Source organism: Podarcis raffonei, chromosome 8 (genome assembly GCF_027172205.1).
Source record: "Podarcis raffonei isolate rPodRaf1 chromosome 8, rPodRaf1.pri, whole genome shotgun sequence".
Taxonomy (NCBI): domain Eukaryota; kingdom Metazoa; phylum Chordata; class Lepidosauria; order Squamata; family Lacertidae; genus Podarcis; species Podarcis raffonei.
Genome location: NC_070609.1, coordinates 25,765,065 through 26,044,887, shown reverse-complemented (window position 1 = coordinate 26,044,887; position 279,823 = coordinate 25,765,065). Strand labels below are relative to the sequence as shown.

The 279,823-nt window shown below is 44.5% G+C and overlaps 5 protein-coding genes and 1 long non-coding RNA gene across 10 annotated transcripts; 2 read left to right on the top strand and 4 right to left on the bottom strand.

Annotated features, from left to right (window-relative positions):
• The first annotated feature begins 11,900 nt into the window (after positions 1 to 11,900).
• WDTC1 (WD and tetratricopeptide repeats 1) lies at positions 11,901 to 35,863 on the top strand. Its single transcript, XM_053398657.1, has 16 exons — positions 11,901 to 12,163; positions 17,453 to 17,601; positions 18,847 to 18,930; positions 20,567 to 20,613; positions 21,736 to 21,847; positions 24,470 to 24,657; positions 25,188 to 25,370; positions 26,644 to 26,738; positions 27,072 to 27,187; positions 28,865 to 28,940; positions 30,540 to 30,636; positions 31,170 to 31,343; positions 32,080 to 32,315; positions 32,786 to 32,954; positions 33,144 to 33,336; positions 33,932 to 35,863. Exons 2-16 carry the CDS (start codon positions 17,473 to 17,475, stop codon positions 34,127 to 34,129), a joined length of 2,097 nt encoding a protein of 698 aa, XP_053254632.1. The 5' UTR covers positions 11,901 to 12,163; positions 17,453 to 17,472; the 3' UTR covers positions 34,130 to 35,863.
• A 68,927-nt stretch (positions 35,864 to 104,790) lies between these two features.
• On the bottom strand, positions 104,791 to 112,612 carry LOC128418689 (trophoblast glycoprotein-like). Of its 2 annotated transcripts, none has more exons than XM_053398658.1 (3): positions 112,424 to 112,612; positions 108,706 to 109,016; positions 104,791 to 105,831 (listed from the first exon to the last, which is right to left on the bottom strand). In XM_053398658.1, exons 2-3 carry the CDS (start codon positions 108,981 to 108,983, stop codon positions 104,994 to 104,996), a joined length of 1,116 nt encoding a protein of 371 aa, XP_053254633.1. In that variant the 5' UTR covers positions 108,984 to 109,016; positions 112,424 to 112,612; the 3' UTR covers positions 104,791 to 104,993. The 2 variants fall into 2 exon arrangements, with proteins under 2 accessions (XP_053254633.1, XP_053254634.1); XM_053398659.1 differs by lacking the exon at positions 112,424 to 112,612 and adding an exon at positions 109,212 to 109,402.
• An 18,428-nt stretch (positions 112,613 to 131,040) lies between these two features.
• Positions 131,041 to 138,261, bottom strand: TMEM222 (transmembrane protein 222). The gene is made up of 6 exons (XM_053398662.1): positions 138,067 to 138,261; positions 134,612 to 134,696; positions 133,644 to 133,675; positions 132,696 to 132,792; positions 132,180 to 132,310; positions 131,041 to 131,271 (listed from the first exon to the last, which is right to left on the bottom strand). The coding sequence occupies exons 1-6, from the start codon at positions 138,216 to 138,218 to the stop codon at positions 131,184 to 131,186; spliced, it is 585 nt and encodes a 194-aa protein (XP_053254637.1). The 5' UTR covers positions 138,219 to 138,261; the 3' UTR covers positions 131,041 to 131,183.
• A 399-nt stretch (positions 138,262 to 138,660) lies between these two features.
• On the top strand, positions 138,661 to 141,142 carry LOC128418692 (uncharacterized). The gene is made up of 3 exons (XR_008331744.1): positions 138,661 to 139,554; positions 140,744 to 140,855; positions 141,024 to 141,142. It is a non-coding gene; the product is annotated as an uncharacterized LOC128418692 (long non-coding RNA).
• Positions 141,143 to 156,386: 15,244 nt separating this feature from the next.
• PHACTR4 (phosphatase and actin regulator 4) lies at positions 156,387 to 243,441 on the bottom strand. Of its 4 annotated transcripts, none has more exons than XM_053398655.1 (14): positions 243,423 to 243,441; positions 221,770 to 221,816; positions 184,104 to 184,280; positions 183,313 to 183,393; positions 177,203 to 177,367; positions 172,213 to 172,593; positions 167,617 to 168,187; positions 165,682 to 165,899; positions 164,726 to 164,885; positions 164,072 to 164,127; positions 162,760 to 162,821; positions 161,809 to 161,946; positions 157,927 to 158,003; positions 156,387 to 157,443 (listed from the first exon to the last, which is right to left on the bottom strand). In XM_053398655.1, the coding sequence occupies exons 2-14, from the start codon at positions 221,795 to 221,797 to the stop codon at positions 157,428 to 157,430; spliced, it is 2,130 nt and encodes a 709-aa protein (XP_053254630.1). In that variant the 5' UTR covers positions 221,798 to 221,816; positions 243,423 to 243,441; the 3' UTR covers positions 156,387 to 157,427. The 4 variants fall into 4 exon arrangements, with proteins under 4 accessions (XP_053254630.1, XP_053254629.1, XP_053254628.1 ...); XM_053398654.1 differs by lacking the exon at positions 243,423 to 243,441 and adding an exon at positions 243,330 to 243,416; XM_053398653.1 differs by lacking the exons at positions 221,770 to 221,816; positions 243,423 to 243,441 and adding an exon at positions 197,762 to 198,106.
• Positions 243,442 to 259,935: 16,494 nt separating this feature from the next.
• On the bottom strand, positions 259,936 to 263,320 carry MED18 (mediator complex subunit 18). The gene is made up of 4 exons (XM_053398660.1): positions 263,211 to 263,320; positions 261,628 to 261,738; positions 261,327 to 261,412; positions 259,936 to 260,847 (listed from the first exon to the last, which is right to left on the bottom strand). Exons 3-4 carry the CDS (start codon positions 261,397 to 261,399, stop codon positions 260,294 to 260,296), a joined length of 627 nt encoding a protein of 208 aa, XP_053254635.1. The 5' UTR covers positions 261,400 to 261,412; positions 261,628 to 261,738; positions 263,211 to 263,320; the 3' UTR covers positions 259,936 to 260,293.
• Positions 263,321 to 279,823: the final 16,503 nt, after the last annotated feature.

Genomic DNA, 279,823 nt, shown 5'->3' with positions numbered 1-279,823 from the left:
GTGGCGTTACGCTCCCGGCGTCTCTTCAGGAAAAGAGAGCCGACAAAAAGTGGCTGAGGGCATTTTTCTTAAGATTTGCATCAAGAGCATAGTAAATAAAACCCGTTAGATGGCAAAAATGGCTCAGGGATAAGGATATACAGAATATCCCAAGGATACCTTGCCACGATATCGTTAAAATAGCACAGGTGCACACTGCATTTTAAAAATAGCAGCAGCAGCAGCAAACGGACATATGAAAAAACTGCAAGGCAGCCAAAATAAAACCAATCATAAAAAGCCAGATAATATAAGCTGGTTTTTCAAAGCCAGCCTAAAAATGGCAGGGGAGAGGTTTGATAGATATCTACAAGGAAAGAGTTCCACATTAGCAATGTGACACCAAGAGGGTCCTGTTCCTGGTACTCATTGGTTCTGATCTTAACTCGTGGAAAGTCGAAAGGTTTTCTGATGCTTATCTTAGGTTTGTGAGGGCATGCCTCAGATTACCTGGCTTTAGGCTATTTAGAGCTTTAAGATCCCATCTGCACTATGCTTTTAAAGCCACATACAACATTAAACAATTAACAGAGTGGTTTAGCAGCCCCATGAAGCATGACTGTTCAAAGTGGTAGGATATTGCTTTAAGTGTATAATACAATGGGACCTTAGGTTGAGCCACGAAACAAATTGGCAATCAATGAAATTGATGTAGGATTGGTTCAATATGTGCTTGACCATCTTGTTCCTCCCAGCATCTTGGCAGCTACATTTCATTTGTACAGTGGTACCTTGGTTTAAGAACATCTTAGTTTATGAACAACTTGAATTAAGAACGCTGCAAACCCAGAAGTAGGTGTTTTGGTTTGTGAACTTTGCCTTGAAATAGGAACATGTTTTGCTTCCTGTTGAGTGTATTCTATTTGTAAATTGAGTCCCCTGCTGCTATGGGAAAGCATGCCTTGGTTTAAGAACACTTTGGTTTAAGAACAGACTTCCAGAATGTATTAAGTTCGCAAACCAAGGCACCACTGTACTATTCCCAGGGCCATTGTTAGGGAATGGCCCAGGAACTCCAAGATCTGGGTCTGTTGTCCTGGGTTCCAGATCCTTACCCCATTTTTTAATATCTTAAAAAAAAAGCTTTGCTTTATTTTGTCTACATTCACAAAATCTCTATACCACCTTTCCTCCTAAATAATCTTAGGCTGATGTCATGCACAAGCCCATGCCCTGGGCTCCCACCCTGTACAAATGCATATTAATGGAAATAACGTACAAAAATGCATTGTATTAGGGGAAATGGATTTGCAACAAATTGCATATTAGATAGAACTGCTTAAACACATGTGTGTATTTGGAAAAATTCACACTAAAATGCCAATTAATTTTCATGAGGACTTTAAAAAAAAGTGGTAAAACCAATGTGGAGAACTGAATTTAAGATTGGAAAAAATTAAAACTGAGATAAACCAAAATTGACAGATTTCCCTATTCCTGTTTGAGAATTAGCTGTCCTTTAAAGCACATTCTTTCCCTCATAGAATTCTAGGTGCTGTGATTTGTTAAGGGTTTCTATGCACTGTGTTTCTGAGAGGGGTAAACTACAATGCCCAGAATTCTTTGAGGGAAAGATGTTCAACATGTGCTTTAGCAGTGTAGCATGAACACAGCCTGTAATTGTCAAAACTGTTCATGCAGTTTAACAGCTTTCTTTTAATGCTCAATCCTGGTAATGTAAGTCCCCTAGAACTTAGTTCTGCCTTCTCAGACAGCAGGGGGCAAATTGTTGTCCCCTTCCTTTCAATTAATACAATGGCAGAACCATCCTTGTGTCTTTGATTCCCCATCTAACAACCTCATAGGAATGCAGGAGGAGGAGATGTGAAATGTAAATATTTGGGAGGCAATTTGTACATTGTAAGTACATCACCAAACCTCTATGGGCGAGCACTGTTATCTGTAGCTTCAACTTACACCAGTGCAAAACAGTATATGAAACCACATTAAGTTAGTTTAGTTATGTGGATGCCAGTTTCCCTACCAGCCCACTGACTTACTAAAAAAGATTGTGTTTGTGGACTCACTTCAGCCCAAGTAGCATCTTGGATTCAAATATCCTGATTTAAGTGGACTTCGGTAGCATAACAGCTAGTTTGGTTCAAACTGAGGTCAGCAACTAGTAGCCCCGGGTCAGATTTGCCCATCTCAGATATGGAATTTGGCCCATCACTGAAGCTAGAGAGGAATGTGGATGAGCAGCATCTGCAAGCGATGAAACCTGGAAGCAGGCCATTTTGAGAGGTGGAACAAGCAGGAGGCCTTGACCCCCATTTATTTATCAATGTTCCTCCATGGCAATGCTTTGCTGCTGATCAACTAAACCAGCCTGACTGGTAGTGATGAATGCACACTTCTGTCTCTTGCTTGAAAGGACATGCAGCAAGTCATGGCACCATGGGTTTTTCCATGCAGAAGGAAGGTCCCAAGTTCAAGTCCCACTATCTCCAGTTAAATATATCTTATAACAAGTGGTGAGAAAAATCCTGGAGAGCTGCTGCCAGTCAAAGTAAACAGCACTGAGCTAGATGGACAAACAGCCTAACCAATAGGCATAAGGCGGCATTCACTCCATGTAAAGTCATCTCTGGTAAGGTCAGAAGGATGGGCATTCATCCATGCTTAGCATTCCCACTCCATACTCTGTTCCAAGGAAATTGAACAGGGCCTAAGAAGATTCTTAGCTTGCACACCCCATGTCTTCTTAGTTACGGGGCCCACTGAGGGCCTCCAAAACCCTATACCCAGCCAGGAGAGACTGGCATATCAGGGTAAATTTTGTTGTGAAGCTGGGCTCATATAGCACTGAATAATTTGTTGCTTATGCCTGCCTTTACTCTAAGCGTGTGTAGGATTACAACCACCTTGAATCATTCACCAAGCCCAACGAATTGTACAATAGCATGCAACCTTTGGAGTTTTCAACAGCTTTGTCCCTCTTTAAACGGGCATTAATAATAATAACACTTTATAGCACTGGGCAAAGTACTTTGCAATAATTCTCTGCTTCAGGCTCTCGATAAATGTGCAGTGCATTCATTTGCACACATACAGATGTATGCACACACACACATCTCAGCGTGTGGTTGGTTGCCTGCGGTCAGTCAGAACTTTCCCCAGGGTGTTAGGCTAAGTCTCTATTAAATGCTGGCATTGTCATGGAACTTACCACAAGAAATTACTGCTTTGATCCACTTTGCATGAAAAGGGAATTCTGTGTGGCATTTAGGGCATAGTATTTCCGATCTTCGAAATGAAGATCATGGCCACTGGTCCCATCACCTCCTGGCAAATAGAAGGGGAAGAAATGGAGGCAGTAAGAGATTTTACTTTCTTGGGCTCCATGATCACTGCAGATGGTGACAGCAGTCATGAAATTAAAAGACACCTGCTCCTTGGGAGAAAGGCGATGGCAAACCTAGACAACATCTTAAAAAGCAGAGACATCACCTTGCCAACAAAGGTCCGTATAGTAAAAGCTATGGTTTTCCCAGTAGTGATGTATGGAAGTGAGAGCTGGACCATAAAGAAGGCTGATCGCCGAAGAATTGATGCTTTTGAATTCTGGTGCTGGAGGAAACTCTTGAGAGTCCCATGGACTGCAAGAAGATCAAACGTATCCATTCTGAAGGAAATCAGCCCTGAGTGCTCACTGGAAGGACAGATCGTGAAGCTGAGGCTCCAATACTTTGGCCACCTCATGAGAAGAGAAGACTCCCTGGAAAAGACCCTGATGTTGGGAAAGATGGAGGGCACAAGGAGAAGGGGACGACAGAGGATGAGATGGTTGGATGGTGTTCTTGAAGCTACCAGTATGAGTTTGACCAAACTGCGGGAGGCAGTGGAGGACAGAAGTGCCTGGCGTGCTCTGGTCCATGGGGTCACGAAGAGTTGGACACGACTAAACGACTAAACAACAACAATTTCCGGGTGAACAAAGATTTTTAAACTGGGAATCCAATACAGTGGTGCTGTCAGGAGGAAGGACTTCAAGGGGGTTGGGCTGTAGCTCAGCGGCAGAGAACATGCTTTGTATGCAGAAGGTCCCAGGTTCAGTTCCTGGCATCTCCAGACAGGGCTGGGAAATGAATTCCTCTCCCAAAAACCTGGAGAGCTGCTTCCAGTTAGTGACAACAGTGCTGAGCTAGGTGGACTAAGGGTTTGACTTTCTATGCAGGCAGATTATGATGTTCCTAGGTCCAGGGCCACACTCAGCAGAATGAGCAGGAGGGGCCCCCAGCATGGCAAGGCACTTGGAAATAAGGGAAGTACTACACATTACTATCTAAAGGGGGGGTGTCATAAAACCATTAAATCCAGAATCAAAAAATCTAAGTGCACTATCCAATCTAGCTTGGTGCTTGGGGCTGATTGTGCTTATGCCTTAGAGCACTGGCATCGACCAGGTATGTAATGGACATTTCTAACCTCATGTCTAGCTTTTTATTTTATTTTTATACAAACTACTTAAATTAATATCGGATTTGTGGGGAAGGTGATGGATTTTCACTGAGAACATAGCAAATGAGGTTTTTTAACACTATTCTCCATTGCTGTAGTCCGGATAAAAATTGCAACCCCCCTAGCCAGCAGGAGCGCCCCACCCCCTGCCCCACTCCATCCTGCTGGGGCCTGTGAGATGGGGTTGTTGAGACCACAGGTGTTTGTGTGTGTGTGTGTTAAACCACCCCCGTACACTGCTAAAGCCAGTGTGGTGTAGTGGTTAAGAATGGTAGACTCGTAAACTGGTGAACCAGGTTCGCGTCTCCGCTCCTCCACATGCAGCTGCTGGGTGACCTTGGGCCAGTCACACTTCTCTGAAGTCTCTCAGCCCCACTCACCTCACAGAGTATTTGTTGTGGGGGAGGAAGGGAAAGGAGAATGTTAGCCGCTTTGAGACTCCTTCGGGTAGTGATAAAGCGGGATATCAAATCCAAACCCTTCTTCTTCTACAGTGGCTCCCCACTCCCAGAAGAGGAACTGTATCACCAAAGGAGGACACAACTTTGCATAACATCTGCATACTCTAATTTATATGGACAGGTGCAAAATTATAGATTATTTCAATAGTAATGCATCTCATCGTAATGGAGAAGACAGGTCATCTGTGTGCCTGCTGAGTTTTGTCGTCCAGGAGCTGATGATGGGCAATTCCAAGGCACTTGCTCGCCCTCCTTATCATAGAACTGTAGAGTTTGAAGAGACCACCAGGGTAATCTAGTCCAACCCCCTATAATACAGGAGTCTTTTGCCCAATGTGGGGCCCAGACCCATTGACCCTGAGATTAAGAGTCTCATGCTCTACTGAATGAGCTATCCCAGAGCCCTGCTTATGAATATATATATATATATATATATATATATATATATATATATATATATATATTTAAACCAGGCGAACTAGACAGCCCTTTGCAGAGGAGGTCTCCTGTAAAGGAGGTCACAGGGACACCCTGCACACTACAGTCCTCTCTCCTCTTACCCCTGGTTTTAATTTTTCAAAAGACACTGCAGTGGTTTGCAGTGAGGAATTTGATGTCCCATCTAGTTTAACCTGAAAACAGATCTTATTTACCGTATTTTTTGCTCTATAAGACTCACTTTTTCCCTCCTAAAAAGTAAGGGGAAATGTGTGTGCGTCTTAGGGAGCGAATGCAGGCTGCGCAGCTATCCCAGAAGCCAGAACAGCAAGAGGGATTGCTGCTTTCACTGCGCAGCAATCCCTCTTGCTGTTCTGGCTTCTGAGATTCAGAATATATTTTTTTCTTGTTTTCCTCCTCCAAAAACTAGGTGCGTCTTGTGGTCTGGTGCATCTTATAGAGCGAAAAATACGGTATTTCATTTAACAAAATTTACACACTGCTTGATTGTAAGAAAACTTCCAGGTGGGTTACAAAAATATAAAATAAAACATTAACACTATTGATTTTAAAAAAGACAAAACCAATTAAAAGCAGGCGTTTTAAAACATTCAAAAGATGAATAAAATCATAGCTAACACACACTCACACACACACACCGTTACTTCTGTATGTCTGGATAGGCTTGCCTAAACAAGTAATTCTTATGCAGGCACTGTAAATAATGTGGTGAAGGTGCCTATCTGAATGTCAATAGGCAGGGAGTTCCAAAGTCTAGCTGCTGCCACACTAAAAGATTGATTTGTTACAATTGCAAGTCAAGTATTACGGTATGTGGCATTTGTAACAGTGCCAGTTCCGCAGATTAAAACAGTTGAGGGTGCATATACGAATAGTAACACCTTGAACTTGACCCAGTAGCAATTGAGCAACGTGTGCAAATCTCTGAGCAGAGGTGTTACAGCCTTAAGGGGTCTCACTCCTGTCAGCAATCGTGCTGCAGCATTCTGCACTAACTGAGGCCTGCAAATCAAGTGCAATGGAAGGCAAACATAAAGCGCATTGTGATGTCACGGCGGCTAGCCAAGAGATGCCCATGGACTTGCAGAATGGGTTTCACAATATTGTGAAAATTTTCATTCCTGGTTTGCAAGGTAAGAACTAACAGAGCTAGGAGGGTGTGAAGGAACCATTTGCAAATGCAAATGCAAATGCTGCCACCCTCTGGAGAAAAAATAATTTCCCAACACAGAAACTGCCGTTCAATCTAGAAGTGTCACAGAAATGGATGTACAGGAAGAAAAGGGGTTTTCACCAGTAATGTTAAGATTGTAATCCTAGAAGCACTTCCATGTACATAGATGGCACTGAATCTGATTGGGCTACCTTCTGAAAAAGCATCCAGACAGTAAGGTTACAAGCCTCTTGAACCCACTTGCACAGAAGTAAAAAAAGGTAAAGGTAAAGGACCCCTGACAGTTAAGTCCAGTCGCGAACAACTGTGGGGTTGCAGTGCTCATCTCACTTTACAGGCCGAGGGAGCAGGTGTTTGTCCGCAGAGTTTTTCCGGGTCATGTGGCCAGCATGACTAAACCGCTTCTGGCAAAACCAGAGCAGCGCACGGAAACACCGTTTACCTTCCTGCTGGACAACGGGAGCTCACCCCATCGCAGAGATTCAAATCACCAACCTTCCAATCGGCAAGCCCTAGGCTCAGTGATTTAGACCACAGCGCCACCCGTGTCCCTATTTGCACAGAAGTATATCCAACTAAATCTAGTGGGGCTGGATTTTAAATAAATTCATTCAGACCCAGGCTAGAAGAGTGTTTTGTGGGAGTGGGGTATCACTCGAATATGTATGTTAATGCAGGATAAGTGGTAATAAAACACTATTATTAAACCAAACATATCCTAGTTTTATGGACTTGAGTCCACCTCATTCTAGACCTGACTAGTGTCCATCTGGTCAGACTAAGGGTAGATCCACACCATACATTTAAAGCATGTGGCTTTCCCCCCAAAGAATTCTGGGAGCTGTAATTTAAGGGTGCTGGCAACTGGAGCTCTATAAGGATGAAATTACAGTTCCCAGGCTTCTTTGTAGAAGTCACTTATTTTAAATGTTTGTTGAATGTGCTTTGAATCAGGGCTGTAGCTAGGGGGTGGTAAGGTGGGACCCCGCCAGGGGCGCAGGTGAGGGGGGCACAAAATCGGCTAATAATATGTCCATAAATAAGTCTATAAATAAAAATATTGATTATTGCCTCATAAGAAAAGGTTTTAAATAGAGAGTGAATTGAATGGGGGGGGGGTTGGTTGGAGGAGAGGCGGAAAGAAGAACTAGTTTGTCAGTGGCTAGGGGGCGCAATCTGGACAGTTCTGCCAGGGGCGCAATATCACCTAGCTACGGCTCTGCTTTGAATGTATGTTGTGGATCTGCCCTATATTTCTGACGTACAAAACATTAGAGGGGTGATTGCAATGGCCTGTTGCAGCTTAAATAGGGATTCTCGAGGAAACTTAAATGCTAACAAATACATGGCATAAGCAATCATGGACTAGAGGGTCCACTTATTTAGATGCATGTGATGCACTGGATTGCCCACATAAACTTATGCTGCAATATATTTCTTAATATTTAAGATGCTCTATTTCTGACTCATTTGGTGTGCTGCAGTCTTACACATCAATCCTATGCATGTTTACTCAGAAGTAAGCTCTATTGAAGTCAAGGGGCTTTGCTGCGAGGACAATAAGTCAAACCTTTGCTTAGTGCAAGGATGATACTTCGAAAAGCACTGGGGAGAGCCAAGTGGCTGCATACTTCTTTCTGGGAGACCATAGTTTGATAAGGTCCTGGTAAGCCATAGTTTGGTTTACCATGTCATGAGAATGAGGCCTAAATCTACAGCAGAAAGCAGTAAGGGTTCAAAGGCTAAAAATGTCTTGTGAGGCTCAAAGTAAACATCTTGAGCTCTTTTGTTTGCTTTCTTCTAGTTCTTGAGCTGGAGGGAGAGGCAAATCTTTCATCTTCTCTGCTAGATCAATTTAAAAGCCAGATACTGTCAGTGTCAACCTTGGGTATTTTCACACCTGATGTTTTTCTTCTTTTGAACTGTTTTATAACCTGCTTTTCAGCTTCAAAACAAGCTCCTCAATGCGAGAAACAAAAAAGTTAAGAACTACTTATACAAAAAGACATCATGATAGCAGCAAAATATAAAAGACAGAAACAAATTTAGAGAAGCAAATCTATACATGCACTGGTCGTTGTAAAGTACCACAAGACTGTTTAGTGTTTGCTATAAGATGCTTGCAGAGCAGTCCTATGCAAGTGCATTCAGAAGTAAATACCATCAGGTTCAATGGGCCTTACTTCAAAATTCACAGGATTACAGCTGTGCAGTCCAATTCTATGCAAAAACAACGAAGTGTCCTATTAGCACCATAAAAGTTAGTATTTGATTTATTTTTTGATACATTTCTATACCACACTTTGCGCAAAGGCCACAAGGTTTTTTTCTCTGCATGCAGCATAGCAAACAACAACATGACATATATACGGAACATTATATGCATAAAATGGAAAAGATAAAAAGAGCTGAATTAGTACAAGTACCATCAAATTGTTCATAATTGTTTTAAGTCACTGATACCATCATTGGAAAGCTGGCTGGAAGAGGCGCTTTTCCACCTGTTTCTCAGGAGGAAAGCAATGGTGTGGCTAGACACATCTCTGGGAGAGAAAGCTTTCCGCAGATGTGGAGCCACCACTGAAAAGACCCTTTCATGGTTCCCAGTGGTTTGCATCTCATCCTGCACAGTGACCACCAGTCAGGCCTCATTCACTGACCTTAAGGTACATGCAAGTTGATAGGTGTGAAAGCACGTTCTTAGATCTGGGATGGGAAACCTTTGGCCCTTCCATCATCCCTGACCATCACCCATGCCTGCTGAGGCTGATGGGAATTGTTCAGCAACATCTAGAGGTTCCCACCCCATCTTAGATATTGGGGGCCCAATAGAGTCGTGACTATGGCTTTCATGAACCATTTCATCAGTTGCATGGCAAGCTGTTATGAGGTGAGAGGCAGATATGAGAAAAAGCAAAGTAAGGGATGCTATTACAAACTCAGGCTGGAAAGCCTAGCAATGCAAGACGTAAGTGTTACTTTGCAGGGCACAACTTCAATTCAAGATCCACATTTTTATTTTTTTAAAAACTGAGTTATCTGAGTGAGCTCTGCATTCCTGCATTGCAGGGTTGGACTAGATGACCCTTGGGATACTTTTCAACTCTACAAATATATGATCAGGCAAAGTCTTCAAGGGTGCCATTGTGCCTGCAGGTGCCACACTGGTAACCCAACTCTGTTACTGTTTTCTATAGTCATCTTTTGGACTCTCTTCAGTCCAAGTCTGATGGTGTCATATGAAGCCTATTAATGAGGGTGAAAGAGGAGAGCGCAAAATATGGTCTGAAGCTCAACATAAAAAAACCGAAGATCATGGCCACTGGTCCCATCACCTCCTGGCAAACAGAAGGGGAAGAAATGGAGGCAGTGAGAGATTTTACTTTCTTGGGCTCCATGATCACTGCAGATGGTGACAGCAGCCACGAAATTAAAAGACGCCTGCTTCTTGGGAGAAGGGCAATGACAGGCCTAGACAGCATCTTGAGAAGTAGAGACGTCACCTTGCCAACAAAGGTCCGTATAGTTAAAGCCATGGTTTTCCCAGTAGTGATGTATGGAAGTGAGAGCTGGACCATAAAGAAGGCTGACTGCCAAAGAATTGATGCTTTTGAATTATGGTGCTGGAGAAGACTCTTGAGAGTCCCATGGACTGCAAGAAGATCAAACGCATCCATTCTTAAGGAAATCAGCCCTGAGTGCTCACTGGAAGGACAGATCGTGAAGCTCCAGTACTTTGGCCACCTCATGAGAAGAGAAGACTCCCTGGAGAAGACACTGATGCTGGGAAAGATGGAGGGCACAAGGAGAAGGGGGCGACAGAGGACGAGATGGTTGGATAGTGTTTTCGAGGTTACCAGCATGAGTTTGACCAAACTGCGGGAGGTAGTGGAGGACAGAGGTGCCTGGCGTGCTCTGGTCCATGGGGTCACGAAGAGTCGGACACGACTAAACGACTAAACAACAACAACATGTATACTCAGAAATAAGTTGAATATGTAGGACTTCCTCAGTTTGTTGCAAAAGGACTGCAGCTTAACAAAGAACCCCCTCCAGAAGAGCTGTAATGCGATTGCATCAGCTCTTTTAAAAATTATCCATCTTTAAAAAGACTTGGTACACATTACAATTTATGTTGGGAATGTATGTTGATGCAAGATTTTTGGGATTTAATTTTGATAGAAATGATACATATTACTGAATAAACTATTGTTTGCTGTCCAAGATTAATGTTACTGATTTTTTATGAGGCAAATGTAGATAGATATATTGTCAAAATAACTAGTTCTGGATATTATTTTGGCAGCTTGAATAGTAATTCAAGCCTCAAATGTTATATTGGATAATTAGTAACACTCATTCTACAATATAGCTACAGTGGAGAAATTTATAAATTATTTGATATTTTGACAAGGATTAGAATCTCCAGATACTTTTTTATGATTTGGCATTCCTTCATTACATATACAGAAGAAGCATCATTTTCAATACAAGCCTTGCCACAAGCCGAGCAAATCTGGAACTATACTTGGCAATCAAATAACACTAATATTCTTTCATGTGAAAACAACTTTTATTGTCACTTTTTTCTTGCATGACATGGACTTTATGTAACTGTACTTATTCTATGTGCCTATTTATCAATTTGCTTTTAATCTTTTAAATTTTCATCTCTTGCTACTATTGTTTTCTCTCTTATAAAAGTAAATTTTAAAAAATTAAAACAAAAAAAGTCAATTCCTACGACTTTTTTATTTTAAAAAAGGCATTTCCGGCGGACACCTACAGTTCTACTCTAAAGTAAACACAACAGAGTTCGACAGAACTTACATCCTAGGTAACCATGCACAGTACTACAAGCAAAAGAAAAAGAAAAAAGAGAAAAGAAAAATTAGTCGCGAAGCTCCCCCAGGCGGCTTTCATAGAGAAGGCGGGTTTCTGCCCTGAAGATTTCCTCCTCCTCCCGCTGGCCTAGGAAGGAGAGCCCATTTCCCTCTTTCGCAAACTTCAACTCCCAGCATCCCCTTCTGCCCCTGGTACGCCGGCCCCTCCCCCTCCCCTTTACGTTACTCTAAGTGCGCAGATTGGCCCGAGCCTCCAACCAGTCAGCGGCCTCCCCTTTGGCCATTCCGGCCGTCACTCCCAGCACAGCCAATTGGACGTTTAACGTCAAGGGAGGACGCACTATTCCCGAAGCGCCCTTACGCCGCTCGCGCCGCGGAGGGGCCGGCGCGGGGATAGGGGTTGGTGGCGCAGTTAGCGTCGCGCAGGCGCTCTGCGGTCCGAGTCGGAGAAAGGGGAGGGGGGCGGTGGGAGAAGGAGGTGGCGTTAGCTGGAGCCCCAGACAGCTGGAGGGGATAAACAGAGGAGGGGGCCGCGGAGGGCTCGGGTCCCAGCCAGGCCGGGGCTGCGAAGCCTGGCGACCGGCTCAGGCTGCCACCCAGCCACTCACCTCCCAGAGGGGCCCCTGCCCTGGCTCGGGCTTCGGGCCGCCCCCCTGCATGGAAGTTCAGGGGCTTCGTCCACTGGCTGCTGCGGCTGCTGAGCCTGCCCTGAGGAGGCCTGACAGGTAACTCCCGTGACCCCCCCTTCCTTCCCTCCTTCCCCGTGAGAGATATCAGCTCCCCCCTCCCCACTTCTTTTTCTCCAAAGGTAGATGCCCCCTCCAAGTGACACACGATCCGCCCCCCTGTACTTCCTTGATTCCGTAATAACCTATTGCCCCATAGTCTGTTTCAACCCCCCCCCCCACGTTTCCTCCCCACGTGAATTTACAGGGGCACAAAATGGACCGCAGCATTTTGGGTTTCGAATAAGCATGTAGCTCCTCTGGCTGCTTTTGCAACCTCCCACTGTGTTCAAGGGAAGTTGGTGCACAGCTCACTCCAGGTTTCTCCCCCCCCCCCCTTTTGAGTCTCTCTCTCTCTCTCTCTCTTCCTAGCAAATTCCAGGGTTAGTCTTTCACACAGCAACGAACTCCCTCTTCCCCTTCGTAAAGAGATGGTGTGCTTTGTGGCCCCAGCAGATTCACTGTGGGGGAAGCTTTTAAGGAAGGTAGGAAGTTGCCTTCATGCAGAGTCCATCTAGCTCAGTATTCTCTATGCTGACTGGCAGTGGCTCTCCAGGGTTTCGAATGGGTCTTTGCTGGCCCTCTGTGGAGATGCTGCATATTGTGAGCTGAGGACCTTCAAGGAACATAGGAAGCTGCATTATACCGAATCAGTCCAATGATCCATCTAGCTCAGAAGTGTCCACCCCTTATCAGCAGCAGCTCGCCAGGATTTCAGTTAGGGCTTTCTTCCTGCCCTACCTAGAGATGCTGGGGGTTCTGCAGGAAAGGATGTGCTCTGCCAGGGAGCTATCACCCAAATTTTAATAGAGTAAGGCCCACTTTGTTAGCAGAATTAAAAGCCAAGTTCATTAAAGCTTCTGCCACAATATGAGGTATCACAAGACTTTAATAGGTAATGTTGAGGCAAACATCTCAGATCAGTTAGCATAGAACGACTGTCCCTACCTTGACCATAGAATAGTTGTTTCTCTTGCTGTCCTTGGAACACATTATTTTAATACAGTGCCAGCTGTAAAAATGATAAAGGTCTGGCAATATTTGTATGTGTTCAGCATTGTGATTGTGAGCAGGAAGGAGGTTTGGAAAAAGAGCAATCTGTGTGCTCTATGTGGACACAGACACACAAACACCAGCCCTCCTCTCATTGCTAGTATTGCCTGTCTTTGTATCTTATGTTTACTGCCTTGCTACTGTTTCTTTCCTGTCTTGCCTCTTCTGTCAGAAAATTGTCCTTCCTAAATTTGATAAGTTCTTAAATTCTACAGTAGTTTTAATATTATTCATAGTTGTAACCCCAACAGTTGTGAACCCTTGGTTGTTCCCATCCCACTTTTTTATGCATGGGGAAGTGAGGTAGAAGTGAATGTTGTGCTGAGGGCCTCCTTGCATTTTCTTAGCTGTGGAGGAAATGTGTGCTAACTGCTAACTTCTGACTTCCAAATACCTTTCCTTGATGCCCATTTCCCTGCTGCCTGGCCAATGATATCTTGCACCCTGCATCCCCTTCCTAAAGCATGCTCCTTAACTACCATTTTAGTGCATAATTTTAAACTGGGTTGGTTTTTGTTGTCAATTGGTATCCAAAGTAGGTTTATTTCGCTCATGCAATTCTGGGCTTTTGAAAAGCTCTGTGCCCTGCTTTCTGCTGTGAGTGTGGGCATTTGTACAAAGCAGAGTGCAGTATTTCTTTTTATTGACATGTTTCCATGTCGACCTCATGGGGGGAATTAAACCTGTGCTTGCTTTTTATTGTAATGGCAAACATTAAAAAAATAGGTATGAAATCATGTCACATATGTGCCTCTGACAGCATCAGAAAAGAGGTAGAACAAGCTCAAACATTAACCTGTAAAGCCAATCTAGATTAAATGTTTTATGTGTTAAATGAGTGTATCTAGCAAGTGTGAGGCTTAATGGCCTACCTGTGCTAAAGGAAGTTGGGAAACATCATTTGGCTCAATACTGGCTGACAGCCTATATGGGAATGTGTTCAACTACTGGTGGATGAATCGCATGACTGAATATGAAGATGGAAAAGTGCTTATAGGCATCATCTTGTTGTGAATGCAGATCTTCAGCATGCCTGTGATAAGTTACATTAGAAGATCCATAGAGCTCACTACAGCACAAGTATAGTTGCCAATCATACTTGGCTTGGTGGTATGATTGACAGATTTATTTTACTATTTGGAGTATGTTTATTCCATCTTTTGGGGTCAAAAACTCTTCAAAGGTAGATCATGTTTAGAAGCATAACAGTGATTTAAAACAAAGGGTAGCCATCTAACATGTTACATAAAGAAAATAGTGCCAGTTAAATTGTGATTTGGCAGCCTTGTTTAGTTAAAAATAGATAGAAATTATCAAGGCCTTAAGAATAATTTAAAAACAGCCAGAGAAGGAGCCAATCATACATCCATTGGAAGGAATTCCCCAGTGACAGGGCCACTACTGAAAAGTCTCTGTATCTTGTGACAACCAACCAAATTGATGTGAAGAGTGGGCCTATAAGCAGTTATCACCACACTGCAGACAATTGAGGAGGATTAGTGACAGTATAAGTGGAGGAACAGGACTGTAGACACAGCAATTGCATTCTGTCCTACTTGCAGCCTGATTCCATACAGGCTATTCAGGCGTACCAGTAAATTCTGCTCTGTTCAGTGAGATGTGCTCTCAAGTCAGTGTGTGTAGGATTGTAGCCTTTTAAAGGAACAGGCAGCATTTTAATGTGGCAGTGTAGCAATCCTAGTCAGGCATCCAGTTTCCCATGCCACATGCTCAGTCTGTTTCAGGAAACACATCTGCATGGACTGAGAAGAAAGCCTCCAAAAGTGGGTGGGTGAGTTGACCCTTTACTTCCCCTTCTCATGTCATTGGAGCACTGTGTCTTGGCCAACTACGGTATCTTTCTTCTCCCTTTCAAAAGTGAGAGCTCCTTTGGGCTATTAGGCTTCTTTTGAGTGGTTAGCATAGTTTCTTGCTGTAGAGGCTGACAGCCAGACATAATTATATCAGTATGGGACAGAATGGCTGTCAAGTTCTGTCCCCTGTCACCAAGCCTGCCATGCGTTTCTCTGAGGCTGGACTCCATTGAGCACGGATTGCAATGCTGGCTGAATCCCATCCTGAAGAGGCATCCAAGTCTTCAACTGTTCCTCTGTGGAGAGATGGTGTCCTAGCTTCTTCATTCCTTTCTACCATTAAACAAGCCCCTTGGGGTTTCTGTGCATGATCAGTTATCTTGAGTGAGCACTGCAGCTTGTTTGTTTGCATGCATGATGCATGGCACAGCCAAAGATCAAGTGCACTTTTACAAAAATGAGGAAAAGCCTATCTTGATATAGGCTGTTTTTCCTTGCTTCAGTGGTTGGTTGCATTGCTCGCATTCCTTCCTACAGTTTTGCCTCACGCTAACAGATTATAGGTAGTGGAATTGAGAGAGGATCACAATTCACAGCAAGTATGTAGCTAGCAGGTCAAGATAAGTGATGACTAATACGCAGGGATATATATAAAGCTAGTGGGGTGGGGGAACAAAATTTATTGAATTAGAAATTTTATCTTTATTAAATTTATATCTGGTTCTTCCCAAAGGAACCCAGCGCAGCAAACACACCAGTGAAAAAGCAATATGATTAAAAATGAACATTTAAGCATGTAAAAAGATCTAAAATCAATCAAACATTTATAAACAATTGCAGTGGTACCTCGGGTTACAGACACTTCAGGTTATAGATGTTTCAGGTTACAGACTCCGCTAACCCAGAAATAGTACCTCTGGTTAAGAACTTTGCTTCAGGATGAGAACAGAAATCGCGGTGGCGGCAGCAGCAGCAGGAAGCCCCATTAGCTAAAGTGGTGCTTCAGGTTAAGAACAGACCTCCAGAATGAATTAAGTTCTTAATCCGAGGTACCACTGTAAACATCTAGAAACAGTTTAAAACAATCCTTATCCTCTTGGCTAATAATTTCAAGGTTGCCAGGAACGGTTTCTTTGAGCTATCAAATGCCTGGGTAAACAGGAATGCTTTTAAATTTCCTCCTTAAACTAAGCAGTGAGGGATGCAGACCTCACCAGACCTCCCATAAATGGGTTTATGCCACGCAGGTAGCAACAGGGCCCCCCCTGCCAGTCATAGGGCCTGAGATGGTTAATCCAAAAATCTCCCAGCCTTCCACACAAAATACTAAAGTAATTATCAGTAATATACAGATAAAACCAGCAGGATTTAAAAACCATTTTACGCACCTGACTTATGTCCAGATAGGTTTTCTGTACTAAAAAAAAAAAAAAAATTGGTCGGTATCTAGAACAGCATGATTAAGGTGCCTGTCTATTATTAATAGTCGGGGTGTTCCAAAGCGTAGGTGCTGTCATGCTGAAAGATCGACTCATGGATGTGGAGCAAATGTTATATAGCGCTTGTTAAATTTACACAGATAGAAGTGACACATATGGGGCAAGGCACATATGGGGCAATCCCTCAAGTCAACTGGCCTCAAGCTGTTATGGGCATTATATACTAATAGTAAAACCTTGAACTGGGTGCAGTAGCAAATTGGTAGCCAGTGCAGATCTTTGAGCAGAGGTGTAAAATGCTAACAGGATCCCACTTGGTGGACCAACCACAAGGGAAGCCTCACATAGAGTTCATTGCAGTAATCCAGTCTTGAAGTTTCAATTGCCTGGACTACCTCAGCTGTCGCAACTATCGTAAACCTCGAGGTTCATAGGTGGCATGCCAGTGGATGCAGGTTGCTGGGGAGCAAGAGCAGAAAGGGGATGTTGCCTTCCTGCCCTGCTTCACGAGCTTCCTGAGGCACCTGGTTGGTCACTGTGGGAGAGTGAGGTTGCTTGAACTAGATGGCCTTTGTTTGGATCCAGCAGGGCTCTTATCTCCCAATGTGAGTGATGGATTCAGGCGGCTGATGGGGGAGAGGGGAGATCATAGTGGTAGGGCTAAGGGGAGAGGTGGTGGGAACTAATGACCTTGCTTGAATGGGAGAAGGTGGTGTAGGACCTGAGCCACAAGGTGTTGTGATAGCTGTGTGTTTAGATGGCTTTAAAATGTGGTTAGGAAAGACAGCAATATGGAGGTGATGTTATCAATGACTACAAGCCCTAATAGCTAAATGGAATTTTCAGGTTCAGGGTCGTCTTCCAAATGCCATTTGCTGAGGGCGGTGAGTCAAAGCAGGAGAGGACCGTAGCCATCATATCATGATTTTCTGTATAAATAATAAAAAAATCTTCTCTTCCCCACCCCCCTTATTTGACCACAGGTAATTTCAATGCCTTCTGTATGGACACGAACTCTACTGGAATGCTCGGATGCACAGCAACACCTCCACTAGCTTGCTTTCGTCAGCCCTATTGTGAGAAGATGGCAAAAGCAAACATTACTAGAGACCTCATCCACAGGCAGCTCAAGGTACCTCTTGTGCTAAAGGGAGGGAGGAAGATAATGAACTTGAAAGGCAGTTGGAGTAGTTTGGTTGGTCTCAGAAAACATACTTTTAATGTTTTAAGCTCAGATCAGATGTCATGGCCAAACCATGGTTTGGCTGTCAGTAGTACTGGCTCTAGGTTCTTTTGAGAGGGGTAGAAGATGGGCAAAATTCCCTCTGAAGGCTTTCCTTGCTGAATGACTGTAGCACCTCTGCCCTGCCACTGCCCAGTCACTTGCCCTCACCCTCTGGACACAGTTGGCACAACTGCCCAGAGAGAGCGTGTGTTTGTGCTCTGTCTTATCACTCTCATTGCTGCTAGCCCACTTGGAGAAGGCAATGAACAGGTATATATGTATTTTACTTCATAGCCCAACTGTCATCTGTACAGATAAGCAGGTGGAATACAAAACATAAATAAAACAACCAGATGCACAACAATAAAATACAATTTGAAACAGACAAAGGCAATCAAAAAACAACCATTCACTTAAAATGTCTCCGGAAAATAACCTGACATCAGAATGATGACAGCTGTACTTGTGAGAAGAGGGCATTCTGCAATTAGGGCACCACCACAGAAGGCTCATTTATCTAATTTATTTTGCATTATTGTATGTTGCTTTTTGTCAAATATGTGCAAGGTGGCTTACATCAAAACAAATATTTATTTATTTAAATTTATATACTGATTGGTTGCAAGATAGACAAACTCTCAAACCTCTTATATCTGTAGGACTTACAAAAGCAGTCAAAGTGCAATTAAAAATGATAACAAGCAATATTAAATGCAAACAGACTAGAAGCTGCCGGGTGGTGGTGGTGGTGGGGACACTTGAAATTAAACTAAACATGACCTCTGAAAGTTTCCGGAGAGCAAAGAAGTCTTCACTATGTGCCAGAATCCCATCAGTCATGGCCACCCATGTGTCTCACATTGTTAAATATGGAGCTTCCCCGGTTGTGAAACAAGAAGAAGAACCTCCTCAGAAGATCTCAAAGCAACAGCAAGGAGAAGAAGCAACGGGCTTCCCATCATTCCACAGCTCGGCTGCCGCCTCTCCTTCACAGCCACCCTCCATACCCTGGTTTGTGGGGGCACTTGGAAAAGGGCCTCCATGGATTATCGTAACACTGTGCCTTCTGTTGGAATGGTATAGAGTTAGATTGAAGAGCTCACATATTGATTCCTGACATAGTAAGGCATGATATCCATTTGCTCTTTATAGGAGAAGGGTGCCCTCAGCTTTGAACGACACTATCATGTCACTGACCCCTTCATCCAGCGCCTGGGCTTGGAGGCAGAGCTGCAGGTAAGTTGCAAGTGCTGGAGGAACTGAAGTACAGCTCCTCCCCTTACAATGACAGCTGCTGAACGCTAATGAAAATCCAGTTTCCCTCTCAAGGATTGGTGTTCCTCTTCTGACACGTTTTGCATTTATTTAACATTTTGTGTTGGCAAAGGACCACATGGATTTGTGATGCCCTTCAAGTGCCACCATTTTTAATCTTTCAGGGATGGGGAATCTTTTGTCCTCCAGGTGTTGTTGGGACTCCAGCTGCTGCCATCCCTGACCATTGCTCATGCTGTCTGGGATGATGGGAGCTGGAGCCCAAGAGTGCTTGGAGAGGTTGTCCATCCTTAGTCTGGATTTCCCCCTTCCAAGAGCTAGGTCTTTGCTAAAAGAATTGAGCACCTACCTATGTGTTTGTGATATGCAAATCTCAGCTAGATCTAAAGCGTCAGTATCCTGTGAGTATCAGCCAAGCAGTCTAATCCTATGTGAGGTTACCTAGTTGTAAGGCTCATTTCATTAGAAAGTGACATTATGAACCTACTTCCCTCAAATGTCCATGATTCATGGCTGTTTTTTTAAGGTAAAAAGACCACATGGCCACCTTGTCTCTCATCCTCCTTATTTTACTGAACTAAGGCTTTTTAAACAGGAGCATGGGCTTTTGCAGACAGCAAGTTCCTTGGCAGGCGGTGGCAATTCAGTAGCCGCCCCACACTGGTTGGCGCCAGATAACTTGTCGGAACTTGATGTATCTGTATCACAACCCAATTACAGTCATGTTGAATCCCTAAAATATCAGAGGTGGACATGATTTTTGAAGGGCATTGAGACGACAGAGGGTGTTGTTGAGCCTACCCCCTGCCCAGTACACTTCCCTGTCTGAAACCACCTTCCTAGCTGCCTTTCTTCTGGTGGGGCTCCGTTGGGAAGAAGACCTTTCATAGGACAAGGAGAGTTCGGCACCCTTTCCTTTCTATCGGAAATCATAGAATCATAGAACTGTAGAGTTGCAAGGGTCATCTAGTCCAACCCCCTGTAATGCAGGAATCAGCTAAAGCATCCATGACAGTTGGCCAAATGTTCTTTACATTGCTCCTTCATTTTATAAGGATTCAGCAGTGGCTGTGCTGACACATGGGCTGTCTGTTGTCACCTCTAGCACTGAGTCTCAGTTGCTCTAGACTAGAGCAGTCTTCTCCAACCTCCAGTTATTGTTGAACTCCAACTCACCACCAGCCCCAGCTAGCATGGCCAACGATAAAGGGTTAGTGAAATGGGGCTTGAGGATTCCTTTCTCTCTCATCTCTTGGGAGTTATAGTCCAACAAGATCTGGAAGGTGCCAGAGGTTCCGAGAAAGATCTTCTGGAGTTAGTGGGGGCTGCTTTGCATTTCCTGCAACTTACTCTTGTTAGTCGTGGTGTGGGAAGATTGTTTTCATGAAGTATGTGCAAGCAAGCACATTATGAGTAGTAAAGGGAGTGACAAGGGACAACTCACACTATACATCCAAATGAGGGTCTGAGAACTTAAAACTACAAGTGGAATTGGACATGTCCGAATAGTGTGATATTTTATTTTATCCCCGTCTTGGAATTCTGTAAAATCTCAAATTTGTATAACACTTTGCATTACCTTGTATAACTCTTTCAGGGTCATACTGGCTGTGTCAACTGCCTTGAATGGAATGAAAAGGGAAAGTAAGTATGTCTTAAAATTTAAAGGATGACTGTAGCATGTATCCAGCGGAGGGAACTCTGTAAAATGTGATGCGCAACTGAGTTTACGATGGGGCCACTTTCCATTTTGCTCTCTTGCTTAGCCAAATGGTGCCTTTGCTATAGTCTTCCCACTTCCAGCAGCAATTTTTCATTCGTTTTTAAAGTGTAGATCAAGCACATTCATGCTGTGGCTAGCAGCTGTCAAACTGAGAAGCCATTGCCTTTATGCCCTCCTTGTGAGCTTCTGAAGACATCTGGTTGGCTGCTATTTGAAATTAAATGCTGAACTGGATGAGACCTTGGCTTAATCCAGCAAGACAAATTTTACTATGTTATTTCTTGCAATACAATGTCGTGACTTTCAGAAAGGATTAAATTGGGAGTGGAGAATCTGTAGATCTCCAGAACTGCTTTCAGAATTTTTTTTACAATCAAGCTGTGTATAAAATTTATGATATATAAAAAATAAGATGAAATAAGCAACATACATTCCCAACTCCTATCAGCCCCAGCCAGGATGGCCAAAGGTTCAGGAGGGTGGGAATGGCAGTCCAACAACATCTTCATGCCTGGATTAAATTCTGGGAGGTGGGAGTTATGTTAACCATAACATACTGTAAGCTATATAAAGGCAGGCTGCACAGTACAACCTGGAGACTTGCTGGAATAGAACCTGTGGACCATGTTTGACATGAGATGCTGGAAGTACTTTCTTAACTGTAAGTCAAGTCCTTGTATTGTGGGGAAAGTACAGTAGGGAAGAATAGACAACTCCATTAAATGTCTATGGAAAGCTTATCTGGCCAAGGGAACAGTTTAAATCAAAAGGCATTAGTTGGAGGTATGGGGCACTTTCCACAAATTGTCAGCTGATGATTTGCCATTATCTTTCCTGTCAATTTTCATGCTGATAGTGGAGTCATTTTCTTCTCCTTCTAATTCCTTGCTGTGTGCTCCACAAACCTACATAGATTCTAGAGTGTCCCAGGTTGCACTTGCACCTGAGGTCTTCCTGCAAATGAATGTGGAACAATATAGAAGATCAGAGTTGTTTTCATGGGCAGCAAAGCTCATAACGCTTTGTCTCCTTTGACTTCTCAGTTTGCTGGCCTCTGGCTCTGATGACCAGCACACGATAGTGTGGGACCCGCTGCACCATAAGAAGCTCCTCTCCATGCATACAGGACATACAGCAAACATATTCTCAGTCAAGGTGAGTGGGTTTTGGACAAAGTGGTGAAAGGATGAGCAGAGGGGAAATGGTCTCTTTAAGCAGTATGCATTTACGAATGGGTCATGCAACAACATGTCACAGTGAGGAGTGTTGCTGTTCAGGATTCCAGCCATTCCATTCTATTGTCCCCTGCACTCAACATTTATGCAACATTTCTTGCCTACATTTATTCCTCAGTAGGCCAATTTTAGGGTCGCCCTGCCTCCCTTTAAGGGTTTTGTTGTTGCTGTTTTGAGTTTTTGCTCTTCTGCAAACCTTGTGATTCCTCTAAGCCTTCAGTGGGGAGTATTCAGCTATCCAGATGTTGCTAAACTGCAGCTCCCATCAGCCCCAGCAAGCAAGGCTCAAAACCTCGTGTACTTGGCTGGCTACACAAGCAACGGCACTCGCAGTCTGAATATTTGAAACAGAGGAGAACTGGTAAATCTTCAGCATTGGGCAGCAGACTGGACACTGCTGTGACAAATCTATTGTGCAGTGTCTCAGACCCAGGGACAGCCCCAGGCATTTGGAGGTGAATAATTCAAATGATGCCTGACTGATGGTGCTGTTCCACAACTGTTGCCCATTTCAATAGCACTTGTCCCAGAGAACCTCCCAGTTGGTTGTGCCCTGTGGGTCAAATAATCTGTATTCCACTCTGCTGCCATTAATGGCACTCCAAATCCTCATGGTAGGGCTGTCTCTGCTTCAATTATTTTTACATGGCCCAGACTTGGACTGTTTTTGGGTGGTCAGTGTTGTTATTTCCTCATTCCCCAGTCAGTATACCAGTGGTGTGAAATAGCTGTCATCAGCACAAACTTCTGGCATGCCTATTATGGCCTGCATGGGTTTTCTCTCGTAGCTCATTGCATGCGCACCAGCTGCTGTGTTTATAGTGACAGACTCATGTGACTGGTTCATCCAGTCCACATTCAGCTGAGGCTAAAGAGGGGAAAGGTGGCTGCACAGATTGAAAAGTGAAGCTTGCAGTTGTGTGACTCCCTTGCTGACATCAGAATGAATGTACAGACACCAGCTCCACACAGATAATGGTAGAGGCAAGCACAAGCCCCAAGTTGTGATGTTTTTCCTGTATATGCTGAATGATGTGTGGTAGCTACAAATCTCTGGGTGAATGAGTGAATTGGGCAATGTATTGTGCATACTTATCACACTTCTCTGGGATGCTCCAGTTCAGCATAAAGCAGGATGTCATGTGCTGTGCTGTCTGAATAGGTGGATTTCCTTTGTCACCATTTTTATCTCTCAGTCTTCCATTTCTGTTCTTTTATATTTGAGCATGCCACTTATAAAATTATTATAAAATTATCACTTAGTAGGGCAGACAAAATAACCCACAGTTTGACCAAAAGTAACAATCATTTATTTCATAAAATTTATATACTGCTTGATTGTTTTTTTGGAAAAAAACACACCACCACAAGACCCCTGAAAACAATTTGCAAAAGAAGAAAATATATGTGGTGGTTCCAGTCCGCATCAGGACACTCCTTGTTGTATGCAACTAGTGGGTCCTGCATGGTGATGTACTTACTCATACGCATTTCTCAAATATATAGTGGGTGCCAGATTAGCATTGTAGCAGCTCAACACATACAGATATGTGGTTCTTCCTTGCTGGATCAGGGTGTATCTCTAAGGCTGGACTGGGGAAGCTGTGGTCCTCTGGATGTTAAGAACATAAGAAAAGCTTGCTGGATCAGGCCAATGGCTCATCTTATCCAGCATCTGATTCTCACAGCTTTCACCCAGATGCCTGCCGGATCTGAGCACAAGAGCACCCCCCCCCCCAATTTCCAGCAGCTGCTATTCAGAAACGTTGCTGCCTCAGACTGTGGAGGCAGAGTGTAGAGTGTAGACAGATTTATCCACCTTTAGCTTGAGGCCTGGGGCCAAACGGCCCTCCTGCTTTCCCTGCCTCCCCAATTGGCCCTGAATTGTGAGGGGTTGAGATTTGAGATTATACCAATCCTATCACCATGGTGTACCTGCCTTCCTGGCCATTTGCACATTGAACTTGACATGAGCATATGCACCAACACACACACAAACACACACACAGAGCCTAATGTGCTTAATTCTCCCTGCCCCCCCCCGTCAACACACAAGAGTGTACATGTATGTAGTTTATGTGCCCTGGAAACATTTGCATGCTTGGGTTTCCTCCTCTTGTATTTGTCCTAAAAGCACTCTTAGGAAATACTAGAAATTTCACTGGAGGTGGGCACTTATCAGTTATGGGATGTATCCAGTGTTCTTTGTCTATAAGTGTAAGTTCTTTTGCGTTAGCAGCAGAAATTCATTGCACAACAGATTGTTGTACAATAAACTGCACAAGGTTACCAGCAACCCGCTTGTGCATTACCTTGTGCAACAACATTCCCCTGGTGCAAAACACTTTGCCAGCGGAACAAGCAGACCACTAAGTGATTTTCATTTAGTGCTACATTGGATACAACCCAAAGCCAATCAAATGGGGCTGCTCAGCGGCACTATCCTAAGCAGGCAATAGGATGCCTGTTTGTTGTGAGGCGAAAGTGTTGTGGTTGTGTTGGAAGATCCATGCTTTGAAAATCTTGCTTTGTTTCTCCACAGTTCTTACCACATGCAGAGGATCGGATACTTATCACTGGGGCTGCCGATTCCAAGGTGCATGTCCACGACTTGACGGTTAAAGAAACGATCCATATGTTTGGGGATCACAAAAACAGAGTCAAGCGTATTGCCACAGCTCCCATGTGGCCCAACACCTTCTGGAGTGCGGCTGAGGATGGGCTGATTAGGTACAAGTGCTTTCTTATCTGAAGAGCGATAGCTCTTCCTACCAAGGGCAGTGAATTTTGTGAGGTTGCTAAGAACTCTCTCTTGGATGTTACAGTACTGCAGTTCCCAGGCTTGTGTGGTGTGGTGTGAGAGCCAGAACTGTTTGAAGCCAAATTCAGTAAGAGGTGCAATGCTGCCTTGTACTGTGTTGATCATTGGCCCATTCAGCCCTGTACTGTCTGCTAAGTCTGGCAGCAGCTCTACATAGTCTTTGGCAGAGACTTCACATTGGCCTGTTTCTCTAAACCTTTAACTGGAAATGCCAGAAATTGCACCTGTGACCTTTTTCCATGCAAAATGTGTGTTCTGCCAATTAGCCTTCGTCAAAGAGAACCCACCTAAGCAAAACTTAGGTAGGAAGAAATAGACCAACAAAGCATTGGTGCCTTAATTCCCCACTTTCCTTGGTGGCTCAGTGTGTGATGCCTATCAGTAGCTTCTTCTGTTCTGTATGTACCTGTTAACACTCTTTCATTTGCTCATTTTTTAGACAGTATGACCTGCGAGAGAACAGCAAACACTCAGAGGTCCTGATTGACCTGACGGAATACTGTGGACAGCTTGTAGAGGCAAAGTGTCTCACTGTCAACCCCCAGGACAATAACTACCTGGCAGTGGGAGCCAGCGGGCCTTTTGTACGGATCTATGATATACGCATGATCCACAATCACAGGTAACGGTAGCTAATTCTTGGAGCTTGGTGGGGTTTAAGTCTTCAGGCAGAAGGGGAAATAATGTAAAACCAAGAAGAAAGACTTGCACCAATTCACATGAACTGTAGAGGGGGCTGCAAACTCAGAATTTACTACAGGTTCCTTAGCGTTAGCTGTGCTGGTTTTGTAGCAGCAAACCATCAGTCATATTGCTGTGGAACCAAGGCCAACATTTATTTTAAGCTTAGCCATAGAGTGTACTCTGCCATGAGATGGCCTCACCATAAAGGTGGACATAATGCACTTTGAACATGACGGTGCATCCGGGGTCACATGAGTAATTTCTGTTGTCCAAACCTTGGAAATTGTTCAGCTGTGAGTGATATATGTGGCTGTTGTAGAGAAGTAGACTCTTGAAAAGTATTCAGGTTAGTTTATTGCAACAAAAGAGAGGGACCCGTAGCAGCTTTTAAAAGGCGGAATGATGTAGCACACAGTTTCGTTTCAGAGACCTTGATTCTTGTACAGTATGATGTGGACAGTAAAGGTGGTCAATCTATTCATTTATGTACATGCATAGAAAAACTGGGGGGGGGGCGGAGACCAGCTTTATAAAGTGAGATAAAGGGGCACATCTTGATCTTTGCTTTTGCTGTAATTGAAAATTCTACGCCTGAATGCCAAAGCTATCAGTAGTATGACATCATACCAAAGACTTGCAGGAGAACACTGGCTTGTATGTACTGGAAGCTATTAAGTCTCGTTCCTGATTGAAAGTAAATCTATGGCATTTTATTTTGTGTTAGCTACATTTGCTTGCCTTTTTCCCCCTTCTTCTTCCCTCCACTCTCTTTTGAATTTTTCCCATAGTTGAAAACTAAATTGTGAACTCTTTGGGACAATGATTTTTCTTTGTTTTGCTGATGTTAACTTGGTAAATTGCCATGTTTATAACAGCAGTAGTCTGTAAATAAAACTTTTTTAAAATAGTCAAACTTTAACATTGTCTGTTGCACTACACATGAAGGATTATTCCTTGTGGTAAGATGCAATCTGTATTCCTAATTTACACCAAGTGATAATGCCTCCCAAATTCAGCAGCCTCCTGTTCCATCAGTCCTCTTCTCCCATCTCTTTAATCATATAGAACTCAAAGACTGTCCCAGTATCCTCCCCCACTCTGCTCCCTGGTAGTTTCTTTGTGTTTCATCTTTTTAATTTAACAGCTTTGGTACTTTTCTTGCCCTCAAAACCAGCATCATCAAAATTAAACTCTTCCTTCCTTCTGGCTAGAAAAACAATGAAACAGAATCCCACAGCTGGAGTCCATACATTTTGTGACCGGCAGAAACCCCTTCCAGATGGTGCAGCACAGTACTATGTAGCAGGTAAGATAGTTTTGTGTGTTGTGACTAATCTGGGGTCTGCTTGTGTTCCAAAAGATGGTGGTTTTGCTGTCTCATTAAGGAGATGCAGGTGCTTTTAAGTTACTTGGACTGGGAGTGGATGGCTCAGACATGGATTTCCTTGACTATTGATAGCTTAGTATGAGTTGAGAACTCCTTCATATCACAACTGACAGGTGCTACAAAGGCCAGCACAAATATGAGATGCTTTTACGGTAAAGCACCTTTTGAAAGTTTGTAATAGTGGGCTGAGGTCACTTCCACTCTGTGAAGTTGCAGAGGTGAGCTATGCTTGAGTTTTTTCTCATTCTTCAGGGCATCTTCCAGTGAAATTGCCAGACTACAATAACCGGCTGAGAGTTTTGGTAGCTACATATGTCACCTTCAGTCCTGATGGTACAGAACTCTTGGTCAACATGGGAGGGGAACAGGTAAGAAGGATCACAGATGAATTACCCATTAGAAATTGATGGGCAGGTGTTTTGGTACTGGGTTGTTCGGGGGGGGGGGTTGTTGTTACCATTTCCCAATTTTATTTCTTTGAGCAACCCTCACAGGGCTGGAAAGTCATTCAAAAGATTTCCTAGATAAAACTCAAAGGGGTCAAGGTCAGCACCACAAGGAGTGAGTGGCCTTTGGCCCATCCACAGTGCAGAAAATATTGCAAAATAGAGAAAGCAAAGATTCTGATCAAACCAAATATGAAACATAGTTCTCTTATGTGGAATTACTGGTGCTGGTTATGCCTAAGAGCTCCCATGAAGAAGACGTGAAACATGTTGGGATCAAACCATACTTCCCTGCACCTGGAAGTGTCATCCCTTCTCCTTTCTCCAAATCTAGGTTTGCTGCCACATAAATCTCTGGAAGGGCCTATTTAATTATAGACTTGAAGTTAAATATATGAATTGCTTTCACTGAAAAGCATTGCATTCACTGCGGGGCCAGGTAGCTCTTCAATGGTAGTGGTTTCATACATGTGGACGATTGCTTGGCAGTCATTAAATGATTTGCACAGTGCTCATTCTGGGCAGCTAGTACTGCATATGTTTTGTAGTAGTTCCTCATCCCTCCAATCTCTTTGGGTTGAGAGTTTCCTGAAGATAACAGCTGTGGGGACTTTCCATGAAGGTCATGAATCCCTTGGGTTGCCCTCTAGATGTTGCTGGGCTAGAAGTCTCACCATTCCTGACCATTGGCCATGTTAGCTGGGGTTGGAGTCCAGCAACATCTGAAGGGCACAGAGTTCTCTATCCCTGCCTTAACTGTCTCTGAAAATCATAGGTCCCCTGGAAACGCTGGCAATGAACAAACACCTTATCCTTCCCTGCACTATCTGATTTTGGAAGCAAAGGAACACTTTCTTTGGTACTAGGAAAGTGTGACTTGGTGTACAGAACATGAAAGTGACATGGTCTCTGTCCATAGGTGCTTCCTTTTGGTAGTTTCACTGCAGGCTGTAGACTTAAGCTGGCTTTTCAGTGTGTATATTTAAAAAAAATCATACTCATGGTTTTCAGAATAGGAATTTTGCTGTTGTGTATGAAGCCACATAAAATTGCCATTATATCCTTCCCTACTCTAAATTAATAAACTCATTCATGCTGTGTGTGTGCACACTCCAAGGCATGGGACACATTTTGGTAATTCTGATAATTCTGGGACCATTCCTAGGCTTCTGCATGTAGTCCTAGGAACATATGAAGAAATCCTTTTCCAAATGCAGGAAGTTTTTCCGTGGTTGCTTTTGTTCTCACCTGACAAATCAGTTTTCTAAGTCAAAGAGGTGGCTTGATTTAAAATTTCCATAAACTGATATAATTTTGTTGTTTTATGACGAAGAAGCTGTTCTGTATATAACTCTGAAATCCATGGTTCTTTCTTAAGGCATCACTAGGCATTCAGTTCCCAGTGACCATCTTTTGAGGGTGGGGAGGCGCCTTTTGGGTTCTGAAGTCATGTTTTACATTACCCAGTAGAGGACATAGTTGCTCTCTACTAGACACGTGCATGTTCATGGTAACTGGCAGAAAACAAATCCTTTTATTTCTTCATCATAACTTGGCTTGTAAAGCCTGCAAACTTACTGTCCTCCACTTGATTTCTAGGTTTACTTATTTGATCTGACTTACAAGCAGCGGCCATACACTTTTCTCCTGCCAAAGAAATGCCACTCTTCAGGAGGTGAGCGAACTAAACTTATCTTGAATTGAAGAAAGCGCCTGTATTTGTATTCAACTCTTAAGGCATTTCTTTGTGGCCACTCCAGCTTTCCGCCTGTTTCTAGCCCTCTTGAAGGTTGACATAGATTTCAAAACTGGTGTTGTCCTTGGAATGGTGGTTGTGTGGAGGACTTGCAACTCAGTTCCAGCAAATTTTACAGCTTTTTATTCCCAATCAGTGTAATTTAAGTGTCTTTGAACAAACCGGGGAGATTCCAGTCTTTAATTACTTAATGGGCTTTGCAGTATCCCATAGATAATGCGATGACCCTCTCCTTGCTATTCCGCCCCATTGTTTTTTGGTGAATAAGTATTAGATACCCATTTTGACTTTGGTCACATTCATGGCATTGGTATGTGGCTTTTGCTAATGACATGCAAGTAAAATATGCAAAACTCGCTGTCACATTGGAAGTGGTGATCTTTACCAAGGTAGGTAACTTATGACATACTGTGGCTTTGTTTAAGAAATAAACGTAATGGAATGTCAGAGCATGTTGCAAAGCAGAAAATTGGACTTTTTATATTGAGTTGTAACTCCCCAGTGCATACCTCTTTGCAGAGCAATAAAACCAGATGTTTATAATGGATAGACACTTATTTGCTTAAAGGGAATAGGGCTGAGGGAAGTGTATGAGGCAGGACTTAGTGGCTTTGAACAATCAACAAAGCTAATGAAACAGCACCACAAGGCTTCCTCTTTCCCTGTACCACTGCAAATGGAAGCGACATTGCTGACTTCACCTACCACCCATAGTGCAGTTCTCTCTGTGTTAAGGGTTTCTTTCCCATTTGGAATAGTACAGCATGGAGTTGGTGGTGTAATGCTAGCATGTCAGGACACTACAAACATAAGCTAGTTCAATAGCCAATCTCCCTTTCCCAGGAACTGTAGTTTTTTGTTAAGTTTAAGTAAATGTGCCTCTGGAGGGAGCTGTATGCCCACGTCTGCATTCCTGGTTGATGTTGACTTTTGAGATACCTGGCACAGGCTAGCGACAAAGAGTTTTCAGAGATCCAGGAGCAGCTGCATCTGTCCAAAAGTCCATGCGGGGGCGAGGACCATAGCACTTCTCAAGCTGGCAACTCCATGGGGGGAAGGGGGTGCCTACTTGATGTGTGTCATTAGGCCCCCTTTGCCTTGAGTTGACCCCAAACAGAATACCTCAGCAAGCAGGTCAAAATGGCTTCCCAATGCCTTGCCAAACCCTTCATCTGTAATCAATAAAAGTTGTGGCCTTATTTGGCCCAAGCTACGTGCCTTGTATAATTGGTATGGGTGGTCCTTGGAGGTGGGGGCACCAGGCCTACACAATGAGCTGTGAGCCAGGGAAGAGCAGATTGAAATCTTGCTCCTTGATGAATGGCTACAAGTTCCATGTGAGTTACAAGTGTTTATTTCTGGGATGCAGGGGGTGGTGGTGGTTCGAACATATGCACTTTGTTTTACCCTTGGCCTCCTTGAGGATCGATGAGTCCATGAAACTGAATGGCCAAGTATGTGCAAGATGCCTGTACATTATCTGCAACTTACACCTTGCTTGTCTTTCCAACACTCAAGAGGTGCAGAACGGAAAAACATCAACCAATGGCGTGTCAAATGGCATCCATCTCCACAGCAACGGCTTCAGGCTGTCTGAGGGGCGAGCACACATAAGGTAAGGTGACATGATTGTCTTAAATGGTTTTGTATTTTTGATCTAAACCATGTCCAAAAAGTTCTGGGAATTTACTTGAAGAGACTGAGAGTGAGAGTCAACTTGACTGGAAACTGTGCCAAGTCTTCACCAACCTGGTGCCCTCCAGATGTTTTAGACTACAGCCTCATCCAACACAGCTGTACTGGTTGGGGCTGCTGGGAGTTGTTGCTGTTGTTGCCATTAATGCTATTATCTTCCACATATATCTCAAGGTGATGTACAAAGCATAATAAAGCCGACAAAAACCACTTAACAACTGCACGAGAAACAGCAGAATATAATTTTTAAAAAAACAATACAGAATAGACTTCCGTGGCAGGAACTTGTTTATCCAGCTGGGAGAACTGATTGAAATAAAAGTGTGTTTAGTTTTATAAAAGCAGAGTATAAATTTAATAAATCAAAGGGAGGTTGGGGGGTAAGGAGGGGTTCCATGGCCAGGATCTATTTTGACATATTCCAGCTCTCCTCTCCTCCCCTCCTTTCTGAAGTCCACAGGTGGAGCTGCCTCCCTATCTGGAGAAAATCAAACTGCAAGCCAACGAGGCTTTTGCTTGTCAGCAATGGACTCAAGCCATCCAGCTTTATAGCAAAGCTGTCCAGAAAGCCTCCAGCAATGCTATGCTGTACGGAAACAGAGCTGCTGCCTACATGAAGCGCAAGTGGTAAGCAAACGAGGCCACTTTCCTTAATGAAATGAGCCTCTCTTGCCATCTTAGGATAGCACTGTGGATATCTCTGCCCTTTCCTTGATCTCAAGAGTATGTGGATATTACTTCCTCCATAGGCAGCTGTCAGTCTGACTGCTAAAGCCACTGGCCTGCAGACTCTCTCGTGGGCTGTCTCTTTTTTAGGCTAGCCTTCCTCAACCTGATGATGCCCAGACATTGTTGGACTCAAGCTCCCATCAGCACCAGCCAGCATGACCCAGGGAGCTGTAGTCCAACATCATTTTGAGGGCACAAGGTGAGGGGAGAATGCTCTCGCCAGAGGAGCCACATGAGCCCCCCCCCTGATAGTTTATGCCTTCCTCTGCTTATCTCCCAACAGAAATAATGTCTTTCCCTCCTGGGAAAATTCTGCAAGCAATAGTGCCCATATATCAGGACCAAGTATAGTCTGGCTTTTGCTGCTGTAGAAGGGAAGCAGAGGTGCTTCTGTTTTGAGGGAAATGTGGGCTCATTCATAGCTCCATGGTAGAGTGCATGGTTTGGATGTAAAAAGTTCCAGGTCCAATCCCAGGCATTCCAGGTAGGACTAGGAAAGACCAGGTCTGAAACCCTGGAGAGATGCTATCAGACATTTCAGAGAATACTGAAGTAGATGGGGGTAAATGAGTTTTGGAAGCAAGAGGGGAAATGCTTTCCCACTGAATAATTAGGATTTTTGTCACCTTTACAGGGATGGGGATCACTACGATGCATTGAGAGACTGCTTAAAGGCCATCTCCCTAAATCCATGCCACTTGAAGGCTCACTTCCGCCTGGCTCGCTGTCTCTTTGAGCTGAAGTATGTGGCAGAAGCACTGGAGTGTCTGGATGACTTCAAAGGAAAATTCCCAGAGCAAGCACATAGCAGTGCTTGTGATGCACTGGACCGGGACATCAATGCAGCCCTTTTCTCAAAAAGTGATAATGGTGAGAACTGTTGTGCCAGCGTATTGCCATCCTGCCCTGAGCATTGGTGAAGGCTTAGATTCCTTGTCTTAAATTATCAAACCTCTGAGGTATACCTGAATAGGTATACTATTCAGCTGCAACTTGCATTAGCACTGCACTTTTCTTTTTATACCTTTATGTTTTTCTGAACAGCGCAGATATCAGTTGTATGGTGGTGGGTGTAATTTAGATCAGGGCCAGACTGAGAAGCTAAGAGGGCCACATTCAGCCCCGGGCCTGAGGTCCCCCACCCCAGGATCCAATAATTTCTGAGGTCCCTTCCAGCTTTAAAATTCCTATATGGTTGTTGTTGTTTAGTCGTGTCCAACTCTTCCTAGGTAGAGGATGTTATTTATCGCTGTGAAGTAGGGTAGACTGAGAAGCAGCAAGGCTTTCTTGTGCTCTCCCAAGTACTAGAAACAAGTAACACTATGTTTGACTTTTTTTAGCGGAAGACAAGAAAGGGAGCGGCCCTATCTGGCTGCGAGCAGCGGGCCGAAAAGATTCCATTTCGGATGATGAGATGGTGCTGAGGGAGCGCAGCTATGACTACAAATTCAGATACTGCGGCCACTGCAACACCACCACAGACATCAAAGAGGCCAACTTTTTTGGCAGGTATGTCAACTTCTCTCAAGGTCAGGAGTGGAGTTTCTGCTGTTTATGTGTTGCCCTTCCATCTGTACTGCCTGCTGAATTAGGGATTGAGGGAAATTTTGTTTGGTCCACATTTTACAATGATCAAACCTAACTCTTGCTTCAATTCTTCTACTTACTCTCTCCAACAATCCCTGCCCCCCCTCCCAGCAATGCACAGTACATTGTCAGTGGCTCTGACGACGGCTCCTTCTTCATCTGGGAAAAAGAAACAACGAACCTGGTGCGGGTGTTGCAAGGCGATGAGTCCATTGTCAACTGCCTCCAGCCCCACCCGAGTTACTGCTTCCTGGCCACCAGTGGCATTGATCCAGTCGTACGGCTGTGGAATCCCAGACCAGAGGTATGATCAGACAAAGGATTAGACAAATGCATGGGTCTGCCTTCTACAGGCAACCTCTAGCCCTGGTTGCTGAATGCTACTTGCATGTGCTGACCTTTAAAGCCCTAAAAGGCCTCAGCCCAGTATACCTGAAGGAGCGTCTCCACCCCCATTGTTCAGCCCGGACACTGAGGTCCAGCACCAAGGGCCTTCTGGTGGTTCCCTCACTGCGAGAAGTGAGGTTACAGGGAACCAGGCAGAGGGCCTTCTCAGTAGTGGCGCCCGCCCTGTGGAATGCCCTCCCATCAGATGTCAAGGAAATTAATAACTATATGACTTTTAGAAGACATCTGAAGGCAGCCCTGTTTAGGGAAGTTTTTAATGTTTGATGTTTTATCAGAGGTTTTTTTTTTATTCCATTGGGAGCCACCCAGAGTGGCTGGGAGACCCGGCCAGATGGGTGGGGTATACGTAATAAATATGATGATGATGATGATGTTCAGAGCAATGTGCCTGCCGTGGGTTAAGCTTGGAAAACCAAAAGCAGCCCCACCCACTTTGGTTTGCCCAGCACGAGCAGCTAACGTTGCCTGTTGCCCTTCCTCTTGCTTTGCAGAGCGAGGCACTGAACGGGCGAGTGGTGGAAGACATGGAAGGCGCTTCCCAAGCCAACCAGAGGCGGATGAACGCTGACCCACTGGAGGTGATGCTGTTTAACATGGGCTACCGGATCACAGGACTGACTAGTGGTGGGACTGGAGGCTCAGATGATGAAGACAGCTCCGAGGGGCAAGTCCACTGCCGGACCAGCTAAAGCTGAACTGCCTCTCCTTCCCATGATTTTGGGGTTTTTTTTGTTTTTGTTTCTTTGTTTGAAGGGAAATCTAGTTTGCTCAGTTTGAACTCTGATGAACGACTGCACTGTTTCACACTATGCACAGAGTAGGACACGTCAGCAGGGGCAAGAGTGGCTTTGTTAAACTGCTGCTACTATTTCTTCCCCCCTTTTGCCCCGTTCCACTATTGAGCAGCATGGTAACGCGGCCTGTTGAGTTTTGCCTCCCAGCAGAATCTAGTCTGTACAGGGGTTCCTTTTCCACGTTGTCTGAGAGCAGTGTAAAACTGGTAGCCATCCCCTCCTCCAGCGCTGCTGCATGGCCTGGACGGCGGGAGGCATTGCCTACATGAATGCATTTTACAGAGAGGATGTTTAAAAACTCAATAAAATGTAAAACTAGGGCAGGGATTATGGAATTAAGTTTAATGCGGTGATCTGTGTCTCTGAAGCTTGGCTTGCCTGCTCTGCTGCTAGCTATTGGCCCATAGTTGTGGCCTCTCTGGTGTCTCTTTCAGCCCACAGGACAGCTGATGAGCCCAGCCTCTGCATCTAAAGCCATGGTCACAACCAAGTGGCTAGAGAGAACATGGGCAGCTTAATTCATGTGACTCTGGAGGTGCAAAATAACATGACACCAGGCAGAGAAACTGACTTCCTGGTATTCAATACTTTATTTCTTCCATGTGCAGAGAGAGAAATGGCTGTAATAGAGAGAGGCCCTGACACGGGGCTCTGTGACTTATGTGACTTGAGCTAGTAAAAAGAACTGATGTTGCTGCTCTTTGGAAAACTCCTGATTCCCCCACCCCACCCCCGGCAACTTCTCCCAGAATGTTTTCTTTCTTGTGTGTCTATGGTTAGGCATGTGGCGTATGTGGGACATGCCTCATCACTGCTTGGGACTGAATGCTGAAAGTGAACTGATTCGCTGGCTCTCCACAAGGTTGTCCTTCCCCATTTCCTTGACATTTGTGTGACCTCCCACCTCTGCCATGCATAGAGGAATCTCCATGGGGTTTGTGAACTTCTTAGTGGAGCCGCCTATCCTTTCTCAAACCTTGTTTCTGGTGGGCAGGAGTCTTTAAAGTGGCACAGGATGTTGATTCCTCTTTTTTGTTAAATGACTCCATTTTACCTGTTTGCTTCCAGCCATCAAATGGATACCACACAGTTGATGTAACGTGGCTTTTTAAAAAATATGATTGTGACCTAAGCCCAAGAGTCCCTGCGCAATACACGTAACATTTGTTCTCTCCTCATTTATGTTAAATTCTAGCATTGTTCCTTGAGGTAAGAATGGAGGGCGGAGAGAGAAAGGTATGCATGACCAGGACAAATGCTACGTTAAGGTTGGCTTTTAGGAACACAGAATTCCTGTGTTTTGTGAAGGAAAGGACATGTTTGGGAAAGTGATCTCTGGACATGGCACACACCTTGACGTCTTTTGTGTCACATCTCTGGAGCAAGTGGTTGCAGAAATAATGGTGGCATAAAATCTGCTGTCAGTACAACTTCAGGGTGTGATGGTGTTGATAATGCGCCATTGTCTTGAACCAACTCAGACCTTCTCTTCCAGGTAACTCTTCTCTGGGATTTATGCTTGGAATTGGAAGCAAGGCAGGCAGCCATTTGTGGGTGGGTGTTGAGGAGAAATATGACTGTAACATTGCTGTCTCCATTAAACATCTTTGCTTTGCCTCCCCTTGAAAATGTGTGCCCTGAAATAAGACCTTCAATAGCATCCCATGGTCTTTCTGAGTAGAATGACATACTGTAGTCTTGCATCATGTAGTGCAGCATTCTCCAACTTGGTTCTCTCTAGATCAGTTGGGGCACCAGGTGTTGTTGGACTACAACTCCCAACCCCCCGACAACTGGTCATGCTAGCTAGGAATGATGGGAGTTGTAGTCCAACAACATCTGGGGACCCAAGGTTGAGAAAAGCTGCTCAAGGTGATGTTGAACTCAAATACATAGCTGTCCCAGCAAGAATGGCCAGAGGCCAGAGATGGTGGTTGTTTTAGTCCAGCAATGTCTGGTGGGGCACCAGGTTTGAGAAATCCTGTTCCTTTCATGGTCCCCAATATGTTAACCAGAAAAAAAACTATGTTGTCTTTTGGCTCAACCCTTGCCAAAGCCAAGATGTATGCATATTATACAGAAGCAAAGACCTTGGTTTCACATAATTTTTTGTCACTAAGCAAATGGTGATTGTACACCCTTGCAGTCCGCATTACTCTTAGGAAACTTGGGCCAGACTATGCCAACTGTAGATTGCTCCCCTCCCCATTTACTCAAACCATATTCTGTTGTCTTGGCTGGACAGCCACTTCCAATCTATCACTTTTTTATATTCACTGCACGCCACACTCTCTTTAAAAATCAAGAGCATTGCTGTGTTTTCAAGGATCTTAAAAACAGAATATCTTCTCTGAGTTGTAGGTAAGAGTTTTCCCTTGCAGTTTTCTTATTTCGGGAACTTTCCAGTTGCTTAAAAGTACCCCCCCAAAAAAAACCCCTGAGTTAATTGCCTAGTATTTAGGTCCCTAGGGAAGGAAATATATTTTTTCTTCTGTCCCATCCACTTGTTTTTGCTGGCTCACCCTGCCGCCTTTTTCATTTCATTGGCAATGCACTTCCTCCAGTCTGTAAGAGCAGGGTGACCACTGCTTCAAAAACATTGCAGTCTAGGGATAGCTAACATAGTGTCTGCCCTCCAGATGCTGTAGACTACAACTCCCATTGCTCCTGACTATTGACCATGCCAGCTGAAGTTGTGGTCCAGAACATCTGAAGAGAACCATATTGTTTTACCCTGTTGTAGTCTTTTGGATTCTCCTTGGACCTTCAAGCATCCTGTTCATTGGATTCAATTGGCCACAGCGTTAGAACCATCAGCAGCCTCTTGTTTATTATAAATGGAGCAAAAGGAATAAAACCGCTTTGCGCATGGTTGACTATGGAAAAGCAGCATACAAATCAATGATGATGATGTATTAGGTGTTCCATTTGATAAGGAGTCCAACGAGGAGACCCCGAAAGTAATTTGCCTTTCTCTGTTCTGGAGACGAAGCCACTTCAGTGTGTGGAGGGCAGGTCACAGGTGGGAGAGGTGCACAAGCCTTTGGTGGAATAACCCCAATACAGTCTGTAACTTGTCACTCATGTTCAGTTTCTTCATCCTTGCAACAGTCAAAAGGCATGCCAGTTCAACATCCTTTTCAAACCTTCACATCCAAAACTTGTGCAAAAAAAGTCATGCTGAGATTAGAAACTCTGTAGGAAATAGGTTCGGAATTCCTCTCTGCAGAGCTTCCACTGTGGCAGCTAATTTTATTTAATTTTATTTTGCTGCTGAGCACTGTGTTTTCCTTCCCTGCTATCCATGGCATGACAGCTGAAGTATCCCTTTCCTATGCCATGGATAGATTTTTAGTTAATTGCTGCTTAACTTAAAATAATATTCATGTTTTAATAGTGGGCTAATGGTTGCCCCATATTCTAGAGTACTTGATTCTGGGCTTGTAGACTATACTTGTGAATGAGGGGCATCTGTGTGGATGGAGAGAAGAAAACCGTGATGGAGGAAGAGGCGCTTTTAAATTTATCTTGTCCTCCTGCCTTAGCTTGTGTGCAGGGAGAGGATATACTCATATTGTTTTCCTCTTGGTTAACTCTTTCTAATAGAGAGATGCCCCAATAAATACTATTTTTGTAATCAAGCACAGGGATCTCTTCTGGTGTATAAATATGATTAATGCATAGAAAAAGCTTCATTTTGGCTGCTGGGAAAACAGTTGCCATATAACTTTTCAGGAATCTGAAATGAGATTTCCCCCAAAGTATATGTCTTTGCAGAACAACTGCCTTAGTTTTTTTGGAAGGTGGGGAGGTAATGGGGTGTTTCTGTTTCTCTGATCCCTGGAAGAGAAGGGGTTAAGCTATTAAAAGCATTTTTGTTCTAGTTTTCTTTTGGTGTCCTCCTTCTGTTCTTGAGACAGTTCTGACCTTGTGCCACTAGTCTGCTGCAAAGATTTGCATGGTTGGTGGGTATGCTAACGAACACCTGATCTTCCTGCTCGGAGGCAAGATTTTTACGCTCCCCAGTTGCATAACTTGCGAAGCAGCAGTTTTGCATAAAAACGCAGAATTCAATGGTGGCTACATTTCATATGCAGGGAGAGAGACTTTACCAACTTCTTAAATAAAAAATCAGCGGAAAAACCATTAGATGATCCTCCAAGAATCTCTGCATTTTTCCGGTGGGTCCATGAGGGGAAAGGTTTAGGAATTGCTGGTTTAGGAGAAACTCGAATGGTAGCTGTTTGGCCCAGTACATGGTGGTCTGCTTTATGCCTCCTGTCAAGAGGGGTGGTAGCTGCCATATCTATACTTGGGGGAGACTATAGCAAATTCTTTGCAGGCACAAGGGCTTGAGTCCCATCTACTTAAAGCAGGTATGGGGAGTTTCAAGCCTTTGGGGGCCACATGTAGCTCTCCAGGCATTTATGAGATTCTCTAGAGGCCAAAGCCCCTAACTAACTCTACTCTGTGCTGTCCTTGAGTGCATTTGCCTGGCTGGAATGTGCCCTTGAACTCTGACCATTTCTCTTACTTGCCTAGAGGGGGAAGGGTGTAGAAGTATAAAAGTCAGAGTCTTACCTGCTGCCCTGCCCACTTTTTCCTCTGAGTTCTCCCATGCAGTCTCTGGAAGGTTATCCACAAGGAAATGCAGCCATGTCCCTGATCCTAAAGGAAGAGGTACCAGGTACCATATTTTTCGCTCTATAAGACACACCAGACCACAAGACGCACCTAGTTTTTGGAAGAGGAAAACAAGAAAAAAAAAATATTCTGAATCTCAGAAGCCAGAACAGTAAGAGCAATCGCTGCGCAGTGAAAGCAGCAAGCCCTCTTGCTGTTCTGGCTTCTGGGATAGCTGCGCAGCCTGCATTCGCTCCATAAGACGCACACACATTTCCCCTTACTTTTGAGGAGGGAAAAAGTGAGTCTTATAGAGCAAAAAATACGGTAATTGAAAGCACACCTGTCTGAAATCTTGGAACACTGCTACCAGTCAGAGTAAATTGCTGGTTTAGGAACAAATAACCTGACCTGGTAAAGGGTCACACCCTATAGTCCCATAAATCTGTGTGTGTGCATGGATGCATGGATATTTTCTCAGGGAATGTTTGTCACAGTCCTAGTAGAAAAACTCATGCCTTCTGTTTCCAGTATCCTAGAAAAATTACAAATCCTTATCTAGGCCCATCACAATTATGTTACTATAGTGTGGGTAACTGGGCAATCAATAGTATTGGCAGGATCAGTAAGGGAATGATGCATCATCCTGTGTTTGTCAGCGGATCCCTGCAGTGCTCCTGGTTTTCTTGTAGAAATAGAAAGCTCAGAATAGCCTGATTCCAAAGACTTTGCAAAATGAAGACATCTGCTAAGAGGACAGTTTGTACCTAGACCAGTTGGCTACACGTGTGCACCCAAGGATGAAGACAAGGCTGCCTGGTATGCTGGCTTGCTTTCAGTAGAAAGATCCCTCTCTTAGGGATATCTGTAAGAAATCGTGCATACCGATCCTGAAAGGGTTGCTTCGCTAGGTACAAACTGTTCTCAAGAGAGTGCTCTATTTTGGGGAAGATCCTATTTTTTTATGCCTGGCGCTCTGACATTTGGCGCACAAGTTTGTAGATGTCCCTTCCCTTGAGGCTGCATTTACTAATCAAAACCAGTAAGCTATTAAGATTTGTGAAATATTTGCTATCTTTTTAACCTCTGCTACATCAGTGGGGTAAACATGAATGGAGCCAGGTGCAATCACATTACATATCTGTCTTCACTCCTGCATAATTGCATGGTTTTCATTATTAAATGTGAAACTGGTGAGCTGGTCATGAATGCATAATGTCTAAATGCCTTCCTGTACACCTTGCCTCTTTGAATGTTTATGTGGCAATTCAGTAGGGGCTTGTCTCAGTTAACTGTGAAGCAGAGACAGTCTTGGCTTCCTACAGGGGCCCTTTCAATTTGAACATGCCTAAATTCACATATGGGATGTGGGTGGCACTGTGGTCTAAACCACTGAGCCTAGGACTTGTCGATCGGAAGGTTGGCGGTTCAAATCCCCGCAACAGGGTGAGCTCCCGTTGCTCGGTCCCTGCTCCTGCCAACCTAGCAGTTCAAAAGCACGTCAAAGTGCAAGTAGATAAATAGGTACCGCTCCGGCGGGAAGGTAAACTGTATTTCTGTGCGCTGCTCTGGTTCGCCAGAAGTGGCTTGGTCATGCTGGCCACATAACCCGGAAGCTGTACGCCGGCTCCCTCGGCCAGTAAAGCAAGATGAGCACCACAACCCCAGAATCATCCGCGACTGGTCAGGGGTCCCTTTACCTTTAAATTCACATATGCTGTTGGGGATGACCCTAAGAATATATTTGGGGTGCTATTATGGGTAGCAAATTCACAGTTTTGATGTATTGCCGTCTGGGAGTTTGATTTCCACTTCAGCCATTGGGTAAGGTTTATTTGTCTCTTCCTTCCACCTCTTGTTCCTGGTGAAGATCTTCATTCACCTCTTCTTCCTTGGCAGGAGGACGTGCCATTTTGTGGTTTGCCTCAAGTACCAAAAAGTCTTAGGCCATCCCTGCTTAGGGCGCTGCATTTTAATGTGGCTTGAACAGAGAACTCTACAGGATCAGAACTATCTGCCTGCCAGTTTTAATGATACTGTACCAGAATTCACAATGGGGTGTGCTTGCCTTGGCTGACCTCATGGTGGAGCTGTTTGTTACTTTTTAATGGAGCTATATCGTATAGGGAAATCACTTACAGACCGAAACTTCTCAGTGGAAACAGAAAACTGTAGGGTTGGGTATGGGTATTTTTTGGACGGGGAGAGGGCAGGGCTTTAGCAGAAGCTCTTTTTAATATCCCTACCTAGAAAGCAAGTGGGAATTGCAACCCACTCCACTGGAGAGAATGAATTTTCATGGTAAGTCGAGCATTCCCTTTTTGCATCATATTGTTCAGAGCGACAACACACTGTTAGGCATGAAGAAAAATTCTACAGTGCAGCGACTTCAGTGGTATAAGATGTCACCCCCTGCAATACAGGAATCTCTTGCCCAACATAGGATGAAGGCTAAACGCAACTTAACCAATGTTCTTATTAACAGTAAACTGTCTAAATAGAAACAAGGATAGCCACCCTTTACTGCTTAATACCATTGTTTATTGCTACTATGCAGGGAATGGTTTGGTCAAAGATGACCCTGATAAAAGCACCTATATATGAGCAGAGAAGTGGGGTGCATGGCTAATGGACTTTGCAGAACTGGCGAAACTGACGGGAAGAATCTGGAACCAGCAAGACCAAGAATTCCAAAAGGACTGGAATAAATTTATATTATATTTGAAAGACAACTGTAAGCAATTAACATCATTAGCAGGGCAATCTGAAGATTTGTAAGATGAAATTGCTACCTATTCAAAGTTGAGTAATATAATATTTTAGGCAATGATATAACAAGGATAGGAAACAAAGCGAATTGTAAAGATGTAAAGTTTAATTTTGTAAACCATCAGACGAGAGGGAGGGAAGTCATTAGGCTCAGTTGAGCCAAAGAGATAAAATAAGAGGGTATGATGTTACGTAATGTGATCATATGTAAAACCAATAAAAATATTTTATAATAATAAAAGCAGAAATGGGGTGCGTATTTGACTAGGGGGAATTTCAAGAGGGCATTTGCACAAAGAGCCATAGCTAGGTGATCTTGTGCCCAGTCCAGATTACGCCCCCTAGCCACAGATAAATTAGCTCTTCTTTCTGCCTTTCCTCCAACACCTCCTTCACCCATTCAATTCCTCACACACTTCAGCTTGTAATGAATTCTTTCACAGAAAATCCAGTATTTAATTTATTATTTAATAAAAGGTTTCAGCAAATAAAATTACATTTTGATGTGAGTTGACAGTTTAAAAAAATATATAATTCAGTTGTAAAGGACCCTTGACAGCTAAGTAAGTCCAGTCGCGAATGACTCTGGGGTTGTGGCGCTCATCTCGCTTTACTGGCTGAAGGAGCCAGCGTTTGTCCGCAGACAGTCTTTCCGGGTCATGTGGCCATCATGACTAAGCCGCTTCTGGTGAAACCAGATCAGCACATGGAAATGCCGTTTACCTTCCTGCCAGAGCGGTACCTATTTATCTACTTGCACTTTTGACGTGCTTTCGAACTGCATCTTCCAACCCACCTTTGTGCAATGGTATGCATGTGTCCCACTCCTTACTAAAATGGAGACTTCATGTGTACACTGGTCCCCAGCCTCATTCCCTGAAGAACGGGGTTCTTTCCCCAGGTTCATCACAACTACTCACGAGGAATTGAGTGAGTTCCAGAATGTTCCCTCAAAAAGTTTCTTTCCAAAGTTTCCCTTTCCCCCCAGCATAGGGAAAAGACCACAAGGTTGGTAAAACTTTTTTTTAAAAAGGTTTACTTACAAACTCTCCAAATGTCAGATTCATGTGCTTCAGAAAAGGTTGCACAGGCAGTAAAACTCTGCTTAGATGCAAAGTTTTTAATGTTCCTTACTAACTGGTATAGGAACTCAAAAGTGGCTTGTGAGAGCCATGCGGTTGAGATGGAGCAACCAGCTCAAACCTCTTCACACACTAGGGGAGAACAAAGGGAATTACTTGGTTCCTACCAAGGTGAGGGGAAGTAGACATGGATATAGCTAAACCTGGCAGGATAGCTTACTCTATGGTATTATCTTCATTCATTAAAATGCATGTTGGTTATAAGAAGCTGGTTATCCCACACCAACCACATATGGAAGTTGCAGATTCCCTGCCTTGTGTCTCGTTAAATAACCCAAGCAGGATTTGCACCTATTTCTCTGGTGTTACACTATTCTCCTTATTGTCCTCAGGATCCTTCCATCTCTGCTCCTTCTTGGATTTAACCAAAGAGCTGCCACTCCAACCTGCCTATGAAAACTAACTTTTCTGTTCTGTATCATGTTACCAATCATATTTTGTAATAAATGGCATATTCTTTCAGTCTAAGCTTGGCTTGCTGATTTCATTGCTAATTTACTCTGTTCTTGAGCCAAGAGTCACAGCAATCTGTGTTAGTTGAGAACATATGCACAAATAGAGTTTCTTACTGGTCCCATCCAGCGGCGTAGCGTGGGTTGTCAGCACCCGGGGCAAGACAAGTAATTTGCGCCCCCTAACCCATGGATTTGCGCCCCCTAACCCTACAAATCTATGCCTATGAATGATGGTCCCTCTCTCTCTCTTTCTCATATTCCAATTGATTCCCATTTCCGCTGATCGATCCCCGAAGCTCTCACCCAGCGAAATTCGTGCGTAATTACGCTTCGCCATCCCTAATCCTGCCGCTTCCACCGGGAAATCATGACGGTGCGTTTCTCCTCTCCAAACTTTCCCCGGCCCTTTGCCGGCCGGCGCAGCCCTTTTGGCTACGAGCTCCCCTCCTTCTCTGCCCGCTTCCAACCCCACCTCCCCGTCCAGCCTCCCTACCTCCTGAAAAAAGGCGCCGGCGCCGAGCAGGACACCCCCACAGCCATCGGAGAGAGGCGGGGCCGAGGGAGGCAAGCCAATGGGCGAGGCGGGGGTAGGTGGCCGCGGGGGTAGGTGGCCACGGGGGCGGGCGGCCGGCACCCCTGGCACCCCCCACGCTACGCCACTGGTCCCATCTGCACTAGAAATTTAAAGCAGTATTATACAACTTTAAACAGTCGCGACTTCCTCCAAATAATACTGGGAATTGCACTTAGTTCAGGGTGCTGACAGTTGTTAGGAGACCCCTGTTCCCCTCACAGAGGTACAATTCCCAGAATTTCCTGGGAATAGGGATTGCCAAGCTCCTCTGAGAATTGTAGCTCTGTGAGGGGAACAGGGGTCTTCCAACAACTCTTAGTGCCCTTAGCAAACTACAGTTCCCAGAATTATTTGAGGATCGTTTAAAGTTGTATAATACTGTATTGATTTAAATATATAGGCCTTAATTTTATATTTAAATGTTATGGAATTATAGTGACCCAATTGGCTTTACACATGCAGAGTGTGATAGAAATGTTTAAATAAATAAATAAATAAATAAATAAAACCCTCAGTGGGTATTTCAGAAGCCATTTTGTGTCAAATGAATGGTTCCTTAACCCCTGCTGAAATGCCTTGGGAAACCCCACATAGGTTTCTCTCCCCTTCTTGATGATGACTCAGAGGGGGAGAAACCATCTCTGCTACATGAAGGGGGACAAAACTTTGAGCCTCCAGCTATGGAAAGCACTAAATCCAGTATGCCATCTTGAAGAATATGTGAAGTACATGCCGGTTTATGGTGCCAAGGTAGAGTTGGGGCAAACAAAAATGGTAATGCTTGGGCTGCAAAGGAAAATAAGAAACTGAACACACTCACCCCCCCCCATGTTTGCCAAGAGTTGGTTGGGCCCACTGCTTCACCGTCTCCAGCCCTCATGTTTGGGGACTCAGATTGAAAAGGGCTTTGCAAGGGGATGGTGGGTTGGGTAAGCTCTGGAGGTTTGCAAATTGGCTGGTTTGTACATGTTGCCGTATGCCAAGAGCTAGTGCCATTTCTTTTATTTCAGTCATATCAACCAGACTTCTCTTAGCTTAGATAGCCATATTATGGCTTGGGGACAGGAGTTTAAGGTTGCTTTCCTTTCTTTTTCCTTTCACTGGAAGCCTGCATTCTTCCTTGCTCTGTCTGCAGTCTTTAAAAGCAATTATATTTCAAAAGGGTTGCACCAGTGTAATTTCAGCCTAATTTATGCCATCAAGGAAATATTTGTGTAGGAAATGCAGCATTCTTGACACTTTTTTCAATACTCACCACTCCAAAAGTTGTAATTTGGTTTATTATATTCATTAAAACAACAGGGCTTTTCTTCAGAGAAGATAATTATTAGGATGGGAGTATTAATTTGAAATTGTTTTTCCTCAGCAATTGAGTGTGAGGCACATCGCTCATCCACACAGAAGTGCACTTTGTCCCTTGTGCCGTGATTAAAATAAATAAAACTTGTTTCTGCTGCTTGTTGTCAACCCTGAGGAGGGGGAGCCATGACAATACTTCCAAATGTGTACAAACTTCACATTGGATGTTTTTGTATTTGTTTATTTTATTTGAACAATTTATATATTGCTTAAAATTAAACAGGACTCTGAAGTGAAACAAAACAAGTGAAAATTAAAAACTTTAAAAATGGTTAGGGTGCAATCCCTCAGAGAGATTCCCTCCTTTTCTTCCATATATGGTAATTCCACGGCATACTCCCATATAATGGAGAAACAAGGGGCTTCAGTTAGATCACCATTCATTTTGTTTAGGAATCATGCAGATTAAAGTTACCTGTTTCTTTTATGTTCAACTCTTTATCCAGGAAGCGTAAGGCATCACAAGATTGTTCTCTACCACCCAGTTTATCCTCACAGCAGCCCTGTGAGACACATTGTGGAAAAGGGCTGTAGCTCCTTGGTAGAGCATCCACTTTGCATGCAGAAGGTCCCAAGTTCAATGCCTGGCATCTCCCAAGTGGGGCCTTCCCTTTCCAAAACACTGGAGACCCACTGCCTGTCAGTATTGAGCTTCCTTCCTATATTGAGCTCACCTTCCTATATTTCCTAGGTTAGGCTGAGAGATCCTGACCGTCAAAAATAACCCTAAAGGCTGAGCAGATTCATTGTTGTTAGCACAACTGGAGAAATAAATAAACTTTTTAAGGCCAAGCAGGGATTTTAATAGCCTCCAGCCGTAGCTCAACAATCTATCCAGTAATGCACTGGTTGTCAGCTATACTCTCTCCTGAGCAGAAGCTGTTAACAGATATTTTAATGAGCACCTGTGGCAACAATGCTGTGTTGACTGGTAACCCCAAAGTAATGCTTCTCAACTTTTCTATCTCACCAAAGGTGAGGTCTTCTCGCTGGTCCTCTGACATAAAGCTGTTCTGTGACTGTAATCATGAAGACTTGGCTTGAACATTTCATTCACCTTAGGCATTAGGAACAGTGATCTTACTGATTGTCAGGACTCCTCTGCATAAGAAAAAATAAAGGAAATAAGGGGGGAGACCACAGTCACCATGAAAACTCTTTTATTAAAAATATGCTTCTTGGTGGGTAATAACACAAACTACGGGCAATAATCTTTTAGGCAGTGAGCAATGAACCCATTGACACAACCAATCATTGCTGGTCCCCCATCAATGGTAACAGATGATAATTGGTGAAGAGGCAGGCATGCTTGTGGCATAGTTCTCAACACTGAATACAACACTCGTGTCTGACAACAGAATAAATTCTATGGAATTGTGGTGCCCCAAATGGCTTTACACATGTAGGGTGCGATAGAAATGTTTAAATAAAGAAAGAAAACCCTCAGTGGGTATTTCAGAAGCCATTTTGTGCTGCATGGTTCCAGCAGCAATGCTTAACCCCTGCTCGAATGCCTTGGGAAACCCCGCACAAGTTTCTCTCCTTGATGATTTACCAGAGGCTTCTTGTAGCATAGTTCTCAACACTGTATGGAACACTTATGTCTCATCACAAATGAAACTGATCTGTAGCACTGTTCAGGGAAGTTTTTAATATGTAACGCTGTACTGTTTTTAAGACTGGGAGCCGCCCAGAGTGGCTGGGGAAACTCAGCCAGATGGACGGGGTATAAATAATAAATTATTATTATTATTATTATTATTATTATTAAACACAACTTGGGGGAAAAAGAGACAATGCGCGTATTTTTGTAAACTAAGAAATCTTTAATAAAAATATATTTTTTAAAGAAAAAAGCCTGAAATGTATCTTCATCTCTCGTTCTAACTTTCAGTAGTAGTAGTTTCAGCAGCCCTTCTTGGGAGATTTAAGGATGAGTTAATTAGTGATTCAGTCAAAAGCTGATTGCTAACAGCACTTCTTGCAATTTAGGGACTTTTTATGGGGGCTTTAGTGCATCTGACAGTGGGTTGGTCTGTGTCATATCTGCTGAGGCTGACATATGTCCTGTTACAACACTAAAGGAATATATTAGGTTCAGGGGTAGCATACAAATGAACCTGTTCTATCGTCATGATGGTCAGCCCCTGATCCTGACCAAGCTTCAGTTTTTGGTAGGGACCCCAGATTCCAGCTGATCATGATTTTCTTCCCATCTTTCTGTTGTGACGTGGGGTTTGTGATTTCAGCTCTCTTGACATAATATGCTGGAGACAGTTCTGTAGTAACACTTCTTTATTAAAGCAAACAAGACTGAGAACTGACGAGGGGAGAGCTACATTTATAGGGACAGGGAACTAGCTAGAAAGGATACATTTTGGAGGGAACAATATCAGGCAATCACAGTCCTGCCTTTTGGAGGAAACCAATAAGACAGAGGATCCAAATACAGCAGCTTAAATGAACCAATAGTAGCTGTACCCTCTGGAACCAAAAGGCAGTTAACTTTGCCCTAATGCAAATACAGACAATAATAATACAGATATAAAATCCTTTGACTCAATACACAACACCCCTCCCCCCCTAGTGAGCACCGCAGACGTAATCTCTCAGGTACTGTGGGGTCCTACAACTTCTACTTGATCTCCTGACAAAAGGTGTTGCCAGTTCTGGATTGGATGTTACCTGTGGTAAGGGGGGTGCTATAGGGGTTTCGTCAGGAACAGATGGAGTCCCAGACATCGCAGGGTCCCCTACCTGTACCTCGTCATCCTGAGGACTAGCAGACCCTGGTTCATTTGCTGAAGCCCCTGGTGACTGCACCTCTGGGCCATTTTCACTCTGGTCTTGCAGCTCTGCGTCGTTAGCCAGGGATGAATTATCTGACCCCTCCCTGCTGAGCGCCCGGCGCCTCAGCTGATCTATATGTCTCTTCCAAACTTGCCCATTTTCCAAGGTCACATAATAGGACACAGGTCCACTAGTCCGGGTGACCACACCAGCCACCCACCGCGAACCTCATGAATAGTTCCTCACCCAGACCAGATCTTCAGGGGCGAGATACCTTGTTGTGTCAGCCTCAGCCTGGGGGGTTGCTCTTGAATTACGGTTTGGCATTTTATCGGGGTGGACATAATCCAGCACCGTTACCAGTCTTCTACCCAAGAGCAGCTCAGCTGGCGACTTGCCCGTCGCAGTACACGGCGTCGCATGCTGCAAAAATAACATTCGCGCGATGCGAGCTGACCAGTTACCCTCCATTAAGCACGCAATGGATTCTTTGGCTATTCTTACCATGCGCTCAGCCTGCCCATTGGAGGATGGGTGAAAGGGCGCGGATGTGACCCCTCTTATGAAGTTATCAGCCAAGAAGGCCCTGAATTCTTGGGATACAAAAGCTGCCCCATTATCTGATACAATGGTCTCAGGTAACCCGTGGGTTGCAAACAGCTGCCTCAACACCTTGATTACGGCAGCTGATGCCATGCTAGGGACCATCGCCACTTCTAACCATTTGGAATATGCATCGACGATAACCAAAAAGACCTTCCCCTGGAATGGCCCAGCAAAATCTAAGTGCAGCCTGCTCCAGGGAGATCTGGACTGCTCCCACCAGTGAACTGGTGCTCTGGCCACTTCTGGCCGCACCTCTTGGCATGCCTTGCATGTTCGTACCCATTGTTCTATGTTCTGGTCCATTCCAGGCCACCACACATAACATCGGGCTAGCGACTTCATCCTGACCATTCCCGGGTGTCCCATGTGAAGCGTCTCAAGAACCCTGTTTCTCAGTGGTGCTGGGATGATCACCCTATCTCCCCACAGGAGGCAACCCTTATGCATGGACAACTCGTGCTGCCTTGTCGCATAAGGCCTGAATTTGTCTTCATGCGGACCACCTGGCCACCCCCTCCCCACCCAAGTGAGCACACGGGAGAGAACAGCATCTTTCCTCGTTTTCTCAGCTATATCAGTAGCCGTTACAGGAGCCCCCGGAAGTGTTTCCAGCATCATGATGTGCTCCGCTGGAGCAAGGATCCACATTGCTCCCGCCAGGAAGAGGCAATCGACTCAGCGCATCAGTGTGGCACAACCGTTTCCCCGGCACATGGGTCAAGGTGTACTGGAACCCGTTCAGGAATATAGACCAACGCAACATTCTGGGGGAGAGAATTTGTGGCGTTTGTTTGTTCGGGTTGAACAACCCTAACAGTGGTTTGTGGTCCGTTTCAATGGAGAAATGGCGACCATACACATAATCATGGAACTTTTTGATTCCTGCCACAATTGCAAGCGCCTCTTTGTCAATTTGAGCATAGTTGCGCTCCGTGGGCGACAACGTACGGGAATAGAAAGAGATGGGCTTTTCCGACCCATCTGGTTCCCTATGACTCAGCACCGCCCCCAGGCCGTATTGAGAGGCATCACATGCCAGGACCAGCGGCTTCGACTCATCATAATGAGCAAGGACGCTCCTGCTACTCAGCATTCCTCGCAAGGAGTCAAAAGCCTTCTGCTGCCCCTGCCCCCATCGCCACACATTCTTTTTCTGCAACAGTCGATGTAATGGTTCAGCTACCGAAGCTTTATGGGGTAAGAACGAATGATAAAAGTTAATAAGTCCCAGGAATGACTGCAACTCCGTCTTGTTCTGTGGTCGTGGTGCCTCGATGATGGCCTTAATCTTAGCATCTGTGGGGTGGATGCCTGATGCATCAATTTTAAACCCCAAGAAATCCACAGTTGGCACCCCAAAACTGCATTTTTCCTTTTTCAGTTGCAACCCCACCTCCTTGAACTTGAGCAACACTGCACGGACACGCGCAACCAGTTCCTGTGGGTCTTTTCCAGCAATCAAAACGTCATCAAAAAATGGCAAGACCCCCGGCAGACCTCTTAACAGGCGTTCCATGAGCCCTTGAAAAATCCCTGGGGCCACACAAACTCCAAATTGTAATCTGTTAACTCTGAACGCCCCTTTATGTGTGACAATAGTCTGTGCTTCCGCTGATTGTGGGGTTACTGGCAGCTGTTGGTAAGCTTGTGCCAGGTCAATTTTGGCAAACACCTTGCCCCCAGCCAGTTTTGCCAACAGATGTGATACGACTGGAATGGGGTATGAGTTTCCCCTGAGTGCCTTATTGATAGTACATTTGTAATCTGCACAGATCCTGACTTCCCCATTTGCTTTAAGGGGCGTGACGATTGGAGTCTCCCACTTAGCAGAGTCCACGGGTGAGAGAACTCCCTGCTTGACCAATTTATCCAGCTCTGCTTCGATCTTGGGTTGCAGTGCAAATGGCACTCGCCTTGGTTTGAGTCGGATTGGGGCCACCCCAGGGTCCAATTCGAAGTCAACTGGGGGCCCTTTATAACAACCCAGTTTTCCATTAAAGAGACCAGCAAATTCTTTGCATAATGCCTCGCTCATCTCAGGGCAGGTTTGGATTGAATTAAGCCCTGATATACTCAGTCCCAGGGCGGGGAACCAGTCAGTGCCCAGGAGACTGGGGCGACTGCCCTTCGCAATCACCAGTTTGAGTACCGCCTGTTTGTCCCGGAACTGTACTCTCATGGCACACATTCCCATGACATGGATGCAGCCCGCTGAGTATGACTGCAAAGTTGCCGGGAAGGGCTCCAGAGGGGGCAACTTACCCCTGGGGAAGAATGTCCTCGCGGTCTGGTCCGACACGATAGTGAATCCAGATCTGGAGTCCACCTCCATGTCGCACAGCTGACCCTCAATCTTCACCTTGACGTGTGCCTTGCCTTGCGCTGGAAACTGCACGGCCCTCCCGTTGATCTCCGTTACGTAGTGGCAGTCCTTTAGAACATGGTTTGCCGTGGACGGTCTGCGATGCTCCAGTCTAGGTGCTCCTGTCGCTCCCAACGCCACCGATCTACAGACCCTGGCGATGTGACCTGTCTTCCCGCACGTCCGGCACATAGCATCCCGGAAACGACAACTCTTCCGCTCATGGTTTCCGCCACAACCAGGGCACCTGCCTCGGTGATCTTTGTGCACTGTGCAGGCCTGACGCACTGACTCGACCCCACGGACTGGGCTTTGGCTCGGAGTAGCCTCTAGCTCGTCCATGGCATGTGCAACTTCTATCTGTGGCTTAGGGGCCTTGCGACTGGCATCAAGCTCCTCTCTTTCATAATTCTCCGTGGCGGTGGCCTCCTTCACGGCTGAAGCAAGGGTAACCTCTTCTTTAGCCACGATGCGTCTTCTGGCTTTCTTGCTGCTCAGACCACCGATAAACCGATCCAGGAGAGTCTCTTCCAGATCTTGGAAGTCGCAGTGCTGAGCGAGCTTCCGCAGTTCAGCTAGGAATGCAGATACAGACTCCCCAGCATGCTGCTGCCTCTTATGAAACTCCAACCGCCGGGCCATCTTGGTCTCAGTAGGCGCCAAATGGCTTGTCAGGCAGGCAAGAATATCTTTGAGAGGTGTCTCACTTAGCTTCGCTGGAGCAAGCAATGCCTTGGCCAGCTTGAAGGTCTCAGGCCCACAGTAGCTCAGGTATGTGGCCCTTCTTTTGCTGGCATCGGTGATCCCTTGAGCCACTGCGAAGAACTCGAAGCGTTCGACGTAGTCTTCCCACATGTGGGGCTCTGATGGCTGGAAGGGCTCCAATACCCTTGGACTCTCCATTGTCCTGTGGGCAGGGTCGTCTTCTCAGCTGGCCAGTGAGTCTTGTTCTTAGCTACAATCTGGACTCTGAGGCAGGGCTGCGTTTAACCGCTCCTCAGCATTCCGGATCCCATCCTCGTCGCCAGTTGTTGTGACGTGGGGTTTGTGATTTCAGCTCTCTTGACATAATAATGCTGGAGACAGTTCTGTAGTAACACTTCTTTATTAAAGCAAACAAGACTGAGAACTGTGGAGGGGAGAGCTACATTTATAGGGACAGGGAACTAGCTAGAAAGGATACATTTTGGAGGGAACAATATCAGGCAATCACAGTCCTGCCTTTTGGAGGAAACCAATAAGACAGAGGATCCAAATACAGCAGCTTAAATGAACCAATAGTAGCTGTACCCTCTGGAACCAAAAGGCAGTTACTTTACCCTAATGCAAATACAGACAATAATAATACAGATATAAAATCCTTTGACTCAATACACAACACTTTCCATTAGATCACGTTTGGTATTAGGCATTTAAAACATGCCACAGAGTGTGTGCAGAGTAGACCACACAGATGGAAACACTGAAAAGACGCAAAAATAACATTGCATGGTTTAATAACAAAACTCTTAACATACATCTTACATAGTGTCTATAATCATCGCCCATCCATCCACCATGGCAGAGTGAGGTACATACTGCACATTATATATCATTCACAGTTGCTGACACAGCTAATTACAGTGACTTATCAGCACCTGCTACACAGCTGTAAAAACTAGGTCAGGATATGCACCCTGGCTTTTAAAGTGGTACACATCCTGTGAAACAACAATGAACCCTAACATTTAAACAAACTATTCAACAGCTTCCTGGGGGAACTTGCACTCCAGTACAGTCAGCAGTTTTGCCACTTGTTTCTTGTTCTAATCTGGCAGCTTGGTTCTTCTTCTTATGATGACCATAGAATCATAGAATCATAGAGTTGGAAGAGACCACAAGGGCCATCGAGTCCAACCCCCTGCCAAGCAGGAAACACCATCAGAGCACTCCTGACTTATGGTTGTCAAGCCTCTGCTTAAAGACCTCCAAAGAAGGAGACTCCACCACACTCCTTGGCAGCAAATTCCACTGTCGAACAGCTCTTACTGTCAGGAAGTTCTTCCTAATGTTTAGGTGGAATCTTCTTTCTTGTAGTTTGTATCCATTGCTCCGTGTCCGCTTCTCTGGAGCAGCAGAAAACAACCTTTCTCCCTCCTCTATGTGACATCCTTTTATATATTTGAACATGGCTATCATATCACCCCTTAACCTCCTCTTCTCCAGGCTAAACATGCCCAGCTCCCTTAGCCGTTCCTCATAAGGCATCGTTTCCAGGCCTTTGACCATTTTGGTTGCCCTCCTCTGGACACGTTCCAGTTTGTCAATGTCCTTCTTGAACTGTGGTGCCCAGAACTGGACACAGTACTCCAGGTCTGACCAGAGCAGAATACAGTGGCACTATTACTTCCCTTGATCTAGATGCTATACTCCTATTGATGCAGCCCAGAATTGCATTGGCTTTTTTAGCTGCCGCGTCACACTGTTGGCTCATGTCAAGGTTGTGGTCAACCAAGACTCCTAGATCCTTTTCACATGTAGTGCTCTCAAGCCAGGTGTCACCCATCTTGTATTTGTGCCTCTCATTTTTTTTGCCCAAGTGCAATACTTTACATTTCTCCCTGTTAAAATTCATCTTGTTTGTTTTGGCCCAGTTCTCTAATCTGTCAAGGTCGTTTTGAAGTGTGTTCCTGTCCTCTGGGGTGTTAGCCACCCCTCCCAGTTTGGTGTCATCTGCAAATTTGATCAGGATGCCCTTGAGTCCATCATCCAAGTCGTTGATAAAGATGTTGAATAAGACCGGGCCCAAGACAGAACCCTGTGGCACCCCACTAGTCACTCTTCTCCAGGATGAAGAGGAACCATTGATGAGCACCCTTTGGGTTCGGTCAGTCAGCCAGTTACAAATCCACTGAGTGGTAGCATAGTCAAGACCGCATTTTACCAGCTTCTTTACAAGAATATCATGGGGCACCTTGTCAAATGCCTTGCTGAAATCAAGGTAGGCTACATCCACTGCGTTCCCTTCATCTACCAGGCTTGTAATTCTGTCAAAAAACGAGATCAGGTTAGTCTGACATGACTTATTTTTCAGAAATCCATGCTGACTATTGGTGATCACAGCATTCCTTTCCAGGTGCTCACAGACTGTTTGCTTAATGATCTGCTCCAGAATCTTCCCTGGTATTGATGTCAGACTGACTGGGCGGTAATTATTTGGGTCCTCTCTTTTCCCCTTTTTGAAAATAGGGACAACATTTGCCCTCCTCCAGTCTGCCGGGACTTCGCCTGTTCTCCAGGAATTCTCAAAGATGACTGCCAGTGGTTCTGAAATCACATCTGCCAGTTCTTTTAATACTCTTGGATGCAGTTCATCTGGCCCTGGAGACTTGAATACATCTAGACTAGCCAAGTATTCTTGTACTATCTCCTTAGTTATTCTGGGCTGTGTTTCCTCTGCTGAATCATTTGCTCCAAATTCTTCAGGTCGGGCCCAAAGGAAAACCCCCATTGACGAGAACCTGCTCATCATCAGTAATAATCAGTCTCACGCCAAGATGGATTGAAGGAGCCTAACAGCCTCAGGAGCTGCTGCAGCCCAACATTTATTATGAACAGTAAAAACATACAACATTGTATCAGCCAGCAGATAAGACAATACCATACATGGGTATCATGCCACCATCAGGCTATGCTACGTGGACCAATCATTGAGATCGCATGAGCTGTTCACGCGCTGTTCATACTCCAAGCAACGCTTCTTGCTTGAACCCTGCAATAAACTTTCGCCCATGCGCTTACGCATAAGCAACCATTTCCCTACACCCCATCAATAATGGAACTTGATGCGTTGACTTTGAGTGTTTTGGTGCTACTATAGATTACCCGTAATGAGGCAAAAGGGGCTACTTCAGCTGAAAACAACATAAAATTAAAAGCCCACTGGGTTTCTTTGTTCCCTTCAAAAATTACATCATGAATAAGAACTGGGTATTGAAAACTACCATCTGGGAAAGGAAGAGGGTGCCTTAGCCCTGCATAAAAGGCATCTGTTTGCACAACAAACTTTTTAGTAAAATCAGGCCCCTTCAGTGCTGGATTATAATGGGTTCCTTAAGTGCTGAGTAGAGATATCAGAAAATACTGATGGAAATAAAAGAACAGAACGCCAATTTTCATTTATTTGTTCCTTGCCCACAACAAAAATCAATTCAGTGAATACTATTTATATTTGCCACTGTTACTGTTTGCAGACTGAAAGCAACATGTAAATAATTATTTTTGCATTGAGTTTCCTTTATACTGAAATATATGAGGTAGAATAACATGCCAATTATGGTTACATAATTTGGTATTTAGTTATGTACGTTATGTAATTTTACCACGGTGGATTGTGGGGCAAATAATGTAGTTTTTTGGGAAAGACAAAACCGCAGAGCAATGGAAACATGGCTGTGGCTGAAGAATTCATAGTGGAAAATAAAACTATCCCGTCTTAAAACCCTAATGCTGAACCGAAGCACCCAGTCCAAAGATTTCCGTGGGTGGTTATTCCCCCCCAATATTCCCTCCTGGGCATATTTTCCACAGTTTATGCTGTTATCCAATCCCAGGAACAAAACCTTCCACTCCTGGTCTGCACCCTATTCTGGCATTTTGTTTTTTTTTTTAAATAAATTTTTATTGATTTTCCAACACATATTAAATAACAATACAAAACAAAACAAAAACAAACACACATATAAACATGTATAGTTTCTTAACCTTCTTTTCCTTAAACCTTCTTTCAGCGACTTCCCCATACCTCCTTTTTCTGCATCCTTGTTTTAAAATTTTTCCAGCAACCTCTAATTTTATTTACTTATGGCACTTCCTTTAAATCCTTATTCCCATGTCCAATTGTTTGTCGCTGCAATTCAATTTTACATTACTCAAAACATTTTAGCACTCGTTAATTTTACAACAGTTCTTAAGGTAAACTTTAATTTTTTTCCAGTCTTCTTCCACCGTCTCTTTCCCTTGGTCTCGGATTCTGCCAGTCACCTATTCTGGCATTTTGAGTTTTGTAACACTGGTGGAATTTTGCCAGTACAGTGGTGCCTCGCAAGATGAAATTAATTCGTTCTGCGAGTTTTTTCATCTTGCGAATTTTTCGTCTTGCGAAGCACGGTTTCCCATAGGAATGCATTGAAAATCAATTAATGCGTTCCTATTTCCAGTCGTATTTCAAAGTTCCTCCAAGTCTGGCAGTCCCCACAACTCCAGTCTCCTCCTGGCCCAAGTCCCAAAAGTCAGTGAATCCCTGCATGAAGGGATCTATCCAACTTTCCTTCTCCAGTCCAAGCAGGGCTCCAATCCTCAAAGTCTGACTTTCTCTAGATTCCGTCATAAAAGGCATCCACTTATAGTCATCAAGTTGCATCTGTGAGGCTGGGGCTCTAACGACTTTCTCCCCCACCTTCTCCTCAATTTGCCATGTCAAGGTAGATCCCTGTATCGATTCCTGAATAGTTTCTGTATTAATACTCACTTTTTGTCCAAAATTAGTCACTTTTTGATCCAAGTTACCAATTTTTATAATCACATCCGTCTTCCTATGGAGCTGTTCCAGTGAGTCATTAATCTTACATAATGCACCCACTAAGGCTTCTTCTGTCAACATTCTTAACAGTCCAAGGTCAATCCCAGATTCTCACGATCTTGTCTTGCAACTGGAAATTCCCCACTCAGCTCATGTAACAATTTCAAAGGCTTCCTCTAGGGGGAAACAATTTCTATTTGTATCAATCCTTTTAAGCACAGTTCAAACAATAGTTAGTTTCAATTTTCAATTACATTTACTCCTTTTTAAACACAGAAGGAGACAATGGAAACAATGTATTTCTCTTCTTTAACTTACTGTCCACAAACGATCTATTCACAGTCAATGAACATATCCAAAACTTCAGTCCTACTAGCAGCCCGTTTCCAGGTTCAGAGCGGTGGTAATTTGACTTTCTTCACTCTCTCCTGCAGGCTTCCGCGATCTAAAAATCCCCCCCTCCTCCTGCTTCCAAGGGGGGTGTGATGATTTTAGCCGATGGAAGTTTAATCCTTTAAGAAAAGCTTTCCAAGACTTTAGCTTGCAGCTTTTTTGCTCCAGTCTATTTACAAAAGGGGAAGGCGGACTTCCTGTTTTAAACCTCCCCGTTTCGGTGCCAAATTAAGACGTTTAAAAATCCAATTTTCCGTTCTACTCATGGGTAGTTGTTTTAAAATCGAATTGTCCACAGGAAAAAGTCAGCACTCTCCGGCAACAGCAATGCGGCTTCACTCCGTGAAAGAAGCAGTCAATTCGCAGCACCGGGCCACTCACCCCACGTCGCTCCGGATCCCCGAAACCGGGTTTCCCCGTGAGTAGGGGAGGCGCAAAAGGTGCCAGCCGAATCCCACTTTCACAGGCTTCGCCCGCCTGTGATTTTTTGTGGGTCCCCGCCTTCGCTGTGGCAGTCGGACCCTAATTTCCACGAAGCGAATTCCTCCCGGTCAGGAATTCAGCCATTACCGGAGGCGCTAACCCGGAAGTCCTTCCCATAGTCTTTTCATTAGTCTTGATGTGAAAGAAGAACCCAAGTCAGTGACGATTTCACTGGCAAAGCCCAACCTACTCATATAGTTAATTAAAGCGGTTGCCACCGTTTCTGTTTCAATGTTTCTCAATGTAATGGCTTCTGGTATTTGGTTGCGTAATCCACTATGGTGAGGATGTATCTGTTTCCCCGCCTGCTGGCTCTAGGCAATGGCCCTATCAGGTCCAGCCCTAACCGTTGAAAAGGGCTTGATATGATAGGCAAAGGGTACAATTTGGCTGTTACGAAAAAGGAGCAATGCAGAAGCGAGCTCCAGGTGGCTGGAATGGTAAACAGGAAGCTGATGTTATGGGACTGTACCGTGGGAACCAGGGACGGTCTATTCAGTGCACTGAGCACCGGATGTTAGCTCAGAGTGGCACATGACCCTGTACTGGAAGTACATGGGTGGAGTTATTCTCTCTCTGCAGTTGGGATGAGAGAGTACAGACATGATTTCTCTGTACTGCTGGAAAGACAGGAATAAAAGCATGTAAATATATTCCTGTCTGTCTCTTACCCCCCCCCCCGGCGATGGGAGGGGGAGGAATGGTGTGTTCTTCTTCACGTTGGAAAGAATCACCGATAAAGACCTCGCCCTGATCTTGCCGGGAGTCGCAGGCAGGGAGGTCAACAAGGATTCAAGCCGGGCACCTGGAGGGTGGCCAATTTCCTCTGGACTTCGCTGGCTCTGCTGGCTTGAATCAACAGTTTTGCCTCTTCTCTGACATATGTCACAGGCTTGACAGTATTGTTTTATTTGTTTTCACATGCCTGGCCAATAAAATTTTTGAGCCACTCTCCGTTTTGTACGTGTAATACCCATATGTGCTCCAAATACACTATTGTGAGCGTGCTGCATAAACTGTATCGGTCAATTACAATTATGGGGTGCCTATCCAGACCTATAACTTCTGCTACCTGATCCAACTCACTAAACCACCTCTCAGATATTTACTTGTCTTCCTAGCCCCTAACTATTCCTGACTCAGCTTATTTTGCTACACTAACTCAACCTACCCACAAACTCTATCCCAATTCACTTCCACTCCAACCAGCTACCCAACTCCTAACAAACTCTACTCTTTGCCCCTTCCAGAGCTGGTTTTATAGTCCCTCTGACTCCACCCCCCTGGGTCCACTATTTCACCTCCAGCACTCTCATATCTTAACGTCACACCAACCGACAAAACTGCCTGCCACATAGAGGCAGTTAGTCCTGTCTCGGAATGTTGGACTTGACTGACAGCTTTATATCCCACACCCCTCACCTCCAGGAAGATGACTGCAGTGACTTCTGACATCCCGGCAAAACGCTTACTCTTCAGAGCTGAAACGATGTATGCCTCTTCTGTCCTCCAGGTGAATGAGCACATAATAAGTCCCCACCGTAGTGGAGTACAATTTGGCACAGGACAGGTCAAAAGTTCTGTGAAATCAGGATGTGGCGATCACACAGGGTCCCCGAACGTTTAACGGTTTATTGATCCCTGTGCCACCACTGTGCTCGCTTCCCCGCTGCCACCAACCAGTTACTCTCTGGTAAAACACTGAGTCCAGAGAGTTGTTAAAAGTGAACCAAAAAAAAAAAACAAGTTTATTTTACAAACATTAACAAGTTTATGGTTTCTCAGATAATATTCGTGTCAGTATCTTTACCGGCGTATACCTTCCTAATACCTTCTGACTGTCAACTGTTTGACTAACTCCTCTTAACAAATTCTCACACTGTGGCGATCACACAGGGTCCCCGGACGTTTAACGGTCTGTTGATCCCTGTAGGAGCTATCTTTATTTCTTGTTGATTGCACAGTTGCTCCCCTCTACCTTCCCAGCAGGTTATATCAGCTTTTTCTGGATCTTCACGTATTGCATACAGTGTCCAGCCTTCTGGTCTAAGAAAAGGCTTTAACGTGTTCACATGAACCACCTTACGCCCTTCTTCCCCTTGTTGGATTACGTAATTTACATCACTCATTTTGGACACGATTCTGTACGGTCCCTCCCATGCTAGTTGCATTTTATTTCCTTTGGTTGCTTCACTATCGGGTTCAAAAGTTCTTACTCTGGCCTTTTTGTCGTACCAGGTTTTCTGCTTTGTTTGGGCTGCTTTTAAATTCCCCCCTGCTATCTCTAAGGATCTTTTCAGTGTATTTTGCAGGTTGCATACGTAGTCTATCACTGACTCTGGATCTCTGTCTTGATGCTCTTCCCAATTCATACGGAGCAAGTCTAACGGTCCTTTTACTTTACGTCCTAGTAACAGCTCAAAAGGACTAAACCCTGTACTTTCTTGGGGTATATCAGGATATGTGTAAAGAAGATGTTGTAATTTGCAATCCCAGTCATTGGGGTTCTCTGCTACATAGGCTTTGATCATGCGGATCAAAGTCCCATTAAACCTTTCCACCAAACCGTTTGTTTCGGGATGGTATGGTGTTGAAGTTATGTGCTTGATGCTACACAACTCCCACAACCTTTTCATTAGTCGTGAGGTAAAAGAGGTTCCCAAATCAGTGACGATCTCACTAGCAAAACCTAACCGACTCATATAATTAAAGCATCCGCCACGGTCTCCATCTCTATATTTCGCAACGGGATGGCTTCGGGATACCTGGACGCAAAATCCACAATTGTGAGGATATATTTGTGTCCTCGTTTAGTGGCTCTAGGTAATGGTCCTATCAGATCAAGACCCAGTCTCTGAAATGGTGTAGAGATTACAGGCAAAGGACACAGCTTGGCCTTTGTCTTATCCTGGCCTGTGCGCCTTCTTGTGACAGATGTCACAGATTTGACAATATAATTTGTTTTCCCAATAGAAATTTTGTGCCACTCGTTGCTTGGTTCGAGTAATCCCCATGTGTGCTCCAAATAAACTATCATGAGCTTGCTGCAGGATCTTCTCCCTGTAAGCTTTTGGGATTACTAACTGCCTTCTGATTTTGTTCCCCCCTCTAGATGGTATGGCAAGGACTTCTCTATATAATCCATTGCTTAGACAGAATCGCTCAGGACTTTGAGAAGTTAAAGGCACATCAGATTTGGTTGCCTCAAAACAATTAAATCAGCATCCTCTTGCTGTTCTTTGGCAAAACTAGGTTTTTGGTTTTTTATAAAAGGAACAAGCAAGTCTTCATTTCTCCCTTCACAGATCAGTTCCTCAGCTCTGTCTCCTTTGGCAACAGTAGTATTCCCCTCAGCACTGGGTGACTGTTGACCCCCCCTTGGAGTGAGTAACCACAAAAGAACTCTACATGCCCTAAGAGATCCCATCCGATCAGCACAGCACAGGGAATCTCCTCAGAAATAGCAACCTGCCACTTTCCTGACCAATCTTGGAACTTAACATGGATCTCTGCAACTGGTAGTACCTCAGGCTGTTTTGAAATTACTTTTAATCACATAACTTTTCCTGGAATTATTTTGGTGGGACAGATTGTCTCTGGGTGGACAATAGTGACTTGTGAACCTGTGTCTTATTGAAGCAAGTGAAATTAAGTGGTACCCACTTAGAGTGAGACAAGGATCAGACAGACGCAGCAATTTAGAGAAAAAGAAGGTGATGTTTTATTGCTGAGCAATAATGGACCCAGTTGGAATCCTTTCCAAAAGACTGGGACCCAGAAGCATTCAGGTTCACATTCAACCCTAGAAATCTCCTTCAATCCAAATATCTTCCCCAGCGTTTTTCAAAAGAAGATTGTCTTGTTTAATGGCATAGCAATGTGCCACTTTAGCCTCCACCACTTCAGCAGGCTTCGTAACTAGCTTGGCTCTCCTCAGCTGCTTTGATACAATACGTTTTTTTCGGAGGGCTAATATTGACAGACTTTTCCCTTCCAGCTCTACAATTAAAACTTTTGTGGCCAAATTTTCCACATCCCCAGCATTTAAGTTCTTTGGGATTTGTATAATTTGTTTTCCACCCTTTCTCCTCAGTGAGGCCGGTGTTTGCTTGGGTTTTGTCATTTTGCCCTTTTGACAATGGCCTGTTTCCCTTATCTGTCTCTGAAGATGGGTTTCCCTTTGCCTGTTGGAATCTATTTCTGGTAGTCCCCCACACTTTCCCCCAAAAAACGTGGTTCATCAAACCTATGGTCCCTTATTTCATTTATTTGGTCAGCTGTTAGCGGCTTCTTGAAGCGATTTAGGGTGTCTTTCCTTTATACGATATTATAATTGGCCATTTATCGTTTCATAAAATTGTTCCAGAGCAAACACTTCTCTGCCCCCTCCTGTTCTAACCATTTTGTGAGGTAGTTTGAGATTTTAGCCCCAAGTTGAGCGTATGTTTCCTCCCTCACTTTAGTTACATTTCTAAATTTCTTTCTCAGTTGTTCTGAGGTAATCCCAAACCTGTGTATATTAGTTGCTTAAACATATCAACATTTTTGAATTGGTCCTCAGTCATTTGGGCATAGATTTCAGCTAATGCACCATTTATCTTGGCTCTAAGTATCTTCATCTTATCCTCATCTTTCACCTGAAAATCTTGACAAGCTCTTTCAAATGATATAATAAAAGCCTCAGGGCTATCTTTTTCCTTAAACTCAGGAAAACGCTTTAAATCTACCTTCACTTGAGTTTGACTACTGGTGTTATTACTATTATTTTGATTCTCCATAGCTGCTAATTCCAGTTTCCTCATCTCCAGCTGAAATTGCACTCTTTCCCTCACATGCTTAGCTCTAAGTCTTTCGTTCTCACTTTCCCTCCCAGCTCTAATTCTTTCTAATTCCAATTTGTATTCTTGTTCTAACTTCCACTTTTCAAAGTCTTCAGAGAATTTTGGATCTCCTGCCTCAGGTTGAATATTAGGTACATCTTCTAAACTCTGCTCTTCCCTCTGAGGATTTCTCTGCTCTTCCCTCTGAGCTCACTTTTTATCAGTTCCACAGAGCACCGGTTCCGAACATCACTCCATTTGTTTGCCATCATGGAGAAAATCCTCTCCACATAGCCTGTCGAGGCTGGAATGCTGAGATGTAGGAAATCATTTTCGACAAATTTGGTAGATCAGTTGCTGTAAATACAGCCAGCCACCCAGCAAAGAACTGGCAGGCTTTGAGAATTTAGCATTTACCCATTTGACAAAATTCTTAAATTGGGATTTACGTAAAGCGTTGCGTTCCCTCACAACTCCAGTTCTCCTTTCTCAAATTTCAACTTCCTAGTTCTTGAGTTTCTGTATAACCTTGAAAGACAACAACCACTGGCTATCAAGCTTTTTTTAAAAATATATATATAAACCTTTATTGAACATATTTCACAAATTTATACAACAATCTACTATATTACAGTTTGTATCCCATCCCATACTAGAAAAAAGAAAATTTAAAAATAGGGGGAAAAACATCAAAGGACCTAAAATAGACTTCCGATTGTTCACAAAGACCTGGCTTTTAAGCTAATCTCCAGCCCAGAGACTGCCTTCTCTGGATGAAATATTTCTCTACAGGCAGATTTTTCACATCTCTGAGTTTATGCTGTTAATCAAATCAAATTCCAGAACCCACTTTACCTCTCAAAGTGCTGTGCCCATCCCCTTCTGGCTAGCTGTACCCACAGCCAGTCACAGAGTGAAGCTCTAGCCTGGTGTTTCTCAACCTTCCGACCTTGTTTCCTTCTTGTAGCCCCCTGTCATATCAGTAGAAAGGTAGCCATTTGAATGTTTTGTTTGCAAATAAAACATGTCTCTCTTATAATACAATTACATAACACATTATACTCTTAAGTATTTATTTTAAGTGACCCTTGTGCTTGATGGACAGAAACAAGCTTTATATCTGGTTCTATTGCTGTGAGGGATAACTGAAGATCACCTCTGTCCATTATGTTAAGGTGATTCTGTGTTAGGCTGAGCATGGCTGAAAACTGATTCTGCCAAATACGAAGTAGGAAATGCCATGAAAACAATTTTGCTTTATCCCAAAGCTGTGGAAGCTTTTTAGATACTGTACTCTTAATCCAAAAATGGTCTGCAGCATTCAGATGGTATCTTCCAGTGGCCACTCTAGGGTGAAGAGTGATCCAAACCTTTCCTGTTTGTGCAGTCCTGTCATGTGTGTGTTTACTCAGAAGTATGTCCCATTGACTTCAGTTGGGGTTGTTCCTGGACGTGGGGCGCCCAGCACAGGCAGGGGGGCAGCTGTGATGGCATCCTACTGGGATTGCGCTGCGGGGGGGGGCGGGGCACTCGCCCCGCACTCCTCTTCTTCCGCCAGTGCCTGCCTGCCTTCTTTTAAGGTCTTGTTTGTGGCGATTACTTCATTGAGCAAAGAGATTCTATCAAATCTGATGTGGAATATACAACAGATAATGGACAGATCCCAGAGCAATATCGAGAATCCATTATTATGGAGTGGCAAATGAGAAAATCCTCTTTCTCTCCCCTTCTTAGTTCTCTCTGGAGTTCATTCTGCTACTTTGGGACAATTTTGCGAAAGAAAGAGGCAGTCTTGTCAGTTCATGTGGCCTTATGCCCAGTAAGGAGAACAACAAAATCGCTGCCTCACAGAGGCCATTGTGGCCTTCACCTGATCTTCTCCTACAAGGAGGTGATAACTTTGCTAAAGGTGATCAGTGCTGATGTAACTGCCCTGCAAGCCTTGGTTCATTAACTTCAGCAGTGAATGGACTCCTTAAGAGTCCCCTATTTCAGGATTGAGATGAAGAGACCCCATCCCTCCTCAAGTCCCTGCAAGCTGAGAATGCTTCTCTGTAAGACAAGCTGTGGGATCAGGAAAGGAGATATTGTGGAAACAACTTGGACGTTGTTGGGGTTTATGATAGGGCCAAACAAGGGAACCCCATGCTGTTTGTGGCAGCTCTATTATGATAATTGCTCTCCCTTCCAGAGGACTGCTCTGGACACTGGATGTGCTCACTGGAGCCCACTTCCCGTGATGAGAAGTGGTGGCTCTGATCTGTAAGCAGCCCGTCTATAATTTATTGACGCCCACAGAGGAAGATACAGCCACTAAAACTTTCTGCAGGAATACAATGGTGCATCTTTGGGGAGTTTCCAAATCTGCAATACTTACAGGGAGGAAACGTGGCATGCTCCCTATACCCCTTTTTGCCAATTTCCCTCACTTTTCCGGAACAGAGGCACTGGCCTTAGAAAGGATGGGGCTGCGGTATTTAGAATGATTTGGCCCAGACCCAGAAAAGAGGAACTGAGTGAGAAGCAAGAGAAAGTTGCATGCAAGCAGCTTTTTATGTTGGAAGGCGTTAGTGATTGCGGGTCCTTGCTGTTGGTGGATGCATGTACGCTTTTTGGGGACCCCACAGTGGCGTAGCTAGCCCCGTGTTAAGTGCTCCACCCTTGGTGTGGCACCCAGTGTGCGTCCCCCCCCCACGACACCTCTGGGACCCCAGGCCTAGGTCAGAAACTATGTGTCAAAGGTGTCAACAGATTATCACAGAACACCTTTCCACAAAGAAGCAGGAATCAGTTGTAGGTCCTGTCATGCTCCTTTTCAGCTGCCTGTTATAAAACAAAACCCCGGTGGAAGTGCTGACAGTAAAAAAGTTGAATATGGAGGGGAGGAGGGCAACCTATGAAGAAATCTTAATGAGAACAGAGAAAGGATGGAAACTGAAACCCTATAATTGTATAGAGAATGCATTTACGGGATGGTTACAATATCAAGTGAATGATAAAGGGGATAAGAAAGTGGGATTCAGTGAAAAGAAGTCGAGATATCAAATCAAAATATTAGAGGGCAGGTCAAAACTTTTGTCGAAAATGTATGGTTTTTTAATTGGAATGGAACACAAAAGATGAATTGACAAAAGAGGTGATGATAAAATGGGCAATTGATTTTGGGTATAATATTGAATATGACACTTGGGCAAAACTGGAACGAGGGCTTGAAATTCACGGCGTGTACTACCCTAAAAGAAAACATAATGAAAAGGATGTACCGCTGGTATATTATACCTGTCAAACTAGCAAAAATGTACAGAGTGAGCGCTAAAGCATGCTGGAAATGTAAAATGGAAGCTGGAGTTTTTTCACATGTGGTGGACATGTGAAAAAACGAGAGAGAGAAAATGGGATATGATTTATAACGAATTGAAAAAATTGTTTAAATATACCTTCCCCCCCAAAAAAAACAGAAGCTTTTTTGCTAGGGTTGATAGGCGATGAATTAAGAAAAGCGGACCACAGACTATTTATGTGCGCTACAACTGCCGCCAGAATCTTAGTAGCCCCAAAATGGAAAACTCCCGAAATACCAACACTAATGGAGTGGCAGACAAAAATGCTTGAATATATAGAATTAGAAAAACTGACCCACAGGATCCGTAACCAAGAGGAAACAAAGTTCAAAAAGGAATGGAGTATATAGGTACCGTATTTTTCGCACCATAGGGCGCACCGGACCATAGGGCGCACCCAGTTTTTGGGGGGGGAAATAAAGGGGGAAAATTATTTCCCCCCCAGGCGCGGGGCTGGGGCGGGGGAAGCTCGAGCTTCCCCCGACCCCAGCCCCCAAACAGGCAGTTCTCTGCAAGCCGTGGGAGCGCTCCCACTGCTTGCTGAGAGGTCCGCGAAGCCTGGGCGCGCTGATCTCAGCGTGCGCAGGCCTGAGCATGCAGGCAACTCTCCGCAAGCAGCGGGAGCCCAGCTGCTTGCAGCTGCTTGCAGAGAGGTGTGCGAAGCCTGGAGAGCGTGAGGGGTCGGTGTGCACCGACCCCTCTCACTCTCCAGGCTTCAGCGAAAGCCTGCATTCGCACCATAGGACGCACACACATTTCCCCTTCATTTTTGGAGGGGAAAAAGTGTGTCCTATGGTGCGAAAAATACGGTAATAACTGTAGAAGTTTAAAGACTGTAGCAGGATTAAAATAAATCTTGTGATGTGAATAGAATGCAACTAAGAACCTGTGAAAGAGAAAATTTAATATGAAAGCCTGTTGAAGGGAAAGAGAGAAGTCTGTGCGCGATAGAGCGTGTAGAAAATAAGTAGACATATGATTGTTGAACTTTAGAGTATTTATTTTGTTTGTATATGTTATAGAAAACTCAATAAAAAGTATTTGAAATAAAAGAAAACAAAACCCATTTCTCATGGAAAGGGTCTTTTTTGTTGGGCCCTGTGGCGTTCATACAGACTCCCCGGTCGTCTCACAGACTATTGACCCATACACCACTAATCCACTGCCACCAACCAGGTCCTCCCTGGTAAATCACTTAGTCTCAGTCAGGTTCTTAAGTTCATAATGAAGATTGTGGTTTATTGCAAACACAAATAAACTTTAAATACATTTGAAACGCTGTTACCCTTTTCCCTCTTAGTCTTATTTTATTCTGTCTCTAACTCTTCTACCTCTGCCCACACAAGAACCAACTGCACTGTCTATTTCCATCTATCTGCCAACTGCTTTCCCAACTGCCTTTTCCCAACCAACCAACCAACTATTAACTCTTTCTCCCCCCCTGTACAGACATTTTCAAAAGAACGGGCAAACATCCCTCCCCCCTTAAAGAAGTTTGAACAGGAGGGATAACTGAACAGAGTTACACTCCTGATCAAACTGCATTAGACAATTAAAGCAAATAAACATATTTAGACTTATGTTATACATTTAACTTCCTATATTCTCTAGTACAACAGTTGCCTATAGGCAAAACGTGGGAATGTTTAGGGATGCGGGGGAGGATATATTGTCTAAGATATCCTATCCCAACTTGTCTTTACAAGTTCAACAAAATCAGCAGAGTTAACTTTCCCCTTTTCTTAAACACACACACAGCAGATAGCTTTCTCAGACTCATTAGAGTCTCTAAATATTTCCTGGTATTTTACCCGTTTAATCCCTCCTAAAATAAGACTCTACACAGTCTTCTGTAAAGTATAAAATGTTTACTCACAAGTAATCATCTGTTCACACAAAGGCTCCCATAAGGCAGACTTAAAAGGTTAGAACATACTTTAAATGTGGTGACTATCTCATGGGAGAAAGCCCCCCTTTTCTTCTCTTGGCCTGGAGCCAAGGGTGCATCTTAGTAGTGCTGTTGTTAAGATGGCATCAAGAGGGGCAAGATGGTCGCCAGCCTGTGATTCTGGTTCTTTCTATTCAAGAGAGACCACACCCATCTCAAGTTACACATAGAAAGTTTCTTCTTAGTCCTGGAAAGCAGGAAGTTCCAGCTGGAGGACCGAGACAACTTTCATTTCTACTCTAGCAATGTTGTGTTTGGCTGCACCCGATTCTTAATTCCCACAAAACATTCAATTATACAGAGGTTTTGGTACATTCTAGGCAACTCTGTTATCTACAGGGAAAAATATTAACTGTCTATGGTTGACCTTCATCATTGGATCTTCTTGATAAAGCATTGGCCACAATGTTCAGGGACCCTTTCACGCTTCTTATGGTGAAATTGAAGTTCAGCAGCAACAGGGCCCACCTCATCAGTTTGCTATTAGTTCTCATCGTCCTTAACCAAAGCAAGGGCGAATGATCGGTGCACAGTATAAATTCCGGCCCCAGATGTATGGCTTCAACTTCTGTAGGGACCAGACGATAGCAAAACATTCCTTTTCTATCGTGGAAAGTTGTTTCTCTCTGGGTAGCAATTTCTTGCTGACATATTTGTTGAATTAATTGGAGGATCTCACTGTCGGGGGGGGGGTAGAACAGATTCTTGGTTTGGCAAGTGCAGATTTGGAAGGTTTGCGCTGAACAACCTGATTAGATTGCCCCCTCCATCCTTTCCTCTGGGAGTCACTTACTAGATAGGATTCCAGAAGCAGAGCTATCCCTCACAGGCTGAGCTGTTGATGCAATCCAGGCAAAAATACCAGGCAAAAACGCATATAACTGGAGGCAAGACACTAAGCACAGCCATCTGACCACCTGAGATCCTTCTCTATCCCGCAGTGGGGTTTGGATAGGAGACGCCCTGGGTAGACCCTAATGACAGCGACACTTTGGCATTGGATTTGTCTTGCTGTGAATGTTGACTCCATCTAATAAAGTTGTTTCTGAAAAATAAAGAAATGAAATAGGTGAAATGAAATAAAGAAAAAATAAAGAAATGAAATTGGTGGCTGGACAGCTGAGTGATCTCAACAGATCAACCTGCAGAATCCAGGGGTCCTACACAAAAGATAGGGTTTTTTCAAAGATCTCAAACCTCTAAGGATTTGCTCTTACCACAGACCCCTCACCATTCTTTGGCATTGTGAAGAGCTTCAACCCTCCCAAGGGAAATTTTTATTGCTCAGGACTTAATGGCATTAGCTTTCATTATGAGTTCAGGGCTGGAGCATTGATGTCATTTGCCTTGCTTTCAAACCTGTAAAACAAAAAGATTTTGTCTTAATCTTTTTTAGCTTTGGAGCTTCCCTGAACTTACCTGCAGGAATACTTGTCCTATTTTCTGTTATATGCAACATGCATGCTGTCTTGAAAAAATGGGGAAATCCACTTTCCAGGAACTTCGGAATTGCCTAAAATTCCCAGTGAGCAGCATATTCCCGGGGGGTCCGCACGCTTCCTCTGGGCGGCTCTGCTTTTCCCCAGGGTCCTCCGATTTCAGCAGCACGTAAATACAGCGGAACAGAAGCAGGATTGCCGTGTGTGCGTAATAAATCAGGCTGAACGCACGGTGTCTCCTTATCTTACTTTAGGTCTTTATTTCCGTAGCAAAACACAACAGTTATAAATCTCCTGGTGACAGAGCACACATGGTCGCTGCTCTCTCGCAACGGAGCAAACACACACTGAGTGAGACACGGAAAACACTCCCCTCAGTATTCTAAACCACGCCTCAGAATGTGAGATGTCACTCAGAACTTCTTAACCCTGTGAGTTCTGAGCCTCTCTCCACATGGACCTTCTATTTATAGAGGGTATATTTCTGCGGATTTCCGGCTGCTGGGTGCATCACTTGTTGCTATGGAGAGATTTTGCTTCAAGACCCCAGAAGCATGTTGAATAGAAACTGGAGTGGTTCATACCCCAGGAAGTGCAGTAAAAAGCGAGAGTCAAACTACTCGTCCAAAGTGTCGTTCTCTGCTGGATCCGGTCATTGGAGAGGAATCCTGTGCAGTGGAGATGGATGAAAGCACATGACTGTAATCTCTTAGATGTTTTAGGAGATCAATTAGAAATATAGCCATATAGAAGAGAATCGACCTACCAAACTAATTGAGTGCGTGACAAATTCACAATTGTCTGTAAAGAAGTAGCCTAGAAAATCCTCTCACCCACAAATAGAATATAGGAATTAGAGGAGAGTTAAAGTAGCTACTGCTATTTTCAAATGACTATTTTTACAAGTTGCTGTGAAAAAATTCAAACATTTGGAGGATTTGTCTTGCTGTGAATGTTGACTCCATCTAATAAAGTTATTTCTAAAAAATAAATAAATAAAATCAGTGGCTGGGCAGCTGAGGGGTCTCAACAGATCAACCTGCAGAATCCAGGGGTCCTACACAACAGATACGGTCTTTTCAAAGATCTCAAACCTCTAAAGATTTGCTCTTACCACAGACCCCTCACCATTCTCTAGAACGTACCAGTTTGCTCATGGGCAGGAGCGGAATAAGACTTAACAGCCTCCTGACCAAGTGCCCGATGCACAACATTGATGGTGCTTGAAGGAACGCAATCACAATCTTACCACCAGAGATCCTTCTCTATCCCGCAGTGGGGCTTGGCAGAGGATAGGCCCCTGGTAGACAATGGCAAGCATGCTGAGGAGATCTTGAACATTCTCTTTACAATGACCTCAGTTATCATGCCGGATTTCTGTTGTTGTTCTGCCCGCCGCTTCCCCCCCAGCTGTAGGGTGGCTGTGGCCCCACTGCGCACCCTGTCCCTCTGGGCACCGTGCACCCCATCCCTGTGGGCGCTTCACCCTGCCCCTGGGCACGTCACCCCAGGGGCCCAAGAGGTTTCCTGCACCACTGTCTCCAGGGTCTTCCACAGAGCTCTCCCAAGAGCACCTTTGGGCAAAGGATGTGCTCTTAAGGTTCTACAATCACAGTTTGCAATGATTATAAACAAAGAAATAGAACTGAATATTAAAAGATTAAGACAAAAGAACTTTGAATATGCAAATAAATCTGGCAAGTGGCTTGCGTGGCAAATCAAAAAAAGGAAAGAGCAAAATACGATTAATAAAATCGTAATAAATGGAGAAGAAGTGGACAATCCGAAGGAAATCAGGAAAGGATTCACGGACTATTATAGACAATTATATAAAAACAGAGAAAGAAATAATATGAGGAAAATAGAGCGTTTTTTGAAAGAAAAAAAGGTGCAAAAGATCCCGACAGAAAAGAAAGACCAACTGAACGCCCCAATAGGAGAGGAGGAGTTAAAAGAAGTCATAAAGGAATTGAAGAGAGGGAAAGCCCCAGGTCCAGATGGATTCACAGCAGGTTATTATAAAGAAATGAGAGAGGTTTTAATGTCACCATTAAAAGAAGTTATGAATAATATCTTAAAGGAAAGAGACATCCCAGAGACTTGGAAAGAAGCATATATTACGTTGATTCCCAAACAGGACTCAGATTTATCACAAGTTAAAAATTACAGGCCTATCTCTCTACTCAACGTAGATTATAAAATATTCGCAGGGATTTTAGCGAATAGATTGAAAAAAATACTGCAAGAAATTATTCATAAAGATCAAGCGGGTTTTCTTCCAGGCAGGCAGTTGAAAGATAATATAAGGAATGTAATAAATATTTTGGAATATCTGTCTGCCAGGAATGAAAAACAAGCTATGCTAATGTTCGTTGACGCAGAAAAGGCCTTCGATAATATCGCTTGGGACTTTATGTTGCAAAACTTAGAGTTTATGGATGCGGGAATTGAGTTCTGTAATGGGATAAAGGCAATCTATACAGAGCAGAAAGCAAAGCTAATCATAAATAATGTAACCACAGAAGATATAAAAATAACAAAAGGTACTAGACAGGGATGTCCACTCTCTCCACTACTATTTATAATGGTCCTGGAGGTTTTCCTGAGTTCAATAAGACAAAATAAATTAATAAAAGGGATAACAGTTGGTCAGAATGAATATAAAGTCAAGGCCTTTGCAGATGATCTGGTAATTACAACTGAAGAACCATTAGAAAGCGTGAAAGAGGTTTTGAATGAGATTGAGAAGTTTGGCAATTTGGCAGGGTTTAGACTAAATAAGAAGAAAACAAAAATAATTACAAAAAATATGGATCAAGGTATGATAGAAATAATGAAACAAAGTACAGAGATAGAGGTGACAAAAAAGGTTAAATATTTAGGAATTTGGCTAACCCCTAAAAATATTGATTTGTATCAGAACAACTATATACCTGTCTGGAATGGAATAAGGAAAGATCTTGACGTGTGGAGGAGAATGAAATTATCCTTTTGGGGAAGAATTTCCACAATAAAGATGAGTGTTCTCCCGAAGATGTTGTTTTTGTTCCAAACTATCCCCATATTAAAGGGGGTAACAATCTTTAGTGAGTGGCAAAGAGTGCTTTCAAGATATATCTGGCAGGGCAAGAAGCCGAGAATCAAATATAAGTTGTTAACGGATGCAAAGGAGAGAGGCGGTTTTGCCCTGCCGGATCTGAAATTGTATTACGAAGCAGCAGGTCTTTGCTGGTTGAGAGAATGGATAAAATTAGAGAATAGTCAGCTACTAGATCTAGAAGGTTTTGACAACAGATTCGGGTGGCACGCGTACTTATGGTGTGAAAAGAAGAAAATTCATAAAGGTTTTGGGAATCACATATTTAGGGGTTCATTATTGGAAATATGGGACAGGTACAAAAATCTGTTAGAGCCAAAAGTTCCACATTGGTTGTCACCACTAGAGGTAATGACTGTAAAGAAAATAAATATGAGAGGTAATTGGATTACATATAGTGAATTGTTAATTAAGGAAGGAGGAAAATGGAAATTAAGGCCATATGAACAAGTTAAAGAACATGTTTATGATTGGTTGCATTACTTTCAAGTCAATGAGATGTTTAAAAAAGATGTCAAAGAAAGGGGCTATGCAGAAAAAGATTCAAGGTTTCAAATAGAGGTGATAAATAATGAGTGCAAAATTTTATCGAAAATGTATAAAATTTTGTTAGAATGGAATTTGAAAGATGAAGAAGTCAAATCAGTGATGGTACAATGGGCCAGGGATATTGGGTACAATATACAGTTTGAAGATTGGGAAAAACTGTGGAATCAGAGCTTAAAATTTACCGCATGTACAGTACTAAAAGAAAATGTAATGAAAATGTTTTACAGATGGTACATCACTCCGGTAAAACTTGCAAAAATGTATAAGACGTGCAATAAGTGTTGGAAGTGCAAAGAAAAAGAAGGCACGTTTTACCACATGTGGTGGGAATGTAGGAAAGTGAAGGGTTTTTGGGAGATGATTTACAACGAAATGAAAAAGATGTTAAAATATACATTTGTTAAAAAACCAGAGACCTTCCTTTTAGGAATTACAGGAAATGAAATAAGAAGGAAAGACTGTAAACTTTTTCAATATGCGGTCACAGCAGCAAGAACCCTACTGGCCCAGAAATGGAAACAAGAAGAAATTCCGACGTTAGAAGAATGGAGACTGAAGCTGACAGACTATTCAGAATTGGACAGATTAACTGGAAAAATCAGATATCTTAAAGACCAAAAATTTATCGAGGATTGGGGGAAATTTGTTGAATATCTGAAAAGAACATGTGATGTGCAAACAACGCTGGCGGGGTTTCAAGAAGCACTGTAAAAGTTGAGATATATTGTTAAAAAGCAATAGAGGTGGGAGGGAAGATTAATGGCAATATAAATAGAGAAATGCGTATCTGAGATGTAAATACGGATGATTATCAGAGAAGTTGAAGGAAGTCAAAAAGGAATCAAATATATGGAAATTTGTACAATTTGTATTATTGTTTTGGAAAATGAATAAAAATATATTTAAAAAAAAAAAAAAGGATGTGCTCGGCTCGGATGCTATGGCCTCAGGGTGGGAAGCTTTACTTTAGCAGAGTTCAAACAATCCCCTTTCTAAGTTGATGCAGCAACCAGCTTGTTGCTGACTGGTCTGACTTCTACTAATAAAGATGCCTCCCTGGTTAAAAATCCCTTGGAATCCCTCCTAAAGAATACACACACAAATCGGATTCATGTTAATATAAAACTGTTTGACTCTCAGGTTCATTCAGGTTTACAGAACTGTACCTCAAGGCAGGTGTTAAATAGTGGGCAGACATGGCAGACGACACAGCGATTTCTCCAAAGCAGCTCTTTATTTTGTAAGCTGGAACAGAAACTGAACAGCAAACAGCTCAGCCGGCCTGTTTTTATAGGCAGCCAGCTGTCAACATTGTAGCAACAACAACCCAGGGTTTCCCGCCTAAAATAACTGACATGGACCTGAGTGAAAACTATCTACAGTATCCCCCTGCTGGCCCAGGGTGAGAACTTCAGTACATAACAGCAGGCTTAGGTTACATAACAAGCAAAGAAACTATACCAGAGGGAACTTGGTCCTGAGGTGACTGCAACTGAGCAGTTATCTTTCAAAACTACCAGCAACCGGATAGAACATGGAGGCTGTTAGTTCTCGGCCAGAATGTTGCACTTGACTGCACCTTTACATCCCCCACTCAGATGTTCCTCAACTGATCAACAAGCTGGAGCAAGCAGTGGACTGGTGCATTCCAAGTCCCTGACCCTTCCACTCGGGAAGGTTAATAAAATAACAACAACAACAAGGTTTCTTTGCAATTTGCATCTAGACTTCCAAATGGAACCTGGTTCAACTGCGGCTCCAAGCACTATCCTAAGGGAATCTCTGCCTGAGTTTCATGTTCTGGACCATGGCCTGAGAAGTTGGACCCCCTCCTGCCCTCTGCTCTCTGGACAGGGACAGATGCATTTGTCAGCATTGGTTTCTCTATATTTCAAAGTTTTCTGGTCTTTTTCATTGGGCCCTTTGTCTTCCTCGTTGAATTAATTTGACCTCAACCGCAAGGTCCCTGGCCAGGTAACGCACTGCCTGTAGGAGCTGCTCTGGAGGCAGGTAGGCACCAAAGACCTGAAAGAATAGATGAGGCTCAGGGATGCCATGTCAGCCACACTTTGTGGAAGAAAACCGAGGGCCCCACTCAGCAGAATGAACAGGAAGGGCCCCCATTGCATGAGGGCTGGCCTTTAGAAATCCATCAAACTGCCACAGTTTCTTCCAAGGAACCTCGGGAATTGTAGTTTGATGGAGGTATTGAGAATATAAAGCCATCCAATAACATTGTTTTCTGGGTGATTTAAAGAACCACTGTTTCCAGGGTTCCCCATTTAAAGGGGTACTGTCAGCACCAGCTAGCTGCGTTGCTGCACTTAGCAGAGAAACACTCCCGGCAGCCAGCCATAAATTCCTTTCTTTATTTCCTTCTGACAAGATTACATGCAGAATAAACAAAGCGACCCGTCTCCCATGACACGTTGCTCTAACTACTTTCTCTTTTCCCTCTCCCTCGAGACCAACAGAGCCAATGGCTCAGCCCCTTCCGTTTTCCCCTGTGACGTGGATCCCCCTCTCTCTGAAGCACCCCTTCCTCCCCAGACTCACTATCCTCTTCTCTGTCTTCTGAGGAGGACTCAGTACTGAGCAGTGGAGATCGTTCCCTGTATCCTCTAATTCTTTCCTCCCTCGCTGCCTGCAGTTCCCTGACAGGTTCTCCATTCTCCTGATGCAGATAACAGGCACCCATCCCAGTATAGATTGTAGTCCCCATGGGAGCAAAGGATTAAAGCCTTTCATCACCAGGTCCCAATCTGAATGTGGACTTTGCACCTTCTGGTGTCATGGCTACTTTTATTCTAAGGGTTGTCTCCAGTGTTAGTCATCTTCAGAGTAGACCCATTGGAATTTTCCACGCCCATTTCTGACAGAATCCACCAGCCAAGGGGCCTAGTTTTGCTAGAAAGCTGGTTGTTCAAACAGATGCCTTGGAAAGAGTCATCCTGTTAACCAAATGCCCATCACTGATGCACATTTAGGAAACAAATTTCATCTTCATCTAAAATGATAATACAAAGTGATGATAAAAGTGGCAGGTGAATACTCTTGGCCCTGCCCTGGTCTCCTGCGCTCCAGAATGATCCCTGTGTGATCTTGAACAGGCACTTTGTGTAGTTGCTGCCTATCTGCTGTCGTAGGAAATAGTGGGGGAAAGCACCAATTCCATGCCTTGCGGAGGGGAGAGATGGCTGTCTCGGCCTTCTTGACTTATGCTCTGTTGCTCTTGTTTTTAAAGAACCTAATAGTTTCTGTTGTGCCAAATGACTCTGCCTCCTCCCATGAGGCAAGAATCAATTGGAGATCCAGGAGGAAGAGGTTTGGAGACTCCTGACACTGAGGGTGGGGTGTGTTGTGACGTGGGGTTTGTGATTTCAGCTCTCTTGACATAATATGCTGGAGACAGTTCTGTAGTAACACTTCTTTATTAAAGCAAACAAGAAGACTGAGGAGGCGAGAGCTACATTTATAGGGACAGGGAACTAGCTAGAAAGGATACATTTTGGAGGGAACAATATCAGGCAATCACAGTCCTGCCTTTTGGAGGAAACCAATAAGACAGAGGATCCAAATACAGCAGCTTAAATGAACCAATAGTAGCTGTACCCTCTGGAACCAAAAGGCAGTTACTTTACCCTAATGCACATACAGACAATAATAATACAGATATAAAATCCTTTGACTCAATACACAACACCCCTCCCCCCCTAGTGAGCACCGCAGACGTAATCTCTCAGGTACTGTGGGGTCCTACAACTTCTACTTGATCTCCTCACAACAGGTGTTGCCGGTTCTGGATTGGATGTTACCTGTGGTAGGGGGGGTGCTATAGGGGTTTCGTCAGGAACAGATGGAGTCCCAGACATCGCAGGGTCCCCTACCTGTACCTCGTCATCCTGAGGACTAGCAGACCCTGGTTCATTTGCTGAAGCCCCTGGTGACTGCACCTCTGGGCCATTTTCACTCTGGTCTTGCAGCTCTGCGTCGTTAGCCAGGGATGAATTATCTGACCCCTCCCTGCTGAGCGCCCGGCGCCTCAGCTGATCTATGTGTCTCTTCCAAACTTGCCCATTTTCAAGGTCACATAATAGGACACAGGTCCACTAGTCCGGGTGACCACACCAGCCACCCACCGCGAACCTCGTGAATAGTTCCTCACCCAGACCAGATCTTCAGGGGCGAGATACCTTGTTGTGTCAGCCTCAGCCTGGGGGGTTGCTCTTGAATTACGGTTTGGCATTTTATCGGGGTGGACATAATCCAGCACCGTTACCAGTCTTCTACCCAAGAGCAGCTCAGCTGGCGACTTGCCCGTCGCAGTACACGGCGTCGCATGCTGCAAAAATAACATTCGCGCGATGCGAGCTGACCAGTTACCCTCCATTAAGCACGCAATGGATTCTTTGGCTGTTCTTACCATGCGCTCAGCCTGCCCATTGGAGGATGGGTGAAAGGGCGCGGATGTGACCCCTCTTATGAAGTTATCAGCCAAGAATGCCCTGAATTCTTGGGATACAAAAGCTGCCCCATTATCTGATACAATGGTCTCAGGTAACCCGTGGGTTGCAAACAGCTGCCTCAACACCTTGATTACGGCAGCTGATGCCATGCTAGGGACCATCGCCACTTCTAACCATTTGGAATATGCATCGACGATAACAAAAAAGACCTTCCCCTGGAATGGCCCAGCAAAATCTAAGTGCAGCCTGCTCCAGGGAGATCTGGACTGCTCCCACCAGTGAACTGGTGCTCTGGCCACTTCTGGCCGCACCTCTTGGCATGCCTTGCATGTTCATACCCATTGTTCTATGTTCTGGTCCATTCCAGGCCACCACACATAACATCGGGCTAGCGACTTCATCCTGACCATTCCCGGGTGTCCCATGTGAAGCGTCTCAAGAACCCTGTTTCTCAGTGGTGCTGGGATGATCACCCTATCTCCCCACAGGAGACAACCCTTATGCATGGACAACTCGTGCTGCCTTGTCGCATAAGGCCTGAATTGGCCTTAATCTTAGCATCTGTGGGGTGGATGCCTGATGCATCAATTTTAAACCCCAAGAAATCCACAGTTGGCACCCCCAAACTGCATTTTTCCTTTTTCAGTTGCAACCCCACCTCCTTGAACTTGAGCAACACTGCACGGACACGCGCAACCAGTTCCTGTGGGTCTTTTCCAGCAATCAAAATGTCATCAAAAAATGGCAAGACCCCCAGCAGACCTCTTAACAGGCGTTCCATGAGCCCTTGAAAAATCCCTGGGGCCACACAAACTCCAAATTGTAATCTGTTAACTCTGAACGCCCCTTTATGTGTGACAATAGTCTGTGCTTCCGCTGATTGTGGGGTTACTGGCAGCTGTTGGTAAGCTTGTGCCAGGTCAATTTTGGCGAACACCTTGCCCCCAGCCAGTTTAGCCAACAGATGTGATAACGACTGGAATGGGGTATGAGTTTCCCCTGAGTGCCTTATTGATAGTACATTTGTAATCTGCACAGATCCTGACTTCCCCATTTGCTTTAAGGGGCGTGACGATTGGAGTCTCCCACTTAGCAGAGTCCACGGGTGAGAGAACTCCCTGCTTGACCAATTTATCCAGCTCTGCTTCGATCTTGGGTTGCAGTGCAAATGGCACTCGCCTTGGTTTGAGTCGGATTGGGGCCACCCCAGGGTCCAATTCGAAGTCAACTGGGGGCCCTTTATAACAACCCAGTTTTCCATTAAAGAGACCAGCAAATTCTTTGCACAATGCCTCGCTCATCTCAGGGCAGGTTTGGATTGAATTAAGCCCTGATATACTCAGTCCCAGGGCGGGGAACCAGTCAGTGCCCAGGAGACTGGGGCGACTGCCCTTCGCAATCACCAGTTTGAGTACCGCCTGTTTGTCCCGGAACTGTACTCTCACGGCACACATTCCCATGACATGGATGCGGCCCGCTGAGTATGACTGCAAAGTTGCCGGGAAGGGCTCCAGAGGGGGCAACTTACCCCTGGGGAAGAATGTCCTCGCGGTCTGGTCTGACACGATAGTGAATCCAGATCCGGAGTCCACCTCCATGTCGCACAGCTGACCCTCAGTCTTCACCTTGACGTGTGCCTTGCCTTGCGCTGGAAACTGCATGACCCTCCCGTTGATCTCCGTTACGTAGTGGCAGTCCTTTAGAACATGGTTTGCCGTGGACGGTCTGCGATGCTCCAGTCTAGGTGCTCCTGTCGCTCCCAACGCCGCCGATCTACAGACCCTGGCGATGTGACCTGTCTTCCCGCACGTCCGGCACATAGCATCCCGGAAACGACAACTCTTCCGCTCATGGTTTCCGCCACAACCAGGGCACCTGCCTCGGTGATCTTTGTGCACTGTGCAGGCCTGACGCACTGACTCGACCCCACGGACTGGGCTTTGGCTCGGAGTAGCCTCTAGCTCGTCCATGGCATGCGCAACTTCTATCTGTGGCTTAGGGGCCTTGCGACTGGCATCAAGCTCCTCTCTTTCATAATTCTCCATGGCGGTGGCCTCCTTCAAGGCTGCAGCAAGGGTAACCTCTTCTTTAGCCACGATGCGTCTTCTGGCTTTCTTGCTGCTCAGACCACCGATAAACCGATCCAGGAGAGTCTCTTCCAGATCTTGGAAGTCGCAGTGCTGAGCGAGCTTCTGCAGTTCAGCTAGGAATGCAGATACAGACTCCCCAGCACGCTGCTGCCTCTTATGAAACTCCAACCGCCGGGCCATCTTGGTCTCAGTAGGCGCCAAATGGCTTGTCAGGCAGGCAAGAATATCTTTGAGAGGTGTCTCACTTAGCTTCGCTGGAGCAAGCAATGCCTTGGCCAGCGTGAAGATCTCAGGCCCACAGTAGCTCAGGAATGTGGCCCTTCTTTTGCTGGCATCGGTGATCCCTTGAGCCACTGCGAAGAACTCGAAGCGTTCGACGTAGTCTTCCCACGTGTGGGGCTCTGATGGCTGGAGGGCTCCAATACCCTTGGACTCTCCATTGTCCTCTGGGCAGGGTCGTCTTCTCAGCTGGCCAGTGAGTCTTGTTCTTAGCTACAATCTGACTGTAGCCTCTGAGGCAGGGCTGCGTTTAACCGCTCCTCAGCATTCCGGATCCCACCTTCGTCGCCAGTTGTTGTGACGTGGGGTTTGTGATTTCAGCTCTCTTGACATAATATGCTGGAGACAGTTCTGTAGTAACACTTCTTTATTAAAGCAAACAAGACTAAGACTGAGGAGGGGAGAGCTACATTTATAGGGACAGGGAACTAGCTAGAAAGGATACATTTTGGAGGGAACAATATCAGGCAATCACAGTCCTGCCTTTTGGAGGAAACCAATAAGACAGAGGATCCAAATACAGCAGCTTAAATGAACCAATAGTAGCTGTACCCTCTGGAACCAAAAGGCAGTTACTTTACCCTAATGCACATACAGACAATAATAATACAGATATAAAATCCCTTGACTCAATACACAACAGGGTGGAGAAGGCTTTTTCTGCTGCCTGGCCTCAAAGGGAGAAGGATACTTTCTGAGTGAGTCCTACAGATTCCCAACATATCTCTTATAGCAATAGAAGCTGAAGAGCCCCATACATGAAGGGAAACTTATCTGTCGGACCACTTGTGTCAGGACTGGTCGTTGTCCTCTTCAGATCACCACACAAATGCTTCTTGTTCTTTTATAACTTTTTATTGCGTATTAACAAACAAACCTTATAAACGGTTCCTTAACTATTATTCCTCAGAGTCCCTCATTTCAGATACCTTCTTAGCTCTGCTTCTCTGTGACCAGCAAATCTCAAAATGGGGAACGCTTTCCCGCTCTTTTTTCTAACCTCGCTAGAGCTGTCTTGTATCTCCCCTCCTCCGAATCTGAGCTATAACTTAACCCTTGTCTTTCCTGTGAATATCCTGTCCCTCCCTGTTGTTCCTGTTGCTCTCTTCTATTAGATTCACTGCTTTCCTCCCCCCTCCCCTTGTGGAAAGCTTTCTCCCTCTGGAAAACTGGAAACTTCTAACTCTTAACTGTTCCCTGACATCTTGTTCCAGGTATGTGGAAGACATACTTGGCCACTTTCTCCAGGTATTGATATGATAGAACAGAGAAAGCACAGAAAGCCTCTGTGGTGATCACACAGGGTCCCCGGACGTTTAACAGTCTATTGATCCCTGTGCCACCACTGTGCTTGCTTCCCCTCTGCCAGTGAAGGGGCCATTAGAATATTGTTCTCTATATGATCCCCAAAACTCTTTTAGGCATTTTCTCCTCTCTCAGAATGACTGGCTTAGGCGGGTAAAAGATAAGAGCAAAGTTGAATGGATGTTATTGTACCCCAGACAGGGGGCACAAGAAACAAAGCCCCATCTTATTGCTATTAGTGTAAATCACATGTTTTACATATGAACATGTGTTGAGGTCCATCAGGAGAACAAGGCTGGCATTGATGGAACAGGCTCAAATGTTTATTATTCAAGGTTGTAAAGAGATAAGCAGACTCAGGAACGCATATTGCCGTGGGGTGGAGAGGCTGGTGAGACCATTGCAGGAAAGAAAGGGGGGCAAGCCCATATAAGGACATAGGAAGTTGCTATAATTTTTGATTTACAAGAAATCAGGTGATTTACAAGAAATCAGGTGGTATTGTATTCTGCAAATGTATAAAAAGCTGGCTCGCTTAGAATTTGGGGCCAGACTCCGAGCATGAGCTGGTCTGTGCCTTTGTGTCAAAGCAATTGCTTCACAAAATAAAATAAAAAAACCTTTTTCCTGCTGTCGTTTGACTCTTGCAGCGTCCTTGATGCTCCTGGTAACAGATAGGGACCTACCTAGACAGGTAGGTCCTTCAAATGGGGGCTCGTCCGGGATCGATCCATGGACATCAGAACACTTGCAAAAGCAGGTATGTTTTTGTTTTGTTTTTTTCCTGCCTGGTTTGAGGGGCGGGGAATGCTTCCTGAAGTCTCAGGCGCGCATAGCAGTTATTTCTTGCTGGGGAACTGGAAAGCCTCCGTCACCACTACTGGGCTGGGGGGAAAAAATAGCAGCAAAGAGGAGCCGGCTAAGGAAGAATGAGACGACCGTAGGACAGTGAATGATGGATGGGTCCCAAGGGATGGGATTAAAGGGATCTGATCAATCCCTCTGAGGATGGTTTAGTACGGGCGCAAAGAGTGTAAGACGCCCTGAACAATCTCCTCTGGAAAAGGAAAAAGAAAAAGACGGATTTTAAGAATCCGTCTAGGGAAATATTAAGGATAGGTTGAGTGAGGCTATTTGAGAGCCCAGGAGGTTGCTTTGCAAGGAGAAAAAGAGTGAGTCAGAGGGACATCCCTGGCAATTTGATTAATGGCTAGTTCTTGGTGAGGCATGGGGGGTCATAAAAAACCCTTTTATGGAGGCAAGGAGGGTCATAAAACCATTTTATATGGGGCCGTCCTACTTCGCTTAATGAAACGAACAGGACCGAGCTAATTTCTTACAATTACCAAAGGATGGTAATTCATGTATGTTTTATATGTTACATATTGTCCATATGTGTGGTCTGTGTATGTCAGTCTGTCGTTAAATGCACAAAGGGATTGAAGCCTTATTTCAGTATTACCCGGAGGTCCAGTGGTCCGCCAACCCCGTGGCCGGAGGGGAAAAACAATTCCAGAGACGACTTGGTCGGAGAAAAGAGATTTATTTGAAAAACAGCATGCTGGGGCAACCAGCAGAATAGCTTCTGCAAACTGGCTGCGCCAAAATACACATCAGCAAACTTTCTTATACTTTGAAAACACCCTTCCTCCCCCAAACTTCCCCAAAACCTTCTCCAATCAACTGGCAAGCTTTCAACTTATTTCCTTATATACGGCATATGGCTATTTGGCTAGCTAAGCCCCCTCCCTCTCTTGTTTGTGTGTTCTTCTTCTCTTGCGTTACTGCAGCAGGAAGCATGTGCAGAAAACGGCCCCTTACCCTGTCTGGCCAAATATGGTAAACAACTGCAGTTTCTGCTAGCTGGCAAAGACAGGAAATGGCCTCTTACAAATTTAGCAATATCGCTGCTGTTTGCTAGCAACTGCAAAGCAAGATTAACAGGGGATTTTACTTAGGAATTTACTTAGGTACAAGGTACAGGGAATACTGATAGCAACCCTTCTCAGGTACAAAGTGCAACCCTTATACCTCTCCCTTCACTCCCTCCTCTTCTTATGAACAACCTAATACTTAGGTTCGTTCTGGTCGCTCGGGTTCATAGTATTCCTGGAGGAGAGTAGTGAGGGTCATGACACGGGGCCCCATCATGCGGGACATCATCTTCTCCATCATATTTTGCATACATTGCATCAAGCAGGGCATACAGAAGCAGAAGAGCAGTAAGATTAAAACAGGTCCAGCAATTAAAACCCCAACATGACGAAACCAGCTGCTGTTAGGCAACCAGGAGTACAACCAACTCCACGGATCCACATCATCAGAGGGCTTTAAAGGATTTTGAGCTATCATTTGTTCCATGTGGTCTATGGTTGCAGAAATATTTGCTGACCGGTCAGAAATGTACATACAGCAATGGGAATGAATCAAGGCACAAACTCCACCCTTCGAGGCGAGGATCACATCTAAAGCATAACGGTTTTGAAGGGCTACCTCCCTTATCTCTGACATTTCCTTATTAATGTCCTTTAAGGCCGAGATGGTGGAGTTAAACAAAGCTTCGGTCCAATTTGCCAATCTATGCAAATCCCGGTAATTCATAACTACACCCAAAGAAGGTAGAAGGGACCTAGCGAGGGCTGTCCCGGTATATTGAGTAATAGGTGTTTTTACTTCCCTCTTGTTGCGCAAACGGACCGCTGGGAGCTTGTCCATCTTATATATCAAAGGCATGACTACTCCTAAAGTACAGGTTCCAGAAAAGGCAGAGGGGATTTCTTTGTAGGCTTTGGTGCCACAGAGCAACCACAGATCAGACTGGAGCAAGCATTTAGATTTGTTGCGCCCCTTCATCCAGGTAAACCAAATATAGAAATCGCTGCACATAGCCTCATAAATTGAGGTATTACTATGGAAGCAAGAAGAGCCGTTAATATACTCATAAGTCCAATTACAATATGGATAGTGACCTAAAAAGTTGCTGCTGTTATGATTGAAACGGAGACAGCGAGGCGCGTGCTCCATGAGTGACAGAAACACGGGGTGAATAGGTGCGACCGTCTGACATAAGATTGCTAATCCTATAGGACTCATTTATCGGAATACTATGCAATAATATGCCAGACCTCTTTAATTGAGGAGGGATATGCATGCACACCCAACATTCAGAAAGATTAAGCATAGAAGAGAAATGATTTATATCCCTAACATAGGTATTATTACTCCAAATCTGATAGGGCTCTGACCGGCCGGTCTTCCGTATATGTGAGTCATCTCCCAAACCCAACCCAAGTAGGGCTAGTACCAGGAGGGTCAAGGGGATGGGGGCTGGTTGTTCCCTCCCACAAAATCGGTGACGCTCATGCCAACAAAAATACAGGAGCATCCAAATAATCAGGGCAGTAGATATTACTCCTATCCACCACCCCCAATCTTTCCATGGTTCCTCCCACCACTCCATTTCAAAACTGCAAAGCCCACTGGTATTGTTCTTCAATAAATGCCTCACCCTCCGGGGTGGGGTGCCACCACAATGGGTCTTCTCCTCCTACTACCCAGAGTAATTTACCCACTATGCCCCTTCCGTGGGTTGGTCCTTCGTGGTCTCTGGTTAATACAGCGTACCCAAAGGGCGCCCTCCCTTCCTGGTAAATGTAGTGGCACCCGCAAGAATATACCCAACCTTGCAAGGGGCCTTCAAAGGGGGTTACCACTTCAAGGGGTATAAGTCCCTCTGGGGACAATATAAGAAGTCAACTAGGGGCAGTGGGATTGTCCGGTTGGCGTGTTACCACGGTGGGAGCGCTGCCCGCGGGCGCTCCTCCCATCCACCTTCTTCAGCCGTGCGTAGAAGTGTCAGCGTCCGGAGTGACACCAGCAGGGCGGTCGTCTGGCGGTTTCCTGGAGATGGTCAGCCTCAGTGGATTAGCAGGATCTGGCGTAGCTGACCAGTCAGACACGACTCTCTTCACTCGGGTGTGGTGGACCCACGGGGTGATGCCAGTGACTTTAACAGCAGTGGGTGTGGACAGCAGGACAGTGTGAGGACCCTTCCAACACGGTTGTAGAGGTGTCTGGGCCCAGTCTTTGATCCACACCTCGTCACCCGGCTCGAACCGATGCAGGGGTTCAGTCAGAACACACGGGGTGCGTTCGTGGGTCCACCTGTTAAGAGAAAGAAGAACTCGGGAGAGTGACTGTACATAGTTATCAAGCTGCACATCTCGGGCGACGTGAGGAGTCAACATCCTAACATAAGGGACTGGTCTCCCAAACATTATTTCAAAGGGTGATAAATGGGTACGCTTTTGGGGTAGACTTCTGACCCTTAATAAAGCAAGGGGTAACATAGATACCCAGTTAGAGCCTGTTTCCTGGGTTAGTTTGGACAGCTGATTTTTTAGAGTCCTGTTCATTCTTTCTACTTTCCCAGAACTCTGAGGCCTATAGGCGGTGTGCAATTTCCAATTGATTTGCAGAACTTTGGCCAGTTCCTGCAACACCGCATGAACAAACGCTGGGCCATTATCAGAGCCAATAGTCCTGGGCAGGCCATAACGGGGTATGATCTCCCTCAGGAGACACCTTGAGACTTCAGAGGACTGCTCAGTTTGAGTAGGCCATGCCTCAACCCACCCAGTGTAGGTGCACACCGCCACCAGCAGGTAGCGGTGCAGTCCACAACGGGGTAATTCAGTGAAGTCCACAACAAGATCTTCCATGGGTGCAGTTCCAATATGTTGGACTCCCGGGGGAGCCAAGGGTCCTGTTCTGGGGTTGTTCTTTTGACATAGCAGGCACTTCCTGGAAATCTGGGCTGCCAGTTGATAAAGGTGGGCTATGTAGAAGCACTGCCTCAGCTGTCTGGTTGTGGCATCTGGTCCCATGTGGGTGCACTCATGATATCTTTGAGTTATCTGCCGGGACAGGGACTCTGGGATCCATATTCTGTCATCATGGGTAAGGTACCATCCTTCTTTGGACATAGTCAACTCCTGGGCATCTGCAGTGTCCCTTTCCTTTTTGGTGTATATTGGCTTATCTGCGGTATTCAAGATCCTCTCAGGGACCAGTGCTCCAATAACTGATGCGGGAGCTGGTTCTCGGGCTGCTTCCTTGGCCACTCGGTCTGCTAGTCGGTTTCCTCGGGCCACTTCCCCTGGTCCAGTTTTGTGTCCATAACAGTGTATCACTGCTACTGCCTCGGGTTCCCACACTGCATCCAGGAGGTCCAATAAGGCTTGTGGGTGGGCCACCTGATTTCCTCTGGAGGTAAGCAAACCTCTTTCCTTCCATAAGGCTCCATGGGCATGTAAAGTCAGAAAGGCATACTTGGAATCAGTATAAATGTTTATCTTCTGTCCCCTTGCCAGGTTCAGGGCTCTGGTAAGCGCAATCAGCTCCGCCAACTGGGCCGATGTTCCAGGTGGGAGTGCCTTTGCTTCGATTACCTGGTCTTCCAAGGCTACCACTGCATAGCCTGCCTTTCGCTGTCCAGCCTCAACAAAGCTGCTTCCATCCACAAACCATGAAGGCCAATGGGGGTTTGCCTCATCTTTAAGGTCTGGTCGGCTGGAATACACTTCATCCATCACTTCAATGCAATCGTGCATCTGCTCCTCACCTTCTCCTACCGGCAACAGGGTAGCTGGGTTGAGGGCGGTGGTAACCTGAAACTTCAAACGCGGATGCAGCAGTAACATCTGACACTTTCTCATCTTTGCTTGGGAGAGGAAATAGGTACCCTTCATGTCAAGCAGAGCTGGGACTGCATGCGGGGTCACACAAACAGTGTCTTGGCCAAAGGTGAATTTGTCTGCTTTGTTCAATAAAGTGGCTACTGCCACAACTGCTCTCATGCAGGGCAGTAAACCTCGTTCAGTAGGCATCAGGCGCTCAGACAGGTATGCCACGGGCTGCTGCCAGCTTCCCAATTTCTGGCATAACACTCCCTTTGCTGTTCCCTGGTCCTCATCCACAAACAGGGAGAAAGGCTTCTCAGGATTTGGAATGCCTAGCGCTGGTGCCTGCTGTAACGCCCTTTTTAGGTTCTTAAAGGCCTGCTGTTGTTCTTCTCCCCACACAAAGGGGTCCTTTTCAGTTCCTCTGGTTGATTCATGCAGAGGCTTGGCGATTGTGCTGTAATCGGGTATCCATATTCTGCAAAATCCTGCTGATCCCAGAAAACCACGGAGTTCCCTGCGGTTCTTTGGTTCTGGAATCTGAATAATAGCCTGCTTTCTTTCTTCCCTTAGGGTTCGCCGCTGATGGGATATATCAAATCCAAGGTATTTCACAGTGGGCTGACATATTTGGGCCTTTTTCTTAGACACTCGGTATCCTGCCTCAGCTAAGTGATTCAGCAAATCTTTGGTGGCTTCCATACACGTGTTCTCGTCTGAACACGCCAGGAGCAAATCATCCACGTATTGCAACAGAATTCTGTGCGGGCCAGTGGGGAAGCTAGACAGGTCCGAGGCCAATGCAACTCCAAAGAGAGTTGGAGAGTTCTTAAAGCCTTGTGGAAGCCTGATCCACGTATATTGCACCCTAGTGCCTGTTCCTGGATCTGTCCATTGAAATGCAAACAGGGGCTGGCTCTCCTCCGCTAGGTGGCAGCAAAAGAATGCATCTTTCAAGTCCAGCACGGTGAAATAATATGCGGTGGGAGGTATTAGACTCAACAGCGTATAAGGGTTGGGCACATTGGGGTGAAGGGTTTCCACGGCCTGGTTAACCAATCGAAGGTCTTGGACAGGACGGTACCCGCCATCTTCCTTCTTTACTGGCAAGAGTGGGGTATTCCATTGAGATTGGCACTGCCTTAAAATGCCATGGCGAAGTAACCGCTCTAAATGGACCCATACTCCCTCTGCAGCTCGCCGGGGGATTGGGTACTGGTTTACTGCCACAGGGTTAGCAAATGGCTTGGGCTTGACTATTATAGGTGGGATGTTCCTTGCCATTCCTGGAGGATTGCCTTCAGCCCATACCGCGGGGTTCACTTGTTCCAGAATACTGGCGGGGATGGGTCCCTCCTCTTCTTTTACCACCATTAAGCGCCAGTGTTCCCTCAAGGGTACCTCTAAGGAAAACTCTCCTGCTGGCCCTGTGGTCATTGTTACTTCGCCTGTCGGTTGGAAGATCTGGGCTTGCAATTTTGAAAGCAGGTCTCGGCCCAATAATGGGATGGGGCACTCTGGTATATACAAAAATTTGTGTTGGACCACTTGGCCACCCAGGCGGCAGACAACAGATTGTAGAAATGGGGCTTTTTGTGATTTGCCTGTAGCTCCTATTATGCTAATTGTTTGCTTGGTGGGCTTGGACACTGGTACGGGCAAAACAGAATGGGCAGCCACTGTATCAACCATGAAGGGGATGGTTCGGTTCCCTGTTTGTATTTTGACCATGGGCTCACGGGAACCTAAATCAGCTGGGCCCGGTCTGTCCTAATATTCATCCTCTTCTCTCAGGCTCATTGCGCCGGGTTGTCCTTGGGCTGGGGGGTACCAGGGAGGTTCTTGTCCACATCCTCTACCCCTGCTGGCATTTGCCGATGTCCAGGGCCTCTGTTCCTGTCCAGGTCCCACAGGAGTGGGGCCTGGGACTCGTCCCCCTCGTCCTCTTCCCCCTGAGTGAGCCTGTGGGCATTCTCTTTTCCAGTGCCCTTCCTGCCGGCAGATGGCGCACTGGTTCCTCCCCAGGCGGCCTTGCCCTCCTCCCCGGGCACTTCCTCTTTCTTGGGGAATGGGTGTGGTGCTCTGCAGCGCCATCAGCTTTTTAGCCTGATACTTCTCCTTTTTCTTTTGGGCCTCCTCTTCCCTTTGGTTGCAAGTGGTCTGAGCTATCTCCAACATCCACTCAAGGGTGTGCCCCATGAACCCATCGTGCTTTTGGACTTTTCGGCGAATATCGGGTGCCGCCTGTGCTGCAAAAGCAGCTTTTATGATAGGGGCGTTAGCAGCAGCATCTGGGTCCACTGGAGTATATTGACGGTAAGCCTCCTTCAGGCGCTCTAGATATGCTCCTGGGGCCTCTTCATTTCCCTGCACTATCTCTCTGACCTTCACAAAGTTGGTGGGTTTCCTGGCTGCCCTTCTCATGCCATTTAGCACGTACTGGCGATAGGTAGTGAGGGTGTTTTGGCCATCAATTGATAATCCCAGTTTGGTGTATTTTCTGGGTACGCAGCTGGGATATTTGCCTCCGGTATTTGTTGAGCTCTCATGTGAGCCCTTGCCTCGGCATGAATCCGCCTAATCTCCTCCGTAGTCAATAGTGCATCCATCAAATACTGCACGTCATCAAAGGTGGGGTTGTAGGTCTTAAAAATTCCCTCAAATAATTTTATGATTTTTGCTGGGTTCTCTTCAAAAGAGGGATTTTGGTTCCTCCAATTACAGACATCTGCACTTGAAAAGGGAATGTGCTGGACCGTATAGGTCCGTTCTGCCGCTCCTCCTCCCACTCCCGGGGGTGCTGGGGGATCATAGACTCGGCGTAAGGGAGCTATTTTAGTCGCGGTTCTTCTTTCCCCTCTCCTCACTGCATGCTTTTTCGCCCTTTCCCATGCCCGGAACAAATGTGCTTGTTTCTTCCTCGTATGTCCTGCTTTTACTAGAGCAAAATTCAACAAGTGATGCTCTACATCTACTTGATCCTTCCACGGCTCAGTCTCTCTTTTTATCCTTTCATCATCTGTCTTAGACCATAACTTCTTTTCCTTCATTATCCCTTCTATTCTTTTCTTAAATTCCTCGGCATCCTCTTCCTCTACATCCTCCTCCTCATCCTCCTCCTCGTCTTCCTCTGGCTTTCCTCCTCCCGCTCCTCCCGTGGGTTGTGGGGCCGATTGTGGGGCTGGTCCAGGGAGACCTGGAACCGCCCCGGCTGGCGCCGGAGGCGCGGTTGGCGGGACATACGGAGGAGGGGGTCTTAAAACGTCCTCTCCCTCTCCTTCAGGGTCCTGTAAGACTGGGGGCTTTGGCTTTGTTACAGCGCACACTCTGGCTTCCTGCCCAACAGTTGCGCGGCAGCTCTTCAGCCATAGGGGGTTCTTTTCCACATTTTTCTTCCAGGTGGAAATATAAGGGATTTGGTCCGGATGGACACTGATTATGTTTCGCCACAAGGGGTTTATCAATTGCAAGTCAAAGGTCCCCTCTGAGGGCCAATTTGTTCCTTGGGTGGGCCAATCTACTTCACAGAGGGTTCTAAGGCGCTCCCTTTTCAACTTAAAGCCCCAATCATCATTCTTTGTGGCTGCTTTCCAATTATTCAAAAAACACTGCAAAGGGGTACATTTGCTGCCTCCGGATCCCATTTTCCAGATACTCCGCTCCTAACCGAGCTTAAAATCCTTTCACACTCCACACACTACAGACTGTGACTTGGGCGAGCTCGCGCTGCCAAGAAATGCACAGTCCTGCAATCGCTCGGCCAAGGGGTCACTAAGCCCCGGCCCACACTTGACAATTCAACCACTGGAGTACCTGGCACACAGCACACAAAACACAAGTCCCTTCTCCTCCCTCCAGTTCCCCTTTTTCTGGCGGCACTCTACTGCTCACGGCCAGACCCTTTCCTGGCGGCACTTTACTGCTTACAGCCAGGTGAAGATGATCAGGCTTCGTCCCTTGCCCTTTCCCTTAGGGCTTACCTGTTCCGCTGCGGACCCCTCCTTCGGCCGTCCTCTTTTCTCCCCCGACCGGGTGTCTCGGCGCAGGCACAGTGTAGCGATCTCCCCCTACGAACTGGCAGGGTGGCGCCTGGAAATTGCGAGCGCCGGTCCTGGTTGCTCACCTCGGTCGAGTCTGGCCCCTCGGCCCACCTTCCGTGGGGTGGGGACCTATCCCGGACACGAGCCCCCAAAACTGAAGCCTTATTTCAGTATTACCCGGAGGTCCAGTGGTCCGCCAACCCCGTGGCCGGAGGGGAAAAACAATTCCAGAGACGACTTGGTCGGAGAAAAGAGATTTATTTGAAAAACAGCATGCTGGGGCAACCAGCAGAATAGCTTCTGCAAACTGGCTGCGCCAAAATACACATCAGCAAACTTTCTTATACTTTGAAAACACCCTTCCTCCCCCAAACTTCCCCAAAACCTTCTCCAATCAACTGGCAAGCTTTCAACTTATTTCCTTATATACGGCATATGGCTATTTGGCTAGCTAAGCCCCCTCCCTCTCTTGTTTGTGTGTTCTTCTTCTCTTGCATTACTGCAGCAGGAAGCATGTGCAGAAAACGGCCCCTTACCCTGTCTGGCCAAATATGGTAAACAACTGCAGTTTCTGCTAGCTGGCAAAGACAGGAAATGGCCTCTTACAAATTTAGCAATATCGCTGCTGTTTGCTAGCAACTGCAAAGCAAGATTAACAGGGGATTTTACTTAGGAATTTACTTAGGTACAAGGTACAGGGAATACTGATAGCAACCCTTCTCAGGTACAAAGTGCAACCCTTATACCTCTCCCTTCAGGATTTGTGTTTTTAAAAAAATTGGCCATAAGATTCACAGACTGCTTATAAGTATGCATAATCTAAACTGCAAGCTTGCTTCAAATTTTTGTTTTAGATAAACCAGGACCTGATCAATTTAAAACGTGGCATGTTGGTTTTTTTAACATTGATTATTAAATATGAGACTGAGGTGTGTGCCAGTGTTCTAAGTGTCTCTTTTTTTAAAGAAGAGCAAAATAGCTAAATAGTCACATTCTATGGAAACATCATTTGCCTAAGAATTGGTAGATTTAGTCAGTGGTGTTTAGCACTAACCTACTGACAGGAAACTAAACCTCAATTATTAATCCTGATTATAAATGTGTAACTAAAATAATGTTGAAGGCTACAGAAATTCAAGTACTCTTGACAAGCTCATAAAGTAACCATGAAAGGTAGCATGATGCTATAATGGAAATATTGTTTGGTGGGATTCACTTCAGCTGAATTCCTGTAAATGAAAAGCCACTTAGAATGCAACACTTGTAATCTGGTTAAATTTTATGGAATGGTATTTGCATAGGGATATTCCATGTCAGCTGATCTTCACAGATCTTAATTTCTGTATAGAATTTTGAATTGATTAGGCAAATCTTTCTTCTATGTGTATCAAATGAGCAGTGTTCCTCTTGGTTGAGCACAGTATCGTAAAGTTAGCTTAATTTGTTTTATTAAAATGCAGGGAAATTGGATGACACTGTTCTACGCAAAGCATAATATCTAAATTGCTTATATGAAAATGGTGAGTTGGCACTGTTAGGTAAATACACGGTATTTAGCGGCTGCTTCTGAAAGAAGTCGGCATCCGTATAGAGGTTTGAACTAACTTCTTGATAGTTGTGAAGGCTCACCATAGCATTTTCTATCGGGTATCTCTGCTAGAATACATCAAATAGTACAAATGCCATTTCTGTCCGTGCATGTAAAATACTAAGCCCCAAATCCAGAGCGGTTGTGGGGGTTTTCTCCAGGGGTTACGAAAAAGGAGCAATGCAGAAGCGAGCTCCAGGTGGCTGGAATGGTAAACAGGAAACTGATGTTATTGGAATGTACCGTGGGAACAAGGGACAGTGTACTGAGCACCGGATGTTAGCTCAGAGTGGCACATGACCCTGTACTGGAAGTACATGGGTGGAGTTATTCTCTCTCTGCAGTTGTGATGAGTGTGTACAGACATGTTTTCTCTGTACTGCTGGAAAGACAGGAATAAAAGCATGTAGATATATTTCTGTCTGTCTCTCCCCCCCCCCCCCGGATATGGGAGGGGGAGGAATGGTGTGTTCTTTTCACGTTGAAAAGGATTGCCGAAGAGACCTCGCCTTGATCCTGCTGGAGAATGCAGCCAGGGAGGTCAACAAGGATTCAAGCCGGGCACCTGGAGGGTGGCCAATTTTCCTCTGGACTGCGCTGGCTCTGCTGGCTTGAATCGACATCTGGTAGCAGTGCCGATGGCTAAAGATCCATGAGAATCTGCATGAGAGGTGAGAGGTCGATGAATCGTTGCCATCCTCTGCACCTAAGGAGATAAAGAAAGTGTCTGCCTGTAGCCAGAAGCTGAACAGACAAGCTGGACACCGAGAGGCAACGGAGCCAAAAAGGTATGCTGCATTTCGGGCTAAAGAGAGTGAACAGAAAGGTTTAATTCTCTGTTCACGAGAGAGCTGCGTTTGAGAAAAACAGCTCTGAAAGCAAGCTTGCATTCCACGAATTCCTGTGGTAGATAAGGATTCCCGTCCTGAGCAGGTTGCTAGGCAACGACCGCCAGTACTTGTAAAGTTACTGAACGGCTCAAAAAGAGCCTGGGAAGTGGAATTGTTTTGAATTCTGCGCAGCATGTGCAAGGATTTTGAAAACAGCCCAAAGGTTTGCCTGCCAGTGAAGCAGTAAACAGCCGAAAGAGAACTTTTGGATTTTACTGGCTTGAAAGTGAAAGCAGGCTTGAGAGAGAAAGCACAGACTTGGGTTCAGCATGGATTCCAAGAAGGGGGGAGGGTTACCCTATCCACCTCCCCTGACTAATGACAATTATTCATCTTGGTCTATAAAGATGAAGGCCCTGCTGCAGAATCAGAGGATCTTTGACGTGATTGAGAACCCCATCCCTGCAGCACCAACCCGAGGTTGGGAGTCACAGAATCTGAAAGCCAGAACGGCTATAATTCTCTGTGTGTTAGATGACCAATTGGTGCATATTCAGGGTTTGGAATATGCACGGGAAATTTGGGAAATGCTGCGTAGAACACATCAGAGGGATGCTGGTTCTTCAGCGTTGCTGTATTTTGAGAAGCTGACCAATCTGAGGCTTGCGCCTGATGGAGATGTTCAAGCGCACCTGACGGAGATGAAATATCTGCGCCAGCAGATGGTGGAACGCAATTTCCGTCTGCAGGAGGAAGTGTTTTGCTTCATGATGATCAACAGCCTAAATCGGACTTACAAAACCGTTGCCAGTCAGCTTGGTTCCCTCCCGGCTCACGATTTGACCGCGGAAAGGGTGTCTGCCGTCGTTCTGAATGAACAGGACAGACTTGCTGCACTGGAAGTAAAGGACAGGGGGAGGGAGGAACGGAGTTCTAATTCCCCCGCAGATGAAGCTACTGGAGAGAAAGCTCTAGCTTTGAACGCTGTCCGATGTTACAATTGTGGACAGGCTGGGCATCTTCAGCGGAACTGTAAGAAGCCACGCCAGCCAAAAGGAGCTAAGGGCCGCTCAGCAAAGCCTGAGGCGTCAGGCAAAGGTCATACCAAGCCTTCGGTGAAACCTGCAAAGGCTTTGATGGCGAAAGGAACCACGCCAGATGTTGGGAACTCGTTTGTTATTGACACTGGAGCGACCGTCCATATGTCCCCACACAGAGAACTCTTTTCAACGTTTAAGAAGCAAAGCTTCGCTGTGAAACAGGCCAACGGTCAGGAGCTGGAAGCGACCGGCGTAGGGACTGTGTATCTTAAGAGTCTGAACTTGACTGTAAACAATGTTTACTTGGTTCCTGAATCGAAGTTCAATCTGCTGAGTGTTTCACAGATTGCAAAGAAAGGACTGAGACTGTCCTATGATGCTGAGAGCTGCAAGATCTACAAAGATGGAGAGTTATATCTTTCTGCCAAACAGAAAGATGGACTGTATTTGTTGACTTTTGCACAAAGTGATTACATGGAATGTAATTCATCTGTGTCTAACCTAGTTTCTCTTGCAGGTGTGAGCAAGAAGAAGACCGGAGTCAACAGAGCATTTCAGCGGGTGTATGCTGATGTGGTTGGTCCTCTAGAACCATCTAGAGGCAATGCAAGATATTATCTTGTGTGTGTGGATCATTTCTCTAACTATGTCTGGATTTATGTGTTGAGAAAGCCACACGAAGCCTTGGAGAGGTTTCAGGAGTTTTGTGACAAGGTTAAGAGTATGCATGATGCTAACATTGATTGTCTATTCACAGATGAGAAGCAGAATTTTCTTTTACAGGATTTCCAGGGGTTCCTGCAGAAGAAGGGGATAAGACACAAAGTTGCTGTTTCAGAGGAAGCGTGGAACAGGGGTGTCTGTGTACGGGTGAACAGAGAATTGCAAAAGGGGATGAATGCGCAATTGCTTAGTTCACATCTGCCACATGAGTTCTGGGCCGAGTCTCTGATGTCGTATTGTTATACGAAAATGAGAAAGGTTTCAAAAGAGTTGGGGAGTTCTCCTTTTGAGAAACTGTTCCACAGAAAACCTTCTGTTGCCCATTTCAAGGTTTTTGGGTCTCATGTGAGGACAGAAGCTCCAGGTGGAGTAAAGAATGCCAGAGGCATTTTTGTGGGGTATGAAAAGGGTCTCTACAGAGTAATTTTGTCTGAATCTGGTCAGGTGATTCTCACAAAATTTCTAGAGAGTGCTCCTGAACAGGAGAGAGTGATAGTACACACATTTCCCACTGAGGACGATTCAGATGATGATGATTTTACTGAGTACAGTGGTACTGAGAGTGACAGTGATAGCTCGGAGAGCTCAGTTGTCACAGTCATTGAGAGGAAATCTCACACAATGGATAGGCCTTCACAGGTGAAGGATGAACCACTGTTTACCATTGGAACTGGTTCTCCAAAGAGTCCTGAGACTGGACCAGTGAGCAGAGAGGATCAGCACCTCATACGTAGGTCTGAGAGAGTTACAAAGGGTCAACCACCCAAGAGGTACTCAAAAGAGTTTGCTAACTTAGCTGTTGCATGTGTTGCTGTTGTAAACAACCGAGGACAGGTTGGAGCTGTGTCTAAGTCAGAGACAAAGACACAACAGAGAGTTGCTAGCCAAGGTAGTGCAGATGCACTCATTCCTTGGAAACCAGACAACCAGAGAGGTACACTGGGGAAACCAGTGGCGGGGAGTTCCAAGGGTGGAACTGAAACAACGGGGGAGTGTTATGTGTATAACAACTGTTTGTTTTCTTCTCTGGATCACGCTTTGCTTGCCGCAACACGCATTGATTATTTTGGGGGAGGATGTTACGAAAAAGGAGCAATGCAGAAGCGAGCTCCAGGTGGCTGGAATGGTAAACAGGAAACTGATGTTATTGGAATGTACCGTGGGAACAAGGGACAGTGTACTGAGCACCGGATGTTAGCTCAGAGTGGCACATGACCCTGTACTGGAAGTACATGGGTGGAGTTATTCTCTCTCTGCAGTTGTGATGAGTGTGTACAGACATGTTTTCTCTGTACTGCTGGAAAGACAGGAATAAAAGCATGTAGATATATTTCTGTCTGTCTCTTCCCCCCCCCCCTGGATATGGGATGGGGAGGAATGGTGTGTTCTTTTCACGTTGAAAAGGATCGCCGAAGAGACCTCGCCTTGATCCTGCTGGAGAATGCAGCCAGGGAGGTCAACAAGGATTCAAGCCGGGCACCTGGAGGGTGGCCAATTTTCCTCTGGACTGCGCTGGCTCTGCTGGCTTGAATCGACAGTGGGCACATGGAGCTTTTTCCAAGCCCCTTGCTTACTAACTTGAGTGGTGCTGTATAGATACTATTTTTTTCAGCTTGTAAAACCCCCTTCATTCTGAAGTGGAGAAGGAAGGTTGTGCAGGCAAGGAAGCTGCATGTGTGCCTTGAATCATCTGTGAAGGACCTCTTTAGTCAGGCTGTAAATCTTCAATAGAAATGGAAGGGAGAAAAGCTACATAAGCATGTTTTTGCATTAATATCTCAAACCATCTAGATTCTTGAACTGCCTTTTCAGGCTAGTGAAGGCGGGGGGGCACCTGACCCTTTCTAATGTGACTTGGAATACATTTTGAGTATCACAGTGTCAGGAGCCAACTTAGTGTATCAAAATATTCTAAATAGTTTGACCTCTAATTACCTGACATGATCTGTGTGGGGGTTTTTTCAGTCTGATGTGACTTTTAAGCACTTGGCAAGCAAACCGGGCAAGTTTCATTTAGCTTGCTGCTGTATAGACTTGTTTTTAGTAGAATGGATTTGTTAGTGGGATTTTATTGTAGTACTATTATTGGCTGCCCTTGTGGGGTGAAAAGGGGGAGTGTAAAATTCATTTTTATTTTTATGCAATCCAATGAGTAGATGAGCTCAGAGTTAAATTCTTAAAAGCACGTTTATGTAACAGGAATTGTTATGTATTAATACTTCAGTTTTCAATAAAGATTGACTGTTGCTTATCATGAAGATAATAGATATAGATAGATATGATATATATATATATATATTGAACAACTGACAATGCACTTTGAAAAGATAGGGCACTCTGATTATGCACAGGAGCAGCTTTTTATAATATATGCAAGTTTTGGAGGATAGAAAATTGCTCATTTTTGTATTTCTGTCGTTTGACTCTTGCAGCGTCCTTGATGCTCCTGGTAACAGGACCACCAACCCATTACTCTCGGGTAAAACACTGAGCCCAGACAGTTGTTAAAATTGAACCAAATAAACAAGTTTATTTTATAAGCATTAAAAAGTTTATGGTTTCTTAGATAATATTCCTGTCAGTTTCTTAACTTTAGTTTCTTTACCGGCCTATACCTTCCTAATACCTTCTGACTGATTATATCAACGGTTTGACTGACTCCTCTTAACAGATTCTCTCACTCTCTCACATCAGACTAGCCCAACCCACAGACTTATCTTCTCTGTCTTTCTAACTTCAGACTGACTTCTCAACCACCCTAACTCTAACTCCTCCCCTTGGGTTCCCATTGGTTAGTCATTTTACATTTACCGTATTTTTTTGCTCTATAAGGCTCACTTTTTCCCTCCTAAAAAGTAAGGGGAAATGTGTGTGCGTCTTATGGAGCGAATGCAAGCTGCGCAGCTATCCCAGAAGCCAGAACAGCAAGAGGGATCGCTGCTTTCACTGCGTAGCGATCCCTCTTGCTGTTCTGGCTTTTGGGATTCAGAATATTTTTTTCTTGTTTTCCTCCTCCTCCAAAAACTGGGTGCGTCTTATGGTCTGGTGCGTCTTATAGAGCGAAAAATACGGTGGTTAACCCTTTCCTTATGAACCCAGTATGATGTCACACACCTAGGAGGGCAAACGCCACAGCCTCCTTTCTTTCTTCCACTGTTTATTGTATGTAAGCCACTTAAGTGAGCGAAAAGTGGCATAGAAATGCAAAATGCCTCCTGCGGCATCTCTACCTGTCAGGGAAGAGGATGTACGTCCTCCCACCAGATGTCAAAGAGAACAACTACCAGACTTTTAGAAGACATCTGAAGGCAGCCCTGCTTAGGAAAGCTTTTAATGTTTGATGCCTTACTGTATTTTAATATTTTGTTGGAAGCCGCCCAGAGTGGCTGGGGAAGCCTAGCCAGATGGGCAGGGTATAAATAATAAATTATTATTATTACTACTACTACTACTACTATTATTATTATTATTATTATTATTACTTGAACAACAAATTGAAGCAGGGCTGTCTGAAGGGATTTCTAATGTTTTGGCATTTCTCTGACACGTAGGCCCTCTTGGGGACTGATGGGACCATCCTTAACATTAGTCTCTCTCTACTCCGGACTTTTCTTAACAAACAGCATTCAAAACAAGCCAGCGTTAGGTGCATTTTGTGACTGCAAACCGGCATTTTGCGAGGACGTGGAGAAGTTTGGTAGCCAGGTTTGCAACTAACCTTCCATCTGGCTTGGTGCTGTGCTGCGCGGAGCAGCGGAGCACCCTAAGACACACGTCTCTTGCCAACCCACCTATCTGTCGCAGGGGCAGAGCATGCGCACAAGGAATAGGCACGGTTCGCACCAGTTTGTGCCCCTCCTCCTCTCCCTGCGAGGCAGGTCGGCAGGCCTGAGGTGGCAGGAACAAGATGGGGGAAATGGCAACTGACGAACTGCTGCTCCTCCCTGAGGCACCTTATCCACACCTCGTAGCAGAATGACCTCTTGGATCTCCCCTCAGCATCTTGGCGCTGCTTCCCAAGGCATGCTAGTGGGGGAAGAAGAAAACGCTGAGCGATGGATGGTATAGTAGGGCACTATAGGGCATGCCCCACAAGCTCCCATTTGCGGTGGGCGCATCACCCCTTTCGCTCTAAAGGCTGAGGGAGCCGTGCTTTGCTCCTCTCACCACTCCCCTCAGTCTGCAGAGTCGCCTTCAGAAAAGTCCCTTCCCCTTTCTTCGGCACCTGCAGGGCCGAGGTTAAGGAAGCCTGCTCTAACTGGTTTGCTGTAATGTCCAAATCTGTAAACTATGATTTGGAGGCTGCTGCTGATCATAGACTGCATGATTCAGGAATATGAACAAACTGAGGCCAAAGCACAGCAAGAAATGAGTGTGAGTGATCTGAAGAGAGCGAAGCTGATGCTGCGGTATTGCTGATCTTCCAAACCATGGATTGGAGGACAGGACTGTGACATCTGAACTGGGCCATAGAGGGGATAAAATTTCTTTCCACCTGTCAAGTAGCAGGGAGGCCATGATCTGCCTCCTATCATTTCTATCAGCACATTATAAAAAGCTTTCTTTTAACCTTTCCAAGCTTTCCACACAAAATTGAGGCCTCTAAATTCTATTATTTTATTTATTTCCATTGTTTGTACCAAAGAACAATGTAGGGATTTTACAATGTTGATTTTAATTTAATACTTTTTTATACATTGCTTTTTTCTTGAAAAAGAGAAATAAGTTATAAATGTATAAATGCTTCTAAAGGGGCAAATTCAAATTCATAGTGGAATGGGAACATTATTCACTGTTTGCCCAGAGGAAAAAAATGTACAAGTGAGCATATGATTCTTTCACCACATGAAGAATTTCTGAAGCTGCCTTGTGCATTCTGATAGTTGGTCCACCTAACCATAAACCTAGGGGGCTTCTGCATTCAAGGCATGTACTCTACCTCTCAGCAATGCCTCCTCTTCTCAGCAATGCCCCCTCCCCATTTCTATGCATCCCCTCAACACATCTCACTACTGAAAAAGGAGTGTGGTGGCAGCAACAATGATGAAGGCTTGACCCCATGTTGGGAGCTGTTTCCTCCAAAACATAACAGAATGAAATGCAAGGCCCTGATGCCTCTGATGGTCACACACAAGACACATAGCATTGTCTAAACCCCACTGGGCACAGAATCCAACTTAGTGTTTTAAGTAGAGAACAAATGTTGCTTCCTGTGAGGAGCAAGTCTCCTAGGTCTAAGTGGGCTTTTGGGGGCAACTAGGCCTTTAAAATTGATCGTCCCATGAGAAGGAAATAAGTGAGGGGGAAAGGAAGCTGCTTTTTCCATAAAGCTGTTTCCTTCTGGGGCTTTTTCACTTGTCTCGAGGTATGGGACTGAAGTCCAGTGCCTTATTTCAAAAGCAAAATGGCCTTGTTCGCATTTTGACAAAAAACACCAACCCACAATTTAAGATTCAGCACAGCAATGATTTTGCATTGGTAACAGGAGCTGAGGTCCCCTCTTTATCTAGAAGTGTGGGGGGGGGGAGCTGATCCTCAATTTTCTTATGTTGGATTTGAAAACTTTTTCCTGCTCTATTTCACCCTATTTGTTTTTCTTCTGAGAAGGGAGGTTCCTTACTATTGCTATGTAGGTCTAAAGGCTGGTCAGGTTTCTGCAGGGTTTGGGGTGTTGTTTTTTTAAGGCAGGCTGGACAATATCCTTATGAACTTACCCAAATGACATTGTCTGCTGAAGTTTCATCATAAGCTATGCACACTACTTCTGTTGTCTTTTTTTTTTACTACATTCACTTCTTGGTCCCTTCGGAAGTCTGTTTTTGTGAGTTCTGGGGATAAGATGGTAGCATGCAGTAGCAAAGAACAGCAAGGGCAGTGAGTGGCACGGGGGGCTATAGTACGGCAGGGAGACTGCAGGGCAGCACGGGGGGGGGGGGGGCAGCACACTTTCATCAAACATAGAAGGGAAATCCACCTACATCTGCCAGATGGGGATGATTGTTCATATGGCCCAGACTAGCTGTTTCATGCTATGCAACTGCAGAGATAAGCATTGTCAATGGTACCCTGGCTCAGGCAGGAGCTGGAAAGGCGTGTCTACCTTCATGGCAGAAATGTTGGAGACGCCTTCCATCCTTAGGATTGCAACCGAACACTTGATGCTCATCATCAATGAGCTTGGGAAAGGAACATCTTACGTATGATGGGTTTGGATTGGCATGGGCGAGCTCAGAATTTATTGCCAGCAAAATAGCTTTTTAAATATTTGCTACTCATTTTCATGAACTGACCACACTTGCTGACCAGATTTCCACCATGAATAACTTGCATGTCGCAGCACTAACCACAGAGGATACCCTGAGAATGCTGCATTGTGTGAAAAAGGGGACTTGTGAGACCAGAGTTTTGGAATCCGTGTGGCAGAGCTAGCTACTTTCCTCAAGCATGTGAGAATGCCAAGGCAAAGGCCTTGGGAGTTGGAGGAGTTCCAAAACATGGGCAATAAGAAATGCTACAGAGAGACGCAGGAAGGTGAAAAAATAATCCAGGATTCCCTTTCTAACGTGAAAGCAATGCCACTGGCGGACATGTCTGAGGAGGACCAAACTGAAGCGGCTGAAAGATGGAAGTTTTGGCAAAACAAAGCTTTGTGAACAAAATCCTTTCCTGAACAAAAGTGGTTGTGTGACATGAGAAAATCTAAACGAGCAATTTGAACTCAAGCTTGCACTCAGTCAAAGGCCATTGCCAAAGGAGATGCTGATGCAGACCCTACATCCCCTCTCCCACCGTTAACATGAGAGAGAACACATGATGTGATACTGCTGTATTGTGGATTTCTCCACCTGCGCTAGCAGCACCCAGCGAAGTGGTTTAGAAAATGGGTGTAACGTCACTGCACTGCCAAACGTATTACTATACAAAAATGTTAAGTGGGTGGAGTTATTGCAGGGGCTGCGGGTTTTGGTGCTGTTCTCTCTTTGTGGTCCATAATCACACTGAGAACCAGTGTGGTGTAGTGGTTAAGAGCGGTGGACTCGTAATCTGGTGAACCGGGTTCGTTTCCCTGCTCCTCCACATGCAGCTGCTGGGTGACCTTGGGCTAGTCACACTTCTTGAAGTCTCTCAGCCCCACTCACCTCACAGGGTGTTTGTTGTGGGGGAGGAAGGGAAAGGAGAATGTTAGCCACTTTGAGACTCCTTAGGGTAGTGATAAAGCAGGATACCAAATCCAAACTCTTCTTCTCTTGCTTTAATCACTGAAACAAGTCTTGCCTCATTTTTTTGTTTGTTTGTTAAATATTTGTTGCATTAGTTGACATGCTTTATGCTTTGTGATTGTCAATATTTTGTCTCCCCTCCTGGTATCAGAAGAAGAGTAATAAAAAAGAAGAGTAATAAAATTGCACCATCGTTGGTGTCTGTCTGTCACAACGGCAGGCACTGTGTTAAGTACTGAAAACCAGAACAAAGTAATATTTCCCTGTCAGGACAAACCTGCATTTTATTTTTTGAGTTGTGTCCTCCTACAATCATTTGTGGACATGTTGAAAATATCCTAGAGTGTTCTAATTTTGAAATTAATGCCCTTAAATGCAATACATCAGGGGGGGCAAACAGCTATATGCTGATTGTATTTATTCCTCCTTAGAACTCCTGGGGAAAGATCAGTGTTGCATAACTTTGGCTGCAACCCTCTCTATGCTTACTCCCTGTTAAATTCAGTGAGATTTCTGTTACTTAAGCTCAAACTTGCAAGTACTTTTCAAGAGTACTTTTCATCTCTGGCCATTGGCCATCCAGGCTGGAGCTGATGGGAGTTGGAAAAAGATTGCTACATCCCTACAGGTTACAAGTTCCCCATCCCTATCTACAAGGGCCACTGCAGGAAATAAAACACTTGGCATATATACACTTCTCAGTAGTTCTTACAATGACCCTGTAAGGTAGGTGGACCATTATCATTGCCATGGCTATTGTTCACATCACCACGTTGCTGACCAAGCTAAGAGAGGACAGTGTCTCTGAGGCCTCACAGCTGATTCTTTGGCTGAGCTGGATTTGAAAACAAAAGGAATGACAGCTCAAAGCAAATGCTTTCAACCATGATCAAAGTCAGCTCTTTGCACCAGGCACTGTTTTTGTTCAGAAGACCCAAGGGTGGGACAGAGAATGTACTCTTGAATTTAGCAGCATTGTTGTGGAGTTTGCCAACGCTATTCCAAATCCCAGTGAAGAGACCCTGCTTGATTTCTGATGAGTACACTAATGATACCAGCAAGGAGAATAACAGACCCATCATATTCTAGTTAAGAAGGAAGAAACGAATAAGATGCCTCTGTTGTTCAGTGGAATAATGCTGTGGAGTTTGCCACAGGCTGAACTCTATGCTCAGAAAAAGAATGCATAGCAGCTCTCCTATAAGTGTACCATTGGAGAATGAAGGTGGAAGGTAAGACAATGGCAAGATTTAATGCTGTCACAAGTTCTTTGCACATGGAGAAATAGTATGGCAAAGAGGTGAAAAACAATGGGCAGAGAAGGCAAGGAAGCAAATTTCAGCTTGACTTCAGGAGAAAAAACCCAACAGAGCTTTTTCATAGTGGAGCAGACGGTGGTGGGCTGTCCTTTACCGAAGGTATTTATTTAAGCAGACTGGATGACTATCTGCCAGGGATGCTGTAGTTGCATCCAGCACTGAGTAGGGATTGAACCAGATGACCTTCAAGGTCCTTTCCAACTATATGATTCTAAGCTAGTCTTCCCTTAAGCATGCTTATTCTTAGCATGCTGGAGGTTTGGGGCCTTTGACCAAGCATACCACCATAGCATTCCCCCATGTGTCCTCGGAAGCGGTGCAGTTGCTGAGAGAGGTCCTTTATGAAGACCAAAGTTATTTGGCCATGTCTGACATAAGCACCACACCATCTCATGGACCTGTTACTCAATGAGCAAGACAGATAACTGATCCTGTTGAAAAAGGACAAAAATAGACTCCCCAGAATATTTAAGACTCAACAGGATAAGATTCCAGACTCCTGGTCCTCCAGGAGGCTAAACGTTTTGGTGACAGCACATCCCATCAGAATGGTGACATCTTCTTTCTGTTCTCTGCAGAGCTGGCTCCTAGAACTGCGATATGCTCTTCCTTTTGCGTTTCAAATTAGCCAAACCACCTGCAGAATGTTAATAATAATAATAATATCTTTATTGTCATTGCCCCCTCTCAGGGACAACGAAATTACTTGACTGCTCCATAAAAACACTAATTAAAACAATACAGTGTAGTACAGCAAGGAAGATTAGATGACTTTCAAAGTCCAGGCTTCCCATTCAGGGCCGAGATCGCTCTGGAGAAGAAGCTGTTCTTAAGACGGCTCGTTCTTGTCTTCATCGTCCTGTATCTCTGTCCCGACGGCAGAAGCTCGAAGAGACAGTGACCAGGATGCGATGGATCTTTCACTATGTCCAGTGCCTTCCTATGGCACCTTGTGGCATAAATCTGCTCTAAGGTGGAGAGTGGGCAGCCAACAATGCTCTCTGCTGCCTTAACAACTCAGCACAACCCCATCCTGTCCTGGGTAGTACAGCTTCCGTACCACACACATAAGCCATAAGTGAGCACGCTCTCAATGGCACAGTGATAGAAGGCAAGCAGCAGATGGTTTTTCCTTAGAATTCTCAAAAAGTACAGTCTCTGCTGCGCCTTCTTCACAAGCCCCCTTGTGTTGACACTCTAGGACAGATCCTCTTGTAATTCAATGCCCAAAAATCTGAACGTTGTTAACCTCTCCACACAGACCCCATCAATCAAAAGTGGCTGGACATTGCTCTTCTGTCTCCTGAAGTCCACCACAAGCTCCTTTGTCTTCCTTGTATTTATGAGCAAGTTGTTAGCTCTGCACCACTCTTTGTCAACCGCTTCACCTCATCTCTATAATCCGTTTCACCCTCCCTTTCAGGGATGAGCCCAATCACAGTTGTGTCATCTGCATATTTGACAACCCTATTACTAGGGTGAGCAGCGACACAATCGTACGTGTAGAGAATATAAAGGAGTGGACTGAGTACGCATCCCTGTGGTGTTCCTGTGTTAGTCTTAAGCATATTAGAGGTATAAGGGCCCAACCGAACCCTCTGGGGGCAGTCTGACAAAAAGTCCAATATCCACCCACAAAGTGATAACGGATGAATTAAAAAGGATGAATATAAAAGGAGGCTCTTTGAGGCCACACCCAGAGTTTTGATCCACAGGTCCCTCTGTCTTAATTGGCTTGGGTTTTCAACGGCAGAGAAGGCATTTCTAAACAGCCCACTTCCAAAAACTATGGGTGCCATCAGTTCAGGGTGCCTGATAGACACAGCAAAGGAACATTGGAAAGCCCCCCCCCCAAGTTATCAACAGCGTTATACATCCAGTGTCGAAACCTGTGTGATGTGGCGATCGGAGTCTATTTCATAGCGATACTGATACTCCTCCATCAGACTTTGGCAGGTATCCCTCATGCTGTTCATCCATGTCTTGATACCCTTACGGTTCAAGTAAAGCACAAAGAGGAAGATGACACCAATGACTCCTAGGACTGCACCTAAAGCCGCGTAGGATGTCTGAAGAACATTTTCGCCATGCTGGCTGGTGTGGCACTCCAGATCTGCCCCAGCCAATTCCACCAGGGAGGCATTTTTCAGTTCCTGTGGGAAGGCACAAGCTAACTTCTCCACATCCACCACCAGCCGGCTCTGGTTCAGCCAGTTCACCAGGTCTTCTATGTCGCAGTTGCATACAAAGGGGTTGTCCTTCAGGAAGAGGCGGAGGTGCGATTGCCTCCTGAGGGCAGACAACACTTCTCTCCTCAGGGTCTTGAAGGAATTCGAGGTCAAATCAAGGTATTTAAGATCAAGGCCAACAAAGGTGGAGTTCTTGATGTCCACCAAGGAATTATTCCTCAAGTCTAAATGCTTGAGCTTGGAGAGCGTGGAGAACATGCCGCCTGGCAAGTAGACAATTTCATTGCTGGGGAGTTCCAGCCTGGAGAGGTTCTGGAAGCCCCCCTGGGCCAGGGCATTCGCCACAGGGCGGATGGCGGAGGAGTTGCATAGCGAGTGGCTGAGGTTCAGCTCTCGGATGGAGTTGTTCCTTGCGTTGAAAGCATTGGGGTGGATGGCAGCCAAAAGATTATGACTCAGGTCCAAGTAACACAGGCTTTGGAGAGTAGAGAAGGCCTGTGACTCTATGGTGTTAATCCTGGAGAGAGAGAGAGAGGAAAGACCAAACCTAAATCATTCTGTAATAACGTCTCAATGATAACACTCAGGATCGGTGTAAAACGAGCTTCTAAGCTCTCTACCTTGGGGGGGGGCAAGCAAGGTAGCCCTGTATAGGGAAGTTTTTAATGTTTTCCTGTGGTCAATGTGCTTAATTTATTGGAAGCTGTCTAGAGTGGCTGGGGCAACCCAGTCAGATGGGTGGCATATAACGAATTATTATTATTATTAATATTATTAATATTAATAATATTAATTGGTGCACCAGTTCTGGGATGTTCTCACAAGATCTCACAGAACCATCTGACTTCTGATGAGATCTTGGGTGGGTATTCCTAGCTTTCCAGAACTGGTGAGCTGGATGTGAGTCAACTGCCAAAAATAATTTAAAACAATTCACTTTGGAAAGGTTTTGGTTGAGATATTTCGCTGTGCCTCATTTCAAAGCGAAGTGAGAATTGCGGGCTGCATCACCTTATACAGCAAAGTGAAGACGGTATCATATATTAGTGATCTGTCACATTAAAAACTCATCGCATGTAGAAAAGTGGATCAACAGGAACGTAGATTGAGCAGATGGGCCTTCCCTTTATTTCTTGGCCCAAGTCCTTGTTTTAATGGGATTGTTTTAGAGCATATTTTAATGATAGATGTTTTAACAGGATCACTTTACTGTGTGCTTTAATTGTTTTACTTCGATGATGGATGTTTCTACTTCATTGCTTGTGTTTGGTTTTTATACTTCTATACCAGTTATAACCCTATTTTGGCATTAAGTGGCAAATAAATAACCTTGCTGTTTATTCAATAATGAAGTTTGATTGCTCTTTTTAGAGGTGGAATTAGATGTAAAAAAAAATAAAATATTATTTAATTTCAGAAGGATATATCTGGTTGTGGGGACCAATGTGCCTAAAAGAGCACCTTCCCCAATGTCAGTCATCGCAGATCCTACAATCAGGAGGTGAGGCCTTATTGGTGGTGGTGCTGCCACTAGGAGCTGCCTGACACATGACAGGGCCTTTTCAGTGGTGGCTCCCCAATACAGAATGCCCTCCCTGGTGCAGTGCATCTGTCTCCTACGTTAATTGCCTTTCAGGAGGTTAAAAACTGGAAGGTCCAGTTTCTGGCTACCTTGAAATCATTGGTTGAGAGAATGCTTTTAACCTGTTTTTAGAGTGCTTTTGAAAATGTTTTTATTAGTAATGTGTTTGCTGCCTGGGCTTCTTTGTGAGGAAGTGTAGGATATAAATGGAAAAATAATAATAATGTTCCTGAGAGCTGTTGGCTTCCAGTTCCACCGGAGAGTCCTATGGAAGAGCCCATTATCCTTTTAAAAAGGCTCATATCCATGGCCCCTTTGCACTCAGACCTAAGCTTTTGGCAGGCACTGCAGCTATCCCAGCCAGCCTCCTGGATGGTTGCAGAGGCCTCGTGCCTCTGATACAAAGACCTCAGAAGTCAGTGAGTTTGGTTGCCCCTTATACTCCCTGCCACCAATGAAAAGGAGGCAGGGCACCAGAGCATCAGTCTAGAGCTTTAATTGCAGTCTCTGACAAGCCTGTTGCCATGGTAATGCCTGTTATTTCCACAGCAAAGGTGGCAGGACATGTAAGCACAGACCAGGGAACACTGACTCCGGGTGAATGCTACAGAAGACTGCAACAGATACTCTATTTTTCCTGTCCTGAATCTCCCGATATTCAGCTTCACTGGATGGCCCTGGGTTCTCGTATTATGGGAGGAGAAAAACTTCTCACGATACTTGTCTATTTAAAATCAGCAGTGCAATCTTACATAAGTCTACTCAGAAGTAAGCCCCAGTGACTTCAATGGGGCACACCCCTGGTCAGGGGATATATGGGCATAACATTTGAATAAGAACAGAAGCAATAGTTGTAAATCAAAAGCCATACTTTATTTTTAGGTGGGGTGTGTGTGTACACAAGGTGCTATGGTGGAAGAAGCTGTTGTGAGAGAAGGGAAGAATACCTTTTCTGAGACAACATTTACATATTTATATATTTGTATTAAAAGCTCTCTCACTCAGTGGTCCTACCTGCTTTGTACATTATAAACATTTAGGGCTCACAGAGCTAAATTTCCCAGAGTTCCTTGGGAAGAGGGGTTGATTTCATAAGCCACTCTGGGAATTGCAGCTCCGTGAGGGGAGATGGGGCATCGTAACAACTCTCCACTCAGCCTTTCTCAACCTGTAGGTCCCCAGATGTTGTTGAACTACAACTCCCATCACCCCTAGCTAGCAAGGCCAGAGCTCAGGGATGATGGGAGTTGTAGTCCAACAACATCTGGGGACCCACAGGTTGAGAACCGCTGCTCCACATCCTCAACAAACTACTTCCCCCAGGATTCTTTGAGGGAAGCCATGACTGCTTCAAATTACCATAAACACGGTGGAAGAGCTCAGGCTTGAGCACTAAATGCCACCCACACTAGGCAACTCTCTGTGTGGCCTTCCAAACTATCCCTAGGCCACGCTCCTCCCTAGGCCTATTTCATTTCCTCTGTTGAGTTCCTTAATTTCAAACACAGTATGAACTCCATTGCCTTCTAAAAAAAGTGGGTAGGGGAAGTTCAGCAGTTGAGCATCTGCTTTGCATGCAGAAGTTCCTAGTTCTCTATGCCCGGTATCTCCTGATAGAGCTGGGAGAGAACCCTATCTGAAACCCTGGAGAGCTGCCAGTCAGTGCAGACAAGATGGGCCTATGTTCTGATTTGGTATATGGTAGCTACTTACGTTCCTGTGTGTGTGTGTGTGTGTGTGTGTGTGTGTGTCTGTCCTCTGGTTCCACTTTCTTTTGAGCACTGCTCCCCAGCTTCTAGCGAGCTTTACCTATTGCTGGCCAGAGAGAGTGTGACCAAATTTGGCAGCCCCTTGAAATCCTCGCTGCCGATGTGGGCGATCTGGTTGCCGGTTATGAAGAGGTTGCGGGTATATCCAGGAATGCCAGCTGGGATGGAAGTCAGCTCTTTCTGGACACACTTCACGGTGCGGGCCGGTTCTGAGCACTCGCAAGGGACTGGGCACAACTGGCCGGAGAGAGGGGCAACAAGGAGGAAGAGGAGCTCCCAAGCACCCAGGATGGAACTGGGAGGGTCCCGAGGGGTCATTTCCAACACAACTCCAATTGCAAACGATCCTGGCTGGTGATGAAGGAAAGGTAATTATTAGAACACGGCACAGTTTGCTTAGAGAGAAATAAAATCTGCCTAGTAACTTTCCTCCACAGGAGCAAAATGGGAAGAAACAGATGAGTGTGCCAGTGTAGCATAGCGGTCAGAGAGCAGGATTTAAACCAGGCAAACCAGAATTCAGATCCTCACTCTTGCAAAGCTCACCTCCCCATTTAAAGGGCTGTATGTAGCTCAGTGGTAGAGTGTTGTGTTTTCTATGCGGAAGGTCCCAGGTTCAACCCATGGGATCTTCAGGTAGGGCTGGGAGCATTCTCTCTGAAACCCTGAAGAGCAGCTACCAGGCAGCAGAGACATTACTGAGCTCCATAGACCAATGGCCTGAGCTTGGCATTAAGGCAGCCTCCTATGTTCCTACCTCACAGCGTTGCCATAAGGAGAGAGAAAAGGAAGGTCAATGTATGCCACCGTGAGCTCTTTGGAGAGAGGACAATATAGATTTAGAATGCAAGGATTACAAATCAGTTACCAGCCCTAGGACAGTGTTCACAATCTCTTAACATGGATTACTATATAGTTATACAAGCATTATGCAGCACTTCATGTAAGCCTGCTCTGGGTTCTTTTTTAGGATTTGGGTTGTTAAAACACTATAGTTGCCAAAACAGTCCAAACCAGTCGCTCAGCATGTCAGTTCTGAGAACCACAGGTTCATCAGTAATGGCTACAGAGATGTCAAACGATTCAACAACGTTAGCAAAGAGGATGAACTTCTGGGTGTACAAACTGGACACATTAACCCTGGGGAGCCTCAACCTGGAGGACAGTACTGGCTTCAGCGAATGAAGCCCACCTGAGTCATTCCATCCTCAAAACTCTCTTTAAGTGTCACCATTTCATTTCTATTGGAGCAGCTGGTTAAGGCAGAACTCCAAACATTGACTCTGTTTTGTTAATTACAGCCTTCCTTCCTTCCACAAAGATCAAGGTGGCAGAGATGACGTTCCCAACTGACGTTCCAACCCAACCAAGAACTACTTAGCACTAGAAAGGTTGCCATATTAAACTATCTCCTGGGGCTCAGCACTGCGTGTTCAAGAGTCTTCATGTATCCTTACAATAACCCTGTAAGGTAAGTCAGCATTATTATTTCCATATATGTAAATAGTTTTAACTGAGTTTAATACTGTATTCTTCAGTTGCTGCAACTCACTCTGCAACCTCGTGGTGAAAGGCAGGTAAGAAATTAATAATAATATTGACAAATGTGGGAATTGAGGCTAAGAGATCTAATAGGGACCACTGATCAGTAGAACAGGATATGCTTTACATGCAGAAGGTTTAGGTTAAAAGGATCACAGGTGGCAGGAAAGACCCCTGCCCAGGGCCCTGGAGAAATGCTGCCAGATAGAGCAAGCAGTTCTGGGCCAGTTGGCCAAACAGTCTGGCCTGGCATAAGGCATATTCCTATGCCTTTTTCTTAGGCCATTTATGAGCATTGGTGAGGTGGGGAGGGTAGAAACATGAGAAGCTGCCTCATAGAGAGTCAGACCTTGGATCCATTTAGCTCAGTACGGTCTACACTGACATGCAGCAGCTCTCCAGGGTTTCAGCAAGTCTCTCCTAGTCCTGTCTGAAGATGCCAGGGATTGAACCTGCAACCTTCTGCACTGAGCTATGTCTGACCCACCCCCTCGCTGACACTCTGTTCTGCTCCTTTGAAGAGTCACACGATGGAGGAAGGTCTTCTTCCTGATCTTCTGCCAAGCCTAGGGAACATGGAGCAGGCCAATATCCATAGCACACGGCTTCTGTTTGGACTAGATCAGCAAGGCCAAGAGCCATCTGGGAGGCCCAGGACCTCCACACCCACACTGCCCAGGCTTGCAACCCAGGGAGGTCACTTGCTAATGCAGTGATTTGATTTCACCTCCTGAAGGCACTCTTATTGCCTCTCGAGACAGGCGGATGCCAACAACCATTAGAGGACATAGGGGAACGTACATAGGAACAGAGAAAGCTGTCTTACACTGACTAGGTCAGATCACTGTCCATCTAGCTCAGTACTGCCCACACTGACAGGCAGCAGCTCTCTGGGGTTTCAGATGGGGAGATTCTACAAGCCCTACCTAGAGATGCCAGGGATTGGACCTGGACATTCTGCATGTAAATCAGATACTTTACCACTTACTGTGTTCACGGTAGAGGTGCAGTTTGAACTGGAGGCTTTCTGATTCACAGTGCTATGTTATCCCTGCTGGGGGCACCATCCTGAGACTCCTGGTCTGCCCAGAAGCAAACTCAATAGGTTAAAAAAGCGAGGTTACGTTTTTATCATTCTGCAATAATCACCCTGACTGTCAATGTGGCAGGCTGGTGGAAGAAGCTTATGAGGACCACATGAAACATTTTTGAGGGCTCAAAACTCCAGGTCACGGCTACGCATCAAAGCACCGCTCATGGATTCCTAGTTTCTAAGGCCTTCCTTTGTGCACAAGCACAAACATGCCCATCACCCAAATACCACATCCCCACCTTCTTTAGCCAATATCCAACCTGGTCTAAACATATCACAGAGCAAAAGGGGAACAAGATGCTCAGGTTCTAAGGTGGCAGAATGGCATGTACCACTTTGGACAAGAGGTGGGGGCAGCCACTCTGGAATGCTCTGCAGGGCGGGCTTTGAAAACAAGCAGACCAATAAAATTTCCCTGCAAGTAAAAAATTAGCTCAACAGGGAAAAGGGGGAGTTAAAAATCTTTCTTCCTGCTGTGTTAACTTTTAATGAACCATTTTAATGGTTCAGTCCCTACTCTGATGAAGCTAAGCAAGTTGGGGGTCTAGTCAGTGCCTGGATGAGAGACCAATTGGAAAGCAGAGGCTCTGCATGGAAGAAAGGTAGCAACCAAGTGTAAGTAAATAAATAAATAAATTAGATGATGGATGGATGGATGGATGGATAGATAGATGATAGAAAAATAGATGATAGAAAAAGGAATCATTCCACAGTTCATGCTACACCCTCAGGATTCTAACATGCCAGTTCTACTGCAAGCCTAGATCTTGACCCCTTAGGGCCAGTCCACACATCATAACATAATGACCTTTTGTTTTTATTCATTCATTCAGTTAGATGTATATACCATTTAATCATCAAAACTTCCAAGCGGTTGACACAGAACAATAAGAGCATATATTAAAAATACTAAAATCAAATGCTAAAAACAATCCCTCCCAACCCTCTCTCACACAGACACACCTCTGCCCTGTTGCATTTGCCCCCCACCCCATCCCCCAGAATCCTGGCCAAACGGCAATGGGTGGGTGGGATGCCTACTATACGCAGACACTGCCACCCCAGGGTCCTCCCATCAACAAATGCTAAAAATTAACCACCATCTCCTCCAAAGTAGACACACCTTCTCTCCCTCCAACCTGGCTCTGATGCTTTTCTTCTTCTTGCAAAGAAAAGAAAGATGATGCAAACTTGTTGGAGAGCAGGATCCGTGCTGTTTCCCTCTACCTTCCCAAAGCCAAAGATCTCTCTGCTTCCCAGGCTGGGATCTCCAGGCTACACAATGGGATGAAATAAATTCAAAGGCAAAATCGGAGGCGGGGCTTGCTGGGGGAGGGGGACCGCCCTCCCTTTCCCAGCTCCCATCCTCTGCCTTAAAGGTATAGGAGCCCCCAAAAGGCAGCAAGCTCACCCATCTCTTCCAGTGCCTCCTTTGCCCCAGGGTCAGTGGGGAACATCAGCTCACTCAGAAGGAGGGGACGAGCTTCCCCAAGATGGCAAAAGCAGGGCAGGATCTTGCAGGTGCTTGGGATTAAATTGGGAGAACCACGTACACCACCGTGAGCTCCTTGAAGGAAAGGAGGGAAATAACTGTAAATATGTAAATATTTTAAAAAGCAACCCTTCTAGACTGGGAGTTGGGTTGGAGGAGTTCTGCAACATATTGTTGGCACAATCATAGTGCATTTGTGGTGGATTTATACTGGAGCATCCACACAGCATTCTGCTTTATTAGTTGTCCTACAGTGCTGTGTCTGTTGCAGCATTATTGCCCTCTGAAAAGGCACCCTTGGCCTGTAGCTCAGCAAAAGTGGAACCACACACAGCCCTCTCAGATGGAACGGTTGCCGTATACAAAGTTACTGATTCCAGCGGGCATCTTTAAGGAGTTGCACCAGCTGGAAATAAAGTGGAACGTGTGCCCTGAAACCTTTGCGGGTGCTGGGAATTGTAGCTTTGTAGGCAATAAAACCAAAGTTTCCAGGATTATTTGGATGGGTGTCTTGAATGCATGACCTGGATTCATCCTGGTTTAGGATGGGCCCACGACAAATCCCGCATCACTCTTGCATCGGTCTGCCATCTCAGCTGCAGCTGCCACTCCCCTTAGTGACGGATAGGTTTATGAGAACCCTCAAAGAGCTATGTCCATCCAAGCTGTCTCTGGATGGCTCCCTTTGATCTCTCCTTATGAACAGAGGCGCCGGCCACGCACAGTAGGGCTCAAGGCAGTATTGCTCATCTTGGCTTTGTGACCTGCTGCCCCTGCAGAAGCCGACCGGGTAGTGGTGGGAGGCAGCAAGATGGATAGCACTTTCCCAATTGCAAAGCATTTATTTGGTTTTTAAACAGCAATATGTGGGGGGGGGGCGGGGAGGACAGCACTTCCTAATCAGATTATTCAGTCACCACACAAAGGGGCATCTCTGCTGGAATCAAGGCAGCTGGTGGCCAGGATCTTGTGGGGAGGTGGTGGAAGAAGCAAGCAGCTTGGGGAGTTTAGGGGCAAATGTCTTCCTGCCCAGTGTACAACATGAGCCTCAGGGTTTGTGACAGCACAAGGCAGATTTTGCTGGATAAACAACAGCAGAAGGAGAGATAAGGGCTAATGAAGCAGGCAAGGCAAGCTGTAGAACTTGGCAGAGATGCAAACAGAGATTCATCCTCGGCGAAGTTCTCTTTCCAGAGAGTCTGTGTCAGTGTACCATGTCCCAAAACACAATCTTGCCAACTACACAACAGGTTTTCTACCAGTAAGGGCTGGTCTCTCTCCCATCTACCCATTGTGTGTGCATTGAATGGCCATTGCAATGTAAACATAAAAGACATACAACACAGAACACAGGGGGTCATCAATCCAACAAGACAGGAGTAAAGCTTGTGAATACATATAAGCAGAATTTAAAACATTCATCTGATTAAAAACTTCACCACGGTGAAATGATGCTGGCTAGCGAGCTTTAGGATTTGGGACAAGTCACCTGAGTTGGGTGTTGTTTATTTGTTTTGTTTCATTTGCACATTTGTACATTGCTGCACATCTAGAGGATACCAGAGCAGACACCTTGCTCTACCAACCTGTAGGGCCAGCCTTGAGTCCAGCCTTCTGCTCAGTGCAAGAATCTTGTTGCTACAGAGGGGCAGGGCAGTAAGCAATGTGGTTCCCTCCAGATGTTGGGACTACAACTCCCATCAACCCCAACTGGTTGATGGGATTGTAGCCTAGAAGCATTTGCAGGACATTGCCAGGAGTCGGCTGTCAGAAACAGTATCTGGGTAGGAATCGCTTAAATGTCCGGGGAAATCCAGATGTATGGCAACCCATGTCGGAAGCGTGGATTTTGGCCAAATTCCTTTTAAATAGCTCAAACCTCACCCCCCCCAAAAAAGCACAACAACTTTGACAAGAAAAGCTCAACGGCTTTTGTGTCCGGAATTTCACTGTTTGAAATATAGGAACCCTCCTATGTTGGCTTCCTTGACAGATGGCTGCCCAGTGTTCAACTTCTCCTTAAATTCCTCCCACAAAACACAGTCTGCTGCCTTCCACTTTCAAACAGCCCATACCAGATCCACTTCCTTGCCATTGCAAAATTGGTTGACTGATCTCCTGTTAACAGCTTGTTCAGGCACCAAGGCCCTCTTCCCCTCGTGAAGGGCAGTCCTGCTCATTTATACCTGGCCTAGAGTGACTACACAAGCCTGGCATTTGACCCAATGGCCTTGCCCTTGTGGCTTGTGTGAAGAGGGGCAGGCATCACCTCCTTTTTTCCTTAAGCAAAGGCAGAGTCCTTGTTCCCTTCCCTCTAGCCAAGCCACCCAGCCTTGAGATCAAAAGGTGCAAGTTTGCACCTCCTGGAACAAAAGGGTCATCAAAGGGTGCATGTGTGTGTCAAAGGCATGCAAAGAGGAGAAAGCAATAAGGGCAAAACCAATTCTGTCACCTCTGTGTGAAGCCCCCAGGATCATTATACAAATGAGGAAGGAGGGATGGGAGGCTTTGATGAAATCTGTGCTTTCAACAAGCAGAAAGGCGCTTTTTCGCAGCAAGGAGGAGAAGCTGGCGAAGGCTAGCGTCTTCCTTTTCCTTGTGGAAAGAAAAATACATGGAGCCATTGCTCTTCGACTAAAGCTGCTGTGGGGATGCACTATATTAAAATAAAATAATTTTTTTTAAAAAAAGCAGAAAGGCATTTTTCATTACCATCATCATCCAGGGCAGATTTGCCCTGCTTTTTTGGGGGGGGTCACACTGAGGCAGGGATGGAGAGCTTGTACGATAATGGAAAGCCAAGGGACCTTGGGAGTCCATTGCTGGCCAAATAGGAGGTGCTCTTATATCGGGCTGAAGAACATGTGGCCCTCCAGATATCACTGGGCTACAGCTCCCATCTCCTCCCCTTACCATTGGCCATGCAGGCAGGGGCTCAGGGGAGTCTGGAGGGCCGCAAACTTCCCATCCCTCTCCTAACCTTTAAGGACAGAGATGTTGGCCTGCTGCAGCTAAAGCAGCAAGGAGTTTCCTGGAACTTTTAATACTTTCATGTAATAATCTTTAATTAATTGGTATTTATAGACTGCCTTTCATGGTGCCAAATCTTCTCAGGTCCCTTGAGACTTGAAGACTATGTTCAGGAGTCATTTCCCTGTATTTGCACGTTGTTGGTGCACCAGGAGGAGGTGGCCATGTCTTCACTCAATGCACATCACCTATTTGGTTTCCCTGCACCTGCAGCATCTGAATTACTATTCACAAAGCAAATTTACACACTTCAGCTTAACTGATGTGAACACAGCTTAGGATTTAAAATCGGATGGAAACTGTTTTGAAGGGAAATGTGTCGAACAGCAGAATTTCTCAAGAAACCACAGATTGTGGCTAATCGTGTGTGTGTGTGTGTGTGTGGCCAAAGTGTTATCCTGAGGTGCAGGTATTTGGTTGGGGTGGTGCTGGTAAACAATGAGGTTGGAAGGAAAGGAAATGCAGAAAACTACAGCCAGTGATGATTACACATTTCGCAGCATTCATTCATTCACTGCTGACACAAATATCCTGCCATTTCTTGTTTAGTCATTTAGTCGTGTCCGACTCTTCATGACCCCATGGACCAGAGCACGCCAGGCACTCCTGTCTTCCACTGCCTCCCGCAGTTTGGTCAAACTCATGCTGGTAGCTTCGAGAACACTGTCCAACCATCTCGTCCTCTGCCGTCCCCTTCTCCTTGTGCCCTCCATCTTTCCCAACATCAGGGTCTTTTCCAGGGAGTCCTCTTCTTATGAGGTGGCCAAAGTATTGGAGCCTCAGCTTCAGGATCTGTCCTTCTAGTGAGCACTCAGGGCTCATTTCCTTCAGAATGGAGAGGTGCTGGAGTCCATGGGACTCTCCTCCAGCACCATAACTCAAAAGCATCAATTCTTCGGTGATCAGCCTTCTTGATGGTCCAGCTCTCACTTCCATACATCACTACTAGGAAAACCATAGCTTTAACTATAGGGACTTTTGTCGGCAAGGTGTGTCTCTGCTTTTTAAGATGCTGTCTCTGTGCTGGGGATCTCCCAGCCAATCTGCGGCCAGGGTGGGTGTGGCCGCGGGCCATTTAATTTTGGCATGGTGCGCTCACTCTTCCTTGCCTTTTCGGATCAGCACCGAGCTTTGCCTGCGGTTTTCTTTCGGTCGTTTTTTCCCCTGCTCTAGAAGCCTTTTGTTTTGAACTTTGTTGCCTTCCCCAGTAGAGCTGGGGAAAAAGATGCTGTCTAGGTTTGTCATTGCTTTTCTCCCAAGAAGCAGGCGTCTTTTAATTTTGTGACTGCTGTCACCATCTGCAGTGATCATGGAGCCCAAGAAAGTAAAATCTCTCCCTGCCTCCATTTCTTCCCCTTCTATTTGCCAGGAGGTAATGGGACCAGTGGCCATTATCTTGACATTGGTTAGCCAATTAACACAGGTTGTGTGATCAATGCCTATGCCGATTCAGTCCACAATAAATTACATTAAGCCTAGCATAACACCACAAAGGTACATTTCCCAGAATGGGTTAAAAACCAATCCCTCCTCCTATAGAACTCTTGGAATGGTAGCTCAGGAGAATAGTTGTCACCTAACAACTCTCAGCAAACTACAGTTCCCAGGATCCTTTTGAGGAGGCTATGATACTGGTATGATGCTGCTTTAAATGTATACTGCAGATGGGGCCTTAAGCTTTTAAGGTGCCACCAGGTTCTTTTTTGTTTTAGGAGCAGACACACACCCTCAGGAATCCAGCAGGATATTTCCCCAAAACTCAGTTGGGGAGCAGCTTTAATAGGAGTGACAAGAACATGATAATGTGAGGCCTTGTTGGTGTTGCCACCCAGTTTGCCTGATCTGTGACAAGGCCTTTTTGGTGGTGGTTCACCTAGTGAGGTGCGCCTATCTCTATCATTAACTTTCAGGAGGAATTTGAAAACATTCTTATTTACCCAGGTGACTGAGGGACACAGGTGGCGCTGTGGGTTAAACCACAGAGCCTAGGATCAGAAGGTCGGCAGTTCGAATCCCCGCAACGGGTGAGCTCCCGTTGCTCGGTCCCTGCTCCTGCCAACCTAGCAGTTCGAAAGCACATCAAAGTGCAAGTAGATAAATAGGTACCGGCGGGAAGGTAAACGGTGTTTCCGTGCGCTGCTCTAGTTCGCCGGAAGCAGCTTAGTCATGCTGGCCACATGACCCGGAAGCTGTCTGCGGACAAACGCCAGCTCCCTTGGCCTATAGAGCGAGATGAGCGCGCAACCCCCGAGTTGGTCATGACTGGACCTAATGGTCAGGGGTACCTTTACCTTTACTTTACCTGGTGACTGAAGGATGCTGTTCCTGGCAACCTTGAGATCATTGGCTATAGGAATGTTTCTAACCGTATTTGTTTTTAGATATTTTTAATTGTAATTTTTTATGTTTTAGTCTGTTTTAAAATGGTTTGTTGTTTTTGCTTTGTTTCTGTTTTTAAATTGTATATCTGTTTGCTTCCCTGGGTTCCTTAAGGGAGGACGTGCAGGATAGATAGAAGTCAATTAATTAGCTAGCTTTTGAGTTCTCCGGAACTTTTCATCAGTTTAAGCAAAGCCATGGGTGGGGGCGGCAGATAGAAAAATACTGGCTTGATCTTTTTTTTTTTTTATAATATTTTTATTAAACAATTTTTATATTCATACAAACAAAGCATACATAAACAAACAGAAGACAAAAACAAGACAAAAAACAAGTACCATTTCATGTCCTAATTTCTTAAACCTTTCTTCTTCGACTTCCTCATGCCTCCCGTTTCTGTATTCCAAATTCTAATCAATTGTTCAGCAAATCTTCCCTTATTTTGCTATAAATTTAAGCTAATCATCCTTATTCTCCTTGTCTTAACCATTACTAATAGTAACCATTTACTTTAGTCCAACATCATTCTAGCTGTCATTAATTTTGTAATATTTCTTTAAATAGTCCTTAAACTTTTTCCATTCTTCTTCCGCCGCTTCTTTTCCCTGGTTTCGGATTCTGCTCGTCATTTCTGCCAAGCCCATGTAGTCCATCACCTTCATCTGCCATTCTTCCAGTGTGGGTAGATCCTGTGTCTTCCAGTACTTTGCAATGAGTATTCTAGCTGCTGTTGTAGCATACATAAAAAAAGTTATATCTGTCTTTAACACCCCTTGGCCGACAATGCCCAAGAGAAAGGCCTCTGGTTTCTTAGGGAAGGTATATTTAAATACCTTTTTCAGTTCATTATAAATCGTTTCCCAGAATGCCTTAATCTTCGGGCACGTCCACCAGAGGTGAAAAAATGTACCTTCCTTTTCCTTACATTTCCAACATTTATTGTCAGGCAAGTGGTAGATCTTTGCAAGCTTGACTGGGGTTATGTACCACCTATAAATCATTTTCATTATATTTTCTCTTAAGGCATTACATGCCGTGAATTTCATCCCGGTGGTCCACAACTTTTCCCAGTCAGCGAACAAAATATTATGACCAATGTCCTGAGCCCATTTAATCATAGTTGATTTAACCATTTCATCTTATGTATTCCATTTCAGCAGCAAGTTATACATTTTTGACAAATTCTTAGTACTGGATTCTAACAGTTCAGTCTCTAATTTTGATTTTTCCACCTGGAAGCCAATTTTACTGTCTAATTTAAACACTTCATTTATTTGATGATAGTGCAGCCAATCTCTCACCTTCCCTCTTAATTTTTCAAAGCTCTGCAATCTCAATTTGTCCCCTTCCTTTTCCAGAATTTCCCAATATCTTGGCCATTTCGACTCCATATTTAACTTTTTAACTGCCTTAGCTTCCATTGGCGACAACCACCTAGAAAAATACTGGCTTGATCAAGCAGCCACAAAGTCTGCATTTAGTCAGAGTCTTAAAAGGCGTATAGGAGGAGATTACAGACTTAATTGGATTAGACTCAACTAGGAGTTATGGAAGTTTCAGATTACACCTAGAGTTGCTGGGAAAAAGAAACCCATGATGATTATTTTAGAAAAAAGAAAGAATCGTTTTTTGCAGTGGGGGGGGGGATCCTTTTTTTAAAATATAAAATCCATCACTTACCTTGACCTGCCACCACACACAGCAAAACACACAGGGCATTTGCTATTTGTAAAATTGTTTTAAAATATGCTTTGGATAGAATGGTTACATTTATTGCTTCTGTTTGTTCATTCAATATGCTGGAAGCCACTTTCGGGAGCAATCTTGAAAAAACTAAAATGAAAGGGTTGATTAATGAGGCGAAGCCTTCCACGCCACTGAACCTCATGCCAGTAACACATCCACCCTGCTAAATTTGTGTGTGCCAGGATCTGTTAAAGGCTTTGGAAAGGGGCCTGTGATTTATTTATTTTTAAAGTTGGAAAACCGACTCTGACTATCCTTGCTAGTCTGCATCCCTCTTCAGCCTGAGGGCCACATTTCTTTCTTTCTTCCAGGGGCTGCAGACTCAGTCAGATCATTCCCCATCTTCCATCCAGGCAAGTAAGAGGTATTAGCACACAGTTCATGGTCATATCCCAGCCACGTAAAATGACTAGAGGTGGGTGCAGAGTGGGAACTGTGAGGGGTGTGGCCTGAAGGCCAGGCAGAGAGAAATGGAGGGCCGCATTCAGTCCTCAGTCCTGACGTTCCCCATACCTTCTAACTAGGGTAAAGTGGAGAATATAGAAAGAGATTTGATGCACTGATCAGGATGCTGGACTAGCAGAAATGGGTGGGCAGAAGGTAGACCAGAAGTCCGGTGGTGGATCTTTGGATGATTTCCACATAGACTGGCAAGAATTTCATACTCCCTGTTGTTTAACAAGGGCAAAAAAACCCTCGCCCTCCAAAGCAGTGCTCAAATGAAGGCAGCAGGAGCCAGCGAGGAAGAAAAAGGATACCTAGAGTTATTTTTTCAGTGTGTGTGTGGACTGTGATCTCAGTTCTGACCATTATGCTGCCTCTGTGCACCATCCATTTAAAGCACACACAGCTAAGAACCCCTGGGAACTGTAGTTTATTAAGGGTGCTCTATGCAGCGTGAGCTACAGTTTGAATAATTATTGATGGCAACGGGTAAGGTGTTTTAAATGTATTTTAAATGGATGGTGTGCATACAACATCAGAAACAAAACCCTGGTATCAAAATTCCCCCCGATCTACAAACTAGTGGGCCTCAGGCTTCCAGTAAAGAGAGAAACCGTAGAATTCTCAAGCCTAAAGCCCGTCTGCCTCTGGCCTAGATGGTCTCTGAGCTTCCCCAAAAGCGTTTTCAGTGTCTGTGAGCTAAGGTTCCAGGATCCAGGTTGCTGTGCAAAAGCCAGCGGAAGCTGTTAGTGCATCAAGCTTTGGGCTGGGCTAGGAGGGGAGCAAGGCAGCCCCTGCTGCTGTCATTTCAGAAGTTCCGAAAGCGCACAAGCTTAAGTGCAATTTGATATCATTTCACCAAGAAGGCCTTTGATGCTGCAGTGTTAACAGGATGAGAAAGGCAACCCCCCCCCCTTTCCATCCAGCTGTGACATCGCCCTCCCCTCCAACCCCACTTCAAAGGATGCCTAGCAGCTGACCCCTGCTGCGGCATGCCTGCCTTCCTCCACAACCATCCCTCACTTTCACAGGCTTTCCTGCTGGGCGGGTTATTTCCTTTCCTTTCTCCCCCAAGAGGCAAAGAATTCTGCTTAAGAGGAGGAATGTTAATGCTGTGTTGGCAATAATGACAGGGTTTCTTTCCTTTCCTTCTCTCCCCAGCCCTATTCTAGCAGCAGCAAAGGAATCTGATCTGATGCAGGAGGAGGAAGCTCTGGTCCCTGTTTCTTTATGTGGAAGTTAAAGCCCTTTGTGTCCAATCAACAGGCCTTATGCCCAAGCAAGCCTGCAAGGGATGGCAGGCAGGCAGTCCAACCTGATGCATATTTACTCGGATGTAAGGCCCACTGATTGGGACGCGGGCAGCACTGTGGTCTAAACCACAGAGCCTAGGCTTGCCAATCAGAAGGTTGGCAGTTCAAATCCCCTCGACGGGGTGAGCTCCCATTGCTTGGTCCCAGCCCCTGCCCACCTAGCAGTTCAACAGCACGTCAAACTGCAAGTAGATAAATAGGTACCGCTCTGGCGGGAAGGTAAACGGCGTTTCTGTGCGCTGCTCTGGTTCGCCAGAAGCGGCTTAGTCATGCTGGCCACATGACCCGGAAGCTGTACGCTGGCTCCCTCGGCCAGTAAAGCGAGATGAGCGCTGCAACCCCAGAGTTGTCCGTGACTGAACCTAAAAGTCAAGGGTCCCTTTACCTAAGGCCCACTGAGCCCAACAGGACTTAATCCCAGGTAAGTGTGCACAGGATTTCAGCCAAGCTGACCAAGTCTAGGTATACCTACTCAGAAGTAAGGGCCATTGGAACTGGTTAAGGTGGAAGGCAGGGAGGGCAACAGTAGGTGGTGCCAGAGGCAATTCTAATTTTGCCCTCACCTTCCTCCTGCAGGGTCCTATGAGGGTGAGATGGAGCCTAAGCAAGAGGAAGCTGGCAGTGTGGGCTGCCCCCCCCACCAGATGCAAGTAGAAAGGCTGCCAGGTGGAGCCTGCCGAAGGGCATCTGGGATTGGTGGGCCCCATTCATGTTCATGGACTGGCTTACACAGATTTATGGCAAGTGACATGTTTTATGCCCTTTGCTTAAAGGTAAGCGGTGAAAACTTGGTTATTTTAGAGGGCCTTTTGGGGAACATACTGGCTGATTGCCTTTACTCACACTGCAACCGCGGTTGTGTTTTGTATGCTTTATGACTTTAAGATTGTTTATATGGCATGCTCTATTGTAGCTTTATATTGGTTTTCTTATTGCTCTTACTAGTGGGAGCCTTGTGGGGGGAAATCAACATACAGGTCAAGGGAAAGTTAGGTGAGCCCTAAGAGTTCCCCCAAGCTACAGCCACCTGCTCCACACCTGACATCAAGTGTCGAGCAGGTAGCAACAAACTCAGTCATGCAGGCAATCCCCATGCCCTGCCCTTGGGCGGTACTGAGCACACTGGGGTTGCAAAGCACTTTGTGCAGCTCTTTCCAAGTGCATGGCAGCCAGCTGGTTGCCAGGCACTTGGGAAGATCTGTGCAAGGGGCTTTGAGAGATAAGACGGGACAACCCACCCATCATCTGATGTCATAATAATACCAGGTGATTGACAGGTGGGCTGTCGCACCCATCTGTCAAGTTGCCCCACAGATGAGGCAGATAAGGCTCTAGTCTTCCAGACCAAAAAGGTTCATCTCTGACATAAAAGATACAACACTGTAGCTAAATCATCTCTAACACAGGATTTCCCAAACTGGGGTTTCCCACTGTTTTCGGAGTACAATTCCCATCATTCCTGACCACTGATCCTGCTATCTAGGGATGATGGGAGCTGTAGTCCAAAAACAGCTAGAGTTTGGGAAACACTGATCTAACCTGAGGAATAAATCAGCAATACATTTCTTTCTTTGGTTCTTCAATAACACACTACAACTGTGGGCTAAACTGATGGGCTGTGCATCACAGATATATAGGCTTGGATTTTAAATAAACTTAAGATAAATGCATTTTTTTAATGTTCTTGTCTCTTCCTTTCCGCTGCCCCATAAGACCCCCAAAGAGCCTCTCTGCAGGATTTAGGGTTAGGAGGGCTGCTTATGCATTGGCTCCAAAAGAGAAGGGACTTGTTTGCATTAAGTTTCTGTGTGCTAATTTCTATGCATACATGCAATTTTAGAAATCCTTTACTATAATTTAAATTGCAATTCCCTTATCATGGTGGGAAGGACTGTGATCAGGTGATGTGTATGACATGCTGTCTGGGTGATGCAAACTGGATGGGCAACTTCAAGGCTCCTCTCCTTTCTTAGCATTCTTAACCGGCGTTGGACCTGACAGCCTACCAAACAGAGGCTGGTTCTCCAAAAAGTAGGACACCAGGGGGCCACCCTGAATGTAGAATGGGGTTTGGGTCAGGGAAAATTTCTTGGGGGAGGAAAAGAAGGAGAACTCTCCTCCCATCAACTTATTTTACTTGTTTACTCCTGATCTCTCCAGGTCTTGTGCTGGCATCAGCTGAAATCTGAGTGCCAAAAAGCTTTTGGCAAGAAACAGAGCTTGAGAACATGAAGGCAAGATTCCAGAGAATGTCACCTTGGTGAGATGAAGACGAGAGGGGAAGCACAGAAACGGATAATCAGGTTCATGGCTGTGTACCCCCTCCCCCCCCACACCAAGAAAAAAAAATCAAAAAATTCTGGGAACTGTATTTTGTTAGGTTTGCTGGGAATTGTAGCTCTGTGAAAGGTAACTACAGTTCCCAGAATACTTGGGGTGGTGGTGCTTCTTTAAATGTATGCAGGTAAGGGTAAAGGACCCCTGGACGGTTAAGCCTAGTCAAAGGCAACTATGGGGTTGTGGCGCTTATCTCGCTATCAGGCCAAGGGAGCCGGTGTTTGTCCACAGACAGTTTTCCGGGTCATGTGGCCAGCAGGACTAAACAGCTACTGGCGCACAGAGGACCGTGACAAGTGCCAGAGCGCACAGAAACACTGTTTACCTTCCCACCACAGTGGTAACTATTTATCTACTTGCACTGGCATGCTTTCAAACTGCTAGGCTGGCAGGAGCTGGGACAGAGCAACGGAAGCTCACCCCGTTGTGTAGATTCGAAACACCAACCTTCTGATTGGCAAGTCCCAAGAGGCTCAGCATGTATGCAGCCCATGTCCTGTTAAGGGGGAAGAAATTGTGACTGATTTATTAGAAACCTTAAGGTGTAATCTACTTCCTGTGCCTTCAAAACTTGAAAAAAATACCTAAGCATCTTGTGTGCAGAATTCAGCTAACTGCAGTGGTTATTAGGGGAAGAGCCATAGTTCAGTGGTTGAAGCATCTGTTGGGCATGCATAATGTCCCAGGTTCAATCCCCAGCATCTCCAAGTCTGAAACCTTGGAGAGATTCTGCCAGTCAGTGCAGGCAATACTGAGCTAGATGGGCCACTGTTCCAACTTAGTATAAGGCAACGTCTTATGTTCCTATTACCATGTCCCAGTTTCTTAACCTTTATTTATAACATCACTGATAATGCCACTCACTATCCCTTAAACAGACACCAAAGCCCCTCACAAGAAAATAATTAAAATTCAATAAAAGCAAATCAAACACAGTAAGTTAAACCAAGTGCAGAATAAGAGTAAAAAATGTAGGCAACAGCAGAGAGGAAAACTTCAAAACAAAAACTAAAGATTTAAGATAATTTTAACAACATATTCTAAATATTATGCAAGGAGGGAGCTGGCTAGACCTCTAGGGATGGGGATGGAGTTCTACACAACCATGCTCCAAAAAAATTAGAATGGGTGTCCTGCAACTAAATTTTGTTCTAAGTAGACCTATTGAAAGCTAAAATTCTGAGTTTCTTGGGAGGAGGGACTAGTGGTTAAAGCACTCTGGGAATCGTGGCCCTCTGAGAGGAATGCAGTTGTGCCTTGGTTTTCAAATGCCTTGGTACTTGTACATTTTAGCTCCCAAACGCCGCAAACCCAGAAGCAAGTGTTCTGGTTTGCGAACGTTTTTCGGAAGCCAAACATCCAACATGGCTTCCACTTGAGTGCAGGAAGGTCCTTGGTTTTTGAACGGTTTCAGGAGTCGAACGGACTCCCGGAATGGATTAAGTTCGAGAACCAAGGTACCACTGTTTGGGTCTTCTTAACAACTCTCAGCATGCTTAACAAGATGCAGCTCCCATGATTCTTTGTGGGAAGCCAGGATTACTTAAAGTGGCATGATATTACTTTAAAAATGTATGGTGCAGATGAGACCTGCTTTTAAAACCATTGCTTTTCTCTATACTTTAATAAATGTTCATGATGTCTGTTTGCCTTTAAACTTGATTTCCAGAGCGTTTTCTTTCAGATATTTTACATGGTTTTGTGCAGACTGCTTGAGCACGTGGTTTTGTTTTTTGATCAAGTGGCGACTAAATCTTGTTTTAAAAATTGAATAAATGAAAAGAAATAACACATGACGAGGCTGATCTTGTGTCATGATCTGAACTCATGACACTTGCTCCCATGACTTGTCCAATTTGCATCAAAAGAATGCAGTCGTGATCTAATAACCCACATGTCAGCCGGGACACAGACTTTGTAATCAATCAAGGCTGTGACAGTGGAGGTGGAAACAGCAGCAAAGTGTGTGAACCGCTAGTCCAAGGTTAGGCAGTGGTTGAGAGGGACTTTAATAAAGGGAAACTTCAGGGATGAAGCCAGCCAACTAAAAGCAACCTGCTTTTAATTAGGGGCAATGTCAGTGCTTAGCTTAGCCATCCTGCCAGTGTGAGGTCTCCATGGACGGGGGGCCCTTGACATCTAAACCAATAAATGCAAGTAGAGAGCGAGCAACTGAAAATCAAGGCAGCTTTGCAGGTTACCCAGAAAAGCTGCTAGCAAGGATGGACAGTTCTTGTCAATTTCAGGCTCTCATTTTTCCCAGTGTTAATTTCAGTTCTCCACATCTGCATCCTTTTGCTGGTAAATACTTTTTTCTTGTCTTTATAGAAAACACACCAGCATTTTAGCACATTTTCCACAGCAAACATTTTCCAATGCAATTCCACCTGTATTTTGTATATATATATTTTGCAAGCAACTCTCCCCTGATACAATGTTCGTAAGCTATTTTAACTCATATGTGCTTTTTAGATTGAAACTTTTCCCCAATATATGTATATTTTTAGTAGGTTGAACTGCATTGCCAAATTCAAGTAAATGCAAATGTGGAGAGGTAAATTTTGTTTCAGAAGGTGCAACGTACGTAGATTCATACTAAAATGAGAAGTGAACAGAATTTCTGCCTCCACCCAGCCACATATGAAGGACCCCTCACCTTTCCTTTTCACACACACATCTTCTGCACAGTAGGAAGCAACGGCAAGATGGGAAATTCCTGAGGGCACTTCTAGACTGTTCCTAATTTGCAGGTGGAATTCAAGCATGTGCTGGCAAGTTCTGGCTGTGCAATTGAAGTGACTGGCATTCCTGTGCAATTAATCTGTTCCCCCACCCCTGACTTAGAAAAGTTATAGAAAATGCACTGGAAAGTGTGGGGGTAGCCATTGCTTGGGCTGGCTTAAACCTTGGCGAAATCCTCCAGTGTTGCAGGTTCCACTTGATTCATGCATACAAAACAAGCCCCTGACAGGGTCAAGGGGTACCTGCCCATATTTCCTGAAAGCACATTCCAATGGAAATTGTAAGCCCATTGAAAATGGGGTCATCTCCTCCTCCCCCCTGCCCCATCAATGGGCTTCTGTTTACACTCCCCACAGTGAGATAACCCCCCCCCGCCCCATGTGCTGCATTTTGTGTGTCAAGTTGCTGTACCTGAGTTGCTTCCCCACACCTGCAAGCTCCCATCCCAAAGTCCTATTCAATGAAGCTGTCATCTGAGCATGTGCAATGGCTGACTCGGGTCTAAAATGCCTCAGCCTAACAGCAGGTTCTGTTTTTGAATCAGATGGAAGCTGGTTTGAGCACCATACGGGAGCATTTCTCAAGAAACTACAGTGTACATAGGGTTTGTGGCTAGTGTCATGTGTACATGGCTTTGAACAGCAGTGCATCGGCACCAGAGTAAGCAGTAATATGTGCACAATCCTTAACTAAGACACATCTGTCCACCCGGGCTTTGGAGATGTGAGATGTATATTTTTAAGACCCACCTTGCTTTTGTAATTTTTAGTTGTTTTTAACTAAGACCTTGGGATGAAGGGTTGGTAGTATGTGATAATAGTAATAACGTTGTACAATACACCTGCAAAAGAACACCATCTTTGGAGGGACTGTTAAGTGGATGTGAACCTAATCAGTTCTTGGTTTGGATATCCACTAGGAATGCCCATGTAAACTATTCTGCTTTCAAAAACAGAAGAGATAAAAACAAGATGGTAACCTTACCTTCCCCTCAAAAATGTTACAGAAATATAGAATTTAAATATGCTCATCATGAGAATCCACCTTATTTGTGTGGGGGGGAGTAAACATTAATTTCTCTACAGTGAGTTTGATCATAGCCATGCAGCCGCTGAGCTCTCATCAATTCTGAACACAAGCCCTTCTCTCCTCCCCGACAGCTGGAGGGAGGGAAAGAGGCAGCCTGAACAATGAAGCCACCACTGCTTGGAGACATACACAGAAATGCATTTATTTTTCACCATCATCGGGATTATGAAATCACAGCAGCAGAGTTCAGTATATACAAAGGAATCCAGCACCCCCTGGAGAAACGACTCACAGGACAGAAGCCCATCTGGCTAATCATCAGCAAAGGAGGGGAGAGAGGGGGAACCCCAAGTGGCACATCAATGAAGCTTCCAGAGAAGAAAGGAAAATGAAGAGGCTGGAATGTAACAAAACAAAAAGCAAGAACCCTAGAAAGCCTCGACGGGGTAGGTACCAAATAAACAATGACACCTTTGAGATGAACCTTGGCACCTAACCAAATCTCTGAAGACATCTAGCTGATGGGAATGCAGAATGCGTGCAGAGACAGTGGCATACAATGACCTCTAAACCACAGGTTTCTCACTGTCCCTACAACCAGCAAATTTCTGGAAAGAAATGGGAGGCAACAGCTGTATGCTAGCGCATACACGCACACCAATAAACCCTCTCTGCTGCACCCTATGAGTGAGTGACACACAGGTGTTGAAAATCCCTGCACAGAAGTGCTTCCCCTTAGAGGAAGGTTGTAACTCACACCCTTGCCCTAAAGAGGCAGCGTTAAGTGGGCAGCACAGCATTCAAAAATGAGTGGCAACTAAACAAGTGCTGAAAAGAGGAGGGCCAATTCATTCTGCGGGGTCGTGGCTTGCGTGATATACGGGCTTGTGGTGAGGATGTCACAAATTTATTTCTTCCACTAAACCCACATTCCCACCCACTGCCACGGCCATGCCAACAGTTTCAGTTTTTTTAAGCAGTATGGTAAACAAAGGCAGGGCTGAAATTCAGGCCCACAGTGGAGTAAAGTGGTGGCTTTGTCATAAGGGGCAGAGTTAGATAATCAGCAACCACTTAAAAACACACCACAGAAGACCTGCAGGATGGGAGAGGGCAGTTGCTTCCAATCTGTTATTCATGCCCACCATTCCCATCCCTTAGCTGCAACAAGGAAATCCTTTGGAGTGGGATTCAAAACCCAGATTCGTAACTTCTCTGCCTTTAGTAGGTTAGCACATTTGACTTCTGGGGTGCGTCAGAGAAGTCCCACTGTCTTCTCAATTGGTCACCTCTCTTCACCGCTAAGCAGGCTGTTCAAGAATGTAGAAATATTATGAGAATGCAAGGGGGGAAAGGGAGCGAGAGAGGGGAGGAGGGAGAGGAGTGATGGGAGTTTCTGGCATCTTTGCTCCTCCTGCATCTAATGCCAACTTTAACATGTGGCAAAGCTTGTATAGTTGCATCATGTCAGCAAAGCACTTTTTAATTGACTCAAAAGACCAGTTGAGGCTACTGTTACTGAAGTAGGCTTTGAGCGCCAGGTCTGTGAGTTGCTTGGGTTTCCTGGAGCTCTTTTTTTTTTTGGCAAATCACTGCAAGATTCCCCCCCCCCAACACACAAGAGCAGGGAGGGAGGGATAGAGTCTCTCTATTCAGTGGATCTGGTCTATTATTTCCCTCAGAACTAGAATCCCCGCTGGGTGTGGGAGTGTAAGCGAAGCGGCAGAGGGGCAGCGGGATGGGCCACCACACGCATTCCCTTTGATCTAAGACCTTTGATCTCCAATCAGTCTAGAGCTTATTGATCGGCTTTCTACAGCTGCCGTTATTCATGGTTGAAATGGCAAGAGTCCGACACCCAAGAGGACCTGCTCGGACGCAGGTGTTTTAAGGGGAAGACAATGCGCTGCTCCTTTGCACAGTGCAAAGTACTTGGCACTCTAGGGAGTGTGCAAAAGACGACTGGAAAGGGTGGAGATTAGCATGCAGCAGAGAGCGGTGAAGCACTTTCTGTCCCCTTCGGTTAAAAAGAGGAGGAGGAAGACTGCGCTTTTCATTGCTACATGGGCCAAGGCCAAAATTAAGTGGGCGGAACACAATTTTCTAGCGCAGCCTTTGCCAATCTGGTGCCCTCCAGTTATTTTGACTACAACTCCCATCAGCCCCGGGCAGTATGTGCTAGCTGTGACTGATGGGAGCTGCAGTGCAAAACCTAATGTGGTCACCAGGTTGCTGAAGACTGCCCTGTTTTCAGGTTACCTGGAAAGCAGTACGAGAGAACTTGGCTCTTGAATGCATGGTTCTCTTCCCTTCAGAACAGACTTCATACTGGTAGGACTTCCAGCTTTGCTGGGTTAGATCAGGCATCTCCCTGGGGCGAGTTTTGCTTCTAGAGTCTTTCAAGGCACAGTGTTGTGCAGAACTACGTTATAAGCCATAGAGTTTAACCATCAGGTGGGTAGAACACTCTGTTTCTATCACACACACGTGGGCAAAAAATCTTTGGGAACTGGTTTTATGAAGCAGACCAAGATGTCTTAATAGAATTCTCAACAAGAACAGCTCAAGGTCACCCTTGGAAACGACTGCACCAAATATCACTTAGGTTGGTGGGACCGGGGGGGGGGTGGTTTAGAGAAATCAGCTGCTTTCAGAACAATGGCATTTCTGAGGAGCACCAAATTAAAAGCAAACAAAAATATGCACTTCTTGTGCAAAGGAGAAGAGGACACAACCTCCACGCTATGGTAAAAAGTCCTATCTGCAGAAGCGAAGACTGAAGGCAACCCCAGCTCTCCTGAGCAACTAGGCTGTCATTTCAGGCTGCCAATCGCTGTGGTACCCAGTCACAGGAACACTGTTACGACCAAGAATGCCACAAACCCCATTTACCAGCGCAAGCAGGTTTAAAAACCAAACCCCTCCAACTCTAACCCACAGCATCCACTATTATCATTCCTCATAAAGTGCCATCGAGAAGCTTTCTGCAAGAGATTGGGGAAGCTTACAACCAGCCCCGGTGCCTACTGCAACGTGCCCAAAGTCTTCGCCACACCACCTACAAATCCAAGTCCAGGTCGTGCATCCCTACGCAGGAACTTTGAACCAGAAGAGACCTTTGGCGAGAAGCAAGATGCGGTGGTTCCCCCCTTTCCCTTGATGTTTGAAGGGAAGAATTATGAGGAAGAAAAGGGGGGGGGAGAGGGAAGAAAAGAAAGTCCACCAGGATAAAGGAAGAGTTGTTATTACGCAGCACTTCTTTTCTGCGGGCTTCTGGGCCACGCAGCTTCCTTCCCCAGCCTTCCTGGGCTCAGAGAGCCAGAGTTTTCAAGACTTGACTTCCAAAGAGGGGAGAACGCTGGCGCCGTCCATCATCGCAAGTGAAGAGTCAGGCTGACTATCAGGATAATCCCCAAAAAGAGGATGAAAGGAAGCCAGGTCTTCACAAAGCCCCCTATGCTGCAAGGGAGAGAAAGAGAGATTTAGAGAACAAGAGAGGGAGCAGGGCGAGTAAGAGGCAGGTGGGACCATGGAGATGGGGCAGAAACTGGAGAGGGTTGTTTGGAAACTGGAAGCACAGGAGGGAAAACAAGCTGTGCCAGTCATCTTGGCTTTACTTAAGCCTGTTAAGGAAGTTTGTGCCATACATTCAAAGCACGCAGCTTTCCCCAAAGAATCTTGGGAGCCTGTCCAGGGTTTGGCTCTGTGAACGGTAATCTACAGTTCCCAGGATTAGGGTGGGAGGGTGGCTGTTTCCAACCTGTGTACGAGATGGTGAAAGTGTTTGTGTGCAATTTAAGCTCAGCCCTACTTAAATCTGCATAAATACCAGGTAACTCAGGGTTTTTTTTCCAGCACAGGAAAGCTCAGTTTCCAAGCTGTGCTTTAGAAAAGAATAGCTGGAGAAAATACATTAACTGGCTACAGGTAGGTAGCCACATTTATCTGCCATAGTCGAAACAGAATAATAATAAAAAAATTTCCTTCCAGTAGCACCTGAGAGACCAACTAAGTTTGTTATTGGTGTGAGCTTTTGTGTGTATGCATACTTGGCTGTGCTTTTTCAACTGCGCAAGTGAAGTTCCCAGCAGGTTTTGCCCACAGCCACCAACTTCCAGTCCATAAAGTTGGCCACTCATCACAAGGGCTTGCTGTTGACCCCGGGACCAAACCTGCCGTCCAGAAGGGCTTAATGTTGCAAGCACCATCAGATTCTATGAGCCAAATAGTTTTCAAATCCCAATACGCATAACCGGTCACCAGACTGCTACATACAGCAGAAGCTTGGTGGAGATCAAGGCCCTTGATCGAAGTCTGCACCTCTGCACGCCACAGTATTCACAGCAACAGTCAAGCTTTCTACTCACCTTACGTACTTTCCGTATAGAAGGGAGAGGAAGCAAAGTTTGACCATATTCCAGGAAGTGCTGTTGTCATATCGCATGAGGTTTAAGGCCAGGGCTACGTGAGAGTGGCAGTTGTCACAGCAGAGGTTGTGCTGAAATGGTAAAAAGCACACTGCTGATGATACTTTTATTATTAAATACATACTCATTACCCACCCTTCAGCCTAAGGTCCCAGGGCAGGCTACAGCATTAAGAACAATGTTAGAAACAATCTAAAACAACTAGCTGGGGCTTATGGGAGTTGGAGTGTGAAAACATCTGAGAAGACCACAGGTTGCCGGTCTGCGATGCAGGGTTTTCACAGTTAGAAGGGCTCATCTAAAACAACTCCTTGTTTATCTTCAGCAGCTGGCAAGCAAGCTTGTGTTTCCAAAAGGTTTCTTGATCAGCAGCAAGAGCCTTACTCTGCCCTCGCAGCCCCAAACCAATTCTGGGTGCATGTGACCCTGCCGATTTGAGTACTGAAGTCACCTCACCATACGGTGCTTGTACTCCTCAGAGGCGTCGTGCACCGCAGTATCCCAAGCATTAGGGCCACAGGAATACACTTTGCTGGGATCCAGCTTCCAGTATCTGGGAAAAGGGGGTGGGGATAGAGAGAGAAGAGAACTAAAGATGCCAGTTCACATGTTTGTTTTCAACAACCTGCTCCCTCCCCACACACAACGTTCTCCTTTCTAATAAATTCTGTTGCTAGTAGGATTTTCAAATGACATCTCTGCGAATTTAGATCCAGAAACTCTGAAAGCAAGGCTGTGTGTATGTGTGCTTGTGCTGTGTGTGCATTCATCAGCCATTACTTGTGCTTAGGTAATGGAAGTGCAGAAATTATAACTGGATGCAGCATTTAACATCCTGAGAAACCCTTTCCCTACTTAAACTTGTTTCCAGCCCTTACTGCTGCACACACAATATAGAAAGTGCATGGGTGGAATTTCAGAAGCCGGAAATAAGATGGTTCCCAAAGAGGATTCCCAATGTATTGGGGATCTGCATCTTCTAGCCCTTCCTGCTCCTTATGCTTAGATCTGGGCAAAAAGGGGTGTGTAGCTTTGAAGAGGTCTGATAGTTGTCTTCCCCTTAAGGATTACAGATTTGGAATCTCCCAAAAGGATTCTGTTCATTCAGAATTTTCAGCAGCTTTTTGTCTTAGTCTGTGGGCACTAATAAATTACATTCCGTCCATTCTCAAAGCAGCAGAAATATTATTATTATACTGGAACTTCAGATAGCTGCAGGTTTTCTGCTTAAGGAGAGATTTCATGTTATGCTCCTCACTGAGAAGCACAAGTCCCAGTTCTCTGCTGCAATCTGAATTTTTAGTCTGCCTTAATAGCTAAAATACGGCATGCATTGCTCAGCTTTTCTGTGGATACAGTTTATTTGCAAGTAAGAGGAGAGGGCGGAGAGAAAACAGCACTTACTTTACAGGCCTCCCAAAAGCCATGTTGTCTTCCTAGTAGAGAGAGCAGGAGGGAAAATAATAAGCACACTTCATTTCCTGAGTAGCATAGAATAATTCATATCACTAAATACATAATCTTGGGTTCTGAGGAATTACAACAGGGGCTGTTAACGCCCACAGAAACCTTCCCTACAAGGGCCCCTACCCTTGTTGAAGATTGACTTGAAAAACACACACCATTCTGTTCTAGTCAATAGAATAGATGTTTGGATGTGCTTGATGCCAAAAGACTTACTCCAGTTTGAAAGATTGCTGACACATAAGTCAGACAAATTAGCTACCGCGCCCCTCTCTCTCCCTCTCCCACCACCAGTCCCCCTTCATGTTTTCTTTTCCTAAATTTGCTGGGACACTTGGAACAGGATTGTCTTCTTCATGCTTATTATCTCTCAAGAGATAGAGAGAGGCCAAGAGGTTTGTGCATCTGTCTGCTTCAGAACATTCTGAAACTAGTAACCAAACATGAATTTGGAGCTACTGGAAGGAAAAGGAAAGTAACCCTGGAAATCTATACACACTTAGCTGAGAATAAGTCCCACTGAACTCAAGAGAACTTGCTTTTGAGTAGAGAAGTATAGGATTGCACTGTTATAGCCTCCAGGTTTCGTGTACAAGAGGAAGGAGCAACCGGTGGTGAAGAGCCCAGTCTTATTCTTTACATGACCACCTGGATGAATCTCAACTCAGTCTTGTTATTTAACCACTTGCCAGGTTATCATAGGCAACTAGGAATTCCCCTCCCCACGTGCCCTCAGAATCATCTCTGGAGGGTCCTCCAACCCCCCGGAGCAGATTTTGAAGGTGTGCAGGGGTGCAGCTGCTGAGAAGAGGAGGAGAAAGCAAGAGTACTGCTGTGATATTGGAACAGCAGCACTGGCCACGACTCAGTGGTTGCCAACAAAGCCACAGGAACAAGCTTCTACTTACCGAGACATAGTATGGCCCTGCAAAGTCCCGGATGACTCCAGCTGAGGTACAAATGCCCATGTGACCAATAATGGGGAACAGCCATCTACCAAAAGAAGAAAGGAGGAGTTTGGATTTGATATCCCGCTTTATCACTACCCTAAGGTGTCTCACTGGAAAGTATCAGGGGGCATAGTTTTTTTCCTTGAAGGTAAGCTGCTAAAAAGATGCTGCAGTGGCTGCCCAAGGCGATAGGACTGAACAGGGTGAGAGACAGTGACAATTCTGACAGTCCATCAAAGCCAGCAGGACCTAACCTGGGCACAAATCAGATGGGATATTTAGTCTTTTTCCTGTTTCAAGTTCCCTGTGCTCTGAATGGTTGTAGACTATATGTATTCCTCCTGAACAGGCTACACTCAGGCTTCTAAACAACTACTTTCCAGACCACAAGTAGATAAGTAGGAATCATCTCCAGGTGATCTGGTGGAAGAAAGCCTTTGTAACCTAGGGGCAGCTGCAGACAATTCATTTCTTGAATATTCATCCTGATTTGTTTTGGGGAGGTTAGACAATGTTGTGCCAAAGCAAGTGTCACCATACACTTTCCAGTGTGTTTCTCCATTAAGTTTGATCTTTTGGGGAGGTGGGTTTGTCCTGCAATGCCTCCCAATCAACTGATCTGCCAGTATGAGATTGAATCTCACTTGAAAAATAGCAAGTCTGGAAGCATCCTAGAAGAAGAAAGCTGGAGCTTTATTCCCACCAGTCTTTGGGAAACATGAATTCATTTCACAGGAGCAGCCTAATGGTGTGACCTAATATGGTGGTATGCAATTGAATCCCACCCAAAGTACAGCAACAGTTGGGCAGAGTCCATGGTCTTTAAAGCCATCAAGGATATTTGCCAGAAGATAACTAAGGCTGCAGGGATGCAGGTGACGCAGTGGGTTAAACCACAGATCCTAGGGCTTGCCGATCAGAAGGTCGGTGGTTCGAATCGCCGCAACAGGGTGAGCTCCCGTTGCTCGGTCCCTGCTCCTGCCAACCTAGCAGTTCGAAAGCACATAAAGTGCAAGTAGATAAATAGGTACTGCTCCGGTGGGAAGGTAAACTGTGTTTCCGTGCGCTGCTCTGCTTCACCAGAAGCGGCTTAGTCATGCTGGCCACATGACCCAGAAGCTGTACGCTGGCTCCCTCAGCCAATAAAGTGAGATGAGCGCAGCAACCCCAGAGTCGGTCACGACTGGACCTAATGGTCAGGGGTCCCTTTACCTTTTAACTAAGGCTGCAACTCTAATCCCACTTACTTGGAAGTAAGGCTGGCCCACTGAATTAAATGGGACTTACTTCTGAGTAGATATGGTTAGGACTGCATCATACCCCACATGCCAATCTACAGAACGCTGTCAGTACCAGCTGAAGAAGTTGACACCCTCTGCAGCAGACACACAAGCTTTATGGCCAGGGAGCCCCAGAGGTTTGCCCTAGAAGATTGCATGAAACCAAGGAAGAGGTGCAAGGATCTAGAACAGGAATAGGGAACCTGTGGCTATCCAAATGTTGCTGAAGGACCATAGGTTCCCACACCTGGTCAGAAAGTTTAGGATTTTTTGTCTGACCTGTAAGAGTCAAGAAACATTTTCTTCTTTTGTCCTTCAGGCTTTCAAAACAATTTGAGTTATGTAAATACCTGCAATACTGGACAAATAAAATTTCTGTATACCTAAACCATGCTTGTGTTTTTAAACCCCAGGGTGCATTAGGTCTAGGCACCAAAGCCTGCCACATTAAGACCCAAAGAGACACAACATGGGAGATCATAGAGCTGGGAGAAACCTCAAAGGTTATTGAGACCAGCTTCCATCTTAATGCAATAAATACACTCTTAGTTACCTGTGATAAGATCACAAAGTTTTTCTTTAACTCAAAGCGGCTGTGTGGAGCACTGATTTTAATTAGGGCACTGGCTCCAAGGGCAGGTGTTTAACTCTTTCCCCATAGACACTTTCCCAATCTAAACCGACATCAACACCCTGCTCCTATTTGCTCCACAGAAGGGGGAAAAACAGATAATACTAGATTTCCCCATACAAGAGTAGCAGCAATTTTGTGGGTGGGTGTGAGCATCTGACATTTAGGTCAGGAAAATGAGAAAATGTTGAATATCTCTTTCTCCAGCACTACAATCTGGGGTTCACCATGGCTTCTTTAAAGCCTCCATTCAAAGATCTGACTACAGAACTCCTACATCAGGGGTGGAGAACCTTTCTCAGTCCAAGGTCCACTCTCTCTGGCAGGGAACTTTCTACACACTAGGCGAGGCTGGGGCCAGAGGCAACAAAATGGGTGGAGCAACAAATGTGACTCTTATCTTTCTACATTCAAGCTATGCAAAAGTCAGAGGTGTCTTTGCTGTGATTAACAAGAAGGGTTTTTAAAATTTCTGTTGCAAAATGTTTCAGCTTTATCTGCTATTATGATAAAGATGAAATTATGCTCTTTTTAAGGTGGCAGTTATAGAGCTATGAGGATGGAATACTCAGATGGGTTTTAAGGAATATTCATTATTTTAGTGATTAGCTGAATCCTAAAAATCCAGACCTATCTATCTCTGTACACATTTATTTTATGTCTTTCTGTTCTGAACCTACTGTTCATCTGAAGTGCACCAAGGTGAACCCCCCATGTACTATTTTTTGTAAGCAGGAAAGGAAAAAAAGATTCTGTCCACAATGGAGAAACAAAATTACTAGAACAAACCCGGGGGGGGGGGGCGGACCCAAGCAACAGTACCAGCTGTGTAGACAAAAAAATAAAAAAATAAATCACACCACGTTCTAAACTTTTTCTTTTGTTTTAAATTACTTCACAAGGGGGAACATTTAAAAAATGAACAGATCCCAATGCTCTACTTAACTACCTGATACAGCACAATTTTCTAATAAGCACCGTCTTATATATGACCCAACAACCTGACCTACTTCTGAAGTTTGATTTTGCCCCTGAAGAAAAGTGTTTAGGAAAATGCAGAGAGGGACATCTTTTGTCTCTGCTGCTGCTGTTTCCCCCCTCTTCTCCCCCACTATCTCGTCCTCGTTAAAACTGGAGCTATTGCTTCAATAATTCCTGGTCCTACCTTTGCGTCTTTTACACATTTAAGCTTAAATCATTATTTCGACCTTCCGTTTTATTTTGTGAGCGGCCCAGAGAACTTTCTTCGTTAATAGGCAATCCGTAAACAACAATACTTCGAGCCCCGCTTCCTTCCAAAAGAACAGCCCGTATCTTACCGTCACAACAGCCCTGTGAGGTAGGCGAGACCCAGAGCAAGTGTTGCAAGACTGCCCGTGTCGTCCCCCCACCCCCCAAAAAACCATTTCCCCTTCCTAACAGCCCTGCCGGGTAGGCTAGGCTGAGCGGGACAAGGAGGGGGGGCTCCGACGCGGCGTCCCGAGAAGGGGGCGGAGACTCACGTGAGCACGGGAATCGGCGTCCACACCACGCAGTAAGGGAAGCGGCAGCGCTCTGGATCCAGCCCTGCTCCCCCGGCGCCGCCGCCGACCCCCACGCTGACGCCGCCGTGGAACTGCTTCATCTTCCCCACCGCAACCTCCTCTTCCTCCATCACCAGGAGGGGGAGGTTCCGGGCCGGGGGCCGGGTGACGTCACTTCCTGGATGCGGGAGCACCGCTTCCGGGACGGCGAGGGGGCGGGGCGAAGTCCGGCCAGCCTATCGCGTCGCTGCATCGGCGTTGTTCCTGAACCTGCCTTCTATCCAGGGTTCTAAAGAGCTCGCCTGGTGACGCCACTGAGGGCAGCCCCGTCACTCAGCCGCACGTTCCCTCCGCCTCGCAGAGATGGGGGGGCGGGGAGAGAAGGCCTGGGCTGCTACATCTTTTATTAAACACTGGTGATTTTACTAAGTTTCAGTTTATCTTGAGCAGTCCGTTCACGGCGTTGCAGCCAGTCAGCCGAGCCGCGACAGTTTTCCGGCGTAGGGGGGAGGTACGTTGCCTGCGCCCCACGCCGCGTCACAACCTGCCCATCATCTGTGCTGGGGATTGTTGTTTAGTCGTGTCCGACTCTTCGTGACCCCATGGACCAGAGCACGCCAGGCATTCCTGTCTTCCACTGCCTCCCGCAGCTTGGTCAAACTCATGCTGGTAGCTTCGAGAATACTGTCCAACCATCTCGTCCTCTGTCGTTCCCTTCTCCTTGTGCCCTCCATCTTTCCCAACATCAGGGTCTTTTCCAGGGAGTCTTCTCTTCTCATGAGGTGGCCAAATTCTTGGAGCCTCAGCTTCAGGATCTGGCCTTCCAGTGAGCACTCAGGGCTGATTTCCTTCAGAATGGAGAGGTTTGATCTTCTTGCAGTCCATGGGACTTTCAGGAGTCTCCTCCAGCACCAGAATTCAAAAGCATCAATTCTTCGGCGATCAGCCTTCTTGATGGTCCAGCTCTCACTTCCATACATCACTACTAGGAAAACCATAGCTTTAACTATAGGGACCTTTCTCGGCAAGGTGATGTCTCTGCCTTTTAAGATGCTGTCTAGGTGCTGGGTATCGCCCAGCCAATCTGCGGCCAGGGTGGGTGTGGCCACGAGCCGTTTAATTTTGGCGTGGCGCGCTCACTCTTCCTTGCCTTTTTGGATCAGCACCGAACTTTGCCTGCGGTTTTCTTTCGGTCGTTTTTTTCCTGCTCTAGAAGCCTTTTGTTTTGAACATCGTTGCCTTCCCCTGTAGAGCATAGCAGCCCGGCTTCAGCGACTGCTTCCAGCAGGGCTGGCTGCCTGCAATCAGCTGTGAAGCCGGCGACTTACAGCTGGGGAGCAGCGCGTTTTTCCCTTGGGCTGCTGAAGCAATGTCCACCGCCCTTCTGCTCTGCCTTTGGCTTCCCTCTCGCTAATTGCCAGGAGGCATTGCTTCAGAGGTCTCCCTTCACCACAAGCCTCAGATTGGGTGAGATGGTTTGGATTCCCCCTTCTCCAGTTGCTTCTCCTTACCTCCCCCCTTCACCCTTTGCTACACACACACACACCCCCCTAAATACACACACGCACACCTTGCTTCTCTGTAGATTTTGTGAGAACTTTCCCACCCCCCACCCCCGCGGCTGCGTTCGGGCTTATTTGCATTTACTGCATTTGCTTTTGTGGGTGTGTGCATCTGCCTTGTGTTGCTGCTTGTCGTTTTGGCTATGGCACCCTCTTTTCATGCTTTGCTCTGATATGATCTTGCTATGGCAGTTGTCAGTCACCATGTTGTTGGGGCCAGGTAGGAATTTTTTCCAAGTGGCAAATTGACACCAGCCATTTGGTTTTCGCCTTCCGATTAGCAATCCACAGCTTTTGTGAGGTTAGGCATTGGGTAAGCCTTTGTTTCGTTGGAAGGGAGGTTGTTGCCTCGCCTGGCCCAGCTCAGGAAGGTTATCTTGTTAAAGGGATCCAGGGTGTGAATACTGTCTAAAGCCATGTCACAGCCCCTACAGGGACCTATCTGACATAAGTTATAGGGCACCCCCTATCTGTGGTTTACTCTTCCCTGCAGAGGAGCAAGAGTCAAGACATAGCCTGGCTTCACACCTGCACCTAAGCCAAACCGCTCACGTCTGTAACCAATAAAGTTGTGGTCTATTTGAACCCATATTCAGTGTCAGCGTGGTTTATTGTTCTCCTGGGAACTTTGTGGCTCGGGTGCCTCGGCATGCAAGCACAACTTCCGAGTAAGCATGCATAGAACTAGGCTGTCCTCTGTAGTTCTGTTAAACACAGATATACTTTTTATTATATTATTATTTATCTATTATATTATTTATCAAATTTACATACCGCCCTTCATGTAAGGATCACAGAGCGGTTTGCAGTAGAAAAAACACACACCATAAGTGTAACAATAACACACACACACACTCCACACACACCATTTAAAAGGCCATAGACTGTTTATTTCACAAAAGGCCTGGGTGAGGAATGTTTTCACCTGGCACTCAGCTACTTCTGCATATGTATAGGACTGGGCTCCATATGGCCCTTTGTGGGTCTGTAGCTAAAGTCTGCAGGAAAACAAAAGAGTTTGAATAAATATGCAGATCATCTCTCAGTGAAGAGAAAAGTAATCATGCTTTTTAACTTTTTCATAAACTATTGAGGGAGGTAGCGAAGTTTGTGGACAACACTGATGGGCTGTTAACCAGAAGGTTGGTGGTTCGAGCCCACCTAGGATTCCCACATTGCAGCCGGTTGGACTAGATGACCCCTGAGGTAAGGTTACCAGATTTTTTTTCAATGAATCCGGGAACACTTTTCAACTTCAATGGATTTTGTATGGGGACTAATTTGTAAATCCAGGGACTGTCCCCAGGAAACGGGGACGTCTGGTAACCTTACCCTGGAGTCCCTTCCAACTCTACTGTGATTCCATGATTTCAGATGATCAAACGTGCAGATTGTGAAGGGCTCCACAAGAATCTCTCCAAACTGGGTGATGTTAAAATGGCAAATGTGTTTCAATGTAACTTAAGTGTGAAGTGAGGATGCACATGGAGCAAAATATCATACACACACACACACACACACACACACATATATATATATACAATCAAATAAATATTGTTGTATAAAACCATTTAAAATAATAAATTCAACAAAAAAATGTGAGCCCAAGGATTTTCCTACAACAATAAAAAAAAAATCCTATTCCTCAGTGTCTCAGTACAGTTTGATAGGATTTCTGATGCTGCTGGCATTCTTTAAGAGGGGTTCACTGAAGAGCAGCTCAAGATCCAGCTGACTACTGTCCTCGTGGGTATGAAAAACCAGGAGACGGCTGGATTGTGGACGAAAGCTCTGCAGAAGTTTTCGTCCTGAAGGAGGCCAAGGAACATGTGAGTGGGCAATGAGGTATCATAACACATAACCTTTGTATAGAACATAGGGAATAGTCATGGAACTTTGAAGTGTCAGGCATAGCACTAATGGCTTTAGCCCAAACGTAGCAGAGTTTTCCTGCACAGCGAAGAAGCTAGTTGAGGTGGAAATGACTAGTCAGCTAGACTCAGAATAACTATTTACAGGATTTATTAAAAGGAAAAATAAAACCAGCAGAGTTTCTGCATACAAAACAAAGCAAAATAAATCCTTTCTTTCTCTCTCTCTCTTAACCATACACAGCACTCCTACTCCTAACACACCTAACACACACCACACTGTCCTAGCAATCCCTAGATAACAGAGTTGAGTGCTGGTCGTTAACCAATCAGAGTAAGTAGTTTCTAGGTCAAGCTGACCTTGGCTTTCTGCCAAGAGTAAATTGACACGGCCTTGAGTTAATTGTGTGAAGCCAGAATCTGTAAGTTTCCCATGAGAACCAATTAACAGAAACTCAACACCCCCTCACAGATTCTGCTGGACAATTAACATCAAATACACCTATGTAGGAGATTATTTTTCCAGCAAACCTAAACCCTTGCACATTCGTTTGTTCTTTACCTTTGCCAATGGTTTAGTTAACACATCTGCTACATTTTCTTCACTTGATACATAAGTACAGGTGATTACATTGTCTTGTACACAGCAACGTACATTTTGGTATTTTACAGAGATATGTTTGGAACGCGATTTGAAACCCTCTGTTTTACTTAAGGTTATACAAGCTTGATTATCAATGTAAACTTGTACTGGTTCTCCACAATTTACATTTAAATCTGTTAACAAATGCTTGAAATAAATCACCTCGTTGCACAATTCACTCAACGCGGCGTACTCTGATTCCGTTGATGACACACTTACAACGTCTTGCTTGCGTGACCGCCAGCTGATTAAAGCTCCACCGACCATTATGACCAGTCCTGTGACAGATTTTCTATCCGGCAAATTTCCCCAGTCACTATCACAGTAGCAACTCAACATTTCATCCTCTGAAGAATTTAATTGTAACATATAGCCAATTGTCTGTTTGAGGTATCTCAGAACTTGTTTTACCCCTTTCCAGGCATTTAGGGTGGGTTTTGAGACCAATCTACTTAATATGCCTACTGCATAGCTAATATCAGGTCTGGACCACTGTGCTAGATACAATAAACTTCCAATTACAGAATGATATACATCAGGATGTTCAAATTCAGGACTCTCATCTATATGAAGTGTTTTTATGAAACCTGGATCCATAGGCACCACTGCCCCTTTGCAATCCTGCATCCTGTATGTAGTCAGTAGTTGTTTAACTTTGTTCTGCTGACTAATTAGGCAGCTGCCATCTTGGGCCCAGCACACTTCCAACCCTAGATATGTCCTAACCGGGCCTAAGTCTTTCACTTTGAACTTACTGGACAATTGCTTGGCAAACCTTTTAGTTTGTTTATCTGTTTTGCAAGCATACAATACATCATCTACATAAATCAGACAAAACTCTTGATCACTGCCTGTACCACGTACATAAACACAATTGTCAGCTGTACTCTGCTTGAAACCAAATGACACTAAGGCCTCATGGAAACATTTGTTCCAAGATCTTGCAGCCTGTTTAAGACCATATAGAGCTTTGTTTAATTTCAACACTCTATTGGAACCTGTCTCATAACCAGGCGGTTCGGCTAGATACAGGTCTTCTGATATTGATGCATGTAAATATGCAGTCTGGATATCAAAATGGTTTAACAGGAGTTTTCTCTTTGCTCCAAGCGTTAAAATCAGCCTTACACTGTCCCCCTTAGCAGTAGGGGAAAAAGTCTCGTCATAATCTTTTCCAGGCCTCTGAGAGTATCCTTGAGCCACTAAACGAGCTTTGTATTTGTACTCTCCTGTCACCAGAGGTTTAAGTTTGTACACCCACCTGCAGCCTACAATCTTTGCCCCCTCAGGCGCTGCTACTGGTGTAAAAACCTTGTGCTCATTCAGAGAGGACATCTCTTCCTCCATTGCCTGCTTCCAGAGCTCTGCCTCCTCTTTTGGTAACTTTAACACCTCCTGAAAACTCTTGGGCTCTGCAATTACACTAAATACATTTGCAGTATCTGGAGAAAAACGCACTGGAGGCACTCCTTTGTTTTGTCTTTTAGATCTTCTGGGAGAAAATTTTTCTTCTGACCCACTTTCCTCCTCAGAACTATGACCTCTCTTTTGTTGCTTAACAACTGGTCTTTGGGCAACTCCACTTTCTTGAGAACTCTTATCTGAACTTTCCTCCCCCTCAGACTCTGATTCTCTAGGTTTACCTTCAGAGTCATGAAGCTCCTGGGAAGGTTCAAACCAAACCTCAGTATTGGCATGTAGTCTCTCCCAGCCACTATGTTCACAAAAACTGGCATTCCTGGAGATCACAATGCCATTTGTCCCTTCAGCAAAGCGGAAACCTTTTCCCAGCTCCTGGTAACCCACAAACACTAACTGTTTGGTCTTAGGATCTCCCTTCTTCCTCATTTGTTTTGGAATTAACACCCAGGCTTTTGATCCAAACACATGCAAATGGTCAATTTTGGGTTTTTTCTGAAACAATTTAAAGTACGGGGTTGTACCTATTGTTTGATGAAAGAGCCTATTTTGGAGATAACACGCGGTGAGCATGCTCTCCCCCCAATAAGACATGGGCAAATCAGCATCATCAAGCATGGCAAACATCATGTCTTGTAAAGATCTGTTTTTTCGCTCTGCAACGCCATTCTCCTCTGGGGAAAAAGCGTTCGTTTTTCTATGCCCAATGCCACGCTTTTGTAACCAATCTCTAAAAGCATTTGACATAAATTCGCCACCTCTGTCCGTCTGAATCCTTTTGAGTTTAATGGACAGAAATCTTTCCACAGATGCCACCCAGCCTTTAAACTTAGTGAACACGTCACCCTTATTCTTCATGGGAAAAACCCAAGAATAACGCGTGGCGTCATCCACAATTGTTAATGAAAAACGCGATCCACCCCTGCTTACAGCAAATGGACCAATTACGTCCATGTGAACCAGCTGTAGCGGTGACTCACTAACTCTGTCACTTCTGGGGTAAGAGACTCTGTGGGTTTTAACCTTTTTACAAACATTACAATCAAGGTACTTGTTACAACTCTTTAAATTACCCCCATCAGCCAATTCAGACATTTTTAGTACACTTTTCCAGCAAGCATGCCCCATTTTCCTATGCAATAAGTGCACACAATTGTCATGTATAGCTTTGTTATTCACTGCAGGCTGAGATTTACTGACTACTGCTGCAACTTGAGATCCTGCTTTAAGCCAAAACAAGCCTCCCTCTGACTTAGCAGTGCCTAAAATCTCACCAGCCTTCTTAATAATGCAACTGTCTCCTTCAAAATACACTTTAAACCCAGCTTTTAGCAAACAATCTACAGACATCAGATTGCTCCTTAATGAAGGCACACAAAGTACATTTTGCAGGCATTCACGAAGACAAGGAACAAAAACTGTACCCCCCGAAATCACTTCGGAAGTACTTCCGTCTGCTAGAGCCACCTGGCTGCGCTGTGCTGAGTTCTTGGAAACAAACAATTCATCTGAATTTACGATGTGCCGAGACGCTCCTGAATCGACCACCCAGACAGCTTGTTTCTCATCAGCAATCTTGACCTCGGCGGTCACCAGCTGAGCCGACTGTTTTCGTTTGAAGAATTTCTTTTTACGCTGCTGCTGATCTCGTCTCTGCTCCTGCACCGGCCACTGAGACTTGACCAACTCCGGACATTGTCGTTTTAGATGCGCTGAAGACCCACATCGAAAACAACGCCTAACAGCAAACGCAGACTCCTCACCGGCACGCTGCTCTTGCTTCACCCCTGGCACGGCATGAGAACTCCTTCCAAACCGCCCGCCTGTAGAAGCCTCTGCAGCCAACGACCTTTCTTGCCTCTTCTGCCACTCTTCAATCAAACGCCCAGTAACGTAACTGATTGATAAATCACGCTCCTGTATGCCTTCTAGAGACAAAACTAAATTATCCCAGCTTTCCGGGAGAGAACTCAAAATAATAGCCACCTTCTCCTGCTGGTCTAACGCACAGTCTCTTTCCTGTAGCGCAGCAAACTTTAACTGTAAACTGTGTAGGTGTTCCTGCATTGTAACCCCAGGCTGTAACATTGCCTTGTACAATGCCTTGCGAATGAACAGCTTGGAAACCGCTGTCTCACGCACATGGAGTTCTTTAAGTGCTTGCCACACATCTCTAGCTGTCTTGATTCCCCTCACATACGGCAACTGGGAATCTTCCAGCCCCAAGACAATTGTGGCCCTTGCTCTTTGGTCTTTATCGAGGTCTTCATCATCAGGCTTCGCAGGAAACTTACTCACCACTTGCCAGAGACGATCCCTCTGCAGCACTGCCTGCATGCGTTCCGACCACAGCAAGTAATTGGAGTCATTCAGACGCTCAAAAGCCATCTGAACTGGTTGTGAGGCCATCTTGAGAGCGATGTCCCTGGAACCCGGAACCAGCTACTCACGACCACCGAGAGAGAAAACAGGAACCACAGCACCCAGCACTCACACGCTGCAGCTGTTGTCCTTGTGTCCACTGCGTCACCAGCTCACCACAGTCAGGAACCAGCCAGTGTCCATCTGCTGCACCAACAGGAACAACAACTTCTGGAACTACTGGAACCAACGCCGTTGATGCTGACACCACCACAACTCAGGCTGGCAGCACAATACCCATAACCTCATGGAACTTTGAAGTGTCAGGCATAGCACTAATGGCTTTAGCCCAAACGTAGCAGAGTTTTCCTGCACAGCGAAGAAGCTAGTTGAGGTGGAAATGACTAGTCAGCTAGACTCAGAATAACTATTTACAGGATTTATTAAAAGGAAAAATAAAACCAGCAGAGTTTCTGCATACAAAACAAAGCAAAATAAATCCTTTCTTTCTCTCTCTCTCTTAACCATACACAGCACTCCTACTCCTAACACACCTAACACACACCACACTGTCCTAGCAATCCCTAGATAACAGAGTTGAGTGCTGGTCGTTAACCAATCAGAGTAAGTAGTTTCTAGGTCAAGCTGACCTTGGCTTTCTGCCAAGAGTAAATTGACACGGCCTTGAGTTAATTGTGTGAAGCCAGAATCTGTAAGTTTCCCATGAGAACCAATTAACAGAAACTCAACAAATAGTGTAACTGATACCAGTGGGTTTTGCAGTTGGCACTGATCAGTTCATTTTTGGCAGGTATTGGCTTTGCTTGGAAGTTCACAGTTGAAACCATGAGCTTCCTGGCTGAGCACCTTGCTGCTATGCACTAATTTATGACCATGGACTTCTATTGTTTGCTCCAACAGTTTATTAAGCACTTCGCTGACAAAATGGTGAAGGTAAGGTGCCGCAAGGATTATAGAGAAGAGACTTGGACCATTTCTTTTCAGTGTGTGAGGCAACCTCATGCTATTGGGTCACATGATACGCAATGGAAGCACTTGCTTACTATTGTTTGTTCAGAGGGGCCTGACAATTTCAGGGCAAAAGTTTAACCAGGTGTCCAGAAAAATCTTGTTTTGTGAAAGGCGGAGTTCCCAACAAGTATCTCCTCTTGGCTATCAAATGAGGGGTACTTGCTCTGTGAGGCAGTAGAGGTCTAGTGCTCCCAAGTGTATAAACAACTACCTGACTTTTAGAAGACATCTGAAGGCAGCCCTGCTTAGGGAAGCTTTTAATGTTTGATGTTTTATCATGTTTTTCATATATTCTGTTGGGAGCCACCCAGAGGGGCTGGGGAAACCCAACCAGATGGGCAGGGTATAAATAATAAATTATTAATACTAATAGTAATAATCATCTATTTTATTTGCGGGCACAGATACCGGCAGCAGCACCCTCGGCTATGGAATCCTCATCCTCACGAAGTACCCCCAGGTAGCAGGTGAGGTAAATGGTAAAGTCGTTCTGTTACACACATTTTATTATTTATACATTTACTGCATTTCTAGGCCCACTTTATCTTCCAAGGAGCTCAAGGTTCTGCTCCTCCCCATTTCATCCTCACAACAGCCCTGTGAGTCAGGGTTCAGCAACCTTTTTCAGCAGGGGGCCGGTCCACAGTCCCTCAGATCATGTGGTGGGCCAGACTATATTTTGAAGGGGGGGGGGGAATGAACGAATTCCTATGCCCCACAAATAACCCAGAGATGCATTTTAAATAAAAGCACACATTTTACTCATGTAAAAACACGAGGCAGGACCCACAAATAACCCAGAGATGCATTTTAAATAAAAGGACACACTCTACTCATGTAAAAACACGCTGATTCCCGGACTGTCTGCGGGCCAGATTGAGAAGGTGATTGCAGCCTAACTGGCCATGTGAATACTTTTTCCTGTTCTTTTTCAATGCACGTTATGGGGGGGGTGGTGTTCTGAATGCAGGCTATTTATTCCACATTTTTCATCCCACTGTTTGGCTCCTAAGAAGTCCTCAAGGCAGCTTGAAGTAAGAAAACACCACCCTAGAATAATGTGGACAATGGGATGGTCTGCAGGGGTTTGCCACGCCATCCACCTCTTTGCCAACCAGATCAGGATGCGGAATGGTCTGGCTGCAACTATCGGCACCTGAGAATGTCACCCGCAGATGCCACTCACTTGCTCACAGGACCCACAGCTGCAGCTCATCTGCGAGTGGGAGATACCTAAAGATAATGCCATTCTCCCATGCTAGCATGTGGATTTGGTTCCCTCTGGTGCCCAAAGACAGGAAATGCTGGTCTTTGCCAGCCTGCTCACATTCCCTCCCCTTTTTGATCAGTCCATCTTGTGCTCTGAAGAGAACCGTGGTATGTCCCCCACCCCCCAATTCGTCTCCTCAGGCTTGTCTCAGTTTCCCTTTGTGGATAGTCTGGACTGAGCCAGCATCTGACTGTGTTATTGTAGAAGTTTCTCATTTCGGTTTTTATCCTAGCTTCAGCACGGGGCTCCTCTAGACACAAGTGGAAAGGGGGCATGGATGTAACGTTTTCACCTTTGGAAGTGAGAAGGGACAATTTGTGGTCATGGTTTCTCTTGTTTCCTGCTTTCAGGATGAAGCCCTGGTTCGCGTAGCGGCAGTTAGACACCTGGGGCTGCTGCGGGGCAGGGCTGGGCAGCGGTGGTGTCCCTGCTTGCTGGAGGAAGGCATTGCGGAAGTGGTGAATGCGATCATTCACCTGGAGGACACAGAAGAGGTGGCACAGGTGAGGGCCTGTATGGATTGTTCTGTGGAACCTCATGGACATGTCCACTTTTGAGGCAGCTAACCTCTCCAGCTTCCTCCCCTTCTCTTGACTCCCTCCCTCTCCCTATCTATGACTTGGGGCTTCTTCCTTTTGGGATGCTCACCCCGCTTCTCTTCTTGCATTGCAGACAAGCAAAGGCTGTTCTGAAGCAGCTGGTCCCCAAAGTCATCTGGTGGGCAGAACCAAATGTGTTCCACCTGCACCATGCGCTGCATAAGGCAGCTAAATATTTGGTAAGATCACCTTCATTCTTGGGATGCTTCTAGCTGCTTAGTTTTTGTTTTGTTATTTAGAATAATATTTATTAAGAGTTTAAAGATTACAAAAAGAGAAAAAGAATTAAACAAAACAATACAATACAATACAAAAAACAAAAACACTACTTATACCCTAATCTTAACAAAACAAAAACAATTAAAAACACATCCAATATTTCCATATCTTATCTTTCATTTACTTGTTTCAGCAACCTCCTCGCACCTCCCTTTTTTGTATTCCAGTTCAGTTACCTGTTTCAGCAAATCCTTTCCATCTTCCTCAGTTTTGTGTCCTATAATTTATCTTGACACAATCTAGCCTTATTTTTCCCTTTAATCCATTAACAATCTATTTTTACTTAATTCTTTGTAACATTTCTGCTAAAGCCATATAACTTCATTCCAGCATCCTTCTAACATTCATTAATTTTACAGTATTTCTGTAAATAGTCTTTAAATTTTTTCCAGTCTTCTTCCACCGACTCTTCTCCCTGGTCTCGGATTCTGCCAGTCATTTCCGCCAGTTCCATGTAGTCCATCAACTTCATCTGCCATTCTTCCTGGGTGGGTAAATCTTGTGTCTTCCAATACTTTGCGATGAGTATTCTTGCTGCTGTTGTAGCATACATAAAGAAAGTTCTATCCTTCTTTGGCACCAGTTGGCCGACCATGCCCAGGAGAAAGGCCTCTGGTTTCTTCAGGAAGGTATATTTAAATACCTTTTTCATTTCGTTATAAATCATCTCCCAGAATGTCTTAATCCTTGGGCACGTCCACCAAAGGTGAAAGAATGTACCTTCAATCTCATTACATTTCCAAAATTTATTGTCAGGTAAGTTATAAATTTTTGCAAGCTTGACTGGTGTCATGTACCACCTGTAAATCATTTTCATTAAATTCTCTCTTAAGGCATTACATGCCGTAAACTTCATACCTGTGGTCCATAACTGTTCCCAGTCAGCCATCATAATGTTGTGTCCACTAGCTGCTTAGTTGGCTTAGTTGGCTAAGGAGACCAGGGCAGCTTTGTGCAGGGTCGTCCCGTTTTATCTTTCCAACCGCCCAGTCAGGTTGGTAATGGGAGCAGCTGTGCCAGGATCCTCTAGAGAAGCTCCTAGCCATGTGGCGAATTGGGCCTGTCTCCCTCATCCAGCTCCAGTGCTCTTAGTCTGTGCGTTAAACCACATGGGATGTCTTTGGCACTTAGGTTGGGTATAGGATATTCTCCTATGTGCACAAACTTGCCATTTCTCCATTTTCTTTTCTGATAGATCAAGACATACAGCAAGGACGTCGTCCGGGGTGCTGCCAAGAGCTTATTGCAGCCTGCTGCCAACAAACAGGTGTGTGTCACGAGTGGCAGCGCTGCTTGCTGGTAAGTAAAGCAACATCCCTCCCTGGTAGGGAAGGATGGACTCACCTCTTGAATGATGGAAATTACAACCCAAGCATGTGACTAGGCAGGGGCCCAGGCACCTCCTGAATCTTTTTCTGAGTGCCCCATGGAGTGCCTCAGGATGGGTAATGAATTTCAGGCAATTGGATTGGTATGCTGTGCCACTATGCATTCATCCCTGCTCTGCCCCAGCACATCATGGCCCCTGTAAGCCACTCCTGAGAGTACCTGCTCTCCTCCCCACCCTCCCTTGGATTCCATTGGCCTTTCAGAGTGTGACCTCGCTTTTCCCCACTGTCCCTCTAGGACACCTGGCTCACAGCACGGCCACGTTCATTATGGAAGAGGATATGTCTTCCTACTGTTCCTGTAAGTGATGGGGAAATGCTTCTGCTGAGAAGGGTGTTAAATGAAGAGAGTTTAATATTTGAAATGATCTGAAAAGGACTTCACTGCCCTCAAACATCCCTCTATTGAATGGAATGAGTTTGGGGTGGGCTGGGGTGGATTACCAAATGTGGTACAGTTGAAGTGAAAAGGGACAAGAATTGTCCCTTCTCCAAAACGGAAACAACCACTGCTTGTGGACACTTGCGATGGATGAACCTATCCATTTCCATTTCTTGGTTTTGCAATGTTATTTATGATGTAATGCTCTTTGCTTTTAAAAACTGAATTGAATTAAAGCTCACCCAATGTTTCACTGCAGAAGGAATGGCACACATGGGAAAAAGCAAACCTAGACAACAATGGTCAAATAGTATTTCTTAGAACAGCCAGCTGGCAGGGAAACAGTTCAGGGCTAGAAGGTGCCTGGAGGAGCTGGTCCTGGAGCAGAGCGGATGGAATGAGCCCTGCTTCCTATCTCTCCCATTCAGGCAGCTTGATGGAATTACCAGGGAATAAGTTCCATTGAACTCAGTGCAATTAGTTCTGGGCAGACATGCAGAATACTGCACAGTTAAGTAGCTATTCAATGTTAAAAATGCAGCTTGTGGACTTCCGGGTTAGCGCCATCGGCGAAATGGCGGAGTTCCTTCGACCGGAGGAACTGTCTTCGTGGAAACTGGGTCTACCCGCCGCGGCGAAGGTGGGGACCCGCTAGAAATCCCAGGTGGAAGAAGCCTGGGAACGTGGGGTTCGGCAGAGCACCAGGAGCGCCTCCCCTATTCGCGGGGAACCCCATTTTGGGGCTCCGGAGCGAAGGAGGGTGATCGGCGCGGTGCTGCGAACTGACGGCTATTTTCACAGAGGGAAGCCGCATTGCCGGAGAGCGCTGACTTTTTCCTGTCGACAATTGGATTCGAAACAAGTACCCGTGAGTAGAAACGGAAAATTGGATCAAGAAATATTTTAATTTGGCACCGAAGCAGGAAGGTTCAAAACAGGAAGTCCGCCTTCCGCTTTCTGTAAATAGACCGAAGCAAAAATCTTGTAAGCTAATAGCCTGGAAAGTCGCTCTTACAAAGGTCAAAATTTCCTTCATTTATAACTATTAAAACCCCCTTGGAAGCAGGAGAAAAGGGGGGGAAATTAAACTGTTCAAGCCTGCTGGAGAGGGAGTAAAGGAAAATAAGTTTCCACTGTCTCAAACCTGGGAACGGGGTGCCAGAGACAGAAATTATCGGAGACGTTCATTGACTGTGAATGGAACATTTTGACAGATAGCAAGAAAAAAGAGAAACAAATTGATCCCACTGCTGCCTGTTGCATTCTAAAGAAACAAAATATTTGAAAACTGAAAGTAACTTTCCTTTGTTGGACATGATTTAAAAAGATGGACACAAATAGAAATTGTATCCTCTAGAGGGAGCTTGTCAAATTGTTGCTGCAGTTTACTTGGGGATTTCACAGCTGTGAGATTAACATCGTGGGACCAGACTGTGACCTTGAATAAAAATGTGTTTGGAAGAAGTCCTGGTGCTTGCTTTTTGCAAGACAAGTGCTTTGCTGGAGCAGTTGCATGAGAAGGTGGATTTGATGAATGAGAAGTTGGATTCGATGACTGTTGCAACTAGTGAATGTGGACAAATAGGGAATATTGACATAGAAATTATACAGGGACCAATCCAGGAAACTGGTTCGACTGGGCAAATGCAAGGCCAGATAATAATGGAGGAAGCTACAGTGCTACCTCAAGCAACACAATTGGTGAGACCTGAGGCCCTGCAGGAGTATAAGCCGCTGTTTTGGAAGAATGAACTTGAATTAGGCCTGAAGGAATCTGGAGGTGAGGAGGATCTCAACTTTGGAGAGATTTTGAAATATGCTGTTAAAGATCTTTTGGATTATATTGATGACTGTGGGGAGTGGGACGGTGGGGAATGGGATGGTTTGACGTGGGGAGATGGACATGAGTATGGATGGAAATTCCCCGGAGACCTACTCCCTAAGGAGAAAGGAAAGAAACTAAGAAACTAAGAAAGAGACCAACAAAAGACAAGGAAAAGTGCAAGCATAAACAAGAAGAAAAAGATCTGCAGAAGGGGCATGGAAGAGACTTAAGAGCCTCGGATATCAGACTACCAGGTTGATGGACTAGATGGAATTGGATAAGGACTGACACAACCCGAGACCAGGAAGAAGGGACGTTGGATGAAAACTGGAAGAGTCTATAAAGACAAAATTTTTATTTTGGGAATTAGTGTAAAATTAATGAATATTAATGAATATTGGGACACGGGTGGCGCTGTGGGTAAAAGCCTCAGCGCCTAGGGCTTGCTGATCGAAAGGTCGGCGGTTCGAATCCCCGTGGCGGGGTGCGCTCCCGCTGCTCGGTCCCAGCGCCTGCCAACCTAGCAGTTCGAAAGCACCCCCGGGTGCAAGTAGATAAATAGGGACCGCTCACTGGCGGGAAGGTAAACGGCGTTTCCGTGTGCTGCGCTGGCTCGCCAGATGCAGCTTTGTCACGCTGGCCACGTGACCCGGAAGTGTCTCCGGACAGCGCTGGCCCTCGGCCTCTTGAGTGAGATGGGCACACAACCCCAGAGTCTGTCAAGACTGGCCCGTACGGGCAGGGGTACCTTTACCTTTACTAATGAATATTAGGGAGAATGTTGGAATGAAATTGTCTGGCTTTAGCAGAAATGATATAAGGATAAATAAGTATTAAGTTTTTAAGTTTTAAGGTATTTTACGGTATTTTATGCTAAGATAAGGTTAAGGTATTTTATGGTAAGATAAGGTTAAATAAAGTAAGGTAAATTGAACATCAGAATATGGTGAAAGATGGATAGGATGTATAGAGTTAATTAATTGGTTATAAGATAAAATACAGAAAGGATTTGCTGAAACAATGACTGAATCAGGATACAAAAAAAGGGAGGTGTGAGGAAGTCAGGGATATAGGCAAATGAAAGATAGGATATGGAATGACTGATTTGCTTTTAACTATTTTTATTTTTCTGTATTTTGTATCTTTTTGTCTTCTTTTTTTCCTTTTCCTTTTCTTTTTATATTTTTGTATTTTCTCTGAAATTTTAATAAATATTATTATAAAAAAAATGCAGCTTGTGGCCTTCTCTTTGCATACTACCCAGCTCCCCAAACTCAACACTTTGAAAATTTAGCACAATTCCACTTTGTTTGAAGCTCCAGGCACTCTCAGCTGCCCTTTCTAGGGGATCCAGGATGCCCTTCTAGAGGGGGCCACTCTGCCGTCTTTAGTATTGATCTAATTTCAGAAGATACAGACCTCCTGTTCCTTTGAACTTTCTAAGTTATCTAACTTTTTATAGTGACAGTCCTTGCAGAACAGTTCAAGGCTGCCCTCTAGTGGGTAGAAAGTTTCTAGAGTGGAAACATGTTTTGGCCTGATTTTTGAAAGAACCCTGCACACCAGGGATGGGGAACCCTTTTCCGCCCGAGGGCAGCCTTCCAGGGAACAGGTGACAACGGCAGGCAGAGTGGACAGGATGCAGTTTTTTTGTATGGCACATGACATTCATAACACAAAACCAGGGGTTTCTGCACATATAAACTCACCCAGTGCTTTTTTTCCTGGGGGGACGCAGGGGTACGCATACCCCTAAACGTTTTGTGAATCTAAATTTGGCCTCATTGATGGGCAGTATTTCAATATGAGTAGGAAAATGAGAGTACCCCTAAACATTTTTTTAAGAAAAAAAGGACTGAACTCACCTATATCTCCCTTTAAAAAATAATAATTCTAAGACCGTTCAGGACAAGCAATTGCAGAGGAAATGAATGCATTGCACGGAGTAGATTTGATATAATAATCTCCACATTTCCATCTGTAAGACACCAGGGGGGTGTAGTATGTAGCTGCACTTTTTACAAGATAGTTTTTACCTCTACAGGGAGTGTAGAGGTAGCAAACCTCTTCTTTGTTGGAAATTTAAAAACCTCTCCTTCCTTGGAGGTTTTTAAGCAGAGGTTGGATGGCCGTCTGTCATGGATGCTTTAGCTGAGATTCCTGCATTGCAGGGGGTTGGGCCAGATGACCCTTGGGGTCCCTTCCAACTCTACAGTTCTATGATACTATGACACCCCAAATCACTCTCTGTATCTGGGAAGTGACTGCACAAGAGGTCGGCGATGCAACTGAGAGGGAGAAGACAAGAGCAAGCTTTTTCTTTTCTAAAAAAAATTTATTCCATAAAATCTTATTGAAAGGAAGACAGCTATACAATGCAATGATCTGCTCTACAGAAATATATTTTACACACTTTGAAAAAGCAGTTCTGGCATAGAGCGCTTCAGCACTCCCCTGATGTCTACAATAGCTTCTCTCCTTGCACTCTTCCTGAAGAAACGCTAATCAAGTATCAGTAGGAATCCTGTGGGCTCTCCCAGATGCTGGTCTCCAACTCCCATAATCTCCAGCGTTTGGTCATGCTGACTGGGTCCCATAGGAGTCCAACAAATCTGGAAGACCACAGATTGCCCATCCTCTGCCTTAAAGGCAACAAAGCCAAACTCCACCCCCCTCACCCCATGCAAAATATTCTCACCAAGTCAGTGCTCAAGAAAACAAATGGATTTGGGGTGTGGTTTGGGGGAGGGGGAGAAAGAGAGAACAAAAAAGGTCAGCTGAGGGGTAGGGGGTTAGGGGTAGAATGAAACCCTTGAGGTACAAAAGCAGAGTTTGAGATCTTTGTATCCCTGGTCTGCCCAGAAAGGTGACTAGGACATATTGGAATGGTATTTTAGATGCTTCAGCACAGGGGTGGAGAACTCCCACCAGCATAGCCAATGGCCATAGATTATGGCACTTATAGCCCAAGATTACCTGGAGGCACCCACTTACCTGTCTACTGCTGCCTTTAACAGTTGTATAGCAAAGAGTGTTCCAGGCTTTTGTCCTTTGCTCATGAAAAGGTATTCTGCTGGATTCAGATAAAGTGAGTGGTGCAGTCCCCACTGAAATCAATGGTTTTTTTAAGTCTTGACAATCTTATTCCTATGGATTTCAGTGGGTTCTAAATTCATTTAATCTGGATCCAGTGTCTCCTGACACTCCTTATCTTATGTGATTGTTGCAAGATATAGCAGCCCTTCTTCTATTGCATCTTACCCACCAGAAGGTTTGGCAACTGGGTAGGCTTCAGCAGTATGTAATGGCCTCTTCTCAAGGCGAGGAAGCATAGAATGGCATGGGACACAGTCTTTAGCCATCTGTGCGCTGCCTACCCACTGGTACGGCATCATGTTCTGCAAGGGTAGCTTGTGCAACCAAAGCAGTTGTCAAACATGGAGCCACCTACACCTGTCTTCCCCAAACAGAGGCTTGCCAAGTGATGTTGAACTACAACTCCCAGCAGCCTCAGCTGGCGTGGTCAATGGTTGTGGGCCAACAACATCTGGAAGGCCTGAAGCTGGGGGAAGCTGACCTACGTTAACACACACCCAAATCCCTCCCAGCCTCTCACCCAGCAGTGGCTGGCAAAATCATTCAGAAACATTCCACGAGAGATCAAGGGATGCCGTATTTGCGAACGTTTATAAATATGAAAAGGCCGATTTCAAGCCCTTCTCAAGCATTTGGAACTTCCAATACATTTTGCTACTTGACTAAGAAAAGGCAAGTTCCACTCTAATTTCAGAAAGTTTTTAAAAAGAAAAGGAAGAAGTCATGATTTTTTTAAATATACAATATATTCCATGCCATCTGCTTCCTGAAGGCAACTTGTTTTAGGCTTTGCAGTTCCTGTTATATAGGACTAAATATGCACCAGAAAAAAGAGGTCTCAACGTTACAAGTTTTTTGTTGTCCATCTTAAAAAAATTGTCTAAAAACTGCCCCCCTCTCTCAAAATGCAGCATATGCCATTTAAGAACTATACAATTTTTCTGCAGGATGATTTAAAATTGGTCAGTAGTGATTCTGCATATTAAGTACATCCAAAAGACATAAGCAAAAAAACAAAACAAAAACAAAATCTCCCATAATGTGTCAGTTTCCTGCTAGGACAGTATTTTAAAGTTTCCTTTGTACAGAACACATGCACGCACAAGCACACACTCTCTCTCCCACATGCACAGGCACACATTCTTGCTTCCTGTTCACTACCTACAAAGGCTGCTCCAATATTATCTCTTCCTTTGAAAAAGCCTATGAAACAGATCAGAACATACTATTTACAGCAGAACAGGAAGAGGGGGGGCATTATCCATTCAAACGCTGGAGCTGTCCACGTCTAACGTGAGTCAGGGCACCCAGCTACAAGCAGGGGGTATTGCTGATTCATCTGAGGTATAGTGTTTCTCCCCCCGCTGTTGTGATTTGATGGCACTTGACAGAAACTCCTTCCAATGAAATGCAACTTTTGGACAAGGCTCTCCCCACCCCTCTTTTGTTTCCCTGAAGAAGGTCATTTCCTGGATACGATCTGAAGGCAAATCTTAGACAAGCCTCAAAGGTTCCTCTTCAGCTCAGGAGAGGGCAACCAGCAAATGCCTCAAGTCATCAGCAACCTTCTCTGGCATATCTATCAGTGTTGGGGAGCGGGTTTTCTAAAAGCTTCATGGCCGATGAAACCTGCAAGAGAATCACATTGTACTTGTGAGAATGGCAATGGGCTTGGACGCCTCCCCCGCCCCTTTGGGTCTTGCATGCCGCATCCAGGTCATGCCCTCAGCACATGAGAACCACAACTGTCAAGCTCTCACTGCTAGATGGTGCTAGCCAACCATCAAATACTATCAGCAAATGTCTGCCTGTGTTGATGTCTCCATTGCCCCCCACCCAGAGCATACCCACTGCCTTCTTGGCTCCAGCCTGCTGCACAACGTTCACCAAACATGGGTTTAGCAGGGGCATGTCCAAAGCTCACTAAAGATGGGGAATCCATGGGGGCAAGTTTCTGCCCTCTCTCCACCCCCAGACATCACACACTAGAGAGGCGATGAGATGCTGGTTCAAACCTGACCATGGCAAGGAAGACTAGTGGGAATGCCAGGAGCCACTACAGTCCTACGAAAGATGTATGGGAAGGAAAGTGGGCACCTCCCTCTTACACACCGTGTGAACTGCTTGCTCTCTTCGTGGACTTCCATTTCAGAGCTCTTGAACTCATTCAGCTCCTTCCGGATGGCAGCCTAAATGGGGAGAAGGAGACCTGTCAGTTCAGATCTGAGCACTTCCAGCCCTGACAGGTGCTATCCAATCAGCAGGGTGCCCCAGCTTTGTATGTCTGCCTTATGTCTATTTCATCCTATCAGAAGCAACCCAGCTTAGCCATTGTGCTGCACTTCCTCTTTGGATGTTCTGACCAGTAGCCAGGATCAAAGCACGAAAGGAAAGAATCTGTCAGGAGACCAGAAGGGCCCTGGGTGGGGAGGTGGGGAAACAGCTGGCAGGAAACACAGGGTTTCTGGCAGCTTCATTACTTATGGGGGTTTCAGTATGGTTTATTTACTTACTTATTATTTTGGTTATGTAAGAATGCTTCCCCTGCTTTTCTAATGCATAAGCATCACTTAAGGCGGCTTCCAACAAACAGAACATTTCATATCACATTCCAGTATCAAGACAAAACACCCTGCGATATAGTGTATAACACAGACAAGGAAGTGCAGATAGAATATTCACTTCCAACAGAACATTGTTGCACAGTTTTCATGCAGCCACCAAGAAGGCACTCACTCTTGCCCACCAAACAAACCCCCTATCAAAGAGCCTCTACAACAGATGCAAACACATGGACCTATAAAATAGGTGGCACTTCTTTGTGTAGGTGTATCAGACTGTTATTTATAACAAGCTCTATCAGACTATAATCAGTGCTTTTGTGGTCATCATGGCATTTGGTTCCCCCTTTGCAATACAGCACAGGAAACCTCATTATGCAGGGGCGGGTGAACGGATGGTGCTGCAAGAGGCATGAGGCGCAGCCGGAAATGGAGGCAGCAAGGAGGATGTTCCTCACTGCCCAGAGGATGAGGAACAGAACAAACCCCTTGAAAGTTTGCACATAGGCAAGGCTCAACTTATAAGATGATGAAGAACATGGTGGTGAAATATAGCACTCTCCCATGTGTATGGCACTTTTGCAGAGCACAAGAGAGCAGGAGGTTCCTTGAGAAGTTTAAAGTCTAGTATCTTATATAGGTGAGCAAATAGAGAACTGCAAACAGACACAGGCAGGGGTGGAATGTGTATTTACTTCAGATGCACATACCTGAACCTAATTCAACATCCTGCCCATAAGTAGGATCTGGACTCAACTGTACTCTCCCCTCTTGCGGTTTTCAGCATCTGGCATTCAGAAGCCTACTGACCTCAGTAAATGGGCAACTACCGTATTTTTCGCTCTATAGGACGCACTTTTCCCCCTTCAAAAATGAAGGGGAAATGTGTGTGCGTCCTATGGAGCGAAGAAGCCATAGCCGCGCGTCACCTCTCCAACCGGGAGAGCGTGCGCGGGGCTAAAGAAGCCCTCCGCGACCCTCTCCCGGCTGGAGAGGTGACCCGCGGCTGTGGCAGGAGCCTCTATAGCCGCGCGTCACCTCTCCAGCCGGTGAGCGCGCGTGGGGCTAAAGAAGCCGTAGCCCCGCGACCCTCTCCCAGCTGGAGAGGTGACGTGCGACTATGGCAGCAGCCTCTCTGCTGCGCGCCTTTCCGCTTCTCCCCAACCTGCTCTTTGGGGCTGGTGGTGGGCTTCCCCCGTCAGCCCCAAGGAGCAGGTCGAAAGGAACCTGAAGCCTGGAGAGGAGAGGGGTCGCTGTGCACCCACCCCTCTCCAGGCTTCCGAGGTAGCCGCCTGAAGGCGACTGAATGCACCTTAAACGGCACCTTGTTTTAGAGGGGGGAAAGAAAAGGGGGAAATTCTCCCCCTCTCTGCGCAACGCCTCCTGCCGCTTCGCGGAAGGGGCGCTGGGCAGAGAGGGGGAGATTTTTTTTTCTTGTTTCCCCCCCTCTAAAACAAGGTGCGTCCTATTGTCCGGTGCGTCCAATCGTGCGAAAAATACGGTAATTGGCCCTGTACCTGCCACCAAAGGAGTCAAGCAGGGCTGTATTTTAGCCCCGGCCCTATTCAACTTATATATAAATGACATGGTCAAATACCTAACATCCCTGGAGTTTCATGCCCCCAAATTGGCCGAAAAATCAATTTCAGTGCTCCTCTATGCGGACGACGCGGTTCTCTTATCACGAACTAAAGTAGGCCTCAAAAGGCTACTAAGAGAATTCTCAGCCTACTGCAGGAGAGATCAACTGGTGGTTAATCACCAAAAAACCAAAGTCATGGTCTTCGCTAGGAGACACAGATATCACAGATGGGAGATGGACAATCAGCCAACAGAACAGGTCAAAATTGTCAAATACCTCCGAGTAGTTTTCCAGTCAACAGGGGCCTGGGAGGCCCATCATAAATATGCTAAGGAAAAAGCATCTCAAAGCGCCAAAATACTGTCTCGCTTTTACTTTACGAAGGGGGGCAGACATATCCCAGCAGCTCTGGAGGTCTTTCAAGCAAAACCCTTGGCGCAATTACTCTATGGGGCCCAAATCTGGACGGGAAATCATTGCCGCACACTTGAAACGATCCAGTCTCAATTTTTAAGACAGATTCTAGCCGTTCCACCATGCGTACCAAATGCGGCCCTACGGCTGGAGACTGGCCTCCTCTCCGTCGAAACCTGGACCTGGCTAAAAACATTCAACTATTGGCTTCGCTTAAACTTAAACCCATCTGGACTACTACCTCTAGTAGCACGAGATGCTCATAGAAGTCGGTGGTCCAAAGTAGTGCATCAAAAACTACTTACATGTGGCCTCCAAGCACAGCATCTCCTGAAAATGGGTCTACCCAAGGCAAAAACCGTTATTGACCAGCGCATGAAGGATATTGAGCAACAGAATAATCTGGCCTATATTAAGAAATTTAGTGCTTGGTACGCTTATCTGCCCCCCTCCCACTTTGATTTTCGGGCACCTTATTTGTCTACCTTAATCATTCCAAAACTTAGACGGGCATTTACACTAGCCAGACTAAATATGTTACCATCAGCTGTTCTTGAAGGTAGATATCAAAAAATTTCATTCGAGAACTGGCTCTGCCCCTGTGGAGCTGGTTATGTAGAGACTGTGTCACACGTTCTCTTGTCCTGCTCCCTGTATAAAGATCTCAGGAACGAGACCATCACGCCGCTACTATCTGCCATCCTGGGCCGCTTTTGTGAAGCCAAATTGTTCTCACTCCTAGCTGACCAGAACAGCTCGACAACAGAGAAGGTTGCCAAATTTATTGAGAGAGCAATGAGACTGAGAGCTGCTATCTGAATGACATCAGTGCCGTCACCTGGATTCCTCGCCTAGGATCTTATTATTATTATCATTACCTCTGCCAAGTTTTAAGTACTGAGATTATTTTATGATAACTATTTCCATAATGTATTTTTGTTTTTGTCTGTCCTTTGATGCTATGGCCTGTTGGCTATGCAAATAAAGTATTCTATTCTATTCACCAGAAGCCTACTGCCTCTGACTGTGGAGCTTTGATGAGAAGTAGGGATGAGGAACCTGTGTCTCTCCAGATGTTCTTGGACTACAATTCCCATAATCCCTGATCACTAGCCACACTGTCTTGGTCTGATGAGGGCTGGAGTGCAACAACATCTGGAGGTCCAAAGGTTCACCAGAACAGGAAGGCAGAGCAGAAGGCACACAGCCACAAAACACACACGGGGGTTTCATTACTGCAGGGATGAAAGACTTTGCAGAAAAGGTGGGTTTTGAAGGAAATGACAGGTGATGTCATACGAATATTCTGAAAGGCAGCCCCAGTCCATAAGTCGTTTGAGAAGACAGGAGGCCTTGGACATCCGAGGGTGGCAGAGATGCATTGGGAGAGGAGTGTGGAGAGACAGGCTGGGCAGAGAGAGCATTTGCCTTTCTCACCTTGTCAGCAGGGGTTAATTTGGTCCATGGCTTGTCTGCTCGCCTGTCGTAGTCCTGGGCATCTGTTACCTCCACATATTCATTAAACCTCAGGATCTTCCTTGCCTGCAGTTCAGCCACAGTAGGCCTTTGACTAAGCTAAAAGGCAGAGAGAGAGAGAGAAAGAAATTGTGACTTGCAAGTGAAATCAGGTGGCCTGCTTCACAAGGCTAAAGTAGATCCTGGCACAAGCGCTGCACCAATCCAGTGTCACAAGTCCTAGCGTGGCAGCACTGCATATCCAGGTAGTTGCTCCAGTCCAGTGACTTGGAACAGTGTGGGTTGCCTTGGTGCATCTGTCTGGTGCAAAGCCTCCCAATAATCAGATATGGAAAGAGGGAGTGTGGTGTATGGACAGGGTGGGTGAGTGGTTTTGTGAAGAGAAAACTCACTTAAGTCAACAAAACCAAAGATGTCTCTTGCCTTGGTGCAACCTTGCAAAATAAGGATTAACCCAAAACCCATGAGGAGCAAATGTCACCTCCCAGGCATAATCCTGGTGGGCTGACTGGCTTCCACTAGTGCAACTGGTGCAGAAGGAAATGTGCAGAAAGTCATTTGTTAGGGCAACTCAGTATGGTTGGGGGTTTTCCATATATATATAGGTCTGCTTTCTGCTCTTCTTCAGAAATATGGGGCAGCCTACTCTGTAGACCCTCAGGTTCCACTGTGCAGAGGCCACGTGGGAGTTCGTGGAAAGTGGGGTGATGCATGAAGTGCAGGATCCTTGCCACAAGATGACTCTTCACACGCAGGAGAGCAGTGTTTACAATATTACATTGGTGGATACTGTGCTGTGCTTTGTATATGTTTGTAAATGAAATAACTGTAATGTTTAATGAAACTTTTTTTTACTTAAAAAATATTAATAAAGCAGTACAGAATTCCCAGCAGCCCATGATGCTCCAATACCTTTCTGGTGAGCCTGCGCTTTATTTCCCTTTTTTCAGCTTGCCGGTCAGCCTCATTTTTTTCTGTGAAAGAGAAAAATGATTGACGATGTCTGAAACTTCTCTTTCCTCCCAACATAGTTTAGCATTAACAAATAAAATGTTGCAATTATTGATCTATGAATGGTACACACCTGTCAATCAAGTGCTTCTACAGATTTGGTCTCTTGCATGAAGGAGGTGTTAGGAACTTGGTGTGTATGTAATTGATACTATACAAAGGTAATATGGGTGCCCATCCACACCCAGCAAGATTCCTTATGACCCTCCATGCAAAAATCTGTTCCCTTAGAAACAATTTGACCCACTGATCTTACTTTAGACCACTCATTCCTGGCACGAAACAGTTTATTAAATGACTCTGGATAAATCCAAGCAGAGGAAACCAACTAGATTTATGACCTGACAATCCCTCACTAGAATTGTGGAAGAAGAATAGCATTTATTGCCTTAGTCCACAGAACATAGCAGCATGACATTACTGAAATGCTTCTTCTACACAGGACCTGTCCCTGAAGACAGTTTAGAAACTTTAACTGGTGCAAAACACGGCAGTTTGATTTTCTGCTTGGCCCCACCCCACCCACCAGGAATCATGTTATTCCCACATCGCTGACAATCTAAATTGGCTGCCAATGTATTCCTGGATCCAGTTTACGGAGAGTTTAGAGTTTGTTTTACATTTAAAGTCCTATGGCTTGGGCTCCGCCTTCTCCACATGTCCTCCACCTTAGATTATCTGGGGAAGACTCACTCGTGTGCGGCATCCCTATTAGCTCAGGTTGGAATGCCTTAGCAGGTAGGGCTTTTTCTATGGGGCTAGAGCCATGGCTGTGGATCTCTCAGCTCAGAACATGAATTTAAAAGCAGATACAGCTTAAAAAATCCACCCACCCACCAGTTATAAATATTTTTTTAAAAGCAGGCCGCCATATTAAAACAGCATGGCATATTAAAACAGCACTCTTCCTCCTCTTCCTACAACAAAAGGCGGTTCTACCACCTGCAGTTGCCAAGCGGGAAGAGCTTGCCCTGTGTGCTATTCATTAATTGCAATCCAGATCACCTACTGCAGCATATGGTCTGCTGGAAATTCAAATGAAACTTTCCATGCAAATCACAGCAAGAATGCTGCACGGCAGGAATAGCAAGCAACGCTGCAGCAGCACAGTGTTTGGGACAGCAGCCAAGGGACAATGCCTCGGAGCCAGAGTGCTATAGAAATGATCTGAATACTCCTTAGAAAACAAGCACATGGAGAAGCTTCTACTTACGTTGAAGTATATTCCTTTGCTCCAATTCTTCTGCTGTTGGTCTCTGACTTAATCGCCTAATTTAAGAGTAAGCAGGGGCAGAAAGGCAAATCACAATTGCATCCTTTTAGGACAAAAGCACAAAAGAAGACTCTGACACCGACTACAAGAAAACCTGTGGCTTTCCCCATCTTTCTTCGCACTAAGGTAGTCTGCACGTAACCATGGTTTAGCACTATGTGGAGGAGCCCCAATGAGCCTGAGTAAAGTGTCAGGCTCACACACGCTGCTCTTTTCCTGTACAGCTCTAGAACAGCAAAGATGGTTATATTTTATTCCTGTTTTACTGTATTTTGTATTTCATTGCCTTGTATTTGCATTACTGCGGTTAGTGACTTTTGAGTACCATTCAGTGGAAAAGCAGGATATAAAACGCAAGAAATAAATGCATACTTAAACAGCAGCATGTCTGAATGGCTTTGATTTCAGGAAGCACAGAAAGTGTCCTCCTGCTTCCAGTGCTGGGAGGCCAGATGTGCAAGATCTGCCTAGGACCGCAGCTGGATGGGTGGCTGTGTTTAGTACAAATTCAGAGAGGAAAACGGCACCTACCTGGGACATTTCCCACACAATCCCTAACTGGGCCCTATTGCACACTTCCTTCTGCCTTCCTACCTGATCAGTGTCGTCCCAATCTGCTGGCGGATTTCCTGCCACTCTTCCTTGCTCTTCCGAGGAAACGTGGTGTTCTCTTCTGGCAGCTCCTGCCTGGGAGCCATGTTGCCCAGTTTCATGGCTAGGGTATCTTTCCTCTTGACTTTGTTGGCTAGTGCAGCTTTGGAAAGAGAGAAAGAAAAGGAGATCTTGTCACAAAACAAGCAGAGTGGCTGACCCCCAGCCAGCTGTACCCTCACTTTCAGATCGCATTACCATTTTGCTGACAGTTGCAGCATGGATAAGTCACAAAGCGGGAGGAATGTGCCACTGCAGCAAAGGAGCACCTGTCTCCTAATGCAAAGCATGTACAGATATAGGCCTTTTTGATCTTGCACCTCAGGGCCAAAGTATATGTGACATAACATTTATGTGTGTTGCTTAAACACACACACACTGCATTAGCTGCAGGGAGGGGCCCTGATAATTCATGGGGTCACAGCAAGTGTGGGGAAGAAGAGGTGCACTGTTTATTCAAGGTCTTGAAGAGGCTTCCAAAGAAATATATACAGGACTTAAAACATGAATTAAACCTCAAAAACACTTAAACCCCCTGGATATTTAATAACACCAGATTTTTTTAAAATAGCAGAGCAGCATTTTCAGGTGTCTGAAACTCAGCAAGGGCAGTGGCCTGTCTGACTTCTAGTGGGAAGGAGTTCCACAGAGTTGGGCCCACAGCACTGAAGGCATGGTCTTTAACCTTTTCCTCTCCTGCTGTGGATGTGAGGTAAACATCCCCCTTGAAGTTAGTGTTGGCACTGAAGAAGAGGAAAAACACACAACGACATCAAAGAGGGGCTTCCCTGCCCCCAAGGCAAACAGCACCTGTCCCAAAGAAGGGAAAGGGTTAAATTCTCCCCTGCATTTTAGTGGCCCTCTCTGGAGTTAGTTCTGCCCAAAAGTGAGAGCCTTACTGTTATGGCTGTCATCTTCTTCATCCTCTTCCTCCTCCTCCTTGTACAGAATAGGTCCCTCGGAGTCTGAGTCGCTTGGACCCTCCTCTTCATCCTGTACTGTCTGGAGGCTGAGCCTGGGAATGACCGTAACAGTGGGAGACTCTCCAATGTAAACATGGGAATTGGAATGATGCACATCCTCTTGGACACCTTCCTCCTCTTCATCATCGTCTGGACTAACAGAAAGGCACACAATTGTGATTTTTAAAACAAAACACTCCAGGTCAGCCTTCTATAAGCGTGCAATTGCATGCATTAAGGTTTTATTTCCTTCCCTTGGCCTTGATTCAGTAGAAACTTATGGTTACACTTCGGGACTCCTTTCTGACCTCGATACCTGAAGAGCAATTAACCGCCAGTGGCTTCTCCCAACCTGGTGCCCTCCAGATGTTTGGGACTGCAATTGTCATCGGCACCAGCATGACCAAGGGTCAGGGCTGATGGAGGGAGGAGGGACAGCAAGCTGCCCACAGCTCTGGCAACCATTTCCCGCTGCAATGACTAGTCAATGTGTATTACACAGAACATGCTTTACAGATTTCATACTGCCTGCCAAGCTCTATTTTCAGGGCTCAGAGTGCTGGATATTAAAATCATGCCCCACTTGTGAACACCTTAATAAGCTGTTATAATTATACAGTGGTACCTCGGGTTACATACGCTTCAGGTTACAGACTCCGCTAACTCAGAAATAGTACCTTGGGTTAAGAACTTTGCTTCAGGATGAGAACAGAAATTGCGTGGCAGCGGCGCGGCAGCAGCAGGAGGCCCCATTAGCTAGAGTGGTGCTTCAGGTTAAGAACAGTTTCAGGTTAAGAACGGACCTCCGGAACGAATTAAGTACTTAACCCAAGGTACCACTGTAATTAATTAATTAATTAATTAATTGATTGATTGATTGATTAACTTTGTATAGCGCTCTTCATCCATAGATCCCAGGGCGGTTCACAACATAAAATTACAATATAAAAACCACAAAATGCATAATAAAAATGAGAACAGCAACCAATAATCCCCCTCCCACAACACTTTTAAAAGGGCATTGGATGTCTATCAGCCCAAGGCCTGGTTGAAGAGGTAGAAGTTATCCTTCATGCCACGTAAAACAAACATCCAGAAGCTGCTTAGGACTGAACAGCCCAAGAAAGACTATACCTAGGCAAGTTAATACAATCGTACCTTGGTTCTCGAATGTCTTGCTACTCGTACATTTTGGCTCCTGAACGCCGCAAACCTGGAAGCAAGTGTTCCAGTTTGCGAATGTTTTTCAGAAGTCGAACGTCCAACATGGCTTTTGCTTGAGTGCAGGAAGCTCCTGCAGCCAATTGGAAGCTGCGCCTTGGTTTTCAAATGGTTTCGGAAGTCGAAAGGACTCCCAGAACGGATTAAGTTCGAGAACCAAGGTACCACTGTAATAAAATAATAATAATACCAAGTTGAGCATTAAGGATTTTGGTGCTCATGCATCACAAAGTTCTTTGTGTGCCTCCCCATTTGTGGTATGTCCTCACCATGGAAGTTCTGCTGGCACCTTCATTACACACCTTTTGGCACCAGGCAAAAACCTTCATTTTCAACCAAGCCTTTAGCTGATTAATATTCTATAGCCTTTTAAACATGCTTGGGAGAGAGGAGTGGGGTTATTGTTTTATTGTTTCTGTTTTAACTATTTATTTGTGCTTTTAACTTGCATATCTATTTTGGGAACTGCCCTAAGATTTTTTGATGAAGGGCGGTATATAAATCTAATAAATAAAAATAAGTAAATAAGAGTTCAGAAATAGACTATTTCAATAAAGTGTTGGGCATGCAGCAGCCGAGAGACTTGGAGTGGGAAATAAAAGGACAAACGGACTGCACAGAACCACACCAGCAATTTCAAGTGGGACTCACACTTTCAGCATCTCAATAGTAACCGGCAGTGACTTCGTTCTGCCCAGGGTCCCGTTGTCGTCATAGGAGCCTTCGTTCTCAAAGAGCAGCGAGTGTGCCCTGTGTGAGCCTTCTGCTGGTGGTGTTGATGGCAGGGGGCTCGTCAGCGCTTGCTGGATGCGGATGTGGAGCGGGAGCGGGGGCAGCCGCGAAGGCATCCGAGGCTCTCCAAAGCCCTGCTCGGCCATCCTCTTGCCTGCATCTAGCACAGAGAGCCCTTCCTGCGGGGTTTCCGCCCGCAGTTCGGAGAGAAGGGGAGGCTCTGCCCCAGGGGTGGAGGAAGGCAAAGGGACATGGGCAGGTTCTGGAGGAATGTGCGAAGGCAGAGGTGGGGAAGGAGAAGGCGGCGGGTGAGGTGGCAGCATGTGCGCCGGTATCGAGGAAGGGTAGGACGACCTTTCATTAGGTGACTTGGGAGCAGCAGCCGATTCAAGGGATGAAGGCAAGTTTAATGGGATGCCTCTCTTGGGAGGCAAAGGCGGAGAAGGCTTAGACAAAGCTGTGCCACTACTGATTGCTTGAGTCAATTCAGCTAGAAGAGAAGAGAGGAACACTTGTTAGATATGGTTACAGCACTTGTTAGATATGGTTCTCTTTCTCAAGCTCTGGGAGGAAGACCTTTCATTGCCTACAGACAGCCACCCAATCTTAAACAACTCCTAACCCACAATAATACTACAACCAGACGTAACACGGACACTGGCACCAGAGCCTGCAATAAACCCAGATGCCAACTTTGCTGCCACATACACCCAGACAACACCATTACTGGCCCCAACAACATCACACATACCATCTCGGGACTATTTAATTGCTCATCGTCTAACATTGTATATGCCATCAAATGCCAACAGTGTCCTTCAGCTCTCTATATTGGACAAACAGGCCAAACCTTACGCCAAAGAATAAACGGACATAAATCGGACATCAAGAATCACAAGACAGAGAAACCAGTAGGAGAACACTTCAATCTCCCAGGACATTCTATACAAGATCTCAAAGTAGCTGTTTTACTACACAGGAATTTCAGAAATAGACTGGAAAGAGAAGCTGCTGAATTGCAACTCATTACCAAACTTAAAACCATGGAGAGACCTGGTCTGAACAAAGACATTGGATTCTTATCTCATTATACATGACAAAGCCATTTTTCACCTTCTCACCCCTTGCTTTTTCCTGAAAGACCTATTGCAGTCGTTAAGAGTCGTCAACAGGCTCATCACAGCTATCTGCCAATCACCCATTCCCACCACCCTTCTGAGTAATACCCCTCCCCACCTTCTCACTATATAGAAGGATCTGGCAACTTCTGTTTCAGTGTATCTGAAGAAGTGTGCATGCACACGAAAGCTCATACCAAGAACTAACTTAGTTGGTCTTTAAGGTGCTACTGGAAGGAAAAAATTTTTTTGTTTTGACTATGGTTTGTTTGATCAACTGAACGCTGCCCAGTGGCTTAATTATGTTTAATGCAAACAAACCACAATCTAAAGTCATGTTTTCATTGTTGACTTGCAAACCTTAAGTCTACTTTAATGATGGCTTGGCACTAGATGCAAAACCACCACCCTTCAGGAACCATGGTTTGTTTGGCCGCATGTGGGGTACCTCTGGCCCTCTGGATGCTGCTGAACTATAACCCCCATCATGCCTAGTCACAGGCCATGCCTGCTAGAGCTGATGGGAGATGTAGTTCAGAAACATCCAGAGGGCCAAAGGGTTCCCACATCTGACCCAGATGCTCACTCAACTATAAAGCCACAAGGGGCAGGTGAAGCTGGAAAACAAAAGAAACTTTGGAGATACAGGCTATGGTTTATTTGATCATCTGTGGGGAAGCTCCTGATAAACTTGTGGTTTGTTAAGGAAATCATGGCCTTCCCCAACTTGGTGCTCTCCAGCAGTTTTGGACTACAGCCCCAGCAAAAACAGCTAAGCTGCAATGTGACAGTTTTACTCTTAAAAAGTGGGGTGTAAAGGCATTTAATAAATAATAATAGCCATTAGATTTAGATCTGTGATCAAACCCGTGTTATAATTTTGGGATGTCACTCTCTCAGCCTCAGTTCCTCAACTTACCGCCATCTCAAAAAATTAAGAGAAAGCAACAACCTTGTATAGAAAAATGACAGCTTTAGATCACACTCATACACTGAATACTGGATTTTTACCTATTATTCTACAGCAAGGTAATTTCCAGTCCACAGGCCAATTTTGGCCCACCAAAGGTCCAATATTGGTCCACAATGCTGTTTGCCCCAAACCACATCTGCCCGCCCATCAACTGAAGTGCCTTGTTACATCAGCTGATGGGCAGGATGACGGGATATAATTTGACACTGGATGTGAGAGCAGGGAACAAGATAATGCAGTCAAGGCTGCAGGATTTAATCCCTGCTCATCACTCATTCATAAATATTATCTTAGCCCTTTGTTTTCTGCCTCTCCTGGGGCTTTCTTGATCACATCAAGCTCTATAGCAAAAGCTCAAATTGTGACATGTTCCTCCCTGTGGCAGCCCAAACAGGTTCTAGGGAAGGATAGACTACACCCTTCTACTCCCTTACCCTCCCCCTTTTACATATGTATTGACTTAACCAGAAGATTTCATACACACTTGATTCACCAGATCAATATTCTAACAAGGATGCCTACATACTTCATATTAACATGGGAAGCTGGGTCACCTCCTTGCTTACTGTGTGTCTGATGGCTCTGGTTTCTGCTTTTAGTAAAGAGTGTTTTCGTTCCCTAGGGTTTCATCCACAAGTGTGCCATGTTTATTTCCATGGGATGAGACGAGTCCTCTTTGTATTATCTGAGTCAGTCGTTCCAAATTTCATGCCTTCTAGATGTCGCTAGACTCCCACTCTTTCCGGTCCTGGTCAGCATGACCAATGGGCTGGGGTGTTAGAAGCTGGAGTCTAACAACATCTGGAAGCCTGATCAAAACTATACCTACAGACCAATCCATTTCTGTCTCTGAAGTTCTACTTCCATGCATCCCCCAACACACACACACACACACACAATCCCAGGTGCTATCTGGCCAAGTCCCTTCTCATCGCTTTATATTTATGCTCTTCCCTTCATATAAGATTGAAAGGTAGGGCTCCGCAAGCGATACAGTATAGAATTTCCTGCTATCATTACCTTGTTTGTCAGAAACAAAAGGCACACTACATCTTACAATGTGAGTACATGTGCGTTCAGAGTAGGATTGCGAAATCTACCACACACTCCCACTGCGAATTCTCAGCAGGTGAGCAGGAACAGGTGCAGTCTTGGAAGATCTGTTTACGTTTCACCCCTCCTTCTCCCCACACCCTCAAACCACAGGTGTTGCATAGCCCTTCCCTATATACTGCCAGGCTGTGAGTGCTACAGACATTCTTTCCGAAAAGTTTATGGCAACCTGCTCTTGTTGGTTACATTCCCTTGCCTTTCTTCCTTCATGGCATTCCATTTCTAAACAGCTCAGGTGAGTGGCTTTGTTGATATACCTTTGAACTGTGTTAAGAGACACATTGGGAAATACAGCACTGGCTTGGGCCGCATATTCCCCACCTATCCTTTACAATATATGAAGCAACCACAAAAAAAGCTTTGCTTCAGAGAACTAAGAGTTCTAAAACCTGACCAGCATATAGACGGGAGGAACAGCTAGAAATCCCATGAACAGCTGTAGACTTGCGGGATGAACACTACACAAGTATACACACCTACATGAATGCAGTACTGTGCTGAGCTGTGCTGTGTACACGGCACATTTCCGCAGGCTTATGCAATGGATTCTTGTTGTTTGGAATGGGAATGAGTTACCAGGAGCATTGCAGAAAAGGTAGGACAGTTAAGTCTAAGTCACAGAACAGTTCTGCTCATGCTGGCCATGCCAAAAGAACAGCAAACTTCACAGCCAATTAAAGACATATCTTATTCCTGATGTTACCCAGGAGGGTAACCTATTAAAGCACAGAGGCTTGAGAGTTTAGGACTGCCTCGCTGTCTCTTTCTCTCTTACACGCAAACTTCTTTAAGATGGTCTTATATGCTCCAAGTTCCAGTGCTGTGTCTTTGGAATAGTCTCCTAAGATACTTACAACAGAGGTATAAGAAGAAAGGAAAGTGGCATCAGGAGGCCTAGCAAAGCAAGAGAAAGGAATAAGAGACTGTGTAGAGTGTGAATGCAGACCAGATCCATTCAGAAAAATAAGAAATCCAGAGTGTGTGTGCCATGATCCACTCCCAATTGGTAACAAATAGACAAGAGTGAAACAATTATTTCCTGTATCTCAGCATAACACTTCATGCATTTGATGAAGTAGCCCTTTTAGACTTATACCACAATAAATGTACTAATCTAAGGACAAGTACAGACACTAAAAAGCAAAAGAAAAATGTGGAAAACTGAGTGATTATATATATATATTTGGTGCTTTGTCTTCAGACTTTGCCCCATCCACACTGAGCTCGTATCAATTACAACTGAGGTAAGAATCAAGGAAGGGCCTGGAGATGGAAGAAGGCACATTGCATACACAAAGAAGAGCCACTTACCTATTAAGGGGTTGCTATTCCTATTCATTGGCTTGGGGGGTGGAACAGGGGGTTGCTTGGCTGGTGCTGCCGTGGTAGCATTTGTAGCAACAGTAGTGCGAGCATTTGTGAAAGCAGAGGGTACAGTCCTAGGGGCTGGGGAGGGAGCAGTGGAAAAATTGACCCCTTTCGCTGTGCTGGTGGCAGCCGCAACTGTGGAGGAAGGCATAGTCCTTGCGGTGCTGCTGGGAAGACCAAGATCCCTCGCCTGCATGTTGCTTGTTTCCTGAGAGGAGGATGACAAAGGTCGTTTCGGGGGAAGCAGAGGCTGTTTAGGAGCATGAGAATCATGATGATGGTGGTGGTGCTCCACTTCTGAATTGGGATGGCCGTCCAAGGTTCCTGCAATGAAACGTATTTTGCTTTTGTTTTCAGCGACATTATGACAATACCTAGAAAAGAACATCTCATCTCAGGGTAGCTCTCTGATCATTATAGGGAGCATCATTAAAGGGAGCCAAACCTTTTAAAAGTACCGTTATCTGCCCACTTGACATAAACCCTGAGCTTCCTTACATACGTGAAGGAGAGGGTTGTGGCATCTTAGAGTCTAATTCATCTTTCTGCTGAGTATGAAGGTTTGGACCACAACTTACTTCCTATATAACATGGACCTTCTGCCTCTAATGTAGCTTTCTCGCCTGGTATCCTCCGGATATTTTGGATTCCAACTCTCACCAGCCCCAGCAAGCATAGCCAAAGCATCTAGCAGCCACCAGGCTGAGGGGAAAGAGTAGTGCCCACAAAAGCATTGGCCACTGTAAACAAGCTGGCCTAAAGGTGTCTCACACCACTCTCTTCGGATGGCTACAAGCCAAGAGCATATCCACAGTATGTTTTGCACTCCTGATTGGGCACAGCAGCTGAAGGTTCCTACCCACGACACCTCCAGCACAGGCAGCCTAAAAAGCCACCATAGACTACACAGATACCACAGTCCATACTGGTTTCTGCCAGCCATGCCAACCAGTAATCGTCAGCAGAGTGTTTAAGATGTTGCACGCCTCTGTGTGTGATACAGATCAAAACCAGCAACAGTTTCCCAGTTCCTGTATTTAGAGTAAGGAAACTGTGCCTCTCCATACATTGTTGGACTCCATGATCCCTGACCATTGGATATGTTGCCTGGGGATGGTGGGAGAGGGAATCCATCAATTTCTGGAGGGCCTGAAGCTTCTCCATCCCTGACTTAGAACCTTAGCAGGGATATCCTGAAATTTAATCATTTATGAAAATCAGTGAGTAGTATTATTAATATGCTAACAGTAGCTATGCTTTGCTCCAGCGATAGGATCACTTCATAGCACCCCAGGAGTCCCTTGAGGCACTCCTTACATGCATATATGAACACACACCCTGCCATCACCAACTGTTTTGTGGCCTGTTTGTACATGGCACATTTTTTGGAATGTTTTTAGGTTTCGTGTTCAAAATGAAACTTGTTTGTAAGCTGCCATCATATGAGATGGAAAGGGCTTAAACTAATAAGTGCCTCCACTTATCAGAAAACAGGAAGCAACCTTAAGCTGATTCAGATCTTTGGTTCATCCAGTTCAGTATTGTCTACACTGGCTGGAAGTGGCTCTCCAGGGTTTCTCCCACCACTACCTGGAGAGGCCAGGGATTGAACTGGGGATCTTCTGCTTGCAAGGCAGATGTTCCACCACTGACCTGTGACCCTTCCCCAATGAAACAGCAATAGAATTTTAAACTCTGGATTTAGTTGTTTTATTGAGGGAGCCCTTTAAATAGCAATGCTCATTTCTTCAGAATGTACCGTACTTTTCTCTCTATAACACGCAGATTTTTTCTCCTAAAAAGTAAGGGGAAATGTCTGTGCGTGTTATTGAGCGAATGTGGGGTCCCTGGAGCCGACCCTCCCAAGCGCAGAGGAAAAATCAGACAAAAATCAAATCGCACGCGTCAGGGAGAAGGGAGGAGGGAGCTCCGTGAGAGAGGAAGCTGTTGCTTTCCTGCATTCTGCCTCAGGGTCTTACTGCCCACTCGCTTCTGTTTCGGTTGCTGTTTGCTCAAACGGAACAAAGAGCAGGCAAATCCCCTCCCCTCCAGGCAACCCCTTCCCTCCAGGCAAGCAGAGGGGAAAGGAAAGGATCTCCGTCCTCCGGTGGTGCTGCGTCCAGGGAAGCATTTTAGGGGAAACATGGAGGTGGGAGAGAGGGGGGGCTGGCTTGGGGGTGTGGGGGGGACTTTTGCCTTCCTTTCCTCCCTCCCGTTATACCCCTCTCCTGCATTCTTAGCCAGCTGCTTCTCTGCACACTGGTGCAAAAACGTGGTTACAAAGCATGGATCCACATGGATCCTCAGGATCTTTGCATTGGGTCACCCCAAATTCACCATCAGATCACATAGCATGTCCATGGCTGCAGTCTGCACCAAACAAATCACGCACCCACTGTTGCCTGGGGCTGCAGTGGTGCAAAAACGTGGTTACAAAGCATGGATCCACATGGATCCTCAGGATCTTTGCATTGGGTCACCCCAAATTCACCATCAGATCACATAGCATGTCCATGGCTGCAGTCTGCACCAAACAAATCACGCACCCACTGTTGCCTGGGGCTGCAGTGGTGCAAAAACGTGGTTACAAAGCATGGATCCACATGGATCCTCAGGATCTTTGCATTGGGTCACCCCAAATTCACCATCAGATCACATAGCATGTCCATGGCTACAGCCTGCACCAAACAAATCACGCACCCACTGTTGCCTGGGGCTGCAGTGGTGCAAAAACGTGGTTACAAAGCATGGATCCACATGGATCCTCAGGATCTTTGCATTGGGTCACCCCAAATTCACCATCAGATCACATTGCATGTCCATGGCTGCAGTCTGCACCAAAAAAATCACGCACCCACTGTTGCCTGGGGCCGCAGTGGTGCAAAAACATGGTTACAAAGCATGGATCCACATGGATCCTCAGGATCTTTGCATTGGGTCACCCCAAATTCACCATCAGATCACATTGCATGTCCATGGCTACAGCCTGCACCAAACAAATCACGCACCCACTGTTGCCTGGGGCTGCAGTGGTGCAAAAACGTGGTTACAAAGCATGGATCCACATGGATCCTCAGGATCTTTGCATTGGGTCACCCCAAATTCACCATCAGATCACATTACATGTCCATGGCTGCAGCCTGCACCAAACAAATCACACACCCACTGTTGCCTGGGGCTGCAGTGGTGCAAAAACGTGGTTACAAAGCATGGATCCACATGGATCCTCAGGATCTTTGCATTGGGTCACCCCAAATTCACCATCAGATCACATAGCATGTCCATGGCTGCAGCCTGCACCAAACAAATCACGCACCCACTGTTGCCTGGGGCTGCAGTGGTGCAAAAATGTGATTACAAAGCATGAATCCACATGGATCCTCAGGATCTTTGCATTGGGTCACCCCAAATTCACCATCAGATCACATAGCATGTCCATGGCTGCAGCCTGCACCAAACAAATCACGCACCCACTGTTGCCTGGGGCTGCAGTGGTGCAAAAACGTGGTTACAAAGCATGGATCCACGTGGATCCTCAGGATCTTTGCATTGGGTCACCCCAAATTCACCATCAGATCACATAGCATGTCCAAGGCTGCAGCCTGCACCAAACAAATCACACACCCACTGTTGCCTGGGGCTGCAGTGGAGCAAAAACGTGGTTACAAAGCATGGATCCACATGGATCCTCAGGATCTTTGCATTGGGTCACCCCAAATTCACCATCAGATCACATAGCATGTCCATGGCTGCAGCCTGCACCAAACAAATCACGCACCCACTGTTGCCTGGGGCTGCAGTGGTGCAAAAATGTGATTACAAAGCATGAATCCACATGGATCCTCAGGATCTTTGCATTGGGTCACCCCAAATTCACCATCAGATCACATAGCATGTCCATGGCTGCAGTCTGCACCAAACAAATCACGCACCCACTGTTGCCTGGGGCTGCAGTGGTGCAAAAACGTGGTTACAAAGCATGGATCCACATGGATCCTCAGGATCTTTGCATTGGGTCACCCCAAATTCACCATCAGATCACATAGCATGTCCAAGGCTGCAGCCTGCACCAAACAAATCACACACCCACTGTTGCCTGGGGCTGCAGTGGAGCAAAAATGTGGTTACAAAGCATGGATCCACATGGATCCTCAGGATTTTTGCATTGGGCTACCCCAAGCTCACCATCAGATCACATGTCTGTGGCCACAGCATGAGGCACAAAAATGATACATCCACTGTTTCATTCAGAATTTTCCCCCCTTGTTTTACTCCTCTAAAAACGATGTGCGTGTTATGGTCAGGTGCGTGTTATAGAGCGAAAAATACGGTAGTTAACCAGACCTGCATTTGGGGACCCTCCTGCTCATTCTGCTAAGTGAAGCACTGGACTTCTACCTCCTGCCCCAGCCCTGCCTTTATGGCACCACAGACTTGAAGAGCATTCTAAAAGTGCTGAGTTTTTGAAAAGAGGGCCTCTTCCTAGTAGTCAGGAAAAGGATCCTATGCACTGTTCTCAGTTTCCACCCAACAGTTCCAAAGAATTCTGATTAAGCATTAAACAATTGTCCCTCGAAAGGGGTGGGGAAGCTGCATTGGAAAGTCTTTGCAGTTATTTATGTGCTGTTTGTTGGAGGAAACTTAAAAGGTTTCTTCCAATTTCCAAACTAGAGTTCAAGGTGAAGGCTGGAACTTACCAGAAAAGCGTGGGCAGGAGGAGACAGAACGTCTGATAATAAGAGAGATAAATTGGGTGGGGCTAACCCCCTGGAAGTGAAGGTGTGAGTCGCTTCTTGTGTGAGAATGAGGAAATCTTCATGGGTGGGTGTGCTCCACAGGAGAGACCCAAAACTGGTATTTTCACAGTGAAAGCCTGATAGTTAAAGAAAAACACTTCTCAGAGAGCCACCGCTCCTGTATCCCAGTTTCTCACCTTGTGATTTCTTCAGCTCCTCTAATGGAACAGGTTTCTTAAGGCTTGTTCTTTTTCCAGTCTCTTCCTCCAGGTGTGCAAGGCCGACAATCCCAGAACCGTCAATGGGGATAGTGTGTCCATTTTTCAAGGCATCGTGGCTGAGTTTGTCTGGCTCCTCATCATCTGTTGTTTTTGTGTGTTTTTTTGGGGGGGGGAGATTAAATAAATAAATAAGAGTTAAGGAAAGCACAGGCCTGAAGATCAAGGCAGAAAATTGCCCAGGAAGGAAAAGGTGCACATACCATGTAGCAACAAGCCTGCCAGAAAAACACCGAGTCTGCAGGTGGTGGCTGAGGATTAACTATTGGTGGCTGGGATTTAAAGAAAGAAGGCACCTTTGAATATGCCTTAGCTGAGATTCCTGCATTGCAAGGGGTTGGACTACATTACCCTTGAGCTCCCTTCCAACTCTACGATTCTATGATAATATCTTCAAGTAAAAAGGATTGATGAGTGGCGTTGTTAAGGTAAAATAACATCTGGTCCATTTGTCATGACACAGGTGGGGGAATCCCAAGTATAGCGGCTGGGGCAGCCCTTCTCGTTTTCTAGCAAATTTTTCTTCAACACAGTCAAAAGGCTGAGGGCCCTATTTATTTAGACCTGACATGGGAAGCTTACAGAGGAATGCAGTCACACTGCAACTGATGGAGCTATACTGCCTAGGAGCTTTCATCTATTCTAATTAAACACCAGAGAAACTCAGAGACAGCAGCCAGCAACCCCAAAGAATTCATAATGTGCCTCTAGCCTTGACAAAGGTGGGAAGCTTTTCCCCACTTTCTGGGTTCAACAACTGGAGTCCAAAGCTTTCCCTGTTAGTGTTATTCTCATTAGAAAAGAGTTAAGAGTCCCCTGGATAGCTACAATAAAGATCTATGATTCAAAAAGAATTTAACAAAAAAGGTGGCATCCAATGTTAGCTATACTCAGAGTAGACCCATCGAAATTAATGAACATGGCTACCTTGAGTTCATTGATTTTAATAGGCCTCCTCCGATTAGAACATACTGTATTTTTTGCTCCATAAGACACACTTTTTTCTTCCTAAAAAGTAAGGGGAAATGTCTGTGCGTCTTATGGAGCGAATGTGTGGTCCCTGGAGCCGAATTGCCCAGGAGCAAAAAGCAGATCTTGTGCTTTTTTTTTTTTAGAAAGATGGAAGGGGGTGTTGAAACAAAGCTGCTGAGCAGCTGATTGACAAGCGATTGGGAGGGGAGATAAGGGACGCTAAAGAAGACTGCCTGGGAGGGGGGAGGTATAAGCACATGGATTCTCAGGATTTTTGCATTGGATCACCCCAAATTCACCATCAGATCACATAGCATGTCCATGGCTATATTCTGCACCAAAAAAATCATGTACCCACTGTTGCGTGGGGCCGCAATGGTGCAAAAACGTGGTTACAAAGCACGGATCCACATGGATCCTCAGGATTTTTGCACTTGTCTACCCCAAACGCACCATCATATCACATGTCTGTGGCCACAGCATGAACCACAAAAATCATACATCCACTGTTTCATTCAGAATATTTTTTTCCCTTGTTTTCCTCCTCTAAAAACTAGATGCGTCTTATGGTCAGGTGCGTGTTATAGAGCGAAAAATACGGTAGTTAAATACAACCCAAAGCTAGCAGGATGCATCCTATTGGTTATAATATCAAAGTGGTCCAAGATACAGACATAAAGCATTATTTATTTTTAATTGATCTATTTGTGTCAAGGTTCAAATATTTGTGCACAAATCCACAAGAGTCTTGCCAGGGATCTAATCTTTTCATTATTAATGGGGTCTAAACAGCAAGTAGTGGATAGATCAAAAGGCAAGCACCTGCCACCTCTTATTGGTTGGTGTGATAAAATATGGAAACTTTTAAGTTACAGGCAATATTTCAATCCAAATTAAAGGGGTGTGTAACCTGCTCTGTTTCTAGAAAAATGTTTTCTATTTATTACGTACGTAGACTTGTCAAAAAATATATATGCATAGAAGACCTTTGCATCCAAGTTCAATATTTATTTTGCACTGTGAGAGGAGATGGGGGAGCAAAGGGAAATGCTAAAAGAAATTGCTCAAGAAATGTAAACTTTGCAGCTATTGAACTTCAAATGTACAAGCAACAATGTTTCTCTATTTTGTAGCCACTCTTAAAAAAAACACCTCTTAAAAATAAGTCAAACCGGATGGGGGGGCAGGGAAAGAAGTGCAAGACCTTGAATGCACAGTCACATAACACTGACTAGAAAAAATACTTAATCTTATTCTGGTTTAGAGGGAACAAGTTTGCTCAATTGCTTTGCCAACTCATAAATTCACATTTTTTTACATCCAGTGACACAGAACTGCACCCCAACAGCACCTGCATACACATTTGCCAGGGCCCTGTGTTGCAGGTCCTTTTAACACGGTATTCTTAACGAAAGCACCCTGAGGGTTGTGCTAGGAAGTGATATAGAGAGAGACTTGAATAAATAACGCTCCACATCTTCTCATGTATTGTGCTTAATTCTTCCTGCACTGTCAGCATTTGGTGTAGCAGCCCAGGGCAAGGCCAGATCCAGAGGGTGGCAACATCGGGCCTTTGCTAGAGCAGCAGAAGGCTCGCCACTCATATCAGTGCTACCTTTTCTGAGAAAATCACATGCAGCCCCAACAGCCTAACTACATGTTGACATTAACATTGTGTATTTTTAAAAAGGAGCCCAATTGTCATCAAGATTGCATCACATGGGGAAGGGAGGTTTAAGCCTTCCCTCCTTGGCTGCAATATATGTGAAGGTCACCACATTCATTCTCTGCCAATATGAGGGGTTGTTTTTTTCCCCTAGCGGCAACTTTTGCACCTGGTAAGATCTCCTTCCTGCACTTAAAAAATAATAATAGCCGAAACTCATGCAGGAATTTTGCACATACCCCAAGCCAGAAAAATACATTTAAAAGAAGCAGTAAAGAGGGAGAGGAATAATAAAGCGTCAGTCATTCCCTCTAATGACAAGCGATATATTACTTTTTGGAGCACTGTTCTATTCGCCTCTATTTCTTGGATCTTCTACTGTCTAATTATGTCAGCGACCGAGCAACGCCAGAAACAAGCCCCCAGTTCTCAAGGGGCTCCTCTTCTTACTCTACTTCCGATTTACCTCTTGACTCAATTTGTTCCAAGTTTGGTTTACTTTGGGCAACTGGGAGTGAGTTGTTGTGGTTTGCTTTTTTAAAAAAATCTACGATAAGTTCAAGGGCAAAAAAACCTCATTTGACATCGCTTGTGCCTGGAAGATTTTAAATGTTTTAAAATTGTCTGCCGTAGTTCAGCTTTATCTCTCAATGTACTTATCACATTACACTACAATGTACCCTTGAAGCTCATAAACATCAGTTGCTCAATCAACAGGTATACATACCATTAATTAGCAACAATTTTTGTCATATACTGTTCCGAGTTTTTGGTTTTCTGTGGGGGTTGATTTGGGCTTTTCCGCCACGCCACCCCCCACCTCGGTACTTTTTTATGCTTCCAATTTCTCAGCATGCTTCAGTTTAAGGGGGAAATTAAGGCAGAAGTTCAGATAATTATCCTGGCAACATATAAAGGCAATGGCTTTTGATGCAATGCCCTACAAATGCAAAGCAAAAAGCTTCTGACATATGATGGCTTCTAAAACTGAAAGCTGATGAGAGAGAGTGAAGAAACGAGTCATTTTTGTGAGGGATGGTAGATGCAATTAAATATGTTCTTTGAAGACTAAAACCTATATGAATGGGATAAAGGAGCATAGTAGTAACTAGGAAAAGGATCTGGAAGATAAACTCAAGGTAGGAAGGAACACAAACACCCTCCCACCTCTGAATTTGTGTGAATGTCCACAGAACCCACATCTGGAATTAAAGTTCTCCAAGGGACAGGCAGGAAGCACAAGCTCCTTCAAGTTCACTCACTGCAGACCAGCCTTCTGCAACCTGGTGCCCTCTAGTTATTGGCAGACTCTGACTTGCATTAGGCCCAATCAGGATGCCCACTGGTTAAGGACGTGTAGTAAGTCGTTTAAAAAACTGTTCTGCGTTGCTTTTTAAACTTTTTAAATGTTACTGTATGCCACCCTGATATTTTGTGAGAGGGCTATATATAAAGGTGATGGACTCTCCTTCTTTGCCATCTGTCAGGGATGCTTTAGCTGAGATTCCTGCATTGCAGGGATTGGACTAGATGACCCTCAGAGTCCCCTCCAACTATACAATTCTATGATTCTAAATACTTAAATAACTAAATGGAAGTTGTAGGCCAACAACATCTGGAGGACACCAAGTTGGAGAAAGCTGCCTAGGTTTTATTTTTGCCAGCTGGGAGGGCTTCAAAAGCATGTTGCTGTCTCTCTTTCTAAAATACACACACAGAGAGAGTTTATTCCTTCAATAGAAAAATTAGTCCCTAAAACAAGCGGATTGAAACAAATCTGCCAAGCAGCTATACTGTTCTTAACTCTAAATTGTAGAGGTTCAAAGTTATTTTCAACCACCCATCAAGATATAAGAAGACTCATTCTAAAAATTTAGAAATTCCACTAAAATGGTTGTTCCCCTTCTACAGCTATCGTCCTCCTCAAACTGGATTACCAGAGGACACACCGTGGTGCAGGAGGATAAGAGATTATGTGGATATGAAGTATAAAGGAAACTGGTCTTCTGCGGCGCCCACTTACAATTAGCCAGCTGTTGCCTAGGCACTCAAGTGTCTCTACGGCAGGGCCGAGAGCAAAACAACCAGAATCAGCAGACTGTTCCAACAGCAAGGCTGATGTTATCTTTCTTCTCCTCCACCCATCTCTTTTAGAGTCAGAGGGGAGGGCTAGGAAGGGAAGGGGGACTAAGCTCTCATTCTACTGAGAACCTAAGAGGAAAGGGTATTTCCTTTGCTATCTTTTCCTGTGGGAAGGGCTGGATTAACTATTATGCTAAGGCCTCTACAGAGTACGGTTCAGTTTAATGGTTTGACTGCATGCAAAAAATGTGTCCAGCTTGCTCCTTGCAAAATTCCCCATAGCTCAGAACAGGGTGTCTTTCCCCACTAGCACAAGGCAGAGGAGTACACTTCCTAGCTGGAAGAAAACAACACACTGAGCTTAGCCAGCCTGAACTTTTTCCTGCAGAAGACTGCAAGGGTGAGGTGCAGTGGCGTTAGGGAAGCTGTGTTCATGGTGATGTATTGGTCTGCACAAGTTTTTTTTAGTGTAAAAATCATGGCAGATGAGAGACAAAGATCTGCAAGCGTGAGAAAAAGACTCCCAGAACACGACTTTGCTTAGCCCCCCTCCTGGGACTGTCCTTCAGCCTAGCCTAGAGGGGAGGAAGTCCGAGTTATTTGTACTCTAATTTGCTTCAGGCCTTCCTGCCTCTAGTAAAACGACAACCAATTATTGCCATGCTGTAGCCAAGCAGCCACACTTAAGCAGGGACTTGTCTGAGCATCTGCTTTAGAATATAAGAAGCTGCCTGACATTCCTGCTTGGTGATCCATCTAGCTTAGTATGTCCTACACTGACTGGCAGGAGCTATTCCAGAGTTTCAAACTCCCCACCCCACCCACACTTCTGTTGAGCATTGATACATGCTCCTTTTGCCCAGACTTACCAGCAGATTTTCGGCATTGAACCTGGGACCTTCTTTATGCAAAGCCACTAGGCTATGCTTCTTTCTCTTTACCATATGCACATGAAATCCAAGAGAAAACCTTTACTACAGAGCTCACTACGTGAACTTTGGCAAGACACAGCCTCCCAAGCTAAACTACCTCATAGGAATGTGGTTGGGGCTAAAATGTCACACTGAGTCCCTTTGGGGAAGGGAACAAAATAAAACAGCTGTTCACCTCCAAGAATGAGCAATGTCCATAGTGTGAAAAGTTTAAAAGGCAGAACAAGGAGAAAGAATCACATGTAACTGATGGGGTGGGTGGGGGCAGAAATGGCGGGGGGGGGGGCTGCACACAGGCATGGAATCCCAGAGGTGAGGTTTACTGGAGAGTCAGAATGGGCAGTGTAGGGTGGACAAAGGAAGACGGGTAAACTCACCCTGTTCAAGGTCTTCCAACAGAACCCCTCTTTTAATGAGCTCCTCTCTTGGCTTTCGCATTGAAATCTTTCGTTCTAAAACTGACATTACATTGGAGAAAAAAACCAGCACTCAGAATACAGGGCAAGTCGGAGATTTTGAAAAAAAAATCCTTTAAGACACCATATGTGGCCTAAGTGACTGTTTTTTTTTAGGGCTGAATGTTAAACTACTAGAGAGTCCAGACTGTTTGTGCTTATCTAAAACACTAGGAGGGACACAAACTATTTCCCCCAAACCATATCTCTGCAAGAAAAGGGGCTAGCAGCATCTTATTGCTAAAAGCACATAGCCTTTACTTTTCAGAAAAGTATTTCCCAAACATCTTTTCAAGAGAACCTCTGTCTGTGGTTGTGCCTTGTTCAAGGCTTCAGTCCCTAATGTTTGACCAGTTTTGAGGGTTTCCCTAAATTTGTGAAAACAAACATTTTTCATCCCACATCACTGTGTATGACATCTTTTACAGCTCCATTCCACCACCACCATCACCACCAGCCTTCTCCAAACACTTAGGGGCCTCCACGACCATTATGTGATGAAGTACAACTTGAGAGAGACAGTTGCAGAAACAGCTGTTCCCTTGCATGAGTGTAGATTACTTCTCAAATTTGTTTAAGATTTGATACGGGCCAATTCTGGAATTTTGCGAAAGCAGCTGAGAAAGGTGGGACCCAAGAAGGACAAATCCATTCCATTGCAAAGAACCCTCATAGGCTTGGTAAGAAGGGGATACAAAAGTTTAGTGTATTACCTTCCGAAGTCTCCTTAAACTTGCCACTGCTTTTCTTTTTTCTCCACTTCCAAGGTTTAAAGATCTTGCCAAAACCTGAAAACTTGCTTTTTCTCTTGGAAGGAGGTGTCGTGTCACCAGATTCCAGAACGTCAGCCCCCATTCCAGCATCTTGTGATGGCTGATCCACCTCCTCAGCTACACAGAAAGGAAATACAGAAATATTTAATTACCTGTACAGTGGAGATAGAAATAAAGAAAAACTGTCTCTCTTGTTCTGTGTTAGGAAGATGCCTTATACCAGGTCAGACTATTTGTCCATCCAGACCACTATGATCTGGCAGCAGCTCTCCAGGAGCTGAGACAGAAAGAGGTGTTTTGCATCACTGGCTACTTGAGCTTTTTAAGTAGAGATGTCAGAGACCTACCTACTGCATACAAAGAATGACTTGCATATGAACCCATCTTTGTAGGCAAATTCACTTAGCTCAGCTGCTTTCTCTTAAAGGTTTTCTAGTGCTGCAGATCTAAAACTATTTTGCATTGGTTAATTCATAATGGTCAGCTCTTGTCTTCAAACGTCTTTTAAAACAAAATATTTATTTTATTTCATTTATTTATTTTATAAGGACATTTATAAACTGCCAAGGAAAGGAAAGAATCATGGCGATGTACCGTAAAATCATAAAAACATAATGGTGTAAAATCATTACATACAGAACAAAATGAGCAACATTTGGGGAAAAGCAAAAACTTTTTCAGCAGGTAAGGAAACATTATAATTGTAGGTGCCTGTTTGATTTCACTAGGAAGTGTTCCCAGTTATGGCACTGTATTTTACGTAAGCTGCCTTGGAAAGATGGAATCTGCAAATGTTTTATTTATTTAAAATAAATGTTCTAAATAAATAAAACATTTGCAGATTCCATCTTTCCATCCTCAAAGCCAATCCTCCAACTGACTGGCTAGCAGAAATACAGGCTACATAGACGCCATACATTTCAAATCACATTTAAAGCCCACATTTAAAGAACACTGGGAACTGTAGTTTGTTAAGGGTACTGGGAACTGTAGTTCTGTGAGGGGCAAGCTACAGTCTCCAAGATTCTTCTGGTGAGGATGTACTTTGAACATGCTTCAAATGTATGGTGTGTTCACAGCCATAATGTAAGTGGAAGGGAGAAACAGAGATACAAAGCCAGACAAGATGACTCTGAAACCTTCACACAGCCAGGCATTGTCACACAAGAGCAGCAAGGAAAACAGTAGATATGCAAAGTCCAATATGTGTGTGCAAGAGAAGGTAGAAATGTGTTCAGAAATCCATTATGTGACCTATGGTTCACAAACAAAAATACTTTCCGTTGTACTGCTTTGCAGGACAATCTTTGCATCAACCAGCCAAAATTATCTACTTTATCAGTAAAGTTACACTATTTGGTTTTTTCCTTCCTATTAAAAAAAGAAAGAAGGTGCTGATATCCTGGGCCAAGAGTAACAATCTCAGGAAAGCAACACAATAATCGCCTCCTACTCCACCTACTGTTCTGGCATTTTCCAAACATTTTCAAAAAGGAAAAGAGCTCAGGAGGGGAGAGTTGACTTGTGGGGGAAGTGTTCTGCAATTTGAAGCACCCAAATGAGTACAGCAAAACAAACAGGACTTGGATATGAATCCTGAGCCCAGATAGATTAGCCACTCATGCAGAATATTTATGTTTTCTGCAACCTTGGTTTGATTGCCCAACTGCAGAATGGGGCGGATGGATGGGAAGGGGGAAGCTCCTGAAAACACAGATCAACTGATGGCAAGGCTAGCTGCATAAATGCCTCCACTGGCAAGCAGGTGCCCGTTTCATAGACCTCAGGTTCACCAATAGCTGCTCCTGCCTCTGTGTCCCTTTTTTAAATTATTATTACATTTCAAGCACACTTTGATCCTACTTTTTTCCAGTTGGAAAAACTTCCAAAACAGCTACCAATGGTTAAAATATAATCAGTTAAAAGGTTAACAGGGGCAGCTAACCTTTTGTGGCCATAAGGCCGTACTCACTCTTGGGCCAATCCTGTAGGGGGCTTCTTGCCAGTGGTGGGTATGTTTACCCCACACTCTTGCTCTCTCTCACACAGGTATACAGCCCCACTCATGCAAACCAGCTGAGGTGGGGGTTGTTCTCACCTCTTCTCCACTCATCAGATGATCAATCGATTGAATGAAGAGGGGCACTTTACATACCCATCAAGACACTGGGCTGGCTAACTGGTTTAAACCTCTCCACCCACCCCAGCATCATGTATACTCTATATCAGGGGTAGTCAACCTTTTTATACCTACCACCCACTAATGCATCTTTCTTGATGGTAAAATTTCCTTACCGCCCACCAGTGCTCGATGGAAGGATGCCTTAGAACCCCCTACCACCCACCTAGAATCCTGAAATGCCCACTAGTGGGTGGTAGGGACCAGGTTGAAAACCCCTGCTCTATATTGTATGTTATTTTTGCAGCCACAAGTTTTGGTGAGGTCTTTGGTGTGGGGTATAAATACTGGCTTCATGTCCAGATGAGTCCCCCACCCCAAGAACACGTTTGCCACTCCTAACACAGAATGAAAAAGAAACAATTAAAAGAGAGGGGGAAAGGAAGGGGCCAACCAAACAATAATCAGCAGACATAATCAAAGAGCAAGGCTAGCCTTTAAAATATTACCCACCAAAAACAGGAGGAGGGGAACTCTTTCCTATTGTACTATTTCAGCCACTACATTTTTTGGGCGATTTAGCTTTAATGTTGTGAAGTTTCATTTTACTTAAAAGTGAAAAAGGTATCCGTTCCCAATAAATAAATGAGGATACCATAGGAGTCCAAATGTCACGAGTCCCCTAGTTTAGGAGCTCAGAGCAAACATTATACCCTATGGGTGCAAAACCCTAGAAAGATAATAGCAGCACTATTTCATCATATTGTCACACTTTGCATACTATAAAATATTCGGACAATCAACAGGTGTTGGACACCATAAAGTGGTGTTACACAAATCCTTCCAGCTTGTTCAAGTGACTATACAGTGGTTTGTGATGCAGTGAAAGTAGAATGCAGTGGATAGGGTTTGAACATTATAAAATCAAGCTTCCAATCCCCATTTAAACCTCACTTAATTTCCTTGACTAAAGCCTCCTCTCTCAGTGTTACTCACAATGCATTTTTACAAGAAGAGAAGCATGGCAAGGCACTCTGCACACTGAAAACCATAAAAACCATACGGAAAACCACTTTAGAAGTAAATACATTTGCTCCTCTCTCTCTCTCTCTCTCTCTCTCTCTCTCTCTCTCTCACACACACACACACACACACACACACACACTGTATAGGATGTCTATTATCTTTGTGGCAAATACTAGGGAAGTTCAAACCAACAGGATACTAGATAAAGGACATTAAGACATTCCAGAAAAAGAAGACTGAGCAAGGAAAGCATGATTTCCACATCACATTTTACTCAGAGAACAACAATTCATCACATTCCTTTGTCTAACTAAATGAATGCCATTAACTTCATTAAAATGTGCAGGAATAGCAAGGAGGTGATCAGGGAAACAGAAGCACTTCCAAGATGCACTGTCTCCCCTCCTTCTGTTATGACCTATAACATTAATCTGTAACGCAGATGCTGACAACCTGGATCCAAACATGGATCAACTAAGTCCTCTGTGCAAAGCCTGCTTCTTTCCACACACAAGGGAAGAAGGAAGGGTACTACCAGAAGAAAGGAAGGAAAGAAAAATTCATTCTGAATCAGGGAGATGCCTGCCAGCAGTCAGAAACATTCAATTGCCAAGAAGTGTATTCACAATGCTCATTGGAGCATTCTGAACTTTTGTCTGGCGAGAAATGGTGAGCAAACATTTCCAAGCCTATTCATGGCCAGTAATGGTGCCATGCAAAACAGCAAACACCTATGTTGTGACAGAAGACCAGCTAAGTTGACCTCAAAATATATTTGGGATGCACTTCAAGTACTTTTTGAAACCCAGGATTTGATAGGACATTCTGGAGCAAAACTAGCTATGTTCCCTCCTTAAAATAAGTTTTCTGATCCTCTAATTAATGGGTGGCATGCAAAGTTGACCCGCCTGTCACTTCTTCACTTTCATATAAAAAGTTAGGAGTGTTTCTTTTTTCCCCTTCTGCAAAACCCTCTGGATGTCAAGATAGAGCACTAAACAAAATGATCAGTTAGGCAGTTTACGTGTCACAATTAAGCCTGCTTTTCTGTTTATCACAGCTGAAATTCAACACAATGCCTGCATTGCCTAGGATGCACAATCAGTTTAACAATTCTGCTTTTTAATCTTGGGCTTGTAACATTCAGAGACATTGACAAATAACATGTAAGAAGCGAAAAACAACAACAGCATGGCTACAATTTAAAATAAAAAGATAAATGCATGGCCAAACCACCACTTAACCTAAGGCATACAATAGTTTGCCCTTTATTCTGGCTAGTTTATAATTAAGAACAGTTTTTCATCATCCTAAACAAGACTGACACAGAATTATGCTAAAATGCCCAATGAAGTCTAATAAAAACTTCTAGATGCTATTCTTATAGCTCAGAGTGAAAACAGATGTGACTTGGGAGATCTGGGGTTTTGATTTCCCACCCCCTCCAAGTTATTACCCAGCTGGAGAAAAATAACACAGATATGATACAGGTAACTGTCTTTTCCATCAGTAGGATTAATAACAGCAGGATTGGGGGAGGGGGAGAATGTAGGTAAAAGATTACTGCCTGTTCTAATCCATCACCACCATTGCAGCACACAGCTGCTTAAGTAAAAAAGAAGAAGTCAAAACAGTTCATGGACCTCCCACCCACACCACGTCTCTTTTGGCCTTTAAGAGTTTATTAACATTCACTTCCACTTATTCATTTATTTAGAGCATGTCTACAGTCACAAATGCTCCCAGAGTGGTTTACGTACAACCATTTGTAGCAAGACAGTCCCTGCCCACAGGCATATAATCTAAAAGCATGGCACAAGAGGAAAGGGGGACAAGGAGGGAAGAGGAAGAAGAGGAAACAGTTCAGGGGCATGAGGTGCTTTCAGAAGAGCTGATGGGATGAGCGGGATACCACTGACACAAACAGAAGAGCCATTAAAAGATCCACCTTATGAAGCAACAGTGTCTTCTGTTTGCTCTGTATGATTAATTAGTGGGTGAATCAGCTGCTCCCAGTATGCTTTAGGACTGAGGCATTTCAGGTAACTGCATTACTCAGAGATGGCTTATGCACTGAGGTGATGAGGCGTGTGTTCCCTTGGATTCCCCCTGGAACAAATCTGGATCTCGGCAAGAGCAGAGATGAGGCACGTGGCAACCCAAGGAAACAACTGCACACTGGCATTTCATGTCCAGATTTGTTCTTGAAAAAATAAAATAAAAATAGAAGGGCTTGCATAAAAGCCCCTCTCGGTGCCGATCAATCTTTGTTGCGTAAGAAAGAGCTTCAGAGAGCACACACCAACTTCACGTCTGAGTCATGAACTTGGGAAAATAGACACATCAGTGCCTTCCAGAAGACACAACAGGTGGAACTGAGAAATGGGAAGGGCTGCAGCTCAGCTTTCCCTGCCGATGGGCCCAGATTCAGCTCTTTGCACTTCCATCTCTAAAGGATCTCAGGTAGCAAGTGGTGGGAAAGACCTTTGTCTGAGATTCAAGAGAGTTGCTGTGTAGACATCACCAAACTAGGTAGGCCAGCTGTCTCACTCAGTAGAAGGCGGCCTCTCAATGTATGAATTTATTCTCGTGTTGAGTAAAATCAAAACCACAAATGCAAACACTAATCAAAGTGGTTCACAAATCAAAACATATTCCAGGAAAACAGTATAAAACATTTAAAACTCTTGGAATACACATATCCACAACATTACAAGTATAACACATGTACTACAACAGATGAACACTACAATACCAGATCAATCACCTGAGGAAAATTTCCACCTTTTAAGAAATTCTTATATTTATATAATGCCTTTCCTTCAAGGAGCTCAAGTACATTGCCCTCCTCCATTTGATCTTCACAACCGCACCTTGTGAGGTAGGTCAGGCTAAGAGTATGTGACTAGCCCAAGATACAGTGAGATTCAATGTTGGATGGGGATTTATACCTTAACTCTAGTGTCCAAAGTATATGAAAATATCCAGTTCAATCGCCCTAGCAATTACGGTAATTCTGATGCCAATTCAGCTATTTGACTTTTTTGCCACAAAAATTCTTTGTGCAAGGTAGGAAGGAAACCCAAATAAAACAGATGTTTAAAAGTCAAGCAGAATAAATAACTGTGACCTAGGACCCACTTACCTACGGGACCGCCTCTCCTGGTATGCCCCACGGAGGACCTTAAGGTCCACAAATGACAACATTTTGGAGGTCCCAGGTTGCAAGGTGGTTAGATTCATCTAAACTAGGGCCAGGGCCTTTTCAGTACTGGCTCCGACTTGGTGGAATGCTCTGTCACAAGAGACTAGGGCCCTGCGAGACTTGACATCTTTCCGCAGGGCCTGCAAGACAGCTGTTCCGTCTGGCCTTTAGTTTGGACTCAGTCTGACCCTTTTGTTTCCCTGTATTTTAAATTGTTTTTTTCTTTTACTATTATGTTTTTACTATAATTTTTACTATAATTTTACTGGTGTTAGCCGCCCTGAGCCTGGCTCTGGCCGGGGAGGGCGGGGTATAAATAAAATTTATTATGATGATGATGCTGATGCTGATGCTGCATAATCTTGCTATAAATTTGGTCTCAAGGAATAAAGATACAGAGCAGGTAAGATCAGTTCTTATATCAGACCAATGTCTCCTTCCATTGGAATATTCAAACTTTTGCACTGCACAGATTCTGACAAAGGTGAGTAGAATATCACAATCTGCATCATATCATACTTTTTTTTTTAACAGTTCTACTGTGCCTGTGATTCCCAGTAGGTGTGAACTTTTAAGTACATTTGGCAACAAGGTTACCAGAGCAGACAATCTAAGTAAGTGTACGTTTATAAATTCATGACCATCTTTTAATCCCAAACAATTTCATACAGCAAATCAAACATTTTACTATGTTGGTACATATTCTGAACACAGATTTGTTTATTTGTTGTATTTATAATCCACTTTCATAAAAGTATAACATGGTGGTATACAACATACAAGATTATAATCAAACAAGTAAAAGCACCAGTAAAAACATCAATAAAAACACCAATAAAACATCAGTAAGTATTGGTTGGTTTAAAGGAAGGAGGAAGCATATTGCAACGACCTGCCTAAATAAAACAGTTTTCAGGAGATGTGTAAAAGAAGGTAGGAAGGATTCCTGCCAAACCTCCACTGGCAAGGAGTTCCACAGGGCCGAGACTGCCATACTAAAGGCCCTAGTAAAGGCGAAACAAATCTCAGGACAATGGGGAACCACTGGGGAAGTGCCCCATCAGAAGATCTGTGACTGAGAGTGGAGCACTTCAGCAGAGGTACAATGAAGCATCATAATTCTATAAGGATTTATTCACGTATGTCATCAGTGAGAGACACACAAGACAAATGCGCCAACAATCACAATTACTGAGAGGCTGACACTTGGGTGACATGGCATTTCTGTTGAAGATTAATGCTCTTGCATATACCAATAAATATGAATTATGAACACTGTGAAGAGGGTCACTGGAACCTCAGCCTCAGACCCGAAGGCAATCTAAACCAAGGAGTGATTTTCGTAAGCATGGCTCACTGGATAGCAATTGCTGGATTTGGGAGACGAAGTTTCACCTACAGCGAAAGACATTTGACAAAACACTGTTTCAGCATTATATGTGTAAAGAAGAACCTAGCAGGACCTGCAACAAAATGTTGCAGTATATCCTCATTTTCCACATAGATGTACTCCAGTGCAAGGTGCCAAGTAGCCTTAGTGTCACCCAGACAGCACCATAAGCATAGTTTCCTGTTCTCTTTTCCAACTGACCCTTAGCATTCCATGGCTGCTGAGTATGCTCAGTGCCCAAGAAGATGTTTTGGTGGGAGGGTTGCCCACTTGGCTTTGATTTTTAAAAGAAGTTGTGGGGTTTTTTGGGTACTTCCACAGACCTCACTTAATGTTCCCTCAGTGGTCCTGTTTTTGGCTCCACTCCTGACACCACCCACTACCTGAATTTGCTATTAAAGGGAGCAGCAGCCACACGTTTGATAGCTGACAGGAAGATAAATTTAGAGTACTGCAAATACCCACACACCAAAGTATTTTTTATCGAAGGACGGTGTATCACCATTTGCAGAAGCCATATCAGTTGATCAAGATGAATTATTTTTAGAGTTCTATGTAATATAAGGCACTACCATGGTATATTCGGTCTTAATACGAGAGAGAGATTTATTTTAATTGTTTCTAAGCTGCACCACATGGTACAACCAACTTGCTGAATCGAAACAAGTCTGAGTCTGATCAGTGCTCAGATGGCAAGCTGCCTGAGAACCCCTTGACCTCAATGATGGAAGATATCATAAACATAAAAAAAATGTGTCTTAAACACCTTCATATATCTTATTAAACAAGAAGCTGAAACTTACGTGAACACCGACGGCTTTCACACAACTATAGTACTAGGCAACTATAGTACTATTCCACTGAATAGTGGTTCTAAAGGGGCAATTCAATGGAAACACACAATGGGTTGGCACAGGTGTGTAGCGACGGCATTCAACCGCAAGTAGAGGGGAATGGAACAACAACAGTTAAATGCAGTAACCCTAATGAATCAAAGCACCACATGTGGTCAAAGAAACTGGCTCACTCTTATTTTTAAGGATGTTATGAATGGCTGGATGACAGGGACTGATGCAGTTGAGATGCTCGTATCCCTTTATGATTCAAAGACTTTGTGAGCATGGGCTGTCTGGTTCTATCACTATTTTACCTTCTTCTTCTTTTTAAAGCTTTCTTATGTTATACATTCCAGAAGGGTAGCAAGGTTAGTTACAACAAACACAGGAAGGAGTCCCATGGCACCTTAGAAACTACCAGTTTTTATGAGGCACAAGCTTTTGTGGCTACGTGTTCACTTCATCCAATACATTAACATCAGCAAATAAATTAAACAAAGAAATATAGATATGCAAACAGATGTGTGTATGCACTCATAATTCAGGTGAAGGCAGCACTTCTTGCATCTGATGAAATACGCTCTAGCCCTTGTAAATGTATGCCACAATAATTCATATAGTATTTATTAAGCCACAGGGCTCTACTTTATATGACAAGTCGTATGTCCCCAAGTGATGAAAAAAGAAAAAGATTACAAGTGCAGAGCTATATACTTTGGTAAAAGTATGAAGCACACTTGCTCCATAGCAAGTGTATTTCTTTCAGGCCCAATACCAAGACCACAAAATTAGGTGTAAAATTAGCATATTGCATTGCACCAGCAGCAGGTGCCAACTTTGGACATAACACCAACACAGTCATCATGCGGCTAATGTCACCAAGCCAAGAAAACCCCATGATGACAGACACATCAGTGAAAACCTGTTATGCAGCACAGTAAGCCAGTAGGCCTTGGAATAGGAACAAATACAACACAACCACACTTCACCTTTGCATTTGCTCTCACCTGAAGCCAGCAACAATTCTTCTGAGGTCAGTACAAAATACCACACACTTTGCACCCTAAAATGCAGCAAAAGAGGTCTTACTCATACCAACCAACAGTGCAATAAAATCTAGGAACATTGGAAGCTGCCTTATACTGAGTCAGAACACTGGTCCATCTAAAAAAAAAAGGGGGGGGGGAGAACACTGGTCCATCTAGGTCAGCATTCTCCGCACTGACAGGCAGTAGCTCTCCAGAGTTTCTGGCAGGGGGTATTCCCAGCCCTACCTAGAGATGCTAGGGACTGAATTTGGGACCTTCTGCATGCAAAGCAGATGCTCCACCACTGAGCTATGGCCTTCCCCATGCAAGCCTTTTGTACTGTACTGATGTAGTAATATAAAGGCAGTGGTATTTCCATTTTTGCTCTTTCATTAAGGAAGCCTTTTCACATGCCCTCGACATACCTTCTGCCAAAAGTCATATTTCTCATTCAGAAACTGCAACTCCCATATGATTAAGAGTAGCAGTCAGTTTTGAGACACCTACTTCATTCAGGCATCTGAATGATTCACAGGGAACACTGCTCCCATTTTAGACATGTCTTGCCATCTACTTGTACCATCTGAATACTTCCTTGTTCCTTGACAGCAAAATAATATTTTAAAGAATTTGTCATAATTATTTGCCTATACCAGAGGTTGGGAACCTGCGGACATTGTTGGGCTATGGATTCCGTCATCCCTGACTAGTGAGGTGGGTCTTCTGGAAAAATTCGAATTGGAAACCTATGCAAATTACTGGATAATTTCCATAGGTTTGGGAATATGTCTAATGCCCTAAAGAGTGGTCTAATTTAGAATGTTTATTTTACTTGTACTTAGCAAACAAGTTAAAACAGTTTGAAACTGCCAAGATTGCCTAATAATGAATTTGCAATTGGCATTCATTCATTGTTACTAAAGAACATATGAAAGAAAAAAATCCCCACGGAAAAACAAAGCAGTGGAAAAATTTCCACCGCCCATTACTGTCCCTGACAGTTGCCATCCCAGATGGAGTTGGAAGTCCAGCAACTTCTGCAGGGCAACAGCTTCTCCACCCCTGGGCAATACCCAACTTTTCCAACACTGCTCACACCATTTCACAAACAATCAACTTTAAGTCAGATAAGATGTACCGTATTTTTCGCTCTATAACACGCACCCGACCATAACACGCACGTAGTTTTTAGAGGAGGAAAATCCGTAGGCATGCCACCCGTAGGCATTCCCTTCATAACACGCACAGACATTTCCCCTTACTTTTTAGGAGGAAAAAAGTGAGTGTTATGGTGCAAAAAATACGGTAATTATATGTCCTTTAAATGGCTATACAGAAGTTATACCAAAATTCTGGCAGACAAATACATCACAGGCAGTTAACATTCTTATTTCATAATGCTTTGTGAGCGTTGCAGCCTAGTAGGAAAAGGAAATCACTTGTTTCCACAGCTGCTTAATTATACTCTGAAGTTCAAGCTCAAACATGAGAATCAGTTTGGGTGGCACTTCTTTTCACAGGGAACCTAAGAACAAGTCAAGGATGAATCTCTTACCTGAAAACTGGACTGCCTCACATTATGTTTGCTCAAATGTTTATACAACTATCATGATCTGAGTGTGGGGAAGTTCATCCCCACTCCCATCAAAGGGAAAGGGCCTATTATGTTGCTTCCATGGCTAAAAATGAAAATAATAAAAGTGTATGTATCTGGCAGATCTTTGCAAATTAAATAGCACTTTTCCAAGGTATTAACAACTGATTTAAAAATGGTTGTTTCCATCATTATAGAGTCAGTCAATACTACCCACAAAGGCCACATACACAGGCTGCAATAGGGACAAAAATGTTTTCTAATTACTTGTGAAAGCACAAGCAGATATAACTATTTGTGTGCCACAGTAGACATGTTAGAATTCCTCCAGGTGACATATTTATCAAGCATTTGTTCTGATTTATTTTTATTTACAAACATTATGTGGGGGGGTTAGATTACATTTGGCCTTTACGGAGTATTCATTCTGATTTGTTTGTGGGGTGGTTATATGACAATGAATATTCATCCCAATTTGCCTGCAGGGGTGTTTTCCCATTATTTGTTTACCAAACACATTTCCCTGCCACCTTCTACATTGCTAAAAGCCCAATTCTTTTTTTAAAGTGGTGTGCTGGAGCAAAGCAGTCATAGAATGGTAGAGCTGGAAGGGACCCTGAGGATCAGCTAGTTCAACCTCCTGCAATGCAGGAATATGCAGCTATCCCATATGAGAGTCAAACCTGAAAGCTTGGCATTATCAGCACCACACTCTAACCAATGGAGCTAGCCACACAGTTAAGTCCTTTGATCCACTAAGTATGCAAACCTAAAGTTCTGGTATATGCTTGAATACCTCCCATAATACATTGGTAGCAGTCTGGAGGTACCCTTAGCTATAGCAAAAGCATGGCACACACACAAATATTGTGGCACTAACAGTTTTATTGCACCTTAAGCTTTCAGGAACTAGACTCCACTTTATCAGCTGCCTCTGAGGAAGTGGGCTTCAGTCCACAAAAGGCAAAATACACCTACTAGCCTTTTAAAAGCCAAAATACTCCTCTTTAACTACCAATGTACCCCCCCAAACAGCCAATGAAAATACAAATAAGGTGCTTACAAATAAATAGGTTAATACTAAATATAGCATGCTAGGGGCTATGGCACAGATAGCCAATATGGTACTTCCCAGATGTTGCTATAACACTCATCACCCCTAACAACTGGCCGGAGTCTAATAACATCAGGAACACACACACCATGGTGGCTCCTCCTGATGCAGTACGTCCTTCCGCCTGCCCCCACAAAAAAGCGTCTTAAAAATCAGATGAATCACACAGAAAGCTAGCCTACAACAGAAGCCATGTAACTCATACAAGTCAATCTAGAAAATATATTTAAAGTCCACAAACCATCTGAATCAGTCATCACCTCAACTAAAACCATCTGTAAAATATTTGCAGGGTCAGTTTAAGGAAAAACTAGTAATTTGGCTTGGGTTATTATGTAAATGTTTGTGGTAGATATACAGAAAGCCTCAACTGCCAAGCTCCCTTATCCAGCCCTTATAGCAGGGAATGCCAGGCAACAGGGTGAGGCCCACCACGCCATCTGGGGAGCATTACAAATGGGATCTGAAGTTGGCAGCTCTAAGTAGGAGTGGGAAAAGACAACAACTGATGCCGCCCCACTGGAAGAATACTGATAAGCCACATGGGAGATCTTGAAACAAAAAAAAATCCCCAAATCAAAAACTCACTCTGCTTCCACTGGACATTACTGGCTGGAAGTTTTTCATTCAAATGCATTCTCCTCCTCAGCCCCTTTGGCAAAGTTAGGTAATCTTAGACTCTGGACTTTAAATGGTCTTACCAGCGGGGGGAGGGTGGGCTTCTCTAAATGGTAATGTGTTTTACTTCACCGCAGCCCTCCTCCAGATAAACTCTTGTACTTCCAGAACATCAGATCACAGATACAATTTAGAGCCAACACAGATTAAAATATCCAACTAAAGATCAGTCATATCAGAGAGGTAAAAAGATAGCTCAACACCTGATCCTTAGTATGAAATGCTTAATTCCAGCCCAACGCACAACATGTTGCTATGCTTGCTGCTGAACTCTTTAAAGCCAGCTTTTCCCATCATCTGACCATTTTGGCAGGAAAAAGCGAGATCAAAAGGACTGGTTCTTAACAATGTGGCACAGAAACTACAACCCCCCACCGCCGCCCACAGAGCAGCAAGTTAAACAGTAAAGTGTATTCCAACCCAAAGGCCTTTAAGAAATAATATTATTTTACTGGATTAAGAAAACAATCCCTTTTTGTCACTTGTTGAGAACTGGAAGCCCCTCTGAGCTGAGTGCAGGTTACACAATCCTCACATTCTTTTTTGAGCACATTTCACCTGCAACTTTCGCCCTGCCTACAGCCGCAGCTAGACCCTCCATTACTCACCTGAGGGAGCTGGATTTACCGGTCTTGAGTAGCGTGTCTGCCCCATTATGAGAGTCTTCGAGGTAGCTCAGGGAAGGAAGAGAAAGAAAAGAGAGTCTATTCTGGAAGCAGACATTAGCCTTCAGAAGATGACAAGCCAACTCCACAGGGTGAGAGCGACGGAATTGTCTGGAGTCTGGGGAGCAGAACAACAACAGCCAGAACTCAGGAAACGGCCGGGGTGTAGGTCGAAGCACAAACCCCTCCTGTATTTCCTGTACCCCTGGGCCGGACACTTCACGATTCTCATAAATAAGCTCCCATGCCAGCTCCTTTCAAGGAGGAATGCCTGTCATTCCACAGTGCGAACTCTGTTTAGGGCTGGATCTCAGGAAGGGGGGCGGAGTCTTCCAACCCCAGAAGCCAAATAAATCAACACCCCTTGCTCTTTAAAAAGCAGGAGTTTAAATGCTGTAAGGGAGTGGAGGAAGGATCAAGAGAGCTCAAAAGAGACTTCAAAGGCAGAACAGCTTTTACAAAAACAGCCCCACTACCTAATTGCCACTGTTTTGCTATTCGGAGAAGAAACCTGAGCTTCCCCAGCCCTGTTGAGGACAGATTAGAAGACCAGTAGACACAGATCCAAAATAACGCTCTTATAAGGTGCTCTGTGTTGGTTTGTCTCTGCAGAACAATAAATAAAGGCTTAAATAAACAAGAAAGCTGGGGTTTTATTGGGTGTAGGTGTGCTTAATTTCTTCTGTACCAGCATGGACGTGGGTACTGTGCTCCGCATGAAAAGGAAATGTGAGATGAGGGTGACAGTGACTTTGCTAATACAGTATATCAATTGTGTGTGCCTCCTATGGGACTCATAAAGCTTGCAAAATGTGCAAACATTTAATTGGGCTAACCAAAGGGATAGTTTCGTTCTTATTCAGTATGTGTTGTCTTATTTAACGTAACACATGTCTTGTGTAAGACACGTAGTATGTGAGAAACAGAATTCCCTCTAGTATCTGACTTAAAGCACTGTATGTGTCCATGACCTGCCAGTAATTTAATTCCCACCATTATGAAACACTGATATAAGCCCTGTGCATGCATCTGCCAGTGTACAAACTTTCAATTAAAGTGGTCCTTCCTAAGGAGATGGCATTTGTTTTCATGGATTGCGGCAAGTTAGGCATAAGACAGAAAGTTAGTGTGGAAGAGAAATATCGGGGTGGGGGAGCAGGGGGGAATCCCACTCCTCTGGCTTCAACGCTTACTGCAGTTGTTGAGCTTGCTTTTCCTTCCAGTTGAGATTTCCAGCCTAACAGATGGATAAAACCCCAACTATTCCAGATTCCAAGACAGATTCAGCTGCATTGCACTTCACAAGACTTGGATTCTATATTATGGTCAATTAAAGAACTCAGCTTCATCAAGACACTTCATTTAAAGCTCAAGTTGTTTGTTTTGAAACATACAGTGGTACCTCGGGTTAAGTACTTAATTCGTTGCGGAGGTCTGTTCTTAACCTGAAACTGTTCTTAACCTGAAGCACCACTTTAGCTAATGGGGCCTCCCGCTGCCACTGCGCCGCCAGAGCACGATTTCTGTTCTCATCCTGAAGCAAAGTTCTTAACCTGAGGTACTATTTCTGGGTTAGCGGAGTCTGTAACCTGAAGCGTATGTACCACTGTACAAGAAATCACCCAGACACTAAGCACAAAAGTGCAAAGGTGGCAACGTTGAGTCAGCAAAGAAAGAAGAGTTTCGGAGAATGGATTTCCTCAGCCAAAAGGGATGATAGATGAAATAGATTGATGATAGATCAGTAGACAGTTGTCTGGTGGCCCATTCTCAGAGAACACTGAGGTCTATTTAAAGCACTAGGTTTTCACTGTTAAGATACAGGTTAAATCCAACAGGTGAATTCCAAAATGACCAATTCCATTAGTCATGTAATTTTTTTAAGGGAAAAAATATTTGTTTTCAATTTTTGTGATAGTGAGCTTCTTCTATACGCACTATTTAATACTGAATCATCCTAGACTCAGTTGGAAGTATACTGCACCAAACAAGTGGGATGAACTTCCAAGTGAATGTGCCTAGGATCGGGGGTGAGACAATTTGTATCTAGAAATATTTGGCTTGCCATAGGTCCTGTAAAATGGCTCACAACTTCCTGTGTTGCCCTGGCAAAAGGCTGGTTTGCACACAAAAGCAGTGATGAATCCCACATTTCTACAGTAGCTAACTTGACTATATTTTGGTTAATGTCTGAAGGGCATTCATGTGTCTCAAAACATGCCCTAGGAGCCTGTGCTAATTGCTGCTCTTTGGGACACATTTACCACACCTTTTCAGTCATGTTAATGCCTTTTGAGCATTCACAATGTAAATGAAGACTCTGCATTTTGCTGATATCTGAAGCAACCTTGATTGAAGTCAGATATTACACTTCTCCTGCCCAATGTTTCAATAGGCCAAAGAGAAGCTGACCCTGTCAGATGTCAAAGCCTCATTAGGGAATGTATGGGGTGTTAGGGGAGGGATAGTACCTCTATAGTGGGGGACACACCATGCTCCTTCTGGGGTAGTTTGCCCACCTTTGGTCCCCACCCTGCAGTTAGCTCTCACCTGTGGCTCCTATCAGCATGTGACAGTGGCCACACTTCGGAAACAGCTTCGACTAGCCAGCTAAACCAGGTGAAGGTAGCCAATGGGTCTCAAACCCTCAGTGAGTTAGTATGTGAAATTAGCATGAGAAAACATGCTCTGGCAGATTGAGCAGACAAGATCAATAGTGGGTCCAACGGTCAAGAAGGCAGCTTCTGCATGTGCTGCAGAGGGAAGAGAGGCAGCTGGTGCTTGTCAACCTGGGAAAGTAGCCCATCTAGGAGAAAGAAAACTCTGGTCCTAACCCTCCACTACCTTGCAGGGTTATCTATGGGGGAAGAAAGGGCTAAGAAGTAAACCCTACACAAATCTGGAGTGTAGTCCCTAAGATGGTTGGATGGCAGCTTGTATGCCTCCTTCCAGCAACTCCTGCAGCCAAATTGGTGCCAAACATATTGCTCTGCTTTCCTTTGGACCACATCAGCATGGCTGAGATGAGGGTCTTGTTGTCTGGACAGCCCAGGACCTCCATATACACTGCCTGGGCTTGCACCTTGGGGAGGTCACTTTAGTGCTGCTAATGCAGCGGTTTGATTTCACCCCAAGTCGCACTCCATTTTCTCTTGAGACAGACAGGGGCCAACAATTAGGAAAGACAGTCTCATACATTAGGAATCACTGAAATATTGAGTGGTCTCCCACAACTGCAGAACTGAAGGATAGAATTTCCATTACCACCTCAAAAATTGTATCTTAAAATAATGAGGCTGAACTTCAGACTTCAAAGATAAGCAAATTTATTTCACTAAGAGCAGCAAGGTTAAATGTGGTCAATACAAGTAAATAGAGCAACAGCAGCTTTCTCTGCAGCGATAGTCAATCTTCAAAGCCCTTCAGCAAATTTTATTAAAACCAGTTTCAGCGGGAAGACCTGCGTTCAAATCCGTACTGTGGCATAGATTTACTGAGGGGCTTTCCATGATCTCTGCATGGTTTTCTAATAAATGAGGAACTAAGATCTCCCTTTTAAAAAAGGTGTTATGAGGTTAAGAAAAATGTTGCTACTTGTCTAAAGCTGGAGGGAAAGGATGGGTTTCACCTTTAAGTCATCATCAAGATAAATTACTTCATTAAAAAAAAAGAACCTTCTTTTCTTGAGCATATTGGGAATACTTCATTCTTGTGTCACTGGGCTGCCCTTGAACACTATCCAGAGGCTATACTGAACACAGTTGTGCTTCCATCTCTTAGGAGACAAACTCCTTCCTTATATGTGATTAATACACTTAATCTACATTTCTGCCCAATAGCATAGTTCTCTAGAAGGCTCACAAAGATATAAAAATATAACAAACAATATTAAAAATATAATAAAAATAATTGCTGCAGAAACATTTGCAGCACAGGGACATCTAAATCCAAATTGAAAATCAGTGGGATAGGAATCAGATTTTTTAAATAAGCCTTGTGGGGGGGGGTCTTCATCTGACACTGAAATTACCTCAAAAAAGTTGTCAGGAGAGTCTCTCTTGAGGCTGGTGTGCTCTCTCTCTCTCTCACCCACACACACCCATGGTGTAGGGCAGGGGTAGGCAACCTAAGGCCCGGGGGCCAGATGTGGCCCAATCGCCTTCTCGATCTGGACCGCGGACGGTCTGGGAATCAGCGTGTTTTTACATGAGTAGAATGTGTCCTTTTACCATATTTTTTGCTCCATAAGATGCACCTGATCATAAGACGCACCTAGTTTTTAGAGGAGGAAAACACGAAAAAAAATATTCTGAATCAAATGTTGTACTAAACTATTTAAAGCAGCAAAGCAGGCAGCTCCTGTCCGCTTTGCTGCTTTAAAGCGAGCCTCAGAGGAGGTAAGGAAGGAAAAAAGTGTGTCTTATGAAGCGAAAAATACGGTATTTAAAATGCATCTCTGGGTTATTTGTGGGACCTGCCTGGTGTTTTTACATGAAGAGAATGTGTGCTTTTATTTAAAATGTATCTCTGGGTTATTTGTGGGGGATAGGAATTCGTTCTTTTTTTTCCCTTTCAAAATATAGTCCAGCCCACCACATGGTCTGAGGGACGGTAGACCGACCATAGCCGCCAAGTGTCCCTTATTTGAAGGGACAGTCCCTTATTCCAGCGCCATGTCCTGCTGCTGTCCCTTATTGATGGATGTCCCTTAAATGTTGTCCCTTAAATTTCAAAGGAAGCAGCTCCTCTCCCTCCCTCCCTGCCGGCCAGGGAGGAGGGAGGCTCCAACTGTGTTGCTTGGCTGTGTTGCTCACCCAATAAGAAGTCTAAGAACGACTGGGGGGTGGAGCTTGCATGCCTTGTGTGTGGCTAGTTAATGCAAGCTGAGGGGGTTTTTGAATGCTGGACGCCATTTTGTTGCACATGCTGCTGCAAACTTTGCAGTGCAAAGCCAGGCCGGGGAGCCATCTTAAGTTGAGGCTGCATAGGCTTTGTGGTGCATGTGATTCAGATTCTATTCAGTTGAACCTCTGGTTACAAAGTTGGTTGGACAGTGTTCTCAAAGCTACCAGCATGAGTTTGACCAGACTGCAGGAGGACAGTAAGACTGGAGTGCCTGGAACAGGTGAGGCTGCAGGTCCCTTATTTTGGCTGCTGGTCCCTTATTTTCAAATCTGTAAGTTGACAGCTATGAGACCGACCCATAGCTGAAAAATGTTGCTGACCCCTGGTATAGGGGCAGTTTACAGATCCATACTCCAGCAACCCTTTGTGGATCCTCACTTCTGCCTCTAGGCCTGAAATCCCACTTGGAAGTGGGTTAAAAATACCTCCTTTACTCAGTAACAGTGTTCTTGATCAATCCCTTCAGCAGAGGTATACATATTTCAGGAAATGTTAAGTCATTCATACAGTCAGTACCAAAGAAATGCCACAATAGCTGATCTGCAACTATTCTGAACCATATAAGACAAGCTATTTATAGTCATTGGTCTCACTAGGCGGGAATCTGTATACAAAGCAACTTTCCTAGAAGCAAGCATCTTAAGGTTTAAGGAAGTTTGTATTAAGCATTAATTACTTCTAAGGGTCTCCGGGTCTAACTGAGATATCCATCTTTACAGCACACATTCAATGGCCAAAGTCCAGTGGCAGCACTAACTCAGGGACCTCCATATATCAAGGTGACTAGCTCTCATACCCCAGTTCACAATGTGCATATCAAGATATACCTATAGAATAAACAAGACCACATTACTCACACATACCAAGCCATGCACGATAAGCGAAGGCAAACACCACCAAGCTGCCACCACTTATGGAAATTAGAGCCTTGAAAAACACAAAAAACATATGCCTTCCAACATTTCACAGGAAAAACAGGGAGACTTTAAAAAACAGTTTTTACTGTCTGAACCCACCATTGCTGAAGGCTCTTATTTCCCTGTTGTATCTCAAAACTCTTATGTGACTAGCCAGTGTTAGAAACTCAAGATATATAAGCTAGGCTCCAAATGGCTCCTTAAGCCAAGGTTGCATTTGCCACAATGGAATGTATAGTTGCCATTTTTGGGCAAGATGGCTCTAAATCTTATTTTTCAAATGATGGACTGACTGTGATTGATTTCCAGTTAAACATCTGGCTAGTTCGAGATGACAACCTTGGGCTAGGTTAAGAACTTTGAGAACTGAAGAAGGAAAGTTACTTGATCCAGAGATAGTCCACATATATATTGGCCTATTTTGACTTATTTTTCTTAATGGTGACTGCTCTTGCTCAGGCTGCACAGAAAAAGTGATTTAGTTCCAGAAATTCATTCTGATTGTACAGATATTATATAACTGATAGATATACCCTACAGATGGGGTATTAGTTTACGAAAGCAATCCAGATCCAATGATCCCGAGGTGGTGATGTCAGGTGCCATCCTGGTGCCCAGGCATCTTCACTTCTTGTTGATGTTGTTGTTGTTGTTATATCCCAGCTTTTCCCCTGACAGGGACCTCAAGGCAGCTTAGAGCTACAATTCCATTTATAGTTGTACCTCGGGTTCAGTACTTAATTCGTTCCGGAGGTCTGTTCTTAACCTGAAACTGTTCTTAACCTAAAGCACCACTTTAGCTAATGGGGCCTCCTGCTGCCGCCGCGCCGCTGGAACATAATTTCTGTTCTCATCCTGAAGCAAAGTTCTTAACCCGAGGTAATATTTCTGGGTTAGCGGAGTCTGTAACCTGAAGCGTATGTAACCTGAAGCGTATGTAACCCGAGGTACCACTGTATCTGTTGAAGATGCTATACACAATCCCTTCCCTCACACTCTTTTTCTTTACAACAACACTGCAATATAGTAAGGCTGAGAGGTTGAAACTGGCTCAAGGTGACCGATGTTGATGTGTATATGACATCTATGTGTGCAGGAGATCAAACATGGGAGAAGCTTCCTGATGAAGAATATGTTGTCCCTATTTTCAATTGAGAAATGTAGAGGGGTATGCGCTCATATTTAACATGAGACCTAGGAGAAAGCTAAATACTGAAGAACTCAAGTGGACAGATATCAACTCTGGCAATATTTTTAAAGGGCATCTTCAAATTCTTTCCAAAAAGAAAAAATGGTGCTATAAAATAAAAGAGAGAGAGATACTAGAAAAATTGGGGCTGTCCCTATAAATAGGAAAAGTTATAACATTTACATATTGAAGAAAAAATAATGTTAGTACCTCATACCTTCTAATAAAAAGAAACTGCAACCAACCCTTTCAACAGAGTTCAATAAAAATTAGAGAGCCTTAATTGCAAAAGTAGTACCTAGAGAAAGTTGCAAAAAGTTCTCTGATTTGTAATTTTGTAAATTAAAAAATAGCTTTTTATTGGTTCTGGAGGGGGGCGTCTTCTGGGTTGTTTTGTGGCAGGCTTGCTTGGATGTTTTATTTCAAAAAAGCACAAGGAAGAAAGTTCTGCTATTCCACCCACCACAACTGAATAATCTGAATAATAAACATCTGAATAATCTAGATAATCTTAGACCTACAGATTGACAGGGATGAGCAAAGCATGATTATTTCCCATTTTAAATTCATCAATCCCCAAGGATGGCTGGAAAGACCCTGCCTAAAGTATCCCTGATGTGGGATTTTGGAAAGTCTTTCCAGCAGCCTTTAGAGAAGGATACTTGTATGGAACATTTGTGCTTTGCCCTTCACCACCCACCCGTGTTCAGGAATCCAGTACTGGGGTTCTAGGTATTTTGGCTAATACCTGGGACCCACAGGATCAAACTCCTACACATATCCATAGCCTGCTGAGGTTGTACATGTTCCCCTCACATCCTCAGTGAGCCCTTGGTCATGGCCCCAAGTGGTTGCTCACACTTGGCACCCAACACTAGCAAGCTACCTAGTTGTGCTTAAAGACAGGATCCGTCGGCCCTGACTGGCAAAGTTTAACCCGCATTTGAAAAAAGAGAAAATGTGAACCAGTACCAATCCCTCCATTCTCTTCAAAATCCTCCCATTAATGTCACAAAATGGAATTCAACACTTAATTGCACTTGAAGCTTGAAGTTTAGAAGTTGCTTTGAGGCCCCCTGGAGCCATCTGGAGGCCCACAGGATACTACAATAAGGAATGACTAACATTCTTTGCCTTCACTATTGCAACACAAACATTTTCAGTAACTCAAACAATCAAATACATCAGATGTTAACATGGGAGGATCCTTTTGCCAGTCCTGAACTGTCAGTTCAGGATCAACAACGATGGAGCAATTGCTTTACAACTATCTCGGCAACAGGGACCCCACAGATTAGATAGAAGATCCAAATTGAGGAAAGATTTTTTAAAAAGATTCTTATTGTCCGATGAATGCATCACTACTGGATTTATAAACATTCCTGGAGGGAGCTCAAGGCGGGGAGAGGTGGAAACAAATAGCATTCTGAACATTCTTAAATAGTTTTGCTCTGTTTCATCAGGTTCTTCCCTCCCACCCTCCCCCTTTCCAAGTGCCCACTTTGAAGGGCTTTTAACCTGCTTGTTGGATTTTCCTCTTGGCTTTCATATTTTGCTAGACCAAGCCTGTGACACCTGTGGACCTTTGGATGTTGCAGAACTACAGCTTCTATTAACCCTGACCATTGGCCATGCTGGTTGGGATAGATGAGGGTTGGAGTCCAAGAACATCTGGATGACCACAGGTTCTCCATCCCTGACAATTGAAGGCCTGCTTTCTCATGTTCAAGATTTGGGTGCCCACACCTTAAATCTCAAAAGAAGGGCCAGCTAATGTGGCATCTCCAAATACTGTTGGGCTCCAACTCCCATCAGCCCCTGCCTGCAGCATGGCCAACAGGTGAGGGATGATGGACGCAGTAGTCCAGCAGCGTTTGGCCACCCCAACTTCTTAAATAGTATGGAAAATGGAAAATGAGAATATAGCACTTGCACTCATTTCCCCACATAATATACTACAACTGAACAAATTTCCACTTAACAGTATTTGCATTCCCCTAACCCTTGAGGAAATAAGGCTGCCACTGTATATATATGTGTGTGTGTATGTGTATGCGCACACTTTTTATGCAATTGGTAACAATTAATACAACCACATTGCAAAAGCTCAAGAAGAACATTTTTCATTTTGTTTTTTGACAAATCCCAAAGGAAAAGAAAATGACAACTTCTTAATTTAGCAAAAGGGAGCTTTTAGGTATCCCCCCAAAGGCAGTATTTAATATTTCCCCATCGAACTTGGCAAAGAAAACATTCCAAATTACAGTAATGCAATAAAGAAAAAATGACTTCTAAAAAACAAACAAGTTCAAGACCCATTTGCATTATGAAAGAAGATGCTGATTTGGAGACATTGACTTCATTGGTATCACACCCCTTAAAATATTAAAGACTGCAATGTTAGAACCATGACCACTAACTACCACAAGCTTACCAAACGAATTCAAAACTCCAATCTCTACCAAGAGCTTCCATAGTCCAATAAATCCAAAATTCCATCAGAATGGCTCAACTGCAACCAGAAATTCAGCATGAAAGGGAGCCAAATTCACTTTGGGTTCACTCAGACACACTGTTCATATTATTCCAATTACTAGAGAGCTCTGAAGGACACACTGGTGTCTAAATTTCACAGTCCTTAAACAAGCTTGACAGCTTTCATCTTTCAATGCCAGGAAGTGACAGTCAAACACAGATAGAATAAGGTTGTGCCAATAAGTATTCAGATTGGTTGGCTGAATTCATGCACTCTGCTTCATTAAGAAAAAAATAGAATAAACCCAACAGAACTGCTAGGTCTAAACATGAAATATGGTCAGTCACAGTTTGCAAGATACATTAATGATTAAAATCAGATCAGTCAATTTTAATGTCCCAACTATTTCAACTTGATTTGCAATCTGATTTGACAATTTCATGGCTGGCTTTTAAATCCAACTCTGTTTATGATTTTCTTCCCCTCCCCCTGCCACCCCCAAATCAAGGGTGTTATTTCTCCCTGCCCCACCTTCTTATTTCACTTTTAGGCACTTTTTCAACAGTACCTTCCTTCAGATACCTGGTTTTTAAAAGAATAATATCCCTCAAAACCAGATATCTGGAGGAAGGTACTGTTGAAAAAGTGCCAAAATTTGTTTGGCAGCTGTGAGCCCATAACTAAACAGGAAATAGAAAGACTTCCCCAAATCTGCTGGAGGGGTAATATATGCCAAACAAAATCATACCCACAAGACTTTAATGAAAGTAGAGAATACAAAGTTTTTGTTTTTGGAAACACATCTGGGAGGCAGAATGCACAGCACAGACTAACTTTCCCTAACTTGGTTTGCTCCAGATGTTTTGCACTACAACTCCCATCAGCCCAAGATGGGAGTCACAGATCAACGTCAGAGGGTGGGCATCAAGTTGGGGAAAGGCTTATTGTCAGGAGAGCACTGTTTAATGTTTGGACTAGATATAAAGATCTATTGGAAAATAAAACTCCAAGGTGGTTGTCACCAATGGAGGCTAAGGCTCAGAGAAAACTTAACATGGAGGCCAAATGGCCAAAATACTGGGAAATTTTGGAACAAGAAGGGGACAGACTGAAATTGCAGAGTTTTGAGAAACTAAAAGATAAAGTGCGAGATTGGCTTCATTATTACCAGATAATGGAGGTTTACAATTTGGACAAGAAAGTTGGTTTCCAGGTGGAAAAATCTAAATTGGAAACAGAATTGCTAGAATCCAAAACTAAGACTTTGTCAAAAATGTATAACTTGCTGCTGAAATGGAATACTCAGGATGAGACGGTTAAATCTGTAATGATTAAATGGGCACAAGACGTTGGACATAATATCATGTTTGCTGACTGGGAACAGTTGTGGACCACCGGGATTAAATTTACGGCATGTAATGCCTTAAGAGAGAATATTATGAAAATGATATACAGGTGGTACATGACCCCAGTCAAGCTTGCAAAAATCTATCATTTGCCCGACAACAAATGTTGGAAATGTAAGGAAAATGAAGGTACATTCTTTCACCTTTGGTGGACGTGTCCCAGGATTAAGGCTTTCTGGGAAATGATATATAATGAATTGAAAAAGGTATTTAAATATACTTTCTTGAAGAAACCAGAGGCCTTTCTCTTGGGTATGTCTGGCCAAGTGGTGCCAAAGAAGGACAGAACTTTTTTTATGTATGCTACAACAGCAGCAAGAATACTTATCGCAAAGTATTGGAAGACGCAAGATCTACCCACTCTGGAAGAATGGCAGATGAAACTGATTGACTGTATGGGACTGGCAGAAATGACGAGCAGAATCCGTGACCAGGGAGAAGGGTCGGCAGAAGAAGATTGGAAAAAATTTAAGGATTATTTACAGAAATATTGCAAAATTAAGGAAAGTTAAACGGTGTTGGATTGAAACTGAGTGGTTTCTAGCTGTAATGATATAAAGGAACATAGATGGGAAAAAAGGGTTTGAAAAATAAGGTAATGTTATAAGCTGTAATGCTTTAAATGAAGGATTTGCTGAACAAATAACCTTAATTGGGATACAAGGAGGAGAAGTATGAGGAGGTCTGAGAAATTTGTTATTTAAAAGTATGATTTATGAACTTTATGTCTTTTTTAATGTTTCTGTTTGTTCTGTTTTTGTTTGTTTGTTTAAAAAATTGGAAAATTTAATAAATATTCTTTTAAAAAAAACAAGTTGGGGAAAGGCTTGTATAGGCAGATGTAGCTAACTTCCTTCACTAGGCCAAGGAATAAAATGGTGGATGGCAAGCAATGTGCAAAAAATAATAATAATTAAACAAGCCAAAGTCTTCAAAACAGGGAACTAATCCAACCTCAAACAAGTAAGTTCAGGCATATGTGGAACTTTCTGAAGATCTGAAAATTGAGCCAAAAACCACAGAAACATAGACGGGAAAGGGCAGTGATGCAGAAACCAGGTGACAGAGCTATCCAGGAGCATCAAAAGGCAAAAGGCAACCAGACAAAACAGCATGTTTTTGGAGGGAAGCATATTAACCATAGTTTGCATCAGTCTGCACACAACTGAAAGAATTCCTAACGTAAGGAATGCAATGAAAACATTCCTCGGAGGAAAAGATGAGAAAGGAGTGATCATGCATTCACAAAACTGTCTCTCTTTGCAAACCATAGTTTCCTAGGAGTCTCCAATATACCTGGCACCAGGTTTTTCCTCTATTACTTATGCAGGCAGTGACCATTTTGCACACGTCTGTATTGACGTACCCACACCGGCAAGGGCAGGGCAGGCTGACGTATGATCGCTGACGTGCAAATGACCCAGAACACAAATGGGGAGCTTCCTGTACCAATATGACTCCAATTCAATGTTTTCACGATTGGGTCCAAGAAGCTTTCGAATATGAGAATAATAAACAAAGAGCATAGCTTAGAGGAAGGGCATCTGCTGTGCATGCAGAAGGTCCCAGTTTCAATCCCCACTAGAGCTGGGAATGTCCTATGTCGGAAACCCTGGAGAGCTGCTGCCAGTCAGTATAGACAACATAGAGCTGAGATGGACCAAGGGTCTGACTCAGTCTGAGGCAGCTTTCCATATTCCTACTACTAGCAGTGTTTGCTCTTTTGGCTTAGCTATATAACGCCAAATAAAAGCTCTTTGATTTAGCTTTTGGGAAGCAACCAATATTTACAGGCACCTGCCCTATTTTACTTTCTAACTGGACTAGAAGCTTATTAAAATGCGAAGCAAGTTCAGCCTATGCAAGCTCAGCAGCTGATCACTTCGGAAAGACTTTGGCCATCACTGGTAAGTAATTGAAAGGAACTTTCAAACAAGAAACTGGTTAAACTCTTTCATTTTGAAGAGATAAATTCGGGAGCAAAAATGCTCTTCACATTTTGTTCTGTAATCACTAAAACTTTCTCGACTTCCACAGTAGTTCACTTATTTGTCACAGATACACACAAGCTGCTTTTTGCTAGGCTTTCCTAATTGCATGAATCTAACCATAATTACAGGTTTGGCCTCCTTGTACATTGCACCAATATACCTTTTGAAATGATTTATGAATAAATAGTTCCCCAAAGACAGGATCAGCGCAGAAGAAACCCTTCCAGTTTAACAGCCTTGTGATTCAGGTTACTACAAGCCCAACAACACATCTGCCCAATATGAACATCACTAAGTTGTGCCATCTCAGAGATGATCTGGTTGCTTGCTTAGCATCCCAAGCTACTTCCCCATGCCAATTGCCAAGCTCAACTAGAACCTTATTCTCCATGAATTCGTCTAATCCCCTTTTAAAGCACTCCAAACCGGCGGCCATATCTACATCTTGTGGTAGCAAATTCCAGTTTAACTACACACTGTGTGAAGCACATAGTTCTGTTTGTTTTGAATTTTCCTACTATTCTGCTTCAATGGATGTATGAAAGAGAGAGAGAAGCATTTCCCTTTCCACTTTCTCCAGACCATGCATAATTTTATCCACCTGTATCATGTGTCTCCCCCCCCACCCCTGACTTGATTTCCCCCTAAGCTAAAAAGACCTGAACTTTGTAGCTGCTTTTCATAAGACAGAATGAAAATAAACAGGGCGGCAAAACTACTCCATCATTGAGAGAGAGAGAGTACCAGGTGACAAATCAGTCCAATCCAAAGGCCAGATGAAATAAGATAGCCTTAGTGGTCCAGTCACAGGCAAACAGCATAGAGGCCACACAAACATTCCTTGGGACAGGGGCACAATCTCAGCCCCAATGTCAAAGTGGCTGTGTCCTGTGCAGTCACATTTACAAATTCTTCCTCTGTACTTTAAAAACAAAAAAAAAATTCTATGCAACTTGAAAGAGATCTCCTGGTCACCCCGGTAAAACAAGACAAAAGTGTTTTGCTTTCTTAAATTAACCCCAGAGCCAAATACAGAAATCTGATGCCTAACCCAATTTAATGAGGATCAGTCAAGCATGCTGGCAATGTGGGGGAGGACAACAAAGATCCTGCATAATGCGGGTCCAGCCCTACCGACACAATGAAATAACAGCTGCTTACAATGGAAAGGCCATTCTGCAGGGCGGGATGGGGGGGGGGGTGGAAACTGGCAAGTGGTGATAACAGGGACTGAAAAACAGGTAGGTGCAGCACTCCAGCATTATGAAAGAAACAGCTGCAAAAACGTTATCCTTCTCCAGATATGATCTCTTACACTTCCTGAGATACTTGGCTTTTCTCTAGACACAACCCCCCCCCCCACCTTCCATCTCACACTTTCAGTTCTACAAGAACAAGATGCACACATTTGTTTCAAGAGGTTAGCAAACCCTCTTTGTGTGGGCTTTCTAGACTTTGCTCCAGCTTGCAAGTATAGGCAGCCTGTGGTTGAAGTGAATAAGCAGTTAACTTCTGAATCCTGTAGTGATCAGACTATTATTTACGCACACAAACACACACTGAATGTATGAAGCTGGTATTTGGGAGGGGTTTTCATTTTTATCTTCACAAAATCCCCTACCAAAATTTTAAATGTAAGAACTAGAAATCATAGGCAAACACATAGCAGGTATGGAGTCCCACAAAAAGTTGCTAGAAAGAGAGAAGCAATTGAGTTTGGAAGCAAAAGCAATTGGGGGCATTTCAAGCTGTCCGGCATCAGTATGTTGCGCAGAAGGCTAAAAATTGAAGCTTGATCTCACCTCCTCAGTCATGAACTCCCAAGGCAGTCTTGTGCAAGCTACTATCTTTCAGCACCCTAGTTCACCCCCATCTGTCGCACGGGGCAAAAAACACAGGAAGTTGCCTTATACTGTAGCTTACATACAATGGATGGATTGATTAACACCCAGGTTTTTGCAGTTATATCAAAAATTACTGATTTGGTTATACTATTAGAAATGCATACAGATAATTATGAAATTATTGTGAGGTTTAATAAGTTAACTGTTTATATTTGGACAAGTTTTCTGCTGTACTTTGTTGGAAGGAGAAAAACATCATTTCCTTAATAACAATTTAAACAATTTATTTAACTAAAACAATAACATTATAGCATATGTATCCATGTTTGTTAACTGATGTGGTTAAATGGTGTGTTTTTTTAAAAAACCTTAGACTGAGTTTTAGCACACATGAAAAACTTAAAACAAATCCTTATTTCCTGATGAATAGCCTTTGGACTACGTATAATGTAACTTAAACAGAAAACTATCTTTAGAAATATTTTTCCTCCAAAAGCATTTTATTTTAAAAATCCAATTTAAATTTTTGAAAAATCTGATTTAAATTTTTAAAAATCTGATTATTATTATTATTATTATTATTATTATTATTATTTTAAATCATTGATTTTTATCCACCCTGATATTACCTGGGGTAACTTGCACAAGCATGTTGCTCTGTGGAGCAGCCTCACTGCAGCTGCTTTTTCAAATGGTCCCTGAACTACTGGGTTGCCTGCATGAATCAAGTCTTAGCAACATTTGTGGGACCAGCTACCATCAGTCACCATATCCAGGTTTACAAATATAATCAAATGAATATTGATTCAGTCACCAAGTGTATCCATACTTCAAATGTGGCAAGTAAGAAGAGAGTCTAAGTCGGGCTTCGTCAACCTCGGTCCTCCAGATGTTTTTGGCCTACAACTCCCATGATCCCTAGCTAGCAGGACCAGTGGTCAGGGATGATGGGAATTGTAGTCCCAAAACATCTGGAGGGCCGAGGTTGAGGAAGCCTGGTCTAAGATCGCATATATGGCAACAGTAATAGCTTGGTGGATAAGCTTCTGAACTTCCATGGTAATTGATGGAGAACCATGTCATCTTACTGGAAGGAACAGCAAAGAGACAGAGGAAGAAATGTTTAAATGTCAGTGAAAATTAGCTCATCATCCATCCATACAAAGCTAGGAGTTAATGCAGGGAGAGCCTTTTTGGTTCAGAGAATACACTAGCACACTCCTGTTTTGCACTAGTACAGTACAGCTTGCTTCCAATTTCAGCTAGTGCTGGGTGAGCAAATTTCCAGATAGAGAAATAATCCCAAACTTATTTCAAAACAGAAAAACACTCCTTTTTGGTCGAGAAAAAGAAAAAAGCCCTGTACTCAAATCAATAGCCATTTTGAACAAATTTCCTCACCTTGAAAGCTTTAGTCTGAATTTCAGCAACAGGTTTTTGCTGTAGTAGTAGGAGAGGTCCAAACAAGCTATCAGCAGTGACAAACTATAGGGAAAGGAACATGACTAGAGTGCCATGTCAGGGTGCATGGATACAGGTGTGTTTGCAGAGCACAGGGACTCTTCACCATGGAGAAAGGCTGCCCGCAACTTTGGAGGCCCAATGCCCAAAACTGAATTAAGAATCTGCAGATAACATTGAGCACCAAATGTCATGTATCTGTAGAACTGAAGGAGAGAGTCGTCCTTAAGTATGATCATCCTTATATTTTTATTTTATGTAGATGTTCTGATGTAGCATCCGATAGCAAGCATTGGAGCAAATTCCTAGGCTTCAAACAGTGAATGGGAAAACAAGTGTCAGAGGGGAAGGCTTCACTTACATCAAAGGTGCAGGCCATTTTAAAGGTTTGTTTAAGACTTTCAGCAGATGTATTTAAAAAGAAAAAAAACCTCCCAAAAATTACTCTCCCAAGATAGAGGTTAACACTCTATTCCAAGATTCACAGAATTGTAGAGTTGGGACACCCTGAAGATCATCTAGCCCAGCTCCCTTGCAATGCAGGAATATGCAGTTGTCCAATACAGGGATTAAACCTGCATGGCAAAAAGAGTAGGAAGGGGGGAGTGAATGGCTGCCCTCCGTGCCACCTCCACTGGAGCCATATAGCGAGGGGCTAAGGAAGCCTCTCCGGCACCCACTGGCAGAGGAAGAGGAGTGTGTGGGGAGCACACCGCACCCATCAGCGCGATCCTGGTGGAGTGCCATTGAGACTGCCCCCCCGCCCATGCTGGGCACCACGCCCCCAGGATGTTGTCACGCCCCTGTGGGCGGTGTGCCACACCCCCGGGGACACGCGCCAGCCCCATCCCCGCCTGCTCTCCGCTCCCCAGTGCCAGAGCATGAAGCTCTGCCACTGTCAGCACCCAGGGCGGGGCATGTACGGGCGCCAAAGGGATGCAGCGGGCCATCTTGTTACCCCCCCGGGTGGCACCTGGGGTCAGCCGCCCTCCCACCCCCTCTTCATATGCCGCTGCATACAGCACCCATTGCAAACAGCAGAGGGAGAGATCTGATCATCTCAGATTTATAACAGAGGATTCTTCTATGTACAGTGGTACCTCGGGTTAAGAACTTAATTCATTCTGGAGGTCCGTTCTTAACCTGAAACTGTTCTTAACCTGAAGTACCACTTTAGCTAATGGGGCCTCCCGCTGCCACCACTGTGCAATGTTCTCATTCTGAAGCAAAGTTCTTAACCCGAGGTACTATTTCTGGGTTAGCGGAGTCTGTAACCTGAAATGTCTGTAACCCGAGGTACCACTGTATTCTTATTTTGAACTGCATTGTTAAGTTGTTTTATACAAGTTTAAATTTTGTTTGTCACCTAGAACATATAAATTTAAAATAAATGAATAATGCCAGGTTATCAAGGTGAAGACATGTGCTCAGCCCACTAGAAGCGCCTTTCTGTGAACATGGTGAGCTACGAGACACTTGCCAGAAGTACACAAGCCCCTTACTGTGCCTCTGCTGCAACAACAGTCCCAGAAGACAAATAACTGAAGAATGAGACCAAAGGAAGGGCCACTGTGAGTTTAGTCCTTATACGTGAACCACCACCGCCCACATAAAATAGGGTGTTGATATTGCTACACACACGAGAACAGTAAACGAACATGAAATAAATTTGGAGCTAACGGAAATAGCTTCCCACACAGCACCATTCGAAACTGCTGAAATGCACAGTTGACTCCCACTGGCCTGATGCCCTTTTGAGAGAGATGTTGCACCTCACTTACAATGTTTCAGCAATTTGCTAAGAGTCAGTGTTTTTTATGCCAATTACGAGGATAGATATAAGGAAGAAAAATTACTTAGGTCCCCCCACCCAGCTCACTAAAACATTAAATTTGAAGCAGAGCTACACTTAAGTTTAAGACAACACCAAACCACCTCGTCAAGTGTCAAATTTCTATTGTTTCATAAAGAATGGAACACAGAACAATTTCACATGTAATTTCAGTAAAAAGCCCATGGAAGCCCTTTACACCAGGGATAGGGAACCAGTGGCCTTTCAGGTGTTGTTAGACTACAGTTCCCATCATCCTGGACCACTGGCTATGCTGGCTGGGGCTCATGAGAGTTTGGGGTCCAACAACACTGGGAGGGCCATATAGGTTCCTCAGCCCTGCTTTGCCTCATGGGTAGAGAAGCTGCAGCCCTTTAGATGTTGTTGGGCTATGACTCCTATTAATGTATTTTTTTACTCACTAAATTTATATTCCACCCATCAACCCAACTTTTATAACAAGATTTATCCCGTATCAGCTTGTCCATACACTGAAGATCCTTCTGAGAGGCCCTGCACTTTGTGACCCCACCACCACCCATATCATAGATTATCATGCTGGTCAGAGTCTTTTCAACACTGGCATGAAAACTGGAGCTTCCTTCCAAAGGAGGTCCATCTCATTCCATCTTCATTAGTCTACAGCTATTACATGGAGGGGTTCCCCTGCCTTTTAGAGTTAATTGCTGAATGAGTGATGTTGCTATAATTCTATTGTCTATTTTGTTGTTGCTATTGCTGAGATGTGCCTTGTATTTTAGCCATGATGCTTTAAAACAATGTACTAAAACAATCAGTATTTTCATAGTTCCTTCATGGAACCACAAATTGAAAGGATGTGGGAAAAATATTTTAACAAACAACTGTAAACAAAAAAGTTCTCATGAATGAATGCTGACGTTATACCTTTGCACTGAGATAGCCGATATAGTGCCTTCTAGATGATGTCTGACTCCCATTTCCATCAACCCGTCAGCATTGCCAATGGTAAAAAATGAAGGGAGTTGGAATCCAACAACACTAGGAAGGCACTACAATGACTATTCCTAGCTTAACACTTGGAAGCTGTACATAAGGTAAAATCTTCCATTAGAATTCTAAAAACAACTCATTACAAACAAGAAGCAGGTATTTTTTGCCACACAGGTAGAAAGCTCAAAGTGAAGCCTGCCATCTAGTGTCTCGCGAGCAGAAGAGCCTGACTATACAACACATAATATGAGGCACTTATATAATTGGAGCAACCAGAAAAATTGGGCATGAATGCCAAGTTGAGGCTTGTCAGACAGGCAAGTGCAACAGGAACAACAACATTCTGACCAACATGCCTGCAAATCTTGAACTGAAATAATAAGGGTGAATTATAGCCAGCAGTAAATTTTGTTTACAACTGCCACAGGTAAGGCCTTTGCCAAATATGAAGACTCTGTGCAAAAGGCAGCAAATCTATTTTAATCCATTTTATTCCATTTTTAAAATGTGTATGCCATATCCTTGCCATCATCATTACTATTCAGAGAGGCTTAACAAGATCTCATTAAACTCTGCCCTGCCTTTTATATTTATGGGACTGGTCTTAAGAATAAGAAGTGAATATTGGGAGACATTCCTTTCACTTTCAGCTCACCTCCCTATTGACCTCCCAACTCCCACCATCCCAATGTTATTTTTCTTACAGGTGAGCTTGCTTCTAGGATCAGAGCTCAGTTGGGAGGAAAAGTGAGGCTGGTGCGGCATAGAAACAGACAAGCTGGGCTCAACCCACCTTGAGGATGTGTTTCAGGAAGAGAGAAGCAGGGCAAACACTGAAGCAAACACTGACACAAGCATAGTCCATGTCCCCAAGAAGCCTGCCATCTAAAATCCTGGAGGCTTTATCAACAAAACAGAAATTAGTGTTGCCAGCACATCAGTGCAGTGCAATACAATTACAGTGCTGCATAGTAACATTAAATGCATTTCAAAGGCCTGGTTCACATGTAACGTGAAGTCAAAGTGTGGCTTAGCAAGCCTGTGATATCCATGGGGGAAATTGCAGTCTCTTCACCTCTTCCCTGGTCCTGCTCCTGCACCACCCAAAGGTAAGCAATGGTTAGGTTTAGAATTACATGTGAAACTAGGTCCATGGTCGCTTAAAGAGAACCAAATCATGAGCCTGACTTTGGACAACACAAGTCAAGGCTTGCTGCTCCTGGCACAACTAAAAGTAGAGGAGGAATGAAGCAGGGATTGCTGTGCAGCAAAACTCTGCTCATTTGCATTAAGTCATAGCTAACCATTAACTAAGACTTAATGTGACATTTGAACACAGCTGCAAAAGATTTACAAATATACCATTTCCTCTAGTGCTGTGTCCTCCAAATCAAATCCATTCTGTAAAATTTGCCCCGTTTTCAGTTATGCAAGGAAGGGAAAATAAAAACATACGACTTCAGAATGCTGCTATAAGAGTAAAAAGTTTTCTAGGAAAGCAAGAATGACACAGCAAGCTTTTACTAGAGACCTGCACCAAAAAGGCATTGCTATGCTGATTCACATTAATCCTCACTGCATCATAAAACCCAGACAACTATTACCGTATTTTTCGCTCTATAACACGCACCCGACCATAACACGCACATAGTTTTTAGAGGAGGAAAACAAGAAAAAAAATATTCTAAATGAAACAGTGGATGTATGATTTTTGTGGTTCATTCTGTGGCCACAGACATGTGATCTGACGGTAAGTTTGGGGTAGCCCAATGCAAAAATCCTGAGGATCCATGCTTTGTAACCATGTTTTTGCACCACCGCAGCCCCAGGCAACAGTGGGTGCATGATTTTTTTGGTGCAAGCTGTAGCCATGGACATGCTATGTGATCTGCTGGTGAATTTGGGGTGACCCGTGTAAGCGGCTCCTCTCCTCTCCCGCTTTGCTCCTTTAAAGAAGCAGGCACTCTGTCCCTCTCTCCTCCCCACTCAGCGGCTCTTCTCCTGCTTTGCTGTTTCAAAGCGAGCCACGGAGGAGGGAAGGAAGGGGAACCATGGATCCTCTGCTCACAACTGCAGCCGATCCCCCCGCCATCTGTAGGCATTCGCACCATAACACGCACAGACATTTCCCCTTACTTTCTAGGAGGAAAAAAGTGAGTGTTATGGTGCAAAAAATACGGTATGTATCCTCCTCTGGAGGGTTTAATATCCACAAGCTTAAAAAATAATAATTAATCTTTTCATGAGAACACAAGGCAAAACAAAAGCTCAATCTAATAAGATTTTATCTTATTATCAGCCATATTACTCCATAAGGCAGCAGATTAGCTGCAGCAACCAAGCAGAAACTGCTTCTTCCTCACAGTTTCTTCAAAAAGCAGCTGGGGAAAAACTTTCCTTGGGATCCCCTCGTGGCCAACAAGGTGCACAACAATGCTACTCAGAAGACTCACAAGGTCTTCTAATCTAAATAGCTAAGCACCTATTGTGCAAGCGGTAAACAAACAAATGGCAAAGGACAGAAATCAGTCCAGCCACCTGGTTGGGAAATACATGTAAGTAAATAAAAGATGGGGGAGAAAGTGCTGAAGTCAACAGAGCTGGTCTCAAAAGACCTGGACTGCAAAGCTCTGCCTCATGGCCACTCTGGCCTCTGCCCAGAGCCCTATTTGCAGTAGGTAACTGATACTTGGTGGGAGGGAAGTAGCCTCATCGTCCCCCAAGCTACATGCATTCAATTTAATGTACACATAGAGTCTACAAAGATGCAACTATCTGCATGCAAGATTCTCTTCCAGGATTCCTAATTACACAGGGAGAACCCTAGGCAGGAACAGCTGCAAGTACACAGACTCCATGCAGGCACACAAGACTCCCCATGTTCCCTCTATGTCGTGAGTACAAGGCTATAGAGACCTTAAATAGTTACTTGGGAAGATAAAACAGCAACATGCAAAGAGCTGCATCAATTGCTCCTAGCAACTGAAATCTAGCATTGCCAAGCTGGGCTGTTTGTGGGGAGGGGGGCAGTGTTAAACCCTCTGATTCAAAAGTCGCAGGACTTTTGGCTTTAGCTGCATTAACTCAGCCATGAAAAGTTTGCAGATTTGATCACTGCACCATGAAGACATAGATTACTATGGGGGGAATATTAAATACATCTGAGCAGTGCCTTTTTTCTCAAAAAAATGTTTAGGGGTTCTCTCATTTTCCTATGCATCTTGAAATACTGCCCCTCAATGAGGCCAAACTTAGATTCACAAAATGTTTAGGGGTGTGCGTACCCCTGCATCCCCCCCCCCAGAAAAAAGCACTGCATCTAAGAATAGAACCATTACAACAATTATCACTTAGATTATCCAAAGAGCATTCTGCAGTACAGCATAGCTTGCATCAAATCTCAAGGGAAAAGAAATGGGGCAGTAACACTAGTGAAACATCCAATTAAAGGAACAATTACAGCACATAATAGTAGCTCTGCTGTCATCAGGAGCACCAACACGAAGACATTTCAGTCACGGACTCCAGCATAGACAGGAAACTGCAGTCATGCCAACCAAGTCATTAGGGCCTTGGAGACCGATTTCTGCTGTGTCCCAAGCTGGCCTTTCCATAACTAATCCCTGTCATTACGGGCACTGGGACAATGCATGACAGAACAGTGCCTCCTGGTTCCCAAGTCTTGGACTACAAAAAATAAAAATAAAAATCAGTGGCCACTGTGCAGATTCGGGGTCACAAACTTTTTAAAAGGCTAAAACAATAAAACTAAGTCAGAAAATCTCTTTGACATATCACTTAGGGGGGAGTCTTTTTAAAAGGACAGAATGTATAGTCTATACCATCCTCAAAACAAATAGTTTCTTACAATTATCTCTAATAGATCAGGCAACACCAGAAATGTCAAAAGGCAGGTGGGTCACTTGCAAAAGTAATTGCCTTTGCTGCACATTATGTATTGTTAAGAATTTTGGCCAAAAAAAAAATCAGATGGAAAAGAGTTTACAGCATCTTACTGGCAGCTTTGCACAAATTTTGAAACTTGAAACATCAATTAAAGTCACTTACATAGGTTAATTTGACCTGGGAAAGTCATATAGCACAGACAACTGTTTTTAATTCCGTGTTTAATCCTTTCCTTCACACACAACACATGGCATAATGCAATGCACACATAAATTGGAGAAGTGCTTCTGAACCCAAATACCGGTAAATCATTTTCCTTCTCCATTGGTACACCACAACCATTGGTCCATTTAGCTCAGTACTATCTACTGAGAATGAAAGTAGCTCCCCAGGTTTTCAAACAGCAGCTTTTCCTAGCCTTACATGGAGATGTTGGGAACGCAACTCAGGACCTTCTGCCTGGAAAGCATTTTTGAATTCTACCACTGACCTATAACCTCTCAACTGCAGAACTGTCAGTGTGACCCAGAAGCTGTTTTGAGAAGAGCTTCTGGCATCATAACTGCTTTTCACAGAAATTTTTGAAAAAGCTGAGTGTACATAAGATCACATACTTGCAAATTTTTCAAACCAAGGGAGAAAATGTCTTCCAGGTCTAAAACTCATTCAGGTCAAAATCTTAAACAGCAAACTCAGAGCTCTTTATGTACTTGCATGTAGGGTCAGGCATTTGCCTGGTGAAGGACTGATCAAATTCTGTCAAATAATCAGATATACTTCAGGAATTAACTTTATAAATTTAACTTTAGAATTCTAAGCACAGTGACTGCAATTTTATGCATAAACCAGCTCAATAATTGACTGTGGTCAAATAATATACAGTCAAAGCATAATATCTGACTACTCAATTGACCACTGTGCCAATGCCATTTGTGCCAGTGTGCCAATGCCACAATTAAGACTAAAAGTGAACTTTAAAAAATGAAAATTTAGAACGATTGGGGACAGAAGGGATTGCAAACACTGGTTTTGGATAATCAGAAGAACACTTACCAATGCTGTCTTCCGTTTCCTGTGACATGCCTGGTTTTTTAGCAAATCTTGCAAAAGAAAAGAGAAATTAGAAATTTTATTAAATCATGGATCTATTGAACACCAGAAGATTTGACATCTGAGCAAAAGAAAAACATCTCCAGTCAAAAACACAAACTCATATACAATATGGTCAAAGTGTGTTCCTGGGAACTTTAGGATTTCTTTCTTACATGCAAAGTTCCAACTTAACGAGAAGGTTGGTGGTTCAAGCACAGCCAGGAACAGCTGTGGGAAGGATTCCTGCATTGTAGAGGGTTGGACTACATGACCAACCCACTACAAAACTCCATTGAACATAATGGGACTTACTTCCAAATACAAATTGTGTTGAAGGACAAGATCAGGGTTCTGGTGACAACACATTATGTTGCTACCAATGCCAGACAAAATGTGTGGACCCCAAATTACATTTAAACTTTAAAATCATATTATTTTCACTCTGCAGGACAAATCTTTAACCCAGATCAGAACAGAACTTCTGCACATCAGTAATAACTCTAAAAACACATCAGTCCATTTCTCTCTGGGGTCATTCCACGTGAGTTCAACACGGTCATGCCACCCACTGTCCCAAATTTTGATGAAACTTGGTGTACACCCTTCCCTTATGGTTGAAAGAAACCCCTTTTCTTGGAGGAAAAAAAATAAAATGTACACAAGGCCGAGGATCTCAAGAGGGACAGAAACGCAGATTTCATGAAACTTTGGAGTGCTATAAAATCAAAACCGTTTGTGATAGAGGGGGGGGAATTTAAGGGGGTTTCTTTCAACCAAGGGCCATTCAGTCACATGAGCACCAACCTGCAGTTTGAAGTGGTACTTCCTAAAAGACAGGTTAATATTTAATTACCCAAATTTTTAAAGTCCCAAGTTTGGGAAACCCTGTCTTATTGCAACATTTAATTTTCTAGATAGGTTATGATTTCATTTGTACCCTTGAGAACAGGAGTCGGCAACCTATGGCCCATGGGCCACAAGCAGCCCATGGGGGTCATTTAACTGGCCCATGGACCCCTGCCGCCCACTCAAGGACCCCTGCCGCCCACTTGGTCAGCTTCCGTGTGGAGCAGACTGGTGTGGAGCAGACAGGGGACCACCTTCTGCGACACTGGCCAGCTTCCCACTGGCTGCAGGAAGCTCCTGCAGCCAATGGGAAGTTGTGCACGCCTCCTCCGTGTCGGAAGGAGTATCGAAAATAGCATTTGCGCATGCGTGCATCCGCCCACTCCGGCGTCTGTGGGACCGTGAACCGGCCCAAGCCACAAAAAACTTGCCGACCCCTGCTTAAGAACCATTCACAAATGAAGTTGCATATTAAGCTATTTTTAACCTGGTCTTGTCTGCAGCATCATTTTCTATGCTTCCAGTTTAGCTCTACTGACAAACCAAGTGGGCGGAAATTTTAAGTAGAAATGTATCCTTTGGGCAAAACAAGAGAGGCTACCCATCTAGCTCTTCCTTGACCTGAAGGAAAGGCAGAACAAAGGAAAGGAGGCTTGTAGAAACCACACTGAGCTATAGGTTTATTGCTAGTCTCAAGGTGTGTGGGTGAGATGACAAAGAAGTAGCAATCCTCTGAAAACCAAAGGTTTGGTCTCCAGCAGCATTAACACACAAACTGTAATGCAATTAGACAGTGAAAAGTTTTCATCTCCTAAGAAATAGCTCTCATGTTGGGAAGTGATACTAGGTAGGGCATTCTCTTTTATTTATATCCAGTCCTTCCACAAAGGAGTTCGGGAAAGCATGCCTGGTTTGTTTCCCACATTTAATCCTGACAACAACCTTGTGGGGTAGATTAGCCAAAGAGCGACTGGCTTCACAGATGAGAAGGAATTTGGCATGCACACATAAATTTCCATACATGGGAGGGGGGGAGCTCTTTCAGTCTATTCAAGATTGAGGACTACCCAATTTTAAGAAATTAAGAGGATCTGGAAGTGACCTTCTGTAGAAAACTACTGCCAAATCCCCTACAGGTTGCCACTTGTTCAGAATAAATGTGCCATGAATCAACCACATTCTTTCAAGTTTATGCTTCAAAAAATTGATAGATAGTAGACCTAATTTATATGGACACCACGTTGGATTTTAGTTTCTTTCACAATAAGCTTCACCAGAAAGGTCAATTTGCACACAAACAAGCAGTTACCAACTCCCCTAACACAGTCACAAGACAGGCCGATACACATGCTTCTAAATTAAACAAGGAAAAACCACCAACTTCATGAAAGAAAATACTGTAGTATGAAAGCTTGCAAGTTCCAAAAGGGAAGCTTTCCTCACAATAGGGAACATCTGAGCCGCTACTAGTGCTAAATTTCAAAGGTAGTCAGAGTTACAGCTAAAGTAACAAAGTATCTGCAACATCATCAAAACCAAACAAATGTACCACAACGTTCTCATGGCACTTTTTCTCTAGGCTGTGCACATCTGTGTATACCACAGGAAAGCAGCATGTAAGCAACAGTTTATCAGCTATTAGACAACTCAAGAAAGCATGAATCCTCTGGACAATATGCATATTACTATTACATTAGCCATATTACTATTACATAGTTTTAACACACTCATGTGTTTAAGCAGTATAGTTGGAATCAGGTCTTATTTGAGAAGGCCCCCAGATTTTCATGGATATGCCAGTCAACTCCCAAATGTAGTTCATGTCACAGCTGCTCCCTAAAGAAGTTCCCCCTGCATTCCCTGATAACTATGATTGTGAAGGCTATGACTAGCCATAGTCAGCTCCATCTATTCATGTTAACTCTTAAACAAGATGAAGCCATTTGTTCTTGAACTGTTGAGCCAGCTAGGTAGCATCAAAGGTTAAGCATTCACACCAAATATCTTTGTTTTGTAATGTAAATTAGCAGGGATGGAGACCCATTACTGGGGGCCAAATACAGCCCTTCAAGTCTCACCATCCAGCCCATAGGAATGTTCTCAAGCCACACTTCCTCTCCCTATGTCACAACCCCCACTGCCCCTCCTTAAATATTTTTGACTGGCTGGAATGTGTCCTCTTGGTTGCCTAGATGGCAACATGGTTGTATTCATCAATCCAGGATTCCCAGGAACTCTTCAATTAACTCAGTGAAGTGAATGTATAACAAGGAACCAAGCTGGCCAACACCAAGAACAATAAGTGGCTTCCTAGCAAGTGGGACTCAACATGTCTTGCAAAATGGGTCATTTGCTCCATTTGCTAGGCCTTTTGAGCTAGTCAACTAGTTAATGCCTCTACCTAAATGAGGAAACTGTACCCTAGAATCCCAGATTCCCCATTTTTCAAAACAAGAAATGATTTGAATATGCACACAACTGACTGCAATTCTACCTAACAGTGTGATTCTACACTCATGATTTCAGGTCCTGATTTATAAGTGCCAGTATCTAATGTTCACATCAAAGCAGCTTGGTACTTGGAACTCTGCCAGTTTTATTTAGTGATACTTCCATAAACCTAAAGCCACAAGACATGCAATAGCCATTTCAGAAGACCAGCCCTCATGGTTTGGTGAAAGACATCAATGCTTTGCAGATTCACCTGAACCCAAAAGACTGTGGAGCTCAGAAACCAAAAGGCAAAGGTTTAAAAATCCCAACAAGCTACCTAGCAGTGGCAGAGAACAAATAGCCAAAATAAATAAGTACATGTTGTAATAAATTAAAAAATTAAAAAAATAGTCCAGTAGCACTTTAGAGACCAACTAAGTTTGTTCTGGGTATAAGCTTCAGTGCGCATCATGCACATGAAAGCTTATACCCAGAACAAACTTAGTTGGTCTATAAGGTACTACTGGAAGGAATTTTTATTATTATTTTGTTTCGACTACGGCAGACCAACACAGCCACCTACCTGTAACTAGAACTACCTGACGCCAAGTACATGTTGTGTTACTCACATATACAGTTTTATATGCAAAGTGTCAGGAGTAATAATTTCTTGAGAAAGTTTCCATTTCTGATTTCCATACATGGAAACTGCTTTTGTGAGATAATGCTTAACACTCTCTCCAAAGGACACTGAACGTAAGTGACTACAATAGTTACCAATATACCCAAAGAATGCCAACAAACCTCTTGCTACAAAATGGGATCAAATTTATCAAACAAGATATGCTTCAATTTGTTGCTGGCTAGTTCTTAAACAAACATGACTTAAAAAGGAATGATGCTTGTGCATCTGGAATAATTTACTTGGGTGTACACTCACCTGTGAGCCAATTCAGAAGAGTCATCAAGCTAGAGGGAATAAAAGAATCATAAACATGTAGAGTTGGAAGGGACCCCAAGGGTCATCTAGCCCAACCCCCTGCAATGCAGGAATCTCAGCTAAAGCATCCATGACAGATGGTCAACCAACCTCTGCTTAAAAACCTCCATGGAAGGAGAGTCCACAACCTCCCAAGGGAGACTGTTCCACTGTCAAACAGCTCTTACTGTCAGATACGGTAGTTTTTCCAAACCTCAATATCCAAAAAGGCCAAATCTGAGAAACGGGTCAAGATCCCAATAGAAAAACTTAAGATTCAGAATTTATTCCAATCATAGATTGGGAGGAGTGTTTAATGCACGTATGTATGTACGTACGTACACTTCTGCATATTAGGAAAGAGAGATCATTCAGTTTCAAACATAAATGTTTCAGATTAACATTTTAGCTTTATTGGTGCTATAGCTTAGCAGGCAACGATATATTTCATTTTAATAGAATAAAAAGAACCAAGCTTAAAAAAGAACCCCCTCGACTCCTAGCATTTTGCAACCTGCTCTATCCTGCACTTGTCTGATCCACAGCAGGACCCACTGCAGTGAATGCACTGCCTCCTCTGTTCTTTCTCCTGCCTTTGCAGCTGGGCACCTGTATGCTTCAACACACTCAATCATTTTGTAAAGAGCAAACAAAAGCAAAGAAGCCGTTGAATCTGGCTGGGTCACCCTCCCCAAACACATTGGGTTAATTCAGAGGAGCAGCTGTGGCAGAAGCACTCTACTTGATAATCCCTTCAGTTCTGCTCTCAATTCCACTCCCCCCTCCATCCATCCAAATGAGGTCAGGCCAGAATCACTGTAAACAGCAAAATTAGGCAAACTCCAGCTAAGAACAGGAGCTGGAGAAGTACAGGTAAGACACCAGATGATTCTGTTCTAAATAGCCACTTACAGTGATCAAAATCAGAACTTCTAAACATCCTACAACATTTCAAAGGAATCTCCATTTTTTCCAGGACATGCAACATGCATGTATGTAGGTGGAAGGAAGCCCAGAGCATCTTTGGCATGGAAAGGGCAACAGACTCCCTTTATTCTATAACACCACAACACAGCTCTTTAATACATGCTTTAGAGCAGGAATACGCAAACTCAGCCCTCCAGATGTTTTGGGACTACAACTCCCATCATCCCTAGCTAACAGGACCGGTGGTCAGGGATGATGGGAGTTGTAGTCCCAAAACATCTGGAAGGCCAAGTTTGCCTATGCCTACTTTAGAGTGTTGTGTCTCTTGGCTTGTGACATTTTCATCCAATAACATCACCACAGGTGGCTGCAACCACACTCAAATTTCACAGCTATAACATCCAAGCACAACAAAGCAATAGCACTTCGCTACACAGTTTGTTGAGCATGCAAAATCAAAAGTTACTTCCTATTTCCCTTTAAACACTGCACACAACTTCTCTCAGGTTGTCTTCTGGCCTAGTATTTGCGGCATTAGTAAAACAGACAAGAACATTGGGATACGACATCAGGGTATTAACAAGACTGGTGATGCAATAGTGAGACCCACGAGAAATGAATGTTAAAAGTCTAACCAACTGGGCAGGCAGTTTTTGTTTTGTTTTGGCTTTTTGCAAAGGTGCAGTATTTTCATTTACACTGTCAAGTCATAATGCACAGCACTGCCAAGGAGCTGCCTGCACTGCAGTCAAACCCTTTCTGAACAAGTAAACCAAAGAAGCCAGCTACCAGTGTGAATGAGCCATGATGGTAATTAGCAATGGCTGAATTCAGCTCTTTAAACAATAGACTTTTGGACAGCATGTTAATTATTTTAGCATTATTCTACCATGCAACCATCCCTCCTTTAATTCCCACCCAAACATTGACCAATCACAACAGGCACACTTTGAACTAAGCACAGAGTAGTCCTCCCAAAAACACACCATCTAATAAATGATCCTGAACACATGAACACACACATTTAAAAGGTGTGGTCTATGAACAACTGTTACAGAAATTTAAAGCAAAGGTTGTCAAAGTTTAGCCCAGTTAGTTTTCCTAGTTCCAAATAAATAAAATAACAGGTAACTAGATCCAACAGGTCAGCTTTGGCTGCAAGCAATACAAGCAGTGGCCTGCATCCTAACAGCTGAGCCCCAGTTGGATGTTTGATCATGGGGAAACCCCTCTGCATAGGGCTTTGTAAAAGGGAAAAACCCATTTAGGCTCAGCTGTAAACCTGCTTGTGGATGAGAGTGCCAGGTCTGGAAGCTGCAAGTGTCAGGCAGGATGTCCCCAGGAGACAATGATAACAGGAATGAGGGCATTAGCATCAATCAATAAAGGGTATCAATCAGTTGCCAAGAAATCAAAAAAGGCATATTTTAAAATTCTAGTCATCCTGAGGCCAGAAGCCCTTTGGCAAAGTCCTGATTTCCTCACATGTTGGTTTTGACTTTTAAAACTATTAATAACTTGGGACCAGGTCCATGAAGGATCCTCAGTCTCCACATTTACATAAGTAAAGGTAAAGGGACCCCTGACCATTAGGTCCAGTCGTGACCGACTCTGGGGTTGCGGTGCTCATCTTGCTTTACTGGCCGAGGGAGCCGGCGTAAGCTTCCGGGTCATGTGGCCAGCATGACTAAGCCACTTCTGGCAAACCAGAGCAGCGCACGGAAACGCCGTTTACCTTCCCGCCGGAGCGGTACCTATTTATCTACTTGCACTTTGACGTGCTTTTGAACTGCTAGGTTGGCAGGAGCAGGGACCGAGCAACGGGAGCTCACCCCGTCGCGGGGATTCGAACCGCCAACCTTCTGATCGGCAAGTCCTAGGCTCTGTGGTTTAACCCACAGTGCCACCCGCATTCCTTCCACATTTACATACCTGGACCTTAAATTTTTCTTCTGTGGCTCTTCTTTGGATGTTTCCACTGGGCAAGGTGCAATGAGTGGCTATTAGGTAAAGGAAATTATGAGAGGTGATACCTCTACTACAGAATGTCCTCCCCAAGAAAAGCATGTCTGTTGTCTACCTTTGACAGCATATCAGCACCAGGCAAAGGCCTTTTTACTTTCCCAGGCTTTTTAATCTGTTCCAGGTCTTACGTCAGTTAGTTTTGTCTTTGCCATTTTTTATGTAGCTTTCATATGCTTTATTGTTGACCTCTTTTACAGTATGCATTTTAACTTCCTTTTATTCTTCTTGTAAGCCTCCCTGAGGACATTTATAATGTTTAAAATTAAGAAAGAAAAAAGGTTGTGCATGTTTACACCAGTTTCTGCAGATCCTACTGGTAGCAAATTTGCTGTGCAAGCAAACTAAAATGGTATTTACTTCCCCTTTCTGCACATAAGAATGCAATTCATACCCTGTGTCCCTAGCAGTTGTGCCAGTGCAAGTTTGATTCCCAGCACTGCCACAAAGGCACTAGTTGTGCTTTTAAACTGGCCTTCTAATCCCAATTACTGATGTACTTGAAGTACTGCATGAAATAATAAGATACTCAGCAAGAAATTAGTTATTGACTATGCAGTCTGGAAAGGCAGAACATGGTCCAGAAAACAACTTCCTGTCCGCAGCCCAGGTTCATTGTGCGAAATCTATTAGAAACGTTACATTTTATGACGAGGGAGGGAAAAGTTGATCACTGACCTCCAAGGCCAGCAATACTAATAGTGATCATTTTTTAGAATGCCACTGATTTTTAAACAGGCTACAAAAGTCCCCAAAAAATGTGCACACCCAAATTCTGCATGCAGAGCTATGACAAAATAAAATGGTGTGGGTGGATTCAACAGGAGTGCAGCTTAGTAGACGTCACCTTTCCTGTACTTCCTGCAGCTTTCTAAGAAAGGTTCTACAGTGGGCTGATAAAGTCCATATTAGAACATCTGTCAACAGTTTTAACTGCATTAGTTCCTGGTCCATTTCTGGCCCAATTCAAGGTGCTGGTCATGACCTTAAATGGCTCTGAACCATATACCTCAAGGGCAAACCACATTACACAAACATTGGCCTAGGTGTTAACCTCCTTTTGCTTTTAGAAGATGCTGGGATTGGTGGGCAGCTGCTCCATGTCATGAGCCACTGAATTGCAGGCAGCAACTTTTGGGTGAAGTGCCCTCAGGCTCTGGACTCACTCTGCCCACCCAAGTTGGCCAATGGCTCCTTTGGGACAGGAAAGAGTTTAAGAGGGCTTTCTGTTGCAGTTGCTTAAGCAACAAAGTGCTCTGAGCTCTGGTGCGTTCCTGTATGCTTTGGCAGTTCTTCAGTTGGCATGCTGCTGAATCCTGCCTCATTTCATAGAACTGTAGAAGGGGAAGGGTCCCCAAGGGTTATCTAGTCCAGCTCCCTGCAATACAGCAATCACAGCTAAGAGGCCCTGGAAGATGGCCATCTAACATGATTAAAAACCTCAAATGAAAGAGAGTCCAGCACCTCTTGAGGTAGTCCGTTCCACTGTAGAATAGCTATTACCAACAGAAAATTCTCCATAATACAGTGGTACCTCAGGTTACATACGCTTCAGGTTACAGACTCCGCTAACCCAGAAATAGTGCTTCAGGTTAAGAACTTTGCTTCAGGATGAGAACAGAAATCTCGCTCTGGCAGCGCGGCAGTAGCAGGAGGCCCCATTAGCTAAAGTGGTGCTTCAGGTTAAGAACAGTTTCAGGTTAAGAACGGACCTCCGGAACAAATTAAGTACTTAACCCAAGGTACCACTGTATTTAGTCATAAGCTCTTTTTTTGTTACTTGAATCTATTTGGTCAGGTCCTATGCTGTGGAGCAGCAGAAAACAACCTTGCTCCATCATCCATGTGACACCTCTTCAGATATCTGAAGATGGTTATCCTATCACCTCTCAGTCTTCTCTACTCCCAATTCCCTCATAAGGCTAGCTTTCCAGGCCCTTTATCATCTTGGGCATCCTCCCCTGCACGGATTCCATCTTGTTGATATCCTGCTTAAGCTGTGGTACTCAGAATTAGACAGAGTATTCCAGGTGGGGTCTAACCAAGGCAGAAAAGAGTGGTACTATTACTTCCCTTGATCTGGACACTATGCATGATGTTGGTGCTGCCTAGAATTGAATTAGGTTTTTATGCTGCTGAATCACACTGCTTACCTGTTGGTTCCAACTACTGGCTTTATCTCATACCTCCTCCTCCAGGAACCAGCCCCAAAACTCATCATCTAAGGTGCGGTAGGGTCGTCTCAGTTATAACACCCAATCCTTGTAATACATTCCCCAGGGAGGCTGACCAGATGCAGACTATCTTTTTGGCACTGTCCAGGTTTTAACACATTTTAGTGAGAAGAATGGCTTTATTCAGCCTTTGGTTTCCCTCCATTGCAATATAGGATGGTTTAATTTTATATATATATATATTAGTTTTTAGGTGGACAGCTTTGTAAAGTTTTTCTTAACCTAAAAGGCAATGTATACCAACCTCAAAATAGCTGTTTGAATCCAGGTGCCTCTAATAAAAAATTACATCCAGTGCCCTCACACACAAGTGAAATGGACCAAAAAAATTTGAGCAAGTTGATACTTCCTTGGCAAAGTTCTTTGAGAACAAATGAAAGTGTTTCATCATTCTACTGACTTTTACTGGTTATTCGTACTATAAAAGCAGAACTTGCTTTGCTATGAAACATTATACACACCTGCACTTCCTAGGGAAACTCCCAGAGCCATTAGCTTGAAAGAATTGCTAGCAGTCAGGAAAAAGGAAACAAAAACATCTGAAAGTCACCAATATGGTTAAAATATCCACATCGTGTTGCAGTAGTGATGGTGAGTTCAAGTATGTCTTTAGCAGAAAATTCCTTACCAGAATTAAGTATAAAACCATATGTACACTCTTCAAACCAGGTTGCAGTGAACTATGGACCCCACCCTCTTGGTAAATTTTCAGCTGCTACGGAAACAACAGGCGGTTGTGTAGCACCATGAGATGAGTCAGCTACCTGGAACTGAGGTGCACCTGATTGGGCAGCAGCTAAAGAGCAGCCAGTGCCAAGGAAACTCCCCTCACCATTGGCACCAATGCTCTGTCATGAAAAAGCAGTAACTTCAATATTGCTCAAACAGTTTCTTCCCGCTTTCCCTATTAAATAAACAAATGCATCTGATACTCAGAGGCAACATCATTCCCCTCTATTTCCAGTGTCTAGGTTAGGTGTGCCATTGCTTATATTTAGCCAAAATAGTACAAGTCAGTTACCATCAGAAAACCTGGAGGTGCCCCAATGTTTTAAGAAGTATTTAAACAATATTTAGAAAAACTGCTAAGGGGTGAGAGGATGGAGCATGATCAGTGGCCAGACAGTGCTGATTGACTGTTTGGAGGGCAGGTAAAACGGAGTTTCTGAAAACTTGGACAGGAAAACTTCACATTTTGTTGCAGGTCCAAATTGTGCCACTAAATATCAGCCCCTGAAGAGCAAGATTGAGGGATAAGCTCCTGCCTTCATACCCTATTGATGGGTTTCCTATCTCGAGTGTAGGGCATAGAATGCTAGATTAGATGAACATTTACACTCTGAATTACACTCTGAACATTTACACAGCTAAATTAAGCAAACACCTTCAAATGGTATTATAATCCCCATGAAACAGGTTGGCTGATGCCATGTGCACAATTGCAGGAGGATGATTCGGAGCCAAAGCATTTTTCAAAGGCATATGATGCAACAACCTTGTTGAAGCTTAGGGGGTTGATGCCTAGATGGAAGAATGTTTGGGGACCCTATGTATGGTGCTGAGTTCTGTGTAGGAAGGAAGGAAGAATTATAAAATGTAACATATCAAGGACTAGAAATTCATTTTATCACATTACCAGAGTTCTTTCTATAGTACAATATGGTCCTGAACAAGAATAAGGTGATGATCAGATTTCTCATAGGAAACATACCCTGAGCTTATCAGCTACTTTGCATATATTCAATTAAGATAAATTAGTTTTGAATATACATGTAGTTCTGCACCTGCAATAAACTGGCACATGTCAACTACTGTTGGTTGTTATCTTACATTGAAGTAATCCTGAAAGGTATAGTGCTTTACGTTCAACCTTAAAGAGGGAGGGAGGGATATACTGATACTACAGACATAGCATGGAAGTTGAAAACCAGGAGTTTCCTTTTGTCTTCCTCATTTCTGTTCCTCTGGTGTTACTGCTGTCATATTTTCAATGCACACGCTGCATTTAAAGGAATAGAATTGTTTTTAGGTTTTGTTAAGGCTCCAATAAATGGTTATAGACCACCCTTGAAAGCTTCTTTCCCACATAATGCTTCTGTGTATTCAACATGCATTGTCTGTCCAGTTGTCACCTCCTTCCTCCAAACCACCAGTTTGTGCGTAAGAGTGAAACCACCTTTAGCACAGCCATCACACAGAATTCTTCCAGTCAGGCAGACAGGGAAATCTCACCACAGGTTTGCAGCCTGGAGGCTCAAATGCAGCAAAGTGGATTTCAAAAATGGTTTTTATTTCTCCAACACTAATGCTGCCAAATCAGAATAAATCCTTCACAGAGAGGAGATAATCTAACTTATGTGCTAAGTGGAAATGTAAGCATCTCCAAAGCAGGTAGCCATCCTACCTGCCTACTTAAGGGAATTAGTATTATTTGTTTATTTATGTTTACAAAGAAAGGGTGAAAATGTTTTTTTAAAAAGACAAATTAAGTTTAATTTTTCAAAGCACAATGCTAAAACAAAGGGCAAATCCTAGTCCTTCTGCATCCTAACAGAACCCCATTTATCAAAAAGGCTTTGTTGTATTTATATCATTCAGATCAAGGTAGGGGAACCTGTGTCCCTTTCAGATGTTGCTGGACTGCAACACGCATGATCAATGGTCAGGGAGGTTAGCTGCAGCCTGTTTCCATGACAAATTTCCAATGCGGACTAAGGCAAGCATTAGATATACTGGGCACTAGTTATTCCCCACAGGAAACTTAATGTGATTTATCCAATGCTCTGCTGATCTCACAAGGCATCAGCTTCATTTGGCATTTATTTAAAATGCACTTCTACAATTAATTGGCCTCAGGCACAATAGCCAGCTCATAATAGATGAGAGCAGGATGGGGCAGAGAGGAAATTGCATCTAAACACTATAATTTGGTCTACATCTCAATAAAAATGAGATGCAAGGAACTAAAAAGGCACACAGCATTTCATGCACACTGGAATTTTTATTGTATTAAGTAGTCAATACGGCCGTAGCAGATGCTTCTCCATGCTTTGTTTCCAATTTTATATCTCCAACCACCACAATGAACAGCTGCCTCCCTCTACTTAAAAAGAACATAAATGCACAGGCAGGTACAAGTTGCTCAGCTAAAGCCAGCTGATTAACTTAAAGCCATCATCATCCGGTTAAGAAGACCCACAAACATACAGACATCACATCTAAAATGCAAAGCAGGTCACACATTGACACTCCTACGCTTGAGCAGTAGATGCTTTCTGACTTCCTCCTGGCTCTGATTACAATTTTAGTCAGCTAGGGGATTTCAGCACACAACTAAAGCAAAAAGGAATGCATCCATCTTAAGGGTCACATTGTGGGTTAATTTTCCTGACATCTGGAATATCCTGTTTTACACGGCAGGTATATGGATCAGGAGCCGCAGCATGGACCCACAGCATAATGCATTTGTTATAAAATACACGTGGGTGGCGCTGTGGTCTAAACCACAGAGCCTAGGGCTTACCGATCAGAAGATCGGCAGTTCAAATCCCTGCAACAGGGTGAGCTCCTGTTGTTCGGTCCCAGCTTCTGCCCACCTAGCATTTCGAAAGCATGACAAAGTGCAAGTAGATAAATAGGTACCGCTCTGGCAGGAAGGTAAATGGTGTTTCCGTGCACTGCTCTGGTTCGGCCAGGAAAGCGAGATGAGCGCGCAACCCCAGAGTCGTCCGTGACTGGGCCTAATGGTCAGGGGTACCTTTACCTTTTATACTTTGTCCCTACTAGTTTCAGGTGTTAATTTCCAAGCCAGAGAGGAAAAAAGGAAAAGAACAGTTCACTCTTTGAATGTATTTTCATTCCTGAAGAAAGACACTCTCTGTTGTTACTGATTTCAAATATCTATGTAAGCTACTACTGCATGAATTTTACTGTTATAAGACACTTTGAGGCATCTTGGTAGAAAGCAACAAATAAACTCAAATAATTTATAAAATCACCTGGAAGGGTACCTAAAGCAAGTGTCAGGCTCATCCTCTGAATGTGTTTTCTTTCCTGGGTCCAAATGTACCCTTAAACTATTTATGATGAGAACTGCCTTTCATAAACGCATATGGCTTCCTCTAAGAAGATTCACATGTGGCAGAACTTGTTGCTGCTTCCCTTGAATCGCATGTAGTCTCAAGGCCCTGCAATCTGCAGCTATGCCGTACCTGCATGAGCCTCACCCAGGATGTGATTAAGGTTGAAAGCTGGCACAAGGACTGACATAGTCCAGAATGGGCTGAGTTTAGCAAAAAGAAAGGGGGGGGGCTGCAGCTAGTTCAGTGGATTCTTTCCACTGACTTGTGAATGGCATGGTTATCATTCTCTCCACACCTTTCTTTCAGTTTTGCTGGTAAAACTCCAAATAGGCCCTGCTCTACTACAAGACAGACACTATTCCAGTTTTTTCGCATATAGCTTTGTAATTTGATTTGATCTTGCCTACACAAACCCCTCTGCCTATAGTGGTTTATGGTTGGAAACTAATCACTCAGAGTACTAGGCTCTCCATAGCTGACCTCCATCCCTGGATACCCTGCATTGCTTCCTGACTTCCAGGAAGACATGCTCAATTAACTAATAATGGCTGGGGAAACCCAGCCAGATGGGCAGGGGAGAAATAACATATTATTATTATTATTATTATTATTATTATTATTAGGCTAGACAGCATGTTGTTGTTGTTGTTTAGTCGTGTCCGACTCTTCGTGACCCCATGGACCAGAGCACGCCAGGCACTTCTATCTTCCACTGCCTCCCGCAGTTTGGTCAAACTCATGCTGGTAGCTTCGAGAACACTATCCAGCCATCTCGTCCTCTGCCATCTCCTTCTCCTTTTGCCCTCCATCTTTCCCAACATCAGGGTCTTTTCCAGGGAGTCTTCTCTTCTCATGGTGGCTAAAGTATTGGAGCCTCAGCTTCAGGATCTGTCCTTCCAGGGAGCACTCAGGGCTGATTTCCTTAAGAATGGATACGTTTGATCTTCTTGCAGTCCATGGGACTCTCAAGAGTCTCCTCCAGCACCATAATTCAAAAGCATCAATTCTTTGGTGGCTAGACAGCAAGCCCAGTCTTAATTAAGCAATTGCAAATTGCATTTCATAATCCACATACCACTGGCACAAAAACAATAGAATAACATCATTTGCAAAAGTGCTTTATCAGATCTTTCCTGCCTTCCCCACATAAAATATCAGAAGCAGCGCAACAGCCTCCCATCTGCCTAAAACCAATGGGAGTCTGTAAAGGCCTGTTACTTTACCAAGTACTGCACTAGTGCAAGCTAGGAACAACTGTACTGTGCCAAGGATCCATTGGCACGGTACAGCCATGAGAATCAGGCAACTTTGAGCCACTATTTTAATTGACCACAGTGACCCAAAGTGATATGTCAGAGGCAGTACTGGAAATTATAATGCTGCTCCTAGCCACCAAGTGTAGGAGTTTAAGGCAGGTTTTGGCACTGCAGCTCCAGGAACTACCCAAGGATGCATCATGCCAACACCAAGCCTGGTGAAAGCTACTCTGCATTCACTTTTCTTTTTGCAGTATCAGATGTTTACAAGTGAGGGTAAGGGTTGTGGATTGAGTAAAAGTGTCTCCTCTAAGAGTTTTCTGGGGAAAGAAGAGAAGGGAGAGAGGTGCAACATGATACAGACATCATAAGAGGGAATTAAAAGATATAAAGGGCATCACTGAAAATGAGCAGAGTCAATGAAGTTACTATAGTGTCCTGTGCATTTGGCGAGAACTGATATTAAAACCGTACCCTCAAGAAAAGAGTCATCCCTGGAATAAATTTCATTTCTAGCACATGACTTTTCTCCCCTTCTGACCCCTCTTTTTTCTTTGCCTTTGAGATCAGGAGATAGCCACACTTTTAGAGAAGTGAAAGTCACAGACAGGGATAATAAGGGCCGGAAATGGGCTGAGTGTTATTGCTCTGGTGGACAGGGTTGCACCTAGTAGTACCCTCTCCTCCATTGTGTCCCATTCTGCCTTGCTAGACAACTGGTATCATACATTGCCTCCTATACAAGGCTCCTTCATATGTTCACAGATGCAGCCTGGCTCACGCCACCAGGAGAATGTTTTGGGAGAGCATGGTTTCCTCCCGCCCACTCCCCAAAGCATTGTATGAAAGAGCTTTGGTGACAGTTATTAGGAAATGAAGACAATTCAAACAAAGATTAGTATGTCAATAAGGATTTAGCAAGGTCTCTGGGCAGAGATCAGTTACCGTAGATAGGCATGCCAGGCTAAAGTAAAGTCCATAGCCACGAGTTTTCTTTCATTTTTGAATCTGTGATAGGATAAGGGGGAAAGCGCAGATTTTTGCTTACAACAAAGCACAACACCTGATTTCAAGTCAGACGTTTCTAAAATATGGGAGGGGGTGCTCTTTATGACCTTGAGAGGGGCAGGGGAAGTTGTCTTCTCTTTAACAGCTCTAATCTACATTTAATGGAGGGAAACTATAAATCAGCTGATCAACATACATACACACACTTGAGATCAGAGTATTTGTGTTACAATAATCACTTTGATTAAACATTGTGACCCTCAACTATTTACCCTATGGTAACAAATCTCAAGGGTGTATAAATGCTCTACAGTTACTACAGGAAACAACCTAAACTGTGAAACATTGTTTTACTAGGGCAAGGCTAGTTACCAAGCAGTAAGCAAATGAGATATGATCCAGAGATGGAATTTATAGGTACTCTGCTGGAAGCATACACAAGGTTTATAGCATCAAAAGCTGTTATTCAGAAAGAAACTTTTAATGGAATTTAACTGTCAGAGCTTCCTCACTAAATTAGAGCGCTGGGCCACTTTTCATTAAAAAATAACAACCCCAGAAACTGCATCAGAAACAAGCAGTTAACTACCCATATGTAGCTTAACTATTCAGTGACTACCCCACCCACCACACTTATTTAAAAGATGGATTTTGCATCACTATTCCTAATGCTTGGAAGAAACGGATTACATAGATCCATTCCAGTCTGGCTTCAGGCCCAGCATAGCACTGAAACCATCTTGGTTGCCTGTTGGGTGACATTTGTTAAGAGCGAAATAAGAGGAAGTGCAGCTCTGCTTTTTCTCCTTCATCTCTTGGTGGCTTCTGATATCACTGACCACAGTATCCTTCTTGGGGGAAGTGCGGATTGGGGGGGCTGTACTTCAGTGGTCCCACTCCTACCTCTAGAGTTGTTTCCAGAAAGTAGTTATGGAAGGCTCAGCATCATGGAAGTTCTCCTGTGATATCCTGTGGGGGTCCCCCGTGCTATTTAATATCCATATGAAACTGCTAGGAGATTTGAAGTGAGGCAACACCCATATGCAGATGATGCCCATTGATATCTCTCTGTTCATTCTGAATCAGAAAAAGCAATTCAGGTGCTAGACCAGTGCCTGGAGATGTTGAAGGACTGAGATGGGGCAATAAATTGAAGCTGAGCCCTGAAAAGAAAGAGGTGTTAAGTGCCCTAAATTCTTAAGTCCAGGAGGTGAGGAAGTGGCCTGTCCTGGATTGGGTTGCAGACCCCTGAAAGGGACAGGTCCATAGTTTGTGGGTGCTCTTGGATTCAACACTGTCACTGAAGTTCTCAGGTAGCATTGGTTACTAATAGAAACTTAACTGGCCTGATCCACACCTTCTGGACAAACGTGTGGATCAGATCATAGTAAACATTCTAACTGCAATTGTTATCATATATGATCGGATCAACACATGTGTCCAGGAGGTGTGGATTAGGCCAGTTAAGTTTCTGTTAGAATTCACAGAAACTGAATTCCACAAGCATCCCTATTGACTGTACCAAAGCCTTTAGCAACCTTGTAAATACGCCCACAAAAGTCACTAGCCTCCAAAACCTTTTACTAGTCTGCTGCGTGTTAGCAGAGGAGTAATGTGCAGCTCTTGTCCCTCTTGTAGAAACCTGCTGCACCTCTGTACTGGAAACCAAAGCAGGAGCTTTCTTCCTCTGGCAGCTTGATTAGTTTCTATGCTGAACACAGAGGAGGGACAAAGTTTTCAGTCCCTCATATGCCTACACATAGCTCACTTACCTGCACCCAAGTCCATTTTCAATTATGGCTCCCAGGCTAGTGCTCAAATGCAAGACTGTCAGTGCCTACAGACACCCTTCTAGAGAGAAAAAAATACTAAGAGGTTTTGAAACACTTTACAGGGTGGGGTGGTGGGCAATGATCTTGATACCGAGAACTGGAAAACAGAGAAAAGGTTGAAGGAAGCAAAACACAACTATTACTGGTAAGTTGCTTCCCTGCATCCCATAATGATTGCTACCAGTAGCCAAGGGTGGCTTCCTAGCAATTCCTTCAACATGCCAATGCCTGCCATTTTGCAAGCTGTTCTCTGGCTTTTGACCCACCCCACTTTCTCCAGACACTTTATAAAAGTTAAAGCCTTTGGCTTTCCAAATGCAGTGTTCAGAGTTATTATCTGAGCAAACATCTGGTCAAGAATGAAGGGAAGTTCTTTCAGTGGCTTTTTTTAAATACCGCAATAAGTCTTTGGGAATAGAGGAAGCCAAACACTTGAAATTAAATAAATAAATGAGGCTCACCACTTAAGTCATTCATAACAGCAGCACCGCTACTGTCATACAGCAACACCCAAAAACAACCCTTATCTCAAAGGACTCAGTGAGCACTGCTAATTAACAGCTAAAAATAAACGTTAGGAAAAGCAAGTTCTTTACTCAAAGGCAAGCTCTGATTGTCTCAGAACATTCTACCTCTCATGTGCTTTAAAATAAATGCAACAAAAGAGTGATATACATTTAACAAAGGGGGTATTGATGTAAGAGACATATTCAATAATGGAGCTATAAAACTTTGATGACACAACCCAGTCACAGTTGAACACTTTGAAGTCCAAAGGTACCAGGAGTGCCTCTTCCCCTGAAAATTAAGCATGTGCTGAGATATCTCCCCCTGAAGTTAAAAGGATTTCAAACTTTAGTTGGGACATCTCTTTTGCATGTATATATCTCTATCTCACCTTTCTTTCATGGAGCTCAGGCTGACACATATTCGCTTTTCCTTCCTCCATCCCAATTTCATTCTCACAACCACCCTATGAGGTAAGTCAGGCTGAAAGAGTGTGACTAGCCTAAGGTCTTATGATTGAGATGCACAGCTGGGATAGGGGGAATTGAACCAATGCTACCCAGCCTAGCCCAATGCTCTAACCATGACATTAACTTATTTTCTAAGCATTCATTACTTCCTGCAGACTTAAAAGGGAAACTCTGTGACTTACTGATTAAAGCCCTTACTTTTACACTTCCTAGTTCATAAATTTTGAGCTCCTTGCAAAGCATATCCCTTCTGTTTGGCATGCATTTCACTGTCAGTAACAAACTAGCTTTAGTTAACTCCTCATGTTTCCTTTATTAAGGTTGGATTTTCTCAAGTTTATGCCACAATAAATCTCTTTTTAAAAACATATTGCTTTTGAGGCCACAGACATAACACATATCCCTCTAGAATTTATATATCAAGTTAACAGCAATTGTCACCTAATTTTATTAATACCTCAACATCACCAATCTCAGTGACTGCCATCAAGAACAGACGCACATGACCAATATACAGACCTATTTTGCTCGGTAGAAGTGATTTGCTTCCCAAGATTATCAAATTAAACTAGAGATTAATTTAACTGGTGGTTGAATGAAGTAGAAAGTCTGCATAATCACATACTTCTAATCCGAAAGCACAGAAACAAAGATGCAATCACAGTCTAGATCAGCTCCTCAGCAGCAATTTATATTCCCACTCAGATCTTCTAATGGAAGCTCTGTCTTCTTACTATCTATGACTAGCTAAAACTAAAAAATCTCAATTTACAACTGAAGAATCACAACCGTTATTTTCCAGTCTTCATTTTCAGAAAACAGTAGCTGGCTGTGTGTTGATTTGACCTATTTAACATGCATTCCCTCCATTTTGTGGAAAAGCATTACTTCCTGCTCCATAAGACTGTAAGAGTTAACACATTAAGCATTTGCACACCTCTGTCTTACTTCCCATATTTGGGGTTAGGGAAGAACATTCTTGAATGTGATAACTGAGATACAGAAAAAGGGACCTGAAACAATTATTTCATTCTTACCGACAACCCAAACTTTTGCACACTGCACAAGTATGACATACCCCAGTCAAGCCCAACCTGAGGTTGGCACAACACAATCCAAGGTACTCAAAAGGGTTTAATAATTCCATTGGAAGAAAACAGTAAAAAGATAGCATGTTTAGTCCACAGCAACAATATGTTTACATGAGTCATGTGAATAAAAAGACTTGATTAAAGACACACCACATGAAAAAGACAAAAGATACCCCAGGAAACCAACATTGAAGTGCCTAAATAAGTGACCCCCTTTTTGAAAAATGTAGAATAGTCATCTCCCAATTCAGTATTCTGAGAACAAGGACACTTCCCTAAGTAGGTAAAAATATGTTAAGAATCTAATCTTAGATACAGATGCCTAGAAGCACAGATCCTCCACTGCAACATAAAGGATAGCAATTTCCATATCATGGGCCAACATCCATTTAATTAGGTCCAAATGGGATGGTGGGCAGCACAGTACATCTAAAGGTTGGGAAACTCTGGATGAGGGAAGAATTGACTAAAACATTCACTTTTTATGGGGGGGGGCAGATTAAGACATAGTTTGAATACTCCCACTTTTGCAAATGTAAGTATTTAATTTTTAAAAATAAATACAGTATGCTGCCGCTCCTGAGGCTTAATGCAGCTAGAAACATTAAACGATTAGGGTTGCTTCCTTTTCTTAGTGTAAAACAGAGGAAGATACCAGCATCCCAAAAGTTTACTGTCTGTCTCACACAGATTCCTCTGCTTAAGTTCAAGCAAGCCACATCTATCTATTCTTCCCAATAAATTTCATAATTTGTTTACAAGTTAACAAACATGCTCAGATCAGTTCATTAGGGCAAAAAGAGAATACAAAGACAAATCTCACTTTCTGAGCTACAAAACAAGCACAAATCAACCAGCTACCCTTCAAATTGGTCTTTTGAGGCATTCAAGTCAGTCTTTTGAGGCATTCAACATATACAGCAACATATTTTCATCTTGTACTGGCAGATACATATTGAGACAGACACACACACACTTCCAAAAGTAAATACAGGACATCACTCTTGATTTAGTTTTTTGTAACACACTGAAAACTCAAGAGGAGAGTTCCCTTTTGGCATGAGTGGGGAGAAAGAGCCAATATACTTGATAAAACACAACAGTCAAAGTCAGGGAGGGGGCAGGGAAGACGAGCGATGAGTGAGGGGTCATGCAAGTCACTCACAATGCATTTGGGGGGGAAGGGGGCACAAAAGGGAGGTCACTTAGTGACAGGAAGGCACTGACAGATCAACTACCACCTAATATTAGAAGAGGTGGGTTAATACCAGAGGCAGAGAGCGAGAGAGAGAGAAATAATGAGAAACTCCCCATTTTTTTTAATGATGGGTGCAAGATACTATAAGGGCTGAGGGAGCTGAGAGAATTCAGGAAAAAGACAGTGAATTTGGACGGGCAGATGTATTCATTTGTTTAAAAGAGTTACAGCCCGCCTTTCAGAAGGCTCTTTACAAAACCAGCCACAACACAGATCATGTCAACCGATTGAAAATGAGCGGTTAACAACACGGGGAAAGCAGATCTGTCGATGCGAGTGCATTAAAAAAAAAAAAGCAGCAGCAGCTCGGAAGGATTAAGAAGGAGCAGGAAGCAAAGACCCTTGCAGCGTCTGAAAGGGAGGTTGGCCAATTAGAAAAGCGGGATGTGGTGGGGAGTTGGCTGTAGGGATAAAAGAAAGCAAATGCCCCACCCACCCCTCACAGAAAACTAAAGTGGCGAAAACAAAACAAAAGAGTATGGGGGGGGCTGCGAGAGAGACCCCCTCGCTTCTCACTGAGAGCGGGGGTGAGAATTAACTGTCGGCTAAACTTGTTCACTTTCCTCACTCACTCACCTGGAGTCAGATGAGGGGAACCAGCAGCACCTCCTCACCTGGCGAACTCCTGCCTGGACGGACGGCCCCTACCCTCACTTCACTCCAACTCACCTCACCTCGCGCCACCAACGCCGCCGCCGCCGCCGCCTGCTCTTTCTGAGAGTCCCTCAGGGGCTGAAGGTCCCCGTCGCCACCGCCGGAAGCCCCGCTCCTGGGAAGGGGGGGTGAGGCGCGCGGCATGACGGGACTTGTAGTTTACGGCGAGGCCCCGCCCCCGCCCGCGGGGGATCAAGGACGCCGGACAGGTGAGGTCAGGAAGGAGGACGGGCCAGGAAGCCGGGTGCTTCGTCGTCTGGTTTCGTGCGGAAAGGAGGCTTAGTGGGGGGCGGGGGATGCTGCCTTGTCACTAGACGGACGGGCTTCTCCGGAGGGAAATAAGTTCAAGTTATATATATAGTTCAATAAGTTCAATCTACATATATATAGCGCAGAATACATTTTGCAGTTGGGATGATGTTGATGAGTTATAACAGCCGAGGGCTTTGTGGCGCCTTAAAAATTTGGCAAGGGTATGAGATTTCGTGGGGTAAACTAGTAAACTAGTTCACGAAAGTTTATGCCACTGTACGCCAATGCGGCACAGACTCCTTGCAGTTTTTGCTGCAGATGCCCGATATGATTCCTAATAATAACAACAGTAGTATTGCAGTTAGGCTAGTATTGCAGTTTTCAGTGCGATCCTGTACATGCCTGCTCAGAAAGATGCTCCATTCATTCAGGGAGCTTACTCCCAAGTAGATAGGATTTGCAGCTTTAGTTGATTAACAAAATAAAGTTAAGCTGGTATCCTAAGGGTTCTGTTTGTTTTTCATGGAAAAATGTTAATAGAGGTGAAATACTGACACAATTGCCTTCCCATTTATCTTTAAAATACCTCCCACACTATCATTATCTGACTAACCACAAAGGATAACTTAGCTTGTGCTGCTAATAACCGGAACTTAGGTATTAAAAACATTTGCATACTTATAAATGAAAACATACAAATGGCACCTCCCTGACTTTGAAGCTACTGCAGACAGAGTTTATAACTCAGGTTTCAGTCCAGCCTTAAGTATATACACTCCAAGAACTACCGTAGCTGCAGGTCATCCAAGTTCCACCCACAGTTGCCTCACCTTACAAAGGGAGTGGGTGGAAATCTGCAGATGAACTTTCTCCTTCAAATGCTTAGGCATCCCTTCCGGCAAAAGTATGACTCAGGTACCAGGAATGCCCACAGGATTCCTCTTCTTTCTTTCTTTCTTTCTTTCTTTCTTTCTTTCTTTCTTAAATTGACGTCTCTTTTTTAAGGAAGAGCATGTGATGATTTCTTTTTCTCTGTAAAAAAAAAGAAGTTAGCTAGGATAGCTAAGCAGTACTTATGACTAGTGCCTTAATGATACTTGACTCATTGAGCTTGTGCATCAAAGTGGCTAATACCAGAAGCCCAGTGCTTTTTTTCTAGAAAGTTGTTACAGTCACTGCCACACTTTTTAACCAAAAGGGGGGTGCTGGTACTGCGTACCCTTGAGTACCCTCTGGGGGGAAAAAGAGGATTGCATAAACCTATGAATGTTTGCTCAAAAGCAAGCTTCATGGAGCTTAATCTGAGGAAAGTATGCATAAGATTTTGGGCTTATGGGCCCCTCCAACCTGTTGGGGTGGAGGGTATATTTTGCAATAATGGTGTTTTAGTAGTGGATTTGTGCTGGACTGTCCACACATTGTTTTGCTTTACAGTGGTACCTCGGGTTACATACGCTACAGGTTACATACACTTTCAGGTTACAGACTCCGCTAACCCAGAAATAGTGCTTCAGGTTAAGAACTTTGCTTCAGGATGAGAACAGAAATTGTGCTCCGGCGGCGCAGCAGCAGCAGGAGGCCCCATTAGCTAAAGTGGTGCTTCAGGTTAAGAACAGTTTCAGGTTAAGTACGGACCTCCGGAATGAATTAAGTACTTAACCTGAGGTACCACTGTACTTGTAGTTCTGTGATGCAATGTCGCTTCATTATTGCTGTCTGGAGGGGCACTCTTGTGCCACAGTGCTACAAAAGCAGGACAACACCACCACCTTGAAACTTACAGAATGCCAGCAGGAATTTTTCAGGACACTCACCATTTGGAAATGAAATTGAATGAATGGGTTAACTCCAGTGTAGGGCTAAGTTAAAGTCACTTAGCAGTATATTTCTTCCACAGGCAAAATGTCTTCTACAAAAAAACTGTGCAAGAGACTGCAGAAGCAAGTTGCTGGCAACTTCATCGTACCATAGAGTGAGCAGTCTATTGCACAACACATTTCCACTAGTGCAACGGTTGCATTAGATTCCTCTGTTGTGCAAGATTAAAACTTGCCCATCTGCTACCACAAGAGCCCTTGAGCTAGAAAACAGAGAAAGGTACAGCCCTATGTCCACTCCAACACTTTTGCAAGTAGGCACAAACAGTATTAAAAGCGGAATCACATATAACCACCCAGATACCATCATATGCACAGATAACCAATGTATAATAAAATAACTTTTGGAGGGACCCAAATAAACTCAACGATCTGGAAGTTCCCTTTTGCAATTCTACTTCTGCCATGAACCCACTAGGGACAGCAATCCTGTAAAACTTACAAGGGAGTAAGTCCCATTGAACACTTACTTCTGAATAAACATGCATAAATTTAGGCTGCATTTGATCTTAAGCAAGCCCTAAGAGCATAAGAAGAATGCTGATGGATTATTTATTCAAGTTGGCACCCCTGCACTTACTCACCATAAGGGAACTGGTCCAGCCCCATTATCAATCACCTGACTGGAAAGACAGATAGAGCTGGATTAATGACACCCAGCTCCATACAGCTTTATTTTAATGTCGAACAATATGGAGGACAAAATGGATCTTTGAGGGACCCCATAATGAAAATGTCATGATGCAGAAGGAAGATCTTTATGGAATCCACCCTCCAGGTAGGAGCAGAGCCACTTAGAAGGAGGTGCCTTCATTCCCCAACCTCAGTGATATAAAATGCTACCAAATGATCCAGTAGAACCAACAGAGCTGAATTTCCCCCTTTTATCTCCTGGTGTATGGCACCCATCATAGTGGTCAAGCCAGTTTCAGTTACAAATCTGGGCCAGAATCTAAATTAAAAAATGGATTCATCTAATCAGTTTGTGAGCATGATCAATCCATTAGTCAAATAAGACTTCTTAAAACTGGGTGACAGAAGTAAATACAGTGGTATAAAATGGAGGTCCGTTCTTAACCTGAAACTGTTCTTAACCTGAAGCACCACTTTAGCTAATGGAGCCTCCTGCTGCCGCCGTGCCGCCAGAGCACGATTTCTGTTCTTATCCTGAAGCAAAGTTCTTAACCCAAGGTACTATTTTTGGGTTAGCGGAGTCTGTAACCTGAAGCATCTGTAACCTGAAGCGTATGTAACCTGAGGTACCACTGTACTAGCAACCAACAATATCTTCTCTCATGTCGTAAATATCCTGTCATCTTTCCTATACATAAACGTGAGACTGAGCCACTGGGATATCAAAGGTGAACTACATGAGCAGAGAAGATTCAGGAACTTTCGCTTCAGGACAAAGTCAATCAGTAACTTGCTGCCATTAGCAAAATTAGGAGTCGGGCAAACCATTTGACCTTGATCATGCGGAAGAGAATTCTGTTTACGCGGACAAGAGCAGGCTGTGCAGAGAGACATACAAAACCACACAATTACTTTTGCCAACAATGCCTGTGCAGAAAACTATTATTATTAGTTACATTTATATACCGCCCTTTGTCAAAAGAACACAAATGTCAATACATAACATAATATGTATACAATATGAAAATCAAGACTGTTATATAAATACAATTACAAAAAGATGTAATGCATAATTGGATACAGATTATCATAAAATGCAAATTATTGTAGCAGCAACAGTATAAAAAACAAAGAGGAGAAAACCAGCAGGAGAGTATCTAAAATATAAAAACAGTGAACCAATAAAGAACCTTCTTTCTGTCCAAAGGCAACTCTTAATTCTGGCTCCCACAGAAAATGACAGACCCTCTCAGCTCTCATCAGAGTCATTTCCATTCCTTTCCCAGTCTCTTACCCTGAGAGATCTTCAGCCTCCCAACTCTCACTCAAAGTCCTTCTACCATCTAGCTGCCACTTTTATGTGGCTGCGGTGCTTAGCCCCCAGTGGTACCTCAGAAGGGGACACACCAGAAGGATAATTCCCTGTGGTGTCTTCCCTTCGAGGTGACTTCCACTGGCATTGGCCCACCACTGGGCTTATCCCTCTGAATGCCAACAACAGAAAAAAAGCAAAGCATGCTACGATGCCTTAGAGTATCAGATGTCCCTGGTTCCCGGGGACAGTCCCCGGATTTGCAAATCTGTCCCCGGGAAATGTGGCAGCAGCAGTCTCAGGAGCCAGCCTGGTAGCGCAGTTGGCTCTGGCTGGCTTCAAGAGCTGCTCGCTGCCATGGCGCCCACCATTTTTCCTCTCCGGAAGTCCCCATATGATGTGTCTTGTGCCTGGTACAAGACTAAAACCTTTAGCTTCATCACTCTAGTCTGATGAAGGCTGGTATATGAACAAGTCAGGCCATTGGTCCATCTAGCTCAGTATTGTGTATAGAGCCAGTGTGGTGTAGTGGTTAAGAGCGGTGGACTCGTAATCTGGTGAACCGGGTTTGCGTCTCCGCTCCTCCACATGCAGCTGCTTGGTGACCTTGGGCTAGTCACACTTCTCTGAAGTCTCTCAGCCCCACTCACCTCACAGAGTGTTTGTTGTGGGGGAGGAAGGGAAAGGAGAATGTTAGCCGCTTTGAGACGCCTTCGGGTAGTGATAAAGCAGGATATCAAATCCAAACTCCTCCAAACTCCTATACTGACTGGCAGCAGCTCTCCAGGGTTTCAGGTGAGGGTCTCTCCCACCTCTACCTGGAGAGGCCAGGAATTGAACCTGGGACCTTCTGCATGCAAGGTTGATTCTCTAGCACTTTCCCCAATAAAATAATGAATACCTAGGTTCCACTCACCCATTAAACTCACTTGTCTCTCAGTCTGTCCTCCCTCACAGGGTTGTGTGAATAAAATGAGGTGGCGTGGGGGAAACCATCTATGCCTCGCTAAGCTTGTAGGAAAGGCAAGATAAAAATATTAAGTTTTTCGGCTCACAAACCTGAGTGTGGAACAAGAAATAAGGAGAAACAAATTTCTGGTTCCAGAAATTTGAAACAGAATTCCTTCCCTTTGTCAATCCAGCAGAAGATCCAGAGTGGAATGAGAGGTGCATTTTTGCTGTTTGCTCCTTCCCCTGAAGCTCCTGGTGCCTCCCCACCACAGTGATCTGCAGGATCAGTCCTCTGCAGCAGTTTGGGGTCAGGGTGCAGGGAAAAGAATTAAAATTGACAAAATTTGCCTTCCTTTCTCTCTGCCCCCACCCTTCTCCAGCATGAGAGCTTTATGTTTATGGCAGTGGCGTAGCATGGGTTGTCAGCACCCGGGGCAAGGCAAGTAATTTGCGCTCCCTAACCCGTGGATTTGCGCTCCCTAACCCTAACCCCCAGATGTTGCGCCCGGTGCGGCCGGCCCCCCCTGCATCCCCCACGCTACGCCACTGGTTTATGGGATTTCTGGATCCAATACCATAATTATAGTGAGAGAACCACCCCGGAATCCTTAAAATGCTCTATGAGTTGCAGTTTTGCTCCTGCTGTTGTGACTGGCACCCAAAGGTGGAAAGCCTACAAATTCCTCCTTTGGCACATTGACTTCCTCCAGGTTCCAGAGCTTCTGCAAAATACAAGTAAAAATAAACGCAACTGGGAAAAGAGGAACAAAGGAAATTCTGGCAGATCAGCAAATCTTTCAGTAGTAGAGAACTGCTATATATTTATATCCCTAATGACCTTTTAATAAAGTGTAACAAACACAGAGGCATTATTCTGAATCGAGTTGGCAGTGAGACTGGCTGACTCTGGAATATAGATGACAAATACTCTTTCAGTTTATTATCTGTCTGTTCTAGCAATTTTGAGCTACCATGATAAAAACTGTAACAATGCAAAGGCCTCTATTTTGAAATAGATATAATCAGAATTGCATTTGAGAGGAGCAGCCTCTTAATCTCTGACCAGTTGAAGCTCCATCTATTTTTTAATGCAGTTTGGGAGGGAGGGATATGTTGCCATTTTCTTCTACTTGTGAAAGTCACAAGCAGATATTCAACAGACATTGTTCTCTACATTTCCACAATGTGAAATCATTATCTGTTGAATATCTGCCTGTCCTGTAAGATGTTAAATGGGAAGGAGTCGGGCAGGAAGACTGACAGCCCTGTTAGGAAGTGATGGGGCCATCACTTTTTAAAGATTCCAAAACCTATCGTAGAACTAAACTGTCACAAAATAGGGAGCAAACTTCAGAGTACACCAGAAGTCTTCATCAGCTTGGATGTTGAGCAAAGGAGTGGAGGTGGAGAAGAAAAAAGATTGCCTGTTTACTCAGCATTAATCCAGATTTACTTGCACAAATCTTACACGGCGGTGAGACTGTGTCTAGTCTTTATTGAGCATTTGTTCTGAATTGCTTATAGAGTAATTATAAAACCTGATTTGCTTGTGGAGAGTGCATACATCTTCCCATTCACCATTCATTCATCCCACACTTCATTCGGTACAGTTCCCTGCTACTTTCCAAACCACAAAAAAAGTCTATTGTTGTCCTTTTAAAGTGGATTTGTGGTGACAGAGCACATTAATCCACTTTAATTGCACAAACCTAAAGTTCCTATAATATACTTGAACACACACCCTAAAAATTATTGAAAGGCACCCTAACTTGATGAGAACTAACCTTGTCATCTAAGGCTTGGTAGGAGTTCACCTTAATCTGTATTGGTCTCAGCCTTAGTGTAGGAAGAGGTACTACTATGCAGTTTCAGGAGACAAATAGAGAGGCTGGGAAGAAGAAACACACAGCTTTCCCCCATTTTTAAAATAATGAAATCCTGCCATTTTCTGCCCCTGTCTCTAGCCTTAATCAAAATGCAAGAGGTTATCGCAGATGGCAGAAGTAGGAGAAACGTGGCGATTTTTACATTAGCAATACGGGAGTTTCATTTTAAGTAGTGTACTAGGTAAACAAAATCAATAGAAACGAAGCAGATCCCACCCTCTCCCTGGTGGGTCAACTTTGACAGGTGGGCAGGATTGATAGATAGGTGACCTGCTTTGCTTGCAGGCTGGTGGTGGTGAGATAAAGTTCTAATCAGCGGTGCCAAAAAGCTTCCCCACTCCTGACCTAGTGGCTGTGGAGAATGTAATTTCAAAGAAAAAAGTCCATGGGATTCAAAACAACTGCTTTGGAAAACCAGGGATGAAAATAATAAAGAGAGTCTCCTTTTCTAATCATACTGAAGTGGTTAAGCACAGTGGTTTAATCACGAGGTCGGGAAATGTGCAGCAATAAAGTACCAGCAATGTCCAGAAGGTGGCTCTGTTGAATAAAAAAAAGCCTTAGTTTTTTTTGGTACAGGATTGGATCACTGTACTCTATGTTCCCCGCAGAGAAAACACAATTTTATTCAAGGTACTTTACCAGCAGGACGTTACAAATGGTGACAAGGGCAAGGTGTCAAGGAATGCAGTAGATTAGATTTACACAGGGGGTACGAACTGCAGATTGGACTAGTCAGATGAAGACAGCATGTTTGGGTCAATATTCCTCCACTGGTAATCCTTCACCCATCCAATCTTTATCCACTCGGTATAAATGCAGGAGCTTCGTCCTGCGCCCTCTCTAGCAATCAAACACTCTAGCTTCTTGTGCTTTTAAAGAAAGAAAAAGTGAGGAACTTGTGAAAGTATTCTTAATAAGTACTGCTGTATGGGCCCAGCGCTGAACACTAAATGACATATTTTGCATGCAAACAGTCACGGGGGACAGGAAACTGCTTTTTATTGAATCAGGCCGCTGGTCCATCTTCTTCAGTCCTGTCTGTGTGCATGAACAGCAGTGTAGTGGCAGGAGTCTTGCCCATCCCAATTTGGAGAGGCTAATAGATGAGGCGCTGTGGGTAAGGTGGCGCTGTGGGTAAAACCTCAGCGCCTAGGACTTGCCGATCGCATGGTCGGCGGTTCGAATCCCCACGGCGGGGTGCGCTCCCGTCGTTTGGTCCCAGCGCCTGCCAACCTAGCAGTTCGAAAGCACCCCTAAGTGCAAGTAGATAAATAGGGACTGCTAACCAGTGGGAAGGTAAACGGCGTTCCGTGTGCTGCGCTGGCTCGCCAGATGCAGCTTTGTCACGCTGGCCACGTGACCCGGAAGTGTCTGTGGACAGCGCTGGCTCCCGGCCTATAGAGTGAGATGAGCGCACAACCCTAGAGTCTGGCAAGACTGGCCCGTACGGGCAGGGGTACCTTTACCTTTACCTAATAGATGAGGACGGAATCCAGGACTTTCTGCATGTAAAGCAGGGGTGGGGAACCTCCATCCTGTGGGACAAATTTAGCTCACCAGGCCTCCCCAAGTGGCCCACTTGCCCAATTCAGGCAAGCCATGCCCACCAGCCTGGTGTCATATATGATGTCAGGAGTGGGGCAGGTAAGGACAGGGTTTGGCCAAAAGGGGCTCTGTACAGAGGTTCCTAAATGCCTGACAGCCATATACTGGGTACTGGGGAAGCACTGGGTAAAAAAAGGTAAAGATAAAGGGACCCCTGACCATTAGGTCCACTCGTGACCGACTCTGGGCTTGCAGCGCTCATCTCGCTTTATTGGCCAAGGGAGCCGGCGTACAGCTTCTGGGTCACTGGGCCAGCATGACTAAGCCGCTTTTGGCGAACCAGAGCAGCGCACGGAAATGCCGTTTACCTTCCCGCCAGAGCAGTACCTATTTATCTACTTGCACTTTGATGTGCTTTCGAACTGCTGGGTGGGCAGGAGTCAGGACCGAACAACGAGAGCTCACCCCGTCGCGGGGATTCGAACCGCCAACCTTCTGATTGGCAAGCCCTAGGCTCTGTAGTTTAACCCACAGCGCCACCCACGTCCCAGCACTGGGTAAAGTGCTTTGCAAATCAGCGCTCTGCACTTCCCAAGCGCCACGCATGGGGGTTGGAAAGCTCGCTCCGCCTGCTATGCAGTGCTTCACAAATGCATGACAGTGAAGCTGGCTGAGCAAACCCCATCTTCCCATCCCACCAACCAACCATGACAAGTGTCAATTGCCTGGCATCATTATAAAACTGTATGATTGACAGTTAGGTAGTCCCACCCAAGCTGGCCTGGAGACAATGCTCCAGCCCATTGGGTGAAAAAGGTTCTCCACCTCTAATATATGCTGTACATATCTGTAACTCAGGTATAACTCAGATTTTGTGGGGAAGGGGAGACCTGGTCTGTTGAGGGACAATCTAGTCTCCTTCCATTAAGACTGAGATTTCATTTAAAACAACAAAACACACATCTAAAGCACATTAAATTCACATTTAAAGCATATGGCTTCCCCCTACAAATACTGATAAATGTAGTTTGTTCAGGGTCCTGGAAATTGTAGCTCTGTGAGGTGGAAACTACAGTTCCCCTGATTCTTTAGGGCAAGTCATGTGTGTTAAATGTGCTTCAAACCATGTAATAAACCATATAATAAAAATTTATTGTATTGCATTGTGGCTATTAGCTTGTTCCTAAATTCGTCCCCAGACATCTTTAACTTAAAAGGATCTCAACCAGTGGGGTTCAGAAAGACCCCCACCCAAGGCTAGTTGGGCCAGTGGCATAACTCATTATAAGGCACACACAGAGAGGGGGGGACTGGTTACAATAGCGTTGACCAGCACCCAGTACCCTCCTGCCTGGATATACCGTATTTTTTTCTCTATAAGACTCACTTTTTCCCTCCTAAAAAGTAAGGGAAAATGTGTATGCGCCTTATGGAGCGAATGCAGGCTGCGCACCTATCACAGAAACCAGAACAGCAAGAGGAGTTGCTGCTTTCACTGTGCAGTGATCCCTCTTGCTGTTCTGGCTTCTGAGATTCAGAATTTCCCCCCCTTGTTTTCCTCCTCCAAAAACTAGGTGCGTCTTGTGGTCTGGTGCGCCTTATAAAGTGAAAAATACAGTATATTGTGTGGGCAGTCTTACCAGCTTCCCCTGTTTCTGGCTCCAGTGTGGAACAACAACAGCCAGTGTCAGTAGATTTGGCAAGAGTCTATTCTAATTTTGGCAAATGAATATAGGCAACTCATCCTATTAAATATCAGCTTAACCAGATTCCAAGGAAGCAGCCAAGCCGTTTAAAGAGCAACAAGGTAGATTTTGTGCCAGACTATTTACTGAGACAGTGGGAACGAGACACGGGAAGTGCCAGGTACAAGGACTGTTTCACCTCAAGGCACTTTGATGGAGGAATGTACAGTGGTACCTCGAGTTAAATACTTAATTCGTTCCGGAGGTCCATTCTTAACCTGAAACTGTTCTTAACCTGAAGCACCACTTTAGCTAATGGGGCCTCCTGTTGCTGCCGCGCTGCCGGAGCACGATTTCTGTTCTCATCCTGAAGCAAAGTTCTTAACCTGAAGCACTATTTCTGGGTTAGCGGAGTCTGTAACCTGAAGCGTATGTAACCTGAAGTGTATGTAACCTGAGGTACCACTGTACTACAAAAGAGCAACGTCTGTTGACCTGAGTTTCATCAAGTTTACTTTAAGTTACTCATGAAGGGAGGTAACAGCTCTGGAGCATGACGCCTATGATCTGCCTCCATGTTTGAAGGCAGCAATGCTTCTGATGACCAGTTGCTGGAAGTCCCAGAATGGGCGAGTGCTCTTGCACTTTGGTCCTGTGTCCAGGCTTCCCATAGGCACTTGGGTGGCCCATGAGGACAAAATGGCCAGAGTGCTGATCTAGCAGGCTCTTCTTGTGTTCTTACCCTCGACCAGGTATACAAGGCAATGGGGGGGGGGGGTTCAAGATACAACAAACCAATACATCTACTGTTCTGTAACACAATTCCTTCCCGACTTTAGGGTGTTATATATAACTATACACATACACACAGTTAACCTTTGCTGCCTTGCAGCTATAGTCATTCCTGAGAAAGGCTTTGGGAGTAAACACCTGAGGAAAAATTTGTACCCACTGCCTCGTGGGATATCTTCAGAAGAAAATGCTAAGGCAGGCTTCCTCAGCCTCAGCCCTCCAGATATTTTGAGACTACAATTCCCTTCATCCCTGACCACTGGTCCTGCTAGCTAGGGATCATGGGAGTTGTAGGCCAAAAACATCTGGAGGGCCGAGGTTGAGGACGCCTGTGCTAAGGAGTAAACCCTACACATATCCAGAATGGAGTCCCTAAAACAGTTGGATGGCACCTTGTACGCCGCCTTCCAGCAACTCCTGCAGCCGAGCTTGTGCCAAACATATTGCTGTTTTCCTTGGGACCACAGCAGTGAGGCTGAGAGGGGGTCTTGTCGTCTGGGCAGCCCAAGATATTAAGCCCCATACACACTGCCCACCTTGCATTCTGGGAAGGTCACTTTGGTGCTGCTAATGCATCAGCTTGACTTCACCCCTGGAGGCACATTGCGTTGTCTGTCAAGACAGACAGATGCCAACAACAACATACACAGTAAGAAGCTTACCAATTCATTCTCAAGCAGCTGGAGCAGGAACACATTTTTTCCTCAAGCCGTACAACATGGAAAGAGAGTTTGTTTTTGATTTAATAAAAGACAAACAGAACTATCAGATTTTAAACAAAAATAAAAGCTTCTTCCAATTGTCCCGAAACTTCAGAGAGGGGGAACACATACCATTAAGCCATGAAAAATAAGAAGCAAACCCAACAGGAAGGAAGAAACTTTGATGGAAAGTGCATGTGTGTGTTTGATTGACTGGAGCATGTTGATCACGTATGGGTGTGCTTGAACTGAATGGAACACTTTTTAAACTGAAATCAGATTAAGTTGTGTTTCTTGGGCAGAATCCAATGTCCTCATTCTGTTAGCACAAGGATTTGCACTTGCACAAGGAAATTCCCTCCCCCCCCCCTCAAATCTGCTCTGGAGGATTAGGGTATACCCTAGGATAGATTTAAGAGGGTGCACAGTGGTAGAAGAAGGCAAAGTTCTGTTGGTCAGCACAAATACTTCTGCTTTTGCAACAAGTCAGTTTGTGCTAATTCAGATATAACTCTTAGTTGCTAGGAATTCAATGGGATTACCGTATTTTAATGGGGACACGGGTGGCCCTGTGGATTAAACCACAGAGCCTAGGACTTGCCAATCAGAAGGTCGGCAGTTTGAATCCCTGCGACGGGGTGAGCTCCCGTTGCTTGGTCCCTGCCCCTGCCAACCTAGCAGTTCGAAAGCACGTCAAAGTGCAAGTAGATAAATAGGTACCGCTCTGGTGGGAAGGTAAACGGCGTTTCCGTGCGCTGCTCTGGTTCGCCAGAAGCGGCTTAGTCATGCGGGCCACATGACCTGGAAGCTGTACGCCGACTCCCTTGGCCAATAAAGCGAGATGAGCACCGCAACCCCAGAGTTGGTCACGACTGGACCTAATGGTCGGGGGGTCCCTTTACCTTTTACCGTAGTTTAAGTGTATGTTTGATTGGGCATACAGTGGTTGGGAAGAGCAAGCTGATCTCTCTTTTGCATAGCTGTCAGTCATGCTATTTATAGATGTGAAATGCATGGTTTTAATTTGTAGTCTTTTATTTCCTGGTGTTTAGAATATGCTTTGTTTGGTTGTTTATGTTTTGCAATGTGGAACTGCCCTTGTATTTTGTAACCTATTTATAGTTTTATGCTAAACAGGATGCTCTTAGCAGCTAATCATGTTTTATAGACTGTGGAGCTTCCCCCATCTTTTATTTAATATGCTTTAACTTGCGCTGAAAACTGCTTTGAGATTTGTTTAAATGTTAACATATAAGTTGTCAAAAGAAGAATGGGGCAACTTCAGGAGGCAGCTGGAGGTGCATAAAATGAGTTGCCTGATGTATTGGTTTATCCACCTGCAATGTCATCAGGATTTATTAAGCTGCTCTTAACTTGTGAGGTGTCAGCTGTGAGTCTGTTTTGACGTTGGATTGACTTGTGACAATGGTTACCAATTATGAAAGTAGCAGAAAGGCATGCATGACACACCAACAATGTATAACTTATCTATCACAAGAATGAAGAAATGGTGGACAGAAAATGCACACAACTGACACATTCACAACACATTACGGAGAGGACCCCCAATATATTGTTTTCTGTTTATGCAGCATTTTTGGTGTAGATTAAGAAATCTATCCCCTGCCCCCACAAAAAAAACCTGACTGGCTTTTGAGAATCATAATAACTCTTCTATAACCCATCTCCTTTTCTCTTGGGAGAAAAGCAATGTCAAACTAGACAGCATCTTAAGAAGCAGAGACATCACCTTGCCAACAAAGGTCCGTATAGTTAAAGCTATGGTTTTCCCAGAAGTGATGTATGGAAGTGAGAGCTGGACCATAAAGAAGGCTGATCACCGAAGAATTGATGCTTTTGAATTATGGTGCTGGAGGAGACTCTTGAGAGTCCCATGGACTGCAAGAAGATCAAACCTCTCCATTCTGAAGGAAATCAGCCCTGAGTGCTCACTGGAAGGACAGATCCTGAAGCTGAGGCTCCAATACTTTGGCCACCTTATGAGAAGAGAAGACTCCCTGGAAAAGACCCTGATGTTGGGAAAGATGGAGGGCAAAAGGTGAAGGGGATGACAGAGGGCGAGATGGTTGGACAGTGTTCTTGAAGCTACCAGTGTGAGTTTGACCAAACTGCGAGAGGCAGTGGAAGACAGAAGTGTCTGGCGTGGTCAGGTCCATGGGGTCACGAAGAGTCGGACACGACTAAACGACTAAACAACAACAACAATAACCCATCTCCACACATGCCTACCCATACTGTGAGAACTTCATTAGAGACCCTCCTCTAGGCTCCCTGCCATCTAGTATGGCAAATGGTTTCATCAAGGAAAGGGTCTTTTCAGTGGTTATACCTTGGTTTTGGAACACTCTCCCCAAAGAGGACTGCTTGCTGCTCACTTTAATATTTTTCACTAGGTACAATTTTTTTATATTTCCTGACTTTTAAACTTTTGATGGTTTTGTGCATGCATGCACAGATCTTACATATTTTACTGGTTTTCTTAAATTGCTGTTTTCTGGCTTTCTAAGTTTTGATTATCGGTTGGAGGGGAAGGTGACTCTATCATGCACGTTTTACTGCTGCTTTTATAAATTTGGTATTTTAAGGACATTTCTATAGATGTTATATTTTACTGTAAGCCACTCTAATTGTTTAATTGAAGGGCGGAGTGTAAATCATGAATATAATAGACCCTCAAGAACATGTCTTTGCAAGACAAGGCCATACAGCTTTACTGGGAAGCAATTCCCATTAAGCTCCAGTCTGAAGTATCTGGAAACAGTTAGGAGGAGGATTTTATTTTATTTGGACATGACAACTGCATTAAACATTTACTACTCACTTAGCTATAATTATACTAATTATGATTAGTGTTAGCATAATGGAAGCTCTTCAGTGGAGTAATTATGGCCGGTTCTGAAACGATCCAGCTCAGAGAGGATGAGTCTTATGCCAATTATATAACAAAAGAGCAGCGTAATTATTCTGTAAGGGACAAAGGATTCTGTAGGCATATTTTAGGTCCTGAGGCAAAGTTATATTCTGTTCCTATGAAATAATTAAGTGCACCAAGTCAAGCTGCAGTGCAGGTCTCACCTTGGATAAGCACAGCTGGTGTCACTGGTCATTAAAGTGCCTCTGTGCAACACTTGTGTCTCAATGGCAGCAGCACCTTAGATGTGACATTCTGCTCATTCTTTAACAATGTACAAAGAGAAAGTGAGAGAAATTCCTGGGGAGAGAAGTCACTCCCTTCCTCTCCTGAATTCCTGTGCCTTTGCTGGCCAGGTGGCATGATAATCCAGTCTCTCCAAAGTTAATGCAACAGGGGTAACTCATTCTATTATTATCACCATAAAAGCATCAATGTGCAATGGCAATGAGACAAGGATACATCCTGTCCCCTCTACTCCAATTAGTCTACTAAATTCTTATTGTAATATTCATTGTACAACAGCCAGCAGCTCAACCCAATATGTTTATACTAAGATGATGTCCATTCTTCCAACCTTACTTTTTCCCCATATCTTATTCTATGCTCTTAGTTTCAAGTAGCAGGGAGAGAAGAGGAGAAAAACATGTTAGAACTGAATAAACTAAAATCCAAAGGACATTGGTCCAAAAGGAATATCCAGGTCTAAAATTTCCCTTTCCCCAATACTCCAAAAACAAGAAATACCTCAATGGGTTTCTCATTCCCAGTCCTACTTCTAACATTTCCCCCTTACCCCAAATCCATGTGACAAAAAAAACCCCACAGGAGTATATATATATAGTACTAAGCAGTACAGTAAGCCCAAAACTTATCCACATTTAACTTGTGTGCATTCAGCTTTACATGCAAAAGAATTTGTAAGTTTTTTCAAAAGGGGGTGAAAAGGAGGTGGGCATCTGCGGAAAAATATTTTGGCAATCCCACCCACATTGAATTCAATGTGTTTTGACTACACACAATTCTGGCTTTAGGCGTGACTCCTGGAATGTAATCCCTGAGTAACTTGCAAGCTTCCTGTACTAAGATTCTGGGAGAACTAGTGTGATGTAGCAAATAAACTTAGGACATGGGAAACTTGGGTTCAAAAACCTGCTGAGAGATACTTGGGATCATTCCCTCCCAGTCCAATTTATCTCACAGGACTGGTTTTTTAAATATATATATATATGAAAGGGATATTTATTGATTTTTGTATATTCCATAAAACATATAAACCACTTGATTGTTTAAGAGAGAGCCAGTATGGTGTAGTGGTTAAGAGCGGTAGACTCCTAATCTGGGGAACCAGGTTCGCGTCTCCGCTCCTCCACATGCAGCTGCTGGGTGACCTTGGGCCAGTCACACTTCTTTGAAGTCTCTCAGCCCCACTGACCCCACAGAGTGTTTGTTGGGGAGGAAGGGAAAGGAGAATGTTAGCCGCTTTGAGACTCCTTAAAGGGAGTGAAAGGCGGGATATCAAATCCAAACTCTTCTTCATCCACTCTTCTAAGAAAAATCTCACAGGACTGTTGTGGGGATAAAATGATGGTAGCAGGAAATCCATATGCATTCTGACTTAACTGAAACATGGCCAGGACAAAATTTTATGCATGAATGACAAAGAAAAAATCACTTGGCAAAGTGGGATGGCACCAGATAAGTAACACTAGGTACATCATTTGTCTTATGATGTGAGGTGTGAACTGAAGAAAGGGAACAGCATGTGTAGGAAGTTGCCCATTCTTTTGTATAAACCAGGTGTGGAGAACCTTGGGCCCTCCAGATGTTGCTGAACTACAACTCCCATCAGTTCTAGCAAGATATAGTAGCTGGCTCTGTCCCCATCCTGCCAGAGGAAGATTTTATTTTAAATTACAAAAACTAGATGCCCCAACTCCAAAATGCAGTAAGAGAAAGCCAGTTGCAATACTAATTTTATTTGGAATAAATAAGTAATAATAATAATAAAATCCATTATTACTTAGTAAGAGACCAACCCAACCTTCTGAATTTTGTTTTGCTTTCAAAGGTCTGAGCAAGATAACTCTATTGGTATTGGTTAAAGCAAGAGTGGGGGACCTGTAGCCCTCCTGATGTGGCTGAACAAAAACTGGCATCACACCCAGCAAGCATGATCAATGGTCAGGGATGATGGGAATCAGAGTTCAGCAACACCTGAAGAGCCAAAGGCTCTCCACACCTGCGTTAAAGCTTTCTGCAGTTCCTCAGTCTTTGTAACAGGAAAGACTCAAGCTTTAGCTGCTGGCCATCTTGCTCACATCAGTCTTTTAGGATCAATTTTCTCTAGGTGAACTAAAGGCTTTAGCTGCTCAGCAAAACTCCTCATGTCATCAGAAACCACGTCTTGTCCTGCTGGTGCTACAATGCTGAGCTCCACAAGATAAGAGAGGGACAACGGCTCAATGTTATCAGTGTTTCCTGGAATCAGGATGCGGAAGATCTTGTACACCACAATCTTCATAATGCCCTTGCGGAACACGTGCCCCTTGGCAACAAACTCATGGTCCATGCGGAAGCCCATCTCCACCAGGAAGTCTGTCAAATTCTCAGATGTGGCAATATCAACACAGTTGCGTACCAAGGCATGGCGGTTTTTGTCGCCCATTTCGGGCTGCCCAAGGTACCGCAAGTGCCAGGGAGTGCCTGCTTTGTCCATTGAGCGCCGAGTGCGGAGAACAAATGGGCTGGCCTGCTGCCCCTTGAGCAGGAACACCATCTCATGATCCAGAAAGGTCTCAGGTTCCATGTTATCACATAGGCCACGGAGTCGATGAAGGAGGCTCTCCAGGCTTTGATCCAAAACACTCCCTAGAGGGAGAAAGGAGGGATTAAGACAGCATCACTGAACAGGTAACCATCCCCATTAACAAATGGAAAGCATCCTACTGCCCTGACAGTCCAGTAGCATCATGCCAACATTTTAAAAAAAAACCTATGGCAAGCTGCAAATAGTACAACAGCCTTGCTGAACGGAACATGGATCAGAGAACCATGTGAATTGGCCAAGTGAAACAAGTGTTTGCTAATACAGCTATCATGCAGGTACACTCAAGGTCAGCTCATTATCGAGTATATACTCTGTGCCCAACTTAGGTTTGTGGTTTTATTTGTGGAAAGACCCTAGAGTTGTCCACTCACAATCTCAACAGTTGTTCTGTTTCTTTAACTGTCCTGCAGCTATAAAAGGAAAACACCTACATTGCTAAAGAAACATATATTCTTCCAGTAGAATGTCATATGGAATGAATCAGATATTACAGTTAAGCCAAGTCTTGCCTGTGACTTACCTTGAAGTAAATATTCCATCATGTTAATAGTGCCTCCAGTGACAGGCATCATGGTGACGGGAGGGGCCTCCATGGTATTTTCTTCTCTACAAGCAGCAGGATCAAAAAAAAAGCAAGCTGGTCATTCAGGCTGAACCATGAGATAAATGTAAAAACATAAGAAAAGCCTAGCAGGATCAGGCTAAAGGCCCATGTATTGCAACATCCTGTTCTCACAGTGGCCAACCACAGCATGGTTATTTCAGCAAAGCAGAACCATAACATATCCCCAGTTCAAACACCACAGGTGCCCCTTCTTTACCTTTATTACTGTGTGTGTATATAATACGGTCCAAATATCAATTGGGAGACAATGAATCCAGAGCAGGGTTTCTCAGATTCATGAGCTTCATTCAGGGGGTCCACGGAGTGCCTGTAAAAATACAATTAAAAACCATACAGCATCAAAGACAGTGCATTATAGCTGTTACAGAAGGCAGAAAAATCATTACGTGGTCTGTCAAGAGAACTTCAGCAGAGAAGGGGGGGGGGGAATTAGGCTCAGAAGAAGCACTCCCTCAGGGTCATGGTCTTACCTCCCCTGTGTGGAAGATGCATGAATCAAGACCTAATTCCTCCTGCCCACCCCTGCACCAGCTTTCCCCCCTAGCAGCAGGACAGGGAAGCAACCAACCTTTTCCCAGCTCAAGGATAAAAACACATGGCCTTGCAGATGTTGCTAGATTTCCATCTCCCATTAGCCCCAACCAGCATGGCCAATGGGAGCTGTCAACAACATCTGGCGAGCCAACAGCTTCCCCATCCCACTCCTAAAATAAGGCAACTTGGTGACAGACAATCTCCAGTGTAAAATCCCATAAGCTCAGACAATTCAGAGGCTCTCCTGGGGTTACTGACATGTATGACCATGCATCTGAAATGAACTTTCCACAAGTTCATTGGCCTGACCAAGAACAATCATAAGTCATACAGCTCCATTAGGGTCTACAATATACTAACGGCCCACTCCTAATCAGGCATACTTGGTGGTAGCTGTCTTTGATCCAGCGGAATTCCCTTTCATTAAGTAAGCATGCTTAGAATTGCAGCCAGCTTCTCCCACCCCCACTAGAAAGTGCATATGTAAATATTTAATATTAACAGCTTTATCTTACATACACATAGTAGTAAGCCCTGTGGATTTTTGTAGAATATATTGACAAGTAAACATCCATAAGGATTTTAAATACACTCAGCAAGGTAGCCAGTGTAAACAGACTTTTCAGCTTTATGTTTTTAAGTCGCTCTCTTAACTGACTGATTTATTTTGTTGTTGTTGTTTATACCCCGCCCATCTTGTTGGGCTTCCCTAGCCACTCTGGGCAGAATATAGCGTATCTAAAAACATAATAAAAACATCATGCATTAAAAACCTCCTGATACGAGACTGCCTTCTAAAAGTTACGTAATTCTTTATCTCCTTGACACCTGAAGGGAGGCCGTTCCACAGAAGGAGCGCCACAACTGAGAAGGCCCTCTGCCTGGAATGTGGAATACGACAAAAAGAAGGCTGTAAATGCTCCTTATTTCACACCAGTTTCCCGTAAAAGGATTCCCTTTGTTCCAGAGATACGATCTTCATTGGGATATGGGGGGGGGGTGAGAGAGGAGACACCTCCAGTATCTCCTGAGAAGTCCTACTTATCCCAGCTAAATGCTGTCCGAACTAACCCTCCGTCTGTAGGCCTCAAAGCCCCGGTCTCAATTAGTATCAGCGGCGCAAAAACCTTATCTCCGGCTCGGCTGAACTAGTAACTTCAGGCGGGGGCTGTGCGCACGGCCTAGGAAGAAAACTTCAGGTGTTGTACAGGGGGAAATCTCCAGCAAGGCGGAGAGGCCTATTACCTGCAACACTCTTCGCCTCACCGTTTGGAAGCACTCTTCCTTCTCTATACAGCCAGTCAAGCAGCGCATGCGCGTTCTCCTCCCCCTCCCGCGCTGTTCATGGGCATCGCCATCTTTTTCCTGACGTCACCGTACGGCACGTTCTCATTCATTCTGTGTTCGCTGAAAGAAAACAACAACAACATCGCGGTTTGCGGTAAGAAAACTCCGCCGCAGGCGGAGTGACGTTGCCGCATTACGTTATATATCTGCGCCGCCGAAAAACAAAATACAAACCACGCCGGATCCCTGTTGAACTGTAGCTATGCGGTGTCCCCTCCCGGGGTTAGGGTGCGTCTCAGGCTATGAACGATCTAGGACCAGTCTTTGGAAATCCTTCAGGCAACCCAGTTGGGGGGGGGCTTACTTTTGAGTAGACCTGTATAGATTTGGGCCTCTCCTCCTCCTAAAATAATAAGTAGTAGCCCCAATCCAGAACTGTGGTTCACCATCCGGATAATTTGTCGACATGTTTTGTTCCCCACCACCACGAAATTTTATTTTACTTTGAAACAAAGTTAATAAATTAAAAGCAAAAAGTTACCCCGGGGCTGCAATCCTGTCTTATGCTCTTACCCAGGAGTAAGGCCCGTTAAACTCAGTGGTTTTTCCTTCTGAGTAGTCTTGCATAGATAGGATTGTGCTGCAAATGAACGAATAAAATCCCTGATTAGAATTCTTCGCTTCATCGTAGGGAGTTACTGTTGAAACAGCCTAAGGAGAGGTTCAGTTTTGGTTTTTAAAGACCGCAGGTGAAAGGCTGAGTTTGGGTGTTGAGAAAGACACAGCTTGCAGTGAACTTAAAAACAGGAATATGGGGGACGAAGATTGGTGAGGTGCAGAGCAGTACTGGGAAGGCAATGGACTCGGGCCAAACCCACAAAAATCTACTCTGCGTCATGACATCCTCTCCAGGCTTGTAAGGCAACTGTATCTATTGCTTAGTTTCTGTCACTGTGCTGATCAAAAACAATTACTATGCCCTGACTATAGTGAATCACCATATTTTCAGAAGATTGCAAAGCATTTTTTTTACAAATAGCAGTGACTCAGAACAGGTGTTTATTTTCTTATTACATAATTTGCACCTTTCTCAGAAGTGTCCAGACTGGTTTGCATATAGTTTCCATTTAGGCTCTTTAAAAGACTCGTCCAGTTCAGCACCAGCCATACAGGAACATTGTATATCTCTAAGCAAGTGGCAAAATTCTGTATTTCTGCATTCAGAGGAAGGACTGCAACTCTGGCAGAGTGCATGCTTTGAATGCTCTAGGTTCAGGCCCCAGCATCTCCACGTAGGACTGGGAACATCTGTCTGAATACCCAGAGAGACCTGCCAGTCATAGAATACTGAGCTCGATGGACGAATGGTCTGTCTGATTCAGTATAAGCAGTGCTGTTTTTCTAGAAAAAGAGGTGCTGGAACTCACTATGAATGTCTCCCGTGTTCTCTTAAAATGGCAATAGCGCCCACCTGAGGGGTGCCAAAACTGAGTTTTGGTGAGTTCCGGCTGAAAAAAAGCCCTGATTATAAGGCAGCTTCCCACACTCTCATGATATGAAAGTACCAAACTGCAGTAAACTGCAATTTACAGTTGTTTACTTGCCTCTCTGTTGGGTAGCTTGTACTTCAGATTTTGCTTAAGTAATCCACTGAGTAGCAACTTCTCCCATCCCTTTGTGATCTTTGGTTTTTACAAAGCAAAAGCATGGAGCAACTGATGAGTGAATCACAACCTTTCCTATCTCCAGATTTACCTAACCCTCCCCTCCCCAATAGTGTTAAGACACTTCTAAACATATTTTGGAAATTCTCTTATTTCCTTTGGATTTCTCAACACCCACCTTTGTTTGGCACAATTTTTTAGTCCACATACCCTGCTGTGGCAAAGCCTAAGTACATTGTTTTGGATGGATGACATCTGTATGTCTCAGGAGACAATGGAAGATTGATTGATTCATCGATTGATTGATTTTTTATACCACCCTGTAGCTGAAGGTCTCAGGGCAGTTCACATAAATACCATTTCTCTTCTCCTTCCTGCTGTCTCTTGTGATAAAGATGTAGATTGTGAGTTCCTCAGGACAGGGACCTTTTATACTTAGCAAAAGCACCATGCACATTGCTGATGTATTTTTATTATTAATGGTGTTGCTATTATTAATGCTCCAATTTCTAATAAAAGCTATAGACAAGTATCCCAGGAGATTACATTCCTTAATGCTGGTATCAAGCTTCTGTCCTGAATCTCCAAGTAATGGTTTCATTCACAATTTCACAGTAAATCATGGTTCAGTGGTGGCAAACATCCTTCTCCTGTTGTTGTTGTTGTTGTTGTTGTTGTTTGTTTGTTTATTTAATTACCCACCCTTACCCCAAGGTCACAGGATGAGTTACAGCCATCTAAAATAAAACAAACCAGAAAACCAGACTCGGAGCAAACTATAGTATGCCCTGACATGTGAACTGGGCCTCTATGTCCTTACTAATGGAGTCCTGGATTTCATTCTGCATAAAAGGCCAAATAGCTGTTACCATTGCATTGTATCTATTAGGAACATAGGAAGCTGCCTTATTTGAAGTCAGACCATTGGTCCCTCTAGCTCGGTACTGTGTACACTGACTGGCAGTAGCTGTCCAGGATTTCAGTCATTAGATTCCCAGCCCTTCCTGGAGATGCTAGGGATTGAACCTTGGACCTTTAGCATGTGAAGTGGGTGCTGTACCACTGAGCCCTTCTGCATGGACTCCATGGACTTCCACTTTACAGCCCAGCATGTTAAATTTCTGAACACCTTAAATCACCTGCCTTTTTGCCTTCCTTTTATTACTCTAAAGAGCAGGTGTCTGTAGAGCAACCATCTGAGTATATCTGTTGTTATCACCCCCATGTCTGTCTCCTACTGAGTGCAGTTGCAAGAACAACGTGATTTATAGCTACCTTCGAGGGCACAGAAAGGGCAGCTTGCTGCCACACAAGCTGCAATCAACTCTGTTACGTTCAGTTGGAAAAAACTAGTTGGGAGAAGATGCTTCTGAGAGCTGTAGGACTGAGTCAGATAAAACAAGTCTACCTTCCTCCCTGCCAAGGCCTGGCCTGCTGTGCCTGTCACCGTTTTGCCATCTGCTGATGAGATCCTAAATGCACGTGCAAGTCAGAATTAATCTCCCTTTGCTTTCATAGGCAATTGCATAACAGTGATAGAAATACCACCATTGCATAGCCGTGGCAAAAGGTATACTTTGGTTCGCTGTGCAGAGGTGTGAAAGGGAAGGGCTGTAAGCTCAATGGGAGAGCACAGGCTTTTCAGGTTTAATCCCTGGCATCCTCAGGTCAGGATGAAAGCTCAGACAAGGGTAGCTGAAGTGCTGTCATCCTGATGTTGCTAGATTACAATACCCATCGTCCCTCATCATTGGCCATGCTGGAATGGATAATGGGAGCTGTAGTCCAACAGCATCTGGAGGGCACCACAGGGCTTCCGCTGGTCTACATCGTCATAAGTGTTGATAAGATTGAGCTAGTTGAGCCAGTGGTTTCACTCGGTATAAGTCAGATTCTTATGTAAAGGCAGGTGACGAATGGAGATGTGTTGTTATAGGTACTAGCATGTACCCAGGGCATCATGAGAGTGTGGCATACTTTATTGAAGGGGGCCTGTGCCAGCCTGACAAATTGGTAAGGAAGGCTTCCTCAGCTCATCCTACATTCTGTACTAGCAATAAATAGAGCTCATTTTCTAAGCCTCCACCACCTGCACTATCCATTCAAAGCAGTATCATATCACTTTAAACTGTTGCTACTGTTGCAATTTATTACCTGTCCTTCACCTAATGTCCCAGGGTGGGTTGAAAGAATTAAAACACAGTGCAATATTAAAAGCAGCAATATAAAATTGCCGAAATAAGGTGGGTCCTAAAAATATACCTCTCAAGTGTTATCTCAAGGGAGCTTTTGAGGGCGGTGGAACCACCAAGTGGGCTCCCTCCACCAATCTTAGCACCTGAGAGGGTCTGTAGGGAAGGAAGTGGTCTTTCCCGTATTTGGGGCCTGAGTTGTTTAGGGCTTTAAGCACTGTACTAACATGAGCACCTTGAATTGAGCCTGGAAACAAACTGGCAATCATGGCTCCCCACTACAAAAGAATCCTGGGAACTGTAGTTTATTAACAGTGCTGAAAGTTGTTAGAAGACCTTTGTCCCCCTTACAGATGACAATGTGTTCATTTGATGTATGCTACTGCAAAATCAATAAAAATATTTGGGGAGAAAAGTATATCTGGTATTATCTGACAAAGAAAGCAAGCTTGTGAAACGGTATATAGTCTCACATGCTGTTTCTTTCTCTGACAGCATCTGTTTCAAAATCATTTTCAAATGTTTTTCAAACTGTCTCTTCTGCTTGATGACCTCAGTATAAGACATATGTCACCCACAAGCCATCTGTCACTGGCTTGTGCTCTGTGGTTAAGATAGAAACTGGCTGTTTTGTTTTACAGCTGGCGATCTTTGCCCGTCTAGGAAGAAAGAGCACGCTGTAACTTATGGACGGGACCTAGTTGCAGGTGGACTTAGAACAGCTCACCTCATATATTTGCATGGCCCTAAAAGGAAATACTTTTTTGATGACTGTCAAGAAAAGACTGCAAGTCTCCTTGGGTGGCAGGGAAGGTGTCCATGATTTCCACCCCTCACTACGTATCAAACAAGAATATTGTCAGCCTGGTGAAGCTGCAAAATAAATCAACCAAAACGATCGAGGGGCTGGAGCCAGTCCCACACAAGGAAAAGTTACACATATTGGGGGTTCTTTTGGAACAGGTAACTAAGCAGAGTGGGGGAAACACACATAGCAACATAAGAGGCCTTGGAATGAAGGTCAATGGAGACTGTGGCATCTTTAGGATACGTGGTTTTATTTACATACATGCAACCTGAGCACAGGGTGGGAGGACTCGCAAGCCAATAGAGTTTGCCACCCCATTCAGTTTCCAGGGAAGCCCTGACCCACAGCTTTGGTTCCAGCTACGAGCAGTACCAGCTGCTGTGTCTCCAGGCTCCAGCGTCAGCCAAAGCTCGCACACCACAAATAATGATGAGCCGCAGAAGGCAACTCAATAGAGCTGGCCATTTAAGCATGGGTGATGGAATGAGCTCTTTTCCCCACCTCTGCAGGCTCATACACTGTTTATTTATTTATCTCACACTTTTGTTATTATTTTCTGTGGATACTGAGACCCCAAGTTACGATTATCTTGTAAGATGTTTCAAACTGTTCTGAATACAGTCATGCCTCAGGTTACAGACGCTTCAGCTTGCGTTTTTTCAGGTTACGGACCCACCAAAACCCGTAAGTACCGGAATGGGTTACTTCCGGGTTTCGGGAGTCACACATGCGCCAAAGTGCTAAATCGCGCTTTGTGTATGTGCCGAAGGGCCGAATCACAACCCGCGCATGCGCAGACACGCCGCTGCGGGTTGCAAACGCTGTGAGTTGTGAACATGCATCCCGCATGGATCACATCTGCAACGCGAGCGTCCACTGTATAGTGTTTACCTATAAAGGGTGGGGATAAGATAAGATTAAAAATGTAGGTGTAGCCCTCTCTGCCCTGAATGCCATCAGCTGTAGCTATTGTAGGACTGATTCCCACCTCCAGTTAACACAAGGAACCCACTTAAGCCATTGGAATGGCCTTTGTCAGGCAAATGATGGAATCACCATGCTCCAGACTTTGTCCTTGGTGAGAGCTGTCTGCCTGTCTCTGGCCCAGATGGGACATACCGGTAATCTCCATCTGCACCTTGGAGCCTGCAATCAGGAGTGCACATTATTATTGGCGTTGCAGAGTCCAGAATGCTGCACTGTCTGCAGAAACATTCCTGAGGCCGAGAAATTGGTGAATGATGGGACTTTGGCTGGGCCTACCCAACAGAATGCCTGTGTTCACTGCACTTTTTAAATGGATTTATTTAAATATCCCTTGCTATTCCTTTTACCTTTTTGTATTCCTTTTTGTATCCTGTTTGTGGCTTATGCAGACCATGGGATTTGCATTGGTTTTGTTTAAAAAATATGTACTGCATTTAGTGGTACATTCACCATAACAACCAAACACAGGCTAGTGGGCATAATAATATTTGTATTTCAGTTACAGCAGTTCTTTTTGAATGTACATGTATATGCTTATAAATTAGCATGCGCCCATTTTATGCAAACCTTGGTCGTTTTGGGAGCAGAATAGCATTGCAAAATTCAGAGAAGTGCACATTTTGAAGAACAGCTTTGTTTTGCTTTGCATTTCTGAAATGTGGTTCACCTTTAAATGTGACCTGAATCAAATATCTCCCCCATTCTTAGCTTGGACCAGTCACTATAAGTTCTTATTGTGAAATCAGTACTGCCCATGCAGGCAAGATTCTGTTTTCCACCCCCTCCAGCATCTACATAATATTACCAGCATCAAAATGCCTGCCTGTGTTTCTCCCCATCCATTCAGTCAGGATTTACCCTTGGTGCAGAAAATCCAATAAGTTACTTTACAGAAATACAAAACTGGAATACCGCAATTTGCAGTGTGAAATCCCCATCTGGAAGCCCCTGATCTCTCACCACCATCTACTTCACAGGGTTGTTGTGAGATTAAACTTGGCGAAAGGAGAAGTGGCATGTGACATCACCCTGCACTCCTTGCAAGAAGAATAAAAATGTTAAACATACAAAAAAATAAAGCATTGGGGTGTTTATCTGATATGTCAGAATTTATCCTTGCCCACTCATTCCTCTTCTGTTTATGGAGAGATATAAGCCTTATGCAGTAATCACAGCCCAAGGTTCCCAACGTATTAAGCGGGGGGAATCCACAGATGCAAACGGCAATCCGCACACAACTTGATTGTTGAAATCCTGCTTCGCGAAGAGGCCTGATTGCTCAATGTGTGATCAAGCCATCAACTAAGCCCACTTGTCTCGTGCTCTCGGAGACTAATGATGATGGGAGTCACGTGCTGCTCAGAGCGATCATGTGGTCCCCCGGCCATTGGAGACATCCTGCACGTATTTGCTCTGTCAGCAGGAACCGTTTTAAGACGTGCAAACAGTAGCTGTCAACAAGAGGCAAGGCTGCCCTTGTTTAACTAATCACCGGAAGCGGAGGAGATTTGCAACTGTTTTCTCTTGCGTTCATGACAGCGGAGAGGAGAGGCCGCCATTTGGCCAAGACCACCCAAAGAAGCCTCAGGACAAAGGAAGAGGCAAGCCTCCATCCCAGCTGCCACAAACTCTCTCCTCACCCCTGGCTGGCATCAGAGGTTGGCACCATCAAGATGATGTTGTTGTTGTTTATTCGTGTCCGACTCTTCGTGACCCCATGGACCAAAGCACTCGAAGCACTCCTGTCTTCCACTGCCTCCTGCAGTTTGGTCAAACTCATGCTGGTAGCTTCGAGAACACTGTCCAATCATCTGTCGTCCCCTTCTCCTTGTGCCCTCCATCTTTCCCAACATCAGGGTCTTTTCCAGGGAGTCTCATGAGGTGGCCAAAGTATTGGAGCCTCAGCTTCAGGATCTGTCCTTCCAGTGAGCACTCAGGGCTGATTTCCTTAAGAATGGATAGGTTTGATCTTCTTGTAGTCCATGGGACTCTCAAGAGTCTCCTCCAGCACCATAATTCAAAAGCATCAATTCTTCGGCGATCAGCCTTCTTTATGGTCCAGCTCTCACTTCCATACATCACTACTGGGAAAACCATAGCTTTAACTATACAGACCTTTGTTGGCAAGGTGATGTCTCTGCTTTTTAAGATGCTGTCTAGGTTTGTCATTGCTTTTCTCCCAAGAAGCAGGCGTCTTTTAATTTCGTGGCTGTTGTCACCATCTGCAGTGATCATGGAGCCCAAGAAAGTAAAATCTCTCACTGCCTCCATTTCTTCCCCTTCTATTTTCCAGGAGGTGATGGGACCAGTGGCCATGATCTTCGTTTTTTTGATGTTGAGCTTCAGACCATATTTTGCGTTCTCCTCTTTCACCCTCATTAAAAGGTTCTTTAATTCCTCCTCACTTTCTGCCATCAAGGTTGTGTCATCTGCATATCTGAGGTTGTTGATATTTCTACTGGAGCCCTAACCCATTAAGACCGGAAGGGGGAACCTTTTTCAACTGCCCTGGAAAAACTGGGACGTCTTTTTCCCCACAAGAGCATGGTGGCCATTTGGGGCAACTTGCCCTTGCATGATTTCGGGCCAAGATCTCTCCCTGGGGAAAGCGTTTTTTGGGTCCACAATCTTACACAGTTCACATGACTCACACAGGATTTCGGACCCAGATTTTTGGGCCACATCATTTTGGAGGGTATGAGGCCGTATTCTCTTCTGGGGTGGTTGCATGCCATTGATGGGCATGGCTAGAGGCAAAAGAGGGTGAAACAACAAATGTTGATTTTACCTTCAAGCTATAGGCTAGTTTCTATACATGCACACACACCACTATTTATTTATTTACTTACGGTACTTACTTACTTACTTACAATATCTCTATACGTCCAATAGAAAACATTATCTGAGCAGGTTGCAGTGAATAATAATAGTAACATAATAACACCCATAAAGTGGGATCCTGCAACCTGGGGCTCTCCAGATGTTGTTGGACTACAACTCCCATCAACCTTAGTCAGCATGGCTAACAGTGAAGGACGATGGGAGTTTTAGTCCAACAACATCCGGAGGGTGCCAGGTTGGTGAAGGCTGCCTTAAAGTACGGAAATAAAACATATAAACAGGAAAAAGCAGCAGCAGAATAATACCAACATAAAATAAAACCAGCAACTGGTGATAACAATAGTGAAAAGGATTTGAAAATCCCTAAATGCTTTTTAAGACCGACACGCCTGGCATAGGAAGGTGGTCTTCACTTAGTGGGCCTCTCAAAAAGGCTCCGAAAATCTCAGTAGGATAGCTGTGTTGATTGTATAGGGACTATCCAGGTTTAGGGAGGAGGAAGTGTGGGACAGCAGTAGGTGGAGAATGAAAATCAAACTCTTCTATGAGCAAATTAATCTGGCCCTTTGGCCTAGTATCTACTAGTGCACTTAATAACACAAAGCACTGCTCACATAGTGTAGAATCAATAATCAGGCCAGAGAAGAGCCCTCCCCCCTCACCCCAGCATTTAAGGTGATATATTAATGCTCTGTCTGCAGTATTTTATCAGTGCTGATTGACACAAAAGTCATTGCTTGATACTGCCATCAGGAACATTCATGTGTGAGCCCTCAGGCTATCTGCACCATACCTTTTAGCTCTTATCACCTTGGAAACTTGCTTTTTTGTGTGTGTACTGGTTGATTACATCTTAAAAGCATTCAAGGGTTTGTTCATGGAAATCAGGAAAAGCAAAAGATAAGCTTTGGAAGAGTTGATCTTTTTACTTTAAAGCAATCATTTGCAAGATTTCAGCTCCTGCCATACAATTGTCAAAATGTGTTGTACTTGCAAGCACACAACTGCAAGATATGTAGAATCAGAAACATGTATGACTACCTTTCATCTCGCTCAGTAGTTTTCTATGCTGCTGGTAGTGTTGAGACTTCAGGCTTTTTTTTAGAAGCCAGAGATCCACTGACCAGAGCCCAATGCAAAGTAGTGGCTTGGCTGGCTGGACATATGCTAAGAATAAATGAACAGGGTGCCTCTGAGCATGCGCACCCCAGGAATATTCTATCCATGCCAGAAACAAGGTTGTTGTTGTTGTTTAGTCGTTTAGTCGTGTCCGACTCTTCGTGACCCCATTGACCAGAGCACGCAGGGCCCTCCTGTCTTCCACTGCCTCCCACAGTTTGGTCAAACTCATGTTGGTAGCTTCGAGAACACTGTCCAACCATCTCATCCTCTGTCATCTAACAAGGTTAGAAAGCTCCATTCCTTGTTTTCTGTTTCAGAAACCTCATTTAGGAGAGTTTTGTGTGCCTTAATCGTAAGTTATGGATATTGTTAGATAACCCAGAATAGAAACCCTTGCAAAGCAGATTCAAAAACCTACCAGTAGCTTCTGAGCTACTTTCTGCCCATCTACATACACTGCCTGGAGGCAGCACTCCAGGTTTTGAGACAGGTGCCTTTCCCAGTCCCAGCTGGAGAAGCCAGGAACTGAATGGGAGGGCTTCCTTCTACATCAGGGGCAGACAGGTCAGAGCCCTATCAGAGCCAGCCTTGCAATGGGCCGAATGTGACAGGTGGTCAGGAGCCCTGAGGCTTTGGATCTACCCTCCATCAGCTGATGGGAGGTAGGGCCGAAGTCGGCTTCCCTTTGCCTATGCATGACCAGAAGCACACTTTAAAGTTCCGAAATGTGCATTTGCAGCCACTAAACTAACTGGCCCATACCTAACATCAGTTACAGGGCAAATGGAGAAAGCAGCCTCAGAGGCCAAATTTGAATCCTAGGTTCCCCAGCCCTGTTTGACATTTATTTTATTGATGCTAACAAAATTCAATACAGTGGTACCTTGGATTACATACGCTTCAGGTTACATATGCTTCAGGTTACAGACTCCGCTAACCCAGAAATAGTACCTCGGGTTAAGAACTTTGCTTCAGGATGAGAACAGAAATCGTGCTCTGGCGGTGCGGCGGCAGCAGGAGGCCCCATTAGCTAAAGTGGTGCTTCAGGTTAAGAACAGTTTCAGGTTAAGAACGGACCTCCGGAACGAATTAAGTACTTAACCCGAGGTACCACTGTATACCACTCAATTGTAAAACAAACAAACAAACAAACAAACAAACCTCTAAGTGATTTAAAATATAAAATAAATCATAAAAACTATCAGTAAAACATAGTTTCAAACAGGTATTTAAAATATGTTTAGAATGATTAAAATCAGCACTAGCTAAAAAATAAAATAAACACATGTCTGGATGGGCTTGCCTAAACAAACATGTTTTAAGCAGGCACCAGAAAGAGTACAACACAGGAGCCTGGCTGGTGTCAGTAGGCAGGGAGTTCCAAAGTATAGGTGCTGCCACACGGAAAGCCTGATTTCTATCAATTGCAGAAGGAAAATTATCTGGCATCTGCAACAGTGCCAGTTCTGCTGAACAAAGTGGTTGAAGGGGCATATATGTGGTAAGGCGAACCTGCAAGTAAACTAGTCCCAAGCAATCAAGGGCTTTATCTATTAACAGCAACCCATAGGCAACCAGCAGGTGTTATATGCTGACAGGTTCTCACTGCTGTCAGCAACCGTGCTGCAGCGTTCTGTGCTAACTGCAGATCAAGCCCAAGGGAAGCCCCACGTAGAGTGCTCTGCAGTAATCCAGCCTTGAGACACACTTTCTCTCCCTGAGCTACAGGCCTTCCCAAAATATGACCAGCTTTGCACTGGGATGGCTTGCATGTTGCTTTATCCAAATGGGAGGGCCCATTTTAAGCAGAGCCCCCACCCCCTTACAGGGCTGTTACACTTTGGCGGCTAGTCACATATGAGGTTTGAAATGCCATTGAGCTCTGCTCTTATCTACCACTAACCAGATGAGTTTTGCACTCGTAGCAGCACAGAACATTCTCTGCCTTGCTTCATGCCTGCTCACCGCTGATAAAAAGTTTGTTATCCCAGAAGCTCTTACAAAACTGGTGTTGAGTAACTCCTGCGAACCGAGAGCCTTGGGATGGAAAAATCCTTGGATGCTGGTCCTCAAAGCTACTTCTAGTCCTTTCGCCCCTCCATCAAACGCAAACATCCATGGCCTGCATCAGGCTGCTGGCCAAAGGAGACCCCAAAGGAATGGCTGTTTTCAAATGGCAGTGCCCCTCCAAAGTACAAACACATGCCCATTGTAGGCATCTCAGCCAGGGCTGCAGTTAGGGATAGGAGGCAGAGAGACATTCAACACACATTTAGAGGAGGAGGGGGCTACTGATGGCTACTGGTATCTGAACATCAGTTGCTGAAAACCGCAGTGGGAGCCGGCAAGTGCTCTTGTGTTCAAATCCTGCTTGCGGGTTTCCCAAACGAGGCTTCTGATTGGCCACTGAGATAATCAGATGCAGGATGAGATGGGCCATTGGGCTGACCCAGCAGGCTCTTCTTATGTTCTCCACCGTATATTTAATGCATATTCAAAGCATGTGACCCTGGCTGAAAGCTCGTCCTAACCACCTGAACATGACAAGGAAAAACCCATTCACTGATCGCTGATGCTATAATGCCAATTCACTTTTAAGGTGCCTTGTTTCAGCAGTCACAAGAGAGTCTTAGTGACTGCCTTAACAACAAGCCAAACAGGGAGGGCCAAGTGGCTGAGTAGGACTAGGAAGCAGACTGGCTTGTACTGGCGAGGGAGCAGCTGCAGCCGCTCTGCACAGGCACACCTGGGCCTGAGCTGCACGCCTAAACTTTTATCTGGCAGGGTTGATATGGGGATAAGATAAGGCACTACTGTTCAGTCCATCCTGAACTGCTGCTAGGCTACTGCAAGGAAGAAATGGCTTTCAAAGAGGATTGGACAAATTCATGGCGGATAAGGCTGTCGAAGACAGCTACTAGTCACGGGGGTTATGCTCTGCCTTCAATTGTAGAGGCAGTAATGCTTCTGAAGGCTGCTACCAGTTACTGGAAAGCAGAGGGGAGAATGTTATTGCAGTCTTCCCAAAGGCATCTGTCTGGCCACTGTGAGTAACAGGATGCTGGCAGAGATGGACCATTGACCTGTTCCAGCAGGCTCTTCTTCTGCTCTTAAATGTGACTGTCAACACACAGAATGATGGGTTCTAGGAGCCTCAGCCTGAACAAGGAAAATAGTCTCCCTGCTCCTGAACGTGAGAGATGTGGCTCAGTGCTTAAGCACACTTGCTTTGCGTGTCAAGTGTCCCAGGTTTGATCCCTGGCATCTCCAGGTAGGCCTGGACAAAACTCTGTCTCAAACCCTGGAAAGCCACTGCCAGTCAGGGTTTGACTCAGTACAAGGGCAGCTTCCTATGTTCCTAAATCCAGCTTTTCATCTTCTGTTGAAAACCAGGTTTGGTTCCGCAAGTGCACAAGGGGCCCCAAGTCTTGAAAGCAGCATGCCGTTGTACCCAATACAATAAGCTGGGCTGTGTGTGCTTACTTGTGGTATCCACAAGTCTTTCTCCCATTCAAGGACATAAGAAAAAGCTTGCTGGATCAGGCCAGTGGCAAAGCACCCTGTTCTCAGAGTGGCCAAACAGATGTTTGTGGGGAACCAGCAAGCAAGATTCAACCCCAAGAGCCCTCTCCCCTCCTGTGGTTTTCACCACCTGGTATTCAGAAGCATTGCTGATTCCACCTGTGGCATCACAGCACAGCTGTTCAGGCTAATAGTCCTCTCTTCTGTGAATTTGTCTAATCGCTCTTTTAAAGCCACCCAATTTGGCAGCCATCACTGTCTCCCGTGGGAGTGCGTTCCATAGTTTAACTATGTGCTGCACGGAGAAGCACTTTCTTTTGCAAATGTGTCCACAGGCTCGAAGACGGTTGGCAACCCCTGGCTTCACTGATGTAGGCAAGAACTCTGTTTAAAAACAAACCGGACAGATGTTTGGAAAAACCAAAAGGCAACTTTATTTCTCAAAAAAACAAACAAGAACTGGTAGCAAAGTCACAACACTGGTACAGTCAAGAGTAAATACATTTTTTTAAACACACACACAACATAACTTATACGGAGCTGAGGTCCCACCCAGGTTCCAGAGGCATCCAAGCCTGTACTGCTGGAGGGGTGGGGAAGGGGGAGTGGGAGGGAGTGAGGCCAGGAAGAGAGAGCAATGGTGTGCATGGATTAGTTTTTGTTTTTTTAAAAAAAAGTATACTTGATGGCATGAGATTTGAGAATGGTCATTGCACAGAGACTGGGAGAAATGTGAAAGGTAGTGGCACATTCAGGCTAAAGTCACAGACACAGCCTGCTCTCTCAGGATGCTGTGGGACCCTCTGCTCCCCCGCCCCACACTGCGCCTCTCAAGGTGGAAACAGACAAAGCTTTCCTAAGAAAGACCCACCTGAAACAGGACACATGATAGTCAATCAACAGAACTGCATTTGGATATGGACAGGACCAGGTTTTTCGCTCCTTGAGAAAAAGTGGCGAGTATCTAAATCAGCTCAAAAAGCCGGCTTGGGAAGAAGAGGGGGGTGGCAGGGGGAAGTGAGGAAAAGATCAAAACCAGCTTGAATAAAGAGTCGAGGCCTGCTCAGCTCAGTTTAGTCACGGGCCAAGCTAGCCTTTGAATTTCACAGTGCATTTGCTGCCTTAATGTGCAATACTGCCGTGGGCAAAGAGAACGAGCCATTACGCTTTATGGGGGCTTTGTTTCTCCAGCGAAGCTGAGCAGCAGGCTACTCTGGTGAAGCCACTTCAAATGGATCCCCCCTGTGAAAAACAAGGGGGACAACTTAACCAAGAGTCCTTGCAGAGTGTGGCCTAGAGGTTTAGGTCCTTGCAGAGTCAAGGCCCCACCTTCCGCCTACAAACACCACCACAAGACTTGCTTTGCAGTGCAGGAAGTGTATGAATGTTAACACACAGTGACCGTACAGTGTCTTGAAGCAGAGTTAACTAAGCAGCCAAACATAAACCCCAGCCTTTTTGTTTTTCCACCCAGGGAGCAATGTGTTTCAGTTAGAAGAAAGAATATCCTTTGCAGTCTCTCAAGGCACCTACAGAGTCAGTCTGGAAAGCCATGATCACTAGTATCTTGAGAATTTACAAAAGGGTGGATAACCAGTGGCCCTCCAGATGTCGCTAGGAACCAACTCCCATCAGCCCCCAGCCAACATGGCCAAAGGGCCAGGAATGAAAGGAGTTAAAGTCCAAGAGCGTGTGGACGACCACATGTTAATCACCCTGCTTTGAAAGTCAGCATATAAACACCAAAATCATTCTGAACTCTACACAACCAGGTGAAATTTGAGAAATCCAAGGCTCCATACCAAATCTACTGTATTGGGACGGACGGACGGACTGGGAAGCCATGGGGCAGCCAATGTGCTGCCTTCCAGAAGCTATGGACTACAACACCCATCAGCCCTGGCCAACATGGCCAATGGTCCTACAATGTCTGTAGGGCACCATGTTGGCTATCTTAAAATACCAATTCATGTGCTGTAAAGCCAGTCATATGAGGTAGGCCCCAGCAAATGAATCCTGTGTACCTTATCTTTGACCAACAAAGGCCAAAATACTGTTTTAGCTTCCCTGCCTATGCCAGCTCTGTGATATCTTTTACTTTTCCTAGGGCAGGAACTGGGGAACCTGTGGCCTTCCAAGTGTTGCCGGACTACAAATCTCATCATTCCTGAACATTGGCCATGTTGGCTGGCGGCTGATGGGAGTTGGGAGTCCAGCAACATACAGAGGGGTGCAGGTTCCCCATCCCCCGTCTTAAGGCTTATAGAGACAATAAGCATATACTTCCAAAGTCTGGACTCATCACAGGGAGCTCCTAGGGCATATTTACAGCATAGCCAACTCAGAGGTAATATAGGCTCTCTCTGACCTGAGCAAACCAGGCCTGGGAGGCCAAGTCAAAGAGGCAGCACTAGCTTTCAATCAGCACCCCCCACAAAACCCCCTGCCTATCTCATCTTTCCTGGTGTCCTCCAGATGCTCTGCACCACAACTCCCATCAACCCTAGTCTGCACAGCCTGGTTGGCCGAGGCTGATGGGAATTGTACTCCAAAATAATCTGAAAGGCAACAGGTTGGGGAACACTAGGCTAGCTTGAGCAACCTCTGCCCGTGCCAGTCTTTCATATATTTCAGGAATGCTCCCTAGAGTCCTGTTCTTCTTACCAGTCAAGCCAACACAGGATTTTCATTACTAAAGTTTAAAAGGGGGGGGGGCACATATATACAGAACAACCAAAACAATCTTGCGGGCATACTCCAGGGGTTTGGTACACGCAGTTTCATGGCAACAATCCAAGAGGTAAAAATTCAAGATTGTGAATATGAAAGGAGAAAGCGCCAGAACTTGATATGCATCTACACCACCTTTACGTGTTAAAACCTTTTGAAATTATGGACACTTAGTTCCTTCTTGAGGTGTAAAAGAACCCACACCCAAAAATGGGTTAGCAGTGGGGGGGGGGGGAGCAGCTTAAGAAACCCAACAAGAGTGTGGTGTTGTTTGAAAAGTTATCTTTAAGGTTTGCTTTTTCACAGTTTAGTGATCTACTCTCTGACCAGGGAAATCAGTTAAGGCAGATACACAGTGGACTCACAAAGAACGTTTTGTGTGTGTGTGTGTGTGTGTGTGTGTGTGTGTGTGTGTGTGTGTGTTTTCAGCATAGGGCCTGAATGGGGTCTTTCTTGGCAGAGGGGAAGAACCCTCCTAACTTGAGAGAGAGATGAAAAGCGCACAATGTAACATTAAGGCATGATGTTTAAATGCTCTCCACTCTCCAGTGGTCAGTGCTCTTTAAATACTTCCACATGTTCACATTTCTGGAGACTGCTTTGGCAACAGGTCAGGGTCTGCTCTATACACGCAAGAGAATGAGGTGGGAGAATGGAGCACACCACTTCAGCCAGCCAGAGAAGGATCACATTTTTTCCATGCCC

Excerpts from the sequence above, each read along its gene's own strand:
- WDTC1 (XM_053398657.1), top strand. The coding sequence starts at position 17,473 with ATGGACACGAACTCTACTGGAATGCTCGGATGCACAGCAACACCTCCA. Across the intron at positions 26,739-27,071 it reads AGCACAGTACTATGTAGCAG|GGCATCTTCCAGTGAAATTG; the intron begins GTAAGATAGTTT and ends CTCATTCTTCAG. Across the intron at positions 32,316-32,785 it reads TTTCTCAAAAAGTGATAATG|CGGAAGACAAGAAAGGGAGC; the intron begins GTGAGAACTGTT and ends GACTTTTTTTAG.
- LOC128418689 (XM_053398658.1), bottom strand. The coding sequence starts at position 108,983 with ATGACCCCTCGGGACCCTCCCAGTTCCATCCTGGGTGCTTGGGAGCTC. Across the intron at positions 105,832-108,705 it reads CTCTCTCTGGCCAGCAATAG|GATTAACACCATAGAGTCAC; the intron begins GTAAAGCTCGCT and ends CTCTCTCTCCAG.
- TMEM222 (XM_053398662.1), bottom strand. The coding sequence starts at position 138,218 with ATGGAGGAAGAGGAGGTTGCGGTGGGGAAGATGAAGCAGTTCCACGGC. Across the intron at positions 132,793-133,643 it reads GCTTTTGGGAGGCCTGTAAA|ATACTGGAAGCTGGATCCCA; the intron begins GTAAGTGCTGTT and ends CCCTTTTCCCAG. Across the intron at positions 131,272-132,179 it reads CTATACGGAAAGTACGTAAG|CATAGGGGGCTTTGTGAAGA; the intron begins GTGAGTAGAAAG and ends TCTCCCTTGCAG.
- PHACTR4 (XM_053398653.1), bottom strand. The coding sequence starts at position 197,807 with ATGGGGCAGACACGCTACTCAAGACCGGTAAATCCAGCTCCCTCAG. Across the intron at positions 177,368-183,312 it reads GTTGGAAGACCTTGAACAGG|ATGATGAGGAGCCAGACAAA; the intron begins GTGAGTTTACCC and ends CAAAAACAACAG. Across the intron at positions 164,886-165,681 it reads AGAAGATGACAGCCATAACA|CTGCACTAGCCAACAAAGTC; the intron begins GTAAGGCTCTCA and ends CTCTTTCCAAAG.
- MED18 (XM_053398660.1), bottom strand. The coding sequence starts at position 261,399 with ATGGAGGCCCCTCCCGTCACCATGATGCCTGTCACTGGAGGCACTATT. Across the intron at positions 260,848-261,326 it reads GATGGAATATTTACTTCAAG|GGAGTGTTTTGGATCAAAGC; the intron begins GTAAGTCACAGG and ends TTCTCCCTCTAG.